Here is a 269698-nt window from a genome sequence, read left to right as displayed (position 1 = left end):
AAATTGGTGGTCCGAGGGTGGCAGGCAAGAGAGAGACAGAGACTGAGTCTAGCTGGTGCTCGCCTGAGTCTGTCTGAGAGAGCCGAGAATATGTCTGGATGCAGTGGTAACCTTTCCTAATATGTAGGAGTTAGATTTGATCTTTCCTGGCTGCTAGAAGAACAGAAAGGGAGAACCAAAGCCACCCACCAGAGGGAGGGAGGCCATTTCTTTGTAACCTCCTGGAAAGTTGCATCTCTAGAAAACAACCCAAATGCTCTTTCTAGAATAAAACCAATCAAACAGAACACCTGAGATCTTGCCTTCCACTTCTTTTTTTCCCTCAGTCAGATCATCCACGTAGAAGACTGAGAAACTGGCCAAAAGACTTTCCATTATGTGCTCAGTCTCCTCAGCTGTTAAATGAAGGGCTTTGTTGAGTGATCTCTGAATTCCATTCCTGCGCTGCTGTTCATTTTCCATGATTCTAAGTGGGCAGGCGTTTACCTACTCCCTGTGGAGTCAACAGAAAACCCCTGGACACTCATCCTGACCTAATAGATGCAATGGGACCCAGAGCCAAGTAGAGTGTGACCACAATTAACCAGAAAACTTGGGGACACATGACTGAGAGTCGTTGAATTTTCTGGCCATGTAAAATGTCTCCTTCTTTCCCCAAAGCTCATTGGAGAAGCTCTAAAATATGAATTCTCTTCCTGTCCAAGCATGACACAAAGATTTTATTTTCTTCCTTTTGTAACTCTCTTGTTGCTGGTCCATTTTGGAAGCTCCTGCTCCCCTGTCCCTCTTCCTTTGTATCTGTGTCTGACACATAGGAGGCCCCCAGTCCACCAGGGCCCTCCATGTGCGTCGCCCTTGAGGGGGTCATGCTTTTCCTCTACCTAATGTCTCTCTCCCAATCCTGGGCATCTGCAAATTCACCTCCTTTTATCCCATATTACCAGTGCAGGCAGTCCTCTTGCTAGGATCCAAGATGACCCCGAGCTGGCTGTGCAACAGGGTCCACAATATGTCACATTATGACAAAGATGACATTATGTGGAGGTCCCTCCCAAAACAGCCCTCTCAAGAGAGCCACTGCAGTCGCCCTCACTGAGCCTGTTGCCTATAGGAAGTTTCAAACCTCCATGTGGCACTCGTTCTTGTACTCCAGGAACTCCACACAGCACAGGTAAATCCCTCCTGGCTTGAAGCCTCCTCCCTGTTGAGGAGTAACTATGTCCCTCTCTCCTTTGTGGGAGATGGGTTGGGAAGTAGGGAGGACCCTCCTGTTAAAGAAAACCAGAGCTGAACAGTAGTAAAGTGTCAAAACCAGATTTCATTCACGACTATTGCAATAGAAGGAGAGAGTCTTCAGTATAGAACTGGGCTCAATTCTGCATACAGCATGGACAGTGGGGCTTTACAGCCAAGGAGCAGGGTGGGGTCAGTGGATGGAAAAGGACAAGGTTAAACTGACTCCACAGGAGTCTGGCTGAAGGCAGGCCCGGGTGATCAGATATTGAGGGTAAGCGTTGCCCTCTAATCTGGCTGAGCAAGAATCTTGCTGCAACTTGCAAGCCCGACAAGGACAGTCACCAAGGTCAACACCTAGAGAGTTTAGAGGAGGCTGACTAAAGTTTACTCCAGGAGAGTCCTTTCCTCACCTTACCACCTATTATATACCCTCTTTCCAGGCAGGGGGCTACAAGGTTTCAAAGGCTGTTTCTGCGTACCCGTGGCAGGGCCCGTACAGGGAGGGTCCCAGTGCCTTACTTTAGACCTGGGGCCTCACCAGCACTTGGCAGGGCCCACTTGACTGGCAGCAACTGGGACTCCAGCTGAAACTGAGAAAGAAAGAAGCCCTTTTTCACATTCCTTTACAAATGTGCTATCCGGGCCACAATCAGACCGTGAAAAATGCTATTTCTCTTTTTATGTTGAATGAAAGTGCAGATGAATGACACAAGACTCCTCAGGACATTGCTGTCTCCCAAGGTCAGCACCGTGAATGGCAGGAACAGGCCAGGACTATAAATGTAGCAGAAATTGGACCAATGCTGTACAATCCCTTTACAAGGGATTCTTTGCCTAGTTTTAACTTTTACTCTGTCACACGTATTCCCTGGTGTTTCTGCCATTAAGTCTCTGAAAGTAAAGTTCCAAATATATTTGTAATGGAAGATGAGCCTTCATTTTATTCTGATTAGCTTTGGGTGAAAAGTCCACAATAATTCATATATATTTTTTTCCTATTCATTATGAGTCTTTTGTTCTCTGGCTGTTTTGTAGATTTTGTTCTCTTATTGTTACTCCTTAGCAGTTTGGTTATAAAGTGTCTTCGTAGAATTTTCTTTTTGTTTATCCTAATTGCAGTTCGTTGACGTTACTGCATCAATGACTTTAATATTTTGAGAACATTTGGATACATTTTGGTCTTCAAATTATTTTTCAATAAATAAATAAATAATTTCTTAAAATATTATTTATGAACTCACACCTTGCCCCCATATACATAGGATTCAATTGCACATATGTTAGACCCCTTGATATTGACTTACTGGATCCTGAAGTTATGTTAATTTTTTTCAGCCTCTTTTCCTTCTGTACTTCAGTTTGGATAAATTCCATTGCCCTATCTTTTTTTTTTTAATTGAAGTATAGCTGATTTACAATGTTGTATTAATTTCTGCTGCACAGCAAAGTGATTCAGTTATATCTCTCTATATATATTCTTTTTCACATTCTCTTCCATTATGATTTATTACAGGACATTGAATATAGTTTCCCTGTGCTATACAGTAGGACCTTGTTGTTTATCCATTCTATATATAATAGATTGCACCTGCTAATCCCAAATTCCCAATCCATCCCTTCCCCACCCGCCCTCCCCCTTGGCAACCACAAGTCTGTTCTATCTGTGAGTCTGCCTCTGTTTTGTAGATAATTTCATTTGTGTCATATTTTAGATTCCATGTATAAGTGATATCCTATTTGTCTTTCTCTGACTTAAGTCACTTAATATGATAATCTCTAGGCCCATCCATGTAGCTGCAAATGGCATTATTTCACTCTTTTTTGTGGCTGGGTAGGATTCCATTGTACTTATATACACCACATCTTTTTTATCCTTCCAGCTGTTGATGAACATTTAGGTTGCTTCCATGTCTCAACTATTGTAAATAGTGCTGCTATGAACATAGGGGTGCATGTATCTTTTTGAATTATAGTTTTGCCAGGATATGTGCCCAGAAGTGGGATTGCTGGATCATTTACTTTTAGTTTTTGAGGAACCTCCATGTTGTTTTGCATAGTGGCTGCATCAATTTACAGTCCCACCGCACTGTAGGAGTGTTCCCTTTTTTCCACATCCTCTCTAGCATTTATTTGTAGACTTTTTGATGATGGCCATTCTGATGGGTGTGAGGTGACACCTCATTGTACTTTTGATTTGCATTTCTCTAATAACTAGTGGTGTTGAGCATTTTTTCATGTGCCTAGTGACCATCTGTATGTCTACTTTGGAGAAATGTCTATTTAGGTCTTCTGCACATTTTTTGATTGACTTGTTTGTTTTTTTGTTGTTGAATTGTAAGAGCTGTTTGTATATTTTGGAAATTAAGTGCTTATTGGTGGCATCATTTGCAAATATTTTCTCCCATTCAGTACGTTGTTTGTTTTGTTTATGGTTTCCTTTGCTGTGCAAAAGCTTGTAAGTTTGATTAGGTCCTATTTGTTTAGTTTTGGTTTTATTTCTATTGCCTTGGGAGACTGGGCTAAGAAAACATTGGTGCAATTTATGTCAGAGAATGTTTTGCCTATGATCTCTTGTAGGAGTTTTTTTTGTTTGTTTTGTTTTTTGCAGTATGCGGGCCTCTCACTGTTGTGGCCTCTCCCGCTGTGGAGCACAGGCTCCGGATGCGCAGGCTCAGTGGCCATGGCTCACGGGCCCAGCCGCTCCGTGGCATATGAGATCTTCCCGGACCGGGGCATGAACCCGTGTCCCCTGCATTGGCAGGTGGACTCTCAACCACTGCGCCACCAGGGAAGCCCTCTTGTAGGAGTTTTATGGTGTCATATCTTATATTAAAGTCTTTAAGCCATTTTGAGGTTATTTTTGTGTATGGTGTGAGGGTGTATTCTAACTTCATTGATTTACATACAGCTGTCCAACTTTCCCAGCAATAATTGCTGAAGAGACTGTCTTTTTCCCATTTTATATTCTTGCCTCCTTTGCCAAAGATTAATTGACTGTAACTGTGTGGTTTTTTTTCTGGGCTCTCTATTTTGTTCCATTGATCCATATGTCTGTTTTTGTGCCAAGACCACACTGTTTTCATCACTGTAGGTTTGTAGTATTGTCTGAAGTCTGAGAGGATTATGCCTCCTGCTTTGTTCATTTTCCTCAATATTTCTTTGGCAATACTGGGTCTTTCATGGTTCCATATAAATTTTAGGATTATTTGTTCTGGTTCTGTGAAAACATGGGTAATTTGATGGGGATCTCATTGAATCTGTAGATTGCTTTGGGTAGTATGGCCATTTTAACAATGTTAATTCTTCCAATCCAAGAGCATGGGATTTCTTTCCATTTCTTTGAATCATCTTCAATTTCCTTTATTAATGTTTTGTAGTTTTCAGCATATAAGTCTTTCACCTCCTTGGTGAGGCTTATTCCTAAGTCTGTTTTTTTTTGGATGCAATTTTAAAAGGGATTGTTTGTTTACATCCCCTTTCTGGATGCAATTTTAAAAGAGATTGTTTGTTTACATCCTCTTTCTGATACTGCCTTGTTAGTGTAAAGAAATGCCACCAATTTCTGTATGTTAATCTTTTATCCTGCTACCTTGCTGAATTCGTTTATTAGATCTAGAAGTTTTTGTGTGGAGTATTTAGGGTTTCAACATATAGTATCAATATCATGTTATCTGCATGTAATAACAGTTTTACCTCTTCCTTCTACTTTGGATACCTTTTATTTCTTTTTCTTGCCTGATTGCTGTAGCTAGGATTTCCAATACCATGTTGAATAAAAAGGGTGAGAGTGGATATCCTTGTCTTGTTCCAGATTTTAGCAGGAAGGTTTTCATCTTTTCACTGTTGAGTACTATATTGGCTCTGGGTTTGTCGTAAATAACTTTCATTATGTTGTGATATGTTCCTTTTAATCCCACTTTGGTAAGCATTTTTATCATGAATGGATGTTGAATTTTATCAAATGCTTTTTCTGCATCTATGGATATGATCATGTGGTTCTTGGCTTTTCTTTTGTTGACGTGCTCCATCCCATTGATTGATTTGCAAATGTTAAACCATCCTTGTGACCCTGGAATGAATCCGGCTTGGTCATGGTGCAAGATCTTCTTTATGTGTTGTTGGATTTGGTTTGCTGATATTTTGCTGAGAATTTTTGCAGCTATATTCATCAAAGATATTGGCCTGTAATTTTATTTTTTGGTAGTGTCTTTTTTCTGGTTTTAGTATCAGGGTGTTGGGGGCTTCATAGAATGTCTTTGGGACTATTTCCTCCTCCTCAATCTTTTGGAAGGGTTGGAGAAGGATCAGTATAAGTTCTTCCTTTTATGTTTGGTAGAATTTACCTGTGAAGCCATCTGGTCCTGGACTTTTGTTTGTAGGGAGTTGGGTTTTTTTTTTTCTTACAGATTCTGTTTCACTTCTAGTGATTGATCTCTTCAAATAATCTATAACTTCTTGATTCAGTTTTGGTGGGCTGTGTGTTTCTAGAAAGTTGTCCATTTCTTTAAGGTTGTCCTATTTGTTGACATATAATTATTCATAGTATTCTCTTATGGTTTTTGTATTTCTGCAATATTGGTTGTAATTTCTCCTCTCTCATTTCTTATTTTGTTTATTTGGGTCCTCTCTCTTTTCTTGGTGAGCCTGGCCAGAGGTTTGTCAATTTTGTTTAACCTCTTAAAGAACCAGCTCTTGGGACTTCCCTGGTGGCACAGTGGTTAAGAATCTGCTGCCAATACAGGGGACATGGGTTTGAGCCCTGTTCCAGGAAGATCCCACATGCCGCGGAGCAACTAAGCCCGTGCGCCACAACTACTGAGCCTGCACTCTAGAGTCCGTGAGCCATAACTGCTGAAGCCTGCGCACCTAGAGCTCATGCTCTGCAACAAGAGAAGCCACCACAATGAGAAGCCCATGCACCGCAATGAAGAGCAGTGCCCGCTCGCTGCAACTAGAGGAAGCCCATGCTCAGCAACGAAGACCAAACGTAGCCAAAAATAAATAATTTTTTTTTTTTGAAAAAAGGGCTTCCCTGGTGGTACAGTGGTTGAGAGTCCGCCTGCCGATGCAGGGGACACGGGTTCGTGCCCCAGTCCAGGAAGATCCCACATGCCTCAGAGCGGCTGGACCCGTGAGCCATGGCCGCTAAGCCTGCGCGTCTGGAGCCTGTGCTCCGCAATGGGAGAGGCCACAACAGTGAGACACCCACGGACCACAAACAAAACAAACAAACAACAACAAAAAAAGAACTAGCTCTTGGTTTTACTGCTTTTTTATATTAATTTTTTAATCTCTTTTTTTATTTCCTCTCCGAATTTTATTATTTCCTTCCTTCTGCTGACTTTAGTTTTTGTTCTTTTTTTCTAATTCTCTTAGGTGGTGGGTTAGGTGGTTTAGTTGAGATTTTACTTGTTTCTTAAAGAAGGCTTGTATCTCTATGAACTTCCCTCTAAGAACTGCTTTTGCTGAATCCTATAGATTTTGTATGGTTGTGGTATCATTGTCATTTGTCTCAAGATTTTTTTTTTCCTCTTTGATTTCATCATTGACCCATTGGTTTTTTAGTGGCATGTTATTTAGTCTCCATGTGATTTTTTTTTTCTTGTTTCTTTTTCTGTGGTTGATTTCTAGTTTCACACAATTTTGGTCAAAAAAGATACTTGAAATAATTTCTATACTCTTAAATTTGTTGAGGCTTGTTTTGTGCCCTAGTATGTAGTTAGTCCTAGAGAATGTTCCATGTGCTCTTGAAAAGAAACGTGTATTCTGTTTTGGGGTTTTTTTTTTTTGGACGTAATGTCCTGAAAATGTCAATTAAGTCTAACTGTTCTATTGTATCATTTAGGATCTCTTTTGCCTTATTGATTTTCTGTCTAGAAGATCTGTTTATTGATGTAAGTGGGGTGTTAAAGTCTCCTACTATTATTGTATTCCTGTCAATTTCTCCTTTTATGTCTGTATTTGTTTTACGTATTTAGGTGCTCCTATATTGGGTGCATAATGTTGATGAGTGTAATATCCTCTTCTTGTATTGATCCTTTTATCATTATATAGTGTCCTTCTTTATCTTTCTTTAGAGCTTTTGTTTTAAACTCTATTTTGTCTGACATGAGTAATGCTACAAGTGCTTTCTTGTCACTTCTCTTTGCATGAAATATCTTTTTCCATCCCCTCACTTTCAATCTATGTGTGTCCTTTGCCCTCAAGTAGATCTCTTTTGGGCATCATATTGTAGCTTCTTTTTTTGTTTTGTTTTGTTTTTTTAATCCAATCTGCCAGTTTGTCTTTCGATTGGGGCATTTAGTCCATTGACCATTAAGGTAATTTTTGATAGGTATATATTTATTTCTGTTTTAAACCTTGTTTTCCTGTTGCTTTTCTATTTCTTATATGATCCTTTTTCTTTTTGTTTTTCCTTTTGTAGTTTGAAGATTTTCTTTTGTGTTGTGCTTGTGTTCTCTTCTTTTTGGTTTTTGTGAATCTAATGTATGTTTTTGATTTGTGGTTACCCTGTTTTTCAAGTATGTTAACCCCTTCCTATATCTACTTGCTTTAGACTAGTAGTCATATAGGCTCAAACACATTCTGAAAAAAAAAAAGTATGTTTTCTTACTCTCCTCCCCCGCATTTTATTATTTTGTTGTCCTTTTTTACATCTTCATGTTTTACCTTTTGCTGTTCATTGTGGTTATCATCACTTTCACAGAATTTTTTTAATTTTTATTTTTCTTAAATTGATGTATTGGCTTATTTAAGTGATTTACTTTCCATTTGTGATTTTTCTCTTTCCTGTAGATTCTTGCTTCTTTCTATTTAGAGAAGACCTTTCAATATTCCTTTAGGACAGATTTAGTGGTGCTGTATTCTTTTAGTTTTTGCTTGTCTGAGAATTCTTTATCTCTCCTTCTATTCTAAATGATAATCTTGCTGGGTAGACTATCCTAGGTTGCAGATTTTTCCTTTTCAGAATTTTGAATATATCTAGGCACTCCCTTCTGGCCTGCAACATTTCTGTGTAGAAATCAACTGATAGTCTTATGGGGGTTCCCTTGTAATCAACTCTTTTCTTGCTGCCTTTAGAATCTTCTCTTTATCTTTAATTTTTGCCATTGTAATTATGATATGTCTTGGTGTAGTTCTGTTTGGGTTCATCTTGTTTGGGGCCCTCTGTGCTTCTTGTACCTGGATATCTGTTTCCTTCTTTAGGTTTGAGAAGTTTTCAACCATAATTTCTTCAAATATATTTTTGATCTCCTTTTCTCTTTCTTCTCCTTCTGGAATCCCTATTATGCAAGGGTTCCTATTATCCCATGGGTCCCTTTTATTGCTTTGATTTTTTTTCTATTTGGCTTTTTTTCTTCTGTTCTGATTTCGATTATCCTATCTTCCAGATCACTTATTCATTCTTCTGCATTATTCAATCTGCTATTTATTCCCTTAAGCTCAGCCCCAGCTACCCCCTGCCTCCGCAGAAGATCCTCCAATACTAGCAGGTAAGTCTGGCCTAGTCTTTTATGGAATCACCACTTTTTTCCCTGGGTCCTAGTGTGAACAAGACCCTGTGTGTTATAATAATTATTATTATTAAATTTAATTTTATTTATTTTTGGCTGTGTTGTGTCTTCGTTGCTGTGTGCAGGCTTTCTCTAGTTGCAGTAAGCAGGGGCTACTCTTCATTGCAGTGTGTTGGCTGCTCACTGCAGTGGCGTCTCTTGCTGTGGAGCACAGGCTCTAGGCAGGCAGCCTTCAGTAGTTGTGGCAGGTGGGCTCAGTACCTGTGGATTGTGGGCTCTAGAGCACAGGCTCAGTAGTTGTGGCGCATGGGCTTAGTTGCTCCGCGGCACATGGTATCTTCCTGGACCAGGGATTGAACCTGTGTCCCTTGCATTGGCAGATGGATTCTCAACCACTGTGCCACCAGGGAATTCCCTATAATAATTATTATAATATAATTATTATATATAATTATTCTTCAGTTTGTAGGTTGCCCACCTGGGGGTATGATATTTGATTATATCATGAGTCCACCCCTCCTACCCATCTCATTGTGGTTGCTTCTTTATGTCTTTAGTTGTAGAAGATCTTTTCTAGTAGGTTCCAGTCTTTTTCATCAGTGGTTGTTCTGCAGTTAGATTTTGGTGTGTCTGTGAGAGGAGTTGAGCTCAGGGTCCTTCTACTCTGCCATCATGGCTGCTCTCCCTGAGATCTTTTTTTTTTTAATGTAGGCATTTATTCTGATAAATTTCCCTCTTAGTACTGCTTTGCTGAATCCCATAGTTTCATTGTGTTTTCATTTTAATTTATCTTGAGATATTTTTAAAATTCTCTTTTTATTTCCCATTTGATCCAATGGTTGTTCAATAGTATGTTGTTTAATTTCTACATATTTGTAAATTTTCCCATTTTCTTTTTTTTTTTTTTAATAAGAAAAGAGTTTATTTGGGGTATAAATAATTGCAATTCAGAAGGCACAGATTCAGGTAACCCTGAAAGAGTGTTCTGGGGAAGAGAAATAATCAGGGGCTTATAAAAACAAAAAGCCATGAGGTTGTTAAAAGTTGCCTGGTGAGAATTGTGTTTGTCTCCCATGTGAGTCAGGAAATATTTGTCCTTAAGAATCACAAGTTATTTTAGGGTAGGGGTCTGATAAGTATTTAGGCTGTTCCAAGGTATTTTAGAGTAAGGGTCCAAAAAGTATCTTGAGTTTCTGGCAGATATTTTGGATGACATCATCAGGACAGTAAGTGGTCAAAAGGTCAGATCCATCCAGGCTGAGACATATATAAGTCACACATTATTAATGGCCTCCTGGCTCCATTTTAGAGATCCTTTTAGCAACACCAATTCCATTTTTATTTTCCTTCCACAGTCCTTTTTTATCTCTGCCCCATTTTTTATTGTCCCAGCCTAGCCTTCATGGTAAGTCGTTTCAGAGGTGTCCAAAAATCAACGTAGACTCCTTTGTTCCCCTGGCATTTTGTTATACCAGCAATGATAATCCCCTGTTTTGGGTTAATCCTATGGTTTCCATCGTCCTCATACCCATGATGGTTGATTGTACTCATTTAAAATCATGCTAACTAAATTCAACCAGGCTTAAATTAGTTAGCAATCTTTTCTTCATTATTTTCCCTAGAGTCTATTGTAAATAATTTTCACATTCCCCAAATTCCTAGTATGTCTTCTACATCAAAACCCAGAGGCTATTTCACTGAAAAGGTTTAAGTCATTAATAAGCTTGATTGACTTCCTCTCTTTTCTAATCTGAAAAGTTTACCTTATTTCCTCCTATACACTTCTTCAATTTTGTCACAAAGAAATACCCTGCTCCCATTTTCAAAACTAATCCCTTCACCTGTCCTAACAACCCCATTTTCACCTGCCTCTTCTCCCTCCTTATTTATAAGGTATCTCTTGAATCTCAAGTAAATTCTTCCCTAATGGCTTGATTCCAAGCTACGTCACTGCCCTAGTTTTACTCTGCCTGAGTGGTATTCCTAGGTCTCCCTCACAGGCTTTACTCAATCATTTTGATTCTTAAATGAGGGATTTCTTAGGAGATTTCTTTTGTGTTATCATCTCTCCAAATTCCCCACCTTGGTGTCTTCACATCTAGACGCTCTATTTTATGTCCTTCTGCGTAAACTGCCATGGCATTTACATTGAGCTTTGTTAAGGAAAGCAACTCTGCTACTGTCACCAAACCAGCCTGAACTAGGAGAAATGGAGAGCCTGAAGTACCATCAACATGAGGTAGCTTCATATCTCTCAAACTGTAGGCTGGCCGCACTTTCTGCATAGCTTCAGAAAGCCTGGTTTCAGACCAATACTTTTACAACCAGAGCATAATACTTGATAAAAATCCTCAAATTCTTACTGGTTTATGGTTAACCACAGGGAAAGTCCCATCATGCAGTTAGTTGGAAAAATATTTTACAATAATTATCTAGAGAAGTTCGTTTGAAATGATAATGGCCTAGGTTAGACAATCTTGGAGTATTTTATTAAAAATTCTTGAGGCTAAGATGGTCCTTTAGCTATTCTTGCTTGAAGTTTGTTCCCAGGTGAAAATGCCTTGGGTCACTTCCCAAGAGACCTTGATTGTCCACTTGAGCTGACCAACAATGAGAAGACATCTCATTCTAAAGCTAGTTCCTCAGGAGTCTTCTCTTTCTGTGGAACAAGCCAGGTTTCTGTCCTTCCCCAGTCATCCCTGAGGTCCACTCAACTTCTCATCTTCCAGGAAGCCATTCAGAACCAAGTAAGGTTTTCTCTTTGGAGAAAATTTCTTAAAAATGGAAGAGTGTGAAGTAAAGGAATAGGGCTCTAAAAGTCAAATGAAAGAACCACAGGCCTCTCTTATGGAATAAAGAATGAATATTCCATAAAAACACTAAATTATATTACAAAAAAAGTGCCATGGCTCTAAGGAAAGAATAGAACTGCCTTCTACCTCTTACTTTCAGCAAGCCTGTTTTGTGCCTTTAAGTTTTTCTTCCTTGTAATATTGTAGATGCAGTTAAACAACATGGTTTCTCAGATTTCCTCTAGAGCTAATATAATACATAAATTTACTCAGTAGTAAAATATTCTAATATTATAATGCAATACATATTTTAAAAATCTATTTATTTATTTATTTATTATTTTTGGCTGCATTGGGTCTTCATTGCTCTGCACAGGCTTTCTCTAGTTGCAGCAAGTGGGGCCTACTCTTTGTTGCGGTGCGCGGGCTTCTCATTGTGGTGGCTTCTCTTGTTGTGGAGCACGGTCTCTATGCAAGTGAGCTTCAGTAGTTCTGACAGGCGGACTCAGTAGTTGTGGCTCATGGGCTCTATAGCACAGTCTCAGTAGTTGTGGCGCACAGGCTTAGCTGTTCCACGGCATGTGGGATCTTCCCGTATCAGGGCTCAAACTCATGTCCCCTGCATTGGCAGGCGGATTCGTAACCACTGATCTACCAGGGAAGTCCTGCAGCTTTGATTCCATCTGTCAGGCTCTCTTCAATTCTCTGAACCCCTTGCATTATTCCAGAAAGTCCCAGTTTCGCCATAACATGGAGATTTGATTTCTCTTATAAGCAAAAACCCTGTAGGTAGGAAAATAAGCACCAAATTCCAGCAGAGTCAACTTCACAGAGAGCAAAGGGGTTCAGAAAGCACCTTTCGCAGAAAGGAGCTCCAGAGCCCGAACCGGCCGCCGTCTCTAGAAAGTTCTCCCCCCACATCCCTCGCCACCGGCCGGCCAATTTTCCCATTTTCTTGATGTTATTGATTTCTAGTTTCATTCTGTTGTGGTAAAAAAAAAAATAGCTGGTATGACTTAGATCTTAAATTTACTAAGACTTGTTTTGTTAACTAACATGTGATCTATCTTGGAGAATGTTCCATGTGTGCTTGCTGTTGGGTGGAAAGTTCTGTGCGTATCAGTTAGGTCCATTTTGTCTATAGTATTGTTCAAGTCAGCTGTTTCTTTATTGATTTTCTTTCTGGATGTTCTATGCATTATTGAAAGTGAGACTTATTAAAGTCTCCTCTTATTATTGTATTTTTATCAATTTCCCCTTTCATATCTGTCAGTATTTCCTTTATGTACTTAGGTGCCCTGTTGTGTGCATATATATATTGCACCCAATAATTGTTCTACCTTCTTGTTGAATTGACTCTTTATCATTACATGATGACATTCTTTGTCTCTAGAGACACTTTTTGAGTTAAAGTCCATTTTGTTTGATATGTTTATAGCCACTTCTGCTTTCTTTGAATTGCTGTAAGAAAGGGATATATTACATTTCTAACATCCCTTCATTTTCCAGCCTGTCCGCTTCTTTCTTGTAGATAGCACATAGTCTTGGTTTTTCATCCATTCATCCACTCTATATCTTTTGACTGGGAAGCTTAATCAACTTACATTTAAAATAATTATTTATAGAAAAGGACTTCCTATTACCATTTTGTTAACTGATTTATTTGTCTTATTGTTCTCTTGTCCTTTTTTTTCTCTCCAACTGTCTTTGTGTTTTGTTGTTGTTGCTATTATTTGTATTGATTCCTTTCTCCTTTTCTTTTGTGTAACTTCTCTAAGTATTCTCTGTGTGGATAACTTGGGGCTTATATAAAATATAGTTGTAACAGTCTATTTAAGGTGATAACAACTCCACTTACAAACAAATCTACACTTTCATCTCTCCTTCCCCATTATATGGTCATGTCACAATATACTTCTATTTATATTGTGTATCCAATAACATGATTTAGTTTTAGTTATTTTTAATACTTTCGTCCTTCAACTTTTTACTAGAATGAAAAATGATTTATCCACCACTGAAATAGTAATATGGAATTCTGTTTTTGTCTGTATATTTACCTTTACTAATGAGTTTCATAATTTCTTAAGCTCTTATGTGGCTGTTTAATATCCTTCAACTTTTGTTTAGCTGAGAAAGTATTTTTCTCCCCTTCATTTTTGAAGGATAGGTTTATCAGGTATAGTATTCATGGTTAGCAGGGTTTGTTTGTTTGTGTTTCAGCATTTTGAATATATCATGCAACTCCCTTCTAGACAGCAAGATTTCTGATGAAAAATCTGCTTATAGTCTTACAGGGCTTCCCTTGTATGTAACAAGTCACCTTTCTCTTGCTGTTTCAAAATTCTGTCTTTAACTTTTGACTATTTGATTATAATGTGTCTTTTTCATTTTATTTGGTGTCTTTTGTGCTTCAGGGACCTTGGTGGCTATTTCTTTCCCTAGGTTTGGGAAGTTTTCAGCTATTATTTCTTTGTATAAACTTTCTTCCCCTTTCTCTCCTCTCCTCCTGGGACTCTCGTAATGAATATTCTATAAGTCCTTTAACCTATGTTCTTTCTTTCTTTTTTTTTTTTTCCCCTCTGATTGCCAATGGCCTTTTAGTTTGTCAGTGCTTTCTTCTGCTTGATCTATTCTGTTCTGAAGCCCATTTAAATTTTTTTCAGTTCAGTTATTGTATTCTTCAGCTCTGTGATTTCTGCTTGGTACTTCAAAAAATTTCCTCTTTGTTGACATTCTCACTTTGTTCATGCTTTGCTCTCCTGACCTAGGTGAGGATCTTTATGACCATTATTCTGAATTCCCTGTCAGGAAAATCACAGATCTCCATTTTATTAGGGTCAGTTTCTGGAGACTTATCTTGTTCTTTTATTCGAACGTATTTCCTTCTTTCTTCATTTCCCTTGACTCTCTATGTTGGTGTCTGCACATTAGATAAAACACCCATCTCTCTCTGTCTTCCTGGACTGGCCTCATAGTATAGGAAATAAACCTCACCAATCATCCTGGCCAGAGATTCTGGGTGCCTCTGAAACCTCTGTGCTTGTCCAAACTGCCATCTTTGTTCTTAGTGTCCCCCAGGAGAATAAAGTATGCCAAGTCCTCAGTGCCTCAAGAAGGCAAGAAAGAAGCCAGTAGCTCAAATAACAGCTAGAAAAGTTGGGGCACTAGATGAGTAAACCAATTCCTTCTCTCCTTAGTGAGAAGTTGGAAGCTGGAGTTTCTCACTCACTTGCTCTGCAATGAACTTGGGAGAGGAACTGTGGCAAATTTCTACACCCTCATTCAGACCAACCACCCTTTCGAATGGCCTGCTTTGCTCTCTGTTGCCCCAGGGTCTTAGCAAATGTTGGGTCATGTTAGGTCTCATAGACATGTGGGTTAGAAGCCAGTCGCTTGGGTAGCAGCTGGAAAGTGGGTGGCTTGATGTGAAGCCCACCTCCTTCTAGAGAGAAGCTGAGGACTTGATTTTATCACTGTAGCAGGCTGAGGGTAGGAGCTGCAGGAAGTGTCTGCACACCTGTTCAGACTCCCAAGAGACTAGTCATTGCCTGTCCTGTCAGCTCCCAGAGACAGGCAAGTTAGATGCCAGACCCTCAGGCAGCAGCTGGAAAAGTCAGAGCACTAGTTTGCAGTCTAACCCTTTCTAAAGAGATGCTGAGAGCTGGGTTTTATTGGAGTGAGCTAAGAGGAGGGGGAGGAGTCATGGGGAGAGCATGCAGGGACATTAAAAATTGTTGCTTTCTCTGTAGACCCTGGGGGAGAAGTACAGGCTGGGCCCCATCACCTCCCAGAGACAGGCAGGTTAGACCCTCCGATAGCAGCTGGAAAAATCACGACACGTGTAGTTCAACTCCTTCCAGGGAGAAGCTGGAAGCTTGTTTTTTTCACTGGAGTGAGCTAAGGGGAAAAGCCACAGGAAATGCCCACATGTCCACTTAAGCTCTGAGAGGACTAGTAATTGCCTACCCCATTATCTACAAGATGCAGGCTAGTTAGAAGGCAAATCCTCAGGCAGCAGCTGGAAAAGTCACTGCCAGATGTGCAGTCAAACCCTTTCCAGGGAGCAGCTGGGAGCTGAACTTTATTGCCTGCTCACTCAGCTCCTAGCTAAGGGGAACGAGCTGGGCAAGTGCTTGTACAAGTTCAAAACTGCCTCATAGTTCCTTGAGGTCCCAGGGAACTAGCAAATGCCAGGACCTATCAGCTTCCAGAGATGGGTGAGTTAGAAGCTAGTCCTTCAGGTAGCAGCCATAAAAATTGTGATGCTAGATGTTTGTTTGGCCCAAAGCCTTCACTCCTCAGGTTGAAGGTAGTTGAGGGTTTCCTCCCATTTGCCAATTGCATGGCACATTGCTGGGGTGGGGTTTATGGTGAGAGGGTATCAGCGTTTCCTACCTTTTTCAATGTGGGTATTTTCTTAGTCACCCAGTGTGTAGGAGTCTTTCTAGTTTCTGGATTTTTCTCAGAAGTACTGATACATGTGAAGCAGTTTATTGAGTCTATGGGTGGAAGATCTTTTGCCTATTCAGATATTCCTTCCAATGCACCCCCTGATCTCTTCAGAGCATCTTGAGACTGGATTTCTAAAGAAAACATTGTGTCCATCAGCAATTCTAATGCAGCTAGTTCATATTTACTAACTGTGTAGAAGGTACTGTGCTGAGTGTTGTGAGGGAAGCAGAGATGAACCAAATAAGGCCGGTGACTTCAAGAAACAGTGTAGCAAGACAGACACATTAAAAAAAAAACAAAGGTAGATCACATTAAGGTTGCTAAGACAAAGACTTTGAAAGTTTTAGAAAAAATGTATCTCATCTTTTTTGAGAAATCCCGGAAGAATTTATGGAAGAGGGGAATGTTTGAGTTGAAGCAAGAGGCAAGAGGTCTAACTTGCAACTTTTAACCACTTTACTGATAGCAAGTTGCTGCAGCCCAGGTGGGCAAGGGAATGGAGCACGTCACCATCAAAACCATAGCCAGATTAAGGATCCAACTGTAGCTCTATCCCTCAGCATGTCCCTGTGTGCAGGGTGATGCCTGAAAGTTTCACTTCACTACATTTGTTATCCCCTATAATATGGAACTTCGGAGAGCTGTAGAATGTGTACATTTAATTTAGACATCTAGAGTAGAGCTGTCCAATAGAATTTTCTGTGATGATAGAGATGTTCTTAATCTGCACTGTCCAATAGCAGAGCCACTAGCCATATGTGGCTAGAAGGAGGAAATAAAATCTAAATTTGTTTTAATAACCAGTGTGGCTAACAGCCATCACATTGGTCAGTACAGGGCTAGAACTCTGGGTTGTTCTTAGTGAACTAGTCACAAAATAATGTATGGCCAGCATTTATTGTATAGTTCAGAAAGTCAAATTAGTAGAATCATGGTCTTTTGGGATCATGTTGATCTACCTAGAGTGAGATAGGACTTCACTTCTGTCTCCATCATCTTTCCATAACTGACACATTAACTAACTTCATGTGATTAAACAAATATTTATTGAGCATCCATTAACATGAACAGAATTAAACCTTTCCAAGACACGTTCCAAGAACATGAAACACCTGCACTTTTCTAAAAACTTCACAACTCATTTTGAAAAACCTGTGTAAGATTCGGAAATGGGGTACTGGAAGAAAGAAACCTCCAAATAAAGCAGCTTTAAAAACTGCTTAACTAAGAGAAATCTGGGTTGGAAGTCCACAGCTGATATGACTAAATGGTGATTTCAGGATACAAGTGCCTTCTTCCTTATTGTTCCACTAGGGTTGCCCTCAGGCACATGGCATTCCAGATGGGGAGGGAGAAGAGCTAGGAAAAGCAGCCCATTCTTTTAACAGGCACACATCACTATTATTCACATCTCTTTGGCCAGAACTTGGTTAAATGGCCCCACCTAGTTACAAGGGAATCTGGCAAGTAGTTAATCTAACTCCCCCACCCCATGGTAAATATAACAAGCTGAAGTATGGGGTTCTATTGCTAAAGGAAGAAGGGGAGAAAGAATGGATATAGTCGTAGTCTTTGCCAAAAAAACACAAAAAAACCCCAGAAATATTCTGGATTCCATGATAATGCAAATTGGAGATATAAAAGAGCACACCAAAAATATCATTTTTACACATCATTCACCACACACACACACACAAAAACAAATGAAAAAATTAGAATTATTTTTTCTTTACCAATCTAAATATTTAAGTCCTTTATTTAAAGCAACAAATGTGCACTTGTACCCACTAAAAATTCATCATATCAGACACAGAATCGGAAAGTTTATTTACTTTAAAACATTTGACAAGTATTGTTATTGGACAATCATTTATTTAAAATAATATACTAAATACAAAAATAAATCAAGTATTGCTTCTATTTTTCAAGTGTCAAAGTCTTTGCCATAGAAAATAGAAAGAACCTTTTATAAACTAAAAATTACATTTAAGCTCCATCAAGTTTAATAACTGCACACGATTTCCTTTTATGTTTGTGCTTTACAAATTTCCAAACTACTTCTTTGCAAGGTACAGGTTCACAACAAGAATGTATGCATACAACCATATACACACATTTTTACATAGGAATGTTTCTCATTAAATATACATATAGAGAACCTAAAACAGATAGTACTGTGGCCTAAAAGCCAACCCACTGGGCCACATGTGCCACTATACAGCAACAGGTGTAGATGCAGAAGCATTATTTGACATTCAAATGAGCGCTCCAGTTATCAAAGACGATGACATCTGAGTAAGGGCTACTCAGTTTAATGTTTCTAGACAAGACATTAGTTCTTAATCTATATTAAATCATTAGTTCAACAGCCTTATTCATTAAAAAAAATAGAGTGAACTTCAAATATTTCACAATACATTAAGTTAAGCTGAGGATAAACATCATTGTCATATGTATACACACTTTTATTTTAAAAAGGTAAAGGAATACTTATTAATCTTAGAGCAAATACTCAAAATTAAAGATCATTCCCAAATTGGTCTGTGGTTTTACTTTATAATCACTGGGACATTCAATTCCTTATCAATCAGAGAGATAAATGCTGAATTTCTCTTCCCTGGTATATGCACTCAAGCCTCACAGCACAGACATGTATAATCATGGTTCAAGATGAATATTTATAATGCTTTACCACCCACAGGGTGTCAATCTCACTACACTAACCAGATGTGGAAAAGACTCTCACTTCTGATCAGTTCCTGAATTTCCATATGATTAATCACAATAATACAGAACTTTAAATTACATTAGTAATTTATTAGTATAAATACACATTGAGCATTTTAAATTCTACCAACTAGAAAAGTGCTAAATCACAAAATTTGCTTTTTCTCTATTTAGGAAAAAGAATCTAGCCTTACATCCTTATTCAGAAATTGCATGAATTTTTCAGAAATTCCAAATATAATGATTGAAAATTTATAAGCAATTGAACTGTGAAAATACTAATTTATTGAAATTGATGTTTTACAATAAATTTCATTAAAAGGGAGCTTGAAGAGCTTGTGAAATCTCAATTATAAGCAAGTAGTAAACACCAAAGGAGCAGATATCTTACATTGACCAAAATGTACCAAAATGCTATAATATTTAGAAAATTTTAATTAGCATGCTAAAATATTTTCAAAAGCTTATTTCATTTCACTAAAAGTCACAGGCAAGCAGAGACTACAATAATACAGGAAAATGAAATCCAACAATATAATTGTACAAGTAAAGAACACCAAAATCTAAGAGGTAGTCAAAAGAAGTAACCCTGATAAAATATCCTGACAGATGCTCCCTAATCTCAGAGACCCAAATATAGTATGAAATTCTTATATTTTCAGTGATTAGAAAACATTTACTGGTATAGAATATAAAAACCAAGTATCTAAATGAATAATACTGTAAATGGAACAATACTCATATTTGCAAAAAAAAAAAAGCTAAGAATAAAATCTAGAACAGATGTCTACAGCCTGCAGGCCAAATCTGGCCTACTGCCAGTTTCTGCAAACAAAGTTTTACCGAAATATAACTACACCCATTTAATTTACATATTGTATATGGCTCCTGATTTTATACTTACCGCTGAGTCGAGTACTTGCGATAGATCATATGGCCCACAAAACCTAAAATACTTACTAAAACATTGACCATCTGTCCCTTTACAGAAAGTTTGCTGACCCGTGGTCTAGACATATGCTGATAGGTATGTAGTTCTGAATAGCACTGGAAAGATTATGTCACAACATAAGGTATTCAACCATAAGGAATGTAAGATACTAGTTACATCATAATTCAATTATTTTTCATATCTGAAATCATCCTAACGTTTTTCTTTTTTTCATTTTTGTGGTCTAACATCAATGAGTGTTTCCAAGTTATTATAAAAAGATTTAGTACTACACTGTCCAAGAAGTTTCTGCAATGATGAAAGTATTTTATATCTGCACTGTCCAGTACTGTAGCCACTAGCCACATACGGCTATTGAGCATCTGAAATGTGGCTAGTGCAACCAAAGAACTGAATTTTTAATTTTAATTAAATTGCCAATGTGACTTTTGGCTACATTATTGGACAGCACAGATTTAACTCAACTAAATTAAAATTCCAAAGTGTGACTCTTAAAAATGACCAAAAATAGCAGAGTAATGCCTTTGAAAAAAGGAGCTTTGGGCAGAAATGAACTGAATACCATAAACTCAACCCAAGACAAATTCCTTAATTAGTATAGTAAGCAAGATAAAAGTGATTCCAGGGCTTCCCTGGTGGCGCAATGGTTGAGAGTCCGCCTGCCGATGCAGGGGACACGGGTTCATGCACCCCGGTCCGGGAAGATCCCACATGCCGCAGAGCGGCTGGGCCCATGAGCCTGTGCTTCCGGAGCCTGTGCTCCGCAATGGGAAAGGCCACAACAGTGAGAGGCCCGCGTACCGCTAAAAAAAAAAAAAAAGTGATTCCAAATTGTTCCTCTACTTCACTATCTCTTTTCAGTGAAGAGGCAAAACTACTAATGCATCTTTTTTTTTTTTTAGCAGAAACCCTGATAATTTTATGCTTAAAAGTAATAATTGTAATCTTCATTAATTATATTAAAATAGTGTGGGCATTTCACACGAAGTATATTTTTTAGCTTGCTTCCCATCAGAAAGTCATCTCTTAAAGTCAGTTCATTTCTATACCCTTAACATTTCAACCATGCTGCACAGAAGCCTTAGTTTATAGTAGGTACATAAGAGAACTGTGACCTCTTCTAAATCTGCAAAATTGCCAAGTAGTCACTTTATGGAGAAGTCATTTTAATAGTCCAATCTTCCAAATGCTATATCTTCCATTACATGATAAAATATACCCATTCAGCGACAGAATTAGAGGACAGAGGTAACGCCTTGTGTAGGTCAAGTCAAAAAATATAACTCTTGTATAGTTCTCCACGTGCCTACCTCACAACTATTTTTTTTCACAACTATTTTTATACCAAAACACTAAAATAGATGTATTTTTAGATTATATATTACCGATTACACATTGCAAATTAGTTACTGGTCCAACCGAAAACATTAAACTAAAATATACAAAGTCAATTTGAGATAATATAATACTCTCAAAAGACAAATGTTTGAGATTTTTGCCTTATTATATCTTCCATTTATTCACACATGCTAATTTCACATTCTGTTTTCAAAATCAGCTGGCAAGACTAATTTTATGAATTTTGATTTTAAAATAGCTGATGTCCAGAATCATACACTTCTTTTCCGACCTGGTAGTTAGTTGAAAGATACAAAATATTTTAAGGGCACTTCTGTTTATGTGTTCTTTTGCAGTTTAATCAGATGTCGTAGCAGGAACTTTAACAGAGAGATTTCTTCTGGTGCTGGTGATGTGCCGCTGCTGTGCTAGGAAAGACCGGGCAGGAGCACAAGCCCCCGTGTCTCTGTAAGCACCACTGCCGCTCACGAGTCTAGATTCCATCCCTAATTTCTGGAATGCTAGACTCTGAACAAAAATAAACAAATAACATGACTATGTAGAGTTTGCAAAGTGCTTTCCACATATACAAAGTCATTTAATCCTCAAAACAATTCTATATAGCTGGTATCTTCCTCATTGTTATAGAAAAATTAAGGGTTCAGGAGCTACACTCCACGTGATAATGCCAGTAAGAAAGGGGAAAACAAAGGCATAAATCCCTGTTTCTCTATTTTGACCCATTAAATTTGAAATTGTTAAAAACAGTAGCTTAAAATAATGCTCCAGAATTAAGCTTAATTCTAACAATAGAAAAAAGTCCCAAGGCAAATTTTTGTGTTGGGGCCATTACTCCAGCCATTATGAGCAGACACAGCACAAGAGAAAAGCTTAGGATCAATGGTTCTTGAAGTGTGGTCCCTGGATTAACGTTTGCACAACTGGGAATTTAAAAGTGCAAATTATACCTGTGGATTCTACTCAGACCTACTGAATAAAAAGCTCTGCAGGTAAGTCCAATAGTTTGTGTTTTAACAAGTCTTCTGTTGAATGCTAAAGTTTGAGAATCACAGAATAGTTCAAATTTACTATGGTCTAGCTATATATCAGTACATGACAAATTACTGTAGTTGTGGCTATTGGGTTTCTTACTAAGGGAAGAAGTCACTACTCCTCTCTCACTAGATCACATAAAGCGATTTTACTGAACTTAGCTTCACTGGTAACTAGTACAATAGACAACAATATTGTAAATGCTCAAAAAATATGGGTTGAAAAATGATTAAATAATGCATTATTTGGCTCTAATATCTTTGATGATTTATGTATCAAGAGGCCACAGAACAACAAGGAAAATAATACATTGTCCCTAATCTTAACCAGGATGGCTAACCCATGAAGGAAGGTTCTGGGGACACCTCACACAATCTCCTTCAAGGTCTTGCTAAATTAAGCCAGATTTCACCAAATAGAGAAGGGAGGGAGAAAACGCAGACAAAAAGTATGATGACATGAAAGAAAAAGGCATGTTCGAGGATGGAGAACCAGTTCTTCATGGTGAAGCACAGGCTTCACATGTGGAGAGTCTATAAACTGATATTCCCTCATACTAAATAAATGGCAGCTAAGGTAGATAATGGCTGTGTTATTATCTATGCTAGCTGATTAGGATACTCAAAAGAACCATATACATCAGGAAATGCTACTCTTGAAAACATCCCACCATACTAAGGATGACAAAATAAAATATACCAAATTATTTTATACTATTTTCTCTGTTAGGACAGATAGACAATTCTTAAAGAGCAGTCTCTGGATTAAAAAAAAGAAAATACAACAAAGGATACACTGAGAGGCTTTAGGGATGTTAAAATACATGCTGAGTACTAGAAGCAATTAATTTTGCATTATACAGATATTCGTATTTCTACAGAAACACTTTATGAAGCACAAATTAAATGTTTTAGCTCAAATAAGGCGATTCTAAAAATGTTTAAGAACTGTATGAGTGCTTCATGTGCATTAACTTAAAGGTTGGTGAGTCCTGAAATCAATTTAGTGGTTTTCAAAGTCAAAATCAACTAAAAATATTAAAATATAAAGTAAATTTGGATTATGATCAACATTTAAAAAAAAACGAGAGAATATAATAGAAAACACCTGAGTGCAACACACACAGTCAAGGTAACTTTGTTCAGTTATACATAAACATGAGCACATACTAATTTGTAGTATAAAGTATATTTCCTTCTGTGGTTCATGGTCAAAATGTTTGATAAACACTGTTCTAAACATCGATTCACTGGCTAAATTTCAACTCACCTTATTATACCAGGCAGAAACAATGAGTTTTTCTTCATAATCACGGAATTTTGCTACTTTACATTCACTCTGGAAAAAGATATGAGGACTATTAAAATTCCAGAAACAAACCCAAATTACTGAAAATGGAATATTTTTTTCACTATGCCCATGATCAAGAGAATGGGAAGAATGCATTGTGAGGCACAGAAAGTATACAAATTGTAAAGCTGAATCATGGGAAATGCATGCCCAGCACCTTTAGGAAAGAGTAAGATTGTGACTAATAAATCTTTATTTTAGGAACTGTACTGGTAGAACAGATATTAAACAATAACAAACGAGAAACGAGTGATTCTTATGCTACTGTCTCCTATATCTAGAGAAAAAAGTAACAACTGGCTTAGGTGACAAAAGAAAGCTGCACCTGCGGAGAGTCGAAACTAAGGAGAAAAAGGATGTAGGGAAAAATACCCCAGAAAATCCTTTAAAATTTCCTGTAAAGCTTAACAAGAATTGTTCTGTCTCAGTCCTTGGTGACTGTATGCTACACTGCCCAGGGCCCTATCTGCGTGCCACCCTAGAGACTGACGTTCATTTCTTAGTTACTCTAATACAGCTGATTTTGTACATGTTGTGGAGCACGCCAGATATAGCTGGCATCTAAAACATATGAATGTTCCTACAGCAAGATGCTCATGGTACGAAAAGCATACAGGAAACAAAGGAGGTAAGATGCCCATCTTCTCGCTCACATCCACTCCAGACAGACTGCCCGAGAAGGATGCAGACAGAATAACCTCTGCTATAAACATTAGTTTTCTCCTTTTTAGTGTTTGCAGTGTGTGTACAGATAACTACACATAAATTAAAGGCCCATATGCTGTGACTTAACTGAAGATTTTCCTCACAGCCCTATATTAGAGGCACCATTTTGTCATCACACTTGTAAAGGAGCTACATTTCAAGTATCAACACTGGTGCACATTCTCATTGGCTTTCACTGGGAAGTGACTATTCAAAGCAACTTAGAGTTCATAGATTATTCAGTTCAAGTCCCATTATTTTACAGATGAGGAGACTGAGGACCAGAAAGGAGTGACAACTTTAAGACAAGTTAACAGTAAAGCTGTAACCTTGGCTTCCGATTGATGTGATATTTAATGCCGTGGGGGTACAGAGATATGATACAGCCTCTGCCCTCACGACACTCTGACACATGCCATAAAGAAAAATGCTATTGTGGGATGAATTCATGAGTTCAAAGTACATGGAGTCACTATAAAGAGACAACTAACTTTGCCTAAGATATACAAGGAGAGCTTTATAAATGGGAGATACTGGAGCTGGATCCTGAAGAATGAATAGTATTTCTTCAGAGAGAGACTTCTATCCAGTGATTTTTTACAACACTTGACATGGCCTGGACAAGCACTTGCAGCAAGTGCACCATAAGGCTGGTGTGTACTCTGTACATTAAAGTCTTTAAAGCTTTAAATAAATTATTTCCACCACAGTCTCTATCTACTGGCTCAGAAATAATATGAGTAAATGAATATAGTGTATTTCCCTGAAATAATATGAAGAAAATGGTAAATGAATATAGTGTATTTCCCTGAAACATAACCTTCCTAGTTGATTTACTGGGAGAAGAAAAGTAAAAGAAGAATCTGGTTAACTGAGTGTAGTACATTTTTAAAAAGGTGAGCTTTGTGTGTTTTTTTTTTTTTAAATGAACTCTCATCCACATAATATTAAAAGGAGCATGATGGCAGGACTCTACTAGAAAGAAGGGCTGTCTATATGATTGGCTGATACAGAGGGAGAGGCATACAATGGAGCAAGACACATGAGCTTGTAGAGGCCCATCTTGTGGGCTTGTGAGATGCTTTGTAATAAGCATACTGAGTGCTAAAACATGACACTCCTAACTTCTAAATTCTTGTGAAATTTGATCATTAATGGCAAATACTGACAGCAGTTAATTATACATTGACAGAATAATTAAGAGGAGATATATGAATATGGAAGTTTTACCTCCAGAATCTCAATTCTTCTCTCTTTCTCTGCCAACTGCTTTCTAAGTAGCATTATTTCAGCTGATGCTGGATTTAATTTGGGGTCTAAAGTTTTTATTACCTGTTTAAAGGAAAAAAACAAATCTCTTACATTCACTTTATCTTGTCAAATACTGAAATAAGAACACAGTGTGTAAAATCTGTGTAAAGTGGAACATTATCCAGAAAGTGATCCAGGAGCTAACTATAACTTGTTTCACATTCTAATTTGAGTAACAAAAATAACATTCTACAGACTAGAAATGGTGTAAAAATTCAGTACAAAAATGGGAAGATACCCATCCCCAAATCAAATATCCTTCTCCAGGCTCAGTACTCAGAAATAGTTACTTAGCCTTATCAAGCTTTGAGCACTGAGGTCTTGAAATAACCCTTTTCTACCTTTAACTTGAATCAGATAAATTAAAACATTTTTTAATTAATTAAAATGAATTCAATAGTTATATGGGAACTTGCTAACTGTACAAAGTAGGAGTAACTAACACAAAAAAAAATTCTTAGCAACAATCTTTTACTACCATTATCTAGTTAGATGTAATTCAATATATAAGATAAATATAATAGACATTGATGATTTTGTCTGCAAATTCTAGAGTATTCAATCATATCTATGTAAATTACCAAATGTGAGCAAAAACAAAGTTTGATCAGAATGTTGTTCAGAGACTGAACTAAACTATGTAGTCAGCAGTATGGTAGCAAATCAACTCAGAAATATTAGGTATAAATACAAGCAAAACAAGTTTCCAATAATAAGGTCATCTGTACCACCTAATTACAAATCTATTTTAAAAGATTTAAAATTTAATGACAAGAAAATTTCATCTATGTTTATAGAGGTAAAGAAAAAAGAGTAGAAAGTAATATCCCTAAACATTACTGTGGTTCATTCAAAACGATTCACTGCTAAACGTGGCAGGCACTGTGGCAGATGGGGCTGCAGCAGTTTGCCAGAGTCAGGGCAACTGACTCTTACGAAGTACCTCCCCTTATGAAGTACACATTGTAAAAGCAGACACATTAGTTTTTAAATCATAATTACAAAGAACACATAAAAATTGGTTGCCTCTAAGTGATAGAAAGTATGGTTGTGACTTTTCTATATTTTCTGAGCTTTCTATCATGTACATATGTTACTATTTTAACCTCTCCCCTGAAATAGTGTAAGGGTAAAAAATGAAATCATGTTTACCAAGAAAGCAACTATTTTTTAAATGATAATATTTGATGATGGCAAGAATACAGTATTCATTGTCATTGCTTTGTCCAATTAGTTATAATACTTTTAGAATATCATGTAGAAATACATGTTAAGCATCTTAAAAATGTTCTTATCCTTTGACCCAATAACTTTGATGCATTAACCTAGGAACAAGGTTAACATAATAAACCAAAATAAGGGGAAACTTCCTGTATAAATATGTTTCCCGTAGCCTTATTTCTAGGAGCAAAAAAGACATGGAAACAAACTATTTCCAACAATAGGATGTTGACTAAGTAAACAATGATATATCTACTCAACTGAAAGAATATTATGTAGCTAACTCTTTAATTTTGCAGTCTGCTCCATACACGAGTGTATTGTTTGCTGCTGTATTCCCAGTGCTTACCATGACAGGTGCTTGATAAATATGAAGCTATATTTATATAACATGAGGACATTAAGTTTAAAAATACAAATCACACGATCAAAATCATACGTGATACGATCATACAAATTGGGTGTGTGGGTGTGTTATGGTAAACAATCACAGAGATAATAGGCACTGAAAAAAATGCACTGTTAACAGCAGTTGTCTCTGGGAACCTTTCAATAAATTTTCTACTGAAAGCATTTACACATTTGTAACAGAGACACTGAACTGTGGCAGACTGCCCGGATGTTTAGTAAGTCGGCCTCCTGAAGTTGGGTGCAGCCACCTGCCTGAGTTCTGCCCAATGAAATGCAAGGGAAGAGATTTACGCCTGATCCATTACATATGTCCCATACGATCTTGGCTTGTCTTCCCTCCTCTGTAGCTGGACAATGTCGAGTGAATCTGAGAACCCCTTAGTGAAGAAGGCTGACCCTTCGTCAGCTGGGGGCTCTGAATGACTGCATAGAGTACGGCCCCTCCCACACTGACGACTGAACTTCATGTGATCAAGAAGGGAACTTCTGGGCTTCCCTGGTGGCGCAGTGGTTGAAAGTCCACCTGACGATGCAGGGGATACGGGTTCGTGCCCCGGTCCGGGAAGATCCCACATGCTGCGGAGTGGCTGGGCCCATGAGCCATGGCCGCTAGCCTGCGGGTCCAGAGCCTGTGCTCCGTCCGCAACGGGAGAGGCCACAGCAGTGAGAGGCCCGCGTGCCGCAAAAAAATAAATAAATAAATAAAAAGAAAAGAAGGGAACTTCTATCTTGCTAAGCCTTGAGATCTTGGGGCATACCTGTTGCTGCAGGTACTATTTACACCTTAATAAATAAAAAACTTAAACATAAGGGAAGACATGTTAGTATTTTAAGGCTCTGTCATAAAATTCTCTTCTTTTATTCAGTAACTAAAAAAGGGCACATTAACATTCTTTGAGAATACTTACAGTTAATTAGGAAAATATATTCATGGAAATAAAAGATTTTATGAGAACAGTACTTACAGATATTTAAGAAAAAGTATGAAATAAGGAAAAGAATAATTAGTCTGGTGAACATTTAGACATTAACTGTCTAATACAGACTTAATGCTAAAACAATTTAAACAAGTTTGGTGAACATTTAGAACATTAACTGTCTAATACAGACTTAATGCTAAAACAATTTAAACAAGTTTGCAAAGCTCAATTTTCACAAAGGCAAATGTTCACTGTAAGAGCTAAAGATTACATACCTTACAGTAGTCATTTTCTCTATATGAGGTCACTACAATCAATATTTAACTGTCCCTATGAAGCCATGCGTAGTATTTTCTGATGCTGATGAGTGAGAGGGAAAGAACATGAGGACTGAGGTGGAGACGCACCAGGAACCTGACTGGCAAGGCAGGGTAGTGGGGAGCAAAGCGATGTGACATAGATCCAAGAAGAGGTGGGATAGGCCCAATTAGAACCCAACTCACAAAGACTAAAACCCTGAAAGGTAAGCCACTCACATTTCTTGCTTTCTCTAAGTACATTTTGTATCTTTCCTCCATTGCTTTCATATCTTCATCTTTCTTCTGAAGAGCAGCTTCAAGTTCGTTGATCTTTTGTACTGTTATTGAAAAGAAAATGAAACGAGCAATTTAAAGTACTCCCTCCTCACATAAAAAAAAATATATTTTCTAAAGACTGATAATGAGAACTTAGAAGAGAAACATTTCATTTCTTCTTTGTAGTCAATTCTTATCTAAAACTTTTGAACTACACCCAATACATCCCTGATCATTTTGTATTATTTTTTCTTAAAAAATATCTCTAATCTGCTTTACTGAGTTATTTTTCTCCCTTCTATCAAGTATTTCATTGAGCAAATACACCTTACAATGTAAGCACAACCATCACAAAATAAAGCATTCTTTCTACATGTTTGAAGTTCATTTTAATCTGATTATAAATTATTTTATTTACACTTCCATAGTATTAATTTTATTATATTTTACAATATTTGATACTCCTATATATCAGGTCATTTTATTAGATTTACCTTTTTTTGCTTTAGGATATGATCATTTATTAATTACTTAAATCACTAAAAATTATTATGATTCTTATTTGCAATGTACGTATCTGCATTGCCTGAAGACTTATATACACAGTTCTTGCATCCTTCAACTAAAAAAGTCAAGTCTTTACATAAAGTCTGATCCAGATTTTTACAAATACCTACCATTCTGGTTTACATCTGGCTGGAGGTCTTCAATGAGCTCTTGTTTCTTCTGTAATTCTTCATGGACCTCCGTTAGTTTTTCCCTAAGTAGTGGAAAGAGCATGGAGCTTTGGAGCCAAACAGACCTAAGAATGAAAACTGGTTTCTGCCACATAACATATGTGGACTGTGGGAAAGTCACTTTCTGATCCTCAGTTTCTTCATCTGTGAAATGGGAATAATACCTGCCAAATATTCTAGGGGTTGGTTATGAGGATGTAAACTGCCTGACACATGGTGGGTGCCAAAAATTTTACAGTTTTCCCCTGGCCACCCTTGCTTCCTAAGAAAGTTAAATATTTTATAGGTTAAACATCCCACACTTCCACATAATCTAGTTCTGACAGTTGTCTGCTTTATAAACTCTTCAAACGACATTAGCGATAAAAAAATGTAGGAGTTTGGGATCATGAGCAGGTAGGCTGACCCTTTTACCATGTTCTTCTTTTCACTTTTGATAGCAGTGGTGAACACTGAATTGGCATCAGCGTTTTTACTTTTAATAAACAAAATCAGAAAAGGATATTAATAACTTCAGAAGCTTTTAAAACCCTTCCCCTCTCATATTTGAAATGAAAATCAGTTTTACTTACATATGAGCTTCCAACTTCTGCTTTAGTTTGCTGGACTATAAAAATTAGAAAAAGTTGCTGTAAGATAACTATTGTGACAAAGGTAAGTTTTCCAGACATTGAAATCTCTTTACCTCCTTTTGAAGGGATACTATATAAAATTATAAATGTTTTAAAAATTTGTATTTCTAATAACATACTTTTAAAAACAGGAAATTTTAGGTATATTCTTACTTCAAAGAAGAAAGAGAAAGAGAATAGGAAATTAAATTAGGAAGAGTAAGTATAATAGCAGAAAGAAAAATACTTCATATTTTTGAATACAATGAAAATAAAATTTGAACTCAAAGGAAAATAGCAAATGCAAGCTGAATGTGATATATTGAGGAGTATCAAACATTTAAACTCCTAAAGAATCATCCATCTAAAACACAAATTTTAGGATTTTAGACCTTCACTAAAGAATAGACTTAATGAACAAAAATTATCTCTATAATAAAACTTTATCATTATAAATGCAAGCACTTTCAATATTAACATCAAAATGAAGCAATTGGATTTTGTTAAAAAATAAAATTTAAAACACAAAATTTCCTCTTTAAAAGAACTTAGGAATTTAGGAATTAGATTGCAAAAAGGAATTTAGATTGCAATACTAGTTCTGTATCATCTACCAAATAGTTTGAAGAGTTTAAAATATATAATCTAAAATGTAATTTGGACACCAATAATTTTTTTTAAAAAGATAAATTTAAAATCCTTAAAATGCTGCAATCCAAAATGTACTACCCCAAAATGATCCCATTTAAAAATATTTTTTAATGTGGCTTAAAAAAATTTGTATTAGGTTACAATACTGTATATATGCACATATGAGATGCTGCCATGCATGAGATGATTTCTATTTTCCAAGCCCCCAGGGAAAAAAGAGAAAATCATATAAAGCGTATAAAAGACAGAAAGAAAACTCAACCCTTTCAATCTTCCTTTTCATCTCTTTATTTACTCTCCCTCATCAATAAAGTATAGTTACCTAACATTCTATCCAATCAATATCTAACACACATCTAGCCCTATCTTTTTTTTTTTGGAACAGAAAAAGTTTTATGGAAGGGCCAAGCAAGGAGAATGGGCAGCCTATGCTCAAAAAGCCTGAACTCCCTGATGGTTTTCAGGGAAGAGTTTTTATAGGCAAAATTTTGAGGGAGGGCTACAGGGTGCATGACCTTTCTCTGATTGGTTGGTGGTGAGGTAACAGGGCAGTGCTCTAGAAATCATGTGCTCAGCCTGAAGTTACCATCCTCCACCTGGGTGGGGATCTTACTTCCTGTAGAAGAACTCAGAGATATATTGTTATGTATATCCTTTGAGGAGGAACCAGGACCATGCTTCATCTGCACTGTTGTTTCTTGACCGCTCCTCTGTTTCTGCATTCCCTCCCTTCCCTAATTAGTAACTGTTTGAATCTGCCCTTTAGAACTCAGGTAAGGTCTAGGAGGCCAAAGCCTTTTTCCTTAAAACATGAAATGGGAGACAGAGAAAGACTTTTGTACCTGGGAGGGCTCTACAGCGTCCTGCTCAGTTTCAAGCATGCTTATTGGGATCATTGTTTCTAAGCCTCTTCCATGAGCAGAGCTAGGAAATATGCACACACACACATACACAATGCACATACACAACATACTTTTTTGTATGTATGTTATAGTCAACAAAAAGGGCTTTTTGTTGAAATGAACATTTTGTCCTTCATTTTGCTTCCTAGACTCCCAATAGCATAGCCCACTGAGGAGCTATTGGCACAAAGCCCATTTAGTATTTTGAAGTCTTTGTGAAGAAAGCAGTTCTTCAATTTGAGTTTATGGATCCAACTCCCATTTCAATGTTGTTCATTTTCTCTCTCATATATTAGTTCAAAAAAATCTCTGCTCATCCATACTATTTTACAAAGTCTATTTATATTTTCCAAATGCCAAACTTTCATCAAATAATTCTCTTGGGGGACTGTTTGAGATGCAAGCTGTGGCAGAAAAGAAGAGGAAAGAATGGTCTGTGGGCCAGCCCACCTGTGCTTTGCTCTCGTTCTGTAAGTTTGCTAGTTGCAAGTCCAGACTGAGAATGAGCTACACAGGTTGCTAACACAACAGAAACACACCTTCTTACAAGGGATATTAACAAGAATATGGCCCTGAGTCCTAATTTTAGCTTAAATGCTAGGCTATAAAAGAAGTACAAGGGACACTAGATTAAGGAAGGATTTAGTCTATACTGAAAAGCATGAAGATAGGATGGCAAGTGCAAAAGAATCAAGGGCAGATATTCGGTTTCTGTCACACTTCCCAATGGAAACAAAGGAAAATATTTGCTGTAATACTTGTGTGATCTTGAAGACAGGTCCAATGTGTCAAGTATGACATCAGCCCTATCTTTTTGTTGTTGTTTTAGTTAAATACATTCCTCCCTCAATTATTACTTCTTCTCCTCTCAGTATATAGAGATTGAACTATATAAACATCGCTAGTTCTATTCAGACTTAGGCTGTTTGATCTTTTTTAAGTCCTCTTACCGCTGCCCTCACAATTGTTTGCCATCAAAAACCATGAGAAATGGCAAGGCCATGAGTCTGTATGAAAGGAGGGAAGAAATAAGGGGTGATGTACTTCAAGACTGCTTTAAGATTTCTGTCCTTTGGAGGTTGATGTGACCTACTTCTTGAATGTTCTTTTGCTAGAAATCATTTTCTCATTCTCTCTTTTCCTCTATTCTGACTGCAGATTACTCTCACTAGGGTTTTCTCAGGCCAGTCCTGTTGGGATCCCAGCAAAACTGTGAAGGCCTCAATTGTAGCATGCTCCCAATCAGGAATTACCATGAACTTAAGGGTAGCTGTTGAAGTAGGACAGATAGAAATCACCTTCCAATCCATATGATCAATTTATAGGCTTCAAGTTGGCAAAATCACTGCATCTGTTATGCATATATATACGGTATTTAAGGGCACCCCCAATGATAAGGGTAGCACTTGCAAGTACAAGATTAATTTGGACATCAGGACCTATTACAGAGAGTCCATACACAACAGAATTATCATAACTTTTAAGTTACTTACACTTTCTCCTTCAGACTTGGAGCCTTGTTCTTGCAGAGACTTCTGGAGGTCCTCAATCTGCTGTTGCAATTCTCGAATTTGTTCTTTGCTCAGCCTATTATAAGATGAATCACACGTGTTTATTTGTACTGAAAGTCAAAGTAGTTAAGGATCTATAAAGGTGCATTTATGCAATTTAACTCATAATGTATACATTTAATAGCAATAACCAAAGCTGAACAATTATCTGTGGCTAGGTATAATATATGGTATAGTAGCCTACTTTCAAGGAAATATTCTTTAAAAAAAGACATTTTTATCCTGAAAGCATACATGCCCACATTTAAAAATTTAAGGTTCTTAATGAGTCAGTGGCAAATCATAACGTTTCTGCACTGTACTCACTGGTATAAAAATCAGAAAACTAGCTCAGTTTTCCTTCAGTTGTATTTTTAATGAATGGAAATTAGGTTTCCATTTCTTGTTTCAGATTTCACAGGGTGTTGGGAGAAGAGGAAGGCCACCATTTTCCAACCATTTCTTCATGACTTTTATTTCAACTAAAGAGATTGGCACTAGCAACTACTGCAGCTTTTTAACTTGGCAAAATCTCATTAAAGATGGATGGGATGGGGGTGGGGTGGAAGGGAGGTCTAAGAGGGAGGGGATGTATGTATACGTATAGCTGATTCACTTTGTTGTACAGCAGAAACTAACACAACACTGTAAAGCAGTTATACTCCAGTCAAAAAAACAAAAAAACAAAAAACCCTGCTTAATCATTACTGCCATTGAAGTTACCAGCAAGAGAGAGAGAGTTACTATCTGTCTGACTTTCTCTCTTCATATATATATGACACAACACACCTGCCCATCATGACACTCCATTTTTCCAATATTACAGTTATCACATAATAATTATCTATTCACATGTCTATCTTCCTATATTAACAGCTGAAACTTAGGATCTCCAGTGCTGATATTGAACCATATAAAACAGCAATATTTAATGGTCTCTTCAGAAAGCTAAAACGTTATTTTTCTTTTAACTGCAGTTGATGTAATAGTATACATACAAGTTGAGAGACAAGGTTCAAGTGTCTTTAAAATTCCTGGTGGTCTCTAAGATCCAATAAAGGTAGGTCAGATAAATCCAAATACCTTCATTGTCAGTATGCTATTATAAGAGGCAGGTTAGCAAAGTGGTTAAAGAGCACAGACTCTGAAGTCAGGTTGACAGAGGGTTCAAACGCAGGATCCAGAACTTACTAGCTGTGTAACTTTGGGCAAGTTACACCTTGCACCTCAGCTTCCTTGTCCATAAAAAAAGAGATAATTATAGTTACTACTTCATAGACTTATTGTGAGAATTTACTGAGTTAATATTAAAAAGTGCTTAGAAAAGTGCCTGGCACTAGTAAGCACCATATAAACGTTATTTTTTTTAAACATTATAATTTTTGAACACCTCATTGATATCAGATAAGTACACCACTTGCTTTAAACACATTATCTGTAATCTTCATAAGAACCTGCAAATAGGTGTCATCTCCAATTAATAGCTGAGGACACTAAGTGTGAATTTAAGTAACTTGCCCAGTTTAAGTAGAGGTGGAATTCAAATTTGACTCCACAATCTACATACCATCTATGCACAAGACTCCAGCTGAAAACCAGATTGTCATTTATTCATCTGTTAATTTTTTGTCATTTGTGAAGACATCTAAATGAAATTCAAGAATAAGCAACTTGCTTTAACAAAGTCTGCTAAAAATAGTGGGTAGTGAGAGATGAAAAAACAAAAATCGAAACTTGTGCAAATCCTAATTATTGGAACTACAATATCTTCCACTTCTGCGAATCAAGATTCTGTGGTTAGGTAATTAAATCGCTATGACTATCAATTATGAAGGAGTGTGTCAGTCACCTCTGCTCAGTTTCCAATTCATTCATCTTGCGGTGCTTCTGTTCCAGCTGTTCCTGAAGTTCTTCAATACGTTCATTCTCAGTACCTTCCTGCTGTAATCGAAGCATCTTATTTTCATGTTGCAGTCGAATAAACACCTCCCTGATGTTAAAAAGCAATTAAAAACAATTTTTTAAGTATAAGAGTTTTTTAAATTCTTTGCTTTGTAAAAAAGAAAATTCCTGTCCACTCGCTAGCTGTCATTTTGAAACGTTACCAAAGCTTCTGAAAGTTCTTAAGAAAAAACTGTGCATTGTAGTACTATGTCTCAAAAAAACAAATGGTAAGTTTTTAAAGGTACAGGTATAAGATTATATGTCAATAAATGTTTATTATGTAAATCCCTAAGACATGATATGAATTATTTTACTTTGATAATTTAGAAACTATTCACACTAAAGGTAATATATAGCATATCCTTAGAAAACATATAAATAAAAAGCAGATTTAAGAAACTACAGTTTGCTTTAAATTTTTAAGTATACTTTTATGATAATGACAGTCATATGAGTGTCTCTAGACTTTTTGTTTTTAGAAAAAATTTTTATTAAAGGTTTACATACATGTTTTTAAAAATGCAAATGATAGGAATGGTATTAAATTAAAAAGTAATGCTTCCTACCTGCTGCCCTCCTAAATTCCATTCCCCAAAAGCAACTAATTTTAATTAATCACAATATTTGTTCTTCTGAATGCCAGCACCATCACTTTAAAAAATGGCTATTTTTAAATGATTAATATCACTGGATATTACTAACTAAAAAGTGCAAGTTAGTTTCCAGCCCAGCATGTAAGGAGCTCTATCTTAACAGCAAAAAGCTGAACAAATTGAAAATCAACAACTTTATAAACATTATGCAAAGTGAAAGAATTCACTCATACACAATCATACACGCATATTGTATGATTCCATGTATATGAAATGTCCACAACAAGCAAATCCATAGAGACAGAGTAGATTACTGGTTGCCTGGAGCTGGCGATGGAGGGGAGGCAGGAATGGGGAATGGCTGCTAAGAGGTGCCGGGTATCTTTTGTGGAGGATGAAAATGTTCTAAAACTAGATAGTGATGATGGTTATACAACTCTGTGATTACACTAAAAACCACTGAACTGTATATTTGTAAACGGGTGAATTATATCTCAATAAAGCTGTTTAAATAAAGAGTAGAATTAGAAGTAATTAACAAATAAAACTGTTGCCACAAAAAAGGAAAAGAAAATTTTATACCAGATTAGTCAAATACCTAGAAGTAAACATAGCAGTAAAATACCAAAATTAAAGTTAGGTCAAGAGGAACCTCTAAAATTTGTATTTTGTTTAACTCCAGCTTAATCCTCCTGCAATTGACAGCTCCTCTCCTATTTTTTTCACCAGTGTGGATCTGAATGCCAAGTATTAAAAAGGTTTTCCTTAGTGTTTAAAAGAGGAAATTCCTGTCCACTCAATAGCTGTCATTTTGAAGTATTATCAAAGAGATTAAGGATAAAAAAATAAGTTAAACACAATAAAGGCTGTATTATATAAACTAGAATATGTTATTCAGCTAGTAAGTGAAATTTTATTTCTGGTAAATTTTTAAGCTTCCATAGTAGCAATAACAATCTGATTTAGAAAGCATAAGCATGAGACAAAGTAATTTTCAAGCCCTATGACTCGTAAAATGGAAAATGTTAAAGGCTTAGAAATTTACAAAAGGAAGAAGAAATCACGTTTCTAATATTAAGTATGGGTTATCAATTAATAAAAACAAGTTTACCTATATTCCACTGGCATAATCTCAGCAGCAAGATTCTCATAGCTTTTTGTAGCAGATGCATCTAAACAACATCAGCAACAAAAAAATAGATTAACATTTCAGTATATCTACCATTAACAAAACCTTTTCTAAATGCAACAAAATTCACCTGTTTGGTTTAGGTGATCCTGTTGTACTTGTGAACATCGAAGCTCTTCATTTGTTTCTTTCAGAGTATCAAGCTGTTCTATTAGTCTCTAAAAAAGAATTGTTTATATAAGCAAAATATTTACTTCTGCCCACAGGCAATTTAATTTATGCTTAGAATAATTTATCTTAATTTAATTTGATAATTGTTCCTTAATTAAAAATGACAATGTTTTAGTTTTAGTGCTAAGGGGTAATTTCTCTTGTATAAATCACATAAATAATAGACTTTATACAACACAAAGCTTGTGATTTTCCCCATTAGATAGTTTATCTTTGAACCAAATGAATGTAATTATGCAACAGAGCACAAATATGCAACTGCAGAGTAATAAAAGTACATGGACTTTGGAGGCAAATAGATCATGCCCCGAATTCAGTTTCACTATTTCCAGCTATACTATCTAAGGCAAGTTATTGATTCTTTGGCTTTAGATCTTTATCATCAAAATGAGAATACTGATTCATAAGCCCCTGCAAAGGTGTTCTGAGTAGCGAATGAGATAAAGTTTGTCTAATATCTAGACTATAGTCTGGTGTGTAAGAGATGCTGGAGACTTGTTATTTCCTTCTATTACTCTAAGTAGCATACTGGAAGTATGAATTTGTGGAAAAACATTATTTCCTAGGGATAGCATGCTAGGACTTCATATCATTGGCTATTTTATTTTACCGCTGACAGCCAATGACAAATTTCTACACTCTGTACAAAAGGCTCATGTTTAAATGATTTTCCCGGAACTTGAAAAGTACTTTAACATAAAATCATATTTTAAATGTTATATTTCAAATCAGTAAACAAAACTCTACTTAGTCCATTATGTGGTTCAAATCAACCTAACAGTAAATTGGTTAGGGTCCAAGGGTCCTGACTCCAAGGGTCCTTAGGCCAGAGTGCACAGATGCCGTAGGAATCTCTGAACATGAACACTATAAACTATAACTACAGTCAGGCATGAGGACCCCTATAAATCTGTTCCTTCATAAATGCAATTCAAACACTAGCTAATTTGTCAAAATCAACTTTTCCAGAACTCTGAAAATTAACCAAGGGTCGGCCATGATCTGAGGAGCACTTGTTAAAGAAACTCTGCTAAATCTCAGAACAGGGAGCTTTTTGTTCTTCTAACTATTCTTACTACTATCACCCTCTCCCCAACTCTGGAGTAGCCTTGAAAACCAGCAGACTTTCAATCTTTGTAGCTTTGTTCCTGTTTTTTGTTTTGGCCGCACCACACGGCTTAGTTCCCCGACGAGGGACTGAACTCAGGCCCACGGCAGTGAAAGTACTGAGTCTTAACCACTGTACCACCAGAGAATTCCCTCTCAATTTCTATGGCTTTGAAAAACAGCAGCTTAGCCACCACCAGAATGGTCAGACTGGATATGAAACTCCTCCTAAAAAAGCCCCATGCTTAGAGAACTGTCACTATCTGGTCTGTCTAGAAGCACTCTGGAGAAGCCCCAGTCATACTTTTCATTGACTGATTTGTCAAAAACAATCATCAGCAATTGTTTTCACTATAGCTGCTGGAGGCTGTGATGCCAGTTAGGGCAAACAAGAGCCTTGCCAAAACCTTACAAGGAAGAGCTGAGAAACAAGAAATCCATAGAGGACTTAGAAAAGTTCTGACATATCCCTGGAGATCCAGGAGGCCAGCTATATATAGAGTTGTGTGCATGCCCAGAAAAGACCTGAGAGGGCCCCAATGTCTCAGCTCTGGATAAACTTAAGGCCCTGTGCAAACAGGAAATAAAGGCAAAGGCAGAGTTTGAAATTGCCTAAGAATTGAAGACGTTTTCCAAAATACACACTGAGTCCTTTGGCAAAGGTTGGGAGAGTTATTGGCTCAAGGCATCTATGGAAATATCTGACTAATCATTAACTGATCTCAATGGTAACTGAGCAGAGAATTCAGTGGTTGAACATTACAAAGAAAGAAGATTTTATAGAATTAGTCCAAAAGAGTCACTAAAAAAAACAGCAATAATAACAAACTCTGAGGTTGAAGGAAAATCTGGATTTCCAGAGTTGAAATATTATATTATTTTAAAGGTCATATTTTCAAAAAAAGTATGAAACATGCAAAGAAACAGGACAGTCCCAATGCAGGAAAAAAAAAGACAAACAGTTAACAGAAAAAGTCAATAAGATGACCCTAGTGGGTGGACACACTAGATAAAAGACTTCAAGTGAGCTAAAACCTAAAAAGCAGGAAAAAATTTTCAATTCATTCTGTGTGGTATCATCTTGATACCAAAACCAGGCAATGACATCAAAAGAGAACTACCAACCAATATCTCTTATAATATAGATGGGAAAACACTCAACAAAATACTAGCAAATTGAATCTAGCAATATATAAAAAGGATTATACCCTATGACCAAGTGGAATTTACCTCAAGAATGCAAACTGATTTAATATCAAAAATCAGTGTAATATACCACATTAATACAATAAAAGACAAAAACCACACATCATCTCACTGACCCAGAAAAAGCAGATGACAAAATCCAAAAACCTTTCAGGATAAAAACATGCAACAAACTAGGAATAAAATGAAACTTCTTCAACCTGATAGAGGGCATCTACAAACAAAACCCACAGCTAGTAACATACATAATGATGAAAGAGTGAATGCTTTCTCCCTAATATCAGAAACAAGAGAAGGATATCCACCCTTGCCATTTCTATTCAACAAAGTACTGGAGGTTCTAGCCAGAACAATTCGACAAGAAAAGGAAATAAAAGTCATCCAGATTGCGAAGGAAGAAGTAAAACTACTTGTATTTGCAGATGTCCTGATCTTCTATATAGAAAATCCTAAAGAATCTACTAAAAACTATTAGAAATACTAAGTGAATCCAACAAGGATGCAAAATACAAGATCAGTGTTCAAAAATCAATTGTATTTCTATACATTAGCATTGAAAAATCCAAACATGAAACTGAAAAAATAATTTCATTTATAATGGTAACAAAAAGAATAAAACACTCATGAATAAAGCTTTAAAAGGTGCAGTCTTGTACAAGGAAAACTACAAAACATTGTTGAAAGAAGCTAAAGACCTAAATAAATGGAATGTTATCCTACAGTCATGGATCAGAAAGTTAATGCTATTAAGGTGGCCAGATTTCCAAACTGATCAACAAATTCAGGCAATCCCTATCAATATCTCAAACTGGCTATTCTTCAGGAATTGCTAATCTGATCCTAAGATTCATATGAAATGCTAGGGACCCAGAATAACCAAAACAATAGCTTTAAAAAGAAGAACAAAGTTGGAGAACTCATACTTTCCAATTTCAAAACTTACTACAAAGCGCCAGTAATCATGACAGTGTGGTACTAGCATAAAGCTAGACATACACATCAATGACAAAGAAAAGCCGAGAAATAAAGTCATATATTTATGGCCAAATGATTTTTTTTTACTTAAAAAAATTAATACACTTTTTTGCAGAAAAACTGAACAGATAGTACAAAGTTCCCATATATTCCCTCATCTCCCCCCATTCCCCAATTTTCCCTATTATTAACATCTTTCATTATTGTGGTTACCTGTAAGAAATGATGAGCCAATATAATAATAATATTATTATTAACTAAAGGACATAGCTTACATTAGGGTTCATTCTTTCTGTTTCACTTTTATGAGTTTTGACAAAGGTATATCCATCATTACAGTACCATGGTCAATTGATTTTTAACAAGGGTACCAAGACAATTCAATGGGGCAAGTCTTGTCAACAAATGGTGCTGGGACAACTGAATATACACACACAAAAGAATAGAGTTAGAAACCTATCTCACACCACATAAAAAATTAATTCAAAATTGATCACAGAGTAAATATAAGAGTTAAAACTATAAAACTCTTAAAAGAAAACATAGGAATAAATCTTTATAACCTTAAGGGGTTATTCAATGGTTTCATAGAAACACCACCATAAAACTAACAAAAGAAAAAATAGATAACCTTGACTTCATCAAATAAAAAAACTACTCTGCTGCAAAAAAAATACCATCAAAAAAAAAAGTGAGAAGACAACCCACAAAATGGGAGGAAATATTTGCAAATCATGTATCTGACAAGGGACTTATATCCAGAATATATAAAGAACTCTTAGAACTTGAAATTAAAAAGGCAAATGACAAAACATGGGCAAATAATTTGAAGAGATATTTCTCAAAGATAATTAGAAATGGCCAATAAGTACATGCAAAGATGTTCAATATCATTAGTCATTAGGGAAATCAAAATCATAATGCTATACTACTTCATACCCACTAGGATAGCCAAAATTAAAATTTAATATACTTAGTCAAGGATGTGGAGAAATTAGAATCTACAAATTGCTGGTGATAATGAAAAATGGTTCATCCACTTTAGAAAAGTCTGGTAGTTCTTAAAAAAGTTAAACATAGTTATCATATGATCCAGCAATACCATTCCTAGGTATATACTCAAGAAATGAAGGGACTTCCCTGGTGGTCCAGTGCTTGAAAATCTGTCTTGCAATGTAGGAGACGCCAGTTCGATCCCTGGTCGCGGAACTAAGATCCCACATGCCGCACAACAACTAAGCCCGCGTGCCACAACAAGAGAGCCTGTGTGCTTTGGAGCCTGCGCACCACAACTAGAGAGAAGCCCACGCGCTACAATGAAGATCCCACGTGCTGCAAGGAAAGATCCCACGTGCTGCAACTAAGACCCAACGCAGCCAAAAAATAAATATTAAAAAAAAAAAGAAAACATACGTCCACATAAAGACTTGTACATAAATGTTTATAACCATATTATTCATTTAATAGGCAAAAAGTGGAAACAACCCAATGTCCATAAACTGATGAACAGATAAATAAAATGTGGTATATCCATACAATGGATTATTATTCAGCAATAAAAATGAAGTACTGACACACACTACAACATGGTTGAACCTTGAAAGCATTATGCTAAATGAAGGAATCCAGTTACAAAACCCACAAAGTGTATGATTATATATTCATATATATAATATTCGTATATTATATATATATTATATTCATATAATCTATAGAGACAGCAAGTAGATTAATGATTGCTAAGGCTGAGGGAAGGGAGGCCAGAATGCAGGGTAACTGCTAATGGGCACACGGTCTCTTTTTGCAGTGATGACAGTATTCTAAAATTTGATTGTGATAATGGTTTCACAACCCTGTGAATACACTAAACACCATTAAACTATACCTTTTAAATGGCTGAAATTTATGGTATATAAATTATATCCTAATAAAGCTGTTAAAAAATTGCATCTATGGTCCTTGCTCTCAAGGAGCTGACAGTCTAGAGCTGGAAAACATGCACTGAGACATGACCTAGGCTCTGTGACTTCATCTTCCCATATGAAAGAAACTTACAAAACCCCATAAAAAATGTCTACAAGACTTTCTTTTATATCACCAATTTCAATTTGGAGAAAGACAGAACGGATTACATCACTTCCATTCTTAAAACAGCAAGGACAGTATTAAAAACTAAAACAAGACATACATATTACATATCAATTATATTTACGTTTACCTCTTTTTCCTTAAGTAAAGCTTCGTGTTTTTCTTCAAGCCGCTTCATTTCAAATGCTAGTGTGTCCGCCCTTTTGGTTTCAGAGGAAAGTTTAACGTGAAGATCCTGAACCTTTTATCGGAAACAAAAGTACAAAATGAGAGTATATAATATTGATAGCTTTTCAGAGTTCAATAAATGAGAAACTGGAAATAAAATTTATACTAAGATTATAGTCTAATTCTAAATATTTGTGGACTCTCTGGGCTTGGTCCTAGGTTGCAGCAACGTGGCTAAATGCATCAAGAAGGTTGGAATTGTGGGTAAATACGGGACCCATTATGGTGCCTCCCTCAGGAAAATGGTGAAGAAAACTGAAATCAGCCAGCATGCCAAATACACTTGCTCCTTCTGTGGCAAAACCAAGATGAAGAGATGAGCTGTGGGCATTTGGCACTGTGGTTCCTGCATGAAAACGGTAGCTGGTGGTGCCTGGACCTACAATACCACTTCTGCTGTCACAGTAAAGTCTGCCATCAGAGGACTGAAGGAACTGAAGGCCCAGTAAAGCACCACCATTTGAAATGTTGCTAGCCTATAAAAATTGGTTAATTTATATAACAAAAAAAAAATTTGTGGAAATGGCATGTAGATAAGAATAAACATAAGTTTTAAAATACACAAATAATAACTTAGCAAAAAAAAAATATCAGCCTTCTACCCTGTTTATCTAGGTTGTTTGATAAACAGCAGAAGAGAATATTTTAGGCTATAACTCCATTCTCTAGGCATTTATCACTGGTTACCAGAAATACTAACAAAACAATAAAAATGTCCAAAAAATATACAAGCTCAGAAGCCAACAAAAATGTAAAAGACTTAGACAACTCAAAGTTAAACTCTTTTCAATTTTACTGATTTAAAAAATCAAGATATTTTCTTACCTGTCTCTTGTATGTTTCTAATTGTGTACGTGCTGCATTTGCCTTCTTTAATTCTTCTTCTAGGCTGACTGTATTATGCATATACATCATGTTTGTTTCCTGTAAAGTTTTCACCTGCTTGCGAAGGTCATTCAGATCTTGGAGCTTCTGACGATATATCTCAACTGTTGACTCCAGTTTATTTGCTTTATCAGAGGTAGCCCTATAATAACAAAGACTAAACATTACTGTGTAAAAACTAGTAAGTACACATAACAATGTTATTCTGGCTGTAAAATGAGTCTTCCCAATGAACTATCAATTGGTTAAAAAAAAATGAGAGGGACAGAGAAAAGAAATCATAAACTTTGCGAGAACTTTGGAGACAGACTCAGGCCTAAAACTGTCTAAAGTTCAACCCTTCCGTTATAAAGTCATCAAAATAAAAATGCTTCAAATTTGACAAACTGAATTATCAAACTATTTTATATATCAGAAAAATGTATAAAAAAAGAATGGTTTTCTAAATATAATTGAACAATTCTGAGCTGCTCTGTAGCTTACAGGCCAATTGTGCTTTGTGCATAATATTTAATGTAGTTCTGCTCTAAGTATTTGATATACTAAGGAAGTTGACTCAACTTATAATTTGTTTAGCAAAGCACTTCCCTTTGGAGTTGTGCTTATCTGACAACTGGGCTAGAGCAAAAATAAATAAATAAACCAAACCACTTCAATATCACATGCAAGTTCAAATTAATGGTTATAAAGATTTCGTTTAAAATAAGGACATTAAAAACTGTGCAAGAAAATGGCTGATTAAAAAAATTTAACAGAAAATATAAAAGTCATGTGGATAGACTATTTGCTTCAGTAACATTTTACAGGCAAAAACTAAATATAAATTTTATATTGTCAAAGACTATAAGACAAACCTGAGATAACCTTGAAATAAATGCTAGGATTCTTATCTATATTTTATCAAATGTCAAAATGTGGTTTGTGACTGCATTTCCTTACACAAAAATTTCACAAGATATACTAGTAAGCACAAGAAAGTCAAGCCAAATGTATCTAAAAGTAACTCAGCTTACAAATTTTTAAGAAAAAGGTATCATTTTCTTAAATGAGAAATAAGAAGAAGGTTTATGAAACTGTCCTAACAAGAATCAAATGTTATCCTTAAACAGTCCATAACTATCAACAAGCATAAAAGAAGTAAAGACTAGGAGGCTGGATAAAAACTGATCAATACTTGATACATAGGGAAAACTCTAAGAATCCCTGATTAAAATATGGAATACTGAAATGACTAAGTAATAACTTAGAAGTGACATAATTATATTTAGACATGCCATACCTAAGAACATCTATTTCATCTTTCAGGGCTCTTGTTTCCTCAGCAAGACTAGTCAACTCATCATTCCTATGTTGAAATTCAATTAATTGCTTTTCAAGTTCTTCACAGTGAACACGGTAATCATCTTTTGCAGCTTCGAGCCTTGCATAAAGAAAACAAGTATTTATAATGTAATTTCCATTATTTGTTTTCTTACTGAGATATGAGCTTAGCAAAACTTACTTCTAAAATGTTTTTTTGGATTCTGCATTCAAAAGAAGAAAAACTAAAGTTTTCAGCTGTTGGTTTTAAAACAGACCTGAGAAGCAACAGATGTTCAGAATTTTCATTTTTACTTCTAAAACACTGAGCTTGGTTTTCTAGTTCAAACAGGAATTTTAATTTCAAAAGATGAAGAGAAAATGTATATATTAAAGTTATCCAAAAATATACATAGCGTGTAAAGTAGTAAAGTATTAACTCTAAGTATAGACTATGATAAAGAATAAATACTTCAAAGCCTAGAACAACAAAAACTAAAATGACAATACAGTAATTAAAATATTAAAAAATTATTTGATCAACTGAAAATAATGCAAAAAAGGAAGAAAAATAAACCCAAGACTAGATATAACAAATGAAAAATAGAAAATCGATAGACCTAAATACAGCCATGTCAAAAATTACATAAAAGTCAAATGGACTGAACATACCAATTAAAAAGGCAGAGACTATCAGACTGGATAAAAAAAAGCAAGGCTCAAATATATTTTAGTTACAAGAAATATTTTAAATATAAAGACACAATATATTAAAAGTAAAAAGATGAAAAAAAGTACCATGCAAACAGTAAGCAAAGAAAGCTGGGGTGGTTATATTAACATCAAAAAAATTTTAAAGACAAAAAGTATTACCAAAGATAAAGAGAGACAGTTCATAATAATAAAAGGGTCAATTTATCAGAAAGACATATCATAAAGGTATATATAAGTAAAAACAAAATTTTAAAATAGATAAAGCAAAAACTGACAGAATCAGAGATCCACAAATCGATAATTACTGTCGAAAATTTTAACATCAGTCTCCCAATAAATGATAGAACTAAACAAAAATGTCAGTAAAAATACAGAAAAGATCTGAATAACACTATTAACCAGTTTGATATAATTAATATTTATGATACAAGTCAGTCAAAAAAACAGAACACACATTCTTTGCAAGTACACATGGAACACTCACCACAATACAACATATGATGAGCAATAAAATAAGTATTATAAATATTAAAAGATTGAAGTCTCATGGAATATGTTCTCTAACCACAAGGAAATTAAATTAGAAATCAGTCACAATACGAAGTCTGTAGAAAAGCCTTAAATATTTAGAAATTAAACAACACATTTCTAAATAATCCCCAAGTCAAAGAAGAAATCACGAGGGAAATTAGAAAATATTTCAAACTGAATAATAATAGAAACACAATCAATCAAATTTTGGGGACCCAGCTAAATCAGTGCTTAGAGGAAAATTTACAGCTTTAAAGGCTAATTTTAGAAATGAAGAAAGCCTTAAAATCAATCATCTAACTTGAAGAGGCTAAAAAAAGAAGGGCAAATTAAATCCAAAGGAAGTAAAATAAATAAAGAACAGAGCTCTAAAACTTACAATATGGAAAGTTAATAAAGGATGTTTGAAAAGATTAATAAAATTGATGAACCTCTAGCAAGAGTGACTAAGAAAAATGAGAGAAAACACAAATTACCAGTATCAGGAATGAAAAAGGAAATACCACTATAGCTCCTACAGTCACTAAAGGGACAATAAATAGAATATTATGAACAACTTTATGCCAATAAATTCAAAACTGAAATCAAATAAACATATACCTTGAAAAAAACAATTTAGCAAACTGACATAAGATGAAACAGAAAATCTGAAAAGCCCTATGACCATTACTGAAATTACATGTGCCATTAAAAGCCCTTTCACAAAGAAAACCACAGATCCCATTGCTTTACTGATAAATTCTATCAAATACTGAAGGAAAAAATAGTATCATTCTTACATAAACTCTTTCAGAAAATAGAGGAGGAGAGAATACTTCCTAATTATTCTATGAGACTAGCAAAACTCTGATAACAAAACCTGAAAGGCATTACAAGAGAAAAAAGTTACAGACCAATATCTATTATAAAGACAGACACAAAAACACTTTCAACATATTAGCAAACCAAATCCAGTCATATGTATATAAGACAATAAAATATGACCAATTGGTTTTCCCTAGAATACAAGATTTTTTAACATTCAAAAATTAATCATATTAAAAGAGTGAAAAAGAAAAACCAAACCATCTTCTCAAGACGCAGAAAAGTCATTTGACAAAAAATCAACACCAATTAATGATAAAACTTGTAGCAAGGCAGAAATAAAGGGGGAACTCCTTCAATCTGATAAAAAGCAAATTTAAAAACTCTACAGCTAGCTTCATAATTGACAGTACTTAATTGAACATTTTCTCCAAAGACCCAGAACAAACCAAGATGGTTGCTCTTGCTCAAAACAAAGAAGATAAATACAAGGCAGAAATAATACAAGGAAGAGGTAAAGCTCTATTAATAGACAAGGTGAGTGTAGATTCCTTAGGATTTTCTACTTCAATAAACAACTAGAAGAATCAGTAAGGAAATTAAGAAACTTTGCAAGACCGAAAGGTTTCAAAATACAAGACACAAGTTTCAAGATACAAGATAAAAGTTTCAATATACAAAGATCAATTGTGTATCTATATGTTAGCAGTAACTTTTCAGAATAATGTTTTGTGTTTGTAACAGCAAAAAAATTAAATATTTGGGAATAAAATTAACAGAAGACACACATAAAACTATGATGGAAACAACAGAAAATTGCTAGAGAAATTAGACTTAAATAGACGAAGATACTACATTCATAGACAGAAATTCTCAATATGGTCAAGGTATCAATCACATACAATCCAAATCGTAATCACAAAAGGTTGTTTTTTTAACAGAAACTGACTAAAAAAGCAAAGGATAGAAGAGGTAAAACAAATTTTGAGGAGAAAGAACAAAGTTGGAATACTCACACTACCTGATTTTAAATGACTTACTCTAGAGCCATAGTGATCAAAATCGTGTCTTATAGGCATAAAGATAGAAAAATTGATCAATGGGAAAAAACTGAGTCCAGAAAATGACCCAAATTTTATGGTTGTATCATTTTTCACTAAGGTGCCAAAGCAATTTGACAGAGTAAAATAAATTTCTTTTCAGCTGATGATACTGGAACAAATAAATACTCATAAGGAAAATAAAAATAAAGCTTCACATCCACACCTCACACTAGTTTCAAAAAATCAGTTCAAGATGGATCACAGACCTAAATGTGAAAGTTAAAACTATAAAGATTCTAGAAGAAAACCGTAGAGTGTATTTTCATGACAAGGGAGCAGACAAAGATTTCTCGGACAGTGCACGAAAAGCACTGATCTTAAAAATACTGATAAATCAGACTTCACCTAAGTTAAGAACTTTAACTCTTTCAGATACCATTTGAAAAATGAAAAGGCAAGCCAAGAATGGATGAAATATTACTACCTGTATATCTGACAAAGATTTTGTATCCAGAATATATATTTTTAAAACTCCTACAACTCAGTAATAAAGACAAACAACCCAATTTAAAAATAGGCTAACAGTGTGAAGAGACGATTCACAATGTAAGATATATTGCCAATAAGCACAAGAAAAGGGGCTTACCATATCATTAGTTATCAGGAAAATACAAATTAAAGCCACAATTCAACACCCTTAACACATCCCCTGGGATAACTAAAATTAAAAAGCTTGATAAAGCCAAGTTATGTTATACAGGCAGAGTAACTAGAGCAACCAGCAGCAAACACTGCTGGTGGGAATGTAAAACAATATGAACACTTTGGGAAATGGTTTGCCAGTATCTTTTAACACTAAACACAGACATAATGTGTAACTCAGCAATACCAGTTCATTCATGTATTTGCCAACGAGAAATGAAAAAATATGTTCACAAAAAGTCTTATACTCCAATGTTCATACCAGCTTTATTTATATTAGCCAAAATCTGGAAACCCAAATGCCCATCTAAAGGAAAATGAATAAGCAAAATGTGTCATAATGAGAAATAATTCCATATAATGGAATACTACTCAGCAATAAAAAAGAATGAACTACTGATATATTCAGCAACATCTGTAAATTTCACAAATATGCTGAGCATAAGAAGCCAGTCACCAAAGAATTCATATTGCAGTTCAATTTATAAGAACTTCTAGATGAGAGAAAACATATCTATGGTGGAAAATAATCAGAAGAGTAATTACTCTCTGGGAGATAGGGGTTGACTGGGAAGGGCATAGGGGGACTTTCTGTAGTGACAGAAATGATCTATCAAACAATAAAAGTGTGAGTTACAAAAATGTACGCATTTGTTAAAACAGGCCAAATTGTACTCAGTATTTATTCATTTCACAATATGCAAATGTCATCATAAAAAAAACAGAACTGTAAATGTACTGAAGTCTAGTATTAGTTTGCTTTTTACAGAGGTATGGGTTAGCAATTCTTACTTCCTATGTGTTTTGGGATTGAGTAAATGAGAAAATGTATTGAGGAAAGTGGAAGCCAGGTTTCTCACTGTTGGAGAAGGGAGTTACAATATGGAAATGGAGAAAATCAGAATGAACCCTGAAGTCACTGGACTAAAATGGAAGATGATAAGATGAACTCATTGTTCATAATTGTAGGTATGAAAATAAATGCAGATATGTGCATATACGCACGTGTGCAAACATGGACTGGTATGAACCTGTGCAAGAGTATTTCCTAGCTCTGTACACCAAGGTGGCTCAGAAGTAATGACAGAAAGTTTCATCTGGAGCATAGTTCTTTGTTTCTAAATAACATTCTCCACTAAAAGCAATAAGGGCTTCTTGGAGAAATGGCTGATTCTAGAGTTGAGGAAAAATAAGAAGAGTCTGGAACATTTTGTTGTGCCAGTAAGTAAGAAAATACTCAAAGAAGGATAGCAACATGTTGAAATTGAAAGGTTTCTCAGTGGTCAAATCTGGGACAATTTAAACATCAAGACAAATGATGACAGTAATGGAACTATTGTCCATTGAATATCCATTACTATCAATAATTGGATCCATTTCCTAAATGCAATGCATGACCCCGGATTAGATTCTGAACCAAGAAAAAAATTACCTATAAAGGACACTGAAATAGCTGCTGGAATTTGAATATGATCTGTGGATTAGATAATGATATTGTATCAATGACCAATTCACTATTTTGATCACTATGCTGTGATTTATAAGAGAATATCTCTGTTCTTAGGAAATACATACTGAAGTATATAGGGGTAAAGGGGCATGTCTCCAATTTACTCTCAAATGGTTCCAAAAACTAACACGTGTGTGTGCATATATATATATATATATATATATATATATATATATATGATTATGTAAAGAGACTGCTAAAGCAAATGAAGAAAACTGTAAAACAACTGTCAAATCTGAATGAAAGGTATAAAGGAGCTCCTTATACTATTCTTGCAACTTTTTCGTTAGTTTGAAATCATATCAAAATAAAGTAACAACGGGGCTTCCCTGGTGGCGCAGTGGTTGAGAGTCCACCTGCCGATGCAGGGGATGTGGGTTCGTGCCCCGGTCTGGGAGGATCCCACATGCCACGGAGCGGCTGAGACCGTGAGCCATGGTCGCTGAGTCTGCACGTCTGGAGCCTGCGCTCCACAACGGGAGAGGCCACACCAGTGAGAGGCCCATGTACCGCAAAAAAAAAAAAACTAATAATAATAAAAAAAATAATAAAGTAACAACAACAAAAATACATACAGTACAACTGGAGCACCTACCCTCAAGGCCTTATAGTGCAAGGCTCAGTGGTAAGCACATAAGAGACAATACATTTTTATTAAAGGTTAGATGTACACTTTTTTTTTAAAAGAAGAAATATAAAAGTTTATATGAAAAGCATCTTTAGCTTAAGATTTACATTTTTTCCATTTATTATCAAGTTCCTTCTCCTATGTAAGAAACTCCCACTTCTCTCCAGGCTTCAGCAATCACTCCTTTAAACTACACTTGGACTTGCCTATGGCCTTCATTTGGCCCTTATCACACATTATTTTGAATTGTTTTGTTTTTTACGTATGTATCCTACTTGCCAAACTGAACTGTTAGCCCTATGAGGGCAGGAACCACTTACACCATTCAGTATTTTCAACAGTATTTTTAGGATTCTAATCCTAAACATGCTTTGTAATGCTTAAAATTAGTTGTTGATATTATGATTTTTTAGCTACTATTTTAATAAAACTGTATAAAATGATTTCCACTACAAATGTTACCTGAAGTTTTCTTCCTGTAATTGTTCTAGTTGCAACTGTGCATGAAAATACTTTTTTGCAACCATTGTATTTGGATCATCAAAAGAACCATCCAACTGGTCAAGTTTTTCATTCATCATCTCATTCTCAGAAACTAGTGAATTCTTTTCATCTTGAAGTGCTGTCACCTAAAAAACAAATACACAAACATAAGCATCAATAGCAAAAAAGCTTAGAATAAATCTGACCAAGCCATTAAATAGCTTGGTCAAGCAGACTAGATAATTTCTAAGGATCCTTAGAGCTCTGGAGTTCTGGGTCTGGGAGATTTGGGTCAGAAGAAATCAACTTTCTTAATACAGAGAAAACAGAGTTAATACATATAAGAATATCTTTCAAATGTTATGTTTGCTTTAGTTCTGAAAAGAAAATGTTTCTAAGTCTCTAAAATCTCTAAATACCAATGAACTTCAAAAAATTAATTTGTTTCCCTTTTAGGTATAATTTTTTAGGATGCTGTTACCTAGTAAGCCAAAATATACACACATATATACAAAGTTACCATTTTAGGTTCCTGGTAGAAAATTATCAGTTACACATCACGTCTTCAGGCAATAGGCACATTATTTGGTTAATGAATCAGTAACAAAAACCTGAATTGAATGCAACTGCACACTGAAACTATTTAAAATGGATACAAACATGTAACTTCAGAATCACATCAACATCAGCACTTGATACATTTTTAATTTTACTTACATATTTATGTTAAGCATGATTTGCTCTCTCAGTTTTATTTCTTTTTCATTTAAAAACATCTTTAAAAATTTACAGCTAAGGCTGTGACCTTTTATAAGACTAGAAGTTTATGTGTGATTTTATTAAGATTAGTTTGAAAAAAGGTTGACCTCCCATAACTTACAATATAATATTGCACAAGTTTGCTATTTATATTTTCAAAAGGTATAATCAATTCAGTCCAGTTATGGGAATGGGACTACATATTTACACACCAAGCTAATAAGAGGAAATTAAAATCAAATTATAGTCTTAAATACAGTGTAGGCATGTTACAAACACTGTCCTCCAAATGAGGAACACAAACAAAGGCTGGGAAACTGTTCCCAGACAGACTAGGAGGAAACAGTTTCTCTTCCTAAATTCAGTGCATGCGTCCATTTTTGTCATGCAAGCAGTCTAGTGACCTGTCTAGGAGGAAACAGTTTCTCTTCCTAAATTCAGTACATGCATCCATTCTTGTCATGCAAGCAGTCTAATGACCTGTCATGTACAATCCTAAGTGTTTGGGATACAAAAAAGAATGAGAGGTTGTGCCCTTTTAAGATCGCTACAGCAGAAATGTAAACAATTACAGGACAGAAAATGTGGTGCTTTGGTGGAACTATACTATGGGGGGTTGGGGGCCCACAAAGAAAACAAGATCTCGTTCTAGCTTGAAGGTAGGGGCTGTTGTAAAAAGACTGGTAGAGGAGAAACAATACCCTGTCTTCAAACTGGCTAAGAATCCCCTGAAGAAGGGAGAGGAGCACGGGCAAACTTAGTTTTCAATACCTAGTGGGTAACTAACCTTGTTCCTATCCATGCAATTTACATTGTGGTTCTAGAGCCACCTTTATCACAGATATGAAGGAGGTGGGTATTAAACATGAGAATTCCTCCGACCCATCCCAGATGGGTGACTTAAGAGTGTCCAGTGGTGGTTCTAGGCATCTCTTTTAACAAGATGCCATGGTGATATTTTGTTTAGGTTCACTCTGTACCTGCCTCTGTCCCTTTCTGTTTCTCTCTGTCTCTGTTTCTCTCTGAGCTATTTAAAAGAGACAGAAAGTTCAAAAAGCTAAAAAAGAAAAAAAAAAAAAAGCTCAAAATAATACTCATATTCTCACATCACTCAGACTTAATATTTTTTATAATTGTTTATTTTAAAAATTAAAATATAAAGTAAACTGCTATAGCTGGAGTCCTCTTTATCACATTGTGCCCAGTCACACATACTCTGTAGACACCTTAAGTTTGAAAATAACTGCCTCATTGAATCTTATACAATTCTGGGTAAAAGTATGCTTTTCTCTAACATACTAGAAGCAAGAATAACCAGCCTCTGTTACTGCAGTAAGTGAAGCAGTGTTACCTACTGCTGCCAGGTGGTATGAATAATGACTGGGAAAGGCAGGTAAAGAGTGGTTGATAAACCTGTCCTAACTTGCCCCAAGGCCCCATAATCATCTTGGACCAAAACTTTGTGAAAGTTTCTCAAAACTTTACATCAAATTCTCATGTGGATTTTTTTTCTTTCTTTTTTTAAAGTACGTATAATCAGACCTTACTCCTGACTTAGTGAGTCATAATTTCATTTGTCCCAGTATCTATAACCATAATTTACACAGAACTCACACAGATCTTTATTTAAATGGATTGAGCTTCATCACCAGATCTTTCACTACAGAATCTCCTCTGTTCTTGCATTCTTTATTCTGATTAAAACATGTTCGCTAACTGGATTGTGTCAATGAGTAGTTTTTTTTCAAGAAAGGGAGTTTGCACCTGCACTCCTCAGTTAATGCTGTTTCCCTGCCTCAGCATTTTGGGGATATTGCTCCTCTATATTCCGGCATGGAAGTTGTAGGGGAGCCTGATTTTCTTATCTTTGTGGGTGACTTACCTTTTCTGCTTGACTGACTGAGTTGTTTTTCCTGTATTCTTGAAGTCTGATAGCTTAACTAGGGTAAGGGTTGGTGTTAAACATTATTCACTGATTTGTTTCTATCTAGCTGTGATTTCCTTTTAAATCTTCACTTTGTTGTCCTACCACCTAGTCTATTCTATTGATGTGTTCTTACGAAATTGTAATACTAAATGAAGTGAAAGTTATTTTCTAAGCTTGGCTATTGTCTTTTACATGCTCTTGTCTGTTTTTGGTTTTAGTCTGTAATGTTCACAGAGATGTCATGCTCTGATTCTTTTCATCTAGTTCATGTTTTGTGGGCAGTTAAGATACCCCGTTTGTTCTGGCATAGTGTTGAAGACTTCTTGGACACCCTTTCCACTGTAACCCATGGCCCAGTATGTTCTCCCCTCTGGGTAATAGTTGGGACTGTTTTCTCTCCACCTCTCTATATAGCCTTGTGAATGGTCAGGGAAGATAGTGCAGGGGGCGGGCAGCATGGGGGCAGCTGAGACAACGGGCAATCTTTTTATAACACCTGGGCTAGGCTCTCACTTCTGAGGTTTAAGTACTTCATACCAGGGTGGTGAGAAGTATATTCCATTCCCATGGAGAAATTCCTTTGGGCATCAGACTGTTTCCCCAATTCAGTGTGTGGCCCTACAGCCTTTGTTCCTATCAGAAAGAGTCCTTAGTTTCTTCTTAGCCATCATTTCCACTCTTCCCCAGTCCAAAGAAAATGAAGGACTCATAGTGTGAACTTCCTTCTGATTGGGTGGATTACTGTGGGAAGTCTCAAGGTTTTTGTTGATTCCCCTGCATGGGCTGGGGATGAAGGAAGAACAGCAGGTTCCTGCCATGCAGCACCTCTGTCAACATCATATGCCTGCTTCTTTCCTTGATTACCAGCTTTTAATTTAACTTCATCAGGTTATGCCCTTTTGTTTATTCACCTGCCCTTGGTGAATTTCTTTGCAGCTTATTTTTCTTTTTTTGTTTATTTGGTTGAGTATTAAAAAAGAATTCCCCCCAAATTTTAGAATCACTCTCAAGTGACATATGATTAAAAGTAAACATTTTTCAAAAATAATTTTCCTTATAAAATTGGGGTATCATATACACCTGTGTGAAATTCATATTGTTAAATTAATTATTTTTGTTTTGATTATATGCAGTTTTGATTATATTCATTTCACATGTGTAGCAGATAGTTGAGGGTTGACTCTATTTTGATACTGGAATTAAAAATGCCAAAACTTGGGATGTCTACACTTTTCAACTAAAATCAGATCATCACATACTCTCCATCATGTGTTACAAACACTGAAATGTTTTAACACAGAATTTTGTGTTCTTTTTTGAATAAGAATTTCTCAGAAAACTGTACAGAGATCCTACATGAGACTGGTAATACGTGAATGATTCAATCCTCTATTCTTTATATGAGGTATTCTGGAGAGAGGATATAATCTTACTTGAAAATAAAACATCTCTGATGCTGTGCAGGTCTGTGCATATATGTGATGATATACATGCAAGGTGAGTGTGGTTAGGAAAGGAAAAAGGAGAAAAGGTAGACGTTCTCATAATTTTGAGACACTAGCTTCGTACAAATATAAACACTGGCTTTGTTCAAACATAGAGGAGTGATGTTTAAAGATGACGTTAGAAGATCTGGATTCTAGTGCTGTCACTGCCCTACGTAGCTGAGTCACCCTGACCAAGTCACTTCTCGTCTTCTTATTTGCAGACCCTTGAATGTTAGAAATATTACCCAGCCCTATCACTTTAGATATTTATCTCATCAAGCAAGGATAATGCTACCACAACCTTTGTTCCTTGTCCTCACACTTTTCAGAGTCAATTATTTATGTAGCTCATTATTTGAATGAAAAGTGCAATTTACATACAGCATAATATGATGGTACATTTAAATCTTTGTATAATTTTTCGAGACTTATTGCATAATTTTCACATAACAATAATAACAATACATGCAAACATATACACAGTCCTATGCACCAGGCCCTGCTTTAAGTGCTTTATGTATATTAATTCATTTAAATGTAATTATCACTCTGGGAGATATATACTATTAACACATCATTTCTCAAAAGAGAAATATGAAGTATAGAGAAATTAAGCAATTTGCCTGAGCATATACAACCAGCTAGTAACATAACCAGGTTCTGAATATAGGCAGCCTGGTTTGACAATCTACTCCTTTAACTGTTAACTACTGTCTCTCATGTCAAGTTTATTTTGCTAACACGTATGTGCATAGGAACCCAAGAATCACATACATGTGTTCATATAAACCTACATGTTAGCAAAACAAACTTGGATCTCAAATTTATTGGGGGTCAAGCCCTTCTAAATATTTCCATAAAGGACCCCACTTAATATTCATACCCTATAAAGTAGATACTTTAGTTTCCCCTTTTTACAAAACAACAAACCAAGGCATCATCTAAGCAGTTGAAATTCTGCAATTAGAATGACCCTCTCAATGAAGTAGTTAAGCAAGCAATTTTCAACTCTAAAAGAAGAATTATAAAGTTCATGTTTGAAGAGTCAAGCCTATAACAGACTCTTTCAATGGTCCCTCCATGAAATGAAACCCAAGCTCCAAAACACTTTACTAATTAATTAATTAAAATAAGACTCTTGTAAATTTAAAGAGGAAATTATTCTTCGATCCATACCTGCATATCTAGTTCTTGGCATCTTTGCCTCAGTTCTTCTTTTTCTGCTAGTGCTTCCTGAAGTTCTTCCAGGGCCCTTTTAAGCTGAAATAGAAAATGTCCTAACTCTTAGTAAATCACATTTTGAAACAAATTGAAAAATATACTTTTATCAAAACACATATATACACTGATGTTGGAAATGCTTTTAAAATTTACCTATTAACAAATAAGTAGTAATATGTTGTTTTTCTGTAAATAATATCAACAGAGTCTCATTAACATTTAAGGCTAAGGTCCCACAGAAATAAAATTTTATGTAAATCTTTGTGAAATATTTAAAACAGAGTATTAGAGGATGAGCTGTTTATTTTATCACAGAAAAAAATTTAGAGCACAGCATGTTTCTATTTAAATAAAATTTTTATAGAAAAAAATTTTTTTAATTTGAAATACTTCTTGAGATGGCTGGTGACACTCAGGAAAGTCAAGTGTCCAAACATATAACAGGAAAAGTATTTGATGCATTTACCTCTCTTACCCTTCCCCTTATAACCCAGATTGGTTATACAGAAGAGGAGTGTGCCTTTTCCTCCATGTAAAACAACTGTGTAAAACAACCAGGGAAAGAAGCCCTGAGTACAGGACCTTTGAGTTAATTCTTCAATATTAGAGGAAAGCAACTGTGACAAAAATCATATTTCCTTATTAGGTAAATTAGAATTCAGCAGAATTTTTAAGTACTATTTAATTATGTAACTATACAGAATGGGCCACATATGTATTAACAAATGTCAGGAAAGTTTAATGCCACTCATCTCTTCAAACATGATCATTAAAAACTCTGAAGATGAACACTACTTGCATTCATGAAGGAATGCATAATAGTCAATTAAGATCTTATAGGAGAATAAACTAAATTTCATGGAAGAAAATAATCTCGTATGTGGTCTCCTATGTAAGCCTTTAAGATAGTAATTGACAAAGAAACTCTATCACTGTGCAACATTTTCCTCACATACTAAAATACTCACCTGTTGCTCTAATTCTCCAACAGCATCATTTGTAGGAGAGCTCACTATTTCTTTACTCATCAACTAGAATTAAAATAGTAAAATTAAGTACAATAAAGTAAGATTTACACAGTAAAAAATATGTTTACTTGAAAGGAAAGTAAAATGCTTTATGTTTAACTTTTCCTTGCCTTAATTTGATGATCCTTATATTATTCAAATAAAAAATGAATAGAGGTTTAAGCTAAATAACACAGTGTTCAAGCATTACATTAGTGAGGACATAAGTAAAATGTGCTTGAAATATTTAGATATATTTAAAATACTAATGTACTGAAAAATTATAATTCAAGTTCTAAACAATGAATTACTAAATAAAACTGAACACATCACATAATAAAAAAATTTATTTTTCCGTAACATGAATTGGCATTTTAAAAATAGAGCTTTAAATGAGTGATGTGGCAAAATTCCTAATTTGAGAAGTCATTTTAAAAGTAGGAGTTACAATTATACGAAAAAAAAAGGATACTGTAAAATAACTTTTCTGCATATGAAAGGCAGATTTATGCATAGTGATGTTTTGAATTCAAACCAGCAATGCAAACTCAGAGTATACACACTTCTAAAGTCCTAGATGCTGGCTCCCTCTAAGTCATGCCTCTTCCAAACTATGTTTTCCTCACTAACCCTTCACTCAACTTTCCCTCAGGCCTCCTCTTCACTTGACTTCATCTCAGCCTTTTGTTCTGATTTTAAGAATGAACATGCACCGAATGAATTCTGAATCTCTATGGTACAACTTAGATAACTAGACTGGCTTGAATTCAGGTTACCTGGCTCCGAAACCTAATTTTCACTCTATTTGCTCACAGTTCTAACATTCTGAAAATGCATATGAGATACATACACACACACACTTTAAAATTTCAGAAAAGATTACTCTACCTGGCAGAAACAAAGAGAAGTTATAAAAACTAACTGGCAAGAGGCTGTTTATCTTGCTTAGTTGAAGTTATTTAAAGGAAACTGACAATGTTAATTTAACTTTTAAAATGCAGAGGTACTACAATTGGGCTTCAAGTCCTTATAAGAAATTTTTGGGGAAGACACAACAGCCAAAGATAAGTAAACCTACTACAAAGGGCTCGTTTATACAGGGGTGAAATATACATCCATAAAATCTATGTGAACAGTTTTATATAATTTGGTTTAGGATTTTCATACATATGTGATCATGATATAGCTTACCTCTTGAATGGCAGTCATGACCACATGTTGAACAGACTCTTCCAGTGTCATTATATTTTGAATATGTTCTATGATTAAAAAAAAAAAATCAGATCTGAAAAAACCCTACTCTTCACCCATAGAAATTTAGTCGTTCAATTAACAACATAAAAATTCATTCACTACACATAATTCTTTATGCAAGTATATTATTTTACCACAAAAAATATGTCCATTGTAAACAAATAAGCAGAACTGAAAATATTCATAAAAATATCTATAAATGTTTTAAAGAAAATCTCTAATTTTCTGACAAGGAAGAAAAAGAGAAGAAATTGCAATTAATGTTAAAACAATTATGACAATTTCTTTCCTCTTGTTAAATATTCAGTATTATGAGATGAATTCACATGTACAGGTGTACCACAGAGATAGTACCAGTTCAGTTCCAAAACACCCCAATAAAGCAATTATCGCAATAAAGTGAGTCACACGAATTTTTTAGTTTCCCAGTACATATAAAAGTTATATTTACACAATACTGTAGTGTATTAAGTGACAATAGCATTATGTCTAAAAAAACAACGTACAAACCTTAATTAAAAAGTACTTTATTGCTAACAAAATGCTAACCATCATCTGAGACTTTAGCATGTGGTAATCCTTTTTACTGGTGGAGGATCTTATCTTGATGTTGATGGCTGCTGACTGAATAGGGTGGTGGTGAAAGCTGGGGTGTCTGTGGCAATTTCTTAAAATAAGACAACAGTGAAGTCTGCCATGTCAATTGACCTTTCCTTTCACAAACAATTTCTCTGTAGCATGCAGTGCTGTTTGATAGCATTTACCCACAGTAGAACTTCTTTCAGAATTGGAGTCCATCCTCTCCAATTCTGCTGCTGCTTCATCAACTAAGTTTATGTAATTTCTAAATTCTTTATTGTCATTTCAACAGTCTTCATAGCATGTTCACCAGGAGTAGATTCCATCGCAAGAAACCACTTTCTTTGCTCATCCATAAGAAGCGACTCGTCTGTTAACATTTTGTCATGAGATGGCAATAATTCAGTCATACCTTTAAGCTCCACTTCTAATTCTCTTGCTATTTCTACCACATATCCAGTTACTTCCTCCACTTAAGTCTTGAACCACTTAAAGTCATGTATGAGAGTTGGAATCAGTTTTTTCCAAACTCCTGTTAATGTTGATATTTTGACCTCTTCCCATCAATCACTTACGTTCTTTTTTTCCCCTCAAGGGAAACATTCCTTTATTTTTAAAAAGTTTTTATTTTACACTGGAGTATAGTTGAGTTACAATGTTGTGTTCATTTCAGGTGTACAGCAAAGTGATTCAGTTATACATACACATATATATCCATTATTTTTCATATTCTTTTCTGATATAGGTTATTACAGAGAACTGAGTAGAGTTCCCTGTGCTATAGAGTAGGTCTCTGTTGATTATCCATTTCATATATGGTAGTGTGCATATGTTAATCCCAACCTCCTAATTTATCCCTCCCCACTACCCTTCCCCTTTGGTAAACATAGGTTTGTTTCCTAAGTCTGTGAGTCTGTTTCTGTTCTGTAAATAAGTTCATTTGTATCATTTTTTAGATTCCACATATAAGTGATATCATATGGTATTTGTCTTTCTCTGATTTACTTCACTCAGTATGACAATCTCTAGGTCTATCCATGTTGCTGTAAATGGCATTCTTTCATTCTTTTTTATGGCTGAGTAATATCCCATTGTATATATGTACCACATCTTCTTTATCCATTCATTTGTCGATGGACATTTAGGTTGCTTCCATGTCTTGGCTATTGTAAATAGTGCTGCAGTGAACACTGGGGTGCATGTACCTTTTCAAATTATGGTTTTCTCTGGATATATGCCCAGGAGTGGGATTGCTGGATCAAATCAATTTTTAGTCTTTAAAGGAACCTCCATACTGTTCTTCATAGTGGCTGTACCAATTTACGTTCCCACCGACAGTGTAGAATGACACAAACAGATGGAAAGATATACCATGTTCTCAGATTAGAAGAATCGATATTGTCAAAATGACTATACTACCCAAGGTAATCTACAGATTCAATGCTATCCCTATCAAAATACTAATGGCATTTTTTGCAAATCTATAACAAAAAATCTTAAAATTTGTATGGAAACACAAAGACCCTGAATAGCCAAAGCAATCTTGAGAAAGAAGAAAACGGCTGGAGGAATCAGGGTCCCTGACTTCAGACTATACTACAAAGCTACAGTAATCAAAATAGTTTGGTATTGGCACAAAAACAGAAATATAGAACAATGGAACAGGATAGAAAGCCCAGAGATAAACCCACACACCTATGGTATATTAGTCTATGACAAAGGAGACAAGAATATACAATGAAGAAAAGACAGTCTCTTCAATAAGTGGTGCTGGGAAAACTGGACAGCCACATGTCAAAGAATGAAATTAGAACATTCCCTAACATCATACACACAAAAAAAAACTCAAAATGGATTAAAGACCTAAATGTAAGACTGGATACTATAAAAACTCTTAGAGGAAAACATAGGCAGGACAATCTTTGACATAAATCACAGCAAGATCTTTTTGGATTCACCTCCTAGAGTAATGAAAATAAAACCAAAAATAAACAAATGGGACCTAATTAAACTTAAAAGCTTTTACACATCAAAGGAAACCATAAACAAAATGAAAAGACAACCCACAGAATGGGAGAAAATATTTGCAAACAATGCAACCGACAAGGGATTAATCTCCAAAATATACATACAGCTCATGCATCTCAATATCAAAAAAACCCCAAACAAGCCAATCAAAAAATGGGCAGAAAATCTAAATAGACATTTCTCCAAAAAAAGACATACAGATGGCCAGAAAGCACAGGAAAAGATGCTCAACATCACTAATCATTAGAGAAATGCAAATCAAAACCACAATGAGTATCACCTCCCACTAGCCAGAATGGCCATCATCAAAAAGTCTACAAGCTATAAATGCTGGAGAGGGTGTGGAGAAAAGGGAACCCCCTTATCACGTATATTCTTAATGGTATCTACAATAGTAAATCTTTTCCATAAAGTTTTCAATGTACTTTGACAACCAGATCCATCAGAGGAATCACTATTTATGGCAGTTATAGCCTTACAAAATGTATTTCTTAAATAGCAAGACTTAAAAGTCAAAATTACTTCTTGATCCATGGGTTGCAGAATAGGTGTTTTGTTAGCAGGTATGAAAACAACATTAATTTTGTTGAACATCTCCATCAAAGCTCTTGAGTGACCAGGTGCTTTGTCAATGAGCAGTAATGTTTGAAAGGAATGCTTTTTTTTGTGAGAAGTAGGTCTCAACAGTGGGCTTAAAATAGTCAGTAAACCATGTTGTAAACAGATGTGCTGTCACCCAGCCTTTGTTGTTCCATTTATAACACAGGCAGATTAGATTTAGCATAGTTCTTAAGGTCCTAGGATTTCCAGAATGATAAATGAGCACGGGCTTCAACTCTGTCACCATCTACATTAGCAAGAGAGTCAGCATGTCCTTCAAAGCCAGGCATTGACTTTTCCTAGCTACCTATGAAAGTCCTAGATGGCATCTTCTTCCAATAAAAGGCTGTTTTGTCTATACTGAAAATATGTTTAATATAGTGGCCTTCATTAATTATCTTAGCTACATCTTCTAGATAACTTGCTGTAGCTTCTACATCAGTACCTGCTGCTTCACCTTGTACTTTTATGTTCTGGAGATGGCTTTCCTTAAACCTCATGAACCAACCTCTGCTAGCTTCAAACTTTTCTTCTGCAGTGTTCTCATCTCTCTCAGGCTTCACAAGATTGAAGTTAGAGCCTTGCTCTAGATTAGGCTTTGGCTGAAGGGAACGTTGTGGCTGGTTTGATCTTCCATCCAGACCACTAAAATGTTCTGCCTATAAACAATAAGACTTTCGCTTTCATATCATCGGTGTGTTCACTGAAGCAGCACTTTTAATCTCCTTCAAGAACTTTTTCTTCATACTCACAATTTGGTTGTTTAGTGGAAGAGGCCTAGATCTTGGCCCCTCTTGTCTTTCAGCATACCTTCCTCACTAAGCTTAATCATTTCTAGCTTTTGATTTAAAGTAAGAGATGTGGGACCCTTCCTTTCACTTGAACACGAAGAGGCCACTGCAGGGTTATTAACTGGCCTAATTTCAATATTGCTGTGTATCAGGGAGTAGGGAGGCCGGAGGAAGGGAGAGAGATGGGGAAATGGCTGGTTGGTGGAGCGGTCAGAACACATACAACACATACAATTTTATACACATACAACACATACAAATTTATAACATTTACTGATTAAGTTTACCACATTACTATGGGTGCAGTTCACGGTGCCTCAAAACAATTACAATAGGACTTCCTTGTGGCGCAGTTGTTGAGAATCTGCCTGCCAATGCAGGGGACACGGGTACGAGCCCTGGTCCAGGGAGATCCCACATGCCGCGGAGCAAATGGGCCCGTGAGCCACAACTACTGAGCCTGCGCGTCTGGAGCCTGTGCTCCGCAACAAGAGAGGCCACAACAGTGAGAGGCCCGCGCATCACAACGAAGAGTGGCCCCTGTTTGCCACAACTAGAGAAAGCCCTCGCACAGAAACGAAGACCCAACACAGCCAAAAATAAATAAATAAATTAATTAATTAAAAAAAAACAATTACAATAGTAACACCAAAAAGCACTGATCACAGATCACCATAACAAATATAATAATAATGAAAAAGTTTGAAATACTGTGAGAATTACAAAAATGTGACACAGAGACATGAAGTGAGCAAATGCTGTTGGAAAAGTGGTGCTAATAGATTTGTTGGACATAGGGTTACCACAAACCTTCAATTTGTGAAAAACACAATAAAGCAGAGCTCAATAAAACAAGGTATGCCTGTATTCAGTGAACTCTTAAGATCTAAGCTCAGAAAGTTTCATTTATCACCTACTTAGTTCATTTCAGGAAGGTTTTCAATGAAGAGACTTATACAGCTTCCTGCAAACACCTGCTCGACATTCACCAAGTTTCACCTTAAGGAGATCCTTATACCTTAACACACACACACACACACACACACACACACACACACACACACACACACACACACACGTAGGAGCGCAATAAGTTGATTCTGTCACAATTAGAAGTGATGAATCATGAGAGTTTTTCCTGTATTTGCAGGTTTAGATCGACAGCAACTGTATGTTCTCCACCTAAAACAATTTTCCAAAAGTTTTAAGGATTTATTATTTTCTAATGCTTTTATTGTTTTAATGATACTCTGGAAGACTTCTAAAAGTTCTCTAAATCTCTCTTTTATTTGTGAAGCCAAGTACCGGAAAAAAATTCTGATAGATTCTGGTATGCACCCGACCACTAAACTCTATGGTGTGTGTGTGTGTTGGAGGGGGAAGAATTAACTAGATGAGGCACAAGCAATGGAATGATTTCTTTTAACTGGATTTGTTGGATAATGGAGTGTTTCAAGTCTACTGAAACCTTCATAAAATTTTTCTCTTTCCACACCAAGATAAACAGGGTACTGTTAACCAAATTAGTTAATTCTTTCAAGATTAAGACTGCTGCAATACCTTTGAATCATTTTGAAAATCAATTCTCAATGAAAAGTACAAATATGTGGAAGGTGGTTTATATTATGGATGTGTTTTGGTTTTACATTTTAATTAAATTACTACAAGTTTTTTTTCCATTTATCTGCTCACTCCTAAAAATTGAGACCCCAGACACATACCTCCAAAAATAGACCCAATCAGATAATCCTGACTTTCAAAATAATGAAAATTAAACTATTTCTTTATATTTATTACTTGCTAAACTTTTATTTATATACCCAGGAATTGAGCCTCCTTTTAAAAATCTGAGGTCAAAATTGCTAGGTAATGCTTAGAACTAAATTATGAAAATACTACATATTATATCAATATTTATAGGAGGCAACAAAACTTAAGAGAAAATTATAGCTTAAAACATCAATTATAGCTTAGAATAGAAAGAACTGATTAATTCACAATAGAAGCAATGAGATAACAGAATAGATATTAAATAGTACAAACAAAATGAATCAAAGCCCAAAGTTGGTTCTCTGAAAAAGACTATTAAAATCAACAAACATGCTAAAGTTAAGCAAAAAGATGTTATAAATAACCAGTAACTGAAATAGAAACAAAGCATTAAATAGAAAAATAAAAAGGATCACGGTAATAGAAAATTGGTAATTCATAAAAGAATTACTATTTGTCAATTTGTAGTTAAAAATATATAGAAGTTTTAACTTTCCATAAGAAAACGTTTCTTACTTTCATTAAAAAAAAACAAAACAAAACAACAGAAACATAGAGACCTTTGACATTATCTATGAGAAATAAAAGCCTATGGAGAAGTACTGACTTGCCCTAGAAAAAAACCAGCCAGTTAATAATAGAGATGGACTAATATCAAAGTTTTCTGATACCAAAACCCTTTTTTATGATAAACTATAGCTGATTTCATGTGTTTCATTTTTCTCCTTCCTGAATTGATTCTTACTGAATTTATCTTGTCTCATATGTTCTCTTCATTAGTTAGATAACACTGAATGTGTTTCCTAAGGTTCTGACTTAAAATGTTTTACAAACTTCAGCACCCAACATTCTTTTATGAAGGTGATGTCCTAAGGCCAATTTTGGATGAGCATGCAAAAAACATCAGCATCAAAAATGTCATCACCCAGGGCTTCCCTGGTGGCGCAGTGGTTGAGAGTCCGCCTGCCAATGCAGGGGACACGGGTTCATGTCCCGGTCCAGGAAGATCCCACATGCCGCGAAGCCGCTGGGCCCGTGAGCCATGGCCGCTGAGCCTGCGCGTCTGGAGCCTGTGCTCCACAACAGGAGAGGCCACAGCAGTGAGAGGCCCGCGTACCGCAAAAAAAAAAAAAAAAAAAAAAAATGTCATCACCCAGACTGATGCAAGCCCCTCAAGGAAGTAGACCTTGGTCTGTTCAGTTCACATTTTATTCATTACATTCAACCAAAAATGTTCTTTTTGTACTCAGCAGGATATGGATCACTGTGTTCATATATACCAACATAGCACACCAATTCCATTTATATCATCAGACTGCTTATCTTTATCTGGAGGATACTTTGGAAGCATTCTTCTAAAAAGAGCAGAATATCATCTGAAGAAGCCTGGAAGTAGTTGCATAATCATTTATGAAAATCTGAATCAACCTAAGGTTCTGTCTCTCACATGTTAAAGAGATAATGTATCAAATAAATAAGTACAATTTTTATTGAATATCCACTAAGTCCTAAGCATTGATTAAATTAACCTAATTAAGGTACATTTTATTTAGCCACTGAATACGAATCTCAGAATCTAGGTACAGTTAGGATACTGAAGATTTATAGCTTTTTAATTGCAGAGCTGTGCTCGAATTCAGATCTTCTGGCTTACATTTCAGTGTGCTTTCCACCAGTCTACAATAGTACATTTTTATGCAATTTCCTATAGCAATGTAGGTTGTCTCTGGAAAGTAGATATCCTCAAATGACTGAAATTCACTTACCTTGCTTCTTTTCACAGTTGACAGCACAACCTAAAATAAGCTGGAGCAACCTCCCAAGCTCCACAGAATCGGAACATTCAGTTATTTGGTTTAAATCAGGGATAAGTTCTTCAGAAATCTGTTGTCCCAAAAACTGCAGTGTTGAAAATAAATTAGATCACTCATTTATGTAGGCTACAGAGAATTGACTACACTGGATTATTGCAAGGAAAATAAATTATAAATAGGTTCACGAAAAGACTCAGATAAATTAACAAATGATAAACCCACAATTACTGACTAAAACCAGTTAGTAAAGTTCAAGCCACCTCCCAAAATTTTGAGAACCAACCAAAAGCAACTAAAATGGTTTTATAACAAATATCCTTTACCCCACTGTCAGAGACAGGAATTGTTTAAGAAGCCCCTGGCCTGATCTATTATGATAAAACTTATGCCTTTCCATAAAAAAATAAACAGACTTAAGTCAAAGAAAGTTCATAATATTTTGATACATGTTCAATGAATAGAGAACCATAAAATAAACCAAATGAACAAAAAATCTAATGGATTAATCTTTCCTGGCTCTATCTTTTTTTTTTAAGATTGCTTTTTTCTTTTTTCTTTGGCTGTGCCATGCAGCTTGCAGGATCTTAATTCCCCGACCAGAGATTGAACTCAGGCCCTGGGAGAGAAAGTGCCACGTCCTAACCACTGGACTGCCAGGGAATTCCCAAGATTGTTTTTTGCAAGAAACTAAAAAGTATTCTTGCCATTAAAAAAACACCAAAAAACTTCAAAATGAGTTTTAGGCATTAATGAATTGAAAAATTTTAGTTCTAGAATTATTTGGAAGAAACTGCAAGTTCAATTGTATGAAAACTTTAAAAAGTAAAAACAAAATTCTTTAATGGCAAAACGAAACCAAAAACTTTTACACATTAAGCAATAAACTTTCTAATATCAAATAATCCTGCTAGAGAACTTCTTAAGATGCTGAATAAGAAAAACAAATCACTTGAATAATGCATTATCTAATGTGACTTTAATACTACTTTTACTTTGCATTTTTTCCCAATTCACTTGCACAAGCATAATTTCATAGTATGTCTTTGCTGTTATTTACATTGGAAAGAAATATAAAAACAACGCTTTAAATAGAAAAGTACTTTAATTTAGTTATAAGGTCTACTTTATAGCACTGCATAAAATCAAATTATATAAAGATGAAAGTGATTTTATTTGAGAAAAAATCAACTTGAAGAGTATCAATATAGAAACATTATTTTACAAATCAATATATTACTTTTTAGCCCCTTTACGCTAACAAAATTTGAGTGTTCTAAAAATCATAATATATTTCAATTATGAATTATATACCAGTAAAATGTTATAAACAAAAAGCCAAGTCATTTTTCAGTGTCAATATAATTATCACAGAGTATTTTATATTTAAACAAAGTCAAATGATTTTCATACCTCATTGTAATAACCCATAATTCCTTGAAGTACCTTCTTTAAATTACTAGCCTAATGGAGGAAAAAAAATAAATTATTTAATATTAACAATGAAATAAAATATATGCCAAGGTGAAATACAATAAAAACTTCCTGATAAAAATGACAACAAAAACATATATTAGAGTTCTATAAATACAAATACATGATTTTTAAACATCAAAGCTTTATTCAGAGTTTGATTATAGAAAAAATGTCTTCTTCCTTAGATAGTTGAACCAGAGTGATTGTATTTAAAGTGAGCCACAACAAACTCAAGTATCAACTTAAAAGATTTAGCTATGAGCATGTCCACCTTCAGTCATGAGTGAGTAACTGGATCTAGACTTACTCTCCACCACAAACAACTAGAAAACAGGACAAAATACAAGGAATATTGTTTTCAAGCTTTAGCCAAAAGACAATATAGAACTGTAATTTCTAAGAGAAGGAAAACAACAACGATGAGCCCTACACTAGTCTAAGATTTCTCTCTAGAGGCAATTTTCATACCATGGCACAGGGAGGTGGAAACAAAACAAAGCCTGATGTTTTCGTGGAGTTGAGAAGATAGACATCAGAAGTTCAGGAAGGTCGAGGTAGCTGGGATTTGCAGGGCAGATAAATGAAGAGGTGAGAGCTTTGGAAAGAAATCTCCATAGTAGTCCCTTTGACTCTTTGGCTGAATACTAATTTGCATGTGCATGGGTGAAACTCAATGAGATTAAACAAAAATGATTTCCGAGGAAACAACAATCTAGGAAACAACAAACTATAAGCTGAACAATTCCTTGAAGATTGCACAGGGCCAGAAACTGCTGAAATTCCCACCAGTCAGAGTGAAGAGATCATGACTGTGCTAATACAGACAAGCATTCACTAAAAACCCCCCAAAAGGTAACAGCTTAGTAGTGAGTCTAACCTAGCCCTAGAAGAGAAAATAACTCTAGATCTGCCTTCCATCCCCCCAAACCCTGAAAAGATCAAACTGATTCACAAGTATCTTAACTGCCTGTAAGAACAAAGTCCAACACTCTTTAAAGGAATACAAAAAACCCAGCACTCAATAATAAAATTCACACTGTCTAGCGTCCAATAAAAAATTACTACACATGTGAAGAAGCAGGAGTATGTGAACTATAATTAGGAGAAAACTCAGTCAATAGAAACAAGCCTAAAATGAGAGATGAAAGAATTAGAAGATAAAAAAGTTAAAACTGTTAGTTTAAAAATGTTCAAGGGGGGCTTCCCTGGTGGCACAGTGGTTAAGAATCCGCCCACCAATGCAAGGGACACAGGTTCAAGCCCTGGTCCGGGAAGATCCGACATGCCGTGGAGCAACTAAGCCCGTGCGCCACAACTACTGAGCCTGCGCTCTAGAGCCCGCAAGCCACAACTACTGAGCCCGCGTGCCACAACTACCGAAGCCCGTGTGCCTAGAGCCTGTGCTCCGCAACGAGAAGCCACCGCAATGAGAAGTCCGCACACCGCAACGAAGAGTAGCCCCCGCCCGCTGCAACTAGAGAAAGCCCACGCGCAGCAATGAAGACCCAGCGCAGCCAAAAATTAAAAAAAAAAAAAAAGTTCAAGGATTTAAATAAGAGGAATATAAGAAAACAAGTATTTTGTTTTTAAAAAAAGAACGAAATAAAGAGATTGTCAATGGATAAAAAAGCAAGACCTAACTATTAGGTGACTACATCACTTTCAATATAAATACACAGAGAGACTAAAGAAGAGAAAAAGATATAATAGGCAAAAATAATCTTTAAAAAACAGGAGTGGTACATCAGTATCAGACAAAGTAGACTTCCAAAAAAGAAATATTACCAGGGATAAAAATAAGTCATTTTATAATGATAAGTAGATTCATTCAACAAGAAGACATAAAAAATTAATGTATATAAACCAAATAACACAGATTCAAATTACATGATTAAAAAATTAGAATTGAAAGGAGAAATTGACAAATCTACAATCATCATTAGAGATCTGAGGACTCCTCCCCCCTTAACTGATAGAATAATCAGGCAGAAAATCAATAAAGATATAAAAGTAAACAGTACTATCAACAAAGCTGTAATAATCCGTATTTTTAGGACTGCAAAATACATGTTGTTTTCAAGTGCACATGGAATATTCACCAAGACAGACCATATATTAGGTCATAAAATAAGTCTTAGTAAATGTAAAAGAATTCAGAGTATGTTCTCAAAACAAAATGGAATTAAATTAGAAATTAATAAATAAAAGAAAGATATGTAGAAAATCCTCAAATATTTAGAATTTGAAATACCTACTTCTAATCTACCCAGGGGTCAAAAGAAAAATCACAAGGGAAATTACCAAATATTTTGATCTAAATGAAAATAAGAACACAGTATGTTAAGATGTGTGGGATGTGGCTAAGGCAATGCTAGCTACTAGGGAAAAGTGCTTAAAGCTGATGACTTAAGCTTTCACCTTAAGAAGCAAGAAAAAGAGCAGATGTCAAGAAAGGAAATAACAAAGAAGAGAAAGGAAATCAATAAAACAGAAAACAAAAGCTAGTTCTTTTCAAAAAAAATTTTTTTAATTGAAAAACATCAAGCCAGATTTATCAAGGAAGAAATAAAAAAGACATAAATTACCAATATTAGAGAAGAAAGAACAGAAACAATTCAACATCCATCAACAGGTGAATGGCTAAGCAAATTGTGGTAAATCAGTGTAATGAAATACTACTCAGCAAAAAAAAGAAATAACTACTAATACAGGCAATATGGATGAGTCTCAAAAACAATACATGAGTAAAAGAATACCAAAGAGTTCATAATATCTGATTCCATTTATATGGAACTCCAGAAATTAAACCAATACTGACTGAAAGCAGACCTGTGGCCACCCAGGGCCAAGTCAAGAGTGAGGATTAACTGGGAAGGGGCATATGTGCCTGTTTTTGCTTAATGGAAACGTTCTATATCTAACTATGATGGTATAAGAACATACACAAGTGTCAAAACTCAAACTATACACAATAAAATGTACCCTTCAGTTAATTTAAAAAATAAGATTTAGTTGAGCTTAGTGCTAATTTCAGACCACTGTTTGGATCAAGTATTTCTAGCATTCATTCTACATACCTTTATTCGCCAGTTGTCACCGATATCCTCTTTAATTCGGCTTAACCAAGATTCATTGAACCAAGCTACATCACTACAACAAAAATACAAATGTTGAACATTAAAATGATTTTATTTCATGAAAAATACCAAATTTAATCAACAGATTCAAAGTTATTTTCCATCTTAAAGCCTGTCCTTAATAAGAATAGTAAATATTATTTAAAATGAACCCACTGAACTTTTTGTTATTCCTAAGGGTTTCTTTTGGAATTTCTCATAGTAAATTAATTAAGTCATTAACATCTTCAATTTAACAAACATTTACTAAATATCTCGTACTAGGCACCCTGGTAGGTAGATGTAAAAGTCCCAATCCTAAAGGGAAAAAAAAGGAAAACATTTTAACATGTCTACTATGTATCAAGCACTGTGCTTGATGTTTTTTCATATTACTTCATTTAAATATCATAGTAACTTGGCAAAGCAACCATTATCCCCAATCTTACTCCTCAGTGAACTGAGAATAAGACAATAATTTTCCCCAAGTGACACTACTACATGGCAAAGTTTAGTATTAAGTCCGATATTGACATTGAAGGCCAAGACAAAGAACTGCTATACCAAATTTTTATGTAATCAATAAGGCCTTGAAGAATAACACCCGATTATAAATAGTGAACTACAATAATAGATTACATTCTTTTTTTTTTTTTTTGCGGTACGCTGGCCTCTCACTGTTGTGGCCTCTCCCGTTGCGGAACACAGGCTCTGGACGCGCAGGCTCAGCGGCCATGGCTCACGGGCCCAGCCGCTCCGCGGCATGTGGGATCTTCCCGGTCCGGGGCACGAACCCGTGTCCCCTGCATTGGCAGGCGGACTCTCAACCACTGCGCCACCAGGGAAGCCCAATAGATTATATTCTAAACAAATACTTGGATGCTTGCTGTGAGTAAGAGTAAAATGAAGATGAATAATTTATTAGCCTGACTCTTAGAGAAATATCTAATAAAGGGAGAAAGTAAAGAGCACAAATAACTATACTCAAAGGAGAATGTGATAAATGCTTTAAGGAGTAAAAAAACACCAAGAAATTACAGAATGTTAGTACTAGAAGAGGTCTTACCTAAATTTTTACTTTACAGATAAGCCAACTAAAGTGAGGGTAGAAATTAAAGAGGTTATTTCCAAGGCGGTATCCTGAATTTAAAGATGCAAAGCTGAAAACAGTGCCTAGTTTTTCAGCAATCATTCTGCCTCAGATGTGCTAAAACAGAAGATGTCACTTCTGACTACAGTAACCAGAAATGGCTTCACCATTTTCAATTCGTTCTTTGGAATTTGTAACCATTTTCTTTTGAGCAAATTAATGTTAATTATTTTCGACTTTTCTCAGATGCTAAGGTTATAATTACCAAAATAACTTGGCTAAGTGTATAAATGGTATATTTCTAACCAGGTATTTACCTGAAAAGACTAAATTTATTTAGTTAATGAGTCAAAACTCTCAAAGTAAATTTACTTTCTTTTGACATCAGTTTAAGTTGAAGAGGTATGCCAGTTGCAATGGTTAATTTTATGTGTCAATTTGGCAGGGCCCCAGTACCCATATATTTGGTGAAACATGCTTGGATGTTGTAGTGAAGATGTATTTTAGATGAGATTAACATGTAAATCAGTAGACTCTGAGTAAAGCTAATTACCCTCCATAATGTGGTTGGGCCTCATCCAATCAGCTAAAGGCCTTAAGAAAATGACTCACCTCCCCTGAGAAAGAGTAAATTCTGCCAGTAGACTGCCTGTGGACTCTAGCTGCAACATCAACTCCTCCCTAGGTCTCCAGCCTGCTGGTCTACCTACTCTGTGGGTTTTGGAGTTGCCAGCCTGCAAAATCACGTGAGCCAATTCTTAAATTTCTGTCTCATACTGTGTGTGTGTGTGTGTGTGTGTGTGTGTGTGTGTGTGTGTGTGTGTGTGTGTGTGTGTGTGTGTGTACATATACACATGCGTATATATACATATCTTATTGGTTCTATTTCTTTGGAGAACCCTGACTACCTACTACACTTGTCTTCTGACCCTAAAAAAAATCTTCATATATGATTCTATAATTCTATAATTCCATTGTAATTACCTTTAGAAAATGGATCTAGAGATAACCTCTTCTAGTGTTTCCTCCTTTTGTCTTGCATTCCTACTTGTCTTCCTTCCCATCTCAAATCAGCTTTAGCCCTATGTCTTAGAGTGTGCTCAGGCTGCTACAGCAAAATACCACTGGATGGCTTAACAGAAATGTATTCCTCACAGTTCTGGAGGCCGGAAGTCCAAAATCAAGATGCTAGCAAGGTAGGTTTCATTCTGAGATCTCTAGTTGCTATCATCTTGCTGTGTGCTCACATGACCTCTTTTTTGTATGTTTATAGACAGAGAGTGAGCTCTCTGAATTCTCTTCTTATAAGGAGTTCAATCCTACTGGATGATGTCTCCCCACTTTTATGACCTCATTTAACTTTAATTACTTCTGTATAGACCCCATCTCCAATATAGTTAAACTGGGGGTTTGGGCTTCAACAGGAATTTTAAAGGGACACAAACATTTAGTCCATAATACCCTAACTGAGAAATACTTTCTAACTTCTCCATAGAAATCTAACTCCTGTTCTCCTATAAACAAATCCATCCTTCTCAAACAATTATAATTGCAGCCAATCTTTCCCACTATTAAACTTTATATCCAATCTCAGAACATTCAGGACATATCTTTCTTTCACGTTTTTGCACTGCCACATCTACATGCTTTAACTAGACTCTTGGCCCCAACAATTAGCTCCTTTTTTCTAGTATTTCCCAGAACTTCAATGAAACTTAAGAGACACCAAATAAGAAGGGAACACAAGACTAAGGAAGTGAAATGTGGTCTTAACTGTTTTCTAATAAAACTAAGTAAGAAACACTACAGGATTATTTTTTAACTCCACCCATGGTATTTGTCTTCACAATTCTACCAACTAAATAGAGGTAGTAATTAACACCTACTGGTTACTAGACACAACATAGCTGTGTTGCTTCAGTGGACACCCTGACACCATTCTTCGTAAATAATCAAAAGGCCTTGTGTGCTTAGCACATCAAATTGTGATCTGTACTTTGGACATGCACATCTGGCCTCTCATTTATTAAGACTCCAAAGTAAAAGTCTATCAGGAGGGGTTCAACATACTAGGCTGAAATGATTACAGTTGACTGAGGGCACTGGCTTGAGTCAGGCCAAAGTGATAAAAATATGGGCTTTGCAATTTTATTCATTATTTGACTTACTGAAGTCATTTCACCTTTATAAACCTCTGTTTCCTCACCTATAAACTGAGGATAAAAATAATGCCTACCTCACAAAACAGTAATAAAAATTAAATGAAATACCATATGTATAGGGTATAGAACAATGTCTTACATTTAGTAAATACTCATATGTTGGCTTTCATGATTTATTATTTTAAATGCTCAAATATCTGCTGAATGAATGAATGAACAAGTAAGTGCATGATACTTGAGGTCTCTGGATATTCTACATTCTGTCTCATTCCTCTCCCTCTCATAAAAATGTCTAGTCAAAGACAATAGAAAAAAACAGAGAAATTATCTGGTGCTTAAAGTGACAAAGCTAAAAAGTAGCATGCACTATTTATAGCTGTTATGGGTTGAATTATGTCCCCAAAAAAGATGTGTTCAAGGCTTAACCCCCACTACCTGTGAATGTAACCTTATTCGGAAATAGGGTCTTTGCAGATGTAATCAAGTTAAGATGAGGTCACACTAAATTAGGGTGGACCCTAATCCATTATGACTGGTGTCCTTCTAAGAGGAGAAGAGACACAGAGGGAAGACAGCCGTGTGAAGACGGAAACAAAGATTGAAGTTATGATGCCTCAAACTAAGGGATGCCTGGGGCTACCAAGGACTAGAAACAGCAAGGCAGGATCCTGACCTAGAGGTTTTGAAGGGAGCATGGTCCAGCCAATACCTTGATATAGGACTTCTAACCTCCTGAACTCGTAAAGAACAAATTTTTGTTGTTTTAAGCCACCTAATCTGTGGCACTGTTATGGAAACCATGGAGTATGAATACAGTTGTAGTTATAATTTTCCCCCCATGTGTCTTTAAAATAACAACAGTTTCTGCATTTAAAAAAGAGATACATATTATGTATTAAGACTTAAGAAAACAATTAAAGAATTGTAGAATCCTAGCAACAATTCCATGGCTCACCATGTCTAAGTCATATACTTTGGGAATTGATTCTTTTTTTTTTTTTTTTTGCGGTACGCGGGCCTCTCACTGTTGTGGCCTCTCCCGTTGCGGAGCACAGGCTCCGGACGCACAGGCTCAGCGGCCATGGCTCACGGGCCCAGCCGCTCCGCGGCATGTGGGATCTTCCCAGACCGGGGCACGAACCTGTGTCCCCTGCATCGGCAGGCAGACTCTCAACCACTGCGCCACCAGGGAAGCCCTGGGAATTGATTTTTAAGATTTTATTATTTAGAAGCATACCTGCCTCAGGTAACTAATGAAAGAATTATTCATTAGATTTTGCTACTTCCTTAAAAAGCAAATTTTTCCTTCTCATTTTCAGTAACAACTTTGATGTGAGTCACAACAGCCATCAACGCAATACATAATAAATTGGAACATATATAAAGTGCTTTGAACTGTTCAAAGAAATAAGGTAAAATTTGCTTTTTTTAGCAGGAATATTATAAACTGACCCAACTAGGGGAGAATGTATGCTATAAGTTTCACTGTCTGGATCCAGACTTCTGAAAAGCTTACAGAAGAGGAAGGGGGTTCAAAAAGAAAAATAAATTTAAATTGGCTCTTATACTATAAGGAGGTATAGACATCTAAGTACATGCAAAAACAGACAAATGAAACAAAAAAGAGGTTTAGGCCCAATTTTAGGTCACTGTCATTTGTTTTATGAAGAATGAGAGCTTTCTGATTGGTTGGCTATTTTATTATTCCTGCAGAAAAGCTATTAGAAGACAGTAAGAGACAAAAGAGAGAATAAAAAAAGAAAAATCAGAGAGACAGAGGATCAGCAGTAACAACAGAATCCAACACATTATGTAAGAATGAGTTGGTGATAAAGGATACGGTTTAACTAAAATTGACCTGACCCTACTCTAAACATCAGGTACAGTGCTAGCATACAGGAGGTCAAAGAGCCATATGTATCACCATATAATAGTAAAAACAGGTCTCATCTACTGTGTTGTGGTGTAAAGCTATTAAAGACACTTCAATACATATAAATGACATCTTTGGATGGCACTGTTGAAGTGAGTGAATGCTCACCGGCCTTACACCTATACCAAAACAACGTAGCTGCGTCTACACCAACACGCACAAGAATGAGAAAAGGCCAGGTCGTATGTTCTAATGACAAAAAACAATGATGACTTTCCCAAATCATCAAGAAAGGACCATATTCAGAATTCTTAGTTCTGACCAATTAAATCACTTTGAAACCAATTAGGGTATAAATAAATAATTAAGAAACATTTTTAAGAAAGCAGGGGAGTAAGGCATATTTTAGAATGACTGCCAAAAAAAAATGTTAACATGCTAAATTTATCTTTTTAAAGTGTTAATCTTGAGTTAACCATAAAATCTGTCTATTCAAATTAGATCATTTTGAAGATTCCAAGTAACTAAGATTATACTGTTTGAAGTTGTTTTTCTAAGAGTGGTAAAGAATTTTTTCTAATCCATCTACAGAGTTTTTCAATGTCAATCATAAAAAACCTTTACAAAATGATGGCAATAATTAAATAATTTCTGATATATAAAAGCATGTAGCAGAAATAGGAGTCTGGTCTCAATGAAGATATATTACCGTGAAAGTAAGCTAATACAAAATCAGTATGACTATTAACTAATAAATTATGACCACAGGGCTTCCTAGGTGGCACAGTGGTTAAGAATCCACCTGACAATGCAGGGGACACAGGTTCGAGCCCTGGCCGGGGAAGATCCCACATGCCGTGGAGTAACTAAGCCCATGCACCACAACTACTGAGCCCATGTGCCACAACTATTGAAGCCCGTGTGCCTAGAGCCCATGTTCTGCAACAAGAGAAGCCATGACAATGAGAAGCCCGCACACCGCAACAAACAGTAGCCCCTGCTTGCTGCAACTAGAGAACGCCCGTGCACAGCAATGAAGACCCAACACAGCCCAAAAAAATTAATTAATTAATTTTTAAAAAATTATGACTATAGAATAGGCCCTGTACAGAAGAGTACAACTCATATTGTAGATATTATAACCCTAATCCTTATACAATGTTTGGCAAAAATTACGAAATAATGGATTTAGGAACTTTTGATATTGTATAATTATATAAAAGGGGCCCAACCCAAACAGAATCACTTTATTGGTTAAGGTACCCAGCATTTGTGACTTAAAATGTCATTTACACAACATTTCATTATTGGTGGATTCATACAATTATGATTATTAATTCAATATAGATTTTAAATTAATATTTTTTCCAAATCCAGTATTTCCTGCTTCAATTATCTCAAAAATAATAATCTCCATGTACTGATATCTTAAGATGACAACAGAATAACTGAAGGAAACATTACCGTATAAGAAATTATATCACTCATTTAACCTATTTCTTTCTCAGTAACTATAACTTGTGAACATGACCAGAACAAGTTTAAAATTAACATCTCTTGAATAGATAAGAACCCTGATTGCTCATTTAATTAAGATGTATCTCTATGAATAAGCAAGAAGTAATCAGGTGGTAAAATTTTTTGTTCCTTACATGCAAGAATGCCTTGGCAAAATATACCTGTCATCACTGGAAAGGATAAAGTTTCAATAACCTTTAGAACACAGGTCTAAATTTTCTTCCTTGAAATTGGGTTTACAATTATTTCAGGAAGAGTGTGGAACACTACTTACATTTGATGAAGAACTTGTGCCATGGCAACTCCATTAGTCAGCTGTTTCACATCCTGACAAGGTGCAGCAGTATTGAATGTCTGCAGCTAAAATGACATAAAGCAAGTTACTTAACTGCTTTACTCCCCTCCCCCCTCAATTTATATACATGAATGAACACTAGAGAGAAAACTGTTTTGTTTAAATAGACCCTGCCAAACAAATGAAATTATACTAATATGTTTCTATGACTGTTATATTTTTATAAGAATACTTAACATTTCATAAAATCATTACCATACCTAATAGTCAAACGTATTGGTGTCATACATGAAGTACTTCAGAATTTCTGAAAAACACGTGTAGAACTCTTAAGATAGTAATAGTCTGTGTTTTGTCAATTTTTAGGAGAATAACATCAGGAAAAGAATTTTAAGATAACCTAACATCTGCAAGTTAAAATTTCGCTCATATCATTTGGGAGGAAAACAAAAGCTAGAAATGTCAAGTCTAAAACTACCTAGTTAATCAATAAGCTCTAAATAAGGCAGGACTTCTGCCTGTTACCAACAGTTACCCTTAGAGCATGAACAGTCCAGGGCCCACCAATCACGACAAATTGTATCTATCTAGTTTGGCTTTAGATGCTACTAACTTTTCAAATCTCCGTGTGTTAAACATTCATGTACATTTTAAAAACAGAAGTGAAACAGTGGCAACTCTTCCTAATAAGCAAATACAAGATAGAGGAATTTTTTTAAAGCAAATTGCAACAGAGCTCAATGGATTATATACTTTCTCGAAATCTAATCTCAATCCATAAATATCTTAAATTAAATATACTATGATTCTTTATTCCCTCACATATTCATCTCCTTTACTATTCAATTATAATTCCTTAGTTTACCACCATAATACACCTTTAGTGGTTGTTGTATTTTGAGATTCTACAAATCTGTCTCCATTATCCTTATACAAAGTGGAAGAATGACACAAACTACGTAAATCTAGCCACAGTTACTTTCAAAGCACAAAGATAAAGATACTTTACTGAGCTTCTACTCTACGTAGGGCACTGTAGTATAGGAAGGAGTTACAAGGGAAAAACACCAGGTTTCCACTCTCAAGTCGCTTCAATCCAGAGTTAAGGAGAGGAGAAAAAGACACAAATCATTTGCAGAAGATGTCACTTCTAGTCTCATGACTGAAGTATGCACAAAATGTTCCAAAATATACAAGAGTCAACTAACCTAATTAGGGCTTGTATTTATTAAAGACTTCTTAAAGACTTATTTATTAAAGACTTCTTAGAGATGATTCCAATGGATGACCCTGAGTAAAGAAAGGGCCAGGGGAAGGAAACTTCAGGAAATAGCAACATGATAAAAGCACAAGTACAAGAAAAGATATGGTATTTTTAGGTAACATGCAGTTCAGTATTGCTGGATTTCTCTGCATGTTCAGTTGTTAAGGGAGACAACCAAGGGGATAAAAAACAGGCATGCGTCAGAACTCGGGGTCATGGCAAGAAACTTGGAATTATCCTTAATGGTATTATCTATATCATAGGGAAACAGTAGAATGGTTTCTACCTCACAAGTTGGTTGTGAGAATTAAATAAATTAGCAAACACAGTGTACTCAGATCAGTGCCTGGCACGTGGTACAAACTCAACAGCTGTTAGCACATTAGCTATGAGTCAGGGTTTCTCAAAGTGTGGCATCTAAGAACAATATGTAACAGAATCTCCAGACAAACTAAATCAGAAAATCCCCAAGTGATTCTTATGTACATCAGTTCTTTAGAACCATTGCTCTGGGTGATGAAGAATCACTAAAGAGTAACAAGGAAGAGACATCTTTAGTATGTTTTGGATAGTAGCAAGAGTGACACAGAGAATGGGAGAGAGTAGCTTTACGCTTGCTCAGTTAGAAGGCTCCTGCAATGGTCTTTTTGACAACATGGAATGCTAAGATTAGTTAGGGTAATGCTGACTAACAGGACAGCGTGAATTCATGGAATGTTTAGATTATAAAATAAGAAGGATTTTGCAGTTGGGTGGATGTACAAGGAAGAAAAACCCCAGGGTTTAGGGCATCTTTAAAAGGAAGATAATCATATACGTTCGGGTAAAATGTGGCTCCCACTTCTCAACCCTTCCTACTTACACATTACATCATTAAGTTTCTACAAAATGGATATGATTAGTGATTTTAAGAAGGCAATTTCATGAGACACAGAATATTAGGCAAAATAGTAAAGAAATATGTAAAAGGAGTAAATACACTGAGTGCCTCATGGTCCACCACGCCCAGATTAAGATCAATTTCTTCTTTTTACAGCCATGAAAAGTATTTCTTGGAAGCTCTTAAACTAGTTGCAAAATAAATTAGGTAACAGAGAACGTCACTTCATTTGGCTAAATTGAAAGACTTTATAACCAAGAAGTGTGAATGAATTATAAAGCTCAGTGAGGGGAGTGAAGCCAAAGCAGTGGGACAAAAGAAAATGTACCTTTCAGACTACTCTTCATAGAGGTGAAGATGCAAAAGTCTTTTGGTGAGTGACCCAGAAAGGACAAACAGGGCTTCCATCACTAAACACAGTGCTCTGGCAAATAGCATCTTACTTTCTTCTTTATTTTTAAATAAAGCAAACAATCAGAAATGTGGAAATGCTGTTCCTGAACTGCTTCAATATAAACGTCAAAGAAATCAAGGAAGAAAAGGGGTTTTCACCACTGATACCCAACAAAAACTCAACTTTGGGTCAACTTTATTCTCAAATTATTCTCAAATTCTCTTCCGTCAGCTGCTCATTTCAGAAAGAGAATCACTGCTCTGAGTTTTAAGATCTTCATAAAAATGATTCAGCCTTTTTTTTTTTTTTTTGTAACTTGGGCATACATTCGGTATTAGTTTTTCCTTCACCAGCATGTTGAAGGCAAAGAATGAAAGAACCAAGTAAACCATTAAGGAAAGCCTGGTCCAGCACTCTAACTTTATTGAAGAAATTAAAGTCCAAAGATTTAAAATTTTCAAATCACAGAGCCAAAAGGCAGAATTAAATTTATCTTCACACACGTACTTCAAACTCTCTCTACCATGTAAATGATGCCCAAATTTATCCTTCAGCCCTGAATGTTTTGCTAAGTAGCAGTATAACATTTCTAAGAACTAACTATTTTAAGGTGAGCTCCAAATCATAAAATATAACTTTTAAAGAACTGCCAAAACAGGCATCTCTTCACCTAACCGACTTTTCTTGATGACCTCTCTGTTAAGGATGGTTCTATTGTCCTAGAACAATGTCCAGTACTGAAAGAACACAGTTTACTACCAGCTGTCTTCTCACTTCCATTATAACGTTTTTTGTGTTTTTTTTGCGGTACGCAGGCATCTCACTGTTGTGGCCTCTCCCGTTGCGGAGCACAGGCTCCGGACGCGCAGGCTCAGCGGCCATGGCTCACGGGCCCAGCCGCTCCCCGGCATGTGGGATCTTCCCGGACCGGGGCACGAACCCGCGTCCCCTGCATCAGCAGGCGGACTCTCAACCACTGCGCCACCAGGGAAGTCCCATCATAACGGTTTTTTAATCTTATATCTCCTACAACTTCCCCTCAACACGCAACATTACTTAGCTTGGCAGGGAGCACATTCATTAAGAGTCCAGGGATATCATGACAAAGGTGTCTTCCATTACCTTCTTTCAATCTATCCTCAAAGAAGACTATTACGTTACTGCTAGAAGTTCTTCCCTGTGTCTGGAAAACTCATTTCTCTTGATTTCTACTTGTTGAAATTCATCAATCCTCTATGAAATAGTTAAAAATTTATCCTAGGTATCTACAAAAACCTATATACTTAGTGGTGAATAATGTATGGTGAAATACTAGTCTCTGATGTCAGGACCAAGACAAGGATATCTACTATCATCACTTTGATTCAATGTTGTACTGCAGATCCTAGTCAGTTTTTGTTTCTGGGAATAAAGCAGAAAACAGGTCAGACAAGAGCTCTGACCCCAAAGTGCAAACGAGATGACTTCAGAAAATGTTAAGTGTTACAGACACAACAAAAAGGGGTTAACAGGTTACAATGGGATAGAAGTAGGAGACAGGTAGGTCACTCACTGTCACAGACTGTCTCTGAAAGATGACAAGAGACCCAAGAACTGAATGGTGAGAAGCCAGCCAGCCATTGGAAGAACCAGAAGGAGGATATTTTAGGAAGAGGGAAGAGAAGTTAAAAAGCCCTGATGCATCAAAAAAAAAAAAAAAAGGAGCTTGACTTCAAGAAACAGAAAGTCAACACAGCATGGTGGGCACGGAGGAGTGTGGCATGAGACCAGTTTGCAGAAAGTTGGGGAGGTGAGGTAAGACCAACTATGCAGTAGCTGACGAACAGCAAAGTTCACTGGGAATCATCCAGAGAGGTAAAGAAAAGCCTAGAGGCAGGAACTTAAGAAACTAAGGCAGAAGATAATTTCACAAAGGAGCCATCAATTAAGATAAGGATAATATAATAGTTCCCAGTCTGCCAATCCCAGTACGTGAAGGCCTTAGAGAAAAGAGCTCAAGTGCAATGGGCTGAGGAGTAAATTAAAGCTCAAAAAGTATAAAGGATGAGTACTTAAAAATGCAAGAAATATGACTGTGAAGGAAGAGGGGGAATACAGTGTAGCTTTAATAGGGAGTGATGGCTTTTTTTCTTTTTAAGAGAGGGAAGATTCGAGCAAGTTTACAGGTAGAGAGGAAAGAGCTAATGGAAAGGAAAAAAATAAATACCAAAAGGGGATAAATGACAGAGCAAAGTTTTACAAGAGGTGAAAGAGGTGGACCTAGAGCCAGAGCCAAAGATAAGGAGGAGGTCGTTTTCCTGATGGGGAGAAGGTTTGGGGCTCAAACAGGGTACTGATAAAGGTTTGCAAGGAGAAGTAAGAGAGGAACTGTGTGGTTATTCTTAATCATAAAGCTGGGCAGTATACAGGAACAAGAGAATTTGGCTGTAGCAGCATTTGAGAGGCAACAGTCTGCACGTTAATTCCATTTTCTCCATAGTGTTTCAGCAGCCTGAGAGAGAACTGGAGAAGCGAACAACCAGTTATACTCTGTCACCTATGATTCCTTATCTTTCCTTATATTATAAATAATATTTTTACATGGGACTTCCCTGGCGGTCCAGTGCTTAAGACTGTGCTCCCAATGCAGGGGGCACGGGTTCGATCCCTTGTGCGGGGGAACTAAGATTCAACATGCCACATGGCGCAGCCAGAAAAATAAAAGTAAATATAAATAAATAATATTTTTACAGTTTTTAAGGAATTTTGCCTTCCATTATAAAAAATACACAGCTCTGCCTACCACATCAATTAAAATTGAAAATTCTTTGATTATGCTTGATATCTTTCTTCCTCAGTGTCTTACACAAAGTAGGAACTTCACTATTTATTAATACTGAGTAAAACAATGGATACAGTCACAAAATATTTTAAATATTGAAATACAATTCAAGAAAATCCTATACTTCACCACCAACTCTCATGTAAGTCAATGACATCATAAAGACTAAGTTTACTAGGTAAGTCATGTTTAGAGCAACAATGCAACAGATTAGGATACACCCTTTAATTAGTCACTTGTTTAATAAAACACATCATTAGAAGTAATGTTGCCTTGTTTCATGACAGCCTTAAACATGGCATCTAAATCCCAATACTTTTTTTTTTTTTTTTTTTTTTTTTTTTTTGCGGTACGCGGGCCTCTCGCTGTTGCGGCCTCTCCCGTTGCGGAGCAACAGGCTCCGGACGCGCAGGCTCAGCGGCCATGGCTCACGGGCCCAGCCTTTCCGCGGCATGTGGGATGTTCCCGGACCGGGACACCAACCCCTGTCCCCTGCATCGGCAGGCGGACTCTCATCCACTGCGCCACCAGGGAAGCACTCCCAATACTTCTTTTAAGTGAAAATACAGATGAACACTTTGCTAATTGCTTTTAACTCAGAAACTCCAGATGCTTGCATTCTACTTAAAGCAAAAGCTATTTACCTCCAAAGTGTAACGGTTGCTTTACATTATGGTTATTTCCAATAAACTTCACACATTGTCAGAAACCTTCCCTAATTTCTCATTCTTTTGAATTACATGCATTGTGAGATAGACAGGGAATCTCATCAACCAATTACCGCCTCCTAATCCAGTCTGTTTACATTCCATTCTGCACACAGTCCCCTACACAAAACTAAACAACTAGTTTAGGGATGGGCATCATTGACAGCACCTTGTGGACCATCGAGCATCAACCTTGCCCAATGTGGGTTAGAAGCCACACCTGAATGTCAGCTCTCTCTGATCGCTGAGCACCTCCAAAAGGTGACAGAGACATTGTTTTGCTGGTGGGAATAGTGGGGACAGATCCTGCCCGTCCAAACCCAACAAATTAACAGAAATACTAAACGCGGATAAAGTGCAAACGAAAATGCCACGTTCTTTTCTTTAAGGAAAATGCTTGTCCATTGGAAGGGGAGGGGAACAAGTGAGAAAAAGGGAATACATGCCCCCACCCCTAACATATCTTCTGATCCATGCAGGAAATACGTGGAAACATCTCTTCTAAGAGGCTTCTACAAAAATGGATGTCCTGGAGTCAGGGAGAAGCAATGATCCACTAACTAAAACCACCTCTTGGTCACCCGTGTCCAAGTAGAGGAAGGTGCTTGCAGTGGGAGGGAGGTTTCAGCGGGGGTCTTCACTCCCAAGTGACACAAAGGTCACTGTGGGAAGACTGTTCAGCAGACGGAAGGCAAGGGTGTCAGTGGCCCAGAAAGTCTAGGGCTTGGGCGCAGGACAGGGGCAGAAAATGGGAGAGCAGGGAGTAAAGGGATGGGCGCTTGGCTCCCGCCACAGCTGTTCGGAGCACGATCAGGGCGGTAAGACGAGCCTCCTCCGTCCCGCCCCCCAGAGCTCCCTTTACCCTCCCCCCGCCCTCGAAGACATAAACACACGCACACTCACTCACGGACGCACACCTGCCCCGCGACCCGCAGGTGGCACTCTCGCGGTCAAGGGCGACGCGAGGCGCGGAGGGCAATGCGCGGAGTCCGGGGCGCAGGTGGCCCCCGCTACGGCGCAGGTGGTCCCCGCTGCTCCGCAGGCTCACCTGAGAGGTGCCAGTGACCAGGCACGCCCCCAGGACCTCTCCGCGGTCTCCCGGCCCCCCTCGCCCCCTGGTACTCACCCAGATGATGAGGCTGTCGCACAGTGGCAGCTCGGACTGCGGAAGCGGCTGCGTCTCTTCCATGGCCGGGACTGCCGTCAACTACACCGCTGACACCAAAACCTCCCTCCTCCCCGCGCTCCGCCAGGCGCCGGTGTCGAGGACCTGCTCGCCCGTCAGGAAAGCTCGGTAGCCAGGCCCAGCGACCGCGCCGCTCACGCGCGAAGCCTCGCGCTGCCGACGTCGCCGGCGTAACCCCCTCCTCGCCGCTGCCCCTGCCCCGCCCCGCAGTTCGCCCCCTCCCCCGTCTGGCCCGGGCCGCGCAGCTCAGCACCTGAGCCCCGCCCCCTCCCCTCCCTTCCCCTCCCCGCCGTCCTCCCACCCCTCCTTTCCACTCCGGCACTCCTTTCCACTCCGGCACACCTCTCCCCTCCGCACTGAGTGACCTGGGCGCGCACCAGTCACAAAGAAGATAGGTGCCGGAGGGGGACGGGTGGGGCGGGGAGGGGGCGGGAAGAGCGGGAATAGGTTGAGCAGGAGGGATTGCTGATTGGACACGCCCTCTTGGGCTTCGACCAATCAACGTGAGACAAGACTGTGCCTCCTAGAGAGCAAGCGAGACGGTGGGAAGGGGTTTATGACCTGGCAGGTGCAGCTAGGGTGGGGGGCAGCGAGTGCGCGTGCGCGTGCGCGGTTGGGGGTTGCTGAGGCGCAGCCCCAAGGGCAGAAGCGGCCACGGGGGCCTAAGGGTACGTAGGGCCGGCTTGGGCATCTTCCGGCCTCCTTCCTCGCCGGTAGGACAAGCTCCTGGCTACAGCTATGGAGACCCACACTGCTTCCACAACGTCTGCAGAAATAGATCCTACCCGTGAATAAAAACCACTCCAGATAGGAAGAGTTGATTTTCTTCTAGGCTCTCATTAGAAAACGATATTTTAATTTGCAGATAAGGCAAAGAAATGTGTTTCCTATGGGAGAAAAATACTATAAAGCTGCTTAAATCAAATAAGCTCTCACGAGATTACAAACCATGGGCAATTTTATTTTAAATGAGGCAAAAGGTAGGAAAATGAAAAATGAAATGATCTTTTAGTTTTCAAAAAACATGGAAGATATCAATGTACAATGCTTCTTATTTTTCTTTAACGGTTGAAAACTTGTCTTTTCTGAGAATGTTCATGGGGGAGGGGGAGGTGTAAAATTGGAAACTCTCCAAGGTACTGATGTATAGCTTAGGCTATTGAAATGGGCTGGCATATTGTTAGTCTTGCTGTTGATTTACATCACTTCAACTCATTCATAAACTCATCAATTCATGCTCTGTGTAAAAATGCAGCTGGATCCTTTCTATTACTGCATCTTTATACTTAGACACTGAAAGTTTAAAACCGATGGATGACTGCAATTAAAAGCCCGCCAATATAAATCAGTCTCATTCTAAAATACAGTACATGCATTTGTTATTGAGTCCCTTAACATTATTCCAGAACTTTCTTACCTTGTGTGAAGTATTTTATACTTCGGGACACTAGCAACATTAGTAATATGACTTAATGAAAAGTAAAAGATCTAAGAATTGAAGACCTTGTCTTGAGTCTTGACTTTACTTCTCACTGGCAATGATGACAGCTTTCTCCTCTGGAACCCAACCACCACATTCCTGAAATAATGCTAATGACGCTAACCTGCCCTGCATACCTCACAGAGGCAAAAATAACGGATGTGGAAGATTTTTATGAATTAAAAACTCCTTTGCAAATATGAGTTACTGCAACCATATATGCTTAGAAGTGTATGAGAACACTTACTACTAAGAGCCACAGGTGATTAAACTACTTGAAGTATTTAAGAAGAGTAAGTGAGGGGCAACTGAGTTATCCTTCTGGGCTTTATACAAGCAGAGAATAGGTCCTCAGGGAAGGATGCCCAGTTGTCCTCATGGTACTAGATCTAATGGGAAAATGTGTGAAGGACATGATTGTGAATTCAGAGAAGAAGAAATACAAATATTTCAAACAAATATGAAAAGGTAGAAAAGTGCAAAACATGAATCATTGAAATAAAACAACACAAAACAATGTTGAAAAGAGTAAAGTACACTTGCATATACAACTGGAACAAGCATTTTAGAATATTTTTCTAAGTTTTTAATTATAAAATTAGCTTGCATTACATTATACCAGGAAAAAAAGATATTAAAGAAATGCCTGATACAATATAGGCTGTTATTTTCCAACTTCTGGCATTCATTCCTAAAAGTCAGCATCCATATTTGGAGAACTGAATAAAACTAATTTTGAAGCACTAGCCATGGAATTATAAATTGGCACAATCTTTCTGAGAAGTTTTTGAGAATAGATATCAAGAATCTTTAAAATGTTCAAAGCCTTTAAGTCAATTTTACTTCCAGAATCTATTCTAAGAAAATAATCAGATGCCAACCAAGTTGTTGATTGCAGTGCTATTTATCAAAGCAAAAAAAGAAACAGCCATTAAATGTCTGAAAGAGGAATGATTAACTACATTATGATACATCCATACAATAAAATATATTGTAGATCTTAAAATAGTTTGAAAGAAGTTTAATTACTCAGGAAAATGCTTACAAAATAATATTAAAATTAAAAAGTGATGATACAAATCTGTACATACAGTATGGATTTCTCTCTCTGTATATATATAGACACATATCTGTGGACGCATGTGTGTGTATATATGTATGTATATATACACAGAGAGAGGAGAGACTAAAGGAAATAAACAAAAATGTGAATAGTAATAATGATAATATCTAGGTTTTGGAATAATTGGTAAGTTTTACCTTCTTTGTACTTTACAATAATTTAGAAAATTTCTGTAGTGATCTTATCATCTGTAAACTCGAATAATACTTGTATATTTCTGTACATGTGTATATTGCTTAGGGATTTTTTTGGTGGTAAGTGGGTGAAATCAAACCTGGTAACTATAAAGAAAACAATGTTATTGCAAGTGTAGAAAATCTCACAGATTCGGAGAAAAATTTGAAGAACTCTGCATGGGAAAGGGCAGGTCCCAGAGCAGCTCATCAGATCGAGGTAGCAAAAATTATAAGAAGTCTTTTCAGGAGAGCACCACCCAGATGAATATGATAAAATGGTTGCAAGTCTTTCTGAGTCATTCTGTTCAAGATTCAAGTTGCAGGAAGGGCATCTGATGGGTCTATCAGGGATATGTATCCAACCCTTTGCCAGAAGAGGACAAAGGACCTCGACTGGCTGCCCCACCAGGACTGCAGACCCAAGTTGAAATCATGGGGTGGTTGCCCCATGTGGATGGAGTAGGGGAGCTGGATGCCTGCAGACAAAAACAAAAACAGCAATTCTCTCCACATTTTCTCTTATGGTTGCTGTGAAGACCAAATGCATATAAAATGCCTAACAGAATTCCTAGCTCATAATACTTGCTCAATCTATTTTAACTATTATTTACACTGTGTGTATGTCTTAAGGTATGTGTGTGTGTTTGCACTCATTAAAAAAACTGAAAGAAGATATATTAAAATGTTTGTAGAGGTTATTCACTGTGATTATTTTTTTTCATTTTCCTATTTTACCAAAATGAACTAACATTACCTTTTTAAAATAAACCAAAAAAAATTTAAGAGAAAGACGAGGTCAGGATGAGATTTTAAGCTCTGAGTTGGACTCTAAGTGGATGGATACATGATAAAAGGAGAAAAATCCCTGATTAAGTACCTTAACAAGAATTGTAGTAGGCTCTCTTGTAAAGAGGAAATCTATGTCTTGCACACTCAAACCATGGAGTGAAAAAATGGAGAAGTCTAAGGTTTTCTCTGCTGATAGGTAGATACCCTGAATGGCTGAGGGTGTTCACCAGCTAGAAGAAAACCCTGGCCTGGACAGGCATGGAACTAGACATTCAAAAAGAGCAGCCATTCTAGCAGAGTCACCATATCAGCAGCAGACAATCCAGTGGACCTTGCCAGCAAAGCATTCATTCCTGAAGCATTCCCCCACACAGAAGATCCAACATCCGATCAGCATCGAGATCCACAGTCAGTTAAATGCAACAGGAGACATTTCTAGATTGTAACAGTTTTCAGAATCTGGGAGATATTTTGAAATAAGAATGCCCAGGCCCTGGGCAAGGGGATTTACAAACCCTAGGTAGGGAAGAGAGATGATGACAAAAATTGACGTTTTAAAACAGCTTCTAGTTCTCAGACCTGTGATCACAGTCAGTGCAAGTGCCTAGCTCTGTTAAATACTGTACTGGGTTTAGGGAAGCAAGACCAATCCCAAACACTAACCATGGGTGAGTTTTAGGCTTTGACAAAGAGACAATCTTGGACAGAATTGACTTGGGCACTCAGTAGATCTGAACTTTTAGGTGATGGGATTAGGACAAATTTCATCCCCACAGGTATTTTCAGCCATGGTGACTATTGAGAAAGAAACTGGAGAAAGGGGATAAAGGATGTGGACTACTTTCCACTGTGTATAAAAGAGAATAATTTCACTCCTGTTATGAAATTAATGTTCATTTGGAGACTGTGCATGACACTGAGAATTTTGCTTCTGGGGCTTTTATAGACTTAAGTGATTTTATATCACTTAATGATACTGCTTTTTAATGCATTTTAGTTCAGTATTTACAAGTGATGTTATTACTAACCTGTTGGGTTGCCCAAAAAGAGATTATTCTAGGGTTTCAATGAAGAAGTGCAAGTTCAAATTAAGGGTGAAGTCATCTCTGTCACTGATGAATGTACATCTACAATGCAAGGGATTTCAAATTTATACTATAAGAAAAAATTGCAAGAAGTGACTCCGAGATGGAGATTAGCATGCAAAAGGTTTATTAAGAAGTGCTCTTGGGAATAACAGCCATGGAAGGGAAGGAAAGGAAGCAGAAGTGCTCAGAGGGAGAAAGAAGGAAGGCTGTGATGCAGTCCTACTGAAAGTCCCAACCAATCCCTGGGGAGCTCTGAAGCTGGAATGACCCTTCTGAGATGTCTGAGTTTGGATGAAGGGGGCTTGATCCTTATGCCACCATGTTGATGAGTCCTTGGATGTGGACTATTGTGGAAAGGTGGCATGACAGCCTAGGCAATTCACAAAGGCTGATGGCTGTCTGCCAACAGCACTCCCAGATGTTGGGATCTGGGTATCACATCACAGTATCATCTGAACAGCAGTAATGTCCACAGTCATTTAGGTAGAGGTGGGGGTACCATCACTCAGAATGGTAAAGCATGGTTCAAAAAAGCATGGACAGGTAACCTTAACTGGGGCAATAGTATCATAACCACACAGTTAAAATGGTCACAGAGGAAGCATGTTGGTATTCCTGGTTCTTGCATTGAGAAGGCACCAAAATGGAAAGGGATCGTAGCCATGGTTATAATTTCACGTAGGGGCTTGGTGTCAAAACACCAAACAAACGCTGCCTTAGAGAATTTAAAACTGGAGTGCCTGGGGAAACAAAAGTTATGAAAGATAAATCACAACATAGGGTGATATTATCAATTGCATTTTACACTGATGGGAAGGAATGATTAGTTTGCCATTTATTGAGTGAAGATGAATATAACTATTTCATTTTATTAAGCATATTTAAACTCACCCCAAAGCTCTAAGTCAAATAAAATTGGACCAGATTATTTTGTCTTGTCCTAAGGCACTCAGATGAGAAAAAAATGTAATAGCATGGTATATTGTTCTTAAAAGCTATGTTTTCAAAAACATAAAAACAACAGGTAACAAAAATAAACATTTAGTAAAAGGTACTGATGATGTAACCAACCTAAAGTATCACTTAAACATATAAATCCTGTACTTTCTAGCTCAGCTTATTTAAGTGAATTACAAGACATGTCATCATTTTACATTCTGTTAGAAGAGATGATCCAGATGCCTCATTCTGTTGGTGACCTGTTTCTTCTATACAAAAATCCTTCTAATCCATGTAAGCAGATTTTTAAAATAAAATCTAAACACTGACACATAGTGGCTAATCACTTAATCCAAAGATGTTTGTCTCTAAAAAGCAAGCAAAATCTAACTTTACAGTATAACTACCCAAGGTACCTCCTATTGTTTTCAAGGGTATTGAAAATAAATATTTTAAAATAAGAAGTTCTTTAATTTACATTATATAAATGGAAAGTGAATAAAATCACATTCATGAGACAAGGTTCACAGAAATAATAATAAGAGCATGATTTCTAAGAATGACAGGGATCACTGTGTTAGAGATACTGCTTATATTTTATTATAGCTTGAGAAAACTATACTTGAAACCATCGTGGCTAAACATGGTATTCTGAAACCTCCACACATATATCAGTTGAAAATACAGGAAGTGATTTTTGCCTGAGGAAATGTATCTTCCTCACTCTCCATGTGTTAGATAATATAACTTATATAGAATTTAATACATCTTAAAATACCAAAATGCTAAAAGGAAGAAATGTATCAGATCATTTAAGGACAGAAGAAGGGGGGAGCTATCCAGCCATAAAAAGTTGGGCTGTAAAAACAAAGACAGAAATGCCAAGAAAGATGTGTGATGGGTTTGTTAATAGAAGCAGTTGTAGGAAATACCTAGAAGTCCAGTTACGGTTAATAAAATTTTTGAAATGATTTAACCAAATAAATAAATACTATGTTATGTGATTTGGAAATATTTTCCAGATATCCCCCAAACAAAACAAAACAAACATAAATTAAAAAACTGATCAGGGCTTAGCCTTATAGAGAAAAGAGAGAAACTGCACATTTCATTAACATATGGGACTTCACGCTGGAACAGTGTTTTGTATGAACATGATTGGTAACCATGAAGATATCCAGTCCTGAGGCTATAAAAACCTACGACAACAACAGCAACAATAATAACAGCTAAAATGTATGGAGTACTTATTAGGTGCTAAGCTCTATTCTAAGTTCTTCATCTTTGCTGATTCATTATCCTCAACAAACTGACAAGGTAGGTAACACTTTTAATCTTTATTTTATAGATGAAGAAACTGATCATATAATGAATAAATTGCATACTTCAGAAAATCTCTTTTCAAATGTAAAGAGGAGAATTCTCCTAGGGGAGATCAGAACCATTTTTTTAAGCTTTATTGAAGTATAATTGATATACAAATATTTACACACATTTAATATATGCATATTGATGAGTTTGGACATCTGTGTATACTCATGATGCCATCACCATAATCAAAGTTCTAAACTCAGCCATCACCTCCAAAAATTGTGTTCTTTTGTGTGTGTGTGTGTGTGTGTGTGTTTTGTGGTTAGAACTGATTTTTTAAAAGACAATCATTGCAAAATAAACTATAGCATGTACAGTTCTTCAGTCATTGTTTCTGTACTTTCCCTTGCTACTGAAATATTTCTTCAGGCAGTCAAGATTCTTTTTGTTTAACACTGTGAAGCAAGCGAAGCCATCATATCTAGATGAGTGAAATTAATTGTCGCTGTTAGAGAATCTGCTGACTGAAGCCTAGTGACTAAAATACATGACTGAGAGACCTTGAATGGATTAAGATCTTGACATTTTTTATCTGAAGATGAGCTGGACCTGTTATTTCGAATACAATTTTTCTTATAAACTTCACATGGTTTTTCTGAGGAATAATTAAGTTGACCATTTGGACTGAATAACTGGCCTACTCTTGGGGGTGTATTTTTTTTATGTTCAAATTGGTTTTTAGGCTATAGTTGCCACATTCTCTCTCTCTCTCCATATATATATTTCAATAGAACAAAATAAATTACCCTTAAATCTTCTAAGAATAAGGACATTCTCTTACATAACCACATATAATTATCACACTTGGGAAATTTAACATTGATACAATATTATTATTAAATATGCAATCCTTCTTTAAATTTACCTAATTGCCCCTAATTATTTTCCCTGCTCTGGAGTCCAAAAATCAAGAAATCAAGGACCATGCGTTGTGTTTATTGCCAAGTTGCTTTAGTCTCCTCTAATCTAGGTCAGTTCCCCAGCCTGTGTGTGTGTGTGATTTCATGACAGCAACAGTTTTGAATAGTCCAGTCCAGTAACATTTGTCAGGTTGTCTCTTCATGATCAGATTTGGTTTTACCATTTTTAGCAGAGATTATATAGGAGCTCAGTGTGTCGCCTTGGCAGGAATATGACATTGGATTGTCTGATTATGGAAGATGTTAGATTTATAATTTAGTCAGATAGTGTCCACCAGATTTCTCCATTGTAAAGATTTTTTCCATTGTAATTACTTAGTAATTTGAGACTGTGTGAATATATGGTTCCCCAAAAGTTTGTCACCCAATGTTTTTGCTTTTAGCTTCCATTGTTAATTATTGCCTGAATTAACTATTACCATGATGGTCACAAAATGGTGCTTTTCTACTTCCATTATTCTTTTTACATCTATTAGCTGACATTATTCTGTTAAAAGAAAAAAGACTTTTCCTCTTATCTCCATATCCACCTTTTACTTTTTAAAGTATAAATATGGATGCATAAATGTGTTTTTATTCAATATGATACAATAAATTCTTGCCACTATTTCTTTTTAATCATCAAACTGTCCCAAGTTCAGCTAATGGGAACCCATTCAAGTTGGCTTCTGAGTCATTTCTGCATACTTCTACTGTTTTTTAAGCTCTTCCATACACAAGACATTCCAGGTTCCCCTTGTATTGTACTTTCCTGTCCCTATCTTGACATCAGTCATTTCTCAAAGAAGCCCTGGCTCCATTTTATGGGGAATGGTGTTTAGTAAGGCTGAATTTCTATGACCAAAGCAGGTTACATTTTCTAATTATAATTTCATTCCTTGGACATTAGATTTTAGTTCTGTGTTAAAATAATAACATCCCTGTAAAAACTAAAATACTGAACCTAGTAGCCATTTACACTTCAGGGTGAAAGTACTTAACAGCTCGTATATTTTATAAGGGGTTGGAAGCAGAGAGAATGAGGACTCTGGACAATGTGAAAGTGGGGGTGGGGGAAGTGGAGAAGTGAGATGGGTCCATGGATGGAAAGAAAGCTAACATCAATTTCTTCTATTCCGGGCACCATCACGTACACAATTTAAATTAATCCTTACAACAATCCTTATTTTTGCAAATGAGGAAGTAACTTATTCAAAGTTGCAATATGTATGGCAGATAGCCCAGAACTAAAACCCTTTTTGTTTGGCCCCAAAAGCCTCATCTGTGCTTTCTACTATCCCACTGTGTTCCCCAAGCCAAGCAAGGAGGTTTGTGAGCCAGAAGGACAAGTACCAACCACTTCAAGTCTCAAGAATAGCAAACTATGGTCATGCTGCTTTCCCTGCTCCACTTGAAGTTGTTCATTGTGACTCGCATGCAGAGCTACCCTCACAAATATTGTCCTTCAGTTGAGAATAAGGTTCAAACATTTCTCTCTACTGCTCAGGAAGTCTGTGGGAAATAATTCTATTTCATTTGCTTTCAGTGTTGATTCAAAAAGAACAGATAGGCATCTCAAACTGAATGCTGTCTCAGTTGGATTATTCATTACAAGTACTGCCTGTTGCCAGAAGTTGGTGCTAGTGGTGGGAAAGCTTGTTGTAGGCTTGTCAGAGATAACTGAGGCAAGTTGCCTGAAAAACAATGTCATGTACAAAGCCTGTGGTCAAGTTCCTGAACTCTCTTGGTTCTCAGTTTTCTCACTGTAAATGCAGATAATAATAGCTTGCGTACCTGAAGGAAGGAGGCAGGATATCTAGGACATCAACAACCACCTATTAAGTATCTTCTATAGACAGAACATTTCCTTTGACACTGGAAATGTGCAGAAGTATACGGCAGAGTGTCTACCCTTACTCTGCTTGCCATCTAATTGGGGATGCTGAACTTGCATATAAAAAAAGGCAAATCAATTTTGTAACACACCATGTGAGTGTCAAAGACAAGAGAAACGATTAATTACCAAGGACATTATAAGCTTCCCAATTTAAAATAATAATAAAATACAACTTTCTCTTTTTTCTACCAATGTTTTAGAAATGAAAATAAGAAACAAGGAAAGAAGGGGCAAAGGAACAATGGAACAAATGAAGGGAGGGAGAAGGGGAAGGAAAAAACACAAGAGGAGCAATAATGGTAACTACATAGGTAAATAAAAAGTCAGTATTAATGTATTTTTACTTTGTAACTCCTTGTTTTCCCTATATGATTTAAAGAAAATGGCATAAAATAATAAGTCTATTTTGATGGGTACACAAAGTATAAAAAGTAATTTGTGACAATAACATTAAGGGAGAGATGGAATTGTACAGGAACAAACATTTTATACATAATTGAAGCTAAGCTGATACTAATTCAAACTAAATTGTTATGAATCAAAATGCTAATTTTAATCTCTAGGGCAACCACTAAGAAAATAACTTAAAACTGTGTGGAAAAAAATGAGAAAGGAATCCAAATGGAATACTAAAAAATACATATTGAACATGAAAGAAGGCAGTAATGGAGGAATTGAGGAACAAGAAAAGATATAAGACATATAGACAGCCTATACAAAATAGAAGTCCTTCCTTATCTGTAATTACATTACAGGTAAATGAAATTAAAACCTCAATCAAAAGGCAAAAAAATGGCAGAATGGATTAAAAAACATGATTCAACCATACTACATCTATAAGAGACTCACTTTAGATTCAAAGGTAAGCTAGGTTGAAAATTAGGAGATGTGAAAAAATATTCCATGCAGACACTAATCAAAACATGCTGGGGGCTTCCCTGATGGCGCAGTGGTTGAGAATCTGCCTGCCAATGCAGGGGACGCAGGTTCGAGCCCTGGTGTGGGAAGATCCCACATGCTGTGGAGCAACTAGGCCCGTGAGCCACAACTACTGAGCCTGCGCATCTGGAGTCTGTGCTCCACAACAAGACAGGCTGCGACAGTGAGAGGCCCGCGCACCGTGATGAAGAGTGGCCCCCGCTCGCCGCAACTAGAGAAAGCCCACGCACAGAAACGAAGACCCAATATAGCCAAAAATAAATAAAATTTAAAAAAACAAACAAATAAACATGCTGGATTGTCTATATTAATATCAGACAAAATAGAGTTTAAGGAAAATTGTTATAAAAGGCTATTACATAGTGATGAAAGCATAATACATCAAGAAGATATATTAAGTATAGACACATAAACAGAGCACCAAAATATGTGAAGCAAAAACTAACAAAGGGATGAACAGTAACAGTAGGACATATTTTTTATATATATATATATATATATATATATATATATATATATACACACCACTTTCAATAATGGATAGAACAACTACACAGAAATCAGCAAGAAAACAGAAGACTTGAATAACATTATAAGCCAACTGGATCTAAGAGACATATATAGAACACACCACCCAACGGCAGCAGAATACACTTTTTTCTCAAGCGCATATGGAACATTTTCCAGGAAAGATCATATGTTAGGCCACAAAATAAATTTCAATACATTTAAAAAGACTGAAACCATACAAAACATTTTTTCTGACCACCATGAAATAAAATGAGAAATCACTATAAAAGTCCAGAAGAAAACATAGAAGAAATGCTCATGACATTGGGTTTGGCAATGATTCTTGCATAACACACCAAAAAGCACAAGCAACAAAAGCAAAATTACATATGTAATTACACTAAAAATCTGCACAGTGAAGGAAACAATCAACAGAATGAACAGACAAACTAAGAGTGGGAAAAAATATTTTAAAACCATATATCTTATAAAAGATTAATATCCAAAGTATATAAGGTACTCCTACAACTCAACAGCCAAAACAAAAACAAAAACAAAAAAAAGATTAAAAAATGGGCAAAGAACTTGAATTAACATTTCTCTAAAGACATACAAGTGGCCAATAGGTATATGAAAAGATGCTCAGCATCACTAATCACCAGGGAAATGCAAATCAAAACCACAATTAGATATCACTCACACCTGCTAAGATAGTTATTATATATCTATTTAAAAGGTAACAAGTGTTGGTGAGGATGTGGAGAAATTGGAAACCTTGTACACTCTTGGTAGATGTAAAATGTAAAAGGGTGAAGCCTCTATGGAAAACAGTATGGGGTTTCTTCAAACAATTAAAATTAGACTTACCATATGATCCAGCAATCCTACTTTGAGGTATATATCCAAAAGAATTGGAATCAGGATCTCTACAAGATATATGCATTCCCATGTTCATTGCAGCATTACTGACAATAACCAACATATAGAAACAACCTAAATATCCATTAACAGATGAATGAATAAATAAAATGTGGTATATACATACAATGGAATATTGTTTAGCCTTAAAAAAGAAGGAAATCCTGCCATATGTGACAACATGGATAAACCTGCAGGACACTATGCTAAGTGAAGTAACCCAGTCACGGAAGAATAAATGCTGCCTGATTTCACCTATATGAGGTATCTAAAACTGTCAATCTCATAGAAACAGAGAATAGAATGGTGGTTGCCAGGGGCTGGAGGGGGGGAAAATGGGGTGGCACTGTTCAACAGGTATAAAGTTTCAGTTATGTCACATGAAAAACTTCTAGAGATCTGCTGTACAACACTCTGCCTATAGTTAACCTATAATAATACTGTATTGTACACTTAAAGTTTGTTAACAGAGTAGATCTCATGTTTAGTGTTCTTCAACACACACACAAAAAAACCTTTTTAAAGACAGAAGAAAGAAAGAAAGAAAGAAAGAAAGAAAGAAAGAAAGAAAGAAAGAAAAGAAAGAAGGGAGGGAAGGAAGGAAGGAAGGAAGGAAGGGAGGAAGGGAGGAAGGGAGGAAGGAAGGAAGGAAAGAAGAAATGGGAGGAAAGAAGAGAGGGAAGGAGGCAGGGAGGAAGATAAACAGGAAAACTGCCAAATTCACAAATATGTGGAAATTAAACAACACACTCTCAACCAATGGGTCAAAAAAGAAATCACAAGAAATTAGAAGATACTGTGAGATGAATGAAAAAGAAAATACAACACACCAAAACTTATGGGATGCAGTTAAAGCAGTTCTTGGAGAGAAATTTATAGTTCTAAAATGTCTACATTAAAAAAAGAGGAAAACCTTATATCAATAATCTAAACTTCCTAAGAAACTAGCAAAGAAAAATCCAAACTAGCAAACTAAATCCAAAGCAAGTGGAAGGAAAGAAATAACGAAGATTTGAGTAGAGATAAATGAAACAGAAAATAGAAAAATGGTAGGATAAATGAAATAAAAGCTGGTTCTTTGAAAAGATCAACAAAATTACCAAACCTTTAGATCTACTAATCAAGAAAAAAGATTCAAGTCACTAAAATAAAAAATGAAATGAAGATTTACTGTTGACCTTATAGAAATAAAAATGGTTATAAGAGAACGCCATAAACATTTGTGTATCAACAAATTAGATAATCTAGATGAAATGAACAATTACTCAAAACACACAAACTACCAAAACTGAATCAAGAAGAAATAGAAAATCTGAATAGACCTAATTATTTTGATCAATAATCAAAAGCCTCCAAAAAAGAACAACTCAGGACTGCATGGCTTCACTGGTAGAGTCTACCAAGTGTTTCAAGAAATAACACCAATCCTTCTCAAACTCTTCCAAAAAACAGAAGAGGAGGAAACACTTCCTAACTCATTCTATGAGGTCAGCATTACTCTGATATCAAAACCAAAAAAGACATTACAAGAAAAGAAAACTATAGGCCAATATCCCTTTTGAATATAGATGCAAAAATCTCATCAAAATATCATCAAAACAAATCCAAGAGCATATTAAAAGGATTATACCCCATAACAAAGTGTGATTTTTATCCCAGGAATGCAAGGGTGGTTTAACATATGAAAAGCAATCAGTATATTACATCATATTAATAGAAAAAAAAGAAAAAAACCCTCACAGTCATTTCAATTCATGCAGAAAAGGCGTTTGACAAAGTTAAAAATTCAACAATCTTTCATGATAAAATTATTCAGAAAACTAGGAGTAAAAGGCAACTTCCTCAACATGATAAAAGCCATGTGTGAAAACCCCACTCAGTGTGAAAGAATGAAAGCTTTCCCCCCAAGATCAGAAATAAGATGAGAATGTCCGCTTTTGTCACTTCTATTCAATGTGATACTGGAAGCTCTAGCCAGGGCAACAAGTCCCGAAAAAGAAAGAAAAGGCCTCCAAATTGAAAAGGAACAGGCAAAACTATCTGTATTCACAGATGATATGAATATATATACAATCTACATATGTGTATACATACACATACATATATATACATATATACATACACATATATATACACATATATATGTGTATATATACACATATATATACACATATATATATACATATATATATATGTATATATATATCTCACAGAGCTAATAAAGGAATTCAGAAAAGTTGCAGGAAACAAGACCAACATATAAAAATCTTATCGTAGTATTTCTATACACCAGCAATGAACAATCTGAAAAGAACAGAACAATTCCATTTAAAATCAAAATGAATAAAATAGTAATAAATTTAACTAAGGAGGAGTAAGACTCGTACACAGAAGACAACAAAACATTGTTCAAAGAAATTAAAGAAGACCTAAATAAATGGAAAGGCATTCCATGTTCATAGATTGGAAGACTTAATATTGTTAAGAGACAATACTCCTCAAATTGATCTACATATTCAATGCAATCTCTATCAAAATTCTAACTGCCTTTGTGAAGAATGGACAAGCTGATTACATCCCTTGCATGTAGTTGCAAGGGATACCAAATATCCAAAATCTTGAAAAAGAACAAAATTCTTCATACTTCTCTATTTCAAAACTTACTACAAAGCTACAGTAATCAAAACACTGTGGTGCTGGCATGAGGACACACATATAGACCAACGGAATATAATTCAGAATCCAGAAATAAACCCAGACATCTTTAAGGTACCAAGAATATTCAATTGGGGAAAGAATAGTCTTTTCAACAAATGATACTGGGACAACTGGATATCCACACACAAAAGAAGGAATCTGGATATCTACCTCAATCATACACAAAAATTAATTCAAAATGAATCAAAAGACCTAAATGTAAGAGGTAAAACTCTACAACTCTTGGAAGGAAACACAGGTGTAAATCTTCATGACCTTGGATTAGGCAATGGTTTCTTAAACATGATATCAAAATCATAGGCAACAAAAGAAAAAAAAAATAGATAACCTAGTCTTTATAAAAATTTAAAAGAGCACTTTTGTTCATCAAAGGACACTGTCATTTAAATAAAAACAACTACAGAATGGGAGAAAATATTTGCATATCATCTATCTGTTAAGAGACTTGTCTGCAGAATATATAAATAACTTACAGTGTAACAACAAGAAGATCAAACAATCCAATTTAAAAATGGGCCAAGGATCTGAATAGACTTTTTTCCAAAGAAGGTATTTTAATGGTCAATAAGCACATATAAAGATGCTCAAAATCATCAGTCACTTGGGAAATACAAATGAAAACCACAATGAGAAACCACTTCACCCCCACTGGGATGGCTACAAGCAAAACCAAACCAAACCAAACAAACAAACAAACAAACAAAATAACAAGTGTCTGTGAGGTGTGAAGAAATTAAAACACCTATACATTGCTGGTAATAATGTAAAACGGTGCATCCACAATGGAAATGCAGCTTGGTAGTGCCTCAAAAAGTTAAATATTGAGTTAGCATAAGACCCAGCAATTCCATTTATAGATACGTACCCAAAAAAATTTAAAACAGATGTTTAAATGAAAACTTGTATGTGAATGTTCATAGCAACACTATTGACAACAGCCAAAAGGTAGTAACAACTCAGTGTCCACCAACTGACAAACGGATAAACAAAATGTGGTATTTGTGTATCATAAATGTTATTCAGCCATAAAAAGGAATGAAGTACTGATTCATGTTACTATTTAGATGAACCTTGAAAATGCTTTGCTAAGTGAAAGAAGCCAGACACAAAGGCCACATATTCTATGACTGTATTTATATGAAATGTCCAGAACAGACAAATCCATGGGAACAGAAAGATTAGTGGTTGCCAGGTGCTGGAGGGGAAGGGGAAGGCCCAGTGACTGCTCAATGGGCACAGCCTTTCTTTGTAGGTTAATGAAGATACTGTAGGATTAGATAGCGGTAATGCTTGTAAAACATTGTGAATTTATAAACACCACTGAACTGGACAGTTTAAAATGATGAAAAGGATGAATTTTATTTTATGTGAATTTTACCTCAATTGAAACAATACTGGAGAAGAGAGAAAGCACTTAAAAATTCTTATTTTATGCCCAGCCTTATCTTAGGCTTTTTCCATCTGTTTTCTTGTCAATACAAGTGGACCATAAATTCATTTGTCCATAAGTAAGTCATGACCTAAATGAAGAGAATTTCCCAGCTGGAATTAAAACTTTAGAATTTGTTCCGATTCTACCTCCTCTGTGAAGCATTCCCTTAACTCTCCTAAGACAAAAAAAAAATGCCTACATATTACGGAACACTTCTCTACCTTCTTCCAGCTTCTGACATTTGCACACGTTATGCCTTGGCTTTATTTTTACATGTGTTTTCTTTTACCATATAACATGTTTGTTACCTGGTTTCTGAGCTCCTCAAGATCAGGACGGGTCCTTTGTGTTTACAGTTCTGTGCTCAGCACATAGTACATGCTCAATGAAGGTTTTTCACGGGCCAGCTGGAGTCACATATTTGGTTCCTGTAAATATACTACATTAATGGCTCCTAAAATAGCCATGCCTGCTTGACTTGCCTGTGCAACACTCAGCATCCATTTCCCAGAAAGAAACTAGGTCACATCTGGGACGCATGAACAGTTTTAAGAAAAGTTCTGTCTAAAACTCAAAAACCCTTCAGTGTATATCAAATATTATCAAGCTGATGATGCCAAAAAACTGTAAGGGATTAAAACTTCATTTCATTATTACATTTTTGGTCTTTGCTCTTTTACTTCATTTAATAAGTTTTATAGCAACAGAACGACTTGCACATGTTGGAAATCAAAACAGGATGAAAATGGCGAAAAGAAAAGCAAAACATTTCACTTTATGCTTCTTTTTCTTTGTTTGTGAGTTCTCCCCTGCGCTGTGGTTATTTTGTACCAGGTCTGTCTTTCTGGTTATGGGAACGACTTGTGCACATAAGATCTAAGACATCTCTGCCTTCCTGTAAAAATGTGTGTCAACAGAGAAAAAAATAGATTTCTATCAATAAAGAGGATCTGAGGATGTGAGCCTCTCCTGACCGCAGTAACATGTAGGATGCTTCAGTAGGGAAGCACTTGGAATGACCTGCCTTTGGTGGTTTCTAGGGACAACAGCAGAATTTGCTGGGTGCCCACAAACCTTTGGTTGTCCCGGTGCCAGAACATAGTTCACGTGTTGTTACTTTCTCTTTTGTTTGTGATTCTTAAAGTATCTTTTTTTTGTGTGAAAAGGAGGCAAAATACTTCCTTTCTGATAGCACATCCTTGGAAAATCGTAAATCGTTCCAAAATGGAATGGCACAAAAGCACAGTAGGCATTCCATTAATTATATTATGCCCACTCACCTCCACTCTTCCCCCAGGTACCTAAAATGGCACAAAGAAAATTCACATTCTCGCTCTCTGCTGCACCATTTCCCTCTGAATTTTTTTTGAAACCTAGAACAGATTTTACACCTTCATAAATGTTAGCATTTTGTTGCTGTTGCTCAGGCTAAACCGGCCGATTAATCCTGATTCTTTCTCTTTCTTCTGTTGACATTCCATATTGGAGAAAGGAGGTCATCTGATGGAAAGGATCTGAGTCCCGTGTCTCAAATTCTGGTGAAATCTGTTCTCCCTTATCCTGTCTCAGACCCCTTACTTCAGATTTATCAGCATTTATTGAATATCTGTTATAAATAGTGACTGGTTCTCTGCTTGGCTGTAGTAGGGGCTCAAAAATCGACTCTATTCCCATCTCCCTCCCATTTGTTATAAATATTCATTGTCTTAGTCAGGGCCGTGGCCAGAAACAGAAAACATGTTCACATTGGATTCTGATGAGAATTAAATGCAGAGACAGTTTACAGAAGTATGAATGGAGTTGGGGAAACCAAAAAGTGATCCTGAGGCACCCAGAGATAGCAACGTCAAGTAGCTGTTACTCTTTAGGCCTGAAGAAGCAAGGGGAGGCCACAGTATCATGGAGCTTGGTGAGAGCTGGTGCTCTGAAAGGCTGCTGCCCATAAGGGCTACAGTCATAAAGGGACCAGCTACCATTAGACTCTCGGCACTGAAGAGGTGGGGAGAGGTTACTCCTTATTGGCTGAACTGAACAGGAAGCCAGAGGGCAAAGGGAGCCTGGCTGATGCAGTCTGCTGGGCAGAGAAGTGAAGGGCATGGATCTAGGTGACCAAATGGAAAATAAAGAGCATGCTCACTTCATAATTTAACTTCAGAGCAATTCACGAAGCAGCATTATTATCCAAATTTTACAAATGATGACACTGAGGCAGTCAAGTTTAAATAACTTGCTGAAGGTCACATGGCTACTAGGTGGCAGCCTTTGGATTTAAATTCACGTCTTCTAGTTCCACACCTATTCTTTTATACCAGAATGTCTGTCTTACAGTTGACATTACATGACCAACCTTATATTTCTGACAATGTGAATCTTGTCAATGATTATGACTTCCATATTTAATTTGGCTGTTAGGAAATTCAGTCAAATGTTAAGCCCCCATTGCTAAGTGTGCAGGATTTGCATTTCTCAGTGGTCTTAACTTACTGTTTTGATCTTACTTTCCTTTTGCCCTGATTTTTAAAATCTTTTTATATTACAGATATTCTCTTCCATGTCTTTTTTGAAGAGGTGAAGGATAAACAAATGAATAAATGAGCAGCTAGTATCTGTGTGACCTTTGGCCTGTGCTTGATCAGCCTTTCTCCTAATACAGACTACCACTGTATAGGGACCCCTAACCCTCACCTCCACCTTCAAACACACACATCCATGACCTCTGCTTCAGAGTTGGTTTTATCATCACAGCCTTTTTCAACAAACTACCCCCAGCAGCCACTACCCATCAATTAATATTGGCAGGGGAGTTGAAACCTATTTGCTATGTCTGGTATAATATGACCAGTAAATTGACCGATAAATCTACAGGGTCTATAATATGGAAATGCCCTATGGAGAGAGTAGCTTCTTTTTTAAAAAATTTAATTTAATTCAGTTATTTATACAGCATGGAGAGAGTAGCTTCTATGCTTAATCACAGACATCCTGAGAGCTTTTACTTAAGCTCATTGTATGTGATGCCCATCATTATAGTCTGACTGCTTCCCATACTTTAGTAAAAGGCAAGATGAGCAATACGGGAGTGCACTCCCTCTACAAATAATTGATTTTTCTTCTTCAGACTCAAATGTGTGGCATTATTCCAAGATATGTCAATGGGTATTTTTTAAAGTTGCTTGCTATTGGTTTTTATCATTCTAGATAAAGGCCTATTTGGCCTTATTAATAGAGTTAGCTCTGCTAAAGCTGCCGGGTCACAGTAACATTATCTCACATCCTGAAGCAGCACGACTGCACCATTCAGAAGACAGTGGAATTTGTTTAAGCAATTTGAGACTTGGATTTCGTTCAAGACCATTTAGTGGTTCCCAAAGGACCATTATTAAGAAGACTTGCCCATAAGTTCGTAATGGCCCTGGAATCAAAATATTACAGATAATAGCAGTTTCTTAGAGTTCTGCATGTATTGGTATATTATAATGTGTTTTCAGGTATATCATTTCATAACCTCCAAACAAAGCTTTAACAAGTTGCATAGTAATGCACATATCTGTCTGTAGGTATATAAATATATAAACACAATGCGTTTGAGTCTGTGGAGGATCTACCCAAACTTGCTGATTGCCATCTTTAATCAAATTGTTCCCCTTCTGCTCTGCTGTGTGAAACTCAGGTTCACTGGCCTGTGAGCTTTGATCATAAGGAATGATGATTCTTTTACTCCACTGACAGCCTGAGCACTTTCTCTTTCTCCCCCAAGTCCACAGATTGACACAGATGTGGCTATTTCTGATTCAGATACAGTCTGTTCTTTGATATATTTGAAACTAAAACTAAGAAAGTATTCAGGATTCTGACTCCTTCCAATATAGAATCTTCCTGGAAGTTCTTCTTTTCCATGTTCTTACTACTCCTCTATTTGTTTCAAAGATGAACAATGAACACATTGATGATGTTTTCCCATTTAAAAAATTACTGTCTCATATATCACCTCATTATTTTTCCATATCATCCTGTATAGTGGATATCATGGTTCATACTTTACCAGTGGAGATACTAATGCTCTGGCATTCAGAGCTACACTAGCTCTGGGAGGGTCAGCTGATCCAGTGATGCCATAGTCATTAGTGTTCATCATTTATTGCTGATTTTAAAATATCTGCTGTTCATTTGTGTGTGTACAACACAATACCAGACATTGGGAGTGATTCACAGATATACAGAACAAATCGGAACATGTCCTCCAAGCCCCAAGGTGTCATACTTCTTTCTTCCTCCAAGTCTTTCCAAGTACTGTTTTTTCCGCCTAACTCTTCTTGACTCTTCCTCATTTCTCTAAACTTCATGAGCAGGGTAGCAGGTCTGTATTCACTGCTGTATCCCTGTCACTAGTGCTCTGTACATGGTAAATGGTCCATCGGTATTTGATGACTGATCTTTGAACTCGGCATATCAATTTGTCTCTTGCTGTCCCTGCAGGAATTTCAGTTCCTTGTTGCCCCGTTGTAACTACAGTTCACATTTCTCTTGCCCTTGGAGTTCTAATGCCATTTCTGCACTCTGAAATAAACTCCTGAAAAAATAGGTGATACAGATGGTCTCAAAAGTCTTTTTTCTGTGACAATTTGTCTCGAAACTTGACCTGGGCCCACTGTCAGTCCAAAATAGAAAGAGTTGATCAGGGACAACACTGAGAACTAAGCATAAATCCTGTTAAAATTCACCAGTTTAATAAAAAATTAATCAGTTTCTGACTTTTGTACTAGAAATAGAATCATAAATTATATCCTTTGCAAATCCAGATTCTCAGCTATATTAATTGTTAACACTCAGCATATAATATCTATGACAAAGTTACAATAAAATTATTGCTTCCAGAGTGAGTAGAACATAAATTTAAAAGATTTAACAGGAGGAAATATCCTAACTCCATTATAATGTTCCGCTGTTGTTTCACAGACATAAGAAATATTGTGTACATATTTAACTCTATGAAACTTTGTCATCATCATCATCATCTTCTATTCAAACATCTCTGCATTTCTGGCACGAGCACTGGGGCTGAAGCATAGTGTGTACTTAGCAAATGTTTTTGAATTGAATGAATACACTTACTATGACTGATCCTTGACAAGAACTTTATGGTGTACAAAGTGAACAGTTGTCCAGACATTATTCCATTGGAACCTCATAACAGCCTAGTGGGTTGGATAGAGGGATAACTACCAACTCTATCTTAAAAATAAGAAAAGAACAACTCAGAGGGATTAATTGATTCATCTAAGTTCACATACAGCTAGTATGTGATAGAGCTGTCATTCAAATCCAAGTCTTGCAACTCCAAGTCCCGACGCTTTTCTGGCTTGACTTTCAAACTTAAGTTTATATATGGTATGAGGACTGAGAATTCCTTAACAAGTCAAGTGGCACTCAATATATTTGTAAAATATCAAAATAAAATTTTTCTATTTTTTTAAATTAGAGAGTCATTAATCTAAATAAAAACAGACACCATTAAAACAAATTTAGAACCTGCAAATAATTGAACACATTGTCTTAGGACTAAAATGAGAGGAAACCACGGGGTATGTGGAATAAAAACAATCATGCTGTTAGTGAAATGTCAGTATCTCTTAGTCTGAAGGAGTGAGTAAATATCACAAGAGGAAAGGAAAAATAAACCGTAATTAAGCAATGATTGTAATAGTGTTCCTCTGGGGATAACTGTTTGTCTTTATTGCATTCCAGCAACACTACTCTATAGATGATATAGAACCTACTATTTTCATTTTAATAGTTACATTTGATCCATGCATTTTTAAATCTATGATTTTAATAAACAAATTGTTTTCTTAAGGTATTTTAAGTTTAGTAACGCTTTAGTTTTTATGTAAGGCACTATGAACATTTTTAAACAACCAGTGCCTCATTATTTAACAAAAACAACAGACCATTGTTAATTCATTTGGCCCAACAATGAATAAACATCAATAACTCTGCAGTAATTAGAGCTGCTCAGAGAGACAGAGCAACTCAGGAGCTCCACATTTTACTGAAATCCTCAGGCTGAGGCTGGTAGGGGTGCCAAAGAGAAAATTCCAGCATCCAGTTGTAGGATGGGCTTCTTATTTCTTTGTTAATTTTTAAAATAAATTGTAACTGTCCTCACTTCAAGAAAGGTCTTCAATTTATTTACAACAAAAGTACAGGTATAATAAAATAAACAATCCGAAGTCACTAAAAACAACCAATCAGTAAAAGAGGAAAGGAGAAAAATTTTATCAGGAAGTCACAGGAAAATACAACTGAGTGTGTATCATATGTAGTCATGAACTTCTTAGCAACTGAGGAAAAGAAGGAAACATTATTCTTACTATTTAGCAGAGCCTGGAGTTCTGTGAGGCTTTGGATTCAAATCTGTTCTTAGAAAAGGCTTTACATAAATAATGTAAATGAGAGCACACTTTACAACAAAAGTATACACATATCCCTCACATGAGTACATTTTATAGATATGGCCTTGGTGAAATCCAAAACAAACTGGAAAGATAAGACTGTGGTGTGGACCAGAGTGATATGGCTTCCTGGGGATGGGCGCCAGCGGAGAAAAGCGAATAGGTGGGACAGAAGAGCTGAGGCAGTTGGGAAGGTTCCCACTTCACATAACCCTACATTTCTATGTGAAGTAGGACGTACCCCCTCCCCTATTTAACACCTTTCAGTGGCAACCCATTGCTTTCATGATAAAAGGAGATTCTTACCATGGCCTTCAAGGCCCTACATGATCCCGCCTCTGCCCATTTGCAGTCGCATTTCCCTTGGATAACTCTGTTCTCACCATGATGGATCCCTTCCAATTCTTCAAATGCATTGAACTCGTCCTACTAAGTGCTTCTTCAGAGGCTGCTCCTTCTGCCTGAAATGCTCTCTCCTTGCCCTTTAGCCTGGCTAATTCCTGCTCATTTAAAAGATTTTGGCTTAAGTATTCCTGCTACAAAGACCACACTGACCACTGCCTCGCCCCATTTGTATTAAATCACATCTATAATTCTTTTACACAGAATGTGGCATTTTTCTTCATAGCTAATTTATTTAACAACCTATTTGGGCTTTTATTTACTTAAATTCTTCTTATATGTATATACATGGGGTAGGATACATACATACGTATATTTTCTAGGACCGAGACGGCCTAGAAGCACATCTAGCATCCAGACCTTGGTTTCTAACATCATTCTCCAATAAAAGGAGCTAGGGCTCCCTGGAGAAATGACTGATTCTAGGGGCAGAGAGAATGCAAGATGAGCCTAGAGCATCTTGCAGTGACAGAAAACAAGGAAGTGCTTTAAAAAACGGTGATATGGGGCTTCCCTGGTGGCGCAGTGGTTGGGAGTCCGCCTGCCGATGCAGGGGACGCGGGTTCGTGCCCCGGTCCGGCAGGATCCCACGTGCCACGGAGCGGCTGGGCCCGTGAGCCATGGCCGCTGAGCCTGAGCGTCCGGGGCCTGTGCTCCTTAAGAGGAGAGGCCACAAAAGTGAGAGGCCCGCGTGCCGAAAAAAGAAAATGGTGATATGTGAAAAGCACATGGCAGTCAACCTGAAAGAGCCCCCAATGGCCAAAGCTGGAACAGTTTGAGCAACAAAATAAATAATGATAGTATTGGATTATAACCTAAAGAATAAAACAAACATCTATGAATCCATAATGATATACATGATAGAATAAATAAATAAATAATTGGAGGAGAAGAGATAAATGTTTCTTACAGAAGAATTACAAATAATAAGAGCAGTTGCTCCCCCTTCCAGAAGGTAGAGCTTAATTCCTCTCCCCTGGAGTGTAGGCTAGGCTGAGTCAACTCCCTTCTAACTAATAGAATATGAAAGCAGTTACTGTAAAAGTAGTAATTTTACAGTAAAGAAATATGACAAACACCACTTCACTAAATGATTAAGGTTAACATCACCAGCGATAAGTCATGTTTATAGCATGTATCCTTGACACAATGTGATGAGAAGCACACTCCACCTTTGGATTATTCATCCAAAAAATCCATAACTCCAGTTGATTGTGAGAAAACATCAGACAAACCCAAATTACCTAACTGGTAATTTTCAAGAGTGTCAAGGTCATAAAAAACAAAGGAAGTCTGAGAAGCTGGCACAGTTTGGAGGAGAGTAGCGATACAAGCTGACTAAACGCAATGTGGTGTCCTGCATGGAATCCTGGGACAAAAACATTAGTGGAAAAGCTGGTAAAGTCTGTAGTTCAGTTAGGAGTATCGTACCAACGTTAATGCTTAGTGATAAATATGCTTTGGTTGTGTTACACATTAACACTAGGGGAGACGCAGGAAGCACATATAGGAACTCTCCATACTGTTTGTAATTGTTCTGTAAAACTAAAATTATTTCAAAATGAGAAGTTAAAAATATCTTCTCCCACTGAACTCTGTTAGCAGGAATCATCCTGTAGTGATCACTACTATATGCCCATTCCTAGAACAGGGCTGTATGCTGGATAAGACTTTGGTTCTAGAGCCCGGCTGTACATTTAATTCCTGTCTTGGCCACTTATGAGCTGTGTTATGAGCAAGTTTCTTAAGTATTCCAGTCTCAGTGTTCTCATCTATAAAGAGAAAGATAAGGTGGTTGCGAGAACGGCAGGGCTTACTATGTATAAAACACAAACAACAGGGCAAGGTTAGTTATCATTGACATAACTCTCATTCAATGTATCATTGTTGAATGACAGAAAGAATGACACAAGGTTTTTGCTAAGAAAGAGTCACAATTCTATTAAAGTCATAAAGAGAGAGTGTTTGGAGAAAAGGTTCGGGGCACAGAGTAGTACGAATGAAATGGGGGTTCCATGAGGCACAGTGGGTAGGTTGGCAGTAAAGATGGCAGAAGTATAAATTGTGGAGAGTGAAGCAAGGAGCAGTACTGGTATGGAAGTATGTCTGAGGGCCTTGTATCAATATTTTGATTAATAGTGAAGAGCGATCAGCCTCTCTGGGGCATGCTGCCTTAGGTAGGTTCTTCTCTGGAACCGCACTCTGCTCTGTATTTGCAGAGGGCTGACCCCTGAAGCATACATTTCTCAGCCTCCCACTTCTGATGGTTTCCAGCTGAATATGGCCAAATGGGAGGCAACGGTGAGACACTGGAGGGTGGGAGATTGGAGTCCCTGGCTGGGGCAATGACTCCAGCAGCAGCTACATCTCCATGAACAGTCCTGCCATGGTCTCAGCTTTTGCCCAGAGGCCAGTGGTACCACCTCTTCCTCTGTTCCTGTAATCTAGGGTCTTAATGGCCTCCTTCTGTCAATGACTCTTGGGTTGCCTCCCTGTCCTCATTTTGGCTCTCAGTTCCTCCGTTACCCGTGTAACTTTACCAGTTTTGGAATCGCTACTATGAATGCTCAGGTGGTTTCTACTTCCTGATTAGATTCTGACAAAAACAAAGGTCATGATGAAATTCCCTGTTTTCCAGACAGACTGAAACTCTGGGGCAAGGTTTCCCATTGCTACACTGGTTGTTTTCCTAAGTATCTATTATAGTCAATGTGCTGTGAACCATCCTGGGCTTCAGGTATCGTGACGTTTAGAAGAAGGAGGTGTTGCGGAGAGCCTGTTTAGGATTACTGAAGCACCACTGCTTTCCAGACAGTCCCAGACAGAGAGGAAACATCTGATGGGAGGAGGAAGTTTCAGAATCACAGTGACACAACAGCCAGCCCCAATGATAGATCCATCAGGGGTCATACGGGCCAAAGAGCTCCCCTGCTCAGAAGTATGCCACAGTGGGACTCCCCTGGTGGCGCAGTGGTTAAGAATCCACCTGCCAATGCAGGAGACATGGGTACGAGCCCTGGTCCGGGAAGATCCCACATGCTGTGGAACAACTAAGCCTGTGAGCCACAACTACTGAGCCTGCGCTCTAGAGCCTGTGAGCCACAAGTACTGAGCCCGCACACCCAGAGCCCATGGTCCACAACAGGAGAAGCCACTGCAATGAGAAGCCTGCGCACCTTAACAAAGGGTAGCCCCTTCTTACCGCGACTAGGGAAAGCCCGCTCGCAGCAACGAAGACCCAACGCAGCCAAAAATAAATTAATTAGCTAAAAAATAATAATAATTTTTTAAAAAAGGAGTATGCCAGAGTATTGGAGCCAGAGCAGGGGCATCCATACCATTCCAGGTCCTTTAAATAAACCTGGATTAGTCATGCTGGGACTTCATACAAAAAGATGCTACTATCACCAGCACTGTGTCTCCAGCATTCATTTAGACTGCCTCTCACGTGAGTTCTTGCTCTCTTCTTCCTCATTTGGGCTCCATTTCTCACACTTATTCCTCACCTCACCCTTGGGAATAACAACCTGGCTTGGCCGGCTGCCCTACCTTGACCTTGGTATCCCTTCCAGAAGGTCATTCTGGCATTTGTCTCCCAGCTCCTCACAGCCCCACCACAGTGATGGAAGATTCTCCTTCCACACCCCCACTTAGGACCTTACCAGGGTCTTCCTTTTATTTCAGTTTACCCTTAAAAATAGGAAACCAAATGAAAGACAGCATGCGAGAGTTGATGATGAGATTGGCAGCAACAAGTCAGGCTAGATTAAAGGGAAGAGAGATAGAGGCAAGAAGTTAGCTAGGAAGCTTTTAGATGTAGTTAGAACCTAGACTCTCAGAGTGGAAGAGGTGAAGATGTATGGGAAATCCAAGAGATTTCTTTAAAGGAAGATAATAATAGTAATAATATTTAACTATAAAGACACAGAGTATCTAATCTCTTCCTTTTAGCCTCAGTCAGATGGTTCCATAAACATCCTTGCCTGTCTGAGAGACAGCAGCAGTGACAAGTAGGGTTGTTAGGGTGAGTGGGCTTTTGCTTCTCCACAATTTCCACTGGTTTTCCCCTTTAATTCCTTGATCTTGGACAGCTGACGTTTTCTCATTCTTATGGAAAGGGCTTTGCAAAAGCAGTTTTGTGAAGTCTGGTATCTCCTACTTTCCACCAAATTGAGTGCCCAGAGCAATTCCTATATAGAACTTCTCAGTTCTCTACAGAAAGAGGTAGTTTATTGCTATCAAAGATTGATCACGGCACTTAAAATCTATACTTTATTTTAAAACAATACCATTAGGCAGTGATTCTAAACAACCACGTGCACTCCCATTCTAACCAGGCTCATACATGCCTTCTTTCCCTCTCCTGTAAAGGTGAGCCCGGCAGTGTTCACTTCCCCAGAGGTGGCTCTCTGATGAAAAATAATGAAAATGTTTGTCACCACAGGCTGATACTGAGAAGTTACCTACTCAGCCTAGACAGCAGCCTATTTTTAGCTAAGAATCCAGGAAGAAAATGTATCTGAAGTGTGATATTGTGAAGAGTATGGGTTTTGTATGCATTCAGAGTTAGTTTGAGTCCTTGGTTTCACGATTTACTGGCTCTGTGACTATTGGTAATTTATTTAACTTCCCTGTGCTTCAGTTCACGTACCATTTATTATTTTCCTATCACAAAAATCAGGATAGTAATATGCCCCTTATAGTGCTATTTAAAGGATTAAATGAGTATTACTATCTGACCTGGCATGTCTGGCATTTAGTGGCTTGTTATTGCTGGTGATGGTGTTTTTAAGTGTATTTCCTGAAGGATCGTCTCTCTTATTCTCTCCCAGAGAAAAAGTGAAGTTACCGCTATAGTTAGATTGCAATGGTTCTTAATGCCAGCTGCATTTTAGAATTACTTGGCAGAGATTTTCAAATATACCAATGCCAGGCCACATCTCAGAACAATTCAGTCAGAATCTCTGGAGGTGGAACCCAAACAGGTTCTTCTAATATGCAATTGGGAGTGAGAATCACTAGGTTAGAGGAACCATAGACCTGAAGTTGGATGGTGTGATGGTTAATTTCGTATGTCAACTTGGCAGGGCCATGGGGTATCCAAATATTTGGTTAAACATTAGTTCTGTGTGTGTCTGTGAGGATGTTTCTGGATGAGATTAGCACTTGAATCTGTAGAATAAGTAGAGCAGATTGCCCTCCCTAACGTGGGTGCGCATCATCCAACATTCTGAGGGCCTGAATAGAACCGAAAGGTGGAGGGAGAATTCTCTCTGCCTAACTGCTTAAGGTGGGACATTGTCTTCTGCCCTTCGACTTGGATTTATACCATTGGCTCTTCCTGAGCTTTTGGACTCGGAACTTATATACCACTGGACTTCCTGGGTCTCCAGCTTACAGACAGCAGATCGTGGGATATCCTAGACTCCATAATTTTGTGAGCCAATTCCTTATAACAAGTATCTATCTATCTATCTACACACACCAACACACACATACACACAGATATATATATATATCTGTGTGTATACATATATACACACTGTTGGTTCTGTTTCTCTGGAGAAGTCTAATACAGATGACGCTCTTATGATCCTTTGTGCTCTCCAGATTTGAGAAGACTACCTGTTATTCTTCCTCTTTTATGAGGAACATGGACCTTCATTTTCCTAAAAGAGACAATTTCAGTTTAATATCACCCTGTATTTCAGGTCCAGGGTGGAAGGATTTGACTCAATCTACTTGCAAATGTATGATTTGATGAGCAGTATGTTGCAGAGTTATCCAGTGGATAAATATAAATTAAGTCATGTTCATATTTAGGGACCACTCATGGATGCTTATATATTGGTATATACCTATTAATCCATTATAGTTGTTTCTTTTTTTGATGCAACAATTGCCCTGTTTTGGCCAGTGGAAGCTCTTCGAGTTTATTCAGTGTAAGATACTATCATTATTAGCTATTTTTATTGGTACATAAACTATAATATATTTGAAAGTGAGAGCTGTGATTAAAGTGTAGTATGAGAAACAATAATTTTTAGAACACTGAATTAAGTACAAATGCAAAAGGTTGTGAGGAGAGGAAAATGATAAGGAAAGGTTTAAAAGGGTAACACATTGTTATCTCATTCTACATTTACAGTCATAAAGGTGTTTTTTTTTTAACCACTTCCTCACCAACTCAATCACCTTTAGAATAAAGTCAACATTGTACTTACTTCCTGTAGATTTCATAAGCTCCCAGAAGTTTCCTGGCAAGACCCTGTATTAAAAGGAGCAGGTGATATCAAGGTCAAGTATATGTTTCTGATATAAATAGCAGGAAGTCTATAAAGTGTTTATTTTAAGAAAAGTAGGTTTGAAACATATGCTTGAATATACAGAAGCACAATACGTTCTCCAGCGCAATATAACACCTGTGTAGAACAGCTAAGCCATATGTTTCAGAAATTATACTTTAAAAATTACTATGTAGATGTCAAAAAGGAAAATGCACATTTGTAAAAAAAAAAAGTTTGTTATTAACATAACTCAACTGTATGGTTTCTTCAAATCTTTCTTAACTGTGACAAGTATTTTTAAAATCTTCTAGGATATGCCAAAACTTCTTCTAAAATCATTAACGTATAATAAACCAAAAGTCTTAGAAACCTATTGTCAAAAGGATGATATTAAAATTTCTATACAATATTGGAATTTAAATCAGCTCAATTTTAATGCAACTCATGAAATTTAGTATTAGAAACTCAATGTGTCACAAAATAGCTAATGTTAGATATATTTCCCATTGGTATCTTCTTGGTCTCAAGGAAAGAGCTTTCTGCCCTTTTTAGCCGAAGATCTAACACTATGTTAAGGTTGTCCATGTTGTAGGTATGTACGTGTGTTTAGGGTTAGGGTGTGCACAGGAAGGGGAGATAAGAGTGAGAAGTCCTCAGGCTGCTGTGTGTGACTAGAGAGGTTCCTACCTGGAATATATAATAGAGGGGAGGAAGACTTAAAGTTAGAATAAATAGAAATACTAAATTTAAAAAGATCACCAAGAAATGCAGGATTGAATTTTCAGCTAGTATTTGACACTAGCTATCCCAATGGCTTGATCTATGGTGCTTCAAGAGCTACAATTTAATTTAACTGAAAGGGCAATTTAATTGAATTGAAAGATTTATTATAATGTGTTTCTAAATAAAAATCTTCTTTAAGCCTATTTTTAATGACTAGTTTAGACCTTGATAATTAATAATATTCATTTGTAAGACAATATTTGATATAGTAAAGTAGTGAATATAGTAAATTGATACAGTAATGTAGTAAATAGCATTTTGTTTCTATAATTAGGTGAAACAACCAAATTGCACTTAGTAACCATTAATTTGCTGAATAAACCTTATTCACAGATAACATGAAAGAAACATTCATATGACTCAGGTCAAAACATTATGGATTCTTGGTCCATTGGGTTCAAATTACTATAGTGGTTCTATATGAGTGCAATAAAATGCTCGATACAAAAATGGAATAAGTCTGGAAGATGTCTCACAACTTATCTCTCTCTAGGAGATTCACAATGCACATACCATATTTAGACTATTCTAAGATATCCTATAATAACAAAAGCCTGTTTAACTCAGCATTTCCCAAACTTAGTTGGCCCTGGCTCACTTTTCCAAGGAAAACCTATTATTCTGGCAAACCCTGTAGATCAAACCCTGTTGGCTGCCTACACAACAGCTCTTCCCTCCTCCCCTTTTCTAACAGAACAATGATTTCATTGGAACGGCAATATGCCCAGTCCCAGTGCATCTTGAGTTCTCTAAGCCAGTCTTAAGAATCCCTAGGAGCAGATCTGTGATGCAGAATCTGGCCAACGAGACCTAAGGAGAAGTCTGCTGGGAGGCTCTTCTTTGATCAAAAACGGTGGCATTGCGAGAAGGTCCTGGATGCTGTTATGTGAAAAATGAGATGCCTCTAAAAGTGACAGCATCTTGGCAATCAGGAAGTAACAAACCTAAGGTCAAAAGCCAGCTGGCTGAGGTGGGAGGAACAGAAGGATAAAATGGGCTTGGATCTTCGATGGAATTGTTGAATCCACACGCCAACTTGATGACTGCCTGTCTCCATATTTCTTAATAAGGAAAAATAAATATTATATAAGCTACTCTCGGGTTATTATCACTTGCAGCTCAGCACCATCCCAAGTGACAAACATTCTCTCGGGAAACCCTGGAGTAGAATAAGAGGGTGTCCTGATGATTTCCTGGGAGATTGAGCACTCAACACACACAAGTGGGAAAAGGAAGCAAGAAGCGTTGTTCAGGGCTGGGACCAAGGGCACTAATTTAACAAGACTGAGCCTGATGTTCAGATCATGGCAAACTTGGCTTCATATGGGTCAGGGTGGTGCTAATAGTTTGAGGTATATCAATTGTGAGGTACATCAGTAAGGGTAGAAAAGATTATGCTTATGTCTCACTCAAGCTGCATGTTCATTGTGGGTTGGTTGGGGGCTCTGCTCTGACTCATCTTTACTCTGGAGCCCAGGAGGAGGGAGAACTCTTTTCTGGAACAGTGCTGGCTGTCGTACGGGAGAAAAGAAAGTTCTGGGGATTCTCACTTGACAAAGACTTGGTCCATAAATCACACCCATCATTTCTCACAGATCATTAAACAGAACTGGTTACAAGATTCCACTCAACCATAAGAGATCAGGAACGGCAAGCCCTCGGAGAACATCTTCACTGGCTATCACTCATGTCAGCGGAGCTGGCATCGCAATAGAAGTTTCTTGCCAGAAAGCATGCTTGAGGCCTTTGGATTCTCTCTGGGAGGTCTGTATGGGCAAAAGCAAGACCTGGGTTGGTGGCTGGAGAATTACAGGGAGCTGCATTTGGCCCTGGGGCAGAGAGCTCATAAGTGCTAGATAATGTATCAGGGTTCTATCAAACTGCTTAAAATCCAAGCAGGACTCTGGCCCCAGGAGAGAAACTGGAGGGCCAGATGCTTACCTCTAGTTTCTGTTTGCTGAGTTCAGGTAGATAAGCCTTCCATATGGTTTAATTTGAGAGGGATTTCTGGGGCCAGGTGGGATGGGAGAGACGATTTATAAGTCAGAGTAGCAGGAAGGTGAATTTAACTTATGGTTGAAGGAGAGCCAAGGTTCTACCCAGGAAGACAGTTTCAAAAGTCAAATTTGAAGGGATTAGTGAGGCCAGAAATAAGAGAATAAGTAAACAAAGCTCAGGAGGATTACATGCGGAATGCAATAAAATGTGAGGCATGGACTTTGACAAATGGCTTAGGAATAACGCAGTGAACCATGTGAGTGGACTCAACATTTCTTTCTTTGTGCCTAGCATAAGAAGAATTGAGCAATTTCAAGGGGTCATGCCAGACTGGATAAACATGTTTGTCCCTTGGGGAGAAGCCTGTGATTTAGTGAGGTTCCCAGTGCCTAGGGCCTAATGGCAGAAAGACGAATTCCAGACTCACTGGCTGGGGAAGAGCTGCAGCTGGTCTGACTTGGGTGTACACAGCCTGCCTCAGCCTGGCTTATCTTCGGGATGGAGCAGAGCTGAACCTTCGGGTGAAAGACCTTCAGTACCTGAGCTTAGCAGAGCTGAGAAAGGCAGGGCTGGATGTTTCATCACTTACAGATGAGCCTTTCCAGACAGGCCTGCATTACTGACATCCTTAGACCTCTTGTAGAACCTATCAACCGTGGTGTGCATTGGGCATCCAGTATGACATTTCTGGGCTTGTTAAATCTCTTTCTATGTGTGTCCCCTTTCTCTGCAATCTGCAGCTGGCCCCTTTACGCACTGACGGGAACTATTCCAGCACTCTTGACATAGTAAGGGCCTAGTACTGGTTGGTTGTTATGGATAGAACACAGAACTTTCACCTATAGAAAATGAATATAAAGTCATCCAACGTTACTGGAAACAACGCTTCTAGATGCTTCTAGAAACAACGCATTTACTTTATAATGTAAAAATGGATGGGTTGAGGAGAAAAACTGGTGTTCGTTGCAGTTCTATTTTATATCAGGCACTGGGCCAGGCACTTCAAAACATCATCCCATTTACTTGTCACATCAGCCGTGAGGCAGATTTTCATTTCTTTTACCTTATAGATAAGGAACGGAGACTCACAGGTTACTAGCTTGCATGAGTTCATACACTGTGTGGATTAGTAAGCAGTGAAGCTGTGATCCGAAGGCAGGACTCAGTGACGCCGTGGCTCAAGCCTTTATCGCTTCACCACTCTGCTGCCAATAGAAATAACGCAGTACTTTGATCAACCAATGAGCATCAGAAGGGGCCTCCTAGATATTCATACATCTTCTAAAGAGGGGGACCACAGAGGAGAGAGCAATTAGCTAACTAATGAATCATCCTCTGTTGCACAAATAAGCTAATTGAATTTACTTAGGAAGAAGCATTGGAGTGATCCTGCCTCTGTGATCCAGCTACCCAATCTTGGGCGAGTAACTTAAGCTCTTGGAGACGTGGTTTTTATAAAATGAGATCCCTCCCTTTGTCAGGCCTCCCCTCACCAATCTATTATGAGGAGCAGCTGAGATTACATGCATGCAGTCAACGTGGATACTGCAAAGAAATATTCAAATGGAAGGCATCATTATTGACTTTGCCTAAATACCAGACAATAATAAGTAAAATATTTTCCACCTCCAGTGTATTAAAATTGTAGAATAGGGAGCCAGGCTCACCCTAGATTTTAATAAGGAAACACTTCTAATCAAGACTTCAGGTATGACTTAAGCAAATAAAATTAGGTCTTTAGAAGCATTTATTCTAATATGTAATTTTAAATGATTTTCTGCGCAGAATAGAGATTGACCGTAAGATTAATGGGTGAGCTAATAATAAATTGGAAAACCTTAATTTATTAGCAGTGGTCTTTGTTTTTATTTAAGTTACTTTTGTTTTATAAATTTTATATAATTGTCAAATATTTAGAAGTACTGGGAGAAACATCCTTTTTAAAAATGTACTGCTTTTTAAGTTCTCTCTGTGGAAACTAGAAAAGGAAGAAAAAGATTTTTATGTTCAAGACTTCCTCCTATTACTGTCAATAACAGTTAAGTGCATTTATGGAGACATGAGACAGCACAAAGATTCTTCTGTAATTCATCAGAAGGCCCATCTTAAGTGTAATTACATTACACAGCTCTGCTTGGTCATTAGTTTTTGTTTAGTGACAATGTCCTTCATTTTAAATCCTTTGATGGTAATTATTTGTAACTACACCCTTGAATTCTGAAAGCATGTGTACTGCAGCCCTGGTGAACAATGGGTATTTCTGGACTACGATGCAATTGGTTTCCCATAAAAGATCATACAGGGAATGGTCTGTAACAACACTGAAAATTTTTTTTTTTTTTTTTTGCGGTACGCGGGCCTCTCACTGTTGTGGCCTCTCCCGTTGCGGAGCACAGGCTCCGGACACGCAGGCTCAGCGGCCATGGCTCACAGGCCCAGCAGCTCTGCGGCATGTGGGATCCTCCCGGACCGGGGCACGAACCCATGTCCCCTGCATCGGCACGCGGACTCTCAACCACTGTGCCACCAGGGAAGCCCAATACTGAAAATTTGCAAAAGGTTTCTGAGCTTGAAGTACAACCCGAAATGAGGTGTGTGGTGTTGTGTGTGTGTGTGTGTGTGTGTGCACACACACGTGCGCAATAAAAAACTAAAGGCAAGTCGTTAGGTATAAGGCATGATTTTCTTAACCCTTAATGACCATGTCACATTTTAAAGTTTTCAATGTTGCTTAAATTAAGGTTCGCTAACACATATCTTAGATTGTTTGATCTGCAAGTGAGACATTTTTGAGATATTTTTAGTTCTACCTGCCTTCTTTGTGCAGAAAAATGTCTCATCTTTGTGTATTTATTTATATACTGAGCACCCATATGTGTTTGGAACAATTTAGGTGCTGAGAACACAGGCCCTGAGAGTCTTAGTTTCCGACAAGAGCAACCAGGTCAGTGACAGGGCAACAAACTTAAACCTGAATAACCTGATTATCCTCTGGCCTGTGAGAAACAGAGGGTCACCTTAACATTAAGACTCTAATGCTCAGCTTGTTACCCTTACCTGCTGATCTGGTGCCTCCTCAGAGCTGGGTGTTTCCAGGAATGCCCTACATTATTTTCACCACTCCCCTTGGAACGCATACTCTCTATCCCTCTGCTCCCCAGTGCAACTGGCAACAACATAGACTGTGGTGTGAATATAAAGACCACCACCCAGTCGGGGTCTCCCTGAGAGAGGGTATCCCTTCTAGCTGTTGCATTTGGACTCCAGCAAACTCTGGCATTGGGTCCTGTCATTTACTGCCGCTCTGCACCATGTCACCCATTCCGCTGTCCTTGTCTTTTCCTCTCCACTTCCCTCTCCCAGCTTTTATTCTCTCAGGCTCTTTGGAAAGCCACATTTATGTTCTTCACATATGGGAAGTATTTTTGGTCAAAATGAAAAACCCAAAATGTGTTCCTTAGCAAAATGATTTGCGAAACAAGGCTGGCTTCAACTTGAAAGAAAAGCTTTTAGTAGGCAACCAAACCAAACAAAGATCCCACAAACCACTCTGGCCACACTGTAATTCTTATTCATAAAAGCTAAATACACTTATACTTTACATGTGTGCATTAAATAAACCTCCCTTCCCAGTGCAAGAAGGTGAGTATTGGAGTCATTAAAATTTTTATTCTCCAGCTACACATGGTTAAAGAAATCCATAGAGACATTTACATTTTCCTAAAACACTGGCTTTATAGTAGGAACCAGAATTATTTTCTTAGGGATTAACCATCTGGCCAGGTGACACCAGAGAACACTGTGGAAACAGTATTTGTAGAGTGTCTATCATCCACACAGCACTGTGCTTGGGCCTTTATAGAGTTTCTTCACTGAACCCTTATGACCAACATTAGGCCATAGGTAGCAGGATTATACCATTGACAGAGGGGGAAGACTGAGGCCTAGAGGTTGAGTATCTTGCCCGAGGTTTTTCAGCCCTTCTAACAGTGCTTCTCACTGTTAAGATGCCAGAGGATTTCTAGGGTTCCCACGTTCCTTGCCTCACCTGTGTGTGTTTTCCTTTCTCTATAAGCAGTGGGAAGCCAGGGTTGGTTTGGATAGGAGTTGCCTGAGAGAAGGACCAGCAGCCCCGCTGTTCACCCACGGCACGAGTACTCTAACTAAAGAGCAGGCTGTGGGGCTGGATTCCTCTGCAGCTGTTACAAGATGGTAACACCCAAAGCGACAGATCTGGATTCGAATCGTGTCTCCACTGCCACCTGAGGGATTCTGGGCGAGCTGTTTATGTTTTCTGAGTCTTAAGCTTTCTTAACTGGAACATGGAGTTAATGTTACCGTAAGTTATGCTATGGTAAGAATTGAAGAGAACATACAGGAAGAACTTGGCAAGTAGTTGCTAATTATTCACTCTTCCACCTCTGTGTTCCTAGCCAGGCACAACTTCTGCATTCACCGCTGCTTTGCTTGAGTGGGCCCAGGCCTGACCTGGTTTCTAAGTCAGAGCTGATCAGTATTAGCAGCTTAAGCCTGTCTGTCTGACTGTGGTCCTGACATCTTGCCTTAGGTCCTGCTGACTTCTCCTCTGAGGTGCTGAGTCTGACTCCTCAATCCTTCTCACCCATAGCTCAAGTTCTGGCTGGGGTCTAGGTGAATGAACTGGGCTTCTTCCTGCTGCCAGAGCCTGCTGGATTAGACAGCCACACCTACCTTCACACTCTAGTCCCTGCCCAAGATCTCTATATCCTTTGGATACTGTAGAATGTTATTACAGAGCTGGCCTTTGCAACTGGGTGTGGTCATTCTACTCAAAATTTTTATTGTTAGTGTTCTGAGCATCTCCTACATGCCAGGTCCTGCAAAAAGACAGGCATGATCCAGACAGTTGAGCTAGGTGCGTTACAGGTATTATTTCACTTAATCCTCATTGTGATCTGGTAAAGTAGGTACTGTGAATATCCTCATTCAAAATCTGAAGCTTAGGAAGATTGAGGGCCTTTCTCCAAGTCACACATCAAGTCAGAGGTGGAGCCAGGCCTAGAATCCCAAGCCAGGGCTCACAGCCATTACATCATAACGCTTTCCATCCAATCTGTTAACCTTCCACTGCTTCCTCCTTTTCTTGCTGTTGGATGTGCTCTACGGCGGCAGGTGCCGTCTTTTAATGTGGCACCTCTTCCAGTGTACTGTGATCAAGTTACTTGTCTCTGTTTCTCTTTAGACTGGGAGCTCCCTGAAGGCAGGGACCATGTTTTCTTTATCCCTGTACTCCAGCGCAGAGCACAATAGCTGGCACAGAATAAGTACTCCAAAAGAGGTTTGAAGACTGAGCTGTAGTGGCTTTCTCTTCTCTACCTGCTGACTTATGTTGCTGAAGTTCCATATGTTCTCTATTCAAACTCATCTGAATGATGACAGCTCTAGAATCAAAACTAGCAGTTACTCTTGGGTCCAAAATGGTATGTGTGTGTGCGTACGTACATGTGTGTATGTTTGTGTTTGTATGTGTGTGTTATGGTATCAACTAAGGTAACTGTAGTTGTGTTTTCAAATACTTGTCTGTATCAAAAGCTTTTAGCCACCATGTTTCTTTTCCATACACTTTTGTCTTTATGACAGAGATATTTTTAAAGAGTACAGTCCATTAAAAAACAGAATGCTGCCCAATTTGGGTTTTGTCTTATGTTTCCTTATGATTAGATCGAGGCTATGCATTCCCAGCCAGAATGATGTTATGTCCTTTTCAGGCTATCACATCTGGAGGCCCATGATGTCTATTTACCCATCTGAAGTTAATTTTGATCACCCAATCAAGATGCTGTCCTATTTCTTCCCTGTATGGTTAACTTTCTTTTTCTTCTTGTAACTGATAAACAATCTGTGAGGAGACATTTTAAGACCATGCATATATCCTGTTACTCATCAAAATTTCCTCCTGGAGAACAGTATGGAGGTTCCTTAAAAAATTAAAAATAGAACTATCATACGGCCCAGCAATCCCACTACTGGGCATACACCCTGAGAAAACCATAATTCAAAAAGAGTCATGTACCACAATGTTCATTGCAGCTCTATTTACAATAGCCAGGACATGGAAGCAACCTAAGTGTCCATCAACAGATGAATGGACAAAGAAGATGTGGCACATACATACAATGGAATATTACTCAGCCATAAAAAGAAACGAAATTGAGTTATTTGTAGTGAGGTGGATGGACCTAGAATCTGTCATACAGAGTGAAGTAAGTCAGAAAGAGAAAAACAAATACCGTATGTTAACACATACATATGGAATCTAAAAAAAAAAAAATGGTTCTGAAGAACCTAGGGGCAGGACAGGAATAAAGACGCAGACCTAGAGAATGGACTGAGGTCACGGGGAGGGGGAAGGGTAAGCTGGGACAAAGTGAGAGAGTGGCATGGACATATATACACTACCAAATGTAAAATAGTTAGCTACTGGGAAGCAGCCGCATGGCACAGGGAGATCAGCTCGGTGCTTTGTGACCACCTAGAGGGGTGGGATAGGGAGGGTGGGAGGGAGACGCAAGAGGGAGGAGACATGGGGATATATGTATATGTATAGCTGATTCACTTTGTTGTACAGCAGCAACGAACACACCATTGTACAGCAATTATACCCCAATAAAGATGTTAAAAAAGAAAAATAATTCCCTCCTGGATCCATTGATGATCCCTGCCTGCCCCTACCTTAAAGTGATGTTTGCAAGATGACTATTCTGCAGTTAAATGCAGTATCTGAGTTTAAACTGGATCCTACTCAGGAGAGAAAAATGCCATAATAGACGTTATTGAATTATTGACAAAACTTGAATATGAATAGATTAAATAAAAGTGCTATATAAATATTAAGTCTACTGAAATTTACTCTCAAGTGATTCATAAAAATTTGTGTGTATATATGTATTCATATGTATACATATATATATATATATATATATATATATATATATACACATACACACACACACACGCATATAGAGAGAGAACATATAAATGAGAAAGCAGACAGGATAACCATTCAAAGGAAAAAGTTAGGTACATGGGTGTTCCCGGTATTATTCCTATTCTTGCAGGTTTTCTGTAAGTTTGAAATTATTTCCAAATAAAAAGTTAGTAAGTTTTTAGCCACCTATAGAATAAACATTAGATGCCCTACCTGAAGTTAGGTCTTTAGTGGCTGACATTGAATCAGTTACCAAGGACAGTTTCTCCTGGATTGAATGATCCTCAAGTTCTAGTCCCATAGGAGATCCTATGACTCTTGGTGAAGTTTCTGTCTCCATGATGGTGCCTGTGGAAACTACCAAGTAAATAACGGTGGTATTGTGAAATGGAAGACTCTAGTTCTCGTTGCACACGTCTCAGTTTTCTTTATTAAAAAGAAAATACAGAAATGATGAAATGATACCTAAGGGTCTTAAGTATAAGGTGAAATGACAGAGGCCCCTGATGCAATGACATGAAACCTGGCATCCGCCCGTGCAAGCTCAGTTCAGTCCCCTTTCATGATGGATGCATACTCCTTCTGGTGTTCAACCAGCTTTAGGAATACTTGATATTTCTTGTCATAATATCTGCAGGAGAAAAATAAATATGTTGGATGATCTCAAGCAAGACTGTTATGCTGCTTCCCCTGACATTTAGAAGAACAGAAGTGTTATCTGTTACAGTTTTGCAGACACTTCCCATTTTTTGGATGCTGACAGCATCCTGAGTCACATGTTTCACACTCACTATCTTTAACCTCCATGGGTGAACCTACATCTCCATTTCAGAGGTAAAGGTTTTAGAGCTGAGATTTGCTCAAAGAGGCAAATCTAAAATAGTATTGCTAAGACTCGGCAGAGCTGGAATTCAAACTCAGGGCTATCCGACTTCAAAGCCTCCACTATAACACAGTGGAAGTGCCGGGCTTGACACAGGGCCTTTCACATTCCCAGCTTCAATAAGTATTTCATATATGATTACCCAACCCCCCCATCCCTGACCAGTTTAGCGACTGGTTTAATGTCACAGCCTGACCAGGGATGCGACTGAACATTTTAATCACCCTTTGCACATTCCACACCTACATTTCCTTTGCAGACTCCTTTATCTGGGAGTAAAACCCCATGAGAATGTGACTAACACCTTTCCTGGAGCTGTGCCCTGCCTTCTGGGCATCCCACAGAGGACCCTTTTCTCCTGTACTATCCAACTGAGTCTTCAGATAAGACCTGTTAGAACTGGTGTTGGCCGTGAGTTAGAAGGCAGAGCAGCTGAAGCTACCTTGGCATCACAATCTTGAAAAGGACAATAGTAGCTAAGACAAATTATACTTGGAGACGGAAGCTTGGCCCTTATTCCTCTTGGCTGGGAGGAGCTGACGTGAGGTAAGGGGTTGATGAACCCTGTCTAGCATGTCTTGGTAGGTTCTGGGGTTCTCTGAAAAGAAGTCCTCGTGAAGGAGCATTGGTGCAAGCTTGGGAATTGGGGGAGAGAGAGAGTGTAAGAGTAACCCTGAATGCACACAGGGACTTCTACCTGTAACATGCAGAGCTAAACAGATTAATAGGAACACCCCTGCCCAGCATTTCTACCTTAACAATTCTGGTAACTTAAGAGGCCAAACACAGGGTTAAGAGGTGGACTCTGAGGCCTGGGTTTGAATCTCAGCTTGGCCCCATTACTAGCCGTGTGACCATGGATATTTTACTTAATCTCTTTGTTCCTAAATGTCCCTATTTGTAAATGAGAAAAATTACAAGACCTACCTCAATAGAGGTAATGTGAACTGTTATGTGAACTAAATGAGGTAGTATTTGAGAAGAACTTAGAACAGTGCCTGACTCACAGCAAGTAATATCAATGCTAGTTATGGTTACTACTTAAAAAATTAACATTCCAAAATTACCATCAATCTCACTATATGTAGATTATACTAAAACCCACTCTATGAGCCTCCAAATTTATTAATCATAGAATGATTTTGGGGACAGCAATTTTCTTCTTCAAATGCTACTCTCTGACAATCTAACGTCAAGCAATTTTTTCACTATATGAGTTGGATTTTCTGACTTTGGGAAACTTCTAGAAGGAAGCTTGGGTCAGTACTCTTTCTCATACACTTGACGATTTCTAATTTTAATACTGACAACTTTGCAGCAACTTTGTTCATTGGCCTTATTCTTTGTACAGTGGGAAAAGCATCGTTTTTCCAGGCAGAGAAGCCTAGGTGATTTGGGGCAACTTCTTTAAATGGTCTGAGCCTCAGTTTCCCTGCTGTAAGAGGGATGATAACAGTACCTACGTCACAGAGTGACTGAATTTTAAACATGAACATGAAATATTATGCGGACTGTCAAGTGCTTACACGATGTGAGCTAATGTTCTTACATCCTTCTATTATCCTGAAATGTCAAAAGATGGAGAGACTATATTTTTCCTTTTTTATACATGGGAAGCTGAGGTCCAAGGTGCTTCTTTCCCTGTGCTTTTTATTTTCCAACTTTTAAAATTGTGGTAAAAAATACATGAAATTTACCATTTTAGCCATTTTTAAGTGTACAGTTCAGTGGCATTAAGTACATTCATATTATTGTGCAGCTGTCACCACCATCCATCCATAGAACTCTTTTCACCTTGCAAAACTAAAACTCCACCCATTAAATAATAACTCTCCATTCTCCCCTTCTCCCTAGCCCCTGGCAACCAACATTCTATTTTCTGTATCCATGAATTTGATTATGCCAGGTACCTCATATAAGGGGAATCATACAATATTTGTCATTTTGTGACTGGCTCTTTCCGCTAACATAATATCCTCAAGGTTCATCCGTGTTGTAGCGTATTTCAGAATTCCCTTCCTTTTTAAGGTTGAATAATATTCTGTTGTTGCATATACCACTTTTTCTTTATCCATTCATCTGTCAATGGACACTTGGGTTGCTTCCATGTTTTAGCTACTGTGAATAATGCTGCTATGAACATGGGTGCATAAATATCTCTTTGAGACCATGATTTCAGTTCTTCTGGGCACATACCCAGAAGTGGAATTTCTGGGTTATATGGTAATTCTATCTTACACTTTTGAGGTACCACCATACTATTTTCCACAGTGGCTGCACCATTTTACATCCCACCAACAGTGTGCAAGGGATCTAATTTTTCCACGTCCTTGTCAACACTTGTTATTTTCTGGTTTTTTGACAGTAGCCATACTAATGGGTATAAACTGGTATCTCATTGTAGTCTTGATTTGTATTGCCCTAATGATTAGTGGTGTTGAGCATCTTTTCATGTGCTTATTGACCATCTGTATATCATTTTTGGAGAAATGTCTATTCAAGTCCTTTGCCCATTTTTGATTTAGGTCGTTGGCCTTTTGGTTATTGAGTTTTAGGGGTTCTCTGTATACGGATATTAATCTTTTATTAGATATATGATATATAAATGTTTCCTTCCATTCTTAGGTCTGTGTGGCACAGACCTAAGTAAGTGTTCTATACAGACAAGAACGTGATTTGAGTCAAGGAGATGTTGAGTGTAGCTCAGAAGGAAACTGGCTCTTTCCACTTTCAAATCTTCAGGCCGCCTGCAGATGGTGCTAGAGCATCGTGTGCGCCTCTCTCACAGCGGCTGACAGCAAGCCGCCAAGGATTCTTTTCAAAAGAACGTAAGCTGTGACAAAGCGAGAGAGTAGCAGGGACATATATACACTACCAAAAGTAAAATAGATAGCTGGTGGGAAGCAGCCGCATAGCACACGGAGATCAGCTCGGTGCTCTGTGACCACCTAGAGGGGTGGGATAGGGAGGGTGGGAGGGAGGGAGATGCAAGAGGGAAGAGATATGGGAACATATGTATATGTATAACTGATTCACTTTGTTATAAAGCAGAAACTAACACACCATTGTAAAGCAATTATACTCCAATAAAGATGTAAAAAAAAAAAAAAAAAAAGAACATGTGGAATCTACTCAAAGAACTTAAAAACAGACTTCCCTCAAGAGTCTTCAGAGGGTCAGTGAAGAGATGGAGAAGAATAATCTGTTTCTAATTTCAACAAAAGAGAGATGCTGCTAGGCCAGGGCTCCCACTGCCATGGGGAACTCAGTTCTCTCCATGTTCCTGCATTGAGCTCCCCCATGTAAGGGCCTGCTCCACTCATCCTGGTACTTAGAGAGGGGTTTATATTCAGAGGATTAAGAGCCCAGCTCCATTTGGAGACTTGCTTCAAGAAAATAAAAGGATACCGGATGGCTCTTTCCGTGGACGTTTCCACTCCGTTAAATGTCGATTATGCTTTGGTGGGATCAGCACCTTTGCCTGTCCACTGTATAAGGTAGAAGTTGCTTTTATCTCTTAACCTCAAGTACTTTCCTAAAATGATAAAAGCCACTTGCACAATTGTTCCTTCGTCTCTAAACTCACTACCAGTGACTCAAGATAGGTCCTTTTCCTCTCTCAGCTGGATTGTTGAAAAACTTTTCATCTGGTCTTTCCTACCCTTAGGCCCTCTAACGCATCCTCTAAGAGGATTTTTCTAATATCTGCATCTGACCAGGTCCCACCACTGCCTAAAGTTCAGTATCTCCATTTCACCAGTAGGATGAAGTCTGAGGTCCTTAGCACGGCCTCAAAGCTCATTATGAGAGGACCCACTCTGTTCCCCCCAACACCCAATTTCATTCCCTGCCATCTCCCATCTCATACTTTGCATTTCAGAATTATGAGTTGTTGATAGTTTCCTGAATATACGATGCTGTTGTCACCTTTATAACTTTGCCTGTGTTATTCCTCTACTGACAAAGTGCTTTACGGTTTTGGCCTGACAATTTCTTTTAAGCATTTAAAGTCAGCTAGACTTAACGTCCTCTCAAAAGCTTTGCCTCACTCCTACAGGGTCAAATTCTTTTCTGTTTTGGGTTACTTTGTCACCTGGTAATACTTCTATCATATAACCTATCCCTTTGGCTCGAAATGATCTACTGCATAAATAAGATTGTCTTATTCCCTTCTAAATCCTGCCTAGATGCCAAAGAGCATAATGCCTTGAAGACAGCAGGCACTCAATAAATTAGTGTTTGTGAATTGGGGTTAAAACATTAATCAAAGTTATGCTGACGTACTGTATAGTATAGGGAACTATACTCAATATTTTATAATAACCTATAAAGGAAGAGAATCTGAAGAAGAATATCTCTCCCTCTCTCTCTCTCTCTATATATATAAAAAATATATATATATATGTATATACAAAATCACTCTGCTGTATACCTGAAACTAACAGGATATTGTAAATTAACTATACTTCAATTTAAAATAAAAGTCATGTTGTAGCCCTCAAAGTCACATGATGCAAAGGGTGGAGGAACAGACAGATGCTACCGTGTGGAAGACATAAGAGATCCCCATTTTAGAACAGAGGAGACCAGATTTACTGCTAATGACCTAGGGAAAAAAACATTGGTTTGAGAGTTCAAAAGTTTGGATTTGACCTCCAGGTCTGGCCCTATCTAGCTCTGTGATCTTGGGGAACTGAAAGTGACTTTACGTCTCTGAGACTTAGTTTTATCAACTATTAAATGAAAGGCCTGGCTTGCTGACCCCTGTGGTTTATTCCGGCTCTAAAGTTGCATGTGTCTGTTGTCCTCACTCCTCAGCACTGTGCATAGAAAACATATAAACTTACCTTTTATCCTCACGTCTAGGAAACACAACTTTCCCAACTTTGCTCATTCTTGCCATTGCCTCCTGTCAAATGGAAAACAGAACACACAGAACTAAGTTGGAAAGTTAATACCAATGTGAGGCCTGTCACAGGCAAGAACATTCTTTTTTTTTTTTTTAGTAAATTTATTTATTTATTTTTGGATGCGTTGGGTCTTCATTGCTGAGCGTGGGCTTTCTCTAGTTGTGGCGAGCGGGGGGCTACTCTTCCTTGCGATGCGCGGGCTTCTCATTGCGGTGGCTTCCCTTTGTTGTGGAGCATGGGCTCTAGGCGCACGGGCTTCACTAGTTGTGGCACGCCGACTCAGTAGTTATGGCTTGCGGGCTCTAGAGTGCAGGCTCAGTAGTTGTGGCACACGGGCTTAGTTGCTCTGCGGCATGTGGGATCTTCCCGGACTAGGGCTTGAACCCGTGTCCCCTGCGTTGGCAGGTGGATTCTTAACCACTGAGCCACCAGGTAAGTCCCAGCAAGAACATTCTAATTAGAATTTACTTCCCTTAAGAGATTTGGTGAGTCCATTTTTTTTTTTTCAACTTACTTTCTCTGGTGATAAGATTAAAATCCAATGAACATTAAAGGTTACATCTAGGACCACACAGCCTGGGCTTAATAAATTGTTGCCTATTGAGACCTCCAGGGCATAAACAACCTGGAAGGCAAAGCACTTTTATTATGGCTTGCAGGGTGTGGTGGGAAGGAATTATTTCCCCCTTGCATTACCTGGACACAAGGGCTTGAGAAGGCAACATAATCAGCCACTGAGCACGTTGTCTGCTTAACTCACAACAGCAGTAACTGAACAGAAGCCACTCTGCGCCTGTACTTTAAGACAGAATGTTTAAGACCTCTTCATTTCACTTTTAGTTCTTTTTTCCAGTAGTCTCTTCAACTGTGCCTATATAGATGTGAGACCTCTGGGCTGAGTCTAATGGACTTGACCTCAGGACTTTCTTGTCTTTACAATGTGGTTAGTGGGCAGTCAGCAAGTTGCAGCGTCTTGGTGGACACAGTCAGAGTGAACAGCAGCAAGATCAACCATAGATTGTGTTGGCTCCCTCATATGAATGGAGAGGTCAAATTTCCTCGGGTAGTCTCCCAATGCTATTAAGTTTATGGGAAAGTTAGGGGGAATGGAGTAAAGCCAAACTTTGGATTCCAAAGACTTACCTGGGGAGATTGCAAGCAACAGCATGACAAAGCTCCTCAGAATAGGTCCTGTCTTAGGAACAGCTATTGAACTCTTATTGTAAAGGATGTAGTCATTCTGAGGTCACATATGTACAACTTCTTACTCTCTCTCTATATTAATTACTCAATATGTACAGACACTGTGCTAGGGATACAGATTTGCATAAGATATACTCTTTGCCCTGGAGAAACTCACACACGAGCAGAGGAGGAAAGAAATGTAAAGAGCTGACTACCACACAGAATGTGAAAGGCCCTGGGTACCTTCAAAACGTATCCAAGTCTTGCCCATCCTTACCGCCTTACTTATGATTTATTTATTTATACACACACACACACACACACACACACACACATATTTAATTATATAAATAATATATTTATTATTTATCACTAATTCCTTTTTGACAATCCGTGTACTTATTGGTTTATGTGTTCCTTCTCTCCCTCTCCATTCCTTGTTCTAACCAAAATGTAAGCTACACAGTCTGGGAGCTTTGTCTATTTGCTGCTTAATCTCAGTACCTAGAATATTCATAAAATGTATTGAGCCCCTTCTATGTGCCAAGCACAGCATCCAATATATATGGAATACAGAGATGAAGAATGAATGGGTCCTTTCATCAAAGAGCTCACCACAGAATGGAAAAGACATTTACTGTGATCAAAATAGAGTGTGACAAATACTATGCTAGAAGCAGATAAACTTCTTTTCAATAGTTATTCAAGGATTAAGAAACTTGATACTTTTTCATCTGCTAATCACTTACACATATTTCCAGTCTGGCCAGGATGTCCTACCAACTCTTCCCCAAGGACGCCATGGACATTCTGAACTAGTTATCTGGTTTCCTAGCCCCCAGTGGATTTAAAAGTGCTGTTTGGGAGATCAGAGATGCTGAGAGTAGCAAGCACACTGACAGCAGAAAGAAATGGCAGCCTTATTCAGGAGGAGATTTGAAAAATTATGAAAAATTATTGAAAAGGGAATCAAGGTGAAAGGATAAGAACCAACGAAGGTCAGACTGGGGCCACTCTGCAAAACAGCAAAAACATCTTAGTGTGGTCACTACCGTTCCACTTAACAAGAATATTTTAAGAGCTCTGCTCACCCCAACATATGTCATAACATTTTCCTTCATAAATTAAGTTCTGATTCCCTTAAAGTAAGCCCCATGTCTTGCTGAGATGGTCTCAGCCATCCCCATCGCCAACTTTGCCACTGGTTCTCTTGTTTTGGGATTGCTTCTTCCTTCATAGCGGTGCTCTGCTCTGCCTCTTTTAGGGAGGACCTCGCCGCCTCCTGCCTGCCTCCTCTGAAGCTTGAAAATTCCCTAGGGGAATACTCCTCGGGTTGTGCTTAGGCTTCAGACTGGAGCCGACATTCCAGGACTGCCTTCATGGGTGGGATCCAGGAAACCCGTATTAGAGAAGGAGCTCCATAAATGTCACTTTCCTTCCCACTGTAACAGATGTGTGGACACAGGGCAGATAGCAGGGAATTCTTCTTTCCTTTCTTCACGTTACCTTTGCTTATTTTTAAGATAAATTATTGAGAAATAACAGTGATAGACATTTCAAAGGTTTAAAAAGAGGTTATTTTGTTTCTCAGAAAAGTAGAGAGTTAAATATTAAACTTAGCTCAGGTGTTGATTCCACAGTAGGTTTTTCCTGATTCATCCCCACTACCTGCCTCCCACCTAGAATGAGTTACTTGCTCCCCAAGCAACTTGTGCTTCCATCTATCACAGTATTTATGATACGGCACCACAATTCTTTGTTAGCACATCAGCTGCCCCAACTAGACTCCTGCTTCTTAAGGCAGGAACTGTTATAATTGTTTCTACTGACAAACTCAGCATCTGGTGTATCGTATGCGCTCAGCGAATAGTCTACGGGATAAATGAACTTAAGGACCGTACACGTGAAAGAATGCTGAAATGGAAGTTTTGTCTGAGATCTAAAGTTGACAGATATGAGATACCAAAGTGAGCTGGAAACAGACCACCCTGAAGAATTTGAAAAAAAGCATAGTTGAGGACCCATAAATCAACTCAAACCTTTCATCCATGTGGAAGGTCAGAAAAAGAGATGGATTTTTTAGGAGACAGCTGTGTGTTGACTGAGCATCAGGACTTCTAGGGGAGAGGTGAGAGTATGGCCTCACTGACGCCACAGGGATCTGGATGTGTATCCCTGAGGGTGTGAGACACGGTGGGTTGAGTGTGGCTCCTGTCTGGAGCAGAAGCGCTGGCTGGCAGCTTCAGTGTAGCAGTGAAGGAGTGTTGCCCTGGGATCAGCCAGCACTGCCAGAACGTGTCAGACTCCAAAAGGCATGACTGCTTCCCATGAGCCTGAGGTGGCCACAGGTGAGAGGGCTTCCTGGGTTGCCTCAGATCCTGTCCAGTATGGCCACCTAATGAGGCAGAGGGAGCCTGCATAAAGAAGCTTGAGGCAAACTACTGGATTTTTTTTTTTATAAATTTATTTATTTATTTTTGGCTGCATTGGGTCTTTGCTGCTGCTCACGGGCTTTCTCTAGTTGCGGTGAATGGGGGCCAATCTTTGTTGCAGTGCGCGTGCGGGTTTCTCATTGCGGTGGCTTCTCTTGTTGAGGAGCACGGGCTCTAGGCACACGGGCTTCAGTAGTTGTGGCACATGGGCTCAGTAGTTGTGGCTCGCGGTCTCTAGAGCACAGGCTCAGTAGTTGCGGTGCGCGGGCTTAGCTGCTCCACGGCAGGTGGGATCTTCCTGGACCAGGGCTCGAACCCGTGTCCTCTGCATTGGCAGGCAGATTCTTAACCACTGTGCCACCAAGGAAGTCCTCTACTGGATTTTTAAGGAATTAAAAGAGCAAGCAATCTACTAGAATAGAGAAGGACAAGGACAGGATACAGTGAGAGGTTTCCAGAAGTGGAAAGTCTCCAAAAAAAAATCTACAATGGAGCCTAGCTGTAAACACCTATTAAACTTAGCATGAAGTCCATTTATGACAACGCTGATCAAGATAAGAACTTTCCTACACCCCTGAGCTCTCTTCCCTTACACCTTCCAACCACCTCAGAAGAACAAGAAAAAAGCTAATATATACTGGAGAGAAAGTGAATGAGGAACAAAGAAGAATCTGATCACAGCCAACTCCTCACATTTGCAACAGTCCCAGCTGGAGGAGTGAGGAGTTGCCTTATCTTTGGATAAAAAATGAAGTGGTGGGGCTTCCCTGGTGGCTCAGTGGTTGAGAGTCCGCCTGCTGATGCAGGGGACACGGGCTCGTGTCCTGGTCCAGGAAGATCCCACATGCCGCAGAGCGGCTGGGCCCTTGAGCCGTGGCCGCTGAGCCTGCGCGTCCGGAGCCTGTGCTCCGCAACGGGAGAGGTCACAACAGTGAGAGGCCCGCGTACAGCAAAAAAAAAAAAAAAAAAAAAAAAGTGGTGATTATTATATATTCCTTGGTATTCTAATGTTTGAAATTTGGTTATGTCTCATGACTTAAAGGGACTATAAAACTTGTATTATCTAAGTAAATTTCTACCTATCTAAGAAAGTAATGGAACTAACAGAATTTTTAATCAGGGCAGAGAGAAACTAGCTCCACTGCACAAGTGTAAAGGGACAGTGAGAGTAAAAAAAACAGTTGTTTTTCAATTCTATCTCAGAAACTGTGTTACACATGTATAATAAACAATGGAAGAAAATATATTAAAATATTAACAGGTTCAAGAGCATGGGTGATAGCTTTTTCTATTGTTAACTTGTTTTTTCTGTCTTCTAAACTTTATATAGCGGCATATAGGGATTTGATCATTTGAAGGAAAGTAAAACTGTACTGCACTCTAAAAAAAAGTTATGGGCTTCCCTGGTGGTGCAGTGATTAAGAATCCGCCTGCCAATGCAGGGGACACGAGTTCAAGCCCTGGTCTGGGAAGATCCCACGTGTCACAGAGCAACTAAGCCCGTGCGCCACAACTACTGAGCCTGTGCTCTAGAGCCCGCGAGCCACAACTACTGAAGCCTGAACGCCTAAAGCCCGTGCTCTGCAACAAGAGAAGCCACTGCAATGAGAAGCCCGCGCACAGCAACAAAGAGCAGCCCCCCCTCGCCGCAACTAGAGAAAGCCCATGCATAGCAATGAAGCCCTGATGCAGCCAAAAATAAAATAAATAAAATAAATAAATTTATATTTAAAAAAATTATGCTTCTACAGGCAGTCAAAATGACTTGTGCTCACTCTCCTCTCTCCTGGGACACAGGGCTCACTAAGGGTATTTGACACAATATGGAGAATGCCCAGAGAATCAGTGCTGTCATCAGAAATAGCACTGCTGAGTTTTCCCATTTCTCCAAATAATTAACATAAAACTGAAACCTCATGAACCCACTGGCTGCAGTAAATCTGGAAATTACCATAGCACAACAATATGAATTTATTATGGAAATGCTGACATGTGCTAAATATAGTCACCCCCCACAATATATTTCTGTTCAAAGGGTTTATTTGAAGTTGGCCTCAAAATTCATACTTTTTGTCAGCAGGCAGGAGTCGGACAATCTGGATTTGTAGTACACTACGCTCTTTGGGAGTCTAGACAGCACAACGAAGACAGGGACTTTTCTCTTTCCTTTTTGCCCACACAATGAAAGCTTTTAAAAACAAAATATTTGGTAAAATCGCCTTTTAATCACTTCTTTTCTTTCTCTCTATAAGGCCGAGCTATAAATAAACCATGAAAGTTCACATTTGATTGTCACTTCTGAAAGCAAGTGTAAGAGTTTCTGCAGGAAAAAATAGGAGCCCTGTACCAAGGCCATGAAAGACTGCATTCATGGGGTTTGACCCTTTGCTGCCGTGTCAAGGCCGAGATACCAGTCCGCACACGCTACTCACCACTTCCCTGGGAGCAGCACGGGCAGACACCAGGCCTGTGTGGGCACAGGGAACTCCCAGTTCTCACGTGTTAAAGGCCTGGCTTGGGAGCCACCAAAGGGCTCTAGGCTACACTGGGTGAGGTACCCAGGGAAGTTAGGTTCAAGAAAGAAAGGAGCTCTTCACCCGTGGAGAAGATGGGGATTCCACGAGTGGCAGACACAGGAATGTTGGCAGTTTGGGGAGCAGGCGATCTGATACCTTCTCTCCCACCCAGTGGGAGGGGAACAGTGGCCTTAAGACTTTGGGAAGGCTGGCAGGCAGTCTAGACCAAGGCACCAAAGGGCACTCACTGCAAGCTTGGCCATGTCCAGAGTCACAGTCTACAGGGAGGAACAACCAGGACCTGGCCTGGTGGGACCTATACTGTCAACTCCCTGAAGGCAGGAACCATGTTACTGAGGGTCTCATGCCTAACACGGTCCTAGCACTTAACAGCTGCTTGGTTAATGTTTGCTGAGCTGCTGAATGAAAGGGTGACGACTTTCATGACAGAGGCGATGGGAGATCATCTAACGGTGTTTCTAAAATGGCATACATGTGCTCCAAGGAGTGCCGGAGATGATCTGTTAAGATTCCAGAAGAAAATATTGGAAGTGCCATTTATATGACTTTTAGTCTAACGAAATTAATTCAAGCTTAATATGCAGATTGTCACCAGATCCATCAGTTGGTCCACACATCAGACAGTCATGAGTGAGTAAGATGTGTGAGGTGTCCTAAGGGAAGGGTGAGAGCTCTCCAACACCAGGGATGACAGCATGACACTCTATTCTATGTCCCCAGCTTCCAGGGCTTTGCTACATATCATCATTTACATGTGCCAGGTTGGTAGGTTTCTAGGTATTATCTAATTTTATTTAAATAAACCCTCACAAAATGGGCAAGCAGCTGAGAAAGATTCAACCAATGGATTTAAAGGCAATGGTGATAATTCAGATTCAAGGAAACAAAAAAATGATGATACTTTTACTAATTTGGTGCTAGCTCTTCATATTATAAGGTAAAAACAATAAAGATCTAGTCAGATAAGACAAGAATTGGGAAAAAAAAATCAAAATTATCAAGAATACTGTTTGTTGTCCATCATCAGATGAATGGATAAAGAAGATGTTTTATACACACACACACACACACACACACACACACATACACACACACACACTGGAATATCACTCAGCCATAAAAAAGAATGCAGTTGTGCCATTTGCAGCAATGTAGATGGACCTAGAGAATATTATGCTTAGTGAAATAAGTCAGATAGAGAAAGACAAATACTCTATGATATCACTTATATGTGGAATCTAAAAAATAATACAAATGAATGTATATGTAAAACAGAGACAGACTCACACATATAGAGAACAAACTAGTGAGTACCAGTGGGGAGAGGGAAGGGAGGATGGGCAAGATGGGGGTAGGTGATTAAGAGAAATAAACTACTATATATAAAATAGATAAGCAACAAGCATGTATTGTACAGCACAGGGAAGCACAGCCATTATCTTGTAATAACTTTTAATGGAGTATAATCTGTAAAAATACTGAATCTCTATGCTGTGCACTTGAAACTAATACAATATATAAAGCAACTATATGTCAATTAAAAAGAAGAAAAACAAAGAATACTGTTTGAGATATAAATACAGAGACATATTCAAAATCGTTTAGAAATCATCAATAATCATTTTAAAAAATCATTAAAAACTCACCTGACCATAAACAGTGTACCTTTAGATACTGCATAATGTTAGTATGATGACCTCACTATAAAATAGTATGATGACCTCACTATAAAATAACATTTTATTTCAGCTGTTTTATAGTGTAAATAATCTACAAGCACAGTATATGTATATGCTTTATCGTAAATAAGTTTGCATGTATTTAGCGTGTAAGCTCAAAATTTTTTTAACTGATGGAGTACATGATCCAAAAAACAAGGCATCCATTGGCCCAGCAACCAACTTCCATGGCCATTGCTAGGTTACTGGTTTAGCCAACATTTTGCAGGTGCTCACTCTGTGCTGTGCACTGTACGAACTGCTTTATATACATGACCCTTTAAATTCTCAAAACGACTTCATGACACAGATATCATCATCTATCCCCTCTTTATCAACCAAGAAGTGAACAGAGTAGGAGGAATTTGCCCAAGGTCAGAAAGCGAATATGCAGTAAAGGCAGAATTCCGACTCCAGGACTTTGCTTAACCCTACACTCAGACCCAACACTCCTGTCCTCTCTGCAATGCAAAAAGCCTGATGCTTGCGTTCCCTGGACTTGCATTCAAATCATACTTCTGCTGCTTATTAGCTGCGCCATCTCCTTGGGTGAGAATGAGTGTGTGTGCGTGTGCAAGACACACCAATACAGTACACTGTACCTTTTTTCAGAGATGCTGACACATAGTTCTGAAATACATGAATCTGACTTCTTGAGGGGCTCTGACTCATTTTACTGGAACAACAAGTTCACATGTTGATGTGTGGGCGGAGGCACATGATCCCTCCGTAGAAAAACAAAGTATAGCAATGTGATTCTCCTCCAACAGCATTAAGAAATGGCTAGTTGTTCTGCTATTTGTTTTGTTTTGTTCTGTTTTCCTTTTGACACAGTCATCGTTTGACCTGCACCTGGTATTCTGTGTAACCTCCATGACAACAATGTCAATTGAGAAGCAGGAAGTAGTTAGAGAAAGGAAAGAGTGGGGTAGGTCTTCATCACTAATCATGACGTGAAGACTCACACCTCATTTATAATTTTAAATACATGGTATCAATCTACGTACCTACCTACGCACCCACATCCACACACATACATATATCTTATTTATTAGGGTGTTGATTACACGGGTGTACACGTACACATTTATCAAACTTCATCAAACTGTACACTTAAGATCTGTGAATTTCACTTTATGTACACTGTATCTCAATGTAAAAGAATGTAAAAGAAAAAACACTGTGTTTGTTATAAGTATGTGTTGGTATATTTATATTTTATTTTCCATTGTAGAATGCCTAGAAAATGGAAATAAAAATTTTCAAATGCTTATTTCTCCAATATTCACTCTAAAATACACCTTGGGTTAGTCTCTTGATCATAAAGGAGGGGTAGGGGTGTGGCACTCTCCAATTTTGCAGGAAATGGAGATGCTAGTGGAAAGGTGTTAGGTTGTAGAGATAAATAGGCTTGGGTTCATATCTGGGCCCTGCGACTTACCAGATGTGTGAGCTAAGCCTCAGTGTTCCCATCTATAAAGTGGAAATAATAGTGTCTACTCACAGCTTTGTTAAAAATTCAAGTATCCCAATCTCTGACCAACATCCTAACTGGCACCCTTACAACAGTGAGGACCAGTCAGAGTGATTTTTCAGAACGACACTCCGACTATCACCAACTGCCACAGTTTGAAGTCAGGCTTTACCACTTGCTGCATTATCATGGACAAATGACTTAACTTCTTTATGCCTGTTTCCTCATCTAAAACTGTGGATGAGAACAGTATGCCTCTAGTAGGACTGTTTTGAGGACCACGTGAGTTATTTCAGGCAAAGCACTTAGAATAGTGCAGCACCTAGTAAATGCTCCAGAAACTTTACATATTTATTATTCCATTAGCATGCAAGCTCCATGTGGCCAGGGGTTTTTATTTGATTCATTCATTGCACTAAGAACTGTGCCTGGCCGGAATAGGTGATCTATAAGTATTTGTTGGATGGGACTTCCCTGGTGGTCCAGTGGTTAAGACTTTGCACTCCCGATGCAGGGAGCATGGGTTCGATCCCTGGTTGGGGAACTAAGATCCCACCTGCCGCATGGCACAGCCAAAAAAAAAAAAAAAAAAATTGTCGGATGGATCATCGAATGAAGTAAATTAGATTTTGTTTCTCTGAGCTATTTTTACCCACAATATTTCTGACACCAAATATGTGGGTTCCTCACACCAATCAATTCTCCAACTCTGCAGACACCAAGTGGGAGTGAAAGCTGCAATGGAAGCTTTTTGAAGGAAATTCAAATTTCATAAGATGGCCTAGAACTGCAAGGTCGAACTTGGGTGGATGTCTCCAACCTCACCTCAGGTCTTGCTCACTGTGCTGGCTGTGCTGCAAACGCAATGGCTATGGTGCTGTTGACTGAACGTGGCAAGTTTGCCTCTGCTGGGGGGCCTTCCTGCCTCTTTCAGGAGTGTGCTTCTGAACCTTAGACTGTCTGGCTTTTTCATATGACTTAGGTCCTTTTCAAATATAATCTCAAAGAGACTGACTTGGGCCATTCTTAGCTGAAACATTCTACTTCTCCTGAACACCCTCTACCACATGATCCTATCTTCTTGTCTTCATAATCCTTCATAGCACTTAGCATGGCCTGAAATTATATTAATTTATCTGCATCCTTGGTTACTGTCTACTTCTTCCTTTGGCTCTCACCTCTACTCCTCCCTCATGAACCTAAGCTCTGTGAAATCAGGGTCCTTGGCTTTCTTATTCATTGATGTGTCCGTAGCTTTTAGCAGGACATTAGCTAAAGGTTAGTTGAAAGTGTACACTTATTAAATGTCTATTTTGGTGAGGCACTGTGAACCTATATCTTGCCTCATTTGATGCTAACAAACATTCTGTAACGAAGGTCTTATTATGTAAATTTATAATGAGGAAACAGAGGCTCAGAGAGGTTAAGTGACTTTCCTAAGCTAGTAAATGGCTTAGCTAGGATTTGAAACTTGCTTTAACTCATGAATGAGACCAGGCCTAATCCTTGAGGAGCTCACAGCCAATAGGCAGATCTTCAGCGTCAGTTCATGACAATTTATCTTGCTCTGATGACTTTAGGGCCCTGTAAAACCCTGAAAGCTTGCTTTCTCCACCATCAAAGATAAATTCAATTATAGTCATGACATTGTGCTTACAAAGGCAGGAAGATGGATTCAGTGATGTATGGAAAGATTGTTCATATTAATTTTTGAAGCAAACAAAATTACTGCCAGCTGTATGACCTTGCGTAGGACCCTTCCCCTTCCTGGGACTCACTTTCCTTATCAGCAAAATAAAGGGGTTGGATTAGATTATTTCTGAAGTCTTTGCCAGCTCTGCAATCTGTTGGTTCCATGTACATGTCTTTTTTTGATTAACTCTCAGTTGACAAATGAACCAGTTACCCCCAATGGTACATTTTATTAGGTTTTTGTTTTGTTTTGTTAAACTAGGTTCACTCTAAGAGGGAATATACCCCCTGTGTTTCCCCAGCAAGGTACAGCTTCCTTCCAACTCAGTCATGCGAGCACGGCAGAGGGGAGAGGTTCCACAATAGGTAAGGCTACCTACCACTGTGATATTTTGAAGTGTGGTCCTAATACATGGCCTGACCACTAAGGGGCTGGGTCCTAAAATGAACAGTTGAACGACTATTCATCTTACTTACATGAGTTTGACTTGGCTCCTATGGGTTTTCTCAAAGCCAAAATATCAAGCTTCTTACTAAAAGCATTAGATTACAGACTTCAAAACTGCAAGCTATCACCCATCTAATAATCTGTTATTGACTGAAAAAGAAATGGTCCTACTAATATTTCTGGCTGAGAATATAAGGTAATGCAGTGAGCTATAAAAGTAATACTAATAACAATAACTCAACAACAAAAATAATAATGGCAGCTAACATTTATTGAGTACTTACTACGGCCCAGTATCGTACTGAACACTTTACCTACTTCATATCCCCAGTTGAAAGATGAGGAGACACACAGTTTTGGAATTCTATTCTTAACCATTCACTGTGGGACAAAGGCTTTGGTGATATAGAGACCATAATTCAAATCCTAGCTCTGCCACTTAACACTCTGAGTCTCAATTTTAAAAATGGGAATCTTTTTTTTTTTTTTTGCGGTACGCAGCCCACTCACTGTTGTGGCCTCTCCTGTTGCGGAGCACAGGCTCCGGACGCGCAGGCTCAGCGGCCATGGCTCACAGCCCCAGCCGCTCCGCGGCACGTGGGATCTTCCCGGACCGGGGCACGAACCCGTGTCCCTTGCATCGGCAGGCGGACTCTCAACCACTGCGCCACCAGGGAAGCCCCCAAAATGGGAATCTTAATACCTATTTTATAGGTCTATTGTTATGGAATAAATGATTAAAACTATAGTTGTTGTTACTACTACTACTACTACTACTACTACTACTACTATTTACCCATCAACTGAAACAAAGCTTATTTTCCCAGAAACTTCATTAAAAGTAAGAATTAACATGTATTACTTGGGTATATGTTTCAGGTTGGTGGGGTAGGTGGGCTGGGGAAGGTGGTGGGTGTCAATATTCTCATACCTCCTTATTATCATTTCCAGATGATTACTCCTCCATCAGCAAGCAAAAAAACTCACTCTGAAGTTTATGCCACCTAATGATAGAGATATAATCATCCTCAGCTCCCCTGCATCTCAGTGCTGTCATCATCAGCCTCTTGTTGCTGTTAAATGAGGCTAAGGCTTAGATCTGAGTCTCCCCATCCATCTGGAGGTTTGTCATCATCATGTAAGACTTCAGCATCTGTTTACAAGACCCATCCAATACTTGAGTCTTGTGTTTTCAGAGTGTTTCCAATATTCTAATTGCCACTTTCTGACTTCAATTGCCCATTAATCCAATTCTCTCGCTTGTCCCATCATTCCTATCAAATGTCCCCCTCCACCTCATGGTTATTTCCAGAATCTCAATCCCTTCTTTTTCTTTCAATCCATATACCTCTTCTGACTCTGATTTCTTCCATATATAGGGGTGAGTCCCTCATCTATTAAATCAAACACATCGATCAATAGGAATCACCACTAATTCTCTTTTAGTCGCCAAATTCAATTGGTGCCTCTAATCCACAAAATTCTTTAGCCAGGATATGCTTCATTTATGACTGCAGGGGAGAAACTTTGTTTAGGATGGAGTGGGCCAACAGGAGATTGCAACTCGAGAAAACACAACATCTTGAAAGCTCTCAGGGTCTGAACACCTTGGAAACTTACACTTCCTGCTTCAACATGAATTTTGTATTGGGAAGATTCTTTGGCCAACAGATCGGGAACCATAATTGGCAGCAAAGAATCAAAATGCGATGGTATTAACATTTCCTTATGTTCCAAGTGTGATGGGTTTATTTTATTTTACTCTGATGCAAAACTGAAGATTCCACTACTGCACAGAGATCAATATATTACAGGGTAATGAAAAAGTGGTGTGGGACATGCAGGACATAATGACTGAGCTTCAAGGGATGTTGGGTAGTCACTAATCAATTTCTCTGTGTTTAGGCTGATAAATAAACAAATTATCTAAGACACATCTATCCTGCCCTCCATACCCCTTAAACTCCCTGTTTTGGATCTCCAATTCTCCTAGACTAGAGCCGCATTAGAAGTAGGGCGTGCACACACTGGTCTAGTCTTTGGGGCCGCCCTCAGACTGGTTTATGGTGCAGAAGAGCCTTTGGCTAAGCCAGAATGCATTTCGAACCAACAGCAGGAGGAAAAAGACAAGCAGAGAGGTTGAGTCTGAAACCAGGAGTTGGGGAGGCCAAAGATGGCACCAAAGCACCAAAAGCATGAGAAAGGCTGGAGGGAAACTGGGAAGGAAGGAGGGAGCAGAGGTCAGACAGAGTGAGGGGACAGCATGGAAGGCAAGTCCAGGATAAATCATCGCAGTGTCCTTTTAAGTTGGTTTCTAATCTTTTTTTGTGTTCCCAAAGCTCCCTGGTTTCCCTCTATCTTAGCACTTACCACACAGTAGGATAAATGTCTGTTTACTTATATGCCTCTTTCACTAGACGGTGAGAGCTCAGAGGATAGAGGTCATTAATTTTAATCAGTATTCCCAGCAATTGATATAATGTGACTTTTCAATAAACAGTGTTGAGAGAATGAAAGAACGAATGAGTAGATGGATCAATGAATTAATGAATGATTGAATGAATGAATGAATAAATCAGGGGTAGGATATCTGTATAAAGCAACTTTGGGATCTCCCTCAGTTGTACTTTTTAGTATTTCCTAACTGTCAGGTCAACCTGTTTTTTATTGTCAGATGTCACATGGTTAAGATCATGGGCTCTGGATTGCCTAGATCAGAACCTTGGCTCTTCTAACTGAATGGCTTAGGCAATTTAATAAGCTCTTTATGCCTCAGTTTACTCATCTGTAAAACAGAAATAATTACTCATAGAGTTAGAAAGATAAGAGAAAAGGCATGTAAACCATCTAATTTAGCACAAGTAATAGCTTAAAAATTTGTTATTTTTATAATTATTACACCCATCTGCACCCCAGGATTACACAGGATCTTGTAATGTTTTCTCAAGTGCTGCTATTTAAAGACAGCACTTCCTAATCTGCTACATGTAATATGCTGCCTGGGCAGGGGAGTGACAAGGAGCATGGAATGAAGGAACCATTCAACATGGGATGCCAGCTGATGCTTCTGGTTAATGGGGGGAAGAAAGATGAAAAATGAGCAGAACAGGGGCTGTAGGGAATAGACGTTGTAGGAGCTTGTAGGTTTAGAAATGTGGAGTTTATTTCTGGGTTGGACTTCTAGGCCTTTTACACAAAACAAACAAAGAAAACAACACCTATGTCAGCTGTGTTTATGAAGATGAGCTTGCTCTGGCTTTCACAAGACACAGGGAATTCAGTCTGCTTCCCTCTGGTTGCTAAGTATTGACAAGGCACATGATGTACTGGAAAGAAAACTGATCTGGAAATCAGGAGGCTCTGGTCCTGTACAAATCTGAGTCCAGGCTCTGCAATTTTGAATGAGTTGCTTCCTTTCTCTAGATGCTAGTTTCCTCGTCTCTAAAATGGGAAGCTTGAATCAGATAATGTTTAATTGTTCAACTAGTTATTGAGTACCTATCGTGTGCCATGTGTTGTGCTAGGCACTGTGGATATGTCAGTGAACCAGACAGCTCTGATCCTTGACCTTATGGAGTTCAGAGTCTATTAGAAAAACACAGGTGCTATAAGAGAGTGCCAGAGGGAGACAAAACTAGTCTGAGGGCTTAGGGAACTATCTGAAGGCTAAAGAGGAGTTGGACAGGTAAAGAAGGTGATGAAGAGGGTGCCAGGCTAAAGGAAATACACATTTAAAGGCCCCAAGTCAAGATAATGTGGCACATTCAAAAGACAAAAAGAAGTCCAAGATGGCCGGAGTAGATAGAACAGAGGGAAAAAGTGTTAACAGACAAAGCTACAAATGAAGGCAGGAATAGATTTTGGGTGGCATTTTAATATCACGTTAAGGGTTTCCAACATTATGCCAAAGTCAAGGGGAAGCCATTGGAGAGTTTAAGCCAAAGCCATCCTATTCCAAGTTGGTGAAAGATCACCTTGGCTGATGTGTAGAGACGGGTTAGAGAGTGGTAAAGGTGGAGGCCATTCAAGAGGCCCTTGGAGCAGTCTGGGCAAGAGCTGATGGTGGCTTGGACTAGCATGGTGACTGTGGAATTAAAGCAAAGTGGAAGAATTCAAGAGACACGAGGTATAGTTTAGAAAGAGACCAGGAGAGACCAAAGTGGAGGGAAAAGAGAGGCTGGGTTCAGAATGTCCTTGAGGTTCTGGCAGGCGCGATTAAGTAGATGTGGTGCCCTTGCCAATAGTGCCCTGTCCTAAGCTAACGCCAGTTTTGCAGGCAAAGGTGGAGATGCTGAGTTCAGATTTGAACACGTTTAAATTGAGATGCCCATGAGACTTTTTAGGTGGAGATGTCATGTGCACAGCTGTAGAGCTGCTGCCATATAAACAGAAAATGAATCCTTAGAAGTGGATGAGATGGACAAAACCCGGTAGAAGACCAACGGAGAATGCTAGGTAGAGGAGAGAGGACAGCTGGCAAAGGAATGTGGAAAGCAGCATTCAGAGCAGCGGGAGGAAAATCAACAAAGTATGTTGTCGGTGGAAAAGTGTTTCCAAATGAACTTATCTACGAAACAGAAACAGACTCACAGATGTAGAGAACAATTGTGGTTGCCAAGGCGGGAGGCAGGGTAGGGGAGGGATGGATTGGAAGTTTGCAAATGCAAACTATTATATAGAGAATGGTTCAACACCAAGGTCCTACTGTACAGCACAGAGAACTATATTCAATATCCTGTAATAAACCATAATGGACAAGAATATGAAAAAGAATGTATATATATGTACAACTGAATCACTTTGCTGTACACTAGAAATTAACACAACGTTGTACACCAACTATACTTCCATAAAATAAATAAAAAAAAAACGTGTTTCAATGAAGGGAGTGCTCCATATTGCAAAATACTGCTAAGGGTAAAGCAGGGTAAGGCCTGGAAAGCCATTTGCGTTGTGCAATGGCCTAGGTTAGCATTAGTGACTTAGACTAGCATTATTTTAGTGGATTTGTGGAAGTGGAAGCTAGATCATCCTTGGCTAAGGAGGAGGGAGATGGTGCTAAGAAAATCATGACAGTGAGGCTGGCCGCTTTTTCCAACATTTTTGCCTGTAAGAGGCAATAACTGGAGGGGCTGAGAGGTAGAAGAGGGGATTTTATTTTAAGATGAGAGTTTATGGCAGCACTGCCCAACAGTAATAAGGTGAGTTACATAAGTAAGTTTAAATTTCCTAGAGGCCATTTAAAAAAGTGAAAAGAAATTGGTGAATTTAATTTTAAAATCTTTCATTTAACCTATTATTAATAAGATAGTCTGCGTTCTTGTACTCATGCTAAATCTTTGAAATCTGGTGTGTCTTTTACACATTTCAATTTGGACCTGCCACATTTCAAGTGCTCAGTAACTATATCTGATGAGTGGCTACTGTATGGGACAGCACAAGTCTAGAGCAGGTTGAAATGCTGATGAGAGAAGGGGTCAGTATGGAAAGAGAGGCTAAATATGCAGGGAAAGGGATCGAATGGACTATCAGAGGCAGTGGGAGATGGAGGAGCCTCTGATGATAGGTTGGGCATCGATCTCTCCACCGTAACAAATGTAAAGGAGAAAAAGGCAGCATCTGGGTGGAAGCAGTGGTGTGCTGATAAATGCTCAACAACTGGCTCTATCAAAACACAAAAGGCCCTGATTTGTAGTGTTTGCCAATTTCTGTGGTGTAAAGACTTCCACTATGGCTAATTTCAAGCTGCTAATGTGATGTCACTGAACGTGGAGCTGGGCAGAGATGCCCACAGTTGGCTCTTGGGAGCAAGGGTGAGCCAGCTCCAGCATTCCACTGGATACGAGAAATGTAGGTTTGACGGCAGATGTCCTTCTAATGGCTATTATTTTCTTTTTGAGGTAGTTGGTGGTTGAGAATAAATAGGAGGTCATATGTCTGAATGTGAGAGGAAAGATGGGGCTGGGAATTGGGGAGGTTTGATATGATCACTGCAGAAAATGAGAAATTAATCTGACACATTAGTCTAGTTCCTGTGAGAAAACAGATGGACACTCACACTGGGTAGCGGATGTACAGCTTAATAAAGGGTTTGTTGAAAAGAAGGTTTAGGAGAAGACTAGCAACAGTGGGGAACCATTACCGCCTCCTGGCCTGAAGAAGCAAGGGGAGGGAGTGATTCCTACCACCCGAGAGAAGATGGGAAGAGGGAGAGGACCACATGCCAGAATTGTGGCCTATGGTCTAGATACATGGTACGTGGATCAGCTAAATTGTGGCAATTCAGCAAGGACGGAGCTGGGGAAACAAACAGCTTCATTATCCTCCAGGCTCCTTCTGGTGCCCAGTGGCCAAACCCACCTAGAGCCTAGAGGATGAGGGAGGCTATCTGGGGATCATTACTACATAATGTTAGAAGCCTGCCTTATTGTGGTATAGTATTTCCTTATAGTGGTCAGGGGCCTTTAGGCACGCATAAGGTAGAAATCTGGATTCATCTGGATTGGGATTTGGTAAAAGAAGAAAATGGGAAAAAATGAAAAAAATGAAATGGCTGTAAAGAGACTGGCCAGGTGGGAAGAGAGGAGTAAGAGGAAAGTAAAAAAGTCTGACAACAGCCTTTCAAAGTACACATTAACTCTGTTTTAGAGACAAGGCAACTGGAACGAAAGCAGTTGTGTGGCTTGCCTAGGAAACAAGGTTAGTTAGCGAAGTTGGGAGATTGGTCTGCCTAGCTTGCAAGCAGCTTCTGCCCTGCCGGTCCACCTGCAAGCTACGGAGTGCTCTGACTGATCTGGGGACAGGGGGCACATTTTCACGTTCCTTTAAACTTTTCATTGAAACTGAAGCATTTTTGGAATTTTCCTATCCTGGATACATAAACTCATGCACACTGAAAAGTTAGGATGCCTTTTGGATTGTCATTACAGATGCTCATCCCCAATGTACAAGCTAAGAGGGGGGTGAGGAATGTGCAAGGGTGTCTTTTGTGAAATAGAAGTGAAGTCAAGCTCTCAGGCATGCTCTCTTCCCCAGTCTGCATCTCCTCTGATCTCCCCTCTAGGCAGTAGCTGATGAGGTCACTTTCTTCCTTACACCTAGTGGGATGGGCAGAAGGGGCGAGAGAGCGCCATATGACTCCCCCTGTGTGTCTGGTACACAACTATAACCCAAGCGTATCCCCAGGGGCGTGGCATGTGGCAAATGCTCAGTGATTACAGGGTAAATGGAGTCTTTCAAGGACCATATTTTCTGTGTTAAATATTACATGATCTGACAGCAGGATATAAGATTAGAAATCAGAGTTCTCTGATTGCAAAGCTGGGAACAGTACACATACAGCACTGGAAGTAGCTAGGTTGGAATTCCTGTGATGTGACCTTGGAACCTAATCTCTTTTGGCCCATTTATGAAATCTCCTTCTTTGTAAAACTTGGCCAATACCTAAATGGGTAGTTGTAAAGATTAAATGAGACCAAGGGTGCAAAGCTACTGGCACATGCAAGTACTCAGCAAAAGCCCATTCTTCCCACTTTCCGGTTCCTCTCTGGTCCTTCTACTTTATTTAACCCTTTCTTTCATTTCCCTGAATTATCCCTTTCTTCTGACACTGTATTCCATGGACAGAAGACAGTGGTGGTTTTCCTACAACTTCCCAATCACGATTACTCTAGTTCTGTGTTGTTTTGTTTTAGTTACTTTTGGGCCTTGGTTTGGGTCTTGGTGACCCTGGGTGACCATTCTGTGGAAACCACGGCATTTTGGATCATGGCTTTTTTCCCATCTTTGAATAAACACCGAAAGCTCTCTTTACCTTTTCTTCCAGCTCTCGTTTGCCATCTGGTGCCTGGTCTGGCTGCATCTGTGTTTGCTTAATGACTTGAGGCAAAGGCTGAGTTTACATATGGGAAGAAGGAGAGGGCTTTGCTTTATTTCTTCCATATGTTCATTTATTCATATATTATGATTCTTGTAATCTCACCAGCACAGATCCCTTCGGACAATCCTTACCCTGTTCCTTGGAGACCTGCTTCTTTGTGTGTCCAGCTGGGCGTTTCTGTGAGAACACGTTTGCAACGCCCGATACCTTTAGCATAGCTTGGAGTGGCTTTTAGACGGGTGCAAAATCAATGTTCTTGAAGGTTCTTCTTTTTGAATGGAGGAGGACTATTTGACTTGGGAGATCCTGTAGAAAGAGTCAGGAGACCTGGGGGCTAGGCTCTGCTCTCCAATGGGGTGAATTCAAACAAGTTCTATGACCATTCTGGCCCTCAGTTTGCTCATCATGTAGCCAAAGGCTTGGGTTGGGTTTGCTTTGACACCTAAGAGCCTCACAGCACCCAGCATTCCCGCTCCTGTTTCTTCGTCTTCCTCTGGTACTGGGTCTGTGGCTCTTACAGATGAGTACGTGAAGTCCCGATGTGTGCGTTTCCTCTTCTTAGCTCCCAGGCAGAGGTATGTATGGGGGAAAAATGCAACAAAGGCATCCCATCTTCTGCATAATGCATGAATGAAAAGGGTGAATTCTATTTCTTGTTTTGTAAAAAGTCACCATGACTTCTTTTCCTGCAGTATACTTGGGACTCAGATTAGTGTGATGGAAAGAGCAGATCAGGGTTTGAAAGCTGCCTCCTTTCTACCAACCTGTGGACCTGGGCAGGTTTCTTAATTTTCCTACGTCTTATCTTCCTTCTCTGTGAAATGGGAATAATATATCTGCCTCATAGGGATTGCGAGTAGATAAGTAATCATTAATTCCTAGCCTGGTGTTTTGCATAAAGCAAGTGTTCACAAATGTTGGTTACCTCTGCGCCCAGTAGATTCAGGGGTGAAATCCAGCTGCTGAATATGCTTCAGAGGAGGAAACTGACGATACTCAGAGAAGATCACAAAACCAGCTGGTGTCAAAGCCAGGACTAGAATTTGGGACTCCTGACTCCCGGGCTGCAGATCTTTCTTATGAGCTGAAGAGCTCTGGGTGGGGGAAAAATGGGAGGGCTGGTGAGTGGAAGAGAGTCCCAGCGGGGCCAGAAACGTGTATGGGGAGTGGAGGACGGCGAGTGGAATACTTTTTTTTTTTTTTTTTTGTTTTGTTTTTTTTTTGTTTTTTTGTTTTTTTTTAACATCTTTATTGGGGTACAATTACTTTACAATGGTGTGCTAGCTCCTGCTCTACAACAAAGTGAATCAGCCATACATATACACACGTTCCCACATCTCCTCCCTCCTGCGTCTCCCTCCCTCCCACCCTCCCTATCCCACCCCTCCAGGCTGTCACAGAGCACCGAGCCAATATCCCCGTGCCGAATACTTTTTGTAAATGTCCTCAAGTCAATCTGACATTCTCTCCCTCCCCCACCCCGTTCCTCCCCCTCCCCCTTCCTGCCTAGTCTCTGTGGTTGGGAGAGTGAAGCCCAAAAGGACAAAAAATTCTTGGCACGAATGTTTTGGATGCAGCCAGATGGACAGGTGAGACTGTGTTTGATAGTTTGGGCAGAAAAGCTTTGCTAGTTTGTTTGCAGAAGTCAAATTCATCTCTGCCAGGTAATCAGGAAGTGATCTGTCAGGTTGCAGCAAGTAGAGAAGAAGAAGCGGTCTTGTCCACAGCCCCCCTTCGGACGCCTTGCTCAGAAGCATGAGGCCGAGCAGCGTGGCAAGGGAAGCTACGGCTGCCTGGAACTGCAAAGCCTGCACCTCAGACAGCTGTCTCCTCAGATCCTCCCTCTCTCTGTCGGAGAGCTGGCTGAATCTAAGAGATGAGGGCTCCCTCCTCCCCCAGGGACTGGTCCACTGCCTCTTGCTGTGTATGGCGTGCAGGTATGAACGATATGGTATGTATGTGTGTACGCATCCTGTGTGTTATGGCTTGGCTGACGTTCAAAGATACGTTGGCTTTAGCTGGGTGAAGGATGGGGGAAACATGCATCCAGCAGAGGAGAGGACCACATGGACGAAGGAAAAATCACACATTTGAGGCATGAGAAGGCCAGCCTGTCTGGAGCAGACGGAGCGCAGGCAAGGGTGAACGAGACAGAACCGAGAGGCAGGCAGTCCCCACACGGCCCTTGTTTGCAGTCTTCTTCCCTGGGCCGCAGGGAAGCCAGAAGTGTATTCAGCCTAGCAGGGGCCAGGTGCATGGGTCCTGGGGGGAATCAGGGCCGTGCTGCTGGACGCACACAGATACAGGAGGCGCTCAGGAGGCTTCGCTGATGGGTCAGATGGGGGCGTCACGGAGCAAGAGTTGTCAGAAGTAGCTCAAGAACTCTTAGGCTTCTGGGCTTAGGCATCTGCCCATTTAGGTGGAGGCAGAGTGAGGACTGGGATGGAGGGCCGCCTGCACACAGCCTGCTTCTTTAGATCTGAAAGGCTCACTCAAGGTCATGGGGTAAGGAGCCGCAGAGCCTCGGCCCCGCCTCCTGTTCAGAGGACAGCAGCCATAAGAAAAGAACATCAAGAGAAATAATGTTGCAAAGACTCCTCACAGACCTGGCCAAAGCTTCCATCAGTCAGTCATGAGGGTTTGAAGCTCCATTATTCAGGAAGAAATGGATTTGTCCCGGTAAGTGCTGCAAGATCTGGCCCCTACTCCAGAGATGTGGAGGCCCTTTTTTTTTTTTTTTTCAAAAGCAGCAGAAGCTCTATACAACCTGGGAGTTTAAGTGCAACCTCTGGACACCCAACACAGTGCCTATGGCCGAGACCTTCCCAAAAAGGCATCCCTGGGTTTCCTTAGGGTGGTGAGGAGGAGATGGGAGGACAGAAAAATGCGTGTCAAGATAGAAGACAGGAGGCCGTGGAAAATGCTAGTGTCCTTATGCACAGACATCTTGGAGCAAGAAACTACGGCTGCCTGGAACTGCAAAGCCTTGACGTGGGGGTGCACGGGGTGGGGGCCTCCACCCAGGAGAGAGTGTGAGCACGATCGGCACAGGGAGCTCAGCAGCTTTTCAAGGCTGGAATGGCTATGGGGAGGCCGGCTTTAAATAGGAAACCTGGAAGGAAATGTCCTCCGCCCCCCACTCTCTCACACATCCCCACCAGATTCCTGCTTAGGGACCAGATCTTACTTCTGCTCTTGTGGAAGACATGGAAGTAAGAATCATCACCACTCCTTAAGCACTCCTTAGGAATGATGGCTAACATTTTTTTAGTGTCGTATGCGTTTGGCACCATGTTAAGAGTGTACATGCCCCTTATCTCATCAATATTTGCAGCAACCCTGTAAGATCAGTGTTATCATTATCATCCCTATTTTACAGGGGAGAAAAGAGAGGTAAACAGAGGTTAAGTAACTTGCTCAAAATCACCCAGCTAGTAAACGGCAGATCCAGAATTCAAGCCCCGGAGCTAGAATCCATGTGTTTAACTCAGTGGTATATCAAAGGGCAGGGTGGCGTGAGTCATTCACCTCGGGTGTGGACAGTGTGGGTGGGAGGGTGCGCTGTCTTTAGAGAACTAAAATATAATAAGAAGACTGGTTCAAAGGTCCATCTGGTTTTACTATCACATGCACTGGCAATATGTCCCTGGTCAGATCTCCCCTCCAGGGCAAACTTGGCCCCCCTCGTAAGCTAACTGTCTTAGAAGGCAGGAATCACTAGTCACATTTATGGATCTCAAATCCCATTTAAGCACTCCTATCACTCCCTGTACCTCTCCTTTAAGCACTCATAACGAGTATATTGGTTATATGTGCAATTATTTCTTTATTCTCTGACTCTGTCATTGGACCAACAACTCCTGGAGGGTAGGGACTGTGTCTACAGGCCATGCTGAAGCACAGGGCTTAGCTTGTTGGTGCTGCTCACCCAATAAATATTTGCTGAATGAATGGATGGGTGAAGAAATGGCCAATCTAAAATGCCACCTCCTGCAGGAAGTTTTCCTGAAGGGAAGAAGGACCCAGCTCTTCAGAGAGGAAGGCAGTGTGAGTGATGCTGGCGGAAGCTGTGATGCTGGGCTGGGACCCTCTTGCCTCCATGGCAGCCCAGGAAGTTCTCTGCCAGGTATGATGAGTGTGGGTCTTAGTATAGCTTTGAGCTGCAAGGAACCCCAATTCCTCCTTATGGAATCACCCTTCCCAGGAAGAGAAGACACCCCTTTTGAGACTGATATTTGAGAATTAATAGTTACTGGATCTCTCTAAAGCCAGAAACTATTTATACTGAGGCATAGACTTTGGATTATCTTTAGGACTTCACAATCCTTGATGAAGATCTAGATATTTAAAAAAAATCCCAGTATGTTCCTTAGAGAAATTTGTTTCTGGCATGTTTCTCACTTGCTAGATAAATAACTCTGTAAACATCTCTATGACCTGGGATGTTGTTTTTACTTCAAAATGGAAGCATGTTGGTTTATAAGTTCATTAAAACTAAGACAGGGACTTCCCTGGTGGTCCAGTGGGTAAGACTCTGCGCTCCCAACATAGGAGGCCCGGGTTTGATTCCTGGTCAGGGAATTAGATCCTGCATGCATGCTGCAACTAAGAGTTCGCATTCCAGAAGTAAGAAGTCCACATGCTGCAGCTGAAGATCTCGTGTGCCGCAAGTAAGACCCAGAGAGAGAGAGAGGGAGAGAGGGAGGGAGGGAGGGAAGGAGGGAGGAAGAGAGAGAGAGAGAGAGAGAGAGAGAGAGAAGGAAAGAAAGAAAGAAAGAAAGAAAGAAAGAAAGAAAGAAAGAAAGAAAGAAAGAAAGAAAGAAAGAAGGAAGGAAGGAAGGAAGGAAGGAAGGAAGGAAGGAAGGAAGGAAGGAAGAAGGAAGGAAGGAAGGAAGAAAAAAAGAAAGATCATGTAAAAAAAAATTAAGACATATTTTGCTAAAGCACTATGGAGTCAGCATCCCCACAGCAGGTCATTTCAAGCCCATTTCCTTTGTAAAACATCCTCGATATCATGCTTTATCATGTCCTCCTTTCTTATCTTTTAAAATATATTTTTGTATTTTTCCCCTAAAAACAAAATGATGTTGCAGGCAACCTTTCTGGGTGGTCTACCCGTGAGACAAGAGTTGCCAGGTCTCCTCTGATAGATGGGTCATAGCAAGGTCAGTCCCCATGTTGGACACCCAGGAGGGAGGCTGCGTGAACTACACCAGGAGGGGACACACCAGGGGCATAGGTGCTCGAGTGTCACAGCTGGCTATGGGCAGGAACCAACGGAAGGGTTCAGAATTTAACATAGTCAGGCAAAGATGAGGTCAGATGAAAAGTCTCCTGACTCCCAAATTCTACCATGATAGCTTTGAAAATTTCTGTGATATTGGAGGAAGAGCCTTCAAAAGTAAGGTCCCCAGTGAACAGGTGACACCAAAAGCTTGATCATGTTTATGGCTCACTACCTGGAGTTTTCATCCTATAAGAGTTTAATGAAGACAGTATCTCCAGAAGACAAATGTTTGCCCATTCATTGTGTTTAACAAGAAGGGATTAGTGGAATAGTCAATATACTGGAAGGTATCTTTGTCATATCAACATGATGGAGATGCCTAGAGCAGGTCCCAAAGGGGTGGGACACAGGAAAGAGAAGTGAGCATAGTGGGAGCTAGTGGCAAGAAGTATTCTGCAGCCCTGGATATCCTGAGTGGGACAGAACTAGATCCCAAGGAGAGTGAGCTTTGGAAGTACTTTTTCTTTTTTCCCAATAATCTTCCTTTTCTTTTCCCCTGTCCCCCTTCCTCCCTCCCTCTCTCCTCCTCTCCTTCCTCCCTCCCCTTCATATACATTTATTGAACACTTACTATCTGCCAATCCCTGTTTTAGGCTTTGGCAGTCACTGGTGAACAAAATCAGCACAGTCCTCACCCTTGGGAAACTTAAGAGTCTTACAGGGGAGACAGACAGTAAACAAATATTCTCAAAAATATATACCAATGCATTACACTAAGTACTGTGGAACGGAAGCAGAAGGGGCTACAGGATATTACGTGAGTAACGCTGGCTTAGATTGGGGGGGGTCGGGGAGTACTTCTCTCAGGAAGTGACATTTAAGCTTATGGCTGAAGGAAAAGGAGAACCTGGGTCAAGAAAATGTTTGTGTGTTGGGGGAGGGGCAGAATTACAGCCACGGGAAGAAAAGAAATAATAACAATGATAGCAATGACAACAACAATAGATAAAGCAATATTGAGCAGTTACATGCCGGTCATTATTCTAAATATTTAATAACCATTTATTCATTTAACCCCTTACATCAACTTTCTGAGGCAATTACTGTTACTGTCCCTATTTTTCAGATATGGAAAATGAGGCACAAAGTAGTGAAGTAACTTGCCCAGCCAAGGTCCTATAGCTAGAAGGTAGAGACACCTGGATAAAACTCAGATAATCTGTCTGCAGGAAAGGAAGACCTGGAGAAGGGAGATGAAGGAAAGGCAGAGGGCTGAGATGCAGCAGTGGCAGGGGTGGAGGGGGAGGGCATCCCAGGCGCTCAGGGGCCATGTGATGGGTTCTGAAATTTTTCCTTAATTCCATAGTGGAAACCCATTGCAGAGTTTTAGGGGAAGAGATCTGCACTTTCCCACACCCTCTCTGGTTCCAGTGGGAGAGCAACCTGGAGCATGAGAGCAGTTGGGAGAAGACCAGTTGGGAAAATCCAGTAGTAATCCAGGTGGGAGGACAGCCCTTTGCAGGAAATAACCAACTAAATAACTAGCCACCTCGCTGAACTTCTTAATGCCTTCCTTCCCTTCAGTTCTTTCTTCCCCTCGTTCGCTCTGTCTCTGCTGCTCTTTCTGAACCACCCCTCCCCCCTTCTTTGAGCAGAAGGTAGAGGACACAGTAATAAGACTCCCTCCCTCCCCACACGCACACCCTGCTGTTTGCCAAGCCACAGGCAGGCTTTGGCATTCCTCCATCTTCTCCAGGGCACCCTTCCTGCTTCCCGATCAGGAGCATCCTCTTCCGTGCCTGCATGCTGAGAGGGAGCAGCTGCCCGTATCCAGAACAACTCCCAGCTGTTCTCCCAACTTTTCTCAAGTGTTTCTTGGTGTCAATGCCTCTAATTAGTTAAAATAGGAAGGGGGGGGGGTGGTAAACAGAGGAGCAAAAGAGAGGCCTAATTTTAGCTGTAGCCAAAAGAACTTCCCCCTAAATACACTGTGAGCTCAAAATATTTAGCTAAGCGCATACGGACCAGGCAGGGATAGGATTTAAAGAGCTACAGAAGGAACATTCAAAGGCCAAATGGGACAGCCCCCATCTTCCCTTACGACTGGAGGGAAGAAGAAGGGAATAAAAACAGACTGGGTCCTTACTCTGTGCCAGGCTCTGTGCCGGGTGCCGTGAGTGCATCAACTCAGCCTTTCATCTCCTCACAGCCAGAGGATGATGCAGGGACTAGGTTTCCCTCATTTTACAGCTGAGGAAACTGGAAAATTTGAAATTACTCTGTCTAAGATGACAAAGCGAGCCGGAGAGCCAGGATTTAAACGTGGGTCTCTCTGACTCCACTGTGTCTAGCAAGAAGAAGATGAGGTCTCGAACCGAGGCCAGACAGTGCACTGGGTAGACAGCTTAAGCATAGATTCAGGGCAGAGCCTCTGAGCAAGAACCCAGAGGATGCTGGCTCTCAGAATGGCAAGAGGCATCATTTGTAAGAACTGGCACAAATCACTCAGGGCCTCGACTTTTTCCAATCCTGAAATCCCTCCCAGCCCTCCCAAGATATGCCGGAGGAATGACCAGGCTGTCGCTAACAACTTAAAGGTAGATAAATCATTTGGTGAATGCCCCCCACCCCTGATTCCAGCAAAAAAAAGACCCCTGCTGTCCACAATCAAAAAAGATGCACTGTTTGGCAAAGGCATCTGAACTGGCTAATCCCCCCCGCCTTCTCAAGGTTATGGTGGAATCTGGGAGCCTTCAGAAAACGGGCCACCTGGTAGGACTCATCACGTCAACTTCCTTCATCTCAGTTCAAGCTTAAAAGGCCTCTTCACTGGGAAGCTCCCCAGTGAGGTTTTTCACGCACATCTGGAGACTTCCCACAATAGGCCTTTGAAGCGGCCTGAAGTATTCCAGGAAGTCTGCCTCACTGGGCTGAGGTTTAAAGAGCAGAAACTCACATTTATTTTTCTTTCCCGCCTTCTTTGACAAAACTCCCCCCAGTGGTTTGTGGGCATTTGCAAAGCAGCCCTGATTTGCAACTCACTACTTCTAGGGCTGCAGTCTTAAAGAAAAACGACAATGAAGCAAATTCAACGGGAGCACTGGTACCAGAAAGATCTGTTTATGTGTTTGGCTCCTCCACCAGGCTCTGAATTCATGCTTTAGTCATCTTTGTAGCAGGAAGAAAGTGGACTCTGGACTCAAAGGGACTTGCTTCATTACTCAGCATTGGTGACATTCTGTCGAATCACTTAAACTCTCTGATCTGTGAAATGAGTTAATGGTGCCTGCCTTATGTGGAGCACTAAACGTTACATGAGGTGGGGGAGAAAATCACTTTGCACATTGTCCGACATGGACTTCATCGGATCTATGCTGTCCCTCTGCCAGGATCACCCTCCGTCGTATGGGCTAGAAGCTATTCATTCTTTACAACTCACATGGTGGTTTCCTCCTCTGGCAATGTTTTACCTCCCTCTTGCTTAGGTTAGTTTAGGTAGGTGTCTTCTATGCTTCAGTACCTCCCTATCCTCTAATCCGTAGTTTATTGTTATTTCCATTTAAGGTATATGCCCACCATGCCCCCTACCGCCACTGTAATAATGACTGTAGACACATGGGATCTTCCTTTTTCACTGTTGTTATCTCCATACCAAGCACAGTGCCTAGTATATTGATGTGCTCAGTGAGTATCAACTGATTAATCAATGCATTTAACAAATATTTATTAAGCACCAACTCTGAGTCAGGTACTATTTTAGCTACTGAAGATACACCAGTGACTAAAACAGACATAGCTCCTGCTTTCATAAGTTTACATCCTTGTAAGAGTATCAGGAAATACACTAAGGAAATACACAGAGAGACTTCCAGTTACAGCTCAACTGTGTAAAGGAGTTAGAAGTCATTACCTCCATTCCTATAACAAGAAGAGAGCTAACAAACTGAAAATCACTGATCTGTCTTGGATTGCTTGGAGAACTGAGGTTACAGAGCAAACCACCACCCTGAGATCTGGAGAAACAGGATAATTCTAGAGAGTTGCAGTTGAGATCTTCTTACCTAGAGTAGAAGCCACTGGAGCCACAAACTGGTAGGGACATTTAACTGATAATTTTGATAAAGTGCTGGGGGCTGAGCGTGGACTAGCATGAGACTGAGAAACTTCTGGGGCTTCAGTCTACTGGGAGGCCCACCCTTTCACGGGTTTTACCTCCAGGAAGCCTACCAGATTCTCACTGTAAAGAGGCAAGAATGATCCCCTACTGGCTCCAGCAGGAGTGAAAAAGAGGAAACACTGTGAAAATATGCCAGAGAGTTCTTTATAACAAAGGCCTACTTCTAAGGGGAAAAGGCTTAACCAGAGCCTTACCCCACCCAGGGGAAGGACACCCCTCCAACTCTAGCTCCTTCCAGTCTCCCTTTCTCACCTACAAGGGAGGAAAAAAGGTAAGAAACATTTGTGAAGGTCACAACCCAAGGACATAGGCCCAGGATTCAATCAAAAGATTCTAGGCTGTTTCCCTTCCCTACACCTTAAAATGATACAAACAGGGCTCCAGTGTAGTAATAGTGGATGACAACTGAAAGAGCTACAAGATGCAGGCTCTATTTAAGGAGGAGTTCTTGTGGAAGCCCAAAGACAGGGAAGCAATTTAAGCCTAAATTAAGCAAAGAAAAAAAGAAAAAAAGGAAGGAAAAAAAACTAAATAATAAAAAGCACAAATCAGTGAAATTGAACACAGGAAAACAATACAGAAAAAATCAATGAAACTGATTTTTCATTGAACAAATTGAACAATGTATAAAAAGAACTACACACCACAACCAAATAGAATTTATTCTCGGTATGCAAGGCTGGTTCAACATTTATAAAAATCAATCAGTGTAATTCACCACATAAACGGGTTAAAGAATAAAATTCATATAATCATATTAATAGATGCAGAAAAAGCATTTGATAAACTCCAACACCTACTCATGATTAAAAACTCTCAGCAAACTTGGAATATATGGGACCATCCTCAATTTGATAAAGAACATCTACAAAAAAACTCTACAACCTCAATTTGATAAAGAACATTGACAAAAAACTCTACAGCTAATATCGTATTTAATGAGAAAAAACTGAACGCTTTCCCCCTAAAGACTGGGAACAAGGCAAAGATGTCCTTTCTTACCACTCTTATTCAAGATTGTATTGCTCTTAGCTGGTGCAATAAGACAAGAAAAACAGATAAAAAAGCATACAGATTGAGAAGGACGAAATAAAACTATCTTTATTCTTAGATGACATGGCTATCTATGTAGGAAACCTCAAAGAATAAAAAAAATAAACAAAACACCTTTTTAAACTAGTAAGGGAACATAGTAAAGTCACAAGATACAAGGTTAATATATAAAGTTAATTACATCCCACCAATTACTAGCAATGAAAAATTGGAGTCTGAAGTTAAAATCATTTACAATAGCATACTGTAAAAAACCAAAGTCCTTGGGTATAAGTTTAACACAAAATGTATAGAATCTATACATGGAAAAGTACATAACTCTAATGAAAGAAAAAGAATATTTAAGTAAATGGAGAGATATTCTATATTCATGGATTGGAAGATTCAATATTGTTAAGATGACAAATTTCCCCAACCTGATCAATAGATTCAACACAGTCCCAACTGAACACTCAGCAAGCTATCCGTAAACAAAACAAAATGATTCTAAGACTTATATGGAAAGGCAAAATACTTATTAGTCACTATAATACTAAAGGAGAACAAAGTTAGAGGATGGACATAACCTGACTTCATGACTTACTATAAAGCTATAATAATCACAATAATGTGGTATTGGTGAAAGAACAGACAAATAGATCAATGGAACAGAAGAGTAAGCCATACGTAGACCCACACAAACACATTCAAATTGATCTTTGACAAAGGAGCAAAGTCGATTAACAGGATAAAGGGTAGTGTTTTCAACAAATGGTGTTGAAAAAACTGGACACACACATGCAAAAAAAAAAAAAAATCTAGATACTGACATTACACCTTTCACAAAACTTAACTCAAAATGGATCATAAACCTAAATGTAAAACGTAAAACTGTAAAAGTTCTAGAAGATAACACAGGAGAAAATCAAGGTGACCTTAGGTTTAATGATGAGTTTTTAGATACAACATCAAAAGAACAATCCATGAAAGAAAAAAATGATAAGCTGGATCATTAAAATTTAAAAACTGCTCTGTGATAGACAATTTTAAGAGGATGAAGAGACAAGCCACAGACCTGGAGAAAATATTTGTAAAACATATATCTGAGAACTTATATCCAAAATATACAAAGAATACTTAAAATTCAACAATAATAAAACAAGCAACCCAGTGAAAATATGAGCAAAAGATATGAACTTCACCAAAGAAGATAGACTGGTGGCAAATAATCATATGAAAAGATACTCAACATCATTTGCCGTCAGGGAATTACAAATTAAAACAGTAATGATATACCACTACATAACTATTAGAATAGACAAAATCTGCAAAACTGACAATGTCAACACTGACGTAGATGTGGAGTAACGGGAACTCTCATTCTTTGCTGGTGGAAATGCAAAATAATACAGCTACTTTGGAAGACAGTTTGGTAGTTTATAACACATCTAAACATGGTCTTAACATACAACCCAGCAATTGTGTTCCTAGGTATTTACCCAACTGATTTGAAAACTTAAGAACACACAAAAACCTGTATGCAAATGTTTATTCATAGTCACCCAAAACCAGTGGCAACCAGATGTCCTCCAGTGGGTGAATGGATAAACAAACTGGTACAACTATACAATTGAATATTATTACACAATAAAAAGAAATGAACTACCAAGCCACAATAAGACGTGGATGAATCTTAAATGCATATTACTAAGTGAGAGAAACCAGTCTGAAAAGGTTACATATTCATGATCCCAATTATGTGACATTCTGGAAAAGGGAAAACTACTAGGGTAATGAAAAGACCAGTAGTTGCCAAGGGCTCAGGGAGAAGGGAGGGATGATTAAATAGGTGAAGCACAGGGGATTTTTTTGGGGGGTGCTGAAATTATTCTATATGATACTGTAATTGTGTATATACAACATTATGCATTTGTCAAAACCACTGAATGTTACAGCACAAAGACTGAACCTTAATGTATATACATATACAGATACATTATGTCAGATGGCGATAAGTACTAAGGAAACAAAATCAAGCAGGATAAGGGATAAAGAATGACAGGAGTAGACAAGGCAGTTTGTATAGGGTGGCAGGAATGGCATCTCTCTGATAAAATGAGAGTTGAGCAAAGATCTGAAGGGGATGAGAGGATGAATCATGCAAATATCTAAGGAAGAGGATTCCATGGAGAGGGAACTGTATGTCTAAAAGCCCAGAGGTGGGAGTGTGTTTAGTATGTGGACAGAGAGTGAAAGGGCCAGGATAGATGGAGCGGCCTGGGCACGAGGCGAAGAGCCAGGCCGGGTGGGCCTTCTAGGCAACAGTGAGGACCAAATAAATGAATCAATAAGTGAGATGAATGGAAACTGTTCATCTTGAAATTTATTTTAGGTACTCCAGCCTTCCAAAAAAAATTTAAATGAAGAGTCATCCTTTGCAATACATCTCCCTCCCCCAAGCATACACAAACATGTTATCATAACAATACCAAAATCTCTTAGCCTGCGATTGCTCCAACAAGACCCTCTAGTCCCGCCGAAGCAGTTTAAGGCATGTCATCTCCTTTCCAAAACAAAATTTCAGACTAGTTTCTAGAAAGGCAAAGTGAAATGAAGGCTTGAGGCCAACTTTTCACATAATTCGATTTAAAAAAAAAAACCAAAACTCACATATGCCTGAAATCTTTAGATAATGGAGAGAAAAGTGGATTTTCCTCTCTTCGTTATTAGAGCAATTGGCTCAAACTCTCATTTCATTTTGGACATATAGGCACAACCCAGAGTCTGTAATTAGTTTCAAACCACCAAAGTAGAAACAGAATAAAATTTCAACTAACTGAAGGACCTTTTTTCCCTTGACATACTTGGCTTTCAATGGCTAGAGGCATAAGGCATGGATCCAAAAAGCAAGCTTATGACTGGGACTGATTTAAAAAAAAACAAAATAACTTGCAAAGTATGCCTTGGGTGAGTCCAGTATAAGCTCCTTACCTGCTGCCTTCTCCCTCTCTAGTTTTAGTCCCATGTAAGGAGAGAAGATATCCTGAAGGATGACGAAATCCCCAATCATTGGAGGGCAGTCCCCACCAGGCTCATCACTGGAATGCTAAGATAGGCGCAGAGCTCTCACCTCTTTCAGAGGTTTGTACCAATAAGGATGAAATAAAAAACACATTCCTTTGTACTTCCTTTTAACCAGAAAGGTGGGTGCATAGATAAAGGCATTCGATTGCATGAGTATGAGAGTAAAATGTGGATCTCTCAATAGTGGGGAATTGATCTCAGAATATCTTGGTTGATTTATGACTACACTCAATCACTGGCCACGTCTTTGGGGGAGTTAACCTTTATGAATCTCAGTTTCTTCATCTGTAAAATGACAATTATGATGTCTGCCTGCAAAGCCCTTATCAAGATGAAATATAAATAAGTTCATTTGTATCTTTTTGTTTTGGAACTTATTTACAAAACAGAAACAGATTCACAGACTTAGAGAATGAATTTATGGTTATGGGGGAGTGTAGCGGCAGTTAGATTGGGAATTTGGGATTGACATGTACACACTGCTATATTTGAAACAGGTAACCAACAAGGACTTACTGTAAAAATATATATATATATATATATATATATATATATATATATATATACTTTCTAAGGTTAAAAAACTAAAATAATGAATATGTACTTGAAAAAAAAAAGGTGAAATGAAGTATGTCCCTAAAATGCCTAGAACAGTGTCTGGCCTATAATAAGTGATTAACATGCATTCCTTCCTTTCATAAACATACATCCTATATTTGTACCTGGCATAGATTTGGCAAACAGCAGCCTCCTGATAAATGTCCACTGAGTAAATAACTGTCTGAATGAACTATCTCCAGGGAGTCTTGAATGATACTTTATATAATGATACTTAATATAATGCTGATAGTAACTACCACTTACTGAGCACTCACTGCCGGTCAGGTGGTGTGATACATGCTCACATACATCCTTTCACCGAATTCTTGTGACTACCCCATAAGATAGGCCTTCTTTTAGCTCCACTTTACAAACGAAGAGCTAAGATGGAACAATTTTCCTAGGATGACACAGCTAGCAAGCAGCAGAACTGGATTTTGAACCCGTATCCTTCTGATTTCAGGGGCCATGTCTTAACTGCTATAGCATCCTGGGCAGAATTTTAATGCACATTAAGAAAACAAACAACAACAACAAAAACAAACAAACAACAACAAAAGGCCTTTCGACTTCTTTTGTTAAGGAAGACTCAACTAGGGTGACTAAGTCTTCTTGCTGCTCCCAGAATAGCCCCATCTAGTCGGATTGGCAGCTACCAGGCCGGAAACAGGTGGGACCGGTATAGCTGCCAGTGACCAGCCCTTGAGAAAGTGGCTGAATAAGTTGTCCGGTCCTGTTCCCAGAAGCTGGTACGAATCTGATGGGGATGCCACTTGTGTGGGCTGGCATGGAGTGGGGGAGGAACCTCGGTGCTAGAGTCTTACCTTGAACAAAGAGGTAAAAGTGTCCAAAGGACAAAAACAAATTGTTCAGAGAAGGGGAGCTGGAGGTGTGGTACAGGGGCAAGTCCTACAGGGGTGGTACAAGTCCTACAGGGGTGGGAAGCTAGAATCAAGGGCAATGGGTGTGGCCAGGAGCCAGGAGGTCAGGGTGTGAGGGTCTGGGTGGAGGATGGAGTGAAAGGTTCCAGACAGCTGTGAGAAGTACCAGGCTGTGGCAGGAAGCCTTCTCAGTGGGAGGTCCCTGACCCTGTGGTGCAGAGGCAGGACTGTCAGCGTGCAGGTTACAGGATGACATAGAATAACCTTACCCCCAGAACACTCCTCGAGGTGAAACATGCCTTACAGACAGTGTGAAAATGACTAAGAGCATGGACTCTGGGGGCCAAACTGCCTGGGTTCAAAGCTTAGTTCCTCTATTTACCAGCTGTGTGACCACAGCCATGTTACTTAACCTCTCTGTGCCTCAGTCACCTCATCTATCCAAAGGGAATAACAATGCCCCTTATCTCATGGGGTTTCTATGAAGATTAAAAATATAGAGAAATGGCTAGAAGAGAACACAGATAGTGCTGGCACACAGAAGTATTTACATGTTACCTATTGCTCTTATTATTACCACCTCCCAGAGTTGATGGGAAGACATATGAGATGCTGTCTAACTCAAACAGCATATAATTCTTCCCTTTTCCCTCTTTCTTCACACAGTGCAACTTTAGCAGTAGAGCCAAGATGTGAACCTAAATCTTCAGACTCCAAGTCCTCTGTTCATCAAGCATGGCTGTCTAGTAGTAAGGTCTAAGCAGTGCTGGTCATGGCCCTCTGACTCCATAAATCTACCCTTCTCTTCTTGCCATGTCCTCTTCAGTCACCCCAAACCCTAGCTCTTGTGGCTCAATCCAAGGTGAACTAACAACTGCATATCACACTTGTGAGTTCATACTACCTCCTTCTTCCTGTCTTTCCCAGCTCTCATCCAGCCTGACTTCGTTGGCAGAGTAGTTCCTTTCATCATGGCATCTCCCACTCAAAAGCATTCCATGGCTCCCTAGTGCCTGTGATGGGAGGTATCATAGTGGTCCAGGTGTAGAGCATCTAATTCCTGGTGTTCTCCATCTGAGTCCACGAGCAATTGATAATAGATTATAGCATCAGAGAAAGCAAGAACAATTTAACCAGCAGAGCCTAAGATTATACTGTATGGGCATATCTAAAACCCCACCTGCAAGCACGTGTATCCACAGAAGAAAAGTAACAACAAAAAGCCCTGTGCTCTTGAACTAGGCCTGTGGAATAGTTCTAATTTTCCCACTAACATTTGATTGCTACAATCTAAGCCTCAAATATTCTCACCTGCGAAATAGGACAATACCTATATCACTGCAGGGTTGGTGGGGTTAAAGGAGAGTGTGAATCTAGAGTGCCTGGGTCAGCAATCCTGCACCTAAGTGTTATCATAATTAGCACTACTATTATTCTAAGGCCCTCTCTCTGGCCTTCAAAGTCAAACACAACCTGTTCCCTATTTACTCATTCTGATTTGCCAGAGTTCTCTGGGATTTGCTGGGCCTGTCCCTTTGAGACATTTCCATTTCTATGTCTTCTCTCTGTGGTTCCTTTCCTCACTCCCATGATACTCAAATCTGAGATTCTCTTTTTAAGATCCTGCCCCACGTTAGAGGCCCAGCTCACATTGAACCGCCTCCTGGAAACCGTCCCTGCCTGCACCCCACACCCCCGGTCCATCCTCTTGTCCCAGCTCCCTGAATTCACACCCACGCACGATCTGTACTAAATAACTTAACTTTAAAAATGCCTGCTGTTGTTCCAATATTTTACACTATTTTCTCACCCCAATTAGATTGTAATCCTTTCTCGAGTAACTGTCGAGATTTTTTCTCTAATGTTAGTTTTCGGCATTAAATAAACGTTCCCAAAGCTCCTAGCAACGTTTCCTCTGAGGGTTAACAAATGAAGTGTAAAAACTCCTGAGAGTTCAGAGGTCGGGAGTGGTTTCTACATCTTTTAAATGAAGATAATGATACCGACCTCACAGGGTTGTTTGATGCATTGAGATAATGGGTATAAAATTGCCCAGAAGTCTGCAGAATTGAAAACATAATCTGGCAGAAGAGAAGGAAAAGGCAATAGAAATTGATATGAAGCTGCAAAAGGAGGCAGAAGGAAAAGGAGAACCGTGGGGGAATGCAAAGGATTGCTTAAGCAAACAGATGTGTCAGGCATCTCCTATGCGTCAGGCACTGCACTGGGCAATTCATGTATATTATTATACACGTAGGATACTGGTGAAGGTCACAAGTTCTGGAGTCAGGATACTGGGTTCTAATCCTAGGTCTATCTGTCACCAGCTGTAAGACCTCAGTTAAGCTATTTAAAATGTCTATGGTTGGACTTCACTGGTGGTCCAGTGGTTAAGACGCTGCACTTCCAATGCAGGGGGTGTGGGTTTGATTCCTGGTCGGGGAGCTAAGATTCCACATGCTATGGGGCACAGCCCCCCCAAAATGCCTATGGTTTATTTTCTTCATCTTTCAATTGGGATAATTTAAAGCAGGGGTTGGCAAATTTGTTTCTGTACAAAGCCAGATAGTAGATATTTTAGATCTGGTTGGACATACAGTTTCTGTTTCGACTACTCAACCTTGGAGCTATAGCATGAAAGTAGCCACAGAGTAGACACGAACAGATGGGCATAACTGTGTTCCAGTAAAATATTATTTGCACAAATGGGCAGTGGGCAAAAATTGGCCCATGGGGAGCAGTTTGCCAACCTCTAATACAGACTTTACCTTATACGGTCTACGGAGGATGGAAGAGTTAATACAGTTCATGCTCTTAGAACAGTGCCTTACGCACCGTAATTGCTCAACAAATGTTAGCTGTTGTTACGATAATGAACCCATGGAAGAGGTGTTAGTATGGCCTCTTATAGGGAAGAAAACTAAATCTCGGAAATAACTGGATAACTTCTTCAAAAACTGACACCATCTACTAGTGGCAGAGTAAGACTCAAAGCACAGGCTGGTTGGTCTTTAAAGTCTATAATTTTTCCACTGTAATTTTGTCAACTTCACGGATCTTCAGAACCAAGACCTTATTTCACAGATCCAAATAGAACCTATAACTCTGATCCTTTATCTCCAAGTGTTTTGGGACTTGACTCAAACACTGCTGACACACAGAACGATGAAATCAGGCCTGGGATCCAAATGAGCGTTTCAGGCAAGCCCTTGTCTTTATATCCCTTGAGTCCTGATCCAAGGCAGTGGGGAACAGGTGTGGAATCTACATTCGCCCCCCTCTTGGGTACTCACACATTTGCAGCCTTCGCCGGCCTTGCCGTCGGTTTCCTATGACACCAATGGATCAGCTGCCTTTGGGGAGCCCTAATTAAGTGCACAAATAGGGCAGCCTTCCCAAATCTCACATTAGTTCTGCTTTGGAATGCCAGAATTTTCTACCATGGAAAAATGCTTCATGCCCTGACTCTTAACAAACCCACAAGTTCAAATGCATTTTTGGGGGGGACAAGAATCCCAGGCTGTTATGTGAGAAGGCAAGCAAAGAAAGGGCTTTTCTTGAAAGGGGGAAACAAAGGGCATCCAGAAATGTCACAAAAATGCCCTGCAAACGCTCCAGCTTGCCTCGAGCTGTTCTTTGTCTGAAGAACTTGAAAGTGATTTATGTCTCTTTTTCCTCGGGTCAGTGATTGGCTTCTTAAACCTGAGACTCTGAAGCAGGTATTGTCAAAGATTTCTTTCCATATGGATAAAAAGCAATCCACATGGGATAAAAAGCAAAAGTAATCCCAATTAAACGGCACAGACTTTGTGCATTTCAGAACTGTACCCCTCTGTGACGTGTTATTTCTCTCTTGTCCTCCTCTTCCCCTTCTTCCTCCTTCTTGCTTCTCACCCCAAAGCCCAGTCTACCAACGCCTATTCTAGGGAAAGCCTCTCTGGTTCTGTAACTGAGAAGAGACCATAATGGTTGGTTTGGAGCATGTGGGTTTAACAGCAATTAGCTGTCTGCTTTATCTTTAATTCCACATCTTCTGGAGCAAAACCATTTAGGCTACAGACCCCAAAAAGCATTGCATGTTGTCTATGCCCAGAGTTCAGTGGACCATTGTGTTGACATATTTTCCCTCATCAAAGGATTGAAAGTGGGTTGGCCTTCGACTTGATACAAAAAAATACAATGGTGGGAGCCGCTGGGCTGGGAGTCACACAGATTTACCACCACAAGGGGATCTTCCAGGCCCCAGGCTGTCAACCAGCCCAGGCCTCTGGCAGGACAAATGCAGCCCTTCAACTGGCCACCATGGGTTCCTGCCCAGGGAAACAGCAGCCTCTGTGGGGCTTGTTGCCTCAGGAGAGGTGAAGGAGCCTTTAATAAGGGTAGCCATAGTTTATTATCCCAATAAATTCTCCTTTGAGTCCTGGACAGTTTAATGATCGATTATTAATAATTAGACCAGGACATAAGACATAGGCTGGGTCTGTCCTTGGGTGTGTTATCACCTCTCCAATTTACTTCTGTGGAGCTCCTGATGGTTGGGAAATTTGCAGAAATGATCTCTCAAGGGTCATAGGGAACTGGGAGTTTCAGACTTTGAATTTTGATTTTGATGCCCTTATTCTGTGTTGCCTCTTCTCACAGACTCCACCAGAGTTTAGACTTCACAAAAGCAAAGATGTACCTAGAAAATACTGAAATATACCACAATTACTAACTGTATGCCTTTCTGATGGCAGCAGCTGGGAAAAGGCTCCATTCCCCAACAATCAGGAAGGGCTTTCTCCTCGAAAGCCCCAGCTCAGGAGTTTCCAATCTCTGGACCAATACAATCTCCAAACCTTTTGGAGACCTACAAAGAATTGTCAGCGTCTTATTTTGCCAAACAAGAACCTTTAAAAAAAAAAAACACCAAAAAACCTACTCAACGTTTACTCTGACCATGATGTCATAACAAAAAAGCTTTTAACATCAAAGCAAAAAAAAAAAAAAAGTTATCGTGATCTCAGAATACAGGGAAATCATTTAAATTGTTTACATACAGCTTTGTTAAAAACTCGACATACTACCCTTATTTCTTCATTTCCTCTGTACTAGTGAAACTCTGCTAAGGACCTGCAGTAAGGGCAAACTTCACGGGTATGTCACCTGTGTAGTCATCCAGGGTCCCACGCCAGGAAGGCTCAAGCTTGGGGTTTAGTGATCTGCAGTCCCTGTTTTGAAATTCTTAATTTTATCTTTGAATGTGTACTTTGCGGACGAAGGCTGATGGGACAGCAGAGCACGTGCTGGATGTGGGGCCTTTCCCTGTCCAGGACCAGCCTGCTCCCTGCCTGGCACCTTACCCCATTTCTCCACTGCTGACCACGCACTCCTGGGGTGATGACAGGGTGGCATGGGGTGGCAGGAGTGTAGGGACAAGCACAGCTGCGGGGAGAGCCAGGCCAGGTTGTGAGCCTGCAGTGTCTCAGGGCCGGGCAAGCAGTGTCTCTCCCCGCCACTCCCCACTGCCACGGAGGGTTGGGTAGGCAACTGGGAAGCTGGAAACCCTTGGGGGGGTCACCTGTCAGCCATGAGTGACTTCCCTGCCCCCGGCCAGGGGCCCACATTTTCATTTGGTACCAGATCCCATAAATTACACAGTTGGTTCTGCCTGTGGTAGCCCTCTGATGACGTCTGAGAACTACTGGACTAGCTGAGAGATCCTTGCCCCTAAAGAGCCCCTCCACTCCCCTCCTTGTAAGAAGATTCTGTGAGTAATGGCTGTGCTCCCCAGACTTCCTCGTGGAAGGCGAGTTTCCCCAGAGGCTAAGCACCCGCCTGTTGGGAGCCATTTCATGCTTGGCCTGGACTGGGTGCTAACTGTCATCCTCATCATCCTGCACGGGTGGGTGGCTCTTCACAGTTCAGAAAGCACTTTTCCACTGTGTGTGTGCGCACTTGTGTGCGTGTGTACACACACACTTTCTTTTTTTTTTTTTTTTTTTTTGCGGTACGCGGGCCTCTCACTGCTGTGGCCTCTCCCGTTGCGGAGCACAGGCTCCGGACGCGCAGGCTCAGCGGCCATGGCTCACGGGCCCAGCCGCTCCGTGGCGTGTGGGATCCTCCCGGACCGGGGCGCGAACCCGTATCCCCTGCATCGGCAGGCGGACTCTCAACCACTGCGCCACCAGGGCAGCCCTCCACACACACTTTAATCTCACTTTCTGTAGCTTGGTGAACTTGAAAGAGCTTATACTTTGGATTTTCACACAAGTCTAGGTTCAAGTCCCAACTCTCTCACTTTCTGGCTGTGTGGCTTTGAACAAGTGATTTGCCTTCCTAACTTCTTGCTCCTGTTTGCAAGCGGAGATGATAACATCTACCTACCTCACAGAGCCTCAGTTACAGATTAAATGTGGTTATAATCCAGCATGTTCCCAGGTGATCAATTAACATTCATCCCTTTCCTCTTCCTGGCCTGCCTCTGGAGATGTGGAATGATACTTGGGGAGGCCACATCTCACCTGGGAAACCCCCAAGAGGGGCTGAGCCAGGCATCCTCCTGGTCTGTGGGCCTGTCCATTGTTCAAGAGGCAGCACTGCCACAGCAGGAAAAAACCCTGGACAGGGGAGCAGGAATGACTCTGCAAACCCGAGAAGCTGCTTCTCAAGGATCTAGATTTGGGCTCACAGGACTAGTTAGTTTTGGCAGGTGAGAGGAAACACTGAAATGAGGGAACAGATGTAGAGGGCAAGGTAGAAAGTATCAAGGACAAACACAACCTCCCTCCCACCTCTCCCACCTTCCAGCCCTGCCCTTTGGAGAGGCTGGCAGGAATTTTGCACCTGTGTTGGAAAGGTTCAGGAGGGCAGCGTTAGACGTGTTTTAGATTAAGAATCGGGAGGCCTGGATTCCAGTCGCAGGTTTTCTCTCTATAACCTTGGGAATGTCACCTCCCACTGGGAACCAAATGTCTCCAACTTTTAAATGCACTAGACTAGAGGACTTGTTCAGTTGATTCCAGCTTTGATACTTTACGTTTAATTAGAGAAAGGATAGCTATAAAAACATATTCTGTAACGAGCTGGGACAGGCCCTCTGAACTAGGATGGGCCCCTTCCAAGCAGTGGCGTTAGGATAGGCCTGGCCCTAGTCCAGGGATGCTGGTTTCCCGGGCAGGCCATTTGTTGAGACTTCATAATGGCTGGTCACCTGATGACTCTTGCATCTCTACTCACACCCAAGGCACCTTGTTCGAATGGGCTGTGACTGACTTGGTGAACAGTAACAGACTCAGACATTTTCACGCGAAGCGTTTCGACAGTCATCTCCAAACAGGAAGAGCACAGTGGGCTGTTGTGACGAGAGTTCTGGGGAGTACTGTTTATGGCTGTGTTTTTGTTTACCCTTGGCCTAGTACACAGGGTACAGCTGAAAATGGCCTCAGCTGAAAACACTCTCTTTCCTTTCAGGGCAAACTTTCCAAACTTTTACATGCAGGCTGTCAGCTCCAGGCCCACTGCCCCTGTCTCCACCTCCTCTGCTCTCCCAGAGAAACAGGGGCCCCCCAGCCCCATCCTGCTTGGCCTCTGAGCTGCTCCCAACAGAGGCGGGGCAGATACTGACAGCGTAGCATTAGGGATTTGGAGCCAGATGGTTCTGGGCACAAATCCCCGCTCCTCCACTTGTTAGTTGTGTGATCTTACGCAAGTCACTTGCATTTTCTCACCCTCAGTTTCACCAGGTGAAAACTGGAAATAACAGAACCTACCCAATAGGACTGCTTTAAGAATTAAAAGGAAATATATCATTGCAGATAAATCTTGAGGGACATCCTTAATTGTGTTTTTTTTTCTCTCTACCTCAATCATTTTGGTTGATCCGTAAAAACCAGGCTTCTGCCTCAGTTTCCCTTCTTGAGTTTTGATCCTCTTTCCTACCTTGTGCTCCAAACCCAGCAGAATGGACTGGGCAGGGGCTCTGGCTGTGATGCCATTTCTCCTACCCAGAGACTCCTGACTGCAGACGAGAATCTTCCCATTGATGGGCAGGAGATATGAGGAACAATAACAGTTAATTTTATTAAGCATTTCCTATGTTCCTGGTTTACCATCATTACCAACAAGCCTACAAGCCTAGAGGTAGGCCCCACTATCAATCCTATTTAACAGATCAGGAAGCTGAATGCCAAAAAGGTTTAGGTCCAAGGTCACAGGGCCAAGGGTAGTGGAGGCTGAATTCCAACCCAGTGTGTCTGACTCCAGAACCTTCTCTTTTAATCACCAGCCTCTCTGCTTTTGAGTTGTAGGTATTCCCTGCACATTCATTCCTGTCTTTTTCAATAACCATCACCACAGTAGCCACCAATAATTGAAGCCCTATACTCATGACATACATTATCCCATTTGACTTTCCCAGCAATCCTATGAAATAGCTATTTTCATACCCATTTTACAAATGAGAGAGCTGAGGTCAGAATAAGTACATTATCCAAAGTCAGCTGGCTGTGAAAGGAGGAGCCAGGATTCAGATACTGTATATGATTTCTTTGTAGCTCCTTGATCACTGTACTATATGCCAAGGGCTTTATAAGTATCAACTCTCATAACAGCCCTATGAGGTAGGTCATACAAGTATTTCCATTTTACAGATAGGGAAATTGAGGTAGAGAGAGATGAAGACATTTGTTCCAGGCTTCACAAGTAAGAGTGGCAGAGCTGGATTTTGAACCCAGGCAGTCTGGCTCAAGTGTCTGGGCTCCCAACTTCGAGTGTTGTGTTGCTATAAGTGAAGGATGCCAGGCAAGGGGAGGGGAAGAGATTTCAAAGGAGAGGGAATTGTGCCCGCACAAGCAGGAGGCTCAGTGAGTCCAGGAACGACAAAAGCTCTCCACCCACATGGACTGCAGTAGTCCCCCAGAGCCCTGGCTTCTCTCCGCCAAGAGGGGTCGGCCACCCTGGAGAATTTTCCAGCATTGAGCAATGGCGTAGGTGTTTAGTTTCCCTTAGGCCCACAGAGATGCATCATGAGGAAATTGCCTCAGACTCTTGGGCAAGCTGTGACTCCACGATTCAGCTACAAAATCCTCAGAAGAGATGAAAGTCAACAGTGTTAAGTGACCAGTTACATTTACATGTGTGGGGGGAGAAAAAGACCTTTTATCAGGAGGGGCAGAAACAAACATGTATTGAGTAGGCTGAGACATGGGAGATGTTAAACCTCACAGTAACCCTTTGAAATTGTGATTTGCCCCGTTTTACAGAGACATAAACTAAGGCTCAGAGCAGCAAAGTGATGTCCCCAAATCAAGTGGTAAGTACAGGAGCCTGGATATGGTCCAAGGTCCATATATATGACTTCAGGCTGCCCGCTCCTAGTTAGTTCCCTGCTGCCTCTCATTTGCCTAGGACCGATCCACATGGTTTCAAAATTTCCCCATAATTAATGGTGAAATTACCAAGAATGTCTGCAAAAACAGAGACCATTCTGCTAACCCGGGGTGTTGTAGTCTAAAATGTTATTATTCTGAAAAACACAGCTCCAGGAAAAGAAACAGTTTACAGGGAAAGTTTCCAAGAAATCTTGAAGCCATAAAGAAGGAGATTCACAGATGTGCGTATATGAAAATTTAAAACTCCTCTATAAGACACGGTAAGCAAAGGTGGATGTTGAAGGTCTTATTACAAGAAAGTCTTCAAGATAAATGACAAAGGACTGATGCACAGAGCACACGAAGAACCTCTCCAAATCCCCGAGGGAAAGACCTACGACCCTGGAGGAAAATGAAGAGAGGATGTTAATAGGCCATTAACAGAAGACAGAAATTAAGAGACTGAAGATATAAAGAAAATGTTCATTCTCACTAGCAACAGGGCAGAGGCAAAGGAAAAGAACAATGAGCAGTCATTTTCTGCCCGAGAAATGGGCAAAAATGTTAAAACGATTGACAATATGCAGTGTTGGCAAAGGAACAGGGGCACTGTTGGCAGGAATACAAATTGGGACAGCCTCTTTGGAGGACATTTTGGCCACAGCTAACGTAATTTCAAAGGCATAAATCCCTCCAGTAGAAATTCCACTTTTTTGTATCTCTCCAAGAGAACTTTTCATACTTGTGTATAAAGAACCATACCCAGGATGATCCTTTGATTGCTGTTTGCAAAAGCCAGATACTAGAAACTACCTACATGTCTATCAACAGGACATTGGTTAAATCATTTTTTATATGTGCCGACTGTGGAATTACTACCAACATGTAACAGACATGCGGTGGCTCTATATGCACTGACATACTCCAAATATCTAATAAGTGAAAAAAAACCTTGCAGAACAGTTTTACTATATGACCCTACATACACATATATGTCTATGAATGCCTTAAAAAGCTTAGAAAGACATATAAAATGGACAATAGCGATTACCTTTGGGATCAGGAGAGGTTTGTGCCTTTCCCGCTTACTCTTTGATGTTTGAGTTTTTACAATGTAAGTCGATTTCCATCATTTTTCTGTTATCTAAAGAGGAGCGGGTCAGCCACAGAGACAGAGACACTTGCCTTGTGTTCTGGGTTATGTCCTGTTCATCCAGCAATACTCTGACCCAGGGCTGAGTCTCCCTCCTCTGCTGATGCAACCAGAAAGCAGCTCCTTCAGAAGCTGCCCTCCCCTATTCTCTCCCTCTCATTTCCAAAGGGGCTCACGCATCTCAACACATGCACATTATACACATTCCTCTCAGGCACAGACTCACTCAGAATAGCTACTGCGTAGGTTAGTTCACCACCTGAGAACTTTTGAATCATGGACTGATTCTTGTTACCTTGATAAAACTCGTACACAGTCACACGCCGAAACAACTACAACAGCAATAACGAACTGTCAGGCTCCCTTAGCACAAGCCTTGATTTAAACCATGGGTCCAATGGGCACACACTGGATGTAGAGCTCCTTAAATAATAGCTCTGCTAGCTTAAAACGTATCAGATGTTCCTTTAGCCTTAGCTCGCCCAAGACATAAACTATGTGTTCGGGGGAAAGCAAAGTCAAATGACTCATGACAGAGTTTGTTTTTAGTATGAATTATTTTTTCTGGCTCCTTGCTTTTAAAGACGGATCCTTTTCAGATGGGTTGACCCAAGGGCTGCTGGGAGCTGGGCTCTCGAGCCTAGTGGTCCCCCCTCTTTTGAAAGCTGGTAGTGGATGTCCTGGGAAGGAGAGCTGATTTCCCATATGATCACTCCCATGATGCACTGCTGCTTTTTCCCTTCAAAACAAGCCAGGCGATGGCGGCCTGGGTGAAGTGGGGGAAAGGGCACTGGATTTGGAGTCTGGGAGACCTGAGCTCTGATTCCAACTGTGCCATTTACAAATTGTATGCTGCAGGGAATGTCACATGACTTCTCTGGTCTCTGGGCTGCAGTCTGAAAAGAATTCTGAGGAGAATAAGCATCGCTCTGGATTGCGGTGGGGACTCAATGAGGTAACCTAGGGAAAGCATGTGCCTCACAGGAGGCACTGGACTGGACTCCTCAGGGCAGAGGTGTCCTGTATACCTCAGGATCCTTCCTGCTTGCCTGAGAACAGGTCAGAAAACATTTGAGGAAGGAAGGCAGCAATGCATGGTGCACTTATGATGAGCCAGGCACTGTGCTAACTGCTTTATATGAATTATCTCATTCATCTTTACAAATAACCCTATAGGTTATTTGCTATCCACACTGAGGCACAGAGAGATTAAGAAACCTGACCAAGGCCACACAGGTGGTTAGTGGAGGGGCTGAGATCTGAATGCTTATGATATGGCTTTAGAGCAGGAAGGGGAGAGGGAAAATGGGCAGACCAGAGGATCCCTGTGTGGACTCTAAGAAAAGGCTACATCAGGAATACCTAGCTCTTGGATCACTGCAGAAGAACAGACACAGAGGAAGGAGGAGGCCATTAGGAATGTGGTCATTCATGGCTCTGCAGGAACACAGGTGGTGGACAGCCAGAACCCACCCATGAGTGTGGCAGATTAGGACAGCTTCTTAGGGTGCTTTGGGCCAAGAGATGCCCAGGCTTCTGGGGGAGCGAGTACCCCAGGACAGGGCTGGTGCCCATACACATTCACTCCCTCCCTCTCTTCATCAGGTAGAGTAAGATGAACACAGAATTCCAGAGCTGGAAGGGACCTTAGCCACTGCCTGGCACCACTCCACTGTACAGGTTAGAGACCAATGCCGCAACCACGAGTAGAGCGAAGACCAGAAGCCAGGTCCCTACTTTTCAAGCCAGCAATTAGCTCTGGGGTCTCGAACACGAACAGCCACTCTCCCTTCTATGCACAGCCTTGAGATTATGACTTCGTTTTTCAACCATTTATCCATCCCATAGTTCTCATCCAAGCAATGCTCAGGAAAGACAAGAATGCTGGCCATTGGGCTTTGGATATGTCCAGTCCCCAGGTTAAAATGACTGCTTAGCTCGCTTTCCCAATAAATCCCTGAATAACCTACTAGGCAAGCAGCCTTTTGATAATGAAACGGGTCTTCATAAGAGTCTGCCTACAGGGAAATGATGGGCAGAATCTGGAACAGTGATTTATCAAGGTGAACTAACAAAATGCTTTTCGGCTTTATACTTCTGTCTTATGAGCTGCCGCTACAAGACAAAAGCATTAATTTGTTCATTCGTTTATTCACTCAAATTCACATTTTCATCCAATACCTACTGAGTTGACCTTTAGGTCTGTGAATCCTTTGTTCCCAAGATCTAGAATTCTGTACACCCTCCTCCCATCTCAGACCCTCGACACACACACACACACACACACACACACACACACACACACACACACACACACCTTTGTTCAGTTAACACTTCCAAGTCATGAATCCACTGTCACTCCTTTGGAGCGTTTTCTCTGCCTCCTGAAGGCTGGGTGAGGTACATCACCTAAGACAGCACACAGCCAACTCTAGTACAGCTGTCTGTTTTACTGTATTTCTCCCCTGCAAGATTCTAAGAAACCTGAGAACAAGGACTGCCTCCCTGGTCTTTTTGCTTTTCTTCAGATACATTCAGTTCATTCCCATCTCAGGGCCTTTGCACTCCCTGTGCTCTCTGCCATTCCAGTCTCAGCTCAAACATCCTTCCTCAGGAGGGCCTTTCCCACCTCTCACACAGCCAGTCCTTCCCACCTCATCTGCCTGGTCTCTCTTTGTTCCCTTACGTTGCTTTACTTTCTCTCACAGCATTTTCATTCATTTATTTATTTATTGGCTACCTGAAATCGTATTATTTATGGTGGTTACTTGTTCCTGGAATTACTTGTTACTGGACTCCTCCCAGTGGGAATATAAGCTCTGTGAGGGCAGACAGTGATTTTTCAATAGATAAAGCTGGAGGCACACAGTGAGGAGAAGCAGACAGGTATCAAAGGGTGAAGGGAAGCACAAGCTTCCAAAGGGAAAGCTGGTTAATGGGACAAAGAAAAGTGACCAAAACTGACTCCCAAAGTACAAGAAAGAACTAATAATGTTAACTCTTTTATTGCACACTAACTATGGCGGGCTCATACATTACCTTGTTGAAGTTTCCCCTTTGGGAATGCATAAGCATTCTGTAAACATATGTGAAACGGGAATACTTTCAGCCCAGTTCCATGATATTGTTGTGGTGATTAAATACGTTAATTCATGTAAAGTGCTTTGAACAGTGCTTGGCATGTAGAAAGCATCAACACATGTTGCCTAAAATCATCGTCATTGTCATCATCATCTACAAAGAGATATGACACATAGGTAATACCTGCTTATAAGAATTTTATGTACTGCTATGCACTATATTTACTTTTTAAAATGAATCATAGAACGTCTACAGTGTACGAAGTTAAACACATGTTCCTTATTTTGAATTTAATATGGTGCAAAAAAGTTTTATAAGAGTTACTTATCAGCATTTATATAATCAAAGAATTGTATTATTATTATTTTTTTTTTTTGCGGTACGTGGGCCTCTCACTGTTGTGGCCTCTCCCGTTGTGGAGCACAGGCTCCGACGCGCAGGCTCAGCGGCCATGGCTCACGGGCCCAGCCGCTCAGCGGCATGTGGGATCTTCCCGGACCGGGGCACGAAGCTGTGCCCCATGGATCGGCAGGCGGACTCTCAACCACTGCGCCACCAGGGAAGCCCTGTATTATGTTTTTAATAAACACATTTGTGATAGTTTTCAATCAGGTTTTAAAAAGCCTTAAGATGTAAACATAAAGAACCATGTAAGAACCCAGAAACTAGAAGAAACGATAATGAAACATTAGTGGAAAGAATAAATAGGCTGAAATAAAACTTTGTAAGGACTAATACAGAGAACAATGAAGAGAGAAAATAGGAGAACATTTGGAGATGTGAGAGGAAAGTAATTACTACAAGAGAGCAAATCAAAGCACCACATGCAAGAATCATTTCACTGCAATCTCTACAGGAAATGCCTATCAGGAGGATGAAAACAGCAAGAAAACTACTGAAAACAAGAACAAGAGTTAAACATGTTAAATAAATGCAATGATGTTTTATTAATAGTTTAAAAATATCTGCTAGAACAGAATATTTTACTCCAAGTTTGGCTAGTTCTTTATAAAAAGAACTCTTTTTAGTTATAGCTCTTTTTGGTTTGCCGCCAGATTGGAAACCTGGTGGGTGGAACTAGCAACCTATCTCGTCAGGCTACTACTGCCTTCTCTCTTCTTCAACCCCAAGACCCACAAGCCTTTTGTCAGTGCATCTCAAAGAGCAGGGGCATTGCTTTTTTAAAAGGTACTGAGAACATTTTAGCAGCACATTCAATGTTCCCCAGAACCCCTAGGTGGCGCTATTGCAAAACTAACAGAAGTCTGAATCATCGCAAGAAAAAATAATGAACATAGTACATTTAGTACAAAACACTAAAAGCCATAACAACTCAAAAGGCAGACACCATTTGTTACAGAAACTACAAACAATTTAGTATCTCTAAGACATTTATTAATTTCCTTTTAAATCCAGGGGCTCACCCCACGAAGAAGAGACATTTCGTTTTTCGGCCAGAAAAAAAAAAAAAAACAGAACAACTCAGGGTTGTTCTCTTTCTAAAACATTTACATTTAAGGGCCCAGTGAAAACGATGCTGAAAGTCTGTGGTATATATTGTTTTATGATCAAAATTGGCTTGATAGCACAAAAGAACTAGCGCTCAGAGTAAAAATGTAAGACAGTGACTGAGTGTTGGCTTGGGGAAAACATACAGTTATGTTAGTTTGACAGTCAACCAAAAGCCATAATATTATTAAATATATTTAAACATGGTTTTCATTTAGATTTGGCATCTTGACTAATGGGGATGTATTAAATAATACCTGGCTGCTAAGAATATATATATTTAGGAATCAGTGCCACATAAAACGCACATGTACTATTCAGTCTCATTGTTATTTAAGGCTTCTCTTCTGTTCTCTTGGCTGTGGGCACACACATATTAAAAATTAAGTACACACTCAGTGTATGCTCGACCCTTTTAAAAGGCTTTCTTTTTAAACAGAAACATGCAACGGAAAGTGAACTCAACTCTAGTGAAAGGTAATGGATGCAATCCCTTTGGGGACAGCTGTCTGATTTATCAAAAGAAAGAAGAGGGGAGGGTCAAAAGCCAGGAAAAAAAATTCCTGAGTGGTCAGCAAGGAGGAGTGCTCAGAGAGGAGTCAAAATCAGTTTCTATACCCCAGGATTCCTTCTTTGCTAGCCTTGAGAGGTCGAATGAATGGTACCTTTTATCATGAGGCCATGGGGGTATCGGAGTGGGAAGAGAGTATCTTAAGATATGGGGTTGTATTAGTGGCCAAATAAACACAGGCAAATGTTGAGTGATTCCCAATGCATTAAAGAAACACTTTTTCTTTTTTTTAAACGAGGGGGGACATCTGTAGATTTCTGGGCATTATGCTAGGTGCTGTTCAAGGGTGGGAGTTGCGGGAACAGGGATGGTTAAGGCAAGCTGGGGAGACAGCAAATGTTAATGATGCAAAGAGTCCAGGGCCATAATAGAGTTCTACTCTGTTCTGGATGAAAAGGTAATGTATCTGACATACAGATGCTGCATAATAGATGAGCATCATCTCCCCCTAAAGTCCTCAGCCTAGAACAAGACATCTCAATGGCCAAAATGTCAGATAACATCACATCCCATCTCTGAACAACCCAGCGGACGGGGTCACTGTATTATTATTTTTTAATTTGAGAAACTAAAATATAGTATCCAGAAAATAATATCTCACCACTCAGAAGGAGAAAAAAAGCAAGTTTTTTTTTTTTTTTTTTAAATTTGGATACAGGTATTATTCTGTCCATTCACAGATAATAGAAATGAGGCTTTGAGAGCTTAATCGTATTATCCAACATCCTAGATTTAGTAAGTTACAGAGGTTAGACTGGAACGCAAGCCTATTCTTCTTGAAAATCCACTTTTGAAACCACTAACCCCACTGCCCCACTGCTCTTCTACGGCTGACTGAAGACTTGCGGTGGAAGCAATGAAGGAAATTGGGGGTGAGGGTGGGGGCATGCAGCATGCAATCTCATTTCTCTCCCTTGTCACCTACTTAGAAAAGACTGGGAGAAGGGGGTTTCAGTTCTTTTCCGACATCGCTTTTCACTGCTGCTGTCATCCCCAACGGGGATATTGGGCTGGCCAAAAAGTTTGTTCGGGCTTTTCCATTTGAATGAACTTTTTGGTCGACCCCATATTTCCCCACTGGAGAGAAGTCACTAAAATATTAAGCGTGCCAAAGTCTTCACGGTGATGATAGGTACAAATGGGGACCACAGAGAACAGGCTGTGTCGCGGCAAGGAAACAACCAGGAAGGGAGGAAATTCTGACACGTGCGCCTATGGATATGACCCTTGAGGACATTATGCTAAGTGAAATAAGCCAGTCACAAAAAAAGACAAACACTGGGCTTCCCTGGTGGCACAGTGGTTGAGAGTCCGCCTGCCGATGCAGGGGACACGGGTTCGTGCCCCGGTCCGGGAGGATCCCACATACCGCGGAGCGGCTGCGCCCATGAGCCATGGTCACTGAACCTGCGCGTCCGGAGCCTGTTGCTCCGCAACGGGAGAGGCCACAACAGTGAGAGGCCTGCGTACCGCAAAAAAGAAAAAAAAAAGACAAACACTATATCATGGCACTTATATCAGGTACCAAGAGTAGTCAAATTCATAGAGACAGAAAGCAGAATGGTGGTTGTCAGAATCTGGAGGGGAGGGAGGTGGAGAACTGTTGTTTCATGGGTACCGAGTTTCAGTTTTGCAAGATGAAAAGAGTTCTGGATACTGGTTGCACAGTAATGTGAATAATACTTAACACTACTAAACTGGGCACGCAAAAATGGTAAATTTTATGTCGTGTACTTTACAATTAAAACAGACAAGCAAGCAAACAGACAAAAGAATACCACCAGGAATGCCTTCTCCAGTGATCATTTACAATGTTTTCTTGATGGGCACAGTATGAAGCATGACTTTCCACATTTTTAGATTTGTGGAAGTAAAAGTCCTTTTGTGGTACATCCCTGCTACTTTTCTGGAAAGCAGGAAACAGGTCTTTAAAAAAAAAAAAAAAGTAACATTTTATATCTGCACGTTTTATATGAATCCTCATCCTGGTTTGATCAGCTAAGAGCTCTGAACAAAGCACTTCCCCTCCCTGAGTCCCAACTTCCACATCCGTAAAAGGCAGGGTTGGGTGAGATGATCTCTGAGGGCCCTTTCAAGTCTCAGAATCTAATTCCTGTTTTTCCAAATGCTAACACTGTCTATGCTGTTAGGTATACTTTATTTATTATTGACATTCATCAGAACATTTCTGCAAAGCCAACTAGTCACTTCTGAAATACCTACTCACGCATTTTTCCTGAGGGATGAGTGGCGAGGGGTAGGATGCTGGGTGAGGCAGGCAGATAGGAAGCAGTAGAGTTAAAGGTGTCCTGGAAGGAGCACTGGACTGGGAGTCTGAGGCTATGAGGGTTAGTCCTGCGCTCTGCCACTTGCTGGCCAGATGAATCAGAAAGGAAGGAAGCGTTTACTGGGGCCTTCTATGCATGAGACACTTTCACACATGTTATCTTATTATTTCACAAATTTTAGTTACTCACATACCATCTTCATAATTGTTTCCATATCCAAGTACCATCTGTAGTATTATACATGTAATACTTTTTCTAAATTCCAAATAAATTCCCTGTTCTTTTTTCAAACTGCCTTGTTCTAAGCAGAAATGTCTATGAAAACATAGGTATGGTGTTGGTTACCTTTTTCCTAATATACATTAAAATCAATATATAACTATTAGAAAGAGTGTCCACATGCCAGCTAAAGTCATCCTGAGTGCCACCGGTGGCATATGTGTGCATTTAGGGAGATGCCACATTATTCTACTTTGTATCCATTTATGGCTGCTGGACACCTGAGTCTGTGGAGTTTAGTAACTCATCCAAGTTCCAACCAGCAAACCCAAAGCAATGTGAAGCTTCACACTCCTCTCATCTTTAGAATGAGTATGTTCAATAAAATACATATAGAATATTTCCAAGATTTTTAAATTTCATGGACACTAATACTTCCAAAATTACTTTGGAGAATGGCACATGGTTAGCAAGTTTTTATTTTGCCAAGTAAGAACTCAAAATAAAAAAAGGTTTTCTCATACAAGGTAATATTAAAAAAAAAAAAAAAGCATAGGACTTTCTACACCAAACATTTGGGACCAGGGTACTTCTCAGGACAACATAAATCATTTAGGAAGAAAACATTTATGATGCTCTGCTTACTTTTCTACATTTCTCATTCTGGTATAAACGCTGTCATGGATTAGCCACTGGCTGGGCTCATCACTGGTGGAAGATGCAATGGGAGGTGGCTTTGGAATCGTGTAGTTCTGAGTTCAATCCTCGTTTTATACAAATTACACGTGCAGCTTTGTGCTACTTTAAGCTGAGCCTTAATTTTTCATCCGTAAACTGAGGCCACTCATTGTTGTGAAGATTAAATGCAGTAAGTGTATAAAATGCCTAGAACAGCCCCTAACCTGTAGTAGGAGCTCATTAAGCAGCACTTAACGACTTTCCTTTTACCACTCATTGTGTCTGACCCGGAGGGCTGCTGTGAGGATGCACGGTGACAACACGTGGGAAAGTGCACTGACAATGTGTTACAGAGCTCTAATTGTTCTTTGGATCTCAGGTTGGAAGCTCCTTCCTCCGGGAAACTTTTCCTGACCCACTCAGTTGGATAAGAAGCCCCTCCCTTGGTACCATGCCACCCTGGGATCTCCATCTGTTCGCTGTCACACTGCATTGCTACCGCTAGGCAATTTCTCCCTCACCTCAATAGGCACGCAAGAGCTCTGAGAGGGTAAGAGTGGGAAATACATGGATCTTGCTGTTGCTTCTCCACCATCTAGCACGCAGTCACTGCCAAATATAGCACGGGTGCTCTTTTAGTTTGTTAAATAGACACATGAATTGATGGGAAGATTGGTGGAGGTTTTCAAACTTGTTTATGTGGTACTACTTGTACACCTGATGGTCTGTCCCTCGGCTTATGGCAGCATTTCCCAATGTTTGGTCCTTTAGCAAAGTAAGATGCTCCATGAAAGACTAATTCTTTGGTCAAGTAAATTTATGAAAGTCTATATTCTAAATGCCTCCCCAACCCGGGAGATTCACAACACAAGTTTATATATTAAAGGTTTATGCAAAGTCTCGCTATAAAGATACCTAATTAACTTGAGCGTAGCATTTTCCAAATGAATTCTTTCCAGGAATACCTTCTAATGTATGAAAGAACACCCTTTGGAAAATCCTGGCCTATAGAGAACTTGGGCTCTGAGTAAATTTTTCTCATGGTTTCTGTCAATTCTTTGTCCTGGTTGTCCTTCCCCCAGTTAAACTGCACAGCCGGAAGCAGGAGAGACATGCATATTGGGCCGGACAAAAAGGCAACACAGACAATAGAACCTTTGAGAAAACTAAACATAGGAATGGGCTACCAGCCCAGGAACTGACCAAAAATATTTTGACAATGAGTAGAATGCCCTCATTTGTATCACACCTCAGAGACTTCATAGCTGTATGCACGTACATCATTGCAACTGCTCTTCTTTCTCTTCCCCCTTCCTCTTTTTCTCCTCCAGCATCAGCATCACCATGGTTAAATACGATGGCACACTGTCTATGCCAGGCATTGCTGTAAGTGTACTTCTTGCAGTAACTGATGAAATGATATTACTTACTATTATATAGATCTTGAAATTGAGTCTCAGAAAGCTACTATTACTACTAGTAATAATAATAATGACAAAATTAATGATAGCCACCTCTCAATTTTGGTGAGCTTATTGTTCAATGCAAAAGAGCTCAGAAAGGCAGATTTGGGGCTCAAATGTAAGTCTTCTGATGCCAAGTCCAGAGTTTGCTCCACCCATGAAAGATGGGTCTCTCCAACAAGTTCATAGCATGCTCCCAGCTGCGGCAGGGGAGAGAGGGTTACGGCACCAGCTCGGCATTCAGATGGTGTGGTTTTTAAAGTGACTCAACATCTGTCATTAATTAGAGTTCCTGTTCCCATGGTGATGGTTTATTATTGCTAGGCTGATAAGATGGCCAATTCAAGAATACTATCTTCCTTCTTTTCCCTCTCACTCTCCAGCATAGATTTTTCTCTTTGTTTCCTCCTCTCACCTAACATCATTGATCTTTTGTAACAAGGTAGGAGGTGGTGTTCCTCAAACGGGGACACCCTGTTGGATCCCTGGTGATAACTTTTGGAATTTTTTCCGTTTTGCTTAATGCAAAGGCTCTGTCAGACCAACCTGGATTCATCTCTGACATTTATTAGCTCTCTTACCATAAACAAGTTAATTACCTTCCTTGGGCCTTATTTTTTCATCTGGAATAAGGGATAAGAAGGCCTAAACAGCAAGGTTCTTCTGAGAATCTGATGTACCAAATAGGAAGACGCTAGCACAGAGCTTGGAACGTGGTGGATACTCAAGAAGTGGTAGCAGTTGTGATAAGTAAAATAATAGCAATAATAATTATTTACAAAGAGATGAGATGAGACAGCTTTTGGGTTGGCAGCTGAGGTCGTTTTACTTTCATTCATTCATCAATCATTCAAATTTGTTCTTCCACTGAAACTGTTCTTTGTTCTTTACAGCCCTTAACCCAACATACACTGTATACTTATTTGTATTTAACTGTCTCTTACACTCGACTGTAAATGTGATGAAAATTAGTACAATGGTTATTTCACACATCACTGTACCTGGGGGTATAGTTGTTGAATGATGTACAAATATTTATCAAGCAGTCAACGTCAGTCTTTGTGTTAGGCGCTGGAGATACGGAAATAACTAAAGCAAGATTTTTACCCTTGAGGCATTCACATAAGGAATCTGTGAAAACTGACAACAAATAAAGGAAATGGGGCATTCATCCCTGACTCCAAAAGGTTTTTGGATTTTTTTTGAAATAAATCCAATGACATAAATGGAATTAAATCTTTAGTAATCTCCTAGCACAAAGCACTGATGGGGGGGGATATGGCTATCTCAAAGCTCTCAATGCCAAGAGAGATTCAAACCGGTGGTGTTAAGCCCCCAGAGTAATCGGAAATTCCCTTTGAAACAGACAGTTAAAAAAGAAAGAAAGAGAAAGAAAGGGAAGGCCTTTCAGGGGGCTAGCTCACTGACCTCCCTCCCAGGATGGTCTGACCCCCTCTGCTGGTGAAGCAAGAGGTCAGATCCTCAGATGGAAAATCAATCTCCAAGAGTGGCTGGATACAATTCCACGACACGCGGTCTGTTCCCAGCCAAGGAGGATGGGGCCCAGAGCCTTTAGCTTCCCCAACCCACTGTACCCGATCAGGCCAAGCCGACAAGTCCTCCAGGAGCACACGGCATCTGACAGACGAGCAGGCGCAGGGGTCCAGCCAGGAGCCCTCGAACCCGCCTTCCTCAGTGGCTTGGATCTTCCATTTTGAAGCTATTTTGTTATTGTACAATACTATTACGTATTCGTGTTCATTACCTTAATATATTCTGGGTTACTGCCTCTGAAGCGATCGAGTCCAGTGCTTCTTATGTTCAGTTGAGATCCTCTAAGGGGTCACACCTTGCCATGGGGAAAGGGAGGGCGTGACACGGTGAGCAGGAAGACACGGCTCAGCGTCTATCTGTTTTGTACAGTGTGCTCCCAAATGATCCGCTACTTTAAACTGTTTGAAGACCAGAACCTAATTCTTTCAGTGCAAAGATGAGGAATCTGAGGCCCAGAGAGGTAGACCTCGTGTCTCAGGTTATATATCGAGTTGTTCAGTGACGGAACCGACACTGAGGATGGGGAGCTCATCTTTGAAAAAGAGAGAGTAACTGAGAAGCACGGGGACCGTCTGGAGTGAGTGCCAGTGTGAACAGGGAAAGCTGTTTTCAGAGACAGAGCGAAGAACTAGGTGGTCTTGGGTCGGATTTGACCTGCTATGGGCTTTCCGTCCACATCCATCACAGCAGCACCCTTGCTGTAGTGGCTGGCGCCCTGGGTAACCGGTCTGCTCGGCCAGCTCCAGGGAGACGACAAATTCCCTGTCAATTTCACCTCCACTTCGGTACAACACACGTTTACACAGCACCTGCTACTGATTAAGGGTGAGGAATTCTGGGATCCTTCCCTGGAAGCTCACACCCAAGTAGGGTAAGCAGACATGGAAACATCTAAGGGCAGTGCTAGAGATAAGCACAAGTGGAGGTGGGGGAAGTGTAGAGGGAGGCCTGACCATGAGGAAGTGTCCCAAGGCAACTTTACAGATGGGTTCCAATATTCTCCCAGTGAACAGACTACAGGGTCAGAACATTAACCGAGCATATCTTACTAGGATGTGACCTTGGGAAAGTACTGAACCTCTCTGTAATTTGGCCTCCTTATCTGCAAACATCTCCTTATCTGCAAACATCTCCTTATCTGCAAAGCACAAGGAATATCAGGACCTCATGGGATTGTTGTGAGGACTAAGTGAGTTAATCTGCAAAGTCACATACGCGATGACTGGTGAAACTACATGAATACCCTTCGCTATCCTTTTAGGAGCGCCTTGAAGAGAGGGGTCACAGCTCCCCACCACATCACAATATGTTGGACTCACTAAAGCCTGCTGCTTCCCAGTCGTCTAAGCACTTCCTCGAATCTCCACTTTAGGACTGTCTATAAATTTCTCCTCTGTAAACGTCTGTCTATAGTAGTTAGTCAGCTTACTAAGATGAAGACAACTGCTATAATCCAATTATCTAAACCAGTCTGGTTTGTCAGGATCCCTCCTCATCAGAGATGCTGACAGGTGAAACTGACATGGCCAACTTGGTAGGAATTTCAGTCTGATCAACTGCAACACACAGGCTCCTTCGGCCAAGGTGTCAGCTGAGGACGGGGGGAGGGGCGAGGGGGTAGATTTTGAGGTGGGGTGAGGTGGGTTGCTTGCTTCCCATATCTCAGTGGCCTTGTCTCAGAAGGTGCCTTCTTCATCCTGAAATTTTCAAACCTGATATGTTATACTCTATACACAAATGCACTCTAGTGAAATAGGATAACTTTCTAGGGGCATTTAAAGAGTGTGGCCTTATATTTCAGGGAGGCTTCAAAACTGCTGGGAGATAAATAATAAATCTTTGTCGTTACTCCCAGGCTGAATTAACTTACAGGCTTTTTGCTTAAGCAGGAAGCAGTATTACTATCTAAGAAGCACTTAATGTTGTTGACTTTAAGTAAATGAGACTATTAGCCTGAAACATTTTTTTTAAAAAATGATAGAGTCAGGGGATGTTGGGCAAAGGATGCTCCCAAGACTCCTGATCAAACTCCTAATGATTTGTTTATAGTTGACAACCCCCATTCCCTATCAACTGTGGTCCTTATATATCGAGCTTTCTCTTCTGCTACTCCCGAACTGGGATGCTTTCCTAGGAGTTGAGTTGATGTCTTTCTGTCTGTGTTACTCCTTTGCTTTCACTAGCACCTCTACCTGAAAAGCCCACTTCCTGCTGCTTCTCTGCTCATCCTAAGTTAACATTTCCACTTCAAGCCCTACTTCTTATACAAAGCCACACTTCTCTTTCCTGCTTGTAGCTGTTACCAGGGAGCAGATTATGTAATGGCACTCTCCGGTTTCAGGTTACTTCATTTTTATTTTTCTAGCCTGTCAGCTCCTTGAAGGTGGGGAACCTGGCCTTGCTTTTCCTCTTTTTCTTTTTTAAAATTGTAGAACATCTGGCCCTCTATTACACTATCCACAACTTTGAGGTCACCCATAGAAACAGCATGTGCTTGGAGACACAAAAACCTGTATTCAAATTCCAGCTTGAATATTAACACCCAGTGTGACCTTGGGTAAGTTCTTTTAATTTCTGAGTCTGTTTTCTCATTTGTAAAACTGAAAAAAAGAGACTTTGCACATAAACCTATTGTGAGAGTTAGGTGAGAAAGGCTAAATATTGATTCTGCAAGGAAACATCTACAAGAAGGCCAGAGCAATATGACTTATGCATGTAGCTTTCTTATAATTTGCTTTGAGATAGGAAGAAAGCTTGGAAAACCCTGAGTAAAAGATATGTCTCAATAAACATAAGCTCTGAGACATACAGACTTAAACTCCTAATGCCATTACTTAATAGCTATGTGACTTTGGGCAAATCGCTTGCCCTCTCTGAGTCTCTATTTCCTCATTTGGGTGATGAGAATAATCACACATGTAATAGAGTGATTCACTTAGAAAGGTCCAGAGTTCTGGTTCAAGAAAGAGGAGTTTCTATTCCTTTTGACTAGACACTACTGGAACTGTGCCTGGCTCGGACTTGTAATCAAGTTGTGTCTCCTGAGACAGGTGCTGAGCTACCTGTGGCCACTGGCCTCAATGCCTGACTCAAGAGTGGGCTTATTCAGAGCTGGGTATTCACTAAAGTTGCTAACGTCAATTTCTTGTCTTTTGGGTGTCACTTAGTCAAAGTGAACTGCTTTCCATGATAAGTGGCCACCCTTTCTCCTGTTGGCCTAGCTCATTCCGACAGGGAGAGAGGAGGGGAAGCGGATTTGCCATAAGGACTGACTTCTCTTAATGCTTAAAAGTGACGGTATCAATCAGAGTCCAGTCGGGAGAAGCGAAACCACTCTACGTCATTCAACAAAAGGAACTGAGCACAAGAAATCGGTTTCATTGATGACACAAGAAACCAAGAAGCCAAACAGATGATATTGAAGGAACTCAGAGATCGGGGACGGCAAAAAGCTGCTGCTCCTCTTAGGGATCAAGGGATGATGGGAGGTAGTGGTGTGGCCAGAGCCGGGGGCTGGCCATGTCAGGCTGGAGCTGAAACCAAAGAATGGCTGAGTGGTCAGCCCTGGGACCTGAAGGGAAAGGCTGGGAGCTGGAATCACACAGGAGATGAAGTTGCTGCTGCAGTGAAAGAGAGAAATGACCTGACTTCTCCCCGCTTGCTTCCTGCACGTCCATCTTCCATCAGCATCTCCCATTGGCCAAATCTACTCAGTGGCCAGTTTCCAGAGAGCCTGAGAAATGTAATACACGGCAGGGCAGGTGTGAATAAGCTATCTGAGAGCAAACAGGCAAATGAGTGGCCCAGCCATCTCAATAATATACATAAAGCGCTAGAACAACGTGTGATTTACAGTCAGCTAATAATGATAGGTATCATAAATATTACTCTAATTTTGTATAACTCACTGAAAGTTTATTCACACCAGTAACTGTGCTCAATACTCTCTACATATTATCTCATTTAATCTTCACAACAATCTTATGAGGCAGGCGCTCTTAACGGTCTCATTTTTACAGTGAGAAAACCAGCTTAGAGAGGTAAAGGGACTGACCTAATGTACAGCTTTAGCAGCTGAACTCAGGATCGGAGCCCAGATTTATGTGACATCTGAGTCTGTGCTCTTAACTATGGTCCTATTTATTGCTTATAATATGAATCATACTGCTAACAGTAAAAGGGAGGGTACTAGATAAGCTGAACATGAAACTTCTCATAATCACTGGGAGGATATTTTGAAGACCTACATTTCCAGGACTGAAAGCCTAGAACACTCTGGGAACATTAAATTTGCCCTTAAAAAAAGTAGAGATTAAGAAAAAAAATACATCACTTAATGTAGTTTATAAAGGTCCATGGCTTTACCTCTTGAAGGCAACAGTGTCTTTTTGCTAAGAGGATGCCAAGTTCAGTGGCCTCTGAAGGCTTGCTGTTTACTGACATTTGATAGGCTTCCACATCTGTTGCCCTTCTCGATGGATGGGTGCTTCATTTTAGCACTTCCCTGATGCCAGGCGGGTAAAAAGCTTTAGTACTGAGGTCCTCTAAGACACTCCTAGGTCAGTGACGCAGCTTTGTTTGTGAAGCTGCCTGAGGGAAGGAATATTCAGGGAAGAGTGGTAAGGCACATGCCATCCACCCACCATGCCGGGTATTCTCAGTCCTACCCCTGGGGCAGGTGACAGCTCCAGAAAGTTATAAGCCCGGGCAATTCTTGACCTCAAGTCAAGTTTCAATGTCCTGCTCCGGACCTTTAGCAAGGTAGTACAGGATGAATTCTTCTGCTTCTTCTGTAAAGTTCCATGGAATGACTTCTTTGTTTGTTTTTAAAGGAATGGACATTTTAGAATTTGGTACCAGGGAAAACGTGGTCTCTTTTGGAAAACTGGTACACCTCCTTGACTCTGTGGACACTATATGACTTGACATATTTCCAGTTTTGTGTTGGCTGCTGGGAAGCTCCAAGTAATCCCCTTATTTATGGGTCAGAGACCCATAGGCCAAACCTGTCCCACACATCTGCTTGGTCTGACACTCACCAACGCAGGGTTAAAACAATTTGAATTTCAAGGTCCTTAGGCAGAGTATACATTCTCCAATCTGGTACAGAATGAAATCATCTTGTTCTCTGCTTGTTTCCATGGCCTACCTGGTATGGCCTGCAGGCATATATATATACTTGAGAAGCCCCTAGTCTAAGTAGTTGGTATATTATCTTCCTACATAGTTTCTAACTTGTGAGTTTTATTTTGATTAGTTTTATTCTGCTTAGTCATGTATTATAAGCTTCCTCAAATCCTTTATGGAAGAGGAATATGAAGGATAAAAAAATAAACAAATTGTTTTCTTCCCTAAGCAAAACTGCCAAGTTCAGTGCAGGCAGCTGCATCGCCACTGCGTCCAAGGGATGATCATTCCTGGTGAGTCACCCTGGCCTGCCCCACCTGCCCCACCTGTTAGAGGGTGACCACTGTCGTAGGCTCAACCCTATCATTCCTTTAAACAGGAGAAAGGATTTCTTCCTCATTAGCAACTGAGGGGCCTGGACATAATCAAGTGACCTCTGCCCTATTTCTAGCATATAATATGTAAAGCCAGCTCTAGGTGCCCTCTGAGACACTGGGCAGCAGGGGATATGCAGAGAGTGGGCCTAGAGCCAGACCAGCTAAATTGCAGCCCTCCTCCCCCAACTAGCCATCCATGTGACCTCAGGTCACCTTATCAGTTTTTTTTTTAGCTTATCAGTCTTGATGCCTCAAATTCCTGCTTTATAAAGTGGGACAATGCTACCATCTACTTTACTGGTTTTGGGGTAAGGATCAAATGAATACAGGAAATATTAATAATAGTACTTTTCTGCATGCCAGGCATTATGCTAACTGTGCTTTCATGCATAGAATATTTGCAGTAACTCAGTGGGGTCGGTTAATACGGAACTGAGGATCAGAGAAACTAAGTACCTTGCCCAGCCAGGCTGGTTCACATAGCTAGCAAGCCAAGGAGATGCCATCACCCTGAGTGTAGCAAGGTGACTTAGTGGGCTACTTTCTTTGGCCTCATTTGATTTCCTCTTATTCCGTCCACAACAGGTTCAGCTCATTTACCCTCTTCCACCCCCAAGACTTGGCAGGCAGTTGCCATAACACGACTGAGCTCCAGCAGTTATTACTAATATTTATTGTGTTGAGTTGAAATGGAGAGAGATTTGTGCAGGACTGAGGCACATGCTCCTTCCTCTGCTTTCAGAGAAGGTATTCCACTGCAAAGATTAAGAGCCAGCCCGGTTCACATGCCTCTCCACACAGAGTTCCAGCTCTATCACCAACTAATCCTATATGGCCTGGTTCAAATGTTGCCTTCTCAGAAGCACCTTTCTATTTCTAGCCCTAAGACAATGGAAGACACTCCTTCCTTGGTGCTCCATTATCCACTGTATAGCAACTGTAGTTAAACAAATAAGAGCCAACATTAAATAGACAGTATTCTACTCTACATGTACTAACGTGTTGACCTCTTACAACACGAGTTGTAAGATAATATACCTATGATGCAGATATTACTGTTATGTTTTACTAATGAGAGCTCTGAGGCACAGAGAAATTAAGTAATTCACTTAAGGTAAGTGGCAGAGCCATGATTTGAGCCCAAGCCAAGGCGCTGTGTCTTTGTCATTACATTTAGTGTTGACTTTTTCATAACTGTATCTGTCTGTGTCTACCTCCTCCCCACCAGACTGGAACTCCATGGGACCCAAGATGTGTTTAAATCTTTTTTGTCCTGCTACCATCGAGGACTGTCCCTGTCACGTGGCAGCCTCTTGCTGATGAGCCTTGGCTCAAAAGATTAAATAGGGAGCCTCATCACCTAGTTGAATCAAGGCCAAGACACATGCCTTTTCCAGATGTAGCCCACTGTCATCTGTCAGCCCAATATCAGAGCCCACCCTATCTCCAGCAGCAGAGGAGAGCAGGAAATGCATCCTGACATCACAGGAAGGACCCAAGTAAAAGGTGCATTGATGGGGGCAAAAACAAGCCAGCAGAGTGATTAATTTGGCCTCCCCTTCGATATTATGTTTACACAAGTTGATTATATAGCACTTAATTACTAATTTGCCCTGCTTAAACCAAGAGTGTTTTTAATTTTTAATGAGATAAGGGAAGAAGATGCCTTTACTTAGTAAGGAGCAGCTATTTTATTTCCTTCTCTTGTTTTGCCCAGCCAATTAATAACATTTCTAAGGAAATGCATCCCTGTCATGAATTCTTTCTCCCCATCTTCTTCCTGACCTCCCAGATTTAAAAAGAGATAGAAACAGGCAAGAGCCACTTAGAAACAAACTGACTTCACCTTCTGATCTGGCTGGCTAGGCTGGGAAAGGCCTTGTAAAGCAAAGTAACATGGGACCCATAAATGGTGCTGTCTGACTTTTTGGGAGTTGGGGTGTGTCTATTCCCAGAAACCATGGCTTGGTTGTTGTTACCAAAAGCAGAGAACACAGCCATAGGTCTCCAAACAAGGCAATCCCCCCTAGAACCCTGCATTGTTTCCTGGGTATTAATGTCAGATAATTTTAAGCATGGCCCTAGGGCAGCCTATACAAAAAACACAGGTTTTGGAGTCAGCTCTGGATTTGATCGCCAGCTCTGCTACTTGTTAGATGATGGATCTGTTATTTAAACTTTCTGAGCCTCAGTTTCCTATCTGTAATGGTGAGGTGAATAACCTACCTTGCAAGAATCAAATGGCATCTCAAGTACCTTAGCACAGTGCCCAGCTCAGAAGAGGCACAGTTTTCTTGTCTTTGGCAGAAGGGAAGGCGGAAAAAGGAAAGCAGGGATAAGTGGGTCCCTTTTGAGCACCCTAGCCTGTCATCTGCAGAGCTGACAGATCTGATCAGTGTTACTCAAAGGGCCCGTCCATAATGACATAAGGAGTTTGCTCCAGAAAGTAAACAAACACCCTGATTCTCTCACTGAGAACATCTTGCTACGAACAAAATGTTGTAATTGATTTATATTCTGATGCAAGTCCCTTATCTCACTGCCAATCTGTAACAAACCATTCACAGCTTGGCCTCTGGTCGCAGACAGACCTGCACAGCCCAGTCTGGATGACTACGGAGGACAGCTGCATTCGCTCCTAAAGAACCCCTCCCACCCTTCTCTGGGCTGAGCCAGGCTCACTTGTACAGACTATATCAATGAGCTCTCTTGCCCTATGACTTTGACTCCAGCCAATGGGGAGCTCGACAGTAAGTCAGAGAGTGGGAGGAAGATGGGGTCAATAACCCAGCTCTTCACTTCCAGGGTCATTGGCAAGCCAGCTGACTCGGTCGCCTCCACACAGCCCTCTGTTCTGGGGTTCAGGGGTTTCAGTAACTGTGCTCTCCCTTCACCTCTTAAGGTCCAGCTGTTACAAACCCCAGTATACTATATCCTCCCTTGTGATTTCTCCAGGGCTGGTCCCCAGTATGTAAATAGTCCCTCTACTAAGCTCTCTAAAACTATCCTAATTTGAAGGTAACTTCTGTGGGGACCTTGACTAACACAGGGACATTTTAATGTACATTCAAATTCTAGTTGTCTACAAAAACAGACTCACAGACACAGAGAACAGATTTGTGGTTGCCAAGGGGGAGGGGGAGTGGGGGAGGGATGGATTGGGAGTTTGGGATTAGCAGATGCAAACTAGTATAGGATGGATAAACAACAAGGTCCTACTGTATAGCACAGGGAACTACACTCAATATCCTGTGATAAACCATAATGGAAAAGAATACGAAAAGGAATATATGTATGTATAACTGAATCACTTTGCTGCACAGCAGAAATTAACACAACATTGTAAATCAACTATACGTCCATAAAATAAGTTTTAAAAATTCTAGTTGTCAGGCTTCCCTGGTGGCGCAGTGGTTGAGAGTCCGCCTGCCGATGCAAGGGACACGGGTTCGTGCCCTGGTCCGGGAGGATCCCACATGCCGCGGAGCGGCTGGGCCCGTGAGCCATGGCCGCTGAGCCTGCGCGTCCGGAGCCTGTGCTCCGCAACGGCAGAGGCCACAACAGTGAGAGGCCCGCGTACTGCAAAAAAAAAAAAAAAAAAAAAAAAAAAAAAATTCTAGTTGTCTATTACTGTTACTAGGTTTTTTAAATAATGGCAATCACACTCAGCCCCAGAGGAGTCCACTACCAGGAGTCCACTATGACCAAGTTGAACAAGCCTCAGCTTTGAAATCCTAGGCTAGGCCTTGGATTCTGGCTCCATCCCTTTCTAGCCATGGGCTCTGGTAAGTCACTTAAACCCCCCTACCCTGTTTCTTAATTTGTAAAATTATGATGATAATAGTATAGGAAATTTCCTTATGTATAACTTTTAACATGGTACTAAATTTTTAAATGTTCAAATTTCTTTGATATGCATGTGATGAGAGACATGCCATCCAAGTTTCTACACACGTGGTACTTTATGGTTCATTGCAGCGTATCAAACACCTCCGACAAGCAACTGTAATAATGGTATTTCTTCTTTTGCATACTTCTTGATCATTTGCCTCAATAATGGAACCAAAAGTCCTTCATATACTTCAGTAAGACCTCTAAACATTCCATGACTCTGAATCAAACTTTGTCCAGTGGTATGTGGTATGTATGTGTATATGACTGTCTGTGTGTGTAGTCATTTTTCACAACTTTTGCCCAATTACAGACAATTCCTGATTTAACTAAAGGTCTTGTCTTCCCTCATCTCTTATTTGGTTCCATACCCTAATTTACTGTGTTGAATATTAAAGTTATACAGCATGGATAATCTATTCATGACATCCTAGAGTAAAGGGAGGAAAAAAAAAGTCCTATCTATTCATTTCTGATTTATTCCAACAAGGACATTTATTATAAAAAGGAAAAGCATAAATGATCATTAGAATGAGGAATTAAGTACTTACAGGCATTCATTTCTACTAAATAATCTAACTTATTTTTTCAGATTTGCACCAGTATAAAATGTTGTCTTGAACAAAATGAAGTCAAAGAGGTAGGTAAACTCAGGGCTTCCCTGGTGGCGCAGTGGTTGAGAGTCTGCCTGCCGATGCAGGGGACGCGGGTTCGTGCCCCGGTCCGGGAGGATCCCACATGCCGCGGAGCGGATGGGCCCGTGAGTCACGGCCGCTGAGCCTGCGCTTCCGGAGCCTGTTGCTCCGCAACGGGAGAGGCCACAACAGTGAGAGGCCCGCGTACCGCAAAAAAAAAAAAAAAGGTAGGTAAACTTTATTTTAGAAATACAGTTCTGAAACCCTTCTAAGTTTCTAAAGTACTCAGTAGATGTTTGGCCACTGTTTTCTTTTATAAAAGCCCAAATCTTAAGTTCCTGAGTAAAAACTGCAAGTGGAGGGAGATATTTGGAAAAAATATTTGTTAGCCTACATCTCTGTGTTAATAACAATACTATAAAAAGTGTCATTTAATTAAAGTTCTTAATTAAAGTGCTTTTTAATATATATCTGTATAAAAAGTAAATGGACAGATTATGATTAAATACAAATAAATAAAACAAAACACTACTGGGAGTATGGTATGAAGCCTTCTCCAGGCAAAGGAATTAGAAAATTTCCAAACCAAAGAGCGTACATTTCTTCTTTTTATTTCTATGTCCCATACTCAACCAAGCAGTGAGGCTAAACATGTGCTGCTGATATGTTCTATAAACCACACTACCCTGTAGAAGCACAGCTAAAGTGCTATACTGGAATCTACACTTTTTCCGAGCAACAGATACATATTTACTGGAATATAAAGAACATGGTTTGATGGAACAAAAAGAGCATGGACTTTGTGTCAAGCAAAGTTATATGACCTCTCCATGCCTCACTGTCCTCATCTGCACAGTGGGGACTGTTAACATCCACTGGTTGATGCAAGGATTCTATGAATGACAAAGGATGGAAAGTAACAGGCCCTGTTCCAGGATCACCCTGTAAGGAACAGGAGAGTCCAATGTCATATCTCTTACAAACTGAAATAATTTCCTAAAAATAGAATACTAATTTTGCACTAATTTTTGACTTTTATATCCATGGTGCCATTCTGCCAATTGGATTGGAACAAGGAGATGTATAATTAATCAGAACCTGAATTTGTTGTTGGTTTGTTTTTATTTATTTATTTTTGAGTGGGAGCAATTCTCAAAAAGATAAGAATGTACTGTTAACCAGGTATGGCAGTAAGTATAAAGAATGTTAGGACCAGCATCACATTCTTAATTTAACCCTTCTTTAAACTATTAATTACCATTTCAGGTTTTCTGTTGATTTTCTATGAAGCACTCACATATGGGACAGGATACAGAAAGTCCAATCAGAAACCTGAATCCATTTAATTAGAAACCAGAATCTCATATCTCATGAAACACATGCTTAAGCAGCAAAGGGCAAAAGGTTACTAAAAAAAACTGATAGTATCAGGACCATATGTGAAATAAATAGGATTTTAAGAGACCAGGGAATGAAAGCCAAATGAAACTAAAATTCACAGCAAAAGATGCCTTATACACGAGGAATGTGAGCCCTGAATTTTCACACACTATTGGTGGGAGTATAAAGTGCTAACATGTATCAAAATCCTAAAAGTTAGGCAAACTTTTTGACCAAATAACTATACCTCCATCATTTAGTTTGTGTAAATAATTTAGGGTATGGGCAAAAATTCAGATACAGAGACGTTAGTTGCAGCATTCTTTAAAACAACGGAGACAACCTGAGTATTCAAAACTAGAGGACTGGGGATATAAGTCATGGTACATAGTAGGGGTCTGCAACCCCCGGGGCCTCGGACCACTACTGGTCCGCAGCCTGTCAGGAACCGGGCCGCAGAACAGGAGGTGAGCGGCGGGCAAGGGATTGAAGCGTCATCTGCGGCTCTCCATCGCTGGAATTACGGCCTGAACCATTCCCCACCCACCCCCATCTGTGGAAAAATTTTCTTCCACGAAAGCCGTCCTTGGTGCCAAAAAGGTTGGGGACCGCTGGTCTACTATGGGGCAGAAAATTGTACAGCCTACAAATATGATAAATAAAGATGTTTGCTATGTATTTTTGGGTGGGGGGAAAAAAGGCTATAAAACAATATGCATTGTATGAACACAGTTTTGTAATTTAGAAAAGTATAAAATAATTTAAAAGTATGTACAAAAAGACTACAAAGATAGAAGCCAGAATCTAATATAGTGGTTGTTTTAGGGCAGTAATATCAGTGTTTTCATATTTTTCTTTCAGCTTAACTGAATTTTCTTATTTTTTCCCAATGAACATGAATTAGTAGTTGTATTCCAGAAAAAGGAAAGAAACCCAGCAAATTAAGACTGAATGTGCCAAGAAATGGCATGGTTTCATATTTCTGAACATCTATTATATATCAGTCTTTCCAAACCTCCAGAAAGCAAGATCATGGTAATCAACTTTACTTCGCAAAACGTAAAACTGGTATTTATGGTGACAGGAAGCCAAACAGGACTAAAAAACACAGAAAGTTAACTCTCACAAAACAAAACAATATGGAGACGTATTGTATAGCATAAAAAAATAACAGGCTTTGAAGCACATAATAGGTGATGAATAGAAACTGGCTCTAAATGAAGGAAATGTCATGAAAAAGAACAGAAGGATAGGCTTCAGCTAAGCAGTGAGGATGTTTGCAAGGACTGACCTTGAGGGTAGACCACTGCGGTCAGCGCGGATAGTTTATCCTGTGGGCACACATTACAGAAAGGGTGAGTAATCACCGCTCTCCACTGGCCACTTAGATGCATTGGTCTGCGAGACACAGGAGTCTGTCTGGAACGTGACAGGGAAAGTTGATGGTGGGAACGCACGGAGTCAATGGTTTACAGAGGCGGCAACCCTCACACCGTGGGAGGAAAGAAGGTTTTGATTAATTGGCTGATTCCAAGGGCTTATTTTCTTTACCCTGGTACTACCATTAAAATGATGGCTGAATTCATTTTGATCTCTTGTCACTGTCTCCTTCTGCTGATTTTTGCTTCAGAGGCTTCCTCTACTGCTTTTTTTGGGGGGCAAGGGTGGGTGTCAAGATAAATATCAATAGCACAGTTAGAATTAAAGCTTATTTTATATAAATAGTCTTGGGGGGAAAAAAGCTTTCTTTTAAGATAAGACATTACCGGAAGCTAATGACATCTGCAGAGGGGCTGAAGGAAGCAGAAAGTGGAAAGCCATTTTGTATTTCTGCCTCTTTGCCATTGGATTGAGTTTTCTCTCACGGCATCTTGAAACCGCTTTCTTGCTTTATGTGTCCTTTGCATTTCTTAGAACCTCTCTATCGTCTGTGCTTAGGAAGTGTAAGCATGTTGATAGTTCATAAAGTGATTTTTTTCCAGTGTGTTAATTTCCCAGGGCCTGGGAGCCTAGGGGATTGTTACGGGATGCTCCCAACTTCTAATGATAATTATTTGCTTTCCAGGATATTCAGAATTTGAGAGGATCACTTTGGAGCACACTGATGGCCAGAGGAGCGATGGGTGACATTCTAGGGATGGGGGAATGGTCAGGTGGAAAGGCCACAGATGCCAAGACCGCCTGGATAACTCTAAGGAGGGAGGAAGACTTCCTTCCTTGCATCCCCTCCCACTTACTCAATAGCTGAACTTCTACCATGAAAATGGCATCTCTGTGATTTGATTCCATTGTATTAAGCTGCAGATACAAAGACAACTGTGACATGATACTTGTCACACTGTCTAATGGAAGAATAGTTTTGAAAACTACTAAAAGGAGAACACCATTTCTGGAGAGGGACAATTCTTTAAGATATTATTAGTCATTCTATTCTTTAATGCAGATGGATGGCTATAACTACCCTTTGTGAGATCCTAATTTGGAAAGGGAACAGGAGCAGGAAGACTTTAGTTGTCTAAAGGAAGGGAGGGTAGGAACAGGCAGAGGAAGAGAGGGAGAGAGAGACTCTGAGGATGAGAATATGAATGGATAAATGAACAAGAGGTGGAAGCAGGAACTGTCAGCAGGCTTCAAAATTTGGAATAGCAATGGACCTTGTACTTGACCAATCTCTTCCATTAATACCCCCATCAGATAATTCCATCCACTATCCCTCTCCCTCCAGCTGATAAACTTTCCCCAGAATTCAAATATATAGAAGTTTGCAATAGCTGTAAGTAAAATCCACAATTCTAAGTCCTTCTGATCTGTTGGTACTGCCAAAGGAAGGTATAGCGCTCTACCCCTGGCTGAAGCCATCCATTCATGGGCCTAAGACATTGGGAAACCCTGTCTCCCTGGGCATGTAGGACTCTTCCCTAGGTCTGCAGCCTGGGTCTTCTGGAGTCTTCTTAGCCTTTCCTTCATCTGAAGGAGACGACTCCAACTGAGTCTACCAAAGTCTGCCCATCCAGATAAGAAGTGAAATCCTTTATCCAACGACCAGATGTGTGGTCTATGAGAAGACAAAACATCTGGCCTGCTGGAATCATTGAGTTGCTGGCAAGCTCTGCTCAGCTTTCTTACAGGAAGGAGTGGCAGGCACCCTGAAGATCAAGCTAGGATCTATGAAGTTCAAAGAAAAAACTGTGTTGAAGTTCAGATTGAAAAATATGAATCACAGGGAGGAAGTAATTCTTTTTCACCTCAACTTGCCAGAATCCTGAGCTGGTCTCCAGGCCTGGGGCACATAGGTTGGCACCTCTTCTTTAGAGAGGGGTGAATGAAGCCAAGTTCACATGCATTTACATTTCCAAACATAATCATTATTACAATGTTGACAATTATACCTGGGCTTCACGGAGGTCACTGAATCTTTCAAAGGCTCTATCTCAGCAGTTCCACATGAATGGCAATTCTTATTTAAACATTTTTTAGAAAGGAAACAAAACAAACAAATGAAAAGAGCACCTGGAGAGGCCAAGTGACATTGTTTGAGGATGTACAACAACCATGCACAGAGGTTAAGACCACATGGATTCCCTCAGGCATGTGATGACAGGTAAGATTCAGGTCTCTGGCACCTGGGGGCTTTCTTTACTAGATTACAGTGTCTCCTAAAAATAGTCAGGAGAGGCACATAATTCCTCAGGTCGAATAGGAGACATGAACTTGTCTTTAAGATTTTGTGGGCCTTGCAGCTGCTACTCAAGTCAACAATTCCAATTTTTGATCTACCATATCTTAGATCCTGTTCCAGAATATTAAGGGAAAATATTATGTAGTGAAGAAGATGTCAGTGTGGGATGAAGCTCAGTTTCCACTTAGGAGAAGAAGTGAGTGGAAACTTCTCAGAGCTAGAAACTCCAGATTTGACTAAGATGTCAATGAGGTGCCACAAGGCATGGTATGAAGTATCTGATAAAGCAGCCGGATCTTGTCACACTACTCTGTTTCAGTGGCAGACTGTCTCCTGATTTGTGACCAATGACATTTCTTTTCAGAAAATTCACCTTTGAACATTTAAGAAGCCAAATTTTTTTTCAAGAAAAAAGAAAAAAAAATTAGACTAAAGTAGAAAAAGAATGAAAATCAACAGAGGATATAATCCAGAGAGACCTTGATTTCCATTCTGCTTCTGCCCCTTATTAACTGTAGCCTTGGGCAAACTTCTTAAAAACTCTCTGAGCCTGGGTTTCCTCATATATAACACAGGAATAGAAAGCCTTATTCCCGCAGGCAGGGAGACTGTCAAGATTCAATGAGGTGTCTTCATCTGCTTGGGATGCCATAACAAAATACCACAGATTGGGTGTTTAAACAATAGAAATTCATTTTCTCACAGTTCTGGAGGCACTAAGATCAAGGTGCCAGCATGGCTGAGCTCTGGTGAGGGCTCCCTTCCCGGCTTGCAGATGGCCACCTTTTTGCCGTGTCCTCACATGGCAGAGAAAAAGCAAGCTCTGGTGTCTCATCGCATCAGGGCACTAATCTCACCATAAAGGTCCCACCCTCATTTCCTCATCTAATCGAAATCACCTCCCAAAGGCCACATCTCCAAATACCATCACACTGTGGGGTTAGGGATTCAAATTTGAATTTTGAGGGGACAGAAACTTCCAGTCCATAATATGCATTAACCTACGCAGGGCCTTAGTAAGCATCTCTACTGTTTTGTTCTGGCAATTACGCTTTGTCCCAGGAAGTGCAAGGCAACTAGTTATGAGAACATCTTCATAAATCAACACATTAAAATAATAACTGACAAGTCACTGACATTTCAACAATAAATAAACATCTCCACGTGATGTTTCTGAGACAGCACCAGAAAATCCAGAAAAAAGTTGAAAACTCAACTCTACCATCTTTGTTTAAAAACTCCAGTTAAGATCCACAAGCATTCACGAGTGGGTTCAATTCTTTGGAAGGGATATTTCACAAGCATCAATTTGAGAGGCTTGGCAGGGTGCCGTGCACCACACTTCCCAAAATGTGGCACAAAGAGCACAGATATTGGTATCAGACTCTTGCATGTGACCACTTCCAATAGTGTACACTTGAGTTCCGTAATCTTTCTGGATCTCTGTTGCCTGTGTGGGTTGTGAGAGGTAGCAGGAAGGTTATATGAAAAGCACGTAGCATAGTTCTTGGTACATAAGAGGGTCACAATAAATAAGGTTCTCATTACTGGGCTACTGGTGGAAAACCTGGCTTCTAGTCCTGACTTTGAGACCGTGGGCAAGTCACTTAAGCTCTCCGGTGACTCAGCTGAACAAATATTTCTTCAACTTTCAGTTACAACTTGGGAGCCAGACTTCTTGGTTCTGGCATTTACTAGCTGCTTCAACGTAAGCCAAGTTATTTAACTTCTTTTTGCCTCAGGTTCTTCAACTATAAAATGGGAATTATAGAGCTGCTGCGGGACTGAACGTACATTCCCGGTCCAGAGAAAGAACTCATAATGTGCTCCTGATCATTATTACAGATAAAGAAATGGAGTGGAAGCAGAACGGTCAGGTTACAGAACTAGTTGGAAGTCAAGTGAGGGTTGACTTCAGAGCTTGTGCCTTCAGCCGTAAACTATACTGCTTCTCTACCTTTTTGTAAACCTGTTGTTAATCCTACTATTTTACCACTCAAAGTCTCTCCATAAAACCCACATGTGAAATGTCTTTTTCAATTCAGTGGTAGGAAAAGCTTTGTCTCCTAAAGAAACTAGTATGCTTCCTCTTTTTGAAAATAAGAATTATGTAACTTATCATGGGTTCTTTTTTGTCTCGGCTGCCAGGAAGCTCAGAGTCAAACTGTCTGCTCCATCATTGCCATCGAGTTGTTTCCTTCTTCCGATATCTTTGTTCCTTATTTTTTCTTCTAACTCCATTTTACTAACATTTTCATTTGTGTACCTTGCTGAAAGAGACCTCAGAGGTATTTGAAAAGTGGTGGATGGAGATGAAAGAAGCAAATACAAATCAGAAATTCACATGAAAAATTTGTTTTGTACCTTACCTGCTTCGCTTGCTAAAAGAAAAATGGTCAAGGGGAAATTCAAATGAAATAATATAAGAGCTATTTTGAAGGAGAAAAAAAGAAAACCAACAGAAAGACAGAACGACTGACAGTAATGGAGGCCAAGTCAAATGAAAACTGCAAAAAATATGTGAGGCTAGAAGTGTTTGTGCTTTCCCTGGCTGGAACCTATCATTTCTTAATTATATCCTGTGTGTGCTTTGCAAGACATGAGCTGCTGTCAAGAGGAAGGACAGCCCCAGACAGGGGAGGGGCCATGGCCCACCCCTTGGTCCTCACGTACCTGTACAGAAGCGAAATCCCCCGAGGCACAGGCCCCCAGAATAGCAGCACCCACGAGAACAGACTCCACCTCTTGCGACAGGACCACAGGCATGCCTGCGCAGGACAAGGCCACACCTTGGTTAGGGAGTAGTGGAGTAGTAGGGCCAGGGGCCACGCGGGGAGCCGGCCAGCAGCTCCAGCAGCACAAACACCTGATGCAGAGGCAGCAGCAGTGCTCCACCCCTCCCCCTTGCAGTTCCCTGTTCTTTGGGATTACCTGGTTCTAAAGGATTTCACTGCCTCTGCCTGCTGCTGCAGTAGCCAAGGGTCCCCTGGAAGCCAGCACCATATATCTATATCTGTATCTATATCTATATTTATCTATCTATCTATCTATTTATCAATCATCTATCTATCTATCTATACGTATCTGAACTCAGGAGACCTTTCTGCCCAGGTTTTCCAGGCTTCTGCTAGCTGCTACCTGCCATTTTAAGCAGTTAAACAAACATTTACGAAGTGCTCTGTGGGGCCAGTGATATAGAGATGAATAAGACTGTCCTGCTATTCAGGTCTCAAAGGGGAGATGGATGAGAGAGAGATAAAGGCCACACAGGGGGTTGGGTCTCCAACTGAGATGCACTAAGGAAAGGGAAGTAGTGAGAGAGGGTGTGATGAATCCTTCCTTCAGGGGCCTCAGAGTACAAGCCAAAGCCCTTACCAAGGCTGACAAGGCCCTCCAGGATCCGTGCCACTTCTCCCACCCTGACTGGCTTCCCCACTCCTCTGGGCCACACTGCCCGGCCTCCTTGCCCTTTCTTGAATCTGCTTCAGGGCCCTTGCTTGTGCTGTTCCTTCTGTCTGGGTCACTTGCTTCCAGATGTCCCCATGGCAACTCCCTCCTGCAAGTCTGTGCAAACATCCCTCCCCACTGCAGCTTTCCTGACCATCTGAAGTGAAATGACAACTTACCCACAACATCCCTTACCCGCCTCATGATTTCCTCATTGCCTTCCAACACCGTGCTATTACTTCTCTTGTTTACTGTCTGTCTTGCCTGCTAGAACCTAAGCTCCATGAGGGCAGGGACTCTTTGTCCACTGCTGAATCCCTGGAATTGAGAGCGGTGTCTAGCACATTGTAACTGCTTACGTGATGAACGAATGAATTTTCGAGATGGGGAAGGGGGTCAGAGCAGGGGAGCTCAGGATTAAACAAGCATTTGAAGGATGAGTAGGGGTCCACCAGGCAGGGAGGAACACTCCACATGACAACTTCCAGAGGCTGAAGGTTCACAGTGGACTTAAGGTGAATAGGAATAATTTAGAATTCTTAGTATGTTATATGTGTGTGTATATGAAATGAAACGTACATAAAATATAAATATATTTGCTAATCAGGAGATGGCAGCAAACTCCACAGAGGTAAGCTCTGTGGCCAGACCTGTGAGATCTTCCTCTACTCAAGACATTATTTTTCCAAAGACTGGATTTCTCTTCCTATCTTTTCTGGCAAGAGTTCCCTGACACATCCTCCTCTGTGCTCCCACCATCTCCTAACTCACTGTCCTACTCCAGGGCTGGGGCAGCTGCCCCAGCCATCCCAGACAAAGGGGGTGGGGGGAAGAATTCCCACACATATCCCAGTGGACTTAGGAATACCAGCCCCATACTGCAGGGCCAGCACTGGAGACTTTGCTGACAAGTATCAGGTGGGGTGGGGTCTCTGGGAAAAGCGCAGACCTGGTTCCACTAGCCCTGTGTCCTTCAGCAAGTCACTTAAACCCTTTAGCCTCAGTTTCTCCCTGTGTAAAATGGGGATGATAACAGGTTTGCTGTGAGGATTCATGAAAAAGGGCACATATGGGGCTTAACACATTTCCTGGTCTATGATAAGCCCCTGAGAGTGGTGGCCTCTATTGTTAGGATGAATCTCAGCGAGGGGTGAAGCCCTCCTCCATGCACTCCATCTGGGTTGGAAAGTGGACCACAGGGAAAGGATGGGGTAGGTTGCCCATCAACCATCCAGAGGGGCAGGAAAGACACCAGGCCACGTGGAAGGGTTGTGCTGGTTGCATCAGGAGAGAGCACCGCAAGCCTCTGCAGAGTCTGGGGATCATGGGGATGGGGGTGTGACCATGACCATCCCATGGCCCTGGGACTTTTTAGAAGACAGCACTCCACATGCTGTTTGCCTCCTAGCCCTCCTTACCCTGTCAGAGCTTCACTGCTCTGAGCAGGGAGGAACTACTCACAGGCCCCTCTCCTTGGGAACGGGCAACCAGAGGAGCCGGGTGGATCCCCCATCAGCTCTCCAGTTGCAGCCCAAAGTGCTCTGGAGCCAAGCTGCCAGGGTTTGAATTCTGGCTTCCTCCCTGCCTTAGCTGTGTGATCCTAGGCAAGTTACTTAACCCCTCTGTGCCTGTTTTCCCAGATGCAAAATGAGGTTAAACTTCCATTGATCTCACAGAGTTGCCGTGAGGGTTAAAAGTGCTTAGAGGAGGCACTAAATTGGCATTAGCTATTATGATTCTTAATGTTTACCGTATCTCAGTTATTCCCACCCTCTTCGCACCTCGGCCCCAACACCTGTTCTGGGTGCTGGGACACTGCCGTGTGGACCAAGTCTGTAGCCCCTTTGTCCTCCGGCCACATCCTGGACTGAGCTCGTCTCCAGCCACGAGGCCCCTCTTCACATAGCCCCTCAGTCTCAGGTGGGTCACCTCCTGCCCCAGCCCTTGCAAGCCTAGGGGTGGTCAGACTGCGGGCAGCCCCACGGTACCGCCTGGTGACCGGGGTTTCCCTCAACCCTGCCCACACCTCTGTAAATAGACCCTTTATTCGACTGTTCTCCAGTTAATCCAATCTGAGTGTGTCATCTGTTCTCTGCCTGGAACTGACTCACGCTGCCACCAACGTCCTCTGGGTACCCCGTCCTCGCTGGACAGTGGTCAGAGCACGAGAGCACTTTTCTGTTTGTAATGGCCCTCTTGGCAGGACGTTATTGTTCTTCTTTGCATGCTCGCGCCAAGCTCAGCATGTGTACTCAGAGAATGAATACATGAAGGAGTAAATGAGTGAAATAATGAATAAGGCGGGAAGAGGGAAACCCCTAAGGAAACTGCCAGAATTCTACAAAACAAAATTTAGGAGGAACATTTAGTCCCAAGTCAGTGAGGGAAACCTACAATTACTTAGTACACACCAAGTATTTCTTGAAACCACAGTTAACTATATGCCCAGGGTACAACGAGATTCTTCCTCCTCACGTAGAGGACATTTCCCAAGTTGGCAAAACCCTACTCTCCCTGCTTGCCCAGAGCAGGAGCAGACTGTTCCCCAAATGGCAAAGATTTGCTTAAAAAATATTTAACTTCTTTTTTTCTGAAATGCACCACCTTTCTGGCGTGGGGCTGCCTTCAGGGAAGAAGTGAGCTAACATTTATTGAACACCTATTTTAAGTGAAGCACAGAGATTGGTGCCCACAAACGTGTGAGTATGTATTCCTCAGCATGATCTATGTGAGGGAAATAATATTATCTCTACCTTTCAGAAGAGGGAAATGAGGCTCAGAGAGGTAAAGCAACTTGCCCAAAGTCACAGAGCTGGTCCCCTGCTCTTTCCATTACTCCACACTATCTCCAAAGCATCTCCCAAATCCCACCGTGTTTTTCACATGTTATTCCTGAGAATCATGTACCAGGTCTATGGTTCTTTCTACAGCTTTCTTTGCAGGAAAACTAGAGCAATTACAACGTTTAAAGGCACCAAACACTCTACCTGTACACCCCCGGCTTGTGTGCCCATCTTTTGCAGAAACAAATGCAAATGTGTTCTTTTCTCAGAATGCTGGGTGAAGGAGAGGAAGGGGGCAGCTTTGCCTGGAATGTGAACTATTTTATCTGACGCATTAATGAGTTTAGCAGAACCCAAAGCATTTAAAGGCAGATGCACTTTGCCATCACTTGTCAATCACCGGCTTCCCAAGGCAGAGGAGTTTCAGGCCAAAGAAAAGGCCCCTTTGTCCGGAACTGTAACTGGTCCACAGTCAGAGACAAAGGGTCCAGTTTCAATTGGAATCCAAATAACGATTAACAGCCTTTTCATTCATGAGCCTGAAGGAGAACAGTTTCCAAAGCAGATCTTTCTCTGAAGCCACTGCACCCCTGCTTCTGAGTCAGCTCAGGGGTGTGAGGCCTGGAAGAGAACTCACTTTCATAAAGGCTGGAGCAGCGGTGCAGAGTCAGGACCTGGGTCACACAGGCTACCCTGCTCTTGGGGGCCCTGTTTCCCATTCCCTTGGGTGATGTGTTAGCCAAGGTTGATTTTCTCTCCCCTCCTGAATCCAGGTAGGAAGTTTTGGTGGCTATTTGGAGGCTGGAAATTAAAAAGTCACTCACAGATCAGATTTTAAGTCTGAACCGTACTTGAACAAGCTAGCTGACTTTGAGATAAAATGTAGTCATGGCTTTTCTCCTAGGGAAAATCGAAGGTAATCTGAGCTCCTTTTTACGTCTTTCTTCTTTCTGCCTCAGAATGGCCTACTTCCATAGGTTCTGGACACTTTAGGAAAGGAGTCGTCATCATCAAATGGTTACAAACCGGGCAGAAAAGTTAAGAAACCTGGGTCAGAGCATAGTGTAGGGGACGCTGGGCCTGGACACACCTGGGACAATCCTGGTCCTGCCCCTACTGGGTGTCTGACGTTGGACAGTTAATTTAAGTCACCTTCCTGACCCTGTTTCCTTGTCTGTAAGATGGGGACACCAATTTCTACCTTTTGGTGGTGTGTGCGGATTAAATGTAAATAGGGTGATTCATGTCAACACAGAGCGGGAGCGTGGTTAATGGCAGTCATTTCTATACTTATTTTTATATGTTTACCCTTAGACTGTGTGCTTTTTGATACTGTTCTCTGGCTTGTGCCTCAGCCTCCGTACCTCTAAGATGGGGATCAGTAACTTATTTAGTTTGATCTCACGATGTGCAGGGGGTAAATGTTGCCCATCATGATTGGGAAAGCTCTCACCTGCAGGGATCTGCATGGCCTGGAGGGGGAAGGGAGAGTCAGGGGCAGAAACCTGGACCCACCCAGCTGTCAGAGGTAAGGAATCCAGGGGACAGGGGACAGCAAGAGATCATGATGAATGGAGGCCAGTGGAGGGTGGGCTCAGATGAGACTGGAGGTGGGGCTGTGAGCAGGGTCCAGTTCTCTCCTACTTCCCTATCCTTGGCCAGCCCTGGTGCCTGGCCACCCCGGGATGGGGTAGGGAGGGGGGACATCAGTCCCCAGGAGACACAGGGAGAGAAAGGAGCAAGGGGCATGAGGGCACAGGTCTAGAGGGATGGAAGCCCAGGCCAGCCTCTGGGACAGCAGCAAGCCTCCTGCCTGTGGGGCCCCTTCCTTGGGGCCCAGGGGTCTGCACTACAGATCCTGCTCTGCTTTTGTCTGCTCATATCACAGAGAGATCAGCCCATTACCCTGGATTCTCTCCATCTGTGTCACGATCCCTGATTCTGATGAGCCGAGAAGGAATCACAGGATCTTGGGGTCTTAGGGTCCAAACCCCCATCTGCAGCCAGACACCCGCAGCTTCCACCATGGCTGGGCTCTGCAATCTTTCTTCAAACAGTTTCCTTATCACTTCCTCCAGTCACTTGCTGTGCACCGTCACAGGTCCAAACCAGGGCGAGGTGGCCCATGGTGTTTCCCCAATACCCTGTGCTTTTCTCACTCAGAGCTCTTGCCACACTGGATTTGACATGTCTGCTGTCTGCCTTCTTCAATAGCCCCTGAGCTCCCTGGGGGCAGGGATCATGTCTTCATCTCTGTATTTTCAATACGGCCCGCAGTGGGGGGGATCAGAAGAGGTACTCAAGACTGTTGAGTAAATACTTGAATTAAGATCTAGTCCTTGCTGACCTCTCGTGTCTCATTTCTTACCATGACCCGATAGTTAGCTACACATAGAAGTCACTTTCCCCACTGTGACAACCATAGCTGTCTTAAGAAAAAAAATACATTTTAACATAAATACTCAAAATAATTTGGCACACTACTTATATCTTCCTATTCTCTACCCTGTCTAGATCTTGGCCACGCCCATTTGCTGCCAAGCCTACAATGACTTTCTCTCCTTCTTCTTAGACTTACCGGTAATGTCCGCATGCATTTGCACAAAAAGGGGGTTCTTGCCGAGGCCCCCACAGAGGAAAAGGGTGCTGATCGAGTGCCCTGCTGACTCCATGGCCTCTATAATGAGGCGCGTCCCGAACTTAAAGGGAAGAACAGAAGAAGGCATCAGTACGGTAGCAAAGGTAAATTGATCGGGAGCATTTACTAAGTGTTTACCCAGTACTAGATGCCGCACTAGGAGCTCTAGATACACTACCTCAGAAAGTCAGGACTCAAGATTACATTGCCCGTGATCACACCATTATATTAAGTTGCAGAGCGGGAATTCCAACCTGGGCCTGCCTGACTCCAAAATCTTCTGAATCATTGCACCATTTGCTTCTATCAGTAGTTATACAATGTTGACAATGTTAACACGGTGCATATTAACACAGTTCGTTCAAATACATATTTGATGAGTGTCCATTATGGCCCAGGTCCTCCATGAGGTACGGGGAATGGAGTCATTGGCAGCTCTGCTCCAATGATAACAGTTGGAGATCTCTGAGTCAGTTTCCCTTCCCTAAAGAGGAACTAAAGAAGTTTGTTCCTTGGAAATGGCACCAACAAACTCAGCAGCAGAAACATGGAAAGAGGGCTTGAATTGCACAAAGAAGGTAGGACACAAGACTTCAGGCTGGCAAAAGAACCTTTGTTACCACCTGAAACCAGGTAGTGGTTCTAATAAGGAGGCTTCCAGTGCCAGAATCCATTCCCAGTCAGTCCGTAGTGATCTCGGATGATGCAGAAACCACATGCCATATGCTATGGCTTCACCATATTTTCATTCAGCCCTTGTGTCTTCCTTTCTTCTGAAAATGTGTTATCTATCGTTCTTGTCTTGCTCAGTTCACTAAAGTAAAAATTACTGATGCTTGACAAGAGACCGCTACCACAGGGTCATCGAGGTGAATCTTAATGTATAAGTCATTACTTTTAGCTAGGGTATTCGAGTATCTAAAAAATCATAATTTCCTAGGAAGTTCGAAAACTGGAAGTCCAAAAATCATCATTTTTTTTTTTTTTTGAGAGAAGGATTAAAAACAAAAAAGATGAACTGTGATATGACCTCAGGAGGCAGCCGCATGGCGATGATTGAGAAAGTGGCTCTGGGGAGAAATGAGGGAGAGGGTTTTTTGGTGGCAAGATAGCCCTTGAGATATTCAGGGAGTAAGCAACTTTGGGGGATGACCAAGTCCCAGGTGTGCACATGGGAGTAGGGGCTGAAGCGGATGGAGGAGAAGGTCAAGGGGGAGGAGGAGGTCAAGAGAGAATACGGAGGTCAAGGATCTGGGAGGCCAGAGATGTTGCCACCACCAAGAAGGCGGGGTTCGGGCTGGACAGAAGAGTATCACAGATTCGCTGAAGGTGTGACAGTGGTGCTGGGAAGACGGTGTTCAGGTGCACAGAGGAGGAGAAGACAGTTCAGCTTGAGGGCATGCAGCACCAGAGGCTTAACCAAAGTAAAGGAAGAGGGTTTGGGAAGTTATCAGGATGCTCCCCTGACCCCCGCGGGGGCGGGGGGGGCGGGATGTAGAAGCTTCTTTCACAGGACTCTCCGGAGAGCTGTCTCCCTGGGGCCAGGGGGTGCCTCTGGGAGAGGCAGCGCTAGAGGGTGATCTGGGGACCAGGGGTGTGTGAAATCCTGATTGCTGTGTAGTAAATGATGAGGGATGGGGGCAGTCCAGAACCAAGATTTCCAGCCCATAGACTTCAGGTTTGTTGAAGTTATTAGTGAATCTGGTAAGAATATGGATTAGGTAAAACTTGGGCCTGCAAAGATCCTCCACAGATGTAGTGTGTTAAAAAAAATTAAAACATGTTGTACCCTATGCGGCCAGACCCTGCTTATTGAACATGGCTGATTACCCCCAGATGTTCTTTCTTACGCTTTTGGGGGGTCATGAACCCTCTTGAGAATATGATAAAACCTACTGACCTCCCTAGAAAAGAGTCATATATAAAATAATATTATAACTAATTTCAGGCGTTCTACAAATGCCCTTACATCTACCATGGATCATTTGGTGTCCGTGGATTCCAGGTAACCCTAGTGTACTCCAGGGGCATGAATCTGCAGGAGATAAGAGCATGGCTTTTGAATTTAAAAAAAGCTGGGATGGCATTCAGGCATTTCACCTATTTCTTGAATCAAATCCATACCTAACCTTTCCATGACTCAATTCTCATTTTAAAAATGGGAAGAATAACACCATATTTTTCATTTGATAACTCCATGGATTGTCTGAAATGCTAACATGCAACAAAAATTTAAAATGTGGTCTTAGACTTGCTGAAATACAGTAACATCTATCTTACAAGTTTGCTGCTGTAGACAGTGTATCTGAAGCTCATAGGAGTGTCCAGTACAGGGAGGGTGTTTAGAAATGAGAGCTAATCTGGTTGTTAGCTCTATGCTAGGCATTCTGCTATGCTCCTTAATATCACCTCTAATTTCATGAAACACTCAAAAACTGCATATTGTTATCCCCATTTAGGATTTCTATAGTTTGCCTAAAGCCATGCAATCTGCCTTAGGGGAGGGGAAGCTGCCTCCCAATATGCGTGGAAATGCCATGCAAAATTGATATTTCTGATGTTTCTAAAATCAGAGACCTGAGGGCTCATGTGATTAGCAGGCCTGAGAGGAGAGTAACACAAAGCACATTCCCTGGGAAAAGGCAAGAAGCAATCCAAACAAGAGGCACTCGCTCCAGAGGGGCTGTGACAGCCTGTCTCTCTCCCATGTGGCATTGTCAGCAGGAATTTCCCACTCGGGCTGCCCGGTTAGTTACAGGGCCTTCCCTTTCGGTGTCCCAGACGCCACTGTGTGAAACACTCCACCCTCCTTAAATGCCCCACCAAAGGGCTTTGTGCTAAAATGATTTTGTGCTCACCTTTCTGGAAAAAATGTTTTCACAGAGAAATTTAAATTAAAATTAGGCTATTCCACTGGGAATGTACAGAACCAAATGCAAATGGAGAGACTTCAAATGCAAATAGTACTTTTTAAGGGTCTATTCTGCAAAGAAAGCTATAGATGAACAGGCTATGAATAAACTGGGTGTTTGACAGTTCCTTCAATTAAGCTTGGTCAAGAGAGAATTTCACTTCATGGAGGGTTTTGCATAGTCCCAAGTTAACTTCATTACAATATCTCTAATTTCATCCCATTCTTACAAAATATCAACCGTAGATATTACTACAGAGAAGAATTTGCTTAACTTTAACTTCACAACAAATAGGTGTAAAGGCTATATTCAGAGTCAATGAACACATTTTTTTTTTCAAGGTGAACATCATGGGAAAATATCTGTTATCAGAATGCTTCATTAAAATGCACATTAAAATGCACAAAGGCACTAAAAGATCAGAATGCCCAGATACTTTTGCAAAACAGACTGAACTCCTCACAGCTAAATTGACTATACAACATAGCCTTATCGAAAAATCTGTCTTAAATTGCCTTCTCTTCATGGTATTATAAAGGTCATTAAAACAATGGACAGAATAAATATGATAGCTTTTAATATATGTACGGCCCATTACATACAAAATTGATTTTCCAAGTGTGTAGTATTTGGGAAAATGCAGTTGGCTTTCTCCCATCCCAGCCCTCCCCAGCCCTCAGCCTGCATTAGGTTTAACCTAATTTATACATTCTTGGACTTCTTACCAGTAAGGGGACCTCTGTGAGACAATCCTGGCCAAATTAATGATGTTGTCTAAGATGTGTCAAATCAAAACTGTTCTCAGGAATGCCTGAAGGCTTATTTCAATCATGTAGCTTTTACAAAGCGATCAAAGAAAATTGCAGCATGGTAACGTGGAAAGAGCAAAAGCCTAGGAGTAGACAGAGGTTCCGATTCTGACTCGACCATTAACTAGCTGTTTGACCCTGGCAAGCAGTGTTCCCTCTGTCTGTAAAATGAGGACAATCCCACCTACTGACTGGGTTACTCACAGGTGGGTGTAGTACCCTGTTTGGTGCCTGGCACAGAGAGTGGGTGTCAGTGAGAGGGACCAGTGGTTGTCATCACAGAATGGTGCCCCTTGGCTCATCTGTGTGGTCTCATTCTTCATGTCCCCCTCTTAGCATGGACTCAGAAGGAAGAGCCTCACACAGCTCTGATTTCCCAGGATTATTTATTTTAATGCAAGTGGCTCATTCCACTGTAAGACTTTTCACACAGTGATATTAAGATCAGAATATAAAAGCTCCTCAATTATTGGGAGATTGGGATTGACATAGATACACTAATATGTATAAAATAGATTAACTAATAAGAACTTGCTATATAAAAATAAATAAAATTCAAAAATTCAAAACAAAACAAAAACAAAAAAAGCTCCTCAATTCATCGTGTACCTAGTTTTATTTTAGAAAGCTGTGGGTTCAAATCCCAGCTCTGCCACTTACTAGCTGTATGAAACCGATCAAGTTAATTAACCTCATTGAGGTTTAGATTCTAATCTTCGGAAGGGGGATTATGATACTTCCCTCATAAGGTAAAGTCAGATAACGTATGTAAAATATTTGGCATAGTTCCTGGTACATAATATCCCCAAACTATATTATTTATCAATATTATTATTATCTTTACTGTAAAGCAGGATTGCTAAATAACTGTCTTTATTACTGATGCATATTTTTGTTCTCCATTTTCATTTTTTCATGGTAGTCAACTCCCGCCATTTTGATAGATGTCAGAATTGTCTTTCTTTGACCAAGTTACCATAAATAAAGCAGGCTGACTGATATTACTGAACTGGACAGGCTGTTAATAAGATAGTTGTTTCAGGAAGGTACAGTCAAATTGGTCTATAAGCTAAGAAGGACTGTTTAATCTAATTGAGTTGGCCAGTTCTGCTCTCTTATTGTGTGTACTTGGTACCTGGATAAATCTAAACATAAGAAAAGCGATTTTGTTGATGACATGGATATACAGAAAAAAATGCATGTAATTCTATTATTTGAAGCAATGAGGATATGAAAGTGGTATGTGGAGAAAGAGACAGAATAGCATATAAATATGTCCATATAGCATGAATAAACAAAAGTACTTTGTTTAAATAGGTATATTTCTGAAAAATAAATTTTGACTCTGAATTCAGTGAACTGATTTTTTCCTTTCTATTGGTCCCCAATTCTCTTTCCAGATCAGCTAAGCCTCACTGGATTAACTGTTATCTTGGGGTTCCTACCAGCTCTGAGATCCTGAAAGGCATGACCCACTCCCTTCAAATGCAATTTCTAACACGCACACACGTGCAAACTTTCGTGTGTGATTTCAGGGTTTAGAACCCTTCTGTAGCTCACTCATGGATCACCTCTAGAGAATAAGAGTCCTTGGACAATGATGTTTGGGCTTCTAGGAGTTTGTTTTCATTTTTGATTGATCTTCAGTTTAGAAGTTTCTAACACTTTAAATTCCCCCCTTTCTCCTTCCCTAACCAACCAAACCTCTCATTTGAGCAGCTAATTATAAAAATAAACATTTTCATGCTCCAAGGAAGCTTACTATTTAAAGGAACCCCAGACTGGATCCTTTTGCAAAGTGAACAATACCACGTGTTTTATAAATTTGGACCATCTTAATGCCAGCTCTCCTTAATGCAAGCATACATGGCATCTACTTCCTTGCTTCTATTTAATGAACTTAGAAGACAAATTAGATAGATGGTAAGCATGATGTTCAAAGCTTTTAACCCCTTTTAGCTTTCAGCTATGTGAGGCTACTAGTAAAGCAGGTAAAGACCTTTAGAATTTCCTTCTGCACAGACAAGCATCTATTTTTGGCAAGCTCCCTAGAATCTTTGTCACAAAAGCATATGATGTATCTTGGGGAGTATGTGGTCTAAAGTTTGTTAACAGATTTAAGTCTCTTTAAAAATGGCATTAAATTGTCTTACGGCAATGGCTTGAACTGTGGCCAGGTAGAGAATGGCAAGATCATCGAGGTCCTGAGATAGTTTCAATCCGGTGACCTGTAGGGATGAAGAAAAGAAAAGAAGGAGATGGCGCCATGGTTAGAGATAGTTCCCATGAAACACGTTCAGATGTGTTTTCTTGCCGAAACAAGTTCATATGCAAATCCCCTTTTTGTAAGCTGAACGTGAAGTGACTACTGAATTGTTTAATCTCCAGACCTGGGAAAAAGTATCCCTTCTTCCCCCAAAGAAAATGCCTTGCCTTGGATTAAAGAAAAATAAAACAAATACTATAAGGAGATTTTTTTTTTTAGGAGATTGTGTTTGATATTTCTTAGCATGGAATTAAATATGTTTCTTCTTTAAAAACATTCTTTTATTACAAACACCTATTCTTTTTGGCTTATAGAGATGAACACGTAGCAGTGGCACTCTAGTAAAAGGTGATTATTCCTAGTTCTGCTACTGTCAGAATTCAGTGGACCAGCATCCAGGAGGTATTCAGAGTAAAATAACATGTCTACTATAAATGTGATACCTACTAGGGGGTAATTTAGAATCTGTGGTTTACCAGGGAATCCCATTAGAGTCAATCGGAACCACATGCTTATATGGAGTATGTCAATTTCTGAGAGATTCCAGAACTGAACAGGATGTTGGATTTGGGTGGTTTCAAGACTTGTTCACAGTCTCACTTTCATGTCTCCCATGCATGAAGGTGTCCACTTGGGACATTTCTAGAGGGTGAAGACTGCTGGTTTCTTCAAGCCTAGTCTGAAGTTGGTGGGCATCAATGCCAGAGTTCACTTTAGATTTTCATTACAAAATTAATTCATGTAACATACTTTTTCTCAGGCCCTACAGTGTATATGGTCCTGAGTTCAATGAGGAGGTGACATGCAGTCTGTACTAAAATAGGAGAGCCTAGTGGTCTACCAAGGTCCCTGTCCTTCATTGCCCCAGCCCCATTTATTATTCTCTCCAGATTCCACCCCCAGGGGGGATTAAGGGGTCAGCCTTGGCCTGTTACAGGGCACAGATACCACTCCACTGCCCAAACCAGAAACCTGGGAACACTTTCCCCTGACTTTTCTCTCCCTTCCAGGATCTAATCAGTCTCCAAGTCCTATACATTTGAGCTCCAGAATCTTTTTTGAAGCCATCCCCTCTCTTTGTCCTCACTGTCACTCACCTCCTTAATCCAGGCCTCCATCGTATCCTTCCCGATTGCTAAAATAGCTCCTGATCAAACCTTCCTGTTTCTAATGGTGCTTGTTCCTCTCTACAAGGGAGCTAGTGCTTATTCTCAAATGCAAACTGATCATGTGAAAAATTCTCCCCCCGTTGCCCTCATTCTGAAGCAGAAGCACCTTCCCTGTCTTCTATGAGTGATTCTGCCCGGGGTCAGCCCTGCTTTCTTCGCCAGTGTCTAGTATTTCCTGTCCTCACTTAGCAACTTGTGTTCCAGCTGTTCTGATTACTCATCTAAGTTGGCGGAAGGGGGTATTCCTAAATTCAGTAGTGCTACCTGCTGATAGGTTTTTTTTTTTTTTGGAAGATCATGGGGTCAGTCAGTGAGAATAACGGCTTTGATTTGAACACACAGGAGCATGAGAGGTTTGAATGAGAAATCAGAAAGGAGCTCTAAAGATGCATGTTCCCCAGCCAATAACTCTGTGAAGGAACATCTCTCAGAAAGGTCCCTAGAGACCTAAATGAACAATAAGAATGTTAGAACTAGGAGAACACGAGCAACACAGATATCACAGAAGTTCATTTCACAGAGGAGAAAATAATTTGCTTAAGAGAGAGTCCAGAGGTTCGTGAAGCCCAAACCTAGGTGTCCCAACAGACTGTGTTACTCACCACAGTATCTCCCATGCTTGCCACTGCGCCTGGCACATAGTGGCGCTAAGTTAATATTTGCTGAATGTGTAAGTGACACTTCAATGCTCCTTTTTCCTTCTGCACACAATTCTCTCTCCTAACATCCTATCCTTCTCTGTCATATTATACAATTATGAGAGGACAGTATTTACTACCTCAGCCCCTCATATATTCACAGAGGTGGAGGGGTATATTTCCTCCATGTCCCAAGAGAGAAAAACACTGGACCATCACTTCTAGTTGCTTACTGCACGCTCTACCCGCTCCCCCAAACTCCACACTTACCCTTCCTCATCAGAGGAGTGGCTTGTACGAGATTGGAGTGAAAGTAGTCACCCTGTAGCTCATATGGAGTCTTCGTGTGAATTAGAAAAAGGTGCTCCCTCCAGATGGACTAAATGCAAAAGGCATCCCATCTGGAAGAGTGAATTTTAAAAAGGAGCAGAGTGGACAGGATGTCAGCCCTGCCCTATGCCCCCCTCAGCTGAACACCCTGTGTGAGCAACCAGCCCCAGGGCGAGCATTGGTCCTGGGTAAAGATCACTAGTCATAAATGGTCTCTCTTTAACTCATCTCCAAAACTGGCTTGGCCTCAACAGCATCTCTGTTGGTGGTCTGTTGGGAAAGTTGATTGGGCCACAGTTTAGAGCTCTCCTCCAGAGCCAGCCCAGAAGGTAGGCTGCCTCTGGCCTCCTATCGCTGGTCATCAATGAGATGCGAATCAAGCCATGACCCTCCACGTGGTTGGGTGTGTGTCTGCCTGGCAGACACACATCCATCTACAGGAGGGTCCCGAGTGCCAGAGGTGGATAAACTGTGATGCGGGTAGGGGAGGAATTTGACTTTTTATATAAGAGTCATTCTCCTATGGACTTGAGGATATGGGGAGGGGGAAGGGTAAGCTGTGACAAAGTGAGAGAGTGGCATGGACATATATACACTACCAAACGTAAGGTAGATAGCTAGTGGGAAGCAGCCGCATAGCACAAGGAGATCAGCTCGGTGCTTTGTGACCAACCGCCTGGAGGGGTGGGATAGGGAGGGTGGGGAGAGGGAGACGCAAGAGGGAAGAGATATGGGAACATATGTATATGTATAACCGATTCACTTTGTTATAAAGCAGAAACTAACACACCATTGTAAAGCAATTATACTCCAATAAAGATGTAAAAAAAAAAAAAAGAGTCATTCTCCTATTAAGTTATTAGGAACCCCAGGGCTCTGTATTGACAATAACTGGCTCTGATATTCTTCTCAATTAGTAAGAACCCATAAGAGAGGAGGGGTAAAATATCACTAGATTTTGCTTCCTTAATCCCAGCAAATATTCATGAGAACTTCCCCAAAGTACTGATATTCAAGCAAAAAGATGTCAAGGGCCCTTCTCTAAATTTCTAGTGCCTTCAGAGATTCAAAATCATAGGAAGGAAAGAGAAGATAGCTTCTTATCTTCAGAAATTGAGAATGAGATCATCAGTGTAAATGAGCACTAAATTTAACTCCTGAGCTTGCTTACTAGTAGCTATGGCAAAAGAGGGACATATAATGGATGACGTAGCCTTTCTTTTATGACAAATGAAACATACCTATGCTTCAAGAGAGACAAACTTATTCCTGGGAAGAATTTCTAGAAGGAATTTATTACATGGACCACCATATGGAAGGTATTCAGCATCCAAAGGGAATAAATAAGCAAACATGGTTCTCCCATAGCTCTTTCCAACATTCCCTCACCACTAACACCAGGGCCATGGAGTTGAAATGTGACTCAGTGAAAGACACCTCTCTAAACTGTGAAATTACTATGGTCCAGGATCCCTACTTCCTTGACATCTTACCTGATTTGCAAATGGAGACACTAGAAGGGCAGATCATCATTTGATTCTCTCTCAAGTATCAGGAATCCCAGCCCCACCCTGACAAAAATCAAATGGCAGTCAGCTTAAGAAGGAACTTTCTAAGGAGTGCCTGCCATGTGGACCACTCAGGAGGCTACAGAGGACCCTCAGGGAGCTGTCATGGTATGCAGGTGGCAGTGCCCTGAGAATGTCAGGGATGTCCTGGGAGAGGTGCAGCTTTGTAACCAGTGAGAAAGTTGGGATAGGCCAGAGAAGCCTATACCCTTGGCTGAAGGATGAATGGTTCTATCAGTAAGAAAAACTGGGAAGGAAGCATAAGTGGAAGGAATTTGTTTATAGATGTGCACGTGTCTCTTTCGAATGCTTGGGCGAGAGAGTGAAATGTGTGGGGAAGCCCCATGGAGAGTTGCAATGGTAAGCACATTTTATTTATTTTGGCTATTGTGAAAAGAGGACTGTAATAGAAAACACTCATAGTTAATATTTAGAGGTGTGTGAAAGTGGCATATGGTGGCCAAAGAGATGTGAACTGCAATGGACAATTTCAACCTCCTAGATAATGATTATAAAATGTTTATGTAAATACTATTGGGATGTCTGAGCTTAGAAGAGAAGTGTAGGTGAACAGAAAGATGATGTGCTCTGGAGTAAGACACATGGCTTTACATGTCAACATTCCCTCTAACTGCTTGCAGGACACTGTGAGTTTTGTAACCACTCTGAGCCTCATTTTTTTTTTTTCATCTGTAAAATAGGAATAATAATACTTCAAGGTGCTTCATGATTAAATGAGTTATCGTTTGGGCTTCCCTGGTGGCGCAGTGGTTGAGAACCTGCCTGACAATGCAGGGGACACGGGTTCGAGCCCTGGTCTGGGAGGATCCCACATGCCACGGAGCAACTAGACCCGTGAGCCACAACTACTGAGCCTGCGCATCTGGAGCCTGTGCTCCACAACAAGAGAGGCCGCGATAGTGAGAGGCCCATGCACCACGATGAAGAGTGGCCCCCGCATGCCACAACTAGAGAAAGCCCTCGCACAGAAACGAAGACACAACACAGCCAAAAATAATTAATTAAAAAAAATGAGCTACCGTTTGCACGGCGCCTTACTTTTTCAGCAAGTTGTACCAAATCGACAAGACCTAGACACTTGCAGTGCTTAATAAATGTTCATTCTCTTTCCTTTTCTCTTAATAAATGTTCACTCCCTTTCTCTTGAAGTGCAATGAGGGGCTCAACCCCATTCATTAATTGGGATACAGCAATAAAGGATCTCCTGCAACATGCTGTGGGTACTGTCAGGGTATTAGCGATGGGGACTGAAGACCAGTGGTTGTACAGGGTGGGGAACGTAGGGCAGAAAGTGTGCTGGCCATCAGCATCAGGATCATAGGAGAAAGGTCTGGATGTCTAGGAGTGTGGAGAAGCAGTGTGCCCTTGATGAGCACCCAGGAATAGGACAGTGGGAGACTCATGTGCAAGGACTCCTTGGAGAAGCCTTAGTCCTTATCAACCTACACACTTCCATTTACTCTGTGAACGGGAAAGACAGATGATCTACATCCTGGACTTCAGCTTAAATCCTGCTGCCACTTGGCAGCTGTGCGAATTTAGGCACATCTCTTAACTCTTTCCTGGGATCTGAGTTGAAGGCAGATTTCCTGTGATCCATCTCCTGATTTACTGAACTTTTGGTGTGGGCCCAGAATTTTGCATTTTTATCAAGGTCCTAATGCACAATAAATTATAGAAATGATTGCCCTAAACCTGGGTATTGTGAATTATATGTCCATATGCCCTGGAGTAGTTGAGATTATAAACAAATATATCAGTAATTTAGTTAGCTAAGTTTTTCCCTTCTTAGTTGTTAAAAGAATTTAAGTAGTTATATATGTTGCTAAGAAAAAAAAAAAGGCTTAGAAATAGATCTCAAGGGGTTTCTAAAGATTACAAAAGACAAGAAAACAGGATTCCCTATCCTGAGATTTTCTAGGTCATCAGAGCTTGAGGGGGTATCCAAGGCTCAAGGGAATTGATTGAAAGTTTTTCAGAACACAAAGGGGCGAAAAAAATGCTGTCTGTTTAGTCAATAATGCAGGAGGCGCTGATGACCGGATAGCAAGGAAATGAGGAGGATCAGAGAGATTTCTGGAAAACCTCTGGATAGAGGCCAGGGACTGGAGAACAGGTCTGAGATAGTCAGCAGCCTGGAAGAGAAAGGGGGACAAATTTCCCTGAAAATATTTATAGGTATCAGTATCAGGAATGGACACATTGCCGAAAACTCACCCAGAAATGGGAAATGCACATAAATGTGTTAATACAATGTCATAGGCAGAATTCTAAAGATGTTTCCCCCTCCCCCAAGGTCCCCATCCCCTGATTACTCAAACACTAATCTGGGCACTGCTGTAGAGGGACTTTGCAGGTGGAACTAGTTACTAGCCAGTTGACCTTAAAATAGGGAGATTATCCTGGATTATCCAGTTGGGCACAATGTAATCACATAAACTCTTAAAAGCAGAAGAGGAAGACAAAAGAGTCAGTCAAGAGATACGGCAGAAGAATAAAGCAGGAGAGATGAGGTAGAAGTGGAAATCAGAGAGATTCAAAGCATGGGAAGGACCTGATCCACCACTGCTGGCTTTGAAGATGGAGGAAGGGGGCAGTAAGCCAAGGAATGTGGGTGGCCTCTCGAAGCTGAGGATCCCTGGCTGACAGCCAGGAAACAGGCACCTCTGTCCTACAACTGCATGGAGCTGAATTTGGCCAACAACTTGAAGAAGTTTGATAGCAGATTATTCCCAGAGCCTCCAGATAAAAGCCCCTGGTTCTGGTCTTGTGAAAGCAGGGGCAGAGAAACCAGTTGAGCCAGCTTGGGCTTCTGACCTACAGAACGGTGAGATAATAAATTTAAGCCTCTAAGTTTGTGGTATTTTATTATAGCAGAAACAGACAACTAATATACATACGACGACTGCATGATGGACTGACATTCTCCCTCACAACTTTATTCTATTGGTGAACTCTACACCATTTAACACGGGTCCATTTGCTGTTTTCCAGATGTACCAGGCACTTCACGCTTTTGTCTGCGTTGCTTCTGATGCTCTAAATCTAAGTCATTTTAACACACGTTTGCACCAGTGTAACCAAGGCTGTTTTGGTCAACCGTCCTGGTCCACACTTGCCGTCATCTAACCCTGTCTTGGACTTACACACCAACTTGGATACCATCCTTGGTGCTCTTGCCTTAATTCTTTCTCATTATTTATCTCCTGGGGTCTTCCTGGCAGATTTCCACCTGATTCGCTCCTCAGTCTTCCTTTTAAAGAGTTTTTTTTTTTTTTTTTCTTTTTGCGGTACGCAGGCCTCTCACTGTTGTGGCCTCTCCCGTTGCGGGGCACAGTCTCCGGACGCGCAGGCCCGGTGGCCATGGCTCACGGGCCCAGCCGCTCCGCGGCATGTGGGACCTTCCTGGACGGGGGCACGAACCCATGTCCCCTGCATCGGCAGGCGGACTCTCAACCACTGCGCCACCAGGGAAGCTCTTAAAGAGTTTTTTTGATGTGGACCATTTTATAAAAGTCTTTATTGAATGTTACAATATTGCTTCTGGTTTTTTTTGGTTTTTTGGCCACGAGGCATGTGGGATCTTAGCTCTCTGACCAGGGATCGAACCCACACCCCCTGCACTGGAAGGTGAAGTCTTAACCACTGGACTGCCATGGAAGTCCCACTCCTCAGTCTTTTGTCATTATACACTACCTTGGGAAGGGTTCCTGTCCACAGTCCACACCACCCCTCTCACCCCCAGTTTTATTTGTTGTTTGGTGTGTACAACGAAGATAAAAAGCACTAAGAAAGAAAAGTCTGATTCTGTAATGCAAAATCATTTTTAAAAAAATCACTAAAATGAGGGAGAAATATTTCAGACATATTGAAAACAGAGCCGAAGGAATGGCAAAAATATAAAGATCTAGTTTTTCATTTTTTTCCTCTCAGAGAATGTCAGTGACCTCGGTTTGAACTGACTGGGTTCTACTACCAGTTCTGTTCTTTTCTCCTCTGAGTAAATTACTTAGACTCTCTGACCCTCAGTTTCTCCATTCCTTTCAATGCAGTAACTACACTGTCTTGCAGGGTTATAAGGGAAGTTGGTGATGATGCTTGGAAAGCATCTACCATGGTGTTTGGTACATCACGGTCCCTGAAAAAACAGCACGTATTACAAATCACAATACCAGCCGGTAAATTAGTTGCTTCAATAAAAAAATACATTATCCAAAACCAGTTAAACGATACTGAGGAAATTAAGCTTCATTATAGGATTCAATTTTTCATAGGGAAAAACAATATGTAAAACATGGTACATAAAACAGCATTATATCATAACAGAAACATCAACAAACTCGTATCAAAGAGTCCATGTGTTTCCAAGGCTTAAAATATATCACTCAGAGGCTGCTTAATTGGCCCATGAGCTTCCAGCTCCATCATGCATCTCCCCACCGGAGGAAGCCACAGGGATTCAGCCCCTGACTTCTCCTGAGCTCTTGCAAATACTCATCCGAGTCGCTGACTCCACCGCGTCTGACTCTGTTTAGTGATGCCTGTCTCTAGCTGGGAGTCACTCTGGGAACTGGCTAAGATCTCTTAACGCTTCTTTCCTGACTCTCTCCCAGTTTTGCACATGCACGTTGCTTTGTACTTGCTTTGAAGAACGCTTGGAACAGCACTCAACCTCTCTAGCAGTTTGAGCGGCATATGGCCTTATGTTAGAAATCACAGCTCTTCAAAGAACCAGAAAATAACTTTCCGTTCTGGGTAGTGTTGTACTTGCAAAGTGAAGCAGGAAAAACACGTTTCAACCAATTGGTGAATATGGTGTGTTCTCACGGCCTGATATATCTCTGAGGTAATTTATTTCTTTGAGTGGGCATTTCAGGAACAGAACTTTTCAAAAAACACCACCATAACAAAGAGGTCATATTAATTTGAGAATAAAAACTGGTCATGTATACAAGGAGGCAAGGACTCTTTCACAACTCCTCCAGCTCTAGCTGTTTTGTAAGGTATACCAGAGTTGAGCTGCTTACTGTGTTGCTGAGGAAACTGAGGGCCAAAGACTTAAATACTTAAGTAGAGAAGACTAATCTCTACACCTGTATGAAACTTGGTTCCTGTGATGGACCAAGTGATTGTTCAGCCTCTCTAGCGGATTGCTCATGGCTGGTGACCTCCGTGACTGGAAGGCCCCACTGGTCCTGGGACTAAGGTGGGCGGCTCATGATTGGCTGCCCGGGGTTCAAAGGCCATCTTGTAAACGTGCAAGTAAGGGCCACTCAGCAGGAGCTATAGATTCAAAAGCAGCTGCTGTTGCTGTCTGTCTGCTGTGTGACAGTCTCTCCATTCGATTCGGACAACGACCCTGCAAGGAAGCCTGTGCCGCACCTGCTTACTGATGAGCAGACAGACCTCACAGAGCTAACCTCAGAGGTCACACAACTGGCACATTTTCAAGCCAGGATGCCAATACAGGTCTGGCTTCAAATCCTGGGCTCACTTTACTGATTCACTAGAGTAAAAGTTATCTAACCAACCATTCAGAATAAGAACAATCACACATACACGAACTCTCTGAAACATGCAACCATTCCTGGTATTTAGCTTCATCTCTTTATGTGTGACCACGTCATATTTCTTTAAAAAGCATTGTTTTGTTTCGTTTGTAAAGAACGTAGAATCACTGGTGTTAACTGTCTTGTGACTGATTGCTATTACCCAAGCCTCTGCTTCTTTCAAACATCATATGTACAGCCCTTACCTCTCCGTGCCTCATTTATCAAGTGGCAAGGAGAAATATTTACATTGCCGGCTACTTGGTCTAAGCATACTATTAAGTTGCCCACCCCATAACCGCCACCTCTTTTTAGCCCAGTGCTGCAGGTCAACATATGCATCACCAATGGAGAAATGAAACAGCTAGGGACATGGCAGGGAGCCAACTCTTACCAGACAAAAGAAAATGATTCTATCGAGCCTAATGGAAGGATTCCTGGGGTATGCCCTGTTCCTACTTATAAGGGTAGGCACCTAAAGCGGAAGGGTTTAGAGCCAGGTCAAACCAGGAGTGGTGATTCCTTTTGAAATCTGAGTCAGTGAGGGTGGAAAGAAAAAGAGAACTATTACTGAGAAGAGACAGGGTCAGAGCTTAAATCCAAGAATCAGGGTAAGGGGAAAAATGGGAGAACGAGTGAGAAGGCTGGTGGTCAAGACAGGGGAGCAGGGACCGGGCTGCGGAGTGTGGTTCAGTGTGAAACCAGGCATGATGGAACTGTGGGGACTCACGTTTTACAGTCAGTGCATTCCGTGAAGTCCAGAGGTATGAGCTAAGGGAGGCTCATGAGTGTGCATCCTAAAAGTCGGGATTCCTGTTTTCATCTAAGCTCTGCTATTTCTCGGTGTTGTGACCTTGAACAGATCACTGTTCATTCCTCACTTGACAAGTGAAGACTGAACTAACTGCTTAACCATAGGCAATTATTCAGTGCCTATCTTTGACCTAAGCACTGTTGAAATTAAAAAGAAAAGAAGCCATAGCCCCTACATCAAAATTTTTTCTAAAAAATTTAAAATATATACTATGTCTTATGACAGCTCTGATCTTATTTTCTTCAGGAAAAATTATGTGTTTTGCATTAAAACCTTCAATGCAAGTTTTAATTCTGCTTTTGTATTTTTAGCTGTCTTTATCATTTCCTTTTTCTCCCCTCATTCCATTGCCTTTCCATCTGAACTCATTTTTTTTCCTAATAAGTTTCTGCTCTCTTTCATAGAGATGTGCTTTAAAAAAAAATCCTATTGAATATGCAAAGGAGTTTTAAAATATTTTCTTTTGGTTTCAGTAGTAAGTAATTTTTAAGAGGCCTTTCCCTTAAGTGTTCAAAATGATATTTCTTTTTCTTTGTGTGCAACATGTTTTTCCTAATGGACTCACTTTATTACCTTTTAAATTCATTTTAACAAGAGTGCTATACATATTCAGTGTTTCCCAGCATACAGTACACAATTTACTCTCAGCCCCGCTAACTGTAACTTGGATTTGCCTCTTTAGATCTATAGCTAGTTGCCAATTCCCAGAGTTCAGCAGTTTTTATTTTGTGTACCTCTGTTGCCCGGAGGTGGATCACCACTGCCCTGCTTTCTAATCCTAGGACAGAGGGTAGACATGCAAAACTACACCCCTCCTTCAAATTCACAGGGTTTCCCTATCTCTGCCCCTTTAACAGACTTTGATTCAGGGTCCTTAGAACTGCAGTGCATCACCATTCATTCTAAATCAGACTTCCAGCCCAGTTGTCTACTTGGGTTGGCAGTTTTCTAATGGATTGAAGTGAAAGGGAAGATAAGGTCCGGGTTGCGGAGGAGTTCTGGGAAATTAAACTCACTGGCTGCTTCCAAAAAGCAAAACAAAACAGAACAAAAAACCTTAACCATCAGCAGCAGAGGAGAGGGATGACTGCTCTGTTTTTAGGCTTAAAGGGACCTTGCATTTTTAAGCTAGGGACCGGAAAGTGGAGAGGTCCCAACTTTTGCAAGGCTGGTGGTTTATTTTGTTTTCATGTCAGATATTATGATTATCAAACAAGTTACATTTAGTCTTTTAGATTCTGGAAGATCTTCCCAGATTCTCTCTGAGATTGTCAATTCTAGTTTTCCTAGTTGAAAGTCATCTTAATTGTTAAAGTCAGAATGAGTTTACGCTTTTTATTTTTTTTTATCTTCACAGGTATTTTCAAGTGACGCAGAGAAAGGCTGCATCAGGGTTTGCTGCCCAAATGCCACCTAAAAAAATAATTCAAAATCAGATATTTACTGAGCACCTCCTTCGGCTTGTATAGATGTCTGCATTACAGGGATCATACATTATGTACATACACACATATGCACACTCTCACACATGTACAATATTATTTCCCCCATTTTCATGTGAACTTGGAACAGGTACAGTTTCTTTTCTTCTTGGTGTGCCCTCAGCTTGGCATAGGCCTGCACATAGTAGGTGACCCATCAGCATTTTCTGAATGGATGAATGTCTAACAAGGGTGAGAGAACGAGGGGAGAGAAAAGAACTGGGAGAGTGTGATGCTGCTGAAGCAGAAGGAGAACAGGGAGTGGCCAGTCATTCTCTGAGAAGGCCTTTTTTTAATTACCTAGATAAAATGCTAAATGCAATCTATCACTGGTTAGACAATGATATAAAAAAAATCGTGAACATTCACACGCCATGCTCTCCTCCCTCTAGAGCACTGCACATACTATGATTCCCTTGGTCCCAGACCCCGTTCCCTATTTCACACAGTGTCAATGTCACCTCCTATTTGAAGCCTCCTATCTGAGTGCTGAGACCATGTTAGGTTATCATCTACCACACGTCTAAGGAGCGCTGGGCAGTGAGTGGCACCTGGAGTTTGACCCTGTATCCCCATTGCTTGTTTATATATTCTGCCTGCCTCTCTTCCCCGACCCCACCAAAACACTAATGCTCCTGAAAGCTGGAGTTGTGTCCAGTTACTTATATCCCCCACCAACTATAACAGGGCCTGTATTTGTTAAAATAATTAGTTAATTCATCGATGAACAAAGGCACTCATAATTATAATAAAATGGAAACTTCTTATCTTCATTTACCCGGACATTATGACTGGTTTTAGCTACTGATCATAGGGATAGTACGAGTCAGTACAATCTAATTCATTTAGAATTAGCAAATTGTTCACATGTATATTTTTTCTAAGCCAACAGATGACCTCTTATTATCTCCATGTTGACTATCAATTGTCAATAAGTACATATTAAGCACTTAGTATGTGCTCAGAGAAATATTTCAGGAGCCCAAAGAAAAAATCACATGTGGTTCTTGCCCTACTGGGATTTTCTTGACATTCTAGATGATACGTATTTTTTTAACTTAACATTTTATCAAGCACCTCCCTCCCTTGAAATATGCTCCATGAATGTAAGGATTATACTTCAGCAGTACTTGCTACAAAGTAAGCACCAAATACACATTTTGTGAATGAATGTTGGAAAAAGTAGTCACATTGTAGGTTCTGGCAAAAGCGTAACATGATAAATAGATTCAGGGTGATTATTTTGATGTTATCCAAAATTGGACTGAGGGAAAGAGATTTGAACATAGATGCAAAAATCCTCAACAAAATACTAGCAAACCAAATCCAACAATACACTGAAAGGACCATACACCATGATCAAGTGGGATTTATCCCAGAGATGCAAGGAGTTTTTCAATATCCACAAATCAGTCAGTGCGATACACCACATCAACAAAATGAAGAATAAAAACCATATGAGCATCTCAATAGATGCAAAAAAATCTTTCATCAAAATTCAATACCAATTTAGGATAAAAACTCTCCAGAAAATGGGCATAGAAGGAACCTATCTCAACATAATAAGGCCATATATGACAAACTCACAGCTAACATCATACTCAACAGTGAAAAGCTGAAAGCATTTCCTCTAAGATCAGGAAAAAGATAAGGATGTGCACTCTCGCCACTTTTATTCAACATAGTTTTGGAAGTCCTAACAATGGTAATCAGAGAAGAAAAAGAAATAAAAGGAATCAACACTGAAAAAGAAGTAAAACAGTCACTGTCTGAAAATGACATGATACTATACATAGAAAATCCTAAAGAGGCTATGATAAAACTACTTAGAGCTCATCAGTGAATTTGGTAAAGTTGCAGGATACAAACTTAATATACACAAAAATCTGTTGTATTTTTATACACCAACAATGAAACATCAGAAAGAGAAATTAAGGAAACAATCCCATTTATCATCATATCAAAAACAATAAAATACTTAGGAATAAACCTACTTAAGGAGGCAAAAGACCTGTACTCTGAAAACTATAAGATGCTGATGAAAGAAATCAAAGATGACATAAACAGATAGAAAGATATACCATGTTCTTGGACTGGAAGAATCAGTATTGTCCAAATGACTATACTACCCAAGGCACTCTACATATTTAATGCAATCCCCATCAAATTACCAATGGCAGTTTTCAGAGAACTAGAACAAAAAAATTTTAAATGTGTATAGAAACATAAAAGACTCTGAATAGCCAAAATAATCTTGAGAAAGAAGAACAGAGCTGGAGGAATCAGGCTATACTACAAAGCTACAGTCACCAAAACAGTGTGGTACTGGCACAAAAACAGAAATATAGATCAATGGAACAGGATAGAAAGCCCAGAAATAAACTCACACACCTGTGGTCAATTAATCTATGAGAAAGAAGGCAAGAATATACAATGGAGAGAAGACAGTCTCTTCAATAAGTGGTGCTGGGGAATCTGGACAGTTACATGTAAAAGAATGAAATTAGAACACTCCCTAACACCATACACAAAAATAAACTCAAAATGTATTAAAGACCTAAATGTAATGCCAGACACTGTAAAACTCTTAGTGGAAAACTTAGGCAGAACACCCTTTGACATAAATCACGGCAATATCTTTCTGGATCCACCTCCTAGAGTAGTGAAAATAAAAACAAAAATAAATAAATGGGACCTAATTAAACTTAAAAGCTTTTGCACAGCAAAGGAAGCCATAAACAAAACAAAAAGACAACCTATGGAATGGGAGAAAGTACTTGCAAACAAAGCAACCTTCAATGGATTAATCACCAAAATATACAAACAGCTCATGCAGCTCAATATCAAAAAAACAAACAACACAATCAAAAAGTGGGCAGAACATCTAAATAGACATTTCTCCAAAGAAGACATACAGATGTGCAAAAAGCATGTGAAAAGATGCCAACATTGCTAATTATTAGAGAAATGCAAATTGAAACTGCAATGAGATATCACTGCATACCAGTCAGAATGGCCTTCATCAAAAAGTCTACAAACAATAAATGCTGGAGAGGGTGTGGAGAAAAGGGGACCCTCCTACACTTTTGGTGGGAATGTAAATTGATATAGCCACTATGGAGAACAGTACGGAGGTTCCTTAAAAAACTAAAAATAGAACTACCATATGATATATATGGTATATACCTAGAGAAAACCGTAATTAGAAAAGATACATGCACGCCAATGTTCACTGCAGCACTATTTACAATAGCCAGGACATGGAAGCAACCTAAACGCCCATCAACAGATGAATGGAGAAAGAAGATGTGTTATATATATACGATGGAATATTACTCAGCCATAAAAAGAATGAAATAACGCCATTTGCAGCAACATGGATGGACCTAGAGATTATCATACTATGTGAAGTAAGTTGAAAAGAGAAAGACAAATATCATACAATATCACTTATATGTGGAATCTACAAAAATGATACAAATGAAGTTATTTACAAAACAAACAGACTCACAGACTTGGAAGACAAGCTTATGGTTACCAAAGGGGAAAGGTACGGGGGAGGCAAGATAGGAGGTTGGGATTAACACATACACACTACTATATATAAAATAATCAGCAAGGACCTACTGTACAGCACAGGGAACTCTACTCAATATTCTGTAATAACCTAAATGGGAAAAGAATCTGAAAAAGAATAGATATATGTATATGTATAACTGAATCACTTTGTTGTATACCTGAAACTAACACAGCATTGTAAATCAACTATACTCCAATATAAAATAAAAATTTTAAAAAAAGAGATTTGGGGGAAATTTTTTTTTTTTTTTTTTTTTTTTTTTGCGTTACGCAAGCTTCTCACTGTTGTGGCCTCTCCCATTGCGAAGCACAGGCTCCGGACGCGCAGGCTCAGCGGCCATGGCTCACGGGCCCAGTCGCTCCGCGGCATGTGGGATCCTCCCGGACCGGGCCACGAACCCGTGTCCCCTGCATCGGCAGGCGGATTCTCAACCACTGCGCCACCAGGGAAGCCCTGGGGAAAATTTTTAGCCCAGAATTTCCTTCCTTCTATCTTATCTAGGTCATCTTCTCCTTCCAGTGTTGTGAGGTAAATTCATCAAATGACAGCTATTCAAAGGTAAGGCTAACCCAAGGGCAGTTATTAAGGGAAATCACTGCTAAGAAACATCAGGTGATGTATAAGGTATGTTTATAAAACAACAGAACTTTTAAAAAGATAAATATACCAGCATTTTTAATACCATTGGGCATATGTCCCCGTGCAAGAAGTCTCCTTCGGTGATTACATACTTATTCATACTTATTCTAATGAGACAGACAGTCTTAAAAGCACTCCATTGTTTCCTTTGGCATTCTAGTCTGTGTTCGGGCTACCTTTATTGGAATCCTAATGACGGTAATTCTTAAGTTTCTGGATGTCAGCGTTGGTTTTAACACAGACAAAAGCCACTAGGAAGCCATGGCACCTGCCATGCTGGATGATGAAGCGGGTACAGCAGGTATTGGCAAGGAAAGGACCCCAAAGGAAGGACTCCAGATCCAAGCCCTGGACTTCAGAGCTGCAATCATTTTAAGATACAACCCTGCTTTGTTTGGGGGTCATTTTATGAACTGGTCATGCTTCTTCACTTCTTTAACATTTTAAGTGTCTCCTATATTTGGCTTTAGATATTTGTCTCTAATTAAGACATGGATTTTTGTACTCATACAAAATGTGTGCTTCCCCTAACCTCTGTTTGTACCCAGAAAGCCAGTTGCCTGAAAGTATGGCTTTCTAGCTATAGCCTGTGGCCACGTGGCCCTCTCCAGACATTCCTCTTCTGCTTCCATGGGCCAAACAGGAGGCCGAGACCATTATTTGTTGTGTGGGCCGCACTTCATGGACTCCAGACAGACATCACTTTCGCTATGTCCAATTTCTTTTCTTTCCACCATGACTCCCTTTTATTAGCACAAGTTGCTTATGTCAAGTAGGTAATGAAAATAAAGATTGGGTCTTTCTGTTGGCCTCATAAAAATATTTAAAATATTCTCAATAGAATTAATCACAAAGCCAAAGCCTGTTAAGTTTTGAAGTTCCTCAAGCCAGCAGGCCTGCTCCACTGTCACGCACTGCATAAACCTTGCACTGCTCATGGCCTCCATTCTAAACCCCCGCCTTGATGCACCTCACCCTCTGCTCTCCACTTCTTGACATGTGAGTTCTGAATTCATGGCCTCTTTTCTTGTTTGTGGCCTCTCCTGGCCTCTTGGAACTGTAGCTTAGCTCTTTTTCCCTAGCTTTCACATGCTTCATCCATCCTCAAACACAATTCTCTGTGTCTAAGCTATTCTTAGGCAACCGGTTTCACCTGGCCATCAGGATGTTACCTCTTAGCTTAGGTGATTGTGAGCTCTTCCACCAAGGTCATCCTGGCCCCTCCGGCCCCAAATATCTGCACTAGAAGTGACTCTGAAGGTCACTAAGAGCTGAATTTCACCACCAACGTAAGTTATTAATTTTATTTTACTTCTACCAAAGTTTATCTGAAACCCTAATAATGTTGGCATGCATTCTGAGCAGCCCTGACTCAGGGCCTAGGCAGACGGGTGGCTGCGGTAAGCTAGACCATAGGTCGTAACATTTACCACTTACTCACCCGGCAGCCTGGAGATGGAGATGGAGAACATGACTCTTCAAACTGATGTAAATACAAAGATTACATAGGCAGGGGCTCGCGACCTCCAGCCGCTCCGTGGGACAAAGAGGCAGCAGTAGCTACATGTAAGAAATCCTGCTTCGAACGCTCTCAAGGGTGGCTCAGAAACAATGAGAACTTCCAGCAGATCATCCTGAGGAGCGGCAAGAGCCTTCCCAACAGCAATGCATCTGCAAGAAGCCAGTGGGCTGTTGGCCGGCTTTGTTTATTTTTCCTCTTTTGCCTTCTCCTCACTTTGCTTCTTTCAAACTCTGTAGCCCTTTGGCCCGCCTTCACCTTCGTGCAAGGACTGACTGTTACTTACCATGCCCTTTAGTGTCAGATCTGCTAAGGGAGACCGGTTGCCATGGAAATCTGGCCAAACATGTAAATCAACAGTGAGGAAACCCACGGGCTGAGTCTTCTTAATCAGATCCAGGTGACTGTTCAAATATGCATATATACTCTGGCATCTGGAAGAGAAGTGGATTTTGTTTTTAAAAGGGGGTGGGTGGGTAGGGTCAGGGAGCAAATTGCTCTGTAGAAAGAAATCATTTGTACTCCCATATCAAATCCAGAAAGTAAGCAGGGTCCCAAAAGCTTCAGCACAAAAACCACCCCAACCCATAGAAATCAGCAAATCACACTCTCAAATCACGCTGTACTCTCGTCAAGGATTGGAGCCCTGTCCTGGTGGAAGGTGGAAAGGTTTGGACTCAGAAGACCAGATCCAAGAATGGCTTTACTCCATTGTAGGTGTGTAACCACTACTGTGAGGAAGTTATTCAAACTTTCTGAACCACTCTCTTTGCATCTGTAAAAACAACCATCATAATCCCTGCCCAACTGACCTCATAGGGTTTTGTGAAGATCAAAGGAGACTAGGTAGATGAAGATACAGGATTTTGCAAAATGTACACTACTGGACATATGTCAAGGATTTTTAAAAATCAGTATTCTTAATTATAATAATAATATGATGGTGAATGGAGATGGTTCCCCGACTCAGGATAGGAGTTTGCTAAGGGCAGTGATATGATGGAGTGAATGCAGTTAGGATCAGGAGTTAGAAGGCTTGGTTTCCAACCTAAACCTACCAAATGACATTGCACTAGTTCCTTCTCTCTTTAAGCCTTCGTTTCTTCACATGTAGAATGAGGGAGCCAGATGACCTTTCTCATTCTCTCAGTCTATTTACCTGAGAGGGAGACAGAGATGATGGGCTTGGGAGTCAAGGCAGTCCTGCATTCAGATGCTGGTTCTACCTGTCCTAGCTGGGTAAAATGGGCCAGTGACTTAACCTCTCTGAGCTTCAGTTTTCCCATGCATATAATGGGTATAAAATACCTCACTGGGTGAAATCTCACTGCATGACACAAAAGTTCGTTACCCTTCCCCTCTTTAAAGGTGCTTCCTTCTCTTGAACTGACAATTCTAGAAGAAAGTGGGTTGGCATCCCATGCCACTTCCCACTGGTGTCCTTGGAACCACAGCCTTAAACATGGCTTGAATAATGGTAGGAAAAAAGTATAGGAGATCAATGACCAAGGGAGGTTGATATCTAAGATACATAAGATAATATTTATTATTTACATTTAAAATGTTTTAGGAGTGCAGCTCAGCGATTTCTAGTTCTAGTTTTGTGACACTGTGAGTGTCCCTCCGGATCCCATGAAATTCCTAAAAGTTTTCTAAACTAAGTGTAAAGAAAGAAACAAACGAGTAGTGGTTTTCAAACACCTATTAAATAAAAACTTTATGTGGAACTCCAAGATAGAAAATATAGAAAAACAAAACTGTTCTATGTGAGTGCGTGTGTGTGTGTAAGTGTGAGAATGTGTGTGTGCACACGTGTGTAAGTGTGAGAAGTGTGCTGGGCGGAGGCAAGGGCAGTCCAGCCTACCAGGCACTCTCCTTGCTTCTTGCCCTGACTCCTCATTCCCGTCTGTAAAAATCTTCGGCCCTACATCATATTAGAAGATGAAGATCTTCTTGGGAAAAGGCTCACTGACCAGAGTAACATCAACTGCTGCTCCTTGCTCCTCTGGCCTTCAAACATAGCCCAGTGAGCCAAGTACCGCTAACACCCCTTTACAGAGGGGATGAGTAAGGCGTGTAGACATGTGACGGAGTCCAAAGTTAAACCCTCTCTGTGATTCTGTATCCCCAGCCAGGAATTATTTGTCAAAGCCCTACATTCAAACTCTGTTTTAGAATGATTCTATGATAGTGTTAAGAAAGGATCCTCTGAGGTCTCCATGGAAGGTAGGGCCAGAACCACATATGTGGGGAGAATACGATCACACCCTGGTTTTCTATCTCCCAGCTCTCTCTGCTCCTGGTCCAACACAGTCACATGGCCAACGATGGCCACAAGAACATCCTTCCCAGCCAGAAGTCAAGAGTCTGCACTAATTCTGGCAACACTGAACTTCAGAAGAGCATCACTGCACTTAGAGTAAAGGGATTAAAAAAAAGAAGAAGCACATGTCTATAAATCTTTTGTCTCTCAAGGAATCTCAGAGCAGGGCATTTGGTTTCAGACATCTGGGTCAATAAGAACCTGTCGGCCTAATTACTATTGATTTGTCATTGTCTCATTTACTGTGGGTCTTTGCAAACAGTGAGATTCATTTAGCCTCTACATATACGGTCACTCGTGCACTAATGAGATCCCTGGGGGACGGGGCATATGCTTACCCCTTTGACTCCTAACCTCCTCGCAGCTGTATGTTTATTCTTTGAATGCAGCCATTCTTCTGCACGTTTTTTCAATTATCCCTTACCATGTGCGCTATCTGAGTATATCATTCAAAATGAAATGCACTTGGAAAACATTAAAATAACAAATGCACATCATTATTCACATAATTTTAACCTTGCATGGTGCCTTTTTTGGTTTTGACTTTGTTTCAGTTTGTATGTTTTATCAATTCTTTCTCAAATGGCGGTCTGCCCTCTTCCAGCTCGGGAATCACATATTAACTGTTCCTAGTGATAGGTCTCCCTCTTTTTCATGAACTCCAGACTCATTTATCCTCTCTTAGAGAGAGAAATCCTTGCTTTCCTAGTCCTGTTGTGTATGAAGAAGAAAATACAGTTTCAAGAATCACAAAGCGACTTCACTGTATACCAGGTGGCTGACCAGGTACACTAAACCTCTCCAAGCTAGTTTACTTTTTTGCTATCAGGGTTAATACTTTTACCTTATAGGCTGCTATGAAGATTAAATATGGAGTCCTGAGTACTATAAAATGATAGCTGATCAATAAATAGTTCCTTCTTGTTTTCCATCACAGGAAATGCACTTCTAGAGTCAGGGAAGATTTTTTTCAGACTTCATGGCTCACAATCTTCAATGCATACCGCACCCCTGGAATCTCTACTTTCCTTCTCCATAAACCATTTAATTCTTTGGCTTCACAGGATGCCCCAAAGTATGGTGACCGTACTTTCAAACCCCAAATCAGAACACATGGTCTAACAGAAGAATTTGTGCCTTTTCTAGGAGTAAGAGAAAGTCTTGGAAAAGAAGCTTCCACACTACCTCCAGTTCCTCCTTGACCCACTGCAATAGGTATTCTGCCTGCCCCATTCTGCTGAGACTGGCTCCACCATGAGGAGAAATCCCCGCTTTGTTGCTGTCTCCAATGGACCATTATTCGCCTTTATGTTACCTGAACTGTCTTTTGCATTTTGTACCACTTGGCCACTTCTTACTAATTTGTTTTCCTCCCCTTGTTTCCAGGCGACAATACTCTTTTGGTTTTCTAGCTGGTTCTCTTCCTCTCTTTGTCCCTTAAGTATATGAAGACTCCCAGAGACCTGTCCTTGGCCCCCTTCTCATTCTTTCTATACCCTTGGATGATCCCATCTTCCTTTCAGGGCTCCAGTTAACTAGCTATTGCTGCAGACTTCCAAATATATGCCCTTATCTCCTGCTTATTTCTCTATGATGAGTTCCATGTCAAATATCCAAGCACTCATCAAATGCTTCCTCCTGGATGCCCAAACGGACCTCAATTAAAAAACGTCTACTATGACACACATCATCTTTTCTGATATACTCACTCTTCTTTCTATGCTCCTTGGTTTGACCAAAGGCAAACTCATTTAAGTGGCTGCTCAAGCAACCATTTTGGGGGCAGAGTCAGAGTGGGTATCATTTTCGATTCCTCTCCTTCCCTCAGTTTCCAAATTTAATTTTGGACCAGGTTCTGTCAATTTATTATTTTAAATATTCCTCTAACCAGCACGCTTTTCTCCCTCATAACTGCTACTACTTTATGCAGGCCCTCTTCAAATGTCTGGATTAGAGGACTGGCCCTCTAACTTATCTCCTGCCTTGAAATTGTGCCCCCTCCAACTAGGTTTTCTGCACTCCTTCCTGGGTGGTTCGTCTAAAATGCAACTCTGATGATGACTCCATACCTAGCTAAAACCTTCAGTGATTCCTCCCCACTGTCCTCAAGATAAAGTATAAGCTTCCTTGTTTGGCATAATGTTCTTCATTATCTAGCTCTCCCTGCATTGTACCACGTTACAGACATGCCTTCCACTCTGCATCCCTCCTCACCACTGTACACATCATGCTCTCGTGACACTAAACTACTTCTAATTTTTCAAAATATGCAGGTCTTAACCTCTGAATGTTTGCCTATCCTTCGCCCTCTTGCCTAGAATTCTCTTCCTTATCTTCTTTACCTGCCTACGGCTATCACTGTTCTAGACTCATCTTTTTATTTTTAATTGAATATAGTTGATTTACAATGTTGCGTTAGTTCCCGATATACAGCAAAGTGATTCAGATATATATATATATATACACACACAGTAGGACCTTATCGTTTATCTATTTATATCTAGTAGTTTGTATCTGCTAATCCCGAACTCCTTATTTATCCCTCCGACCCCCCTTTCCCCTTTAGTAACCTCTCCCCTTTGGTAACCTTTAGTGTTCTTCCCTTCTGCTCTTCACATGGTTAACTCATTTATATCCTTCAGATCTTAACTGTGCTTCCATCAGCTAGGGCTTCCCTGACCACCTCATCTAAATGGGGTTTCCCTGATATTCTATCATCGTACTCTGTTAGTTTCTTTCATATCATGTTTGGTCGCCATAGACTTATTTATGGGTTCATTTACTTGTTAACTGCCTATGGCCTTCTCTGGACTTTAAGCTTCATGAAGGCAGACCATTACCAGTATACATTCAGAATCTAGCAGAGAACTTGGCACACAGAACCACCCAAGAGTAGCCATCAAATGAATGAATGGCCCTTCCTCCACTGTATGATAATTGCCTCTTAATTTTATCTGTATCCATTGCTGGAATCTGAATTCCTTTTGGGAAAGAGTCACATCTTATGCATCCCACCAGGTGCTCAACACGGTTACTGAAGTGTAGAATATATGAATATTGATCCCGCATGGACTGTTAGAGGTTATTTTTACCTCTCCCTCTCATTGTAGTACAGCTGCCAAAAGAGTAGATCTCTGGAGGCATATGGACACAACCTTCCAGGCGTGCTGGTATACCCCACAGAAGGGGGCAGAGAAAAGGAATAAGCATCTTGTGACACCCCACCCTGCACTTCCACCCATGTGCCAGGCACTATGCTGGGCTACAGTGAATCTGCCGAGAGGCAGAAAATGAAGAACTGATTTCCTAAGTCAGCACAGCCCTCAGTCTTCTTGAGAGGACCCCAGTGCCCTGAACACTTTCTTATCCTTGCCTGTAAAACAGAAGCCAAAGAAAGGCATTGTAATACCCAGCTTACGTCTATTTAGAAAAACATTTCTCATCCAAGAGACATCAAGAATTTACCGTTTATCCTGGCACACCCTAGGGGATGAAAGGTGTTAATATCATCACCCTGGGTCTATGATTGTCCTAGCTCAGGGGAGCCTAAGTCAATACTTGTGGATAGACTGATGGCCCCAGTTGTCAGACTGAGGGACCAAGGTTGAAGAAGACAGAAAGGCCAAGGGAACAATCTGAGAACACAAGAGTAGAATGCACAGTGGAAACAATGTTTAGAAGTGGAGTCCCTATAATACTCATTTCCTCAACTAGAATTAAGTTAGATTATATATATATATATATATATATATATATATATATATATATATATATATATATATATATATATATATATAAAACTATCACTAAGCACAGTGCCAGGCACACTGAAAATTCTTAAAAAATGTTCTTGGTCTTTCTTTCTCCTTTTCTTGCTCTGGGGCGGGGGCATTTATACAGATTTTAATGGGAAGGTTTAGATATATTCTGAGATTTGGCATATGGGGGACCAGTACATTTTTAAAGTGATCCTCAGTGGGATTATAGAAATCACAGAAGCAAAAGAGGTTTGAAGAATAAATCATATCAAGAAAAGTTGATTGTTCTGAAAGGAATAACAAAACACTCCAGGGAAAGTGGGAAAAAAGAAAGACAGATTGAGAGAGAGGATGGGAATTAGCAGAACCTTGCACCCCCGAGAGACCGGAAATTCACAGAATCACAATGAGAAATGACCACTGCTTGCAGTGACCGCTGAAAAAGGAGCTCAGAACAGGCTGGGCTTCTCTGTCTCCAGTCCTCCTCCAGTAGACCATAAACTTGCTGAGGTCAGGAGTCATGTCTTCCACTGACCCTCCGTCCCCACCAATGGTCTGGTTTATTCTCCACAGAGCAGCCAAAGTAATCCTTTTAAAAGGTAAATCTGACTGTGTCTTCCATCTGCTCAAAAACAAAAATCTTGAAAAAAGTGCAGTGGTCTTATAGCTTTTTACAATGACCCACATGGTTTGACCCTTGGCTAACTTTTACCTCTCATCTGTCCCCCATTCCCTCACACTTTGGTCAGTCACAGTGCCCTTTACAATGTCCACTGAGCTTGCCAAGCTGGCTGCTGCTTCCCGGCCTTGGGACTTGCTGTTCCTCTGGGCTAAAGGGATCTCCTCCATATAACCATGGCTTGATCTCTCTCTTTATTCAGTTCAGAGTCCTGTTTGAGTGCCACCTCATCAAGGACGGCTTCTTCACCTGAAATAGTTCCCATCCGTCACTCCAACACCTCTTGTCGTTCTATGTCTCCTTACTCATCTCTATTTTTCTTTAGAATGCTTACCAATTCCTGGAGTATGTGCTCTCTCTCTCTCTCTCTCTCTCTACATACATACAAACATAAACATACACGCACGCACATATAGGTATATGTGTGTGTATGTGCGTGAGCACAATTTCCATGAAAACAGGGATTTTTTTTTCTTTGTTCACCGTTATACCATAAGTGCTCATAAGACACTCATCAGACAGTCAGAGGACCTGGATTTTAACCTTGGCTCTGCTGTCAACCTTGAATCCTGCACTTGTGGATTATGCCAACATCTTCCCACCGAACTGTGCCATCACCATAACCTCATTCTGAACCACTGGTAAAGATTCTTTAAGAAAAGTAAGACAATAATGGGCAGTTTAGAGGAAAAGAGCTGAAGTTGTAATCAATGGAAGGTGATCTCTGGCTACGGAGTAACATCTCTGGATGTTTGGCCCTACATAGAAAGAGACGCCGGTTGCCATTTACATGCATGGGTACATCTAGTTATTGTTTACTTAATTCATAAGCTCACAGAAGGCTTCTCTTCAGGTTGAAGCCTAGAAGGATTACAGTAAATCAAGAGTATAAAATACTCAATCTGTTTATCAACACTTGTTTCTATGGTTTCAAATAGGATTTGCTGATGCTAAGCTCTGAGATAGGGGTGACCTGCATTGCTGTTTGCAGACAGCACTAAGTCGCACCGTAAGAGGCATACAGTTTTTGAATCCAAGGGATTTGTTGTCCCTTCCAAATAACTAACTTCACTTAATAACAGCTATTACTATTTCTAAGATCTGAAGCATAGTGAGTGCTAGTCTTGATATAGTTTATTTATAGATCTGATAAGATAGAGACACATTTTCCTTTGCAAGACAATAAAAAGAAATTGGAAGGGAAGAGAACCAATATTGAATGCCTACTAAGTATATACAAACTGGAGATAAAAGTTTGAGAGTCATCAAAATACAGCAGGAAATGAAGCCAAGAATGTAGATGGGATCATGGAAAAGACCACAAAGAGAGAAGAGGTCCAAGAATGTAGCTGTGATGAACTTTGTTGTTAGTGACAGAGAAAAGGATCATAGGCCTGAAAAGGAGATTAATAAATTGTCAGAGATACAGAAGTAAAACTAGGTGAGGGTGACATTCTGGCAAGCCAAGAAAAGAGAGTGTGGGAAGGAGAAGGAGTGATCACTGGTGCCACATGGAGCTGAGAGCTCAAGGAAGGGGACTGGAAGACATCCTGTGGTCGCCGAGGACCTGAACAGTAAACGTTTCAGGGGCCGATGGTGACAGAATCAAACTGGAGTGGGCAAGGGAGGAGTGAGGAAACTGACCAAGAGTACAGGCAATGCTTTGGAGCAACTTAGCTCTAAAGAGAGGGAAAAATACAGAGAGGTAGCTGGAAAGCGGGATGAAGTCAGCTGGCATGTGAAGAGACGTGGGATGTAAATCCAGTCTGACTCTAAGATTGAATTCTATAAATTACTGCTTCTGGACCACACTGTGCTGCTGTTTCTCTGGGTTTACATGCTAATCCATAAATCCTCCCTTTCTTCCTATTTTCAATCAAAACTACTCACATGAGGTTCAGCTACAGAAGAAAGTTCTGGACATTTTGAGTATTTCATTGCAAAGTCTAACCTATCCCTTAGATTTGCGTTGATGTCTAAGATCTTCAGAGACTGGCATTTCCATGGTCTACTTTCATCCTCATAACACCTGGAAAATGAATTAAGCAGGGTGAGATCATTGTAATTTTATAGGTGAGGAAACTGAGTCACCAAGACATTGATGGCAGAATTGGTACCAGAAGCCAAGACTTCAGTCCAGTGTTCTTGCTACTCCATGAGAAGGCAGGCAGGTGATGACATCTGCTGCTTAACCCTAGAACAATCCCCTCCAAAATGTCCGCCTCTTTTATAATCATTAGTAATAGTAGTAGAAGTAGTAGCAGTGGTTGTTGTCATTGTCATCGTACAGTTTACGAAGGCTTTCCAAATACATTGCTTCTGTAAACTCAAAATAAATTCTCAGAGCTATCCATGGCTGGTTCTCTCATGTCTACTATCCCATGTTCTGATAAGGAAACTAAGGTTCAAACAGCTACGTATGTGGGAGCTGAGATTTGAATCTAGATCTCTAAACTCTACATCTGTGCTCCTTCCTTTGGGTTAGAGGTTTTAAAATGCTGGATCCCCTCACGAATTTGATAAAAGCTATGGCCCCTCTTCCCAGAAATGTACGCGTAAGTATATAATCAACAAAACTCTGCACACAATTAAGGGGTTCCCTGGTGATCTGAGGTTAGGCATTCCTCTTCTAGGTTATGTGGTCTCTAAGCCAACTAAAGTGCTAGTTATTGGCTAAGTGGTATGATCCCTCTAGATGGTAATGACATTATAACTAGAGACTCGTAGAAGAGAAAGCTTATGAAACTTTTCTCAAACTCCTTGGTGGGATCAATCCTCCTCTGCACCCTGATGACACAGAGTTTATGTTCTAGTCAGTATGCACTTCATTCTGCTCTGTGCAGGTGTGCCTCCCCATAAGAACAGACGTCCCTTGGTGGAATGGAAATGTCTAATACGAGTAACTACAAATTTTATCACTACCACTACCATTTACTGAATATTTATTATAGCTCAGCAATTGTTGCTATATCCCAGACACTATTTGAATTCATTTAATTTTCTCAACAACCTTATGAGGTGTTTACTTTTATTATTTTTCTGTACAGTGAAGTACTAAGGCACAGTGAGGTTAAGTACATTGCCCAGGGTAACAAGCTACTAAAGGGTGCAGCTGAGACAGGCAATTTGGCTCCAGGATCTAGGATAGTAACCTCCACCTTTGACTATCTCCCTTTTGCCAGGTACTAGCTACATGAATGGGGTTTCTCTGAAAATACTATAAAATACCTTACGTTTGTTAAAAAGCCCAACTACTAAGCATTATTATCATGAAATTCATTCAATAATTATTCTTCAAACTTCTTATTTCAAAATAATTTTAGATTTACAGAAAAATTGCAAAAATAGTATACAGACTTCCCCTATACCCACCATCTAAGAAATTAACATAAATACAGTATTATTACTAATCTCCATACTTATCTGAATGCTGACAGTTTTCCCCACTAATGTGCTTTTTTCTGGCCAAGATCTAACCCATGATCATACATTGTTTCTAGATGTAGTAGCATCTTAGTCTCCTCAAATCTGGGACAATTCTCTAGTAATTCCTTAAGCTTCCTAATCTTTGAAGCATATTGGCTAATAGTTTTGTAGAAATTACTTAGGTTAATTCTTTTCTTTCCCAAACCCCCATTAATGACCATACTATTTATTATTAATACTACAGGTTCATTTTTTTCACTGTTTGTATTTCACCCCCACCAAAGAAGTGTCGCTCCCTCCTACTACCCTGTTCCCATTTCCCCATTATTTCCATCCCATTCCTACCCCACCTCCTATAGGTAACAACCTCATGAGTTTCTAGTTTAACTTCCCTATATTTCTTTTGCATAAATGAGTAGGTACACATATATTTTCTTATATCACCTTCTTTTTACATAAAAAAGAGTATATTATAAACACTCTTTTATGGACTTCCCTGGTGGTGCAGTGGTTAAGAATCCACCTGCCAACGCAGGGGACATGGATTCGAACCCTGGTGAGGGAAGAACCCATATGCCAAGGAGCAACTAAGCCTGTGAGCCACAACTACTGAAGCCCACGCACCTAGGGCTCGTGCTCCGCAACAAGAGAAGCCACCACGATGAGAAGCCCATGCACCACAATGAAGAGTAGCCCCCGCCCGCCACAACTAGAGAAAGCCTGCGTGCAGCAACAAAGACCCAACGTAGCCAATAAATAAATAAATAAATAAATAAATAATATACTCTGCTTTCTTCACTTAACAATATATTCTAGAAATCACTCCTATCAGTTACTATCCTGTTTCACAGATGAAAAGACAGGCTTAAAGAAGTTGAATAACTTGCCCAAGGTCACATAGTTATTAAGGAGAAAAACTGGAGTTGAATCCAAGAAACTTTGACTCAAAAAATCCATGCTCTTTCTTCTATGTCAGAGCTTCTCAACCATGATTACTGGCATATTCTTGGAGGATCTCTAGTTTTTTTGTGAATTCTCTTAGATTGTTTTGAAAATTAATACATGTATGTCCTGGCTCATCCAGATGACTGCCTTATAACCAAGTACTGCCAGGCATTCTCATTGCTCACAGGATCTGAAAATCATGCAGCTGCCTAAAGTCAGTGCCCCTAATGTGGTCGGGCATGGAAAGCTGTAGAGAACAGAGAGAGCTGTTACCTGGCTGTGGCCTTGGCTTGTAGTTCTGGGAAGGCAGCATGGCCCTGCACCATGTGATCTATCTGAAAAACAAGAGAGAGGGGTCAATTTTATAGCTTCTCTAGTCTATGTTGAAGCCAGAAGAAGATATATTAAAATGTCTGTTTCTTTCAATTCTTTCTCTACAGAGGATCCAAGAATATTAAAATGCTAACTCAGCAAGAGTGTCTCAGCTCTCTCAGAAATCTAGCTTTGTTTAACCAACTGCTGGCCTCTTGGATTTATAAAAACAAAGAAGTTTAAAGAGAAGAACAGCAGGAAAAGAAACTCCCAAGGCTGAACTGGTAGCAGCAGGTAGTATCAGGTCCAAGAATGAGGTTTGACAGAGGCATGAGAAGGAGGTGTAACTCAGGGTAAATGAGGTAGAGGGGGGCCGGCCTGGGTGTTAAAAGCACTGGCCTCTGGATTACATCATCCCCCCTCCGGTTACCCCACGCTGTTACCCCAGGGCAATGTCAGACCTTGAATTATTCTCTGTGTCTTACTAACAGAGAAGTTGAGTGAAAGTCTATGAGGAAGGAGTCCCAGTTTAAAAAACACAAAAAAGAGTTGCCCCAGAGCTGTCAAGAGAATCTCCCCTGACTTAGAAGTTATCGCATGGGAAACTGGGACAGAGCTCTCTCTCCAAGGACAGAAATGTCTGAGCTCTGCAGACAACCATCTTCTCATCTGAAATTCCACATCTAGGATTTATTCCTTAATCCACTTGGTGGCTCTAAACAAAATAATATGCACTATGCATCAGGAAGGGATGTGTTTCCCCATGCTGTGACTCTGCTTGCTAAACCACACCCAACAATGGGCTTGAGTTCCTGAACCTAATCTGTGTATTGTCTCAACGTTTACGTGAATCCCCAAAACAACCATTCTGATCTATTTATTTTCATTCAAACTACGAACAGACCGGTTATTGTGGCCTCACGGGGATAGTTTCTCTGAGCATGCTTCCTGAGCGTCAGGTCTGTGTAAAGAGGACGAGATTTTGTTCTGGAGTCACCGAGGCTGGGTCTGGGTTCTGGCTCTGATACTAACTAGCTATGCGACCTTGTGCAAGTCACTTATCTGCTCTGAGCTTCAGCGACCTCCTCTCCCCCTTACCCCGTCCTAGTCTCCTTTTAAAACAGGATTTCTGCGACACAGAGTGTGCCTACCATAATGCCAACAACAGAATAAATGATATCACCTAAAATTTATTGACTCATTTACCATATACCAATACTAAGCTATGCATTTTACATACATTATCTCATTTATTTCTTACAACATTCCCGTGAAGAAGATACTATTAGCCACCATGGAGATGAGAAAACCAGGACTAGAAGAGATTAAGTAACTTGCCTAAGGTCATAGGGGAGTTAAGTGACAGATCTAGGTCTCAAACTGAGGTCTCTCTGTATCTAAAGTCCTTGGTCTTAACTACCGTGTCACATTGTCTACTCAACTTCCAGGTATAACTTGTCAAATTCCATTTGTGTAGAAATGTGTCAAAATAATACCAAAGCAACTGGTGATTTCAACGGAAAGAAAATCATCCAGGTTTTGAATATTTACTTGCTGAAGGTTCAGTTTGGGTTTACTGCAATGAGGCATGGTTTGGACCTTAAAGAGTTTGCAGTCCAGTCGGAGCATCACAATGAAGCCACTGGCATCAATAATGGATAATTAAAGCCATTACTTGATTTGAGGCTAGTTTCTATGGGAAGTGCTTTAGGAGGTCAGAGAAGGGAGATTTAAATGAGCTTCCCGGAGGAAGCACAGAAGCTAGCATGTGTCCCACATGCATGAATGCAGTTATTTGGTATTTACCGAATGCCTAATACACCAGGTACTGGGACTAGGCTCTGGGATAGAGTGGAAAATAAGAAATACATACAAGAGCATAAAGCAAGAAGTCAATAATTTGGCAATTACTGTATAGTTGTATATATAATATTTGGCAATTATTATATAGTTGTATATATAATAATTGCCAAGAACAGGCAGTTTGGAGGAGTAAAGGGCTAGAGGCAAGGGATACCAGAAAGGAGGCTGTGATGGGTAGAGATATGAAGATGGAAAGACAAATCTGGGTATAGACAGTAAGAAGGCTGGTCTAGCCCTGAGACTGGCATATCATAGATGCTCAATAAGTATTTGTTGGATAAATGTGGGATGTACAAACCATAATGGACCACATGCCCACAGAATACCATGTACTTCTTGGGAGCACTTACCACGCTTTATATTTGTGCCTGTTTGTGTGGGGCACACATTGGTCAGAGGGTAACTGTATGTTAAATTAGAGAATAAATGAAGTGGTGAAAATACGGATGCATGAGGAGGGTATGGACAGACAGTGGTTCTTAAAAGTCAGATAAGTGACTATTGTTTTACTGAATTGTAGGCCACAGGAAATTATTTCGATTTGTGGAGCAAAATAATGACAAGTTAAGGAAAATTAACCCAGTAGGGTATGTACAATGGGGAGATGACTAGGCACAGAGGGTAGGAAACACAGACAGGGCTCAGAGGCTGACCTTGGGAATACAAGGCACGAATATCCCCTGTCCTTGCTCTATTGCAGCATTTATCAAGTCCTTCAATAATGATTAGTTTATATGTCTATCTCTTACCTTACGCTCTGAGCTCTTTTAAATCAAAAACCTCATTATTTCCCATTCTTCAGTGCCTACAATGCCTGACATCTCGAAAGAATGAATGAGACACATTTTGAAGAAAATAAAACAAAACTTAGTGACTGAGTAGTTACAGAGCATAAGAAAATCAGAGTGAAAGGATGGCTTTGAACTTTTGGGTCTAATAAAAGGAAATGTGGGCATTTTAATCATGTCTTTTTATTTTTCTGTATTTGTGATGCTTTGGGATCTGGGGCCCTGTTGACCCTGGAGAGACTGCCCTTTCCAGGGCTAGCCAATTCCTAGAGATAGTAAAGGACCCCACTGGCCTGTAAGCATGCCTTTCATATGCAAACTGACTAATACAGAGCACACCTCCTCACCACCTCCTCTATTTCCCTGCTCTAATCACCCCAGAGCCAGGTACCAGACAACTAGGGACAACCTTAGTGCTTCCCATTTGGCCCTGCATGGTTTAGCCGGCCCCCTCTTCTGGAGAACTGTGAGTAACAAACTATCCTTTCAGTGGCAATCATCTCCTGATCTGCTGGCCTCATCATACCTGAATAATAATAATAAAATCTACATTTTAAGACAGTAGCTGAAAACATGGGCTTTGGAAACAGACTTAGGTTCAAAACTCATGGTCTATACTTATATTCTCTGCTACCTAAGTTACTTGACCTCTCAGAGCCTCTTCTCTTACAACTGTAAAATGTGGACAGTAAAATTTGCTTTGCAGGGAAGGTTGCAGTGAGTGACATACAGGTGGCTTTTAGATCGTAACGCCTATTATTAAAGAGAAGGAAGTACCACCAAAAGAGTAAAAATGGTTGGAAGAACAAGACCTTAAAAGGTCAGCTGCAGTTTTTTTTGTTTTTTTTTTCCCCACAGCATCTGATGACAAAGGCCCATCCTGATTAACAAAGAAGGAGCCAGTTTGTCGAATAACTGAGTACTCATTTCAAAAGCCTGGAGTGCCTGTTGCAAGGGTTGATCCTTCTACTTCTGTTCTCTAATACATTTAGCACAGTATAGAAGATCACAGCGTCCCATTAAGTGGTTATTTGTTTCCCAATAACAAGTGTGACGACGATAACTATATTTTCCAAGTGGCTGCCTTAGAAATATATAGACAGAACCATCCTGACTCTATGACTCTTTCCTTGTTTCCTCCATCTTCTGAGATGTCAGCTCTGAGAGCTGGCAGCTGTAGGAGAAGGCAGAAAAGGCTACAAACTATTTGGATAGGTAGGAAGCTTAAGCTGGGTGGAGTCAGATCTTCCTCAGGATGGCTTTCAGGTCAGGATCAGGAGGAAAAGGCCATCTTACAATACATAACTGGAATTGTGGGGCTTTTTGGCATTTCCTTATTAAGGTGACACCTGCATTTGGAACATGGGAAAAATAGAAATGCAATACAGTATAACACAGAGATCATACATGGGTAGTATGAGGTGGCATCTGGCCCACAGATGTATTTTACGTGGGATATATAATGTGTTTAAAAATGAGCCAATATTTTAAAACTGGGAGATTTCACTTTAAGTCCAGATTTTGGTTTCTCTTGAAGAACTGGTGAATGTAAAACACTGGGTCACCATACTCCCCCATGGCAAGGGTCAGCTGGAGCTGAGTGGTGACTGATCCCTTCAGACAGGCCTGCACCCTCCAGTTTGTGAGAGGCACCACCACTCAATTTATCATCATGATGGCACTAATGTTTTACCTGTAGTAGCAATCTATTTCTCTATGCCCACCTCTCTGTCAAAGGAGGGAACATGGAATTCAGCCTGAGAGTACTGAGAGCTGAAAAGAGAAACTTCTCTGTAGAAGTAAAAAATACCTCATTGCCTGGTCTGTTTATTCATTTATGCTGCCTGACTCCTTTAAGCATTTGCGTTTTTGACCCTTGATATGACGGAGAGAACGCAGACAAGGACTCCTGAGACCTGAGCTCAACTCTGGCTCAGGGCATGACCTTGGACAAGACCATTTCTAATTCTCTCTCTAAAACCCTGAATAAGTTAATACGACAAATAGGCAAGAGTTTGTAAAATTACACAGAGAACTGCACCGCCTGAGATAGCAAAACCTTTGGCAAAGAGTTTACAGGCAAGAAAAACACATCACAAAGGCAAATTTAAAATTTGAGAATTTTAGGTTCCATGATCATTTTGCTAAGACAAAGCTATCTTATTGCTTGATGGGTTTTTCTCTATTAAAATCAGTTTTATCTATTAGTCTTTTCTTTTTTTTTTTTTTTAATAGGAGATGGAGCATCTGCTCTTTTTTTAAGATTGTATTTATTTATTTATTTTTGGCTGTGTTGGGTCTTTGCTGCTGCACGCGGGCTTTCTCTAGTTGCAGCGGGGGGGAGGCGGCTATTCTTTGTTGCGGTGCGCGGGCTCTAGGCACATGGGCTCAGTAGTTGTGGTTCGTGGGCTCAGCAGTTATGGCTTGTGGGCTCAGTAGTTGTGGCTTGTGGGCTCTAGAGCACAGGCTCAGTAGTTGTGGTGCACGGGCTTAGTTGCTCTGGGACATGTGGGGTCTTCCTGGACCAGGGCTCAAACCCGTGTCCCCTGCATTGGCAGGCGGGTTCTTAATTGCTGCGCCACCAAGACTATCTATTAGTCTTGAGGCTGCCTTTTTCCTTCTTTACAGGTAAAACAATCATTAGGCTCAGAGCAATGTTCATCACTTGTGACAACTGCTTTTTTTCCATTTGTATTTACCTGTGATGTCACTTCTTCATCTAAGCTATTTCAACTCTTTGCTTACCTAATCTTCTTATCTCAAAGCAAAAACATTTTGCCTGATTTTTCCCAGCTTTGAAATTCTCATGAAAATCTAATGAAAGAAGCAAGCCCAATCTAGACAATTTTTTTTATACTGCTGGAAAGGACTGCGAGTTTCAATACTGAACAGTTCCTAGGAACAACAAACATTCCGGAGAGGAAAATATAAACTATGTGTTCATTTTTTTTTTTTTTTACAACTTTTCATATAAGCTTTACATAGGACAATTTCTCTTACAAGTTGATCAATTCTGATTTAATGCAGGGTTAGTTTAGTCAATTTCATTCACCATCAAAATTGGTAGCTTTGTTCATTTTTACAGTTTGTTAGTTCACTGATTCATGAAACTAATGTGATACATCTCTACTCTGTGCTAGGCATCATTCTAATAATTCAGGATACAAAGACAAATAGAAGTCGTCGCTTTCACAAAGCTCTGACTTATGAAGGGAAAATGGGTATCCCAATATTCACATATAGTCCAGCCTGATAAGGTTTTATAGATTTAATGAATGTTAATTGAACACCTACTCTGTTCTGGTCATAGTAAGCACAGGGGATTCAGTAGCAATTAAGGCAGGTGTACTTTCTGTCCACTCGGAGATGATATTCTATTGACATATAGAGTCAACAAATACATATAATAATTAAAGATAGTGATTCGTTCTTTGAAGGAAATAGATAAGTTACTGTAATATGAACACTGATTTTAGATAGAGGGTTCAGGAAAGACCTGAGGGTGAAATTTAAGATAAGACATGAAGAAAAAAAAAAAGAAACAACAATTTCCAAGTAAAGAGAATGACAAATGCAAAGATTCTATAGTAGCAAAGAGCTTCATATGTCCTAGGAATTGACAGGAGTCCAGTGAGACTAGACTGGAGTAAGTAAGTAGGAAAGTTGTACAAAATGAGGATAGAGAGGTAGAAAGTGGAGAAAATCAAGCAGGCCATGGCAAAGGCTTTAGATTTTATTCTAAGTACTATGAGAGGATACAGAAAGATTTTTTTAAATTGAAGTACAGTTGATTTACAGTATTTCATCAGTTTCAGGTTTACAGCATAGTGATTCAGTTATTTTTTTTCTGATTATATTCCATTATAGGTTATTACAAGGATTGAATATAGTTCCTGTGTTATACAGTAAATCCTTGTTGCTTATCTATTTTAGGTTATAGTAGTTTGTATCTGTTAATGCCATACTCCTAATTTGTCCCTCCCTCCATAACTTTGGTAGCCATAACTTTGTTTTCTATGTCTGTGAGTCTGTTTATATTTTGTATATGTATTAATTTGTATTATTTTTTAGATTCTACATATAAGTGATATAGTATTTGTTTTTCTCTGTCTGATTTACTTTGAGAAGTATAATATTTTCTGGGTCCATCCATGTTGCTGCAAATGGCAATATTTCGTTCTTTTTTATGGCTGAGTAATATTCCATTGTGTATATATATATATATATATATATATATATATATATATATACCACATTTTCTTAAGCCAATCACCTGTTGATGGGCACTTGGGTGGTTTCCAAGTCTTGGCTATTGTAAATAGTGCTGCTATGAACATTGGGGTGCATGTATCTTTTTGAATTAGAGTTTTCTTTTCTCTGGATATATACCCAGGAGTGGGATTGCTAGATCATATGGTAGCTCTATTTTTAGCTTTTTAAGGAACCTCCATACTATTTTCCATAACGGCTGCACCAATTTAAATACATTCCCACCAACAGTGTATGAGGGTTCCCTTTTCTCCACACCCTCTACAGCATTTATTATTTGTAGACTTTTTGATGATAGCTATCCTGACTGCAGTGAAATTGGAACACTCCCTCACACCATATACAAAAATAAACTCAAAATGGTTTAAAGACCTAAATATAAAACGTGACACCATAAAAATCCTAGAAGAGGAATAGGCATTCTTTGACATAAATCGTAGCAATACATTTTCTTAGATCAGTCTCTCAAGGCAAAAGAAATAAAAGCAAAAATAAACAAATGGGACCTAATCAAACTTAAAAGCCTTTGCACAGCAAAGGAAACCATCAACAAAATGAAAAGACAACCTACAGAATGGGAGAAAATATTTGCGAACATTGTGACCAATAAGGGATTAGTCTCCAAAATATGCAAACAGTTCATACAATTCAATATCAAAAAAACAAACAACCCAGTCCAAAAATGGGCAGAAGACCTAAATAGACATTTTTCTAAAGAAGACATACAGATTGCCAACAGAAGGGTTTTAATCAGGGAAGAAACATAATCTTATTTGATTTAAAAGAAATCATTCAGGAGTTCCACTTTTTTTTTTTTTTTGGAGACTTCTGATTAAATGTTTATTCATTTTAATTTTGCCTTTTTAAAAATTCTGAAGCCAGTATATTGTTTTTATCACATCTGAAATATTTTTCTTTTTTAAAAAAGTTTTATTTTATTATTTTTATACAGCACGTTCTTATTAGTTATTTATTTTATACATATTAGTGTATACATGTCAACCCCAATCTCCCAATGCATCCCACCACCACCACCCCTCTGCCCAGTTCCACTTCTTAAAATGGCTAAATAGTTCTTATCATATGAATTCTTTCCCAGATAACAATTATAAATGCTGATCAAAATATATCAAACAATTCTCTGAAGATACTGGGAAGTGACCAAAGCCAGGTAGAAACTGAGAAGGAACAGACACATTGAAGGAAAAAACATTTTTTTTTTTTTTTTTTTTGCGGTATGCAGGTCTTTCACTGTTGTGGCCTCTCCTGCTGTGGAGCACAGGCTCCGGACATGCAGGCTCAGCGGCCACGGCTCATGGGCCCAGCCGCTCTGTGGTATGTGGTATCCTCCCGGACCAGGGCACAAACCCATGTGCCCTGCACTGGCAGGCGGACTCTCAACCACTGCGCCACCAGGGAAGCCCCGGAAAAAAGAGTTTTATATGTGTTTCTTGATTTTACAGATTTTTGCCTGAGGGCAGGCCCTAATCAGTGTCATGCAGGACAGCTAACACTCAGATAGATAGAAGTATGCAGTCTTCATAGCTAAGAAATTAGAGGTCAGAGTTCAAGGCCACCATAGCAACTAGAAAATAAAAGGTAGGGAGATCTCAGAAAGGAGAGAGACATAGAAAGGGAGCTCAACACTGTGCATAAAGGTTACCTTAATCTCTGGATGATCTCTGAATTACATAATAAGTAGCCCAACTAAGGCTTAAAGAACTCAACAAAGGAGAGACAAAACTTGGAGTTTGAGTTGTCATTAAATTACCTGCTTAAGAAAATACTCTTCAGAGAAATAAGAATAATCCACTGTCTCTACAATACATCAATGACAATGTTCAAGATATGAGTCAAAATTACTAGACGTATGAAGAAACAGGAAAATGTAATTCTTACTTAAGAGAATGGCCATTTAATGGACAATAACCCTGAAATAACACAGATGTTAAAATTAGAAGACAAGAATTTTAAAGCTAGTAATTTAACAATGCTTAAGCATGTAAAGGATAACACTCTCATAACTAACAAACAGATAGGAAATGGCAATGAAATGGAAATAATTAAAAAGTAGAAATTCTCGTATTGATAAATATAATATCTGAAATGTATGGGTCCACGAGCTGGTTGGAGATTGCAGACAGAAGAGTCAGTGAACTTGAAAAAAGACCAATAGAGAGTGTCTAATTGAGAGAGAGAAGGAGAGAGACAGAGAGAGAAAGAGAGAGGAATACTGGGGGGAATAAAAAAACCCCAGAAGCTCTCAGGGGCTATGGGACAATAGCCAAAGGTCTTAAAAATGTGTAATTGGAGTCACAGTAGGAGGAGTAAGAGCAAATAGGGCAGAAAAGACATTTAAATATATACATGCTAAAGATTTCCCAAACTTGGTGAAAGACAGGAATTTACAAATTCAAGAAGTATAGCAAACCTGGGGGAGGAAGGATAAATTTCCAAAACACAATATCTGGGCACACCATAATAAAAACTAAGATTAAGGGAAAATCTTAAAAGTAGCCAGAGAAAAAAAATACACTGTACATAGGGGAAGAACAAAATAAATGATGTTTGACTTCTCATAAGAAACAATGGTGCCAGAATACAATACATTGACATCTTTAAGTGTTGAAGGAAAAAAGAAGAAAACTAAGAAGGTGGGGCTTCCCTGGTGGCACAGTGGTTGAGAGTCCTCCTGCTGATGCAGGGGGCACGGGTTCGTGCCCCGGTCCGGGAAGATCCCACATGCCGCGGAGCGGCTGGGACCGTGAGCCATGGCCGCTGAGCCTGCGCGTCCGGAGCCTGTGCTCCGCAACGGGAGAGGCCACAACAGTGAGATGCCCGCGTGGCGCAAACAAAACAAAACAAAACAAAACAAAAAAAACTAAGAAGGTGTGTTTTTGTTTGTTTGTTTGCCAGTAGACCTGCAACAACTAAAGAAATGCTAAAGGAAGTTCTTCACGCTGAAGGGAAATATCAGGTGGAAGCTTAAATTTTCATAAAGAAATAAAAAACAATGGAAATGGTAAATATGTAGGTAAACACAAAAGATTATGCTTTGTTTCTCAGAACTTGTTTGAAATATGTATGACTGTTATGGACTGAATTGTATCCTTTCAAAATTCAGATGTTGAAGCCCAACCCCCAATACAACTGCATTTGGAGATGGAGACATTATGGAGGTAATTAAGGTTAAATAAGATCATAAGGGTGGGGCCCTGATCTGATAGAATTGGTGTCCTTATAGGAAGAGTAAGGTAATTAGGAAGATGTGCAGGAATCCAGGTGGGTGTACAAAAAATACAGTGAAAGCCTGGGCAGGAGGAGAGAACAGGGAGGCATCTGTTTATGCAGAGCTGGTCTTTGTATCCATGAAGTCATTCCAATTAGCTAATGTGACATGCTGGGGACACACCTAAGTCTATATACCTAGATCCTGTCAAGGCTGATACACATAAGTTTCTCTCTCATGGCCTTACAAAGCCTGCCAACTATACGTGCTTTAATACACTTGGTAAGAAAGTCACACTAACTGATACAATAATTGCTTCTCAAGGAAGTCTACAAGAGAACTGTAAGAAAAATTCAGAAAGGCAGCCCTATAAAAGTCAGGTTCAATTCTGGAAAGATCTGGGGCTTCCAGTAGCTGACTTGGGTTTGAATCAAGGCTCTCCTCATTTACAACTGTTAAGACCTTGATCAAGTTACCTCACTGTTCTGAGCCTTAGTCACTAGTAAAACTGACCACATAGACATGCTGTGAAGATCAGATGAAATCCTGAATCTTCATGAGGGCCTCAATGTGCTGAGCATAGAACAGATTCTCCCAGTCGGGGTAGTGCAATCTACTTTTATGTGCTATAATAAATTATAATTGTCAGTTCCATATGCAGCTTTCCCACTAGATGATAAGCCACTGGAGGACAGGAATCATGTGTGACCATATTCTTGCCTGGCCCAGAGTAATCCCTCAGGAAATCTCTGTAACGTGCTGGAAAGAGTGACTGAATGAAGGGATGGCATCACTACCTCTAACCTGGACAGCACTGAGTACATGGCAAGCTCTTCATATGGAAGAGCTGGCTGACCCCCCTGAGGCTAGCCCCAGGCTGAGGGGCTTTGGTGACAAGGAAGGAGGCAGATAGGCACTTGCAATGCGCCAATTCTAAAACTCCAAGAGCTAGAACCCTGCAACATTATGACCCTGTGGCCCAAATTTATAAATTTAAATTCTGGCTTCAAAAAATTCAAAGGTAACTCCCCACCAAGCCCAGTTGTCCCAGAAAGCCAATTTCACCATAGGGGCAGCTTAGGAAATTGTCTTAGGCTCTCTTACCCGATGCCTCCCCCAATAAAAATGACTTCAAGCAAGACAGAGAAGAGTGCTTGGACAGAGGGATGGCTGAGGTCCAGTTGGAAATAAGCTTCAGCATCTGGACACAGTGACTGTACCAGTTGGTGCTCTGTGGAAAAAGCCTGGGCAAAAAGTGATGGTTTTTGCAAAACTTTCTGGAGAGTGTATCAACAAGCACGAGACAATCTTTGATGGGTGTTTGGTGAACTGAAGTAAATCATCCATGGGAATGGGGTATGTGCCCTTCTAAGAGGAAATAAATAGCAGCAGCACAAGCTTGAAATGAGTGAAAAACAAGCCCAAATCTCAGACAGATGAAATTGCAAAGGCTCCAGAGCCAGAAAAGATCCTATCCTATTTTTTTCTTCATCCTGAAGTTAACCAGATGGAGATTTTTTTTTAAAGTACCAATCTATTCATATACTTGGAATGAAGGATTTTGCTTTGTGATGGAAGATCTGTATTTAATTGTAAAAATGAAGCAAAATATCTTTTTTCTAAATCTAGAGTTTAGATAAATTTTGTTTCTTTTTTCTTTTTTCCCTCTCTTCTTTCCCCTTCTTTACTTCCCTCTTCTTCTTCTATCTCTTCCCTTCTGCTTTAGGTGATATATTTACAACTGCATGTTTATAATATATTCTGGACAATGTAATAATGGAGCAGCCACTTTCAGACATAGCTTATGAGAGAATATGTACATATGAAACAAGGAATAAAAGCAATGTAACTTCCTCTTATGGTGTTCTGTATGATGACAATAGGCTGTAAAACCGGTGATAAACCAGAATAAGTAAATGGAAAGGAAAGGTGAGTACCAACGGAAACAGGTAAAAAGGCCATTGACAGTGCATCAGGAATCTCTCCAGGCTGTGCTTGCTACCCTGAGTTTCAGTTCTTCATGTGTAAAATATGGATAATAACTGTACCTAACTTATAGGCGTATCAGAGAATTAAATAAAATAGGACATGAAAAGCTCTTGGAATTGAGACTGGGACATAAGTCTTCAAAATAAATATTAGGCATTGTGATTATTATGAGTATCATTCAAGGATTAACATGATTTTATATATATATACATATATATATATATATATATATATATATATATATATATAAATCTTTCCCACGGGAAAATGTACTCAATAAGGGACAATTGTTGTTGTTATTATTATTACCATCATCATTGTTATTATTTTTATATCTCTTTATTTTATAGGTGGTTTCTGTCTCTTTGCTTGGCCTCTCTGGAGTGACGATTTATTGGACAGTCTGTTTTGTTCTTGATTCAGATTTTGCCCCCATTATGCTAACTTCTCGACTTCCTTAGATTTTGCTTTTTGTAACCCATGGGTAAGTCAGTCATACCCCATTCCTATGTCTAATGAAACTCTAAACATAGAACTGCCCTAAGTGTAACTCTACATGCAACTTCATTGGTTGATGATGCAAAATCAACTAGCTAGATAAAGGCCAGAAAGTCCTATGATTCTTGTCAAAAACCATAGTGGACTATTATGAAAATTTTATTAATGGTCAGAAAAGGGTCATTTTTTAAAATTTAAATTCAGGCTTAGGAAACAGGCATAACGAATTCTTGTCCACCAAGATACGTCATAATGTTTGGGCAAAGATGGCTTATATCCATAGCAACAGAGCCAACTCTGAGTCAAATACTGGTAAAAGCATTTCTAGACTGACACAGACGGTCAATTAGTAAACTAACTCTCTGAAAACCTGTTGATGGACAGCTTCATGGACAATGCATCCTGCACAAAGAGTTAGTTTATTGGATTGTTATCCTTGTTAAAAAAGACTCTGGGTTGTGTCTGTTATGACTTCTGGTTCTCCTAAAGGTAATTATACCATGATGTGGGCTTGAAAAGGGCTATGTTTCAGTAATGGGTTTTCTATGTGTCATAGAAAGGGAGTGGATATTTAAGTGGAAAGTTGTGTAAATACATAACACTAGTTTAAAGAGGAGACTGTAAAGTTTCAATCCCACTGTACCTTAGGCATCGAGTGATGTCTTTTTCTTGACTTTTCTAGAAAAGTCTAATTGGTTATTAAGACCTATCAGACGTTATTTAATTTATACTCACTGTGCTTCCCTACTAGACGATGAGCTCCTTAAAACCAGGGACTAATGGGGGGACTAATTCAGGTATCTCTACAGCCTGGCACAAGAGTGAAGGCACAAAACATGCTCTTTGAATCCAGCCGCCCACCTATGCGTGCATCAACTTTGAGAGAGAACTTGAGGCAGCTAAGAATAAAAGAGAAACACATGAAGAAATGGAAAATTAATGGTTATTTGTATCCATATCCAGCTTGAGATCAGATCACTTTTGATTTGGCTGGACATTTAGAAAAGCTGGTAGGGGAGCAGACCATAAACAGATGATTTCAATACAACATAGTGAATGTGAGGCTGAGTAACTGAGCCTGGATCTTACTGTCCCTTGCTTTCCGCATTTAATCCTTCCAAGGTCTGCTGATCTCTTGACCTCAATTCTCAGTCATTATTGCCACTGTCCATTATTGCCAAAGTCCTCACGGCTTTTTGTCTGTGGACTAACCTATTAAAGCTGGTCTCTCTTCACCCAGCCGTGCACCCTCAGGCCTGCTTCCTGACGGCTGCTAGCCAGTTTTTATAACAGAGATCTGACAACACCCAAAACTATGCCAATCTTTCACCTACTCTCTGTGGTCTACTACCTGAAGTTCAACTCCTTAGCATGTTTTACAGGGACTTCTGTTTGGTCCCTGCCCAGCTCTCTAACTTTTATTGTAAGTCATTCTTCTAAGAACAGTTTATGCCACAACTGAAATTCTGCAATTACTCTCAAATATGCCTTGCTATTTTTCACTCCCATGTCTTTGTTCCTAGGCAAGTTCTCATACCTAGAAGAATATCCTCACCTTTCTGTGTCTGGTTGGTCCCTATTTATCATTAAGGTGCAGTACAAATGCTTTCTCCCCTGAAAAGAATTCCTTAATCTAGCTTTGTGCGAACTCTGTGCCTTGTACCTCTGGTATAGTACTCATCTCACTTTTATAGATCTTCTGTCTTCCCTATGAGATGACCCCGTGAATTCAACACATTTTCTCCAAGCACCTTCTACGAACCAGGCACTGAGCTAAATACAAAGAGGAGTACGATATAACCCATGCCTTTAAAGAGTGCGTAGATTTCTGGAAAAGACAGATTATCGCAGAATGCGCTAAGAACTGGAGTTACATCTTAAGGATCAAGTAAAACTAGCAAGTGATAAAGAACTCTCCGAGTAGGGAAAGAAGCATATACAAAGGCACAGAGGAGCAGAATAACAGGAGCCATGGGGAAGCTGTGAGTAGGGCAATCTGGCCTTCGTGACAAGTACATGGGTGAGACTGGAGGGGACAGACCACAAAGGGAATGATGTGCCCAGAAAACTATCTGAGCTATGTCCCGAGGGCTACAGGGAACCACTGAAGGATTCTGGCTGGAGATTAACATAGTCCTTTTTACCAAGTAGAATATTACTCCTGTTGCCGTGAGAAAAATGGGTTGTTCTGTGAAAGAAAGATAGGTGAGAAGATGGGTTAGTCATCAATGCCTGGATCAACATTGATTCCTTTGGCAAACACGGTCTACATATGCTCCATATGTGAGACTTTGTGCTAAGAGAAAGTTAATTCTTCTGATGTAGGAGTCTGCAAACCTTCCAGATCCTGGGTATACGGGGAATGTGACAAAATGGACTAGTCAAGGGTGTAAAAACAGTAAAGACCACATGAAGAAAGTGTCAACTTACCAATTTTCCAGTAACGCTCTGGCCACCTTCATTCAGCCAGAACCCAGGGACCATGGCTGAGAAATAAGGGCCCCAGACTCCTGGTACAAAGATCGGGTTTTTGCTGATCTGGAAAGAAAGGGGCAAAGTATGTGAAAATATTGTCCCTCAAGGCTAGAAGGAGCCTTATCCTCCTCCCATGTGATGTTTCTATGACCACGGAATTCAGCTTCTTATTAAATACCTTTGACGGTGGGGAAGTTAGTCCTGACAAAGGACGGGCCTGGCTTCACCTCTGGAAACCTTTCTGATAAACTCATTCAGGCGTCAAGGTAGCAAAAGAGATCATTTTGGAAAGAAACTGATGTGACAGTTCCTGGCCAACTCCCTCTCTGTGGTAGACTGATTGTAATAATGGTCCCCATTTTCTAGCTCTCCCTGCTTCCACCCACTGTGCAATATGACTTCGCAGCACCTCTTGTTGAGAGGTGGGGTTCCCAACCCTTGAGTCTGGGTCAAGCTTGTGACTCGGTTTGGCCAACAGAATGAGGCGGAAGTGACACTGTGCACCGGTTTCCCAGGTTTAGGCCTCGACAACTGTGTGCTTCTGCTCTTCCTTCTCTCCCTCTGCCACAAGAACATGCCCCAGCGAGCCTGCTGGATGGATATGCAGCAAGCTGAGTCAGCTCAGTTCTCACACGTGATGTTTCAGATACGTGAGAGGGCCCAAACAGGATCAGCAAATCCTCGCAGTCCGCCGGCAACTGACGAGCCCGAATCACCAGCATCACCCAGCCAATCGATAGACTTGTGAACAAAAATACATGTCCTTTTGTATACCGCGAGGATTTTATGTTTGTTTCTAACCTAGCATTTTAATGGCACGAAATAACTGATATATCCCCCTCCTTCTACAAACACTGATTAGACACCTAATAGCATACCATTTCTCTCAACTGGGTGCTGAGGACACAGAGATGAATCAGAAAGAGTTCTTGTCTTAAGAAGCTCCTCATCTCAGGGTAGTTGGATAAGTAAATAGTCAAATAGAAAACAGTGTGGTCCATGGGACGGTAAAGACAAAACATAGGATACTGTGGAGGGGCACAGTGGGTGAGGAATGAAATGGTCCAGAGATGGCTTCTGAGAGAATGGGACATAAGCTTAGACTAGTAAGATTTAGCCAGATGAATTAGAACAGGCACTCCATGTCAAGGGAATAGCTTGAACAAAGACATGCAGGTGAGAGAGATGCTCTCATTATTCAAGATACGGCAACGTCTTTTTTTGGTAGCAGACCATGGAAGCCCATTAGGTGTTAGGAAAGGACATCAAGAGATGGACTGGGACAGGCAGGGATGGACCACGTGTTCACTCATCTGGAATGGCACGAGCTTCTCATCCACCCAGCAGGGATGAATGCTGAAGTGATATTATGGTTGTGGAAGGGTATATTAAAAGGTAGGGAGGAAAAAGGAGTTAGGCACACTGGGTCTACTCCTGCATGTCTTGAGGCTGGGCAGAGAATCTACTCATTCATTTATTCTACAAATATTTATTCAGCCCTTACTACGTCTGACCCTGGGGATATAGAAGTGAACTGAATCTAACCATAATTTCTGCCCTCATAAAGTTTATAGTGCAGCACTTCTTTAAATGTCTGAGCTCTAACTATTCTGGTTCTCTTTTCACTAAATGAGTGATTCCTCAAATCAGCAAGAATTCCACCCTCCAAAGAGGAAGGGGGTGAGGGAAGGCAGGAGACTATACAATATTATCAACTTTAAACTTTGCCAAATAAAGGTAATTTATAAAAGGGTAAATTTAACACCTAAAGGAAAAAGAATAATCTCAGGGGGAAAAAAAAGGTTTGTTTGTTTGTTTGTTTTCCTGCAAGAAAAGACAGTTTAGCTTTCATTGACATATTCACTCATTTCCTTATGGGTTCAACAGATGTTTCCTGAGCTCCTACTGTGATCCAGGCACTGAAAGCAAATGTAAACAAAAGAGCATAGTCTCCACCTTCACGGAGCTGTTCTCTTCAGAGTGAGGCAGACTAGGGAGACCAATGATTCAGGTTTGGCCAGGGTTCTCCTAGTTTTAACACCAGAAATCCTATGTCCTGGAAAACTCTCAGTACTAGGCAAAAGGGACAACTGGTCACCCTAAGATGGATATCACACAAATGTATACATACAAACTGTGATAAATAAATGAAAGACTATCAAAAGGTATTATAAGAGCTCATAAGTGAGGGACTTAATATAATCTAGGGGTCAGATAAGGCTGTTCTGAAGAAGTGATATTTGAATTAAGATGGAAACATACATAGAAATTATTCAGGTGTGAGTATATGTATATCTGTCTGTATTTGTATATATATGTGTGTGTGTGTTTGTGTTGATATATGATACAGAGAGCGTTCCAGACAGAAGAAGCACACACTAAATGGTCTTCATTTTTGTCTCTCTGTCTTTGCCAGTGGAAATTTTATCACATGCCAACTCTAGAAACTACTGCCCTATACTGCATGCCCCAGCTGCTTTGGGGCAAATAAGACAGCCCATGCCAAGCACTTGGGATCCAGGGTTTGGACAGGTGGATGGATACCCACCAAAGTCAAGCCATCTCTTTTCATGCCCTGCACCCTTCTCTTCCAGAACTCTTCTAGCACCATCAGACAGATTAGTTTCAGAGAGGTTGCACATTGTCCACAGTCACACAGGTAGTAAACGGCTGAGGTGGGACTTGTACTCAGGTAGATACTGGCCTCAAATCCCAGGATATGCTTTTTAAAAAACAAACAAACAAGCAAAACTTGTATACATAAATTGCTTAGGAGAGCTTTGCATCACCTCCCCCTACCCAAACCCCAAACCCCACGATTTAAAGATGTTCCTGCATCAGCTTTTGCAGAACTCCATTGGCAGACTGGGGCTCTGCTGCTCAGAAATGGCAGGTGAAGGCTCTGCCTGGCTCTGTCCAGAAATTTCTGAGTTGACTCCTGCTTGTGCTCACTCATTTGGAATGGTACACGCTTCTCGTCAGATATCATGACTCTGATGGACAGGGACACAGAAATATGTTCCCCAGAGCACCTCCAATCACTCCCAAGCTCTGGGAGAAAACAAGTGATAGTTTGTTTTGACAGAGAGAGAGAGAGTGAGCACATTCATGTATTTATGTGTGCTTTAATCCTTTGCAATAAACGTAAATACTTCAAAATATTTTTTTGTGAAAGCTCTTTCCATGCTGATGGCTATCCTGGCCTGAAGGCTGCTCTGTGATCCAAAAGGAAGGAGCACAGTTGACTCCACTAATGACAGGTGTCCTTACAGGACACTGACTTTCCAGCAATAAAGTGCTGTTGGCAACAACAGCAGCTACGATTGACTGGGTACTTACTAAAGGCCATATTCCAAGCACATGGCAGGAGTTAGATCACTTAATCTTCACAACGACCCTAAAGGGAAGAGTCTACCATTATTCCTATTGTACAGATGTGTAAATTGAAGCAGAGACTTAAATAGCATGTCCTAGGTTATAAAAATACAAAGCAGCCAGGCTCTATAGGTTCTGTTTTTGTCTCTGCCAAAGTATGCCCTTGATTTTAGGCTACCATTGATTCTTTGAGTCCTTCATTTACTTTTCAAGGGCAGAAAGCAAGGGTTATTAGAGCCAACATAGACTCACTCAGATTGAACCAACCTCCTAGCCTTGATGACAAGTAGGTTAGGGAATCTTCACGAGCAAAAGGCTTTTGATCAGTTTTCCCCCATACACTTGTGAAGAGCAGAGGAGAAAACAAGGGTTGAGTCAAAGATCTATTTGATTCTATCCTGACTACCATGTTCCAGCCAGGTGACCTTATAAAAGGTAATCTTTCTGAGCCTCAGTTTCCTCAGTTCCAAAATGGGAAGAATGACATAAATGTGGGAGGACTTTTGTGAAAATGAAATAAGCTGTCACATATAAACAGCTTATTATATGTTAAATACCAAGTAAATATTAGTTCTCCTTGAAATGAGGCTTGCATGATGGGATAGTCAGGTGACTGGGATGAATGGCCACAGCCAAAAGTAACTGCAACCATTAAGGAGGTCTCTAGAGTCATTCTTCATTTTATTCAGCCAATGGTCTTAATAATGAAGTAGAAGATGACAATACAGAAGCAAAGTTTATATTTTCAGATGGTATAAACTTGGAAGGACTACTTATCGTGAGCCATGCCCAAAACAAGATTCAAACTTACTTTAAGAACTAGAACATTAAGCAAAATACAGCAAGAAAGTAGTTAACATTTATTTGATCATACAGCTAAAATTCTGCACATAAAAGGTACTGGTAATATTCTCTTCCATAATATCCTTTTTCATGGGTCGTGGTACATGAGTATTCAATTTAGTATTGTTTAAAGTGTATGTAGACCTTTGACACATTCTTTAATTATGTGTGATATGAATAAAGTTATAAAAACCTGCAATAAAACAAAACATTTGGGACTTCCCTGGTGGTCCAGTGATAAAGAATCTGCCTTCCATGCAGGGGATGCAGGCTCGATCTCTGGTTGGGGAACTAAGATCCCACATGCCACGGGGCAACTAAGCCTGTGCGCCACAGCTACTGAGCTTGCGTACCTCAACTAGAGAGCCCACGTGCCCTGGAGCCCACGCGCCACAACTAGAGAAGAGAAAACCCGCATGCCACAACTAGAGAGAAGTCCACAGGCTGCAAGGAAGAGCCCACGCGTCACAACGAAAGACCCCGCGTGCCGCAATGAAAGATCCTGCATGCCACAAGGAAGCTCCTGCATGTGGCAACTAAGACACGATGCAGCCAAAAATAAATAAATAATTAGAAAACCAAAATAAAAACAAAACGTTTGGTTGCACACTATATGCTAGGCACTGAGATCAGCAACAAGGTTATAAAAATAATAAGGCAAAATAACAACAACAATAATAATAGAAGAAGAGAGACGAGGAAGGAGGGAGGAGGAGGGAGGGGGAAGAGGAAGGAGGAGCTGGAGGAGAAGAATTAACAATAAGGCACGGCCCCTCCTCCTCAAGGAGCTCTTAGTCAGGCTGGGCAGACAGAAGTGGAAATAGAAAAATTACAACGAAACATGCCAAGCGCTACAGTGAGGTGGGTGACAAGTGTGGTAGAAGCCCAGACTGCCTGGGAAAGGAGTGAGCACTTCACAGAGGTGACCACATGGGAGCCAGGCCTTGAAGGACGAATAAGTGCTTCTTTAGGTAGAGAGGGAGGGCATCCCAGGCAGCAACGATCAGAGTCATGAGGCTGTGCAAGCATCTTGATTCTCATGAGGGCTTAAAGTTCTGCATTTTACTTTACATAAAAGTTCACACGGTTTGAAGGATGGGTATATTTTTGCATCAACATATCCTACTGCTTGTCAAAGATTCAATTTTTAAAATACGGTGGCTGAAAAAAAGTCTCAGTGAAACCACCCTCAAAGCCAGGCAGTAAGAAGAAGAAATTATAATATAGAAAGAAGAAGAAGGAGAAATCGAAATCAAATAGTAATTGCTAACAGTTACTGTGGGCTTATTATGTGCCAGACTCTTCTAGGCTCTTTATAGACATTATCACATTTAATACGCATGACGACCCAATGAGACCCAGTGAGGACCCAATGAGGTCCTATTATTATACATACTCCACAAATGAGGACATCTCAGCTGAAGGAGGTCAAATAGCTAGTAAATATGGGAGGAGTAATTACAAGATACAAGCAGGATCCAAGTTATTATCTACCAGCTTATTTTTCTCTCTAAATCTGACTCTCCTTATCTATAAAATAAATGGATTGGACTAGAGATGTTTAAGATCTCACTTGTCTTTGAGACTAAGATTCCGGGAAGTTGAGTCATTCTCCCCTAGCTGGCCAATCAGAACTCTACAGCAAGCTATTTCAACACAGACTCTGCCCTCACATGCCCTGGGGCTCATGGGGTTGCATGGGGTTACCTCTTGGGGCTTCTGTAAGTATCCACTTTGTTCTACTGCCTCTCTGACCTGTGGCCAAGATTACTGAGGGGTTTTCTTGAGTGCCAACTTCACGGGTTATATTCAATGGCTACTATCTATAACATCTTACATTAGCTGAGTAAATATTCAGCACATACTTATTGGATACAGACTGAGTTCAGACTACTATTTTAAATATAAAAAGACGGAAAGATGGGTGTCCAGAGCCACATAAATGACATAATCCCTGTCCTCTCGAAGTTTACAATCCAGTAGGTATTGGAGGGCAGGATGGGCTGGGTAGTAACTCAGGTACCAAGGGACTTCTGAGCGTACATTTGCATTCAGACTTAGAATAACCCTAAGAGTACATGGAGTCGAGCACGCACAGCCCGTTTTACAGGTGAAGACCCAGGGACGGGGACAGTAAGCAAACCACCCAGGATCACAAGGATCAGAAATGCTGGAGTTGGCATTAGAAGTCTCTCTCTATGTGCTCCTGCCTCTTTTCATGTCTGTGCCCAAGCTGGATCCATGAGTGGATGCCACTGGCTGACTTTGATCTAAGGCTATGCTACTGTCAGCTGAGTTTCCCTGCGGCGATAAAACCCAGGCGCCTGCTCACACCTCTTTCTGGGAGTGTCGACTGGGCTAAGGGCAGGGAGCTGCTTCAGAGACGTCCGCTCTGCCTTCCCCCACTCCATCATCCCAAGCTTGGCCTAAGCCTCTGGCAGGGGCAGGAGGCAGGCTCCAGGCGCCAGTGGTCCTGGGAGGGAACAGGAGGTTTTGTTTTGAGTGTCTCCAGCCAGGTTGGGAATGTTCGAGGGTAGCCACAGGCATGTGTGGGGCCGGTGGGTATTTCCGTGGTGGCTCATCTCTCCCTCCAAATGGACTGTGCTATCGTCTTACTAGAAAAAAAACCATTTATACACATTCCAGACAACTCCCAGCTCACTACACAGTACAAAGAAGAGCACAGAGAATTCTGTTTATGAATGGGGGCTCTTAGCATTCACCTCTATCTTTGTACTTCTCAGATTGAATTGAAGTGAGCTGTTTGCCTCTCCTACGAAACGGTGAGGAACCACCTCTTATCTTAAAGGCAGTAAATAAACATGGTTTAGTACAATAATATGAGCATAGACCTTGGAGTCAGGAAAACCTGGTTTTCCATTCTGGTTTGGTCGCATCCTAGCCATGAACCTTTGAATCTCTTTGAGTCTCAGCTTCCTTATCTATAAATGGAGATAAAATCTCACCTACTAGAGTTTGGTGCCAGTCTGAAATGGTATAAAGTATACAATGATCCTAGGACATAACATGCTCTCAAGAAACGTGAAACACAGATGGTTTAATTCTATTCCTTTTTGGGAAAGTGGAAAGATGTGAGTCCAAAGACCCGACCGAGGTCAGGTCCAGACCCTACCCCATATCAGCTCTGTCTCTCTGGTGGGCTCTTCTTTCTCTTCCCTCCTGGATTTTTCTTACTTACCACAACTCTCCGGGTCAGCTCACACACTCCCATGTGTATTATGACAATTTTTATGCTGTTGAGTTTCAAATTTTTATCCCAAACTCCGAACTTGCTCCTGAGTTCCATACAAGACATTTGACCTGAACGTCTAATCGACATGTCCAAAACAGACCTTGAAATCCTTCCTCCTGGGGCTCCTCTTGTTCGGGGGGTCCCTGTCTCAGTGAATGGTACCCTATTTACCCATCCAGCAGGATATCATTCTTCCCTTCTTGATCTCACTCATCTGCTCTACTGCAGGTCACATGGACTATCAACTCTATTTTTCAAACACAAGCCTTTGCATTTCTCCCCACTGTCATTACATTAGTCAGTCCCATACCTTTTCTTGCTTGGGTTATTGCAACAGCAGTTAAACTGGCATCCCTGCCCCAAATATTGTCCTTCTCCCTGCACCTCCACAAGCCCCACTCACAGACTCTAACTTCCATACCTGCACCCCAATGATCCTTCTAATACACAAACCTAATTATATCACTTCCCTTACTTACATCCTTTAGATGCTCCCCACGGCATATGAGACCTTTCTGACCTGGCTTTGATCTGTTCGGCCTAATCATACATGTGACCATTTCCCCCGCCCTTTGCCCCATCATTTGTTACTGCAGCAAGCCCACCAAGGCCCAGAAATTCCCCAAGAGAGAAATTGCCCTAGAAATTCCCCCAATTCCCCTTTTCTTTCTCATCTCTGAGTCTTCATCAATTCTCCTCTCTCTGCCTGAAAGGCAGCCCCTCTCGCTTCCCCCTGACTAACTCTTACACGTCCTTTTGTAAGACTCTGCTCCATATTGCCTGCCCTGGGAAGCCTTCTCTGAACTCTGACTTCTCTGCCATTGCTGGGTTGAGTGTGCCTCCCTGCATCTTCCCTTAGCTTCCATATTGCAGGCTGTCCTAATACATGTTACATGTGTGAATGTATATACCTAGATCTATAAATACATACATAATAGGTATTTGATATGCAATATGTACATAGTATGCTCTGAAAATGAAATCATCACACAAATGTAGAGCATGGCTAAAATTATTATGAACGTAACAATCTCACTGGCATTAAGAACAATAGAATATAACATATGTCCAATCACCTATAAGTGACCCATGGTTAATAAAGCTCAGGCCTGCCAAATTTTCCTCTCCTCTATTTGGAGGTTTTGGAAAGGTCCAGAGTCCTCCAGTAAAGACTTTGCCTTTCCTAGAAACCAATTCCTTTATTTCGGTTTGAGCAAAACAAGAACACATGAAACCTGTTCACAGATATCCCCTGGGGCTTAGCAGCCTAAGCGGGCAGAGAGGGCACTGAGCAGGTGTATCACCCAACCAAATGGTTCCCAAATTTGGGATGGAGGGAGGCTGCCAGATACTGCCTGCAATGTCCTGAATTATTTGCAAAGGATTTTGGACTCCTTAAGCCTCACTCTTCATCATGCTGAAAGCCACATGTGATCACAACAGAAATGTCATTCATATGTTTCTCATCCACTTATACTTAACGCAACTGAAGTTGATGGCAAGAGAGACTAAACAACCAAGGAAACTTTGGGGTCTTCCTAAAGTTCCCCCCTTTAGCTACACTTGGCCTTCCCTATACAAATGCCTGACTGGCTCCAGGGAGCTTGGACTGCCTTCAGCTTTGGAAGCTCTGAGAGCTGTATGACCCCAAAGATGCAAAATCATATCTTGCATCTTTTTCACAGCCCAAACAATCTGTGGTGGGTAAACAAGGACTGGTTTCTTCTGTAATGGGGGAGGGGGCCGTGGGGTGTCGGGGAGGGAGCTAAAGAGGAGGAGGGGTGCTCTGCACAGTATTTATTCATCAGACGGATTCTTAGCTCTGTTGCTCTGATGTCACATAGCAAATTGGACCCTCAGAATCAGAACCATATTTCCTATTTCTGTCACACCCTCCACGAGTGAGCACAGTACTATTGAGCGGTTCTCAAACATGGCTCAACCGAGGCTCTTTTGATTCTAAATGATCTGTTAGGAAAAGCAGCTCCCTCTACAGAATTTAGGGCTCCTTTAAAAAGATGCCTGGGAGTCGTTTCTCAGCCGAGGCTGATCGGCAGGTACAGAGGAGGATGACACAGCCTTTTCCCTCGTAACAGGCCCT

General features: G+C 40.0%; 2 protein-coding genes and 1 pseudogene across 2 annotated transcripts; 1 reads left to right on the top strand and 2 right to left on the bottom strand.

Moving 5' to 3' along the window:
• Nucleotides 1–17800: 17800 nt before the first annotated feature.
• HOOK1 (hook microtubule tethering protein 1) lies at nt 17801–85270 on the bottom strand. Its single transcript, XM_060022838.1, has 22 exons — nt 85068–85270; nt 77855–77940; nt 70899–70971; nt 67759–67809; nt 66301–66433; nt 58704–58771; nt 57474–57536; nt 56461–56544; nt 51091–51257; nt 44677–44817; nt 43338–43539; nt 42415–42525; nt 36808–36895; nt 36660–36720; nt 34861–35001; nt 32955–33048; nt 29870–29904; nt 29238–29320; nt 28522–28622; nt 25353–25454; nt 23337–23405; nt 17801–21542 (listed from the first exon to the last, which is right to left on the bottom strand). Exons 1-22 carry the CDS (start codon nt 85128–85130, stop codon nt 21372–21374), a joined length of 2187 nt encoding a protein of 728 aa, XP_059878821.1. The 5' UTR covers nt 85131–85270; the 3' UTR covers nt 17801–21371.
• LOC132425345 (large ribosomal subunit protein eL43-like) lies at nt 42644–42969 on the top strand (annotated as a pseudogene).
• Nucleotides 85271–124544: 39274 nt separating the features above from the next.
• On the bottom strand, nt 124545–260184 carry LOC132419996 (FGGY carbohydrate kinase domain-containing protein). The gene is made up of 8 exons (XM_060003970.2): nt 260082–260184; nt 244977–245038; nt 233859–234006; nt 216152–216226; nt 210218–210338; nt 204083–204177; nt 130026–130087; nt 124545–124926 (listed from the first exon to the last, which is right to left on the bottom strand). Exons 1-8 carry the CDS (start codon nt 260133–260135, stop codon nt 124845–124847), a joined length of 699 nt encoding a protein of 232 aa, XP_059859953.2. The 5' UTR covers nt 260136–260184; the 3' UTR covers nt 124545–124844.
• Nucleotides 260185–269698: the final 9514 nt, after the last annotated feature.

The sequence above is a fragment of the Delphinus delphis genome, chromosome 1 (assembly GCF_949987515.2).
Source record: "Delphinus delphis chromosome 1, mDelDel1.2, whole genome shotgun sequence".
Classification (NCBI taxonomy): domain Eukaryota; kingdom Metazoa; phylum Chordata; class Mammalia; order Artiodactyla; family Delphinidae; genus Delphinus; species Delphinus delphis.
Note: the sequence above shows the minus strand (reverse complement) of the source record. Positions and strands in the feature narration are given on the sequence as shown.

What these genes read in the sequence shown, in the direction of transcription:
- HOOK1 (XM_060022838.1), bottom strand. Translation starts at nt 85,130, where the DNA reads ATGGAAGAGACGCAGCCGCTTCCGCAGTCCGAGCTGCCACTGTGCGAC. An exon ending in TTATGGGTTATTACAATGAG is followed by an intron (nt 66,434 to 67,758) that starts GTATGAAAATCA and finishes TCAACACTGCAG; the next exon opens with TTTTTGGGACAACAGATTTC. An exon ending in CAGAAGTTGGAAGCTCATAT is followed by an intron (nt 29,321 to 29,869) that starts GTAAGTAAAACT and finishes TCCACTACTTAG; the next exon opens with GGAAAAACTAACGGAGGTCC.
- LOC132419996 (XM_060003970.2), bottom strand. Translation starts at nt 260,135, where the DNA reads ATGGTCCCTGGGTTCTGGCTGAATGAAGGTGGCCAGAGCGTTACTGGA. An exon ending in ATCTGACACTAAAGGGCATG is followed by an intron (nt 216,227 to 233,858) that starts GTAAGTAACAGT and finishes TCATCCCTACAG; the next exon opens with GTCACCGGATTGAAACTATC. An exon ending in CCACAGTTCAAGCCATTGCC is followed by an intron (nt 210,339 to 216,151) that starts GTAAGACAATTT and finishes CTTCCCTTTAAG; the next exon opens with TTCGGGACGCGCCTCATTAT.